The 272,447-nt window shown below is 43.8% G+C and overlaps 8 protein-coding genes and 1 long non-coding RNA gene across 16 annotated transcripts; 4 read left to right on the top strand and 5 right to left on the bottom strand.

Moving 5' to 3' along the window:
• The first annotated feature begins 22,341 nt into the window (after positions 1-22,341).
• LOC115774195 (uncharacterized) lies at positions 22,342-25,783 on the top strand. Its single transcript, XM_030721349.1, has 4 exons — positions 22,342-22,754; positions 23,200-24,272; positions 24,591-24,907; positions 25,048-25,783. The coding sequence occupies exons 1-3, from the start codon at positions 22,515-22,517 to the stop codon at positions 24,901-24,903; spliced, it is 1,626 nt and encodes a 541-aa protein (XP_030577209.1). The 5' UTR covers positions 22,342-22,514; the 3' UTR covers positions 24,904-24,907; positions 25,048-25,783.
• A 6,461-nt stretch (positions 25,784-32,244) lies between these two features.
• Positions 32,245-88,069, bottom strand: LOC115774192 (tumor necrosis factor alpha-induced protein 2-like). Its single transcript, XM_030721344.1, has 13 exons — positions 88,017-88,069; positions 87,519-87,623; positions 83,746-84,167; positions 83,389-83,600; positions 71,695-71,809; positions 71,343-71,465; positions 71,171-71,265; positions 65,916-66,008; positions 56,946-57,072; positions 56,616-56,744; positions 54,279-54,428; positions 50,477-50,601; positions 32,245-33,179 (listed from the first exon to the last, which is right to left on the bottom strand). The coding sequence occupies exons 1-13, from the start codon at positions 88,021-88,023 to the stop codon at positions 32,993-32,995; spliced, it is 1,890 nt and encodes a 629-aa protein (XP_030577204.1). The 5' UTR covers positions 88,024-88,069; the 3' UTR covers positions 32,245-32,992.
• LOC115774206 (uncharacterized) lies at positions 36,275-37,825 on the top strand. 3 transcript variants are annotated; one of them, XR_004019170.1, is made up of 4 exons: positions 36,275-36,365; positions 36,747-36,781; positions 36,864-36,893; positions 37,258-37,825. It is a non-coding gene; the product is annotated as an uncharacterized LOC115774206 (long non-coding RNA). The 3 variants fall into 3 exon arrangements; XR_004019172.1 differs by having other exon boundaries at positions 36,277-36,365; positions 36,747-36,785; XR_004019171.1 differs by having other exon boundaries at positions 36,277-36,365; positions 36,747-36,785; positions 37,054-37,825.
• Positions 88,070-117,562: 29,493 nt separating the features above from the next.
• On the top strand, positions 117,563-124,949 carry LOC115774205 (neuroglobin-like). The gene is made up of 5 exons (XM_030721364.1): positions 117,563-117,906; positions 119,539-119,646; positions 122,075-122,195; positions 122,504-122,584; positions 124,619-124,949. The coding sequence occupies exons 1-5, from the start codon at positions 117,719-117,721 to the stop codon at positions 124,691-124,693; spliced, it is 573 nt and encodes a 190-aa protein (XP_030577224.1). The 5' UTR covers positions 117,563-117,718; the 3' UTR covers positions 124,694-124,949.
• Positions 124,950-125,998: 1,049 nt separating this feature from the next.
• cep170bb (centrosomal protein 170Bb) lies at positions 125,999-165,711 on the bottom strand. 3 transcript variants are annotated; one of them, XM_030721329.1, is made up of 20 exons: positions 165,539-165,711; positions 163,993-164,129; positions 162,330-162,419; positions 162,000-162,078; positions 161,837-161,895; positions 161,393-161,510; positions 160,864-160,965; positions 160,167-160,679; positions 155,688-156,766; positions 155,038-155,214; positions 154,732-154,849; positions 150,803-152,527; positions 148,796-149,039; positions 148,546-148,702; positions 148,213-148,254; positions 139,181-139,318; positions 134,432-134,520; positions 133,857-133,950; positions 133,714-133,765; positions 125,999-129,842 (listed from the first exon to the last, which is right to left on the bottom strand). In XM_030721329.1, exons 2-20 carry the CDS (start codon positions 164,095-164,097, stop codon positions 129,655-129,657), a joined length of 5,169 nt encoding a protein of 1,722 aa, XP_030577189.1. In that variant the 5' UTR covers positions 164,098-164,129; positions 165,539-165,711; the 3' UTR covers positions 125,999-129,654. The 3 variants fall into 3 exon arrangements, with proteins under 3 accessions (XP_030577189.1, XP_030577190.1, XP_030577191.1); XM_030721330.1 differs by lacking the exon at positions 148,213-148,254; XM_030721331.1 differs by lacking the exons at positions 139,181-139,318; positions 148,213-148,254.
• Positions 165,712-173,112: 7,401 nt separating this feature from the next.
• Positions 173,113-190,087, bottom strand: LOC115774189 (inverted formin-2-like). 3 transcript variants are annotated; one of them, XM_030721337.1, is made up of 25 exons: positions 189,903-190,087; positions 187,906-188,040; positions 187,590-187,796; positions 187,257-187,518; positions 186,528-186,643; positions 184,764-184,923; positions 184,539-184,572; positions 184,311-184,452; positions 183,969-184,101; positions 180,763-181,263; positions 180,546-180,673; positions 180,395-180,456; positions 180,197-180,299; positions 179,939-180,024; positions 179,723-179,823; positions 179,505-179,575; positions 177,102-177,209; positions 176,951-177,021; positions 176,725-176,845; positions 176,414-176,578; positions 175,966-176,056; positions 175,290-175,412; positions 174,836-175,216; positions 173,816-173,878; positions 173,113-173,563 (listed from the first exon to the last, which is right to left on the bottom strand). In XM_030721337.1, exons 3-24 carry the CDS (start codon positions 187,716-187,718, stop codon positions 173,817-173,819), a joined length of 3,150 nt encoding a protein of 1,049 aa, XP_030577197.1. In that variant the 5' UTR covers positions 187,719-187,796; positions 187,906-188,040; positions 189,903-190,087; the 3' UTR covers positions 173,113-173,563; position 173,816. The 3 variants fall into 3 exon arrangements, with proteins under 3 accessions (XP_030577197.1, XP_030577198.1, XP_030577199.1); XM_030721338.1 differs by lacking the exon at positions 189,903-190,087 and adding an exon at positions 189,607-189,729; XM_030721339.1 differs by lacking the exons at positions 173,113-173,563; positions 173,816-173,878; positions 174,836-175,216 and having other exon boundaries at positions 175,349-175,488.
• A 5,414-nt stretch (positions 190,088-195,501) lies between these two features.
• On the top strand, positions 195,502-201,683 carry LOC115774197 (uncharacterized). Of its 2 annotated transcripts, XM_030721350.1 has the most exons (6): positions 195,502-195,594; positions 197,181-197,320; positions 197,737-198,731; positions 198,903-199,064; positions 199,169-199,258; positions 200,980-201,683. In XM_030721350.1, the coding sequence occupies exons 3-6, from the start codon at positions 197,754-197,756 to the stop codon at positions 201,307-201,309; spliced, it is 1,560 nt and encodes a 519-aa protein (XP_030577210.1). In that variant the 5' UTR covers positions 195,502-195,594; positions 197,181-197,320; positions 197,737-197,753; the 3' UTR covers positions 201,310-201,683. The 2 variants fall into 2 exon arrangements, with proteins under 2 accessions (XP_030577210.1, XP_030577211.1); XM_030721351.1 differs by lacking the exon at positions 195,502-195,594 and having other exon boundaries at positions 197,142-197,320.
• An 18,045-nt stretch (positions 201,684-219,728) lies between these two features.
• On the bottom strand, positions 219,729-246,358 carry LOC115774188 (NACHT, LRR and PYD domains-containing protein 12-like). The gene is made up of 9 exons (XM_030721336.1): positions 246,278-246,358; positions 232,981-233,079; positions 232,695-232,773; positions 232,275-232,500; positions 230,233-232,036; positions 229,980-230,153; positions 229,699-229,863; positions 229,179-229,225; positions 219,729-220,914 (listed from the first exon to the last, which is right to left on the bottom strand). Exons 1-9 carry the CDS (start codon positions 246,319-246,321, stop codon positions 220,310-220,312), a joined length of 3,243 nt encoding a protein of 1,080 aa, XP_030577196.1. The 5' UTR covers positions 246,322-246,358; the 3' UTR covers positions 219,729-220,309.
• A 3,091-nt stretch (positions 246,359-249,449) lies between these two features.
• Positions 249,450-250,579, bottom strand: LOC115774203 (C-reactive protein-like). Its single transcript, XM_030721361.1, has 2 exons — positions 250,516-250,579; positions 249,450-250,090 (listed from the first exon to the last, which is right to left on the bottom strand). Exons 1-2 carry the CDS (start codon positions 250,577-250,579, stop codon positions 249,450-249,452), a joined length of 705 nt encoding a protein of 234 aa, XP_030577221.1.
• Positions 250,580-272,447: the final 21,868 nt, after the last annotated feature.

Below are 272,447 nucleotides of genomic sequence, written 5' to 3'. Positions count from 1 at the left end.
TCCCTCGCTCTGATTCTCTGTAAGTTTAAACAGTACATGTTTAAAGGCTAAATTACAGCATGGAGCCCAGCTCTAACAAACTGGCAGATCTAACACTGCCTGTGAAGCTGGATTTAAGAAACACGTGTTTAAAGCTTTTAGAGCATGCGTAGCACCAACTTGTTCCAGTACAGAACGTGATTCACTCGGTTGGTTGGTTGGCGCTAACAGATTTACATTAGTTTATATCAGCTAACTAGTTACAGAACTGATAACTCAGGGGGTCACTTTGCATTGTTTGAGTCACACACGTTATGACCAGATATCTTGATATCGGGTTCTATTTACAAATAAAGATGGATGCATATGTGCATGTTGTGTTATCGAGCAGAGTGGTGGGAAAACATGGCACTTGTACTTGTATAACTACCGCTTTTGCGTTAATCTTGATCTGACAGCGTCCGTCATCACGTTGAAAGGACGAGCCAGCAAAGGTTGTCTTTAATTCATAACTCAGCAGTAACTGTTGGCCTAACAACAGTTACTTTTTAATTCAATTCAGTTTCAATTCAATTTTATTTATATAGCGCCAAATCACAACAAACAGTCGCCTCAAGGCGCTTTGTATTGTGGGTAAAGACCCTACAATAATACAGAGAAAACCCAACAGTCCAAACGACCCCCTATGAGCAGCACTTGGTGACAGTGGAAAGGAAAAACTCCCTTTTAACAGGAAGAAACCTCCAGCAAAACCAGGCTCAGGGAGGGGCAGTCATCTGCCGCGACCGGTTGGGCTGAGGGGAGAGAAAGACATGCTGTGGAAGAGAGCCAGAGATTAATATCAATTAATGATTAAATGCAGAGTGGAGTATAAACAAAGTAAATAAGGTGAATGAGAAGAAACAGAGCATCATGGGAACCCCCCAGCAGACTAGGCCTATAGCAGCATAACTAAGGGAGGGTTCAGGGTCACCTGATCCAGCCCTAACTATAAGCTTGATCATAAAGGAAAGTTTTAAGCCTAATCTTAAAAATAGAGAGGGTGTCTGTCTCCTGAATCCAAGCTGGGAGCTGGTTCCACAGAAGAGGCGCCTGAAAGCTGAAGGCTCTGCCTCCCATTCTACTCTTAAGTATCCTAGGAACCACAAGTAAGCCAGCAGTCTGAGAGAGAAGTGCTCTATTGGGGTGATATGGTACTATGAGGTCTTTGAGATAAGATGGGGCCTGATTATTCAAGACCTTGTATGTGAGGAGAAGAATTTTAAATTCTATTCTAGATTTAACAGGGAGCCAATGAAGAGAAGCCAATATGGGAGAAATATGCTCTCTCTTTCTAGTCCCTGTCAGTACTCTAGCTGCAGCATTTTGGATCAGCTGAAGGCTTTTCAGGGAGCTTTTAGGACAGCCTGATAATAATGAATTACAATAGTCCACCCTAGAAGTAATAAATGCATGAATTAGCTTTTCAGCATCACTCTGAGAAAGGATGTTTCTAATTTTAGAAATATTGCACAAATGCAAAAAGCGGTCCTACATATTTGTTTAATATGTGCATTGAAGGACATATCCTGGTCAAAAATGACTCCAAGATTTCTCACAGTGTTACTGGAGGCCAAAGTAATGCCATCCAGAGTAAGTATCTGGTTAGACACCATGTTTCTAAGATTTGTGGGGCCGAGAACAAGAATTTCAGTTTTATCTGAATTTAGAAGCAGGAAATTAGAGGTCATCCAGGCCTTAATATCTTTAAGACATTCCTGCAGTTTAACTAATTGATGTGTGTCATCTGGCTTCATTGATAGGTAAAGCTGAGTATCATCTGCATAACAATGAAAATTGATGCAGTGCTTTCTAATAATACTGCCTAAGGGAAGCATGTATAATTTTTTTTTTTGGGGTGGCTGTAGCTCAGTAGGTAGAGCAGGTCACCTACTGATCGGAAGGTCAGCGGTTCGAATCCTGGCTACTCCAGGCTACATGCCAATGTATCCTTGGGCAAGATACTTAACCCCAAGTTGCTCTCCGACCGTTCTGTTGGAGTATGTATGCGTGTGAATGTTAGTTAATTAAAAAAGCACTTAGCTTTGTAAAAATGGAAGTGCTTGTATGAATGGGAGTGCATGGGTGAATGCAAAACAGGTTGTATAAGCGCTTTGAGTGCTCATACTGAGTAGAAAAGCGCTATATAAGAACTAGTCCATTTACCATAATGTAAATAGAATTGGTCCTAGCACAGAACCCTGTGGAACTCCATAATTAACCTTAGTGTGTGAAGAAGACTCCCCATTTACATGAACAAACTGGAGTCTATTAGATAAATATGATTCAAACCACTGCAGTGCAGTACCTTTAATACCTATAGTATGCTCTAATCTCTGTAATAAAATGTTATGATCAACAGTATCAAAAGCTGCACTGAGGTCCAACAGGACAAGCACAGAGATGAGTCCACTGTCAGAGGCTGTAAGAAGATCATTGGTAACCTTCACTAATGCTGTTTCTGTACTGTGATGAATTCTGAAACCTGACTGAAACTCTTCAAATAAACCGTTCCTCTGCAGATGATCAGTGAGCTGTTTTACAACTACTCTTTCAAGAATCTTTGAGAGAAAAGGAAGGTTGGAGATTGGCCTATAATTAGCTAAGACAGCTGGGTCAGTGATGGCTTTTTAAGCAGAGGTTTAATTACAGCCACCTTGAAGGCCTGTGGTACATAGCCAACTAATAAAGACAGATTGATCATTTTTAAGATTGAAGCATCAATAATTGGAAAGACTTCTTTGAACAGTCTAGTAGGAATGGGATCTAACAAACATGTTGCTGGTTTGGAGGAAGTAACTATTGAAGTTAACTCTGAAAGATCAACTGGAGCAAAAGAGTCTAAACAAATACCAGCAGTGCTGAAAGCAGCCGAACATGAAGAATAATCTTTGAGATGGTTATGAATAATTTTTTCTCTAATGTCTAAAATTTTATTTGTAAAGAAATCCATGAAGTCACTACTAGTTAACGTGAAAGGAATACTCGGCTCTACAGAGCTCTGACTCTTTGTCAGCCTGGCTACAGTGCTGAAAAGAAACCTGGGGTTGTTCTTATTTTCTTCAATTAATGATGAATAGTAAGATGTCCTAGCTTTACGGAGGGCTTTTTTATAGAGCAACAAACTCTTTTTCCAGCCTAAATGAGCATCTTCTAATTTAGTGAGACGCCATTCCCTCTCCAGCTTTCGGGTTATCTGCTTTAAGCTGTGCATTTGTGAATTATACCACGGAGTCAGGCACTTCTGATTTGAAGCTTTCCTTTTCAGAGGAGCCACAGTATCCAAAGTTATACGCAGTGAGGATGTAAAACTATTGACGAGATAATCGACCTCACTGGGAGCAGAGTTTAGGTAGCTGCTCTGCACTGTGTTGGCACTGAAGAGCATAATAATGAAGGAATTAGATCCTTAAACTTAGTTACAGCACTTTCAGAAAGACTTCTACTGTAATAAAACTTATTCCCCACTGCTGTGTAATCCATTAAAGTAAATGTAAATGTTACTAAGAAATGATCAGACAGGAGGGGGCTTTCAGGGAATACAGGCTTGTTTTTTGGTGGTCTGGGAGCAGCACCGACTCTATGGGGATGGGGTTTTGGGGGGATGGCAGGAGGAGAGAAGCTGCAGAGAGGCATGTAAGACTGCAACTCTGCTTCCTGGTCTCAACCCTGGCTAGTCAGGTTTTAGGGTTAATAAATTTGGCCAGATTTCTAGAAATGAGAGCTGCTCCATCCAAAGTGGGATGGATGCCGTCTCTCCTAACAAGACCAGGTTTTCCCCAGAAACTTTGCCAATTATCTATGAAGCCCACGTCATTTTTTGGACACCACTCAGACAGCCAGCGATTCAAGGAGAACATGCGGCTAAACATGTCGCTCCTGGTCTGATTGGGGAGGGGCCCAGAGAAAACTACAGAGTCCGACATCGTTTTAGCAAAGTTACACACCGAGTCAATATTAATTTTAGTGACCTCCGATTGGCGTAACCGGGTGTCATTACTGCCGACGTGAATAATGATCTTACCAAATCTACGATTAGCCTTAGCCAGCAGTTTCAAATTTCCATGAATGTCGCCTGCTCTGGGCCCTGGAAGACATTTGACTATGGTCGCCGGTGTCTCTAGCTTCACGTTTCTCAAAACAGAGTCACCAATAACCAGAGTTTGTTCCTCGGCGGGTGTGTCGCTGAGTGGAGAAAAACGGTTAGAGACGTGAACAGGTTGGTGGTGTACCCGGGGCTTCTGCTTAGGACTACGCTTCCTCCTCACCGTCACCCAGCCGGCCTGTTTTCCCTGCTGCTCGGGATCTGCTGGGGGGGAGCTAACGGCGGCTAAGCTACCATGGTCCGCACCCGCTACAGGGGCCTGGCAAGATGCAGGATTTTCCAGGGTGCGGAGCCGAGTCTCCAGTTCAGAAAGCCTGGCCTCCAGAGCTACAAACAGACTACATTTATTACAAGTACCGTTACTGCTAAAGGAGGCCGAGGAGTAACTAAACATGTGACACCCAGAGCAGGAAAGTGCAGGAGAGACAGGAGAAGAAGCCATGCTGGTAGTGAGTCGGCTAAGAGCTAAGCTACTAGCTGAGCTAAGCTAGCAAATTTCTAAAAACAAATAAAGTGAATAATGTGAATACAGGTGATTCAGCAAAGAGTGTGCTATTTAAAGTAGGTGACGATTACACTAAAATATGTTATTATCCAGATAAATCGAGTTATACAGATTTAACAGCTAACAGACAGCAAAACACTGTGCTCCGAAACAGGAACAGGAAGTGATACAATACCGCAGTGAGAGCCAACACCAAGTGACAGCGCCACCAAACAATGAAGCCTTATCTTTCTTATAATGACTTTGAAAGAGTCACACAGACTCTTATCATGACAAGACTGGATTACTGTAATCTTTGTATGTAGGATTACCACAGTCATCTCTTTGTTGGCTTCAACTGGTCCAAAATGCTGCTGCTCGAATTTTAACAGGGACGAGAAAGCGCGAGCATGTTACATGTTTTAGCTTCACTTCATTGGCTTCCTGTCAATTTTAGGATCAATTTTAAGATTTTATTGATTGTTTTTAAGATTTTAAACTCTGTATTTGTGTGATCTTATTCATGTTCATACTCCTGTCAGAGCACTGAGGTCTGCCAATCAGATGATCCTAAAAATTCCTAGATAAATAGAGGTGACCGAGCCTTTTCAGTAATTGTGCCGAGCCGCTGGAATGCCTCGGACTGTTTCTACATTTAAGTCTTTGCTCAAGACCCATTTCTACTCTCTGGCTTTTAATTCGAGCTAATCTTGACATTTTGTATTATTATATTTTGTTTGGACTTTTGTTTGTTTGTTTGCTGTTTTTGTCTTTGATGTATGACTCTTTTATTTTTTGGTTGCCTGTGAAGCACTTTGGTCCACTCAGGTTGTTTAAATGTGCTATATAAATAAAGTTGACATTGACGTTGACAGTAAAAGTCTTGTAAAGACACGAATCATCTTCATCTACTGAGACACTAGAGGGCTTTTAATCTGAAATGAATACAGGAAATATAGAGTTTATAAAAACAACATATGGAAATAGAGGAATGTCAGAGAGGAACTTTAAGAGGAAGCGAGAACATCAACAGTACAAGAAAAAGGATAAAAAATATTCAAATACAGGAAGCGTTTCACACTACACAGAACACGACCATCTGCACTGAAAGGCTTTGATTTGTTAGATCTCATTGGAAATATTTCTATAACTATAAGACTGTTCTGAATATGGGATAAATCAAGTTAATAACATCTCGCCACACACACTGAAGGTTACGCCGGGCCGTCTGGTGTAGTTTGGTGCAGTGAGGCGATGTGATGGAGGAAGAGGACGGACCTCTGATTTGTTGATTCTCGATCTATTTCTACGGTGAAGGTTTCGATGCTCCGTGTTTTGTTTCCACTTCCTTTTTTTTGGTCCTGGGACTGTAGGTTTCCGTGTCGTGACCCTGAAGGAAAACCTTTCCCTCCTAACGTCAAAGAACCTTTTTATTTTGGAGGTGATCACATACACACTTCATTTTTATACTAGTTAAGTTCCAGGGGACTTGCAGGCATCATCCTTTCACCAGCAGGGGGCACCACCTGTTTCTTGGTTCTGTCCTGGCTCTCAGTGACAACAATGAGGAGGAATCTCAGCAAAGGTCTCTGTTAAAGCAGCAGCTTTAGGTCCTCCCAGAGGAGGCGCTGCAGAGAAAGGGCTGAATTACTCTCCACTGCCTGAACAGTCACGTTCATCAGTCTGCTGTAAAACATTCACACTTTGTTTGTGTGTCAGTGGATGATTCACAGAGTGGCTGTTTCACTGCATTTACAGTCAGGCCTGTAAACAGACCCTCTGTGGACAGAAGAATACTTGTTTCATTTTGTTCATGTAAATGGGGAGTCTTCTTCACACACTAAGGTTAATTATGGAGTTCCACAGGGTTCTGTGCTAGGACCAATTCTATTTACATTATACATGCTTCCCTTAGGCAGTATTATTAGAAAGCATTGCATCAATTTTCATTGTTATGCAGATGATACTCAGCTTTACCTATCAATGAAGCCAGATGACACACATCAATTAGTTAAACTGCAGAAAAGCCTTCAGCTGATCCAAAATGCTGCAGCAAGAGTACTGACAGGGACTAGAAAGAGAGAGCAGATTTCTCCCATATTGGCTTCTCTTCATTGGCTCCCTGTTAAATCTAGAATAGAATTTAAAATCCTTCTCCTCACATACAAGGTCTTGAATAATCAGGCACCATCTTATCTCAAAGACCTCATAGTACCATATCACCCCAACAGAGCACTTCGCTCTCAGACTGCTGGCTTACTTGTGGTTCCAGGATACTTAAGAGTAGAATGGGAGGCAGAGCCTTCAGCTTTCAGGCCCCTCTTCTGTGGAACCAGCTCCCAGCTTGGATTCAGGAGACAGACACCCTCCCTTGTGTTTTGTCCTGTCTCAGATGGCCCCCCCTCCCTGAGCCTGGTTCTGATGGAGGTTTCTTCTTGTTAAAGGGAGTTTTTCCTTCCCACTGTCACCAAGTGCTGCTCATAGGGGGTCGTTTTGACTGTTGGGTTTTCTCTGTATTATTGTAGGGTCTTTACCCACAATACAAAGCGCCTTGAGGCAACTGTTTGTTGTTATTTGGCGCTATATAAATAAAACTGAATTGAAATTGAATTGTTTCCTCATATCAGCCAGTGCACACAGTCCCTGTGTGTGCGTGCGTGTGTGCTCACGCGCTCGCATGTGTGTGTGTGCACGTGTGTAGGTGTGTAAAACATTCCTGTGTGGGGTTATCTCACTGTTGGTGGTTCACCTGTTAGTAAGTTCATGAACGCTGAAGCAGCTGAAACTGATTGAAAGTGTTCCTTAATTTTTCTGATCAGTGTATATTTACAGAGGTGGCAAAAGTACTGACATTCTCTACTTAAGTAGAAGTACAAGTACTTGTGTTAAAAATACTCTGGTAAAAGTTGAAGTACTGGTTCAACTTCTTTACTTAAGTAAAAGTAAAAAAAGTACAGGCTCTGAAATGTACTCAAAGTAAGAAAGTAAAAGTAGCTCTTTGGAGGACGTTTATACCTGCTATTTTTGTGTAAAGCTAACTGAACCTCATTATATATTATTGTAATAATATAAAATAATATTACATGAGAATAGAAACATTATTCCAATCTAAATTTTAAGTCTAATGAATGCACTCAGCTTGAATCTGTTCTGTAGGACACAAACTGTGAAAGTGAATTTAAACCCAGCTCTGTTCTCTGTGTCCTCCATAGTAGAGGGTGACTGTGTCTCCACCTAAACATCAACATGAGGATACTCAGGGGTTACAGTGGGATTCAGAAGGTGGAGGAACCCTAAGATCAGCTGTAGTGTCTCTGCATGGGGAGAAGAATCACAGCTTTCTATTGTAGCTGCAGTAAATGATGTTGGTGTGCAGGCTGTGATCAGCTGACCTGCTGCTGCTGCTGCTCTGAGGTTTACTGCTCTGTGTGGATGAACTGAACTCACAAAGATGTAACCCAGTATTTCACAGCTCTCTGAGCTGATCTCCATCCCCTACACTGACAGCATACAGGCTGTAGAAATGTTGGATTCAGTGAATGAATCTCAGCATCAGCAGCTTTGATTCAAACTCATCTCTGCTGCACTGATGTAACCTGTAACTCTGACCATGAACACAAAGTGCACCAACACAGAGCTTTACTGTAAATACAGTACAACAAGCTAACCTATTTATTAAACACTAAACTGCAGCATTTTCATACAATCTTTGAATAACACAAAGTCAGCATACTTCAGTTTATTTTCCAGTCCTTACCTTTAATTCTAACCTCTCTTCTTCCTCTCCTGTCCTCTTTCTCCATCTCTGAGTGAACTTCTCTCTCTTTGCTCTCCCTGAAATACAGCAGCTCTTCTTTTAGCTAGCAGACACACTGTGTGACAAACTGCACACACTTTGTGTGTTTGCTGATATTTGTTGAGCATTTAGAAGCGTTGCATTTATCTGCCACACGTTACTCCCTTCATGCTCGCTCCTCTTCAGTAGCGCTAGCTAAGCTGTTTATGTGCCGCAGCACAACTTACAGACTCGGTCCGGCCCGCTGTGACCCCTGATTATAGCGCTATAAAGGATCCATTAATTATACGGGTTTGCGTATTTAATCCCTTTGTACCCGATAAGCCCGGTGATGGAGGATACGCCAGTACGATTGTTCCTTATGTGTTATTATTCCTCCGTTTAGGCTCAGATCGTTTGATGTTTGACGGCGCACTGACCGGAAATGCAAACTTCTCTCTGAAGTGTTAAAAAGTAACGAGTCTGTTTGAAAATGTAAGAAGTAGAAAGTACAGATACTTGTGTAAAAATGTAGGGAGTAAAAGTAAAAAGTACTCAGAAAAATAAATACTTAAGTAAAGTACAGATACCTGAAAAATCTACTTAAGTAAATTCCCACCTCTGTATATTTATGACAAGAATGTAAAAACTGTAGTAGTAATAAATGATGTGATCATTTCCCAGTTCCTGTAACTGTACCGAGGACAAACAGAGAATAAAGGAGCAGCTTTGATATCCCAGCTGGAGTAAAATCTGTGTGGACACATTATCCATCCATCCATTCGCTCATCCTGCTCAGGGTCGCAGGGGGGCTGGAGCCTATCCCATCCCACGCCATCCCATAAGGCGAGAGGTAGGGTACACCCTGAACAGGTCACCAGCCTGTCACAGGGCCAACACAGAGAGACAGACAACCTTTCACACTCACACACCTACTGGCAATTTAGAGTAGCCAATTAACAAAACCCCAGTAACTGCATGTCTTTGGAAAGTGGGAGGAAACCCACACAGACACGGGGAGAACATGCAAACTCCACACAGTGAGAGGGAAAGGCCTGAGCCAAGGTAGAATCGAACCCAGAGCTTTCAGATGTTATTCTAACTGTGAGGCAGCAGTGCTAACCACTGCGCCACCGTGCTGCCCATATTTTATGACAAATACTGCCCTTAAAACGCAACTTAGTTACTTTACTGGTTACTTAATTTTGAAAGTAACTAAGTTAGATTACAGTTACTTTATTAGTTACATTCAACAGCTGCAGGTGTTGTGCCAAAAAGTAATCGTCTGCCAAAAAATGATTGCCTGTATTTAAGTGGCTGTAAATGACTTGATGACCTATAATCTGTGAAGCATATATCAAACATATCTCTCATGAATGATATCAGGTCATTTTGAGTGAGAAACAGCATTTCTGTCACAAGGTAGAAGCTGCACTCAGTTTTTGGCAAAGTGACTTTTATATATTCATTTTTTATCAAGGTAAAAACTGTCTGACATTAAAAATGTCTTTTTAAACAGAAATCTGGCTCAGAAAGCTGCAGAAATCACAACAAATATAACATCACAGTTCTATAAAGATATTTGAAGTGGCCAAAAAGCTCTGGATTGATTATAATGTAGGTACAATAACACAGACTCCTAAAGATGGTTGAAAAACAGGTTATTACTGCAGAACAATACTTTGTCTTTGCGCTGTCACTTGGTGTTGGCTCTCACTGCGGTATTGTATCACTTCCTGTTCCTGTTTCGGAGCACAGTGTTTTGCTGTCTGTTAGCTGTTATATCTGTATAACTCGATTTATCTGGATAATAACATATTTTAGTGTAATCGTCACCTACTTTAAATAGCATACTCTTTGCTGAATCACCTGTATTCACATTATTCACTTTATTTGTTTTTAGAAATTCGCTAGCTTAGCTCAGCTAGTAGCTTAGCCCTTAGCCGACTCACTACCAGCATGGCTTCTTCTCCTGTCTCTCCTGCACTTTCCTGCTCTGGGTGTCACATGTTTAGTTACTCCTCGGCCTCCTTTAGCAGTAACGGTACTTGTAATAAATGTAGTCTGTTTGTAGCTCTGGAGGCCAGGCTTTCTGAACTGGAGACTCGGCTCCGCACCCTGGAAAATCCTACATCTAGCCAGGCCCCTGTAGCGGGTGCGGACCATGGTAGCTTAGCCGCCGTTAGCTCCCCCCCAGCAGATCCCGAGCAGCAGGGAAAACAGGCCGGCTGGGTGACGGTGAGGAGGAAGCGTAGTCCTAAGCAGAAGCCCCGGGTACACCACCAACCTGTTCACGTCTCTAACCGTTTTTCTCCACTCGGCGACACACCCGCCGAGGAACAAACTCTGGTTATTGGTGACTCTGTTTTGGGAAACGTGAAGCTAGAGACACCGGCGACCATAGTCAAATGTCTTCCAGGGGCCAGAGCAGGCGACATTCATGGAAATTTGAAACTGCTGGCTAAGGCTAATCGTAGATTTGGTAAGATCATTATTCACGTCGGCAGTAATGACACCCGGTTACGCCAATCGGAGGTCACTAAAATTAATATTGACTCGGTGTGTAACTTTGCTAAAACGATGTCGGACTCTGTAGTTTTCTCTGGGCCCCTCCCCAATCAGACCAGGAGCGACATGTTTAGCCGCATGTTCTCCTTGAATCGCTGGCTGTCTGAGTGGTGTCCAAAAAATGACGTGGGCTTCATAGATAATTGGCAAAGTTTCTGGGGAAAACCTGGTCTTGTTAGGAGAGACGGCATCCATCCCACTTTGGATGGAGCAGCTCTCATTTCTAGAAATCTGGCCAAATTTATTAACCCTCCTAAAAACTGACTACCCAGGGTTGAGACCAGGAAGCAGAGTTGCAGTCTTACACGCCTCTCTGCAGCTTCTCTCCTCCTGCCATCCCCCCAAAACCCCATCCCCATAGAGTCGGTGCTGCTCCCAGACCACCAAAAACCAAAGCTAAAATCAGCAAAAAGCTATTTAAGCATAAAAATTCAAAAACAATAAATAATACAGCTTCATCAACTGCACCAAAGAATAAAACAATTAAATGTGGATTATTAAACATTAGGTCTCTCTCTTCCAAGTCCCTGTTAGTAAATGATTTAATAATTGATCAACATATTGATTTATTCTGCCTTACAGAAACCTGGTTACAGCAGGATGAATATGTTAGTTTAAATGAATCAACACCCCCGAGTCACAGTAACTGTCAGAATGCTCGAAGCACAGGTCGAGGAGGAGGATTAGCTGCAATCTTCAATTCCAGCTTATTAATTAATCAAAGACCCAGACAAAGTTTTCATTCTTTTGAAAGCCTGACTCTTAGTCTTGTCCATCCTAATTGGGAAAATCAAAAACCTGTTTTATTTGTTATTATCTATCGTCCACCTGGTCCCTACTCAGAGTTTCTGTCTGATTTCTCAGACTTTTTATCTGATTTAGTGCTCAGTTCAGATAAAATAATTATAGTGGGTGATTTTAACATCCATGTAGATGCTGAGAATGACAGCCTCAACACTGCATTTAATCTATTGTTAGATTCAATTGGCTTCTCTCAAAATGTAAAGGAGCCCACCCACCACTTTAATCATACTCTGGATCTTGTCCTGACATATGGCATAGAAACTGAAGACTTAACAGTATTCCCTGAAAGCCCCCTCCTGTCTGATCATTTCTTAGTAACATTTACATTTACTTTAATGGATTACACAGCAGTGGGGAATAAGTTTTATTACAGTAGAAGTCTTTCTGAAAGTGCTGTAACTAAGTTTAAGGATCTAATTCCTTCATTGTTATGCTCTTCAGTGCCATGTGCCAACACAGTGCAGAGCAGCTACCTAAACTCTGCTCCCAGTGAGGTTGATTATCTCGTCAATAATTTTACATCCTCACTGCGTATGACTTTGGATACTGTGGCTCCTCTGAAAAGGAAAGCTTCAAATCAGAAGTGCCTGACTCCGTGGTATAATTCACAAACGCACAGCTTAAAGCAGATAACCCGAAAGCTGGAGAGGGAATGGCGTCTCACTAAATTAGAAGATGCTCATTTAGCCTGGAAAAAGAGTTTGTTGCTCTATAAAAAAGCCCTCCATAAAGCTAGGACATCTTACTATTCATCATTAATTGAAGAAAATAAGAACAACCCCAGGTTTCTTTTCAGCACTGTAGCCAGGCTGACAAAGAGTCAGAGCTCTGTAGAGCCGAGTATTCCTTTCATGTTAACTAGTAGTGACTTCATGGATTTCTTTACAAATAAAATTTTAGACATTCGAGAAAAAATTATTCATAACCATCTCAAAGATTATTCTTCATGTTCGGCTGCTTTCAGCACTGCTGGTATTTGTTTAGACTCTTTTGCTCCAGTTGATCTTTCAGAGTTAACTTCAATAGTTACTTCCTCCAAACCAGCAACATGTTTGTTAGATCCCATTCCTACTAGACTGTTCAAAGAAGTCTTTCCAATTATTGATGCTTCAATCTTAAAAATGATCAATCAGTCTTTATTAGTTGGCTATGTACCACAGACCTTCAAGGTGGCTGTAATTAAACCTCTACTTAAAAAGCCATCACTGACCCAGCTGTCTTAGCTAATTATAGGCCAATCTCCAACCTTCCTTTTCTCTCAAAGATTCTTGAAAGAGTAGTTGTAAAACAGCTAACTGATCATCTGCAGAGGAACGGTTTATTTGAAGAGTTTCAGTCAGGTTTCAGAATTCATCACAGTACAGAAACAGCATTAGTGAAGGTTACAAATGATCTTCTTAGAGCCTCTGACAGTGGACTCATCTCTGTGCTTGTCCTGTTGGACCTCAGTGCAGCTTTTGATACTGTTGACCATAACATTTTATTACAGAGATTAGAGCTTGCTATAGGTATTAAAGGTACTGCACTGCAGTGGTTTGAATCATATTTATCTCATAGACTCCAATTTGTTCATGTAAATGGGGAGTCTTCTTCACACACTAAGGTTAATTATGGAGTTCCACAGGGTTCTGTGCTAGGACCAATTTTATTTACATTATACGTGCTTCCCTTAGGCAGTATTATTAGAAAGCACTGCATCAATTTTCATTGTTATGCAGATGATACTCAGCTTTACCTATCAATGAAGCCAGATGACACACATCAATTAGTTAAACTGCAGGAATGTCTTAAAGACATTAAGGCCTGGATGACCTCTAATTTCCTGCTTCTAAATTCAGATAAAACTGAAATTCTTGTTCTCGGCCCCACAAATCTTAGAAACATGGTGTCTAACCAGATACTTACTCTGGATGGCATTACTTTGGCCTCCAGTAACACTGTGAGAAATCTTGGAGTCATTTTTGACCAGGATATGTCCTTCAATGCACATATTAAACAAATATGTAGGACCGCTTTTTTGCATTTGCGCAATATTTCTAAAATTAGAAACATCCTTTCTCAGAGTGATGCTGAAAAGCTCATTCATGCATTTATTACTTCTAGGGTGGACTATTGTAATTCATTATTATCAGGCTGTCCTAAAAGCTTCCTGAAAAGCCTTCAGCTGATCCAAAATGCTGCAGCTAGAGTCCTGACAGGGACTAGAAAGAGAGAGCATATTTCTCCCATATTGGCTTCTCTTCATTGGCTCCCTGTTAAATCTAGAATAGAATTTAAAATTCTTCTCCTCACATACAAGGTCTTGAATAATCAGGCACCATCTTATCTCAAAGACCTCATAGTACCATATCGCCCCAACAGAGCACTTCGCTCTCAGACTGCTGGCTTACTTGTGGTTCCTCGGATACTTAAGAGTAGAATGGGAGGCAGAGCCTTCAGCTTTCAGGCCCCTCTTCTGTGGAACCAGCTCCCAGCTTGGATTCAGGAGACAGACACCCTCTCTATTTTTAAGATTAGGCTTAAAACTTTCCTTTATGATCAAGCTTATAGTTAGGGCTGGATCAGGTGACCCTGAACCATCCCTTAGTTATGCTGCTATAGGCCTAGTCTGCTGGGGGGTTCACATAATGCACTGTTTCTTCTCATTCACCTTATTTACTTTGTTTATACTCCACTCTGCATTTAATCATTAATTGATATTAATCTCTGGCTCTCTTCCACAGCATGTCTTTCTCTCCCCTCAGCCCAACCGGTCGCGGCAGATGACTGCCCCTCCCTGAGCCTGGTTCTGCTGGAGGTTTCTTCCTGTTAAAAGGGAGTTTTTCCTTTCCACTGTCGCCAAGTGCTTGCTCATAGGGGGTCGTTTTGACTGTTGGGTTTTTTCTGTATTATTGTAGGGTCTTTACCCACAATACAAAGCGCCTTGAGGCGACAGTTTGTTGTGATTTGGCGCTATATAAATAAAATTGAATTGAATTGAATTGAATTTTATATAAAAGCCCTTCATAAATCATGTTGACTGCACTCTATTTACCAATATAAGCAAAGACATTACACATAAAAACACACAGAAACATCAGGATCACTTTATGGCAGACGATCACTTTTTGGCACAACACCGGGGTGGCTGTAGCTCAGTAGGTAGAGCAGGTCACCTACTGATTGGAAGGTCAGTGGTTCAATTCCTGGCTACTGCTGGCTGCATGCCAATGTATCCTTGGGCAAGATACTTAACCCCAAGTTGCTCTCCGACCGTTCTGTCGGAGTATGAATGTGAGTGAATGTTACATAATTAAAAAAGCACTTAGCTTAGTTAATTAATCATGGAAGTGCTTGTATGAATGAGTGTGCATGGGTAAATGTAAAAACGTGTTGTATAAGCGCTTTGAGTGCTCATATCTGAGTAGAAAAGCACTATATAAGAACTAGTCCATTTACCATTTACCATATACATGACAACCAGGAAACGAGGGCGAGTCAGCCGTGTTTAAGGGCAGCATTTCCTCTACTACATACTGTCCACATACAGCCCAACCGGTCGCGGCAGATGACCCCCCCTTCCCTGAGCCTGGTTCTGATGGAGGTTTCTTCCTGTTAAAAGGAGTTTTTCCTTCCCACTGTCACCAAGTGCTGCTCATAGGGGGTCGTTTTGACTGTTGGGTTTTCTCTGTATTATTGTAGGGTCTTTACCCACAATACAAAGCGCCTTAAGGCGACTGTTTGTTGTGATTTGGCGCTATATAAATAAAATTGAATTGAATTGAACTGTCTGACCAGCTTCTCCAGCTCCCCCCCACTTACTGGTTTTGTACTGAAGTCCAGCTTTTGTTGTTTGGGTGCTGGGGGGCCTCCTGCCTCCTGCAGCTCTGTTTCACCACCTGGTGGGACTCCTCTGTAAGTGTGACTGTGCTGCGACTCCAGATGTTTCCTCATATTTGACGTAGTGTTTTTGAAGCTACATAGCACTTTGTCGCCAGCACAGAGCGCACAACTAACCTTGATGTTGTCTCTTTAGCTGACACAGACTCACAATAGTTCCTGTATTTCAGCTAGAAAACGTGCATCTCTCTCCTCCCTCCATTGTTTCTGTTTGTGTCGCTGTGCTGTTGTTGTCCTCATGCTGAAAACAGGACGTAATTGTCATATTGGCCAGACGTCACTCCCTGAGATGCAAGAAGAAAGCAAAAATATATCTTTGTAATGAGGAACATGACAAAAATAGTAACGCACAGTGACTTGGATAAGTTACTGTAATCTGATTATTGGACTGCAAATAGTAACGCGTTAGATTACTCGTTACCGAGAAAAAGTAGTTAGATTAGAGTCACTGACATCACTGTGCAAAACAAACAGAAATGTGTAGAAACCACAGCGGACAGTACAAAAATATCAGGAAAAAATCTACTGAAGAAAGAATTTTTAAAAACAAGAACAGAAACAAACTTCACTTTTATTGATATAAACAGTCAAGGTTCTAATTACTATAAGGACCCTCCAACACTGTGAGGCTGTAAATGGATTAGTGCAGAGGATGGTAACAAAAGTAACAACACATGAAACGATGCCAACTATGGCAGGCCGTTTTAACATAAAATCCAATTCACCACACTTACATTCCAGATATCTGAAATTGATTTATGACCAGACGTATTAGTAAATTAAGATATCTCTAATTATATTTTACTAGTTGAAATGATGTCAGATTTACCATTGAGTTGAATGGAGGCTTCAATTCAAGATATCTGCAATTAAATTATGACTAGTCATAAAGTGAATTCAAGATATCTTGTTTTTTATTCTGACTAGTCATAATTCTAATTTAAGATATCTTAAAATCTATTTTTAGATAGGCGATAAATAGTTTTGACTAGTGCAAATTAAATTCTAGATATCTTGAAAGAAAATAATGACTCGGCAAAACTAAATTAGAAATATCTAGAACTGTAATTTTGACTAGTCAAAAAGCCTTTTAAGATATCTCCAAATGAATTACAGATATCTTGAATTAGACGGCTTTTCTATTTAAGATATCTTAAATTAACATTCTGACTAGTCAGAATGACGTTTGAGATATCTTGAATTATGCAGCATTTTGGCAGAATGTTTATGAGGCAGATTTCTGAAGCAGTCTTTAAGTACACGATTCTCACATTCTCCACATATCACATACTGAAGAGCTCTTTCTGTATTGTTGCATTTTATTACAATTTTGTCCACAATGGCCAGCGCCATTGCAGCCACCTGAAATTCTACACAGGCAATTGTTTGGACAGCTCAGTACAGCACAAGGGGGCCTTCACGCAATCGATAAATTCAGATATCTATTTTTTTTTTTTTTTTTTTTTTTGATGATGTCCCACTCCTCCTTTTTTTAATTGCATTATACAGCTCACAACACATCATAGTACATATAGGGCCTTGGGGGGCAGGTGTGTCACACAGTGGTTAGTGGGTGGCACTGCTGAGGTGGCCCCACTTGTCTGTTCACTGCTGCCTGCACCTCAATTTTATTTACATTTTAGACATTGAGGGCCTTGGGGGGGCAGTGTGGATGGGCGCTGTTATTCAGTGCTCATATTACATCTGTCCCTCCAATTTTAAAAGCACTGTAGTTTTCACACAGCCATACACATTCTTCTCAGTACATACACTCACATCACCCCCCCCAACACGCTGAGTGGGAGGAGGGGGCGGGCGGGCCTTCTCACACCCCAGTTCCATGCACCCCGCCTGGGCTGGGGACTGGCTCATTGTTCGGGGCTGGGTTGGCTGCTTCCCTGAGTTGCCGCTGGCTTGGTGCTGGTACCCGCTCTCCCACATTAGGTGTCCATGTATGTTACATGTGCGTATGCATGAGTGTGTGACTGGTGCATGCGAATGTGCGTGCGTGTGTATGTGCGTGTGTGTACATGAGGGAACGACTGGTACGTGTGTGTGTGTATGTGCGTGTGAGTGTGAGTGTGTATGCATGAGTGTGTGACTGGTGCATGCGATTGTGCGTGCGTGTGTATGTGCGGGTGTATACATGAGGGAATGACTGGTACGTGTGTGTGTGTGTGTGTACGTGCGTGCTTGTGAGAGTGTGTGTGTGTGGACAGCTGGGCCTGGGTTGGTGGCTTGCCAAGCCTTGGCACCTGTGGGACACGGAGGGTGGGAGTTACCCCTCCCTACCGCTCCACGCTGCTCCCCACTGGTCGTCACTGCCGCCCCTGGGGTGTGGGTGCCCCGTGGGTCCCGGGGTGTGTGGCCGGATGTCTCGGCATGGTCTTTGGCCTGCTCCCTTGGCGGCCGTGGCCTGGGGGTGGCTTGGGCCTCTTTGGCGCGTGGGGGGGGCTCTGCCGGGTGTCGGGCTGCTCTCGGGCGCTTGGGGCCTCGGGGGCCGCATGCCTGGCTCGTGCTGGGGGTGCCGGCCTGCCGGGGGGGGTGGGCTGCCTGTCGTCTCTGGCTCTCTGGACTCTAGCCCCTGGATTGTGGGGGTTCCGTCTGTGGCCTCCCTCCTTCCTCTTCTGGGGAGTGTACGCGGTTGCCATTGGGATGTGTGGCCCCAAGTCTTCTGAGCTCCTGTGCTGTGGATGGCCTGGGTCCCCTGGGTCCTTCCCTATCTGCCTCTGGATCGCGGGGGGCATGGTTGCAGTTTCTCACCCTCATTATCGAATACATTGCATGACAAAGGCGCATACACACACATTACTACGAACAATAAACTTGTGTGTGTGTATGTGTGTATATGTAGGTGCATATGGGTGTGTGTATGGATGTGTGTGTGTGTGTGTGTGTGTGAGTATATCAACCCCTTTTATTTATTTATTTATTTTTTTTCTCTCTATCTCCTTTCTTCCCCCCCCCCCCCCCCCCCCCCCCCCCTTTGCTCCCCCCCACCTCTTGTTCTTGCCCCTTCCTTGTTGCCTGTCAGACTTGTCATGAATAACTAAATAAAAAGATAAATAAATAAAAATAAAATTGCAAACATTAACAAGAAGAGCCTATAGGAAACATATAGAGCTGTTCTTGTCAAAGCAAATATGTTTGGTACATCAGTGCATTCGGATCATCATTCCGATTGTGAAAGATGCCAGACATGACAGGCTAAAAAAAAAAAAAAAAAAAAAAATTCAGATATCTAAAACGTAATTTTGACTAGTCATAATTCTGTTTTAGATATCTTAAATTGTAATTAGGGATGTGTGAGCCGTTAAATGACGAATCCGGTGACGTAATTTGAGATATCTTGAAAGGAATTTTGACTCATCAAATGTAATTGAAGATATCTTGAATTATTATTCTTACTAGTCATAATGTAATTGCAGATATCTTAAGTTACCATTCTAGATAGTCAAAATCCAGTTTTAGATCTCTGAAATGTAATTACGGATAGTCAGACAAACGGATTTTATGTTAAAATGGCCTGCCATATGCCAACAACGTTCATGCTTCTCTGACTTCTTTGTCCATGTTGGTCCTGCTGTGGCAGCTGGAGCACACGGAGCTAACACTGTAAGGAGGAAATGACTGCTACAGGAAAATAATTGAAGGGAAAGAAGCCAGAGGACTGAGAGGGCATCGATATGGCCTTGGTTAAAAATATTATAGTGTGTGAAAGTGTTTGGAACCTATGCTCCTCACCAATAAGACAATAATGATAAATACAGCGACCCCTCACATATCATGGGGTTAGGTGCCATAGGTGAAAATCTGGGAAGTAGTGGTGTTATATTTATTTTATTATTTATATTAAGGCTTTATAAACCCTTCCCACACGCTTATAAACGCATCATATGCTCCTAACCCTCTAACACCGGCCGATGAAGTGGCTGATCAAAGGAACTTTGAATTACTGCAATTACACGTCTGTTAGTCCTGTCAGAAACATTCAAACAGCTTCTGAAAGCTCAGAGCTCGCGCTTCACATGCAATACATTGTATAAGCACTTTGAGTGCTCAGAGTAGAAAAGCACTATATGAGAACTAGTCCATCTACCATTTACCATACACAGTTATTATGGTAACTGTTGGCAGAAGTCCACGAACAGCGGCACTTTTGAAGTGTGTCACAGACGCCACATTCAGTATTATATTAAACCTCTCCCACTCTCTCACTACAGCCTTAATTATGGATGTAAACAGTGTTGCCAGATTTTGTGATAGAAACAAGCAACCAGCTCTATGAAAACAAGCCCAAAATAAGCCCAACTGGCAACCCACAACACTGTGTAAAACTGAGGCGCTTTTAAACAGCAGTATAGCTCATTCTTTGTTTTGTCTCATTGTGTTTTGGAGAAGAGAAGGGTACACAGTTTTGTTTTGTGCATTTGTGCTTCTCAGTATTAGCACGTTGAATTAAATCAGCATGGTGAGCACATCTTTCACACTTGCAGAATGCCTTTAATACATCTCCCATCAAGACCGCAGCTACTTTCTGAGCCCCCCCCCCCCCCCCCCCCCCCCCCCCAACACACACACACACGCGCGCGTGCAGATCTCACTCATTCATGGACTTATAAAATGCAAGACTTATTTTACAGGCTTTTATTTTCCATCAATCACAAAAAAACATGTGTGTGTGTGTGTGTGTGTGTGTGTATGGGGGGCCGACAGGAGGAGGGGGGTGAAGGAGCACAGGGGCGCCTAATCAGCACCGTACCTCTGTTATTGATCATATCATATGCACAGCTGTTAAATACAGAAAATGCAACTAGAGAAATAATTTCGCCGCATCATTTTGGCGCCCCCCCTCTTTTAAGGTGCCCCTATGCATTGCATATAGTGCATACCCACTATGTGAGCTCGGATCCATTCTGTAAGTGCGCTCTCTTTTTCCCACTCTTTATTATATTTTTTCCATATTTTCCCACTTACTGGAGCTCATTCTTGCGCTGCCTCCTCACTCTGGGCTAATATGAGTGTTTGTTTTTGTTAATATAATGATGCTAATGCTTCTAATACTGTAATAATGCTGTAATGATGCTAATGCTTCTGATACTGTAATGATGCTAATGCTTCTAATACTGTAATGATTCTAATGCTTCTAATACTGTAATGATACTAATGCTTCTAATACTGTAATGATGCTAATGCTTCTAATATTGTAATAATACTAATGCTTCTAATACTGTAATAATGCTGTAATGATGCTAATGCTTCTGATACTGTAATGATGCTAATGCTTCTAATACTGTAATGATTCTAATGCTTCTAATACTGTAATGATACTAATGCTTCTAATACTGTAATGATTCTAATGCTTCTAATACTGTAATGATACTAATGCTTCTAATACTGTAATAAGGCTAACGCTTCTAATACTGTAATGATGCTAATGCTTCTAATACTGTAATAAGGCTAACGCTTCTAATACTGTAATAAGGCTAACGCTTCTAATACTGTAATGATGCTAATGCTTCTAATACTGTAATGATGCTAACGCTTCTAATACTGTAATAAGGCTAACGCTTCTAATACTGTAATGATGCTAATGCTTCTAATACTGTAATAAGGCTAACGCTTCTAATACTGTAATGATGCTAATGCTTCTAATACTGTAATAAGGCTAACGCTTCTAATACTGTAATAAGGCTAACGCTTCTAATACTGTAATGATGCTAATGCTTCTAATACTGTAATGATGCTAACGCTTCTAATACTGTAATAAGGCTAACGCTTCTAATACTGTAATGATGCTAATGCTTCTAATACTGTAATGATGCTAATGCTTCTAATACTGTAATGATACTAACGCTTCTAATACTGTAATGATGCTAATGCTTCTAATACTGTAATGATACTAATGCTTCTAATACTGTAATGATTCTAACGCTTCTAATACTGTAATAAGGCTAACGCTTCTAATACTGTAATGATGCTAATGCTTCTAATACTGTAATAAGGCTAACGCTTCTAATACTGTAATAAGGCTAACGCTTCTAATACTGTAATAAGGCTAACGCTTTTAATACTGTAATAATACTAACGCTTCTAATATTCTAATGATACCAATGCTTCTAATACTGTAATGATAATAAAACTTCTAATACTGTAATAATACTGTAATGATACTAATTAGTGGTGGGTGGATCGATTCAAAATATCGATATTATCAACACAACGCTGGTATTGGTATTGAACAATATTAGCGTGATAGGATCGATGCTTTAGTTTATTTGTCTCCTGTAAGTTCAGTGTGTTGCTCCTGTTCATCAGGGAGCAGATATGTCTGCGCAAACACAGCTCCTCTCATGCAGGCACTCTTTGCTCCGCCCCCTCCTCTCCCGAGTCCTTGCACTGCTGTGATTAGTTGTCTGCAGTCACATGACTCAGCGGCACTGAGCAGTCATGTCAGCTGCAGTGAGTGACAAAGCCGAGCGTTGTGCAGCTGTACTATACAGAGGTGGGAAGTAACGAAGTACAAATACTTCGTTACTGTACTTAAGTAGATTTTTCGGGCATCTGTACTTTACTTAAGTATTTTTTTTTTGGACGACTTTTTACTTTTACTCCCTACATTTTTACACAAGTATCTGTACTTTCTACTTCTTACATTTTCAAAACAGGCTCGTTACTTTCAGTTTAACGCATCAGCGAAGAGTTATTGATTATTTTGCGTCACTGTGTGTGCCCAAACATCAAAACGATTTGATTCTAAACAGAGGGAACGATAATACACAAAAGTCAATATGATTGGTTGTTGATGTACACGTGACTGACGTTGACAATGTCGAGAGGAAAGCCACAAGGTGCACGAAGCATGAGCAAAAGGCTATGACATGTCGGTCACAGAGAATAGTACAGTTAGCGATGGCATAACAGAAAATGAAAATGACGATGATTCAACAGACAGAGAGCAAGAAGCATTAAATCATCCGTGGCCTTACCTACGGGAGATGTTTCAAATCGTCGGCAGCAAAAATGACTCGTGGAGAATGCGGTGTGAGTTATGTCTCCCGAAAAAACACGAACTACTGGCATTCAAGAACTCCCCGTCGAATTTGAAAAAACATATCGAGGTAAGGAGAGTCTTTTTTATTGTTATTAGAGAACCTATTGAAAATAAACTTGTCTGTAATGTAAGGAATGCTTTGGGAGAATGTTATTTGTTTGCTAGCATTAAAAAAGTAAGGCTAAGCTAGTGCTAACTCGGTATTGAAATTGATTGAAGACCGCAATTTAACTTGCCTGAACACGTGGGCCATTGCTGTGTAAAGTTTTGTGTGCCAGCGCGTCATTGTTTAAAATGTATTCATTTTATGACCAAAACAACTTTATATTATGAAACCTTAGTAGTTTGAATGCATTTTCAGTGCATTTAAATTGTCAATTTAAATCAGCAGACTAAGAAGACTATAAAAGAATGGTTTTCAAATGATAATAAATTCAAAATGTAATATGCTGAATTGTCTCCTATTCTCTGTTCTGTTTCTGTGGCCTGCATGGAAATCTTGTTACTGCTAGAGAAAGCATGTGAATCACCTGGAGAGGTACAAAAGCCTCACTTCAACTGCTGTGAGAAGGAGATCAAAGTTAGATGAAGGCCCTTCATCCAAGCAGCTTAAACTGTGGGAAACCAAGACCCTGTCACAGAGAAGTGTTGATGAAGCCATTCTTAACTTCATTATCCAAGGTCTGCACCCTCTGAGTATTGTTGAACAACAGGGTTTCAAGACTCTTGTACATCACTTACAACCAGATGTGGTTGTAATGTCTCGTGGTACAGTGAAAAATAGAGTTGAAAAAGCAACCTTGGAAATGAAGAATAATCTAAAGGCTGCCATGAGTGAGATTGAGTTCATCGCTACCACTACTGATTGCTGGACAGCACACAGACGCAGTTTCATTGGGGTCACAGCACACTGGATAGAGCCTGAAACACTGGAGCGATGCTGTGCTGCTCTAGCATGCAAACAACTAAAAGGATCACATACCTTCTCTGCACTTGCTGCTGCCCTGAATGGCATACATACAGAGTACAACATCAGAGAAAAGATTGTACGCACTACAACTGATAATGGCTCAAATTTTATAAAAGCATTTCGAATCTACGGTGAAGTGGATGAAAACAACAATCCAGGACAACTTCAGGGGATAAGTTCAACTGAAACAGGAGAACGAGAGAGTGGTGAAGAAGAGGAAGAGAGTGAAAACACTGTGGATGTTGAGTTTGTTGAAGCTGGAACAATGTTGGACGAAGATTATGGTCTGGAATACCAACTGCCCAAGCACCATCGCTGTGCCTGCCATCTTCTGAACCTGGTATCAACAGTCGATGTCTCAGAAGCAAATGCCAATACAGTCTATAAGCGGCTCTCTCGTTCTGCATTCTCGAAGTGTTGGAGTCTCTGGAATAAGAGTGCTAGATCTACCACAGCTGCAGAGATAATCAAAGAGAAATGCAAACTCCAGCTCTTGAGGCCAAATGAGACAAGGTGGAATTCTCTTTTCCTGGCTGTGGAGAGGATTATAAGGATTATGAAAGAACAAGGAGAAGGAGCCATTACAGCTGTGTTCAGTGCACTAAAAATTCCAATGTATGTACCTACAGCTTTATTTTTTAAATTGACAGCAATAAAAGGGTAATTTTTTTCATGCATCTATTATTGGTAAATAATACTGTCCTATGTGTCAAAAGTGCTAAATAATTTTTATCTAAATAATGCAATTTTCATAATTTATATTTACAAATGTAAAAAAACCCTCATTAGCAGGCAATGACGACACCTAGAGTAGGTTTCTTTTAGAAACAGTTTTAGTAGTAGCTAAATGCAGTGAGCATGTAAATGTGTTTGACAGTTTCCATTCTTATTTCTTTCTTTACCTTTTTTTTTTCTTTGTTTCTTTTCTAACAGGTTCACACCTGCTGAGCTTTCCTTTCTGGCAGAGTATGTGAAGACCATGAGCCCATTTGCAAAGGCAGTTGATGTCCTTCAGGGAGAGGCCAGTGTGCAAATGGGATGGCTAGTACCTACAGTAACACTACTCAAGACCAAGCTCCAGCACCTTCGCATTTCCTCCAAATTATGTGGTCCTTTGGTGGATGCTCTTCTTGCAGGACTTGAAAAGCGTTTTGGACAGATGCTTACTGACCCGGAGTTAATTGCTGCTGCCATTCTTGTCCCAAGGTTTAAGACATGCTGGACAGAAGATGAATGCATCCTTTAACTTGGTAGGTAAAACTAGAATGTTACTGTATCTATAACATTAATAAGTGACATTAATTTTTACAAACAACCCTTATACTGTGTGACAAACTAATTTAAAAACATAAAATATGGTTAACATCTTCTTTGGTTGTGTGTTACATAGGCCTTGACTATATTAAAAGTCATCTGAAGGAACAGCCTGTGGTGCAACAAGGAGAGACCTCCCCTTCCTCTGAAGAGGATGATTTCTTTTCTCTGATCAAGCAGTCCCATTCCCAAGAAAACGCCAAACAGCTGGAGTCCTACCTGAGCTGCCCAGCTGAGACAATGGATGTACTGAAGTCTTTCCCAGCACTGTGCAACATGTCATTAAGGCTCAATACACCACTGCCAGCCTCAGCTGCCTGTGAGAGGCTTTTCAGTACTGCTGGACTGATTTTTACATCAAAAAGGGGATCCCTTGATTCAAAGAACTTTGAAAATCAACTGTTGCTGAAGCTAAACAGAAGATTTTGGTAGTTATGTAGTGTGTGCCTTCAACTTTTGTTTTTGTTGATTTTGAAGGGGCTCACGTTTTGCTATATTGACTTTCTGTTCAAGAAAATGCCTTTAACAGATGGGATATTTACTAGTTCTGATGTGTGGAGCACAAGCACTGACATTAACATTTTGTCAGAAGTTCCTTAAGTAAGTCTGTTACTGCAGTACCAATTGCCAGTCTGACTGCAGCAATATTACTGTAGGTCAATGAAACACTTAAGTGGAAATTTATACTTTGCTCTCCATGTGTTCAGTAGTCTTTATCTTAAACCTATAAGGTTTGGTTCTTTTTGACAATGTTCTGTATAGTGTAGGCCTGGGATCAAGTATAAATGTTTATGATCCATATAATGCTTGTTTACATTCCAATAAAATATACAGTATATCAGTTTGAGTGTTTAATTCATGTGTCATTTATGACAATTTACAGATTTTTTTTCTGTTTAGGTGTGGAAGCAGTCACCTTTTATAATGTAAGCAACAGGAAGTAGAGGTATTTTTAATCTTTGTTTTTCACTGCTTATCTCCTACATAATAGATTTAGTACATTGATTAGAATAAAAAAACTTCAAATAACATCCCTTTCACCTTGTATTAATATTATTTGTAATGTATATTAGTGTGATTAATATACATTACAAAAAAATTAGCTGGTAGAAATTATCTTTGAAGAGCTACTTTTACTTTCTTACTTTGAGTAGATTTCAGAGCCTGTACTTCTTTACTTTTACTTGAGTAAAGAAGTTGAACCAGTACTTCAACTTTTACCAAAGTATTTTTTAACACAAGTACTTGTACTTCTACTTAAGTACAGAATGTCAGTACTTTTGCCACCTCTGGTACTATACAGCTGGAAATGAAAACAATGTTAACAGTGATGCGTTTTGGGAGGAAATTCTCTACTGTGGCAACACCATGGACTTCTTTAAAAACATAAACGAGCACGAAAAAGAAAAGGCTTGGTTCCCGAGGAGCAGGAGGAAGGGTATCCCTCAGACAGACCCAGACCCCGACCCGGAGACAGAGCCCACTGTCACAGTCCTTTCAGAGAGGCTAAGAATAACCAGGTAGCTCATATAGTGGTGAAAGTGATGTTTCAGTCATCACTCATGTCGGTTCTTCAGGATTAGTTAATGTTAAAAAGTAACTTATCATCTTAGTGGTTACTTCAGCAGACTGATTTCCTTTAGACAATATTCAGGCAGTCAAATATATATTCAGCCCATTAAACTATGTTAAGTTACTTTATTGAAACTAACCCTTTGTGCAGAATCATCAACTCTGTAACAGACTAAGTCTATGATTTAATTGTTTTAATATTTTATCTTTACTCTCGATCAAGTCTGCATTAAGAGAATAAAAACTCAAACTGTCAGGAGCAGGTTATCTTCAGAGTTTCACTTTCTAATCAGCTGGAAGTGCCATGATTTGCATGAAACGCCCCTTTTAGATTGGTTAGATGCTGCCAACACCACCCTTTCATGTTAACCTGTAGGACAATCCTGCTATTAACTTAAGTTGATAACCATTGTTTATCCTGATCGCCAGTGTTAAGCTAAGTTAATCCTGATAACAGAAAGATACCCTGAGTATGTTGAACTCCCTTCATAGTGCAGGTCCCTGGTTTCCAAAGAAAATCCAGTTTCAAAATACATGAAAAGCTGAAAGGTGTGTTTTATTGTCTTAACTAATTATTGTGGAAAGTAAATCAGAGTGATTTAGAGGTCATTAAAATGTGTTCAGATTTGGCAAAAAGTACTGTACTATTACAGTACAGTACTTTTGTACTTATGCTTCTAATACTATAATAATACTAATGCTTCTAATACCGTAATAATACTAATGCTTCTAATACTGTAATAATACTTATGCTTCTAATACTGTAATAATACTAATGCTTCTAATACCGTAATAATACTAATGCTTCTAATACCGTAATAATACTAATGCTTCTAATACTGTAATAATACTTATGCTTCTAATACTGTAATAATACTAATGCTTCTAATACCATAATAATACTAATGCTTCTAATGCTGTAATAGTGAATTAAAGTGAAATTAAAATGGTCATGTTCCTGTTCGTTCCTGAAAAAGTCTCCGCCCCTCCTGATTTCTTTGTGCAGGTGTCACACTTATGTCTCGGATCACCAAACAAATTTTAATATCAGAGTAAATACAAAATGTCGATTTGAAATAATGATTTCCTTTATTAAGGGAAAAAGGTCATCACAATACTGTAGATGAAACTTAAATTCATGACCTGCCCCAAATATTCAGACACAACCATGCACGTTTAATAATCCAGCTGTAGTATTGAATATTATAGTATTACAGTTGAGAAGTCACACTGTGGAATAACTGCACAGAGGAAATAAGTTCACATAACTATATAAAACCAACAACTACTATGTGACTACAAGGATGAACTGGCTCAGCAAACTAGTCCTTTATTTGTTGAATTCTTGCTCATCTGGATATTACTGTTGTCCTTTATTATTATTATTATATTATTATTATTACGTGTACATATCTATAGCTATGAGGATGCAGGCAGCCTGTTTTTCTTTGTTTTTACATGGGGGGGAGCTCTTTAAAGGCACATATCATGCTTTTAAATCCTTCCTTTTCATATATAAATCATTCCCTTGTGGTCTATATAAAGTAGAAGTAGAATGCTTTGGTCTGAATTCCTCATTATTGGAGCTCCACAGACCCCTCTTTTACAACGAAGCTGAAGTTGGTTTCTGATTGCAGCTTCTGATTCGGGAAATGTCTAAAGGGCCATTCCACTTAATTTTTTGCTACCTTCAGCATCTTTAATCTACTCTAGTTAAAAAACTACAACACCTAGACACTTCAAACCTGGACTAGATTATTCTGCACTAATAGCAGAATACTTAAAATCATGTGTTTGATTCGTGAAACCTTTATCTGATTTGTGAAACTTCAATAAAGTGCCATCTGGATCACAGAGGACCGACCCAGCTCCAAAACTACAACACCTAGACACTTGAAACCTGGACCGTATTATTTTATCGTACTGGCTAAATAATTAGAGCATAATGAAATGAAATAAAAAGTCAAAATAGGCAAGTGTGTGTTAGTATGATAAGTCATAGTGAAAACCATAAAAATCCCAAACTTCAAACTTGTTAACACTTATTTCACAGCTTCTCTTTGATTTTATGCAAAAAAAGTGCTGAAATCGCTCTTTATTGAAGTTTAACAAATCAGATAAAGGTTTCACGAATCAAACACATGGCTTTAAGTATTCTGCTATTAGTGCAGAATAATCTAGTCCAGGTTTAAAGTGTCTGGGTGTTGTAGTTTTTTAAACTAGAGTAGATTAAAGATGCTGAAGGTAGCGAAAAATTAAGTGGAATGGCCCTTTAGACATTTTCCAAATCAGAAGCTGTGATCGGAAACTTCAGCTCCGTTCTTTTACACCTGTTCTGAGGCGTCTTAGAGCGGCTCGTTTTGGTGCGGTCTCTTTAAATGTGAATGAGACATTTCATGCCCCGCCCCCTCCATATGGAATTATATTTAGGTCGCGAGCAAAAACACAATCCGTGCAAATAATTTTATTTCACGGGTGCAGGAATGCAAATTTCCATGTCCGTAGAACTTAGTAGCCACGCGGAAAAAAAAAAGAAGCCAGTGCGCAGGCATGACTGCTGTGCGTGTGCTGCAGCAGTTTCACGCGCCCGTGGGTGACTCTCTGCAAGCGGAACAAAATTCTACACGAGTGAAGAAACAGACTTTTGACCATCCGAGGCGGAACCCAAAGGATTCACAAGCCCTCACATGATTGGTCACTTTTAAATCAATCACACCCACAAGGCAAGGGCCTTAACCTTGATTGACAGCAGTTGTTAGGTAACATTGCACAACTGTTTCTTCGAAACCAATACCATTTGTGAATGTTATAGAGGCCTGTAGTCAAAATAAAATATACTTCATTAAATCTTTTTCTAGCCGAGGTGATATTGCTAGCAGTGGATGCTCATTACCTTATGGCGGTACTCCAACTTTGTCTTCCTGTAACAACTGCTGTCAATCAAAGTTAAGGCCCTCGCCTTGTGGGCGTGATTGATTTAAAAGTGACCAATCATGTGAGGTCTTGTGAATCCTTTGGGCTCCGCCCCAGATGGTCAAAAGTCTGTTTCTTCGATCGCGTGGAAATTTGTTCCGCGCACAGAGAGTCACCTGCGGGCGCGTGAAACTGCTGCAGTGCGCAGTTTCGCCTTTTTTTCGCGTAGCTAATAAGTTGTACAAGCGTGAAAATTAATTGAGCGAATATGAATGCATTCCTGCGCCTGTGAAATAAAATTATTTGCACGGATTGTGTTTTTGCTTGTGCGTGACTTTCGACCTAAATATAATTCCATACCTCCAGGTCACAGAGCGTTCCACTCCACCCCGTTCGGCCATTTTTGTAGTTTGATAGCAGTGATACGATTATCTACCATACCTGTCAAGTTTTGTATTTAAAAATACAAGAAATTTTCCGCCGCTGAAAATAAAAGTCGCTATATGACGTCATCATCTAATTTGCATAATTGGTCATTTGCATGTAGTCGCAATCGAGGCTGTAGGAGAGAGGAAAAACATCTTTGGAGAGACAAAAAGTGAAGAAAAAACACCATAAATATGTTTAGAACTACAAATGAACTTTATGAAATAACTTAATAACTTTAACCCACATTACATAGATCAATTTTGTCCCGTTTTGTTCAATATTAGAATATCAAATTTAAGGAAAACACTGTAGGATGTGACTGCTAGATACATTCAACCCTCCGTTATCTGGGCCACTGTTACCAACTTGTGTAAGAAAACTCGCTGTCCCCTGTCTCAAAGATTGATAAAGGCCGAGGTGAGATCCAGGGATGGGAGCGGAGGGAGCGGGTGGGAGGGCTCGGTGTTTAAGTGAGGTCCGGGAGTTGGCGGGTGGAGTCGAAGTGACGTCTGGGCGAAGCCAAAGCGTACAAAGGTACGAAGGTTTTATGTACACAAAACACGGTGACAGCGGAGGATTTCACTGTCACTAGTCGCTTTTTTGAAAAAAAACCCCGCTAAGTTGGCAACACTGAGCCCAACCGAGGTCAAGTTGTTTTTCCGGGTTTGTTCCTGCTGTTGGCACTAACCTCCCGAGAACTGCCACCCAGGCTACTGCAGGTGGCAGTTCTCGGGAGGCTAGTGACAGAATTCAGTTTGGAGCAGCAGGAATGCTTTTTAAAAATCATTATATTAAAATGCGGGAAATTTACGGGAAAATAATAATACGAGAGGATGGCAGGACAGAGGGGTAAAATACGGGAGTTTCCTGGCCAAAGCAGGAGACTTGACAGGTGTGATATCTACCAGCAGAGAAACAAGCACGTCAAAGAGGCTCTGATGCTGGGGGCGATGTAAGGAGTGGTGTGGGTTAATACACCAACAACCGGACATTTTGACTTGTCTACTTGCAACTTCGGCATAACTGAACTTGGACTACAAAATCACCGCAAGAAAAAAATGGCGGATTCACGAAATCGGTAAGTCGGAAGTCCATGATCTTGTTCAGCAGTTCCACAGCAAATACTATGACGGAAGAGGAAAGAAAAGGTAACGGAACAGAAAATACTGAACAGACTGAAAATTATGAAAACTATGACCCAAGAAGAATATACAGATATCTACGCAGCACCGGGACAGAATGCATTTAAATTTTCTGCACTGCTACACACTCAAAGTGTATTTAAGGACTAAAAAAGGGGATTTTGCATGATATGTCTCCTCTAAGGGTTACACTCCCCAATACATCAATAGATAGATTAAAAATATAAATCTATCTACCTTCCAAACGGCTCCTCCTGTTTCCTCGTGCTAACGATAACACTTGTCTGAAACATCTGTCATGCATGCAGATGGAAGATGAGCTCCTGTGCACCTCTGCAGCGCCCCCTGTAGTCTGTTTCAGTCTGACATGTTTGCAGTCCAACTCATTCAGCTTTAAAACGAGAAACCAGCCACACGTGGAAGGAGAAAAATAATAACAAGACATGAAGAGTCCAAGCTTTATTCACATGGAATCAGAGATCAGCTGATCAGCTGCTCTCACACACTGTGGAAAGGTGTAATACCTCACACACCTCTGTGATCAGTCTGTGTTTCAGCCTTCATCGTCCTTCATCCTGAGTCTGACTCACCAGTTTTAGGTTTGCTTTGCTAGTGATGGGTTAAACTTCCTGCAATGACACAAATGGGTTCAAACTGAAGAGCTGCTCTTTCTTCCTGTTCTGCTCTATCACAGTATGACTCCGCTCTGGATGACCTTCATGTTCACTGCTGGGTTCGCGGGCCACCCTTTGAGAACCCTGCATTCACGCTGGCTTCTTTACTGCCGGATGATTTTGCAGGAAGCTGCAGAGCCCAGTGAAGTGGACCTGTTCTACCTCTCCTCACTTCCTCACATGTCTCCTGCTCCAGTGCTTGAGCATGACCTCAGTCCCACTTTCACCATCGGCTCACCAGGAGTTTCCTTATATGGTCATCTGCAGGGTTATAATAGTTATTTTTGGTTTAATGCTAAGTTTTAGTTTTCCTTCGTTTCAGTATTAGTTTTAGTATTTTTACACTTTGTCAGGTGCAAAAGTGACTATTGTGTAATAAAAAAAAGATACCATTAAAAGAAATATATTCAACAACCAACTGTTCACAAGACAGCAGCACTACGTGTTAAATGTGGTCCATCCTGATAGTTTCAGCAGCTCCCTCCAGGGATTTGCTGACATTTGTGAGTCCTTATATTGATACTTTGATTATTAGTCCTGATTGTTATTCTCACTGATAAAGTAGCCGGAAACGCACAAGGACTGAACAGGTTAAACGCAGCGAGGACTCGACGAGGAGTCGCGTTTCTCCAGAGGTCCACGCCAGGTTACCTTGTAGGGTCAGAGCGGTTTCTGAGCTGGACGTTGATGTTGGTGTTTTCTTCCTGTTCCGCACATTTTTCATTACCCACAACAACACACTCGCTTCTGTCTGTGCTGTCGTGCTCAAAGGAACTCCATATGTGGGTCTCTGCTGCTGCTTTCTCTGCAGACCGCTGCCATTACTTTGAGGGCCAGCGTGGTGAGCATGCACACACACACACACACACACACACACACACACACCTGCACACAGCTGCCTGATGGCACTCCCAGCTTAAACTCTGAGAGTGTAAAAAATTATTTCATATCAAGCCACCAGGCTTTGAAATAAAATGATAAACAAGAAAATGAAGGCCAGTTTAGCTATAATTTCAGTCAGTTTTAGTTAGCTTTGTAAACTCACAATTCAGTTTTAGTTAGTTATCGTTTTTTCCTTTTAATTATAATTTTTATTTATTTCAGTTAACGACAATGTTTTTCAACTTCGGTTTTCATTATTTTGTTTGTTCTCGTTAACTATAATAACCCTGGTCATCTGCTCCAGACAGCGTGCCCCACCTTTCACAATAAAATACCTGTGTGTATTAGGATGATGAAGTGACATGAGACATGAGGAAACACTGCTCACAGAGCTGCTAACGTGATGAAGTTAGGCCTTGAGTCCCATCTGATTCATTTTGTTGTTGATCCATTTGACTTTGAGCTTCGAGAAGAATGGAGGGCTGTGAGTGGTGACATCACAGTGGCGGTTCTCCTCCACGCTGCGCCTGATGGAGCGAGCGTTTGCAGCTGAGAGGCCGATTTTCAGAGACAGCAGAGCCGACACATGAGCATTGCTGAGGAAAGACACACAGAAACATCACAGTGAGCTGTTAGAGGCTATATTAGGATTAGAGGAGTCACGATTAATGAACATAATGAACACGATATGGAAAAGTATAACGAACAAGATAACAAAAACAACAACGAACACGAGAACAAAAATGATAACGAACACGATAATGAACACGAGAACAAACACGATATGTACAATAACGAACGCGATAGCGAACACGATAACGAACACTAGAGTGAACACAAGAATGAAGACAGTAATGAACACAAGAGCTAACAGGATAACGAACACAATGTTGAACATGATAACAAACAGGATAACAAATATGATAACAAACATGATAACGAACTCAGTAAGGAACACTAACAGTCGAGATAGGGAACATTTCACTCCCACGGGGTCACAGTGAAATAGAGGAACATTCAGATCACTGAGCCGCTGACCTGCTCTGATCAAATCAGTCATGACTTCAGATGTTCACACTTCAGCACACACCCGCATAGCTGAACAAAGGCCACAATGCATCACAGAAGGAGGTATAAGGTACCACCTTCTGTCAAATGCATGTCAAGATCTTATCAGTAATAGATAAAGATCTATAGCATAGATAAGATAAGCAATTTTCATATAGATGACGTCATATTTTTAATTGAATGTAGATTATAAAAATTGATAATATTATGTAAGGGGTATATGGAAATGAATGTCAGGGTTGGTGCTTATGTGTCACTATAGGGGAGGTGGGTGAAAGTATACATAAATATATATATATATTTATATATATATATATATTTATATATTTATTTTAATTGGGTATTTTCTTTTTATTTTGTAAACATAAATAAATAAAAAGGCACAGGACTTGTCATTTCAATTGTGTGAGACATTACAGCATGTATAGTTTGTTTTTTTTTCTTTTCATTTTTCATTCAGCTATGACTGAAACATTTTGCTGTGGACCACATTGGAAATCTTTACTTAATTTTATTTGTATATGTTTAATTCCGTCTAAAAAAATTAATGAAATCAAGATTCGTTTTACCCGATTTTCGCAAAGAAGACAGCACCAGGACACCGTTAGTGAGCCTACTGAGACCTCTGTGTGCCACCACGAAAGTGATCATAAAATAAGTCAGACAGAAAGGTCGGCAAGCCTGAACTTTCGCCCCCTCCTCCCTTCCTCTCTGCCCCCGCCTCTCTCTCTCCTGCTCCTCCTCCTGCTCCTCCCCCTGCTCCTCCTCCTCCTCAGTCAGGGTTTTGTGTTTAATTCTTCTGAGGAAAAAGAAAAATTAAAAAATGAAATTGTAAATTAAAAAATATAATTAAAAATAAAAGCAAATAAAATAAATAAAAAGAAGAAAAGAAAATGAAAATATATAAGAAAAAAAAAAATAAAAGTAAATGACAAAAACTAAAAGTAAATGAAAAACAAAAAAAATGAAAGCAAATAAAATTGAAAATTAAAAAATAAAATTTGAAAATAAAAAAATAAAATTGAAAATTAAAAAATAAATTGAAAATTAAAAAATGAAATTGTAAATTAAAAATAAAATGTAAAAACTAAAATGTAAAAAATACAATTGAAAAAATAAAAGTAAATGAAAAAAATGAAAGCAAATGAAATTGTAAATTAAAAAAAATAAAATTGTAAATTTAAAAATAAAATTGTAAATTAAAAATAAAATTTAAAAGTAAACTAAAAATTAAATTTTAAAAAGTAAAATAAAAGTAAATTAGTGAAATCATCTGTTTTTTTTTTTAAAAAGTTTCTGTTTTCTAGTTCCACTGACCTGTAACAGAAAATAGACACTAAAAACCTCCCCTCCCTCCTCCCTCCTCCCCCCTATGTTGAGCCTCTTTGAGATCTTATCCACCTCTCTGTATTACAGTGTATTACGGTATTGAAAAAAGAAAACCAATAATTTAGACTTCAGTGGGGGCCACACCTATGCCCCCTATTCAGGGCCTCTCTTTTCACGGTAACACCTCTGTTTGCTTTAGGTAAGATACAGAAAAATAACGGTCACCGAACCTCTTTAGCTTGCTGGACACATCTGTTTTTGTAAGATAAGAACCCCACACCCCTTTTCCATAAAATTGAAAATTAAAAAATAAAATTGAAAATTAAAAAATTAAATAGAAAATTAAAAAATTAAATAGAAAATTAAAAAATAAAATTTTAAATTTAAAAATAAAATTACAAAGTAAATAAAACTAAACTAAAAATTAAATTTTTAAAAAGTAAAATAAAAGTAAATTAGTGAAATCATCTGTTTTTTAAAAAAGTTTTCTGTTTTTCTAGTTCCACTAAAAAACCTCCCCCTCCCTCCTCCCTCCTCCCTCCTATGTTGAGCTGCTTTGAGATGTTATCCACCTCTCTGTATTACAGTGTATTACGGTATTGAAAAAAGAAAACCAATAATTTAGACTTCAGTGGGGCCCCACCTATGCCCCCCTATTCAGGGCCTCTCTTTTGACAGTAACACCTCTGTTTGCTTTAGGTAAGATACAGAAAAATAACGGTCACCGAACCTCTTTAGCTTGTTGTACGCATCTGTTTTTGTAAGATAAGTACCCCACCCCCACCCCACCCCTCTTCCAATCAATCAGTTTCGTAAATGGTCCAGACTTTTACCGTGAGCACATCAGAGCCTGTCTCGTTTATGAAAAAAACAACTGAACCTACTAAATAGAATAGAATAGAATGCCTTTATTGTCATTATACAGGATGTACAATGAGATTGGAGGGCCACTCCTGTTCAGTGCCATACAACAGAAAATCAAACTCTCTAAAATAAAAATAAAAATATTATAACCTAGTATAATCAAGAAATATACAGAAAAGAAACAATGTATAAAATATACAAAAAATAGAATGTATAAAAAATATATACATACATTGGTGCATCTGTACATTGTAAGAAAAGTAAATAAGTGTATACATATAATAATAATGAAGATGATGAATATTGCACTTGGCGAATGAATATTGGATATTACACAATATAGGAATGTTAGATATTGTTCAGTATGAATAATCTAATATTGCACAGAGATGTGGGTGTTGCACAGTTACGGTGGGTGAGTGTGAGCGTTCAGGGTGGTGATTGCTCTGACGAAGAACCTGTTCTTGAGTCTGTTTGTTCTGGCAACCGTGTAAAACAAGTGATTGGCAACTTTAGTTAAGGTAAGTTACGTTTATTTCCCCTTTGTATGTATAGTTCCAGCCTCATAACTCAAAAAAAAAAAAAAAAAATATATATATATATATATATATATATATATATATATATATATAGGTTATTATAGATCACAGACCTGCCTTAGAAAGAAGAATGATAAAATCTGCCATTTGGGTGTAAAAGCTAACTGTCAAACACACAAACCTATAAAGAGCCTCAGTGTAAATATGTTGTTAGTTTGTTCCTCTAAATGTGACTCTTGGACGGTCGCTAGGATTTTTGTAAAGACATGGTTTATACAGGTATATCAAACTCTGTTTTTAGGTTGTAGGTCATTTAAAAAATACTTTCTAAATTTTTTTTTTTTTTTTTAACTTTTGTGTTAGATCACACGCTCATGGGCTCCATTTCAGATACAGATGTCAGTAAGCTTTTTTTTTTTTTTTTTTTTCACGGCATGTCTTGATGAATAAGAGGGTCATAGAACTTTTTTTTTTCTTCAGATGCTGGATTGATTGGGGAGGCGGATATTGGTATGTTTTGGGGTTTTTTGAGGGTTTTTTTTTTTTTTGGTATTTTTGTTTTTCAGACAAAAAAAACAAAATGCTTTAAAAATAAGAAACTTTTTAAACCATTTCAGACATATTTGAGTTAGACCTCTATCTTCACATTCAGAGACCTTTGTCCCCTCAGTAACAGGACTGGGCTCAGCTTCTAAGGGCAGCAAGCTAGTGGAAAGCCAAAGATAGAATCTCCGTGGTGCAACCTCAATAGGAAAACATCTCACAGTTGACAGAAGTGACAACCCTGCCCCAAATTTTGTCACATAAGTTATTAAAAATAGGTGAGTATGTTTACTATGTTTGTTTTATTAATTTAAAAAAATCTGTCTTTCAGGAGGTAAAGGTGTTATTGGAGCTCGCATACCAATACGCAGAAGGACGTGGAGAAATGAGAGGAGGTGCAGGGGCCTATACACTAGGGTTCTTTTGTAAAACATTTACACCTGTGTTAGAATTATTAACCTTAATAAAACATTTACAGTCATGTCAGAGTTATTGACCTTAATAAAATAAGTTTTTTGTTTTTTTTAAACTGGATTTTATTGAACAATAAAATGTCTAGTAATGATTATTTTAGAGATTTAAATGCAGCTTTAGCCTTGTTAGAGGGTGAAAATAGAGAGAACGCTAGTCAATCCAATCCTGAAATCATCTCTTTGACTCCTGTTATTGATGCTGTGAACTCTTTCAACTGGCTACAACTACTGGACCCCCAACTCTCCCCGTGTTGATAATACATGAGATAACCCTATTGAACCCCCTCAAAATCAGACACCCAGTCATGATACATTTGATGTTTTTGATGCTATCGATAATGTTCTAGCTCAATTACAGTCTAACCAACAACCTATACCGTCTGAATTAATAGCCTGTTAAAGCAGAGACCCCGTGAAAATCCCTGTCCTTACTGTAAGGACAGCAATTGCAGTGAGATCAGCAAATGCACTGGGCTTGACATGCATGGAGTTCTGCTCCTGATTTATACTGTGTGTAGTTAAGTTATAGTTTTATTAAAAAGGCCCATCAAGGCCAAACTGTTATAATCTCTTGTGGTTTTCTGTCCTACTCTCTTACCTCTGCTGATTTTACTAGTACAGTCTACTATATTGCAATGAAATGCAGTATATTCTTTCATTTGGGACAGATCACATATTTTTAAATGACTATGCATAGTATATTTACATATTTGGTATTGCTGGATTTAGAAAATAAGCACATTAATTCAACAAGCCTACTGTGTTATATGACAATACATGCGACATAATAAAACTTGGGACTGAAGACTCAATTTTGTCAATACTTTTCAGTTGGGGCACTTCATACATTAAGTGACTTAACACCCTGATTATGCAGGCCATATTTACATATGTATTGATGGATTCAGCACAACCTCATCTTTCCAACAAGCCATCATATATGTTTCTATGACAAACCCTGGCAAAGCAATTATAAAGTAAATAAAAAAACATTTTGCATAGATATATTTTTTCCATGTTTGCCTATTTTAGATATGTGTTCCAAGGTCTCTATCTACCATACTTTAAGATATTTCCATCCAGTTTTTTCTAGTGGGTAAAGCAAAGTCCTGACTACATACATGTCTATTCTGAAAGCTCTCAGGCCTTATGTTATTAATCTACATCGGTTTTGGGGGTTAACCCCATACGGACAGGCTGTACTTGAGTTCTTTTTTAGTTTTGGGTATATAACAATATCTATCAATTTAACCATCTTGGCAGTAAAATATTTTTGGCCAAGAATCCATTTCGTATAGGGAAGACATCAGAGATGAGGAAAAACATGGTTGGGTTTAGTTCTACCTCCAGTAGGTGTATGTCAAAATTTGGGGGGGGGCATTGTCACTAGCCTAGTGGATACGACGCCACATTGAGTGGGTGGGCCCCGTTTCGGTGATACGTCAGTGTATATGTCTATGGATTTACTGAGCTAGCGGAAATCCTGCTGACTGAAGGATGGAAGTTTGTTCATTCAGTCTGTTTACATGTTTTGTTCTCTTACACAGGAGGAAGCACTTTGGTGAAGTCTACTTCACTGCAGACTGTCTTTTTAAAGAATAAGTCAGCCTTTAGCTGTTTTTGCTCTGTATCTTTTCTGTTTACATTTTAATAGCACAGCTGTTAGTCTTTTCTTATGAAGGAAAAAAGCATTAATTTATTTGAGGAGCATTATTATTTAAATATGCCAGTGGTTTATTTTTCAGCAATCCCTCATGCACATCTACAGCTGAATGTTAATAAAAGTGTGACATTTGGGACATGTAGCTTTGACTCAGAAGTACCTTTTGGTTTATACCTTTGGGAAGAAAAAAATATCAAGATATATTTCTTATATCGCCATTCAGATAAAAAAATTTTGAGATATTATTTTGGTCCATATTCCCCAGCCCTAGTAGTTCTAAACATATTTAGGGTGTTTTTTCTTTACTTTTTGTCTCTTTTTCTTTACTTTTTGTCAGCTGGTTTACCAAAAGAAGCCATCTCATGCCATGATATGAGCTGTAAGAATCCTCAACATAGCGCTGAGTTATGCACTATGTATGAGAATGCTGTGACGCCCCTTCTTACCTCAAGTAAGCCTCTGTATAAAACTAGCTCACATGGTATCAAGCCAGGCTGGAATGACTATGTAGGAAAGCTTCATGGAGGGTCCAGAAGGGCTCTTAAAGCATGGGTTGATTTGGGTAAACATAGACATGCCCCTTTGTTTGAGTATTAAAAAACAGGCAAATGCAAGTTTTAAATATGCTTTAAGATTTATAAAGAGAAACAAAAACACTATGAGGTCTGACTCTTGCAAGAAAGTTAAAAAATAATGTCTAGGACTAGAAATTAAGAAAATAAATAATTGCAAAACATCACTTCCAACTACTATTGATGGTGTCAGAGATGTAAAAGAAATTACTCAGTTACGGCAGGAACACTACACTGAGCTGTTTAATTGTGTCAAAAGTAATGCTTATGTGGTGGGTGACATACATAGTAATGAGAATGTGATTGTCTCCCCTCAAGAAATACATAATGCAATCATGACACTGAAAGACAATAAGGCATGTGGTATGGATAACATTTGTACTGAGCATCTGAAAAATGCAAGTAGAAAACTCTGTCCACTACTTTCTATGTGTTTCACTGGCCTTTTAGTCTCCAAAGATGATATTCCTTTCCCCCGACAGCCTTGATTGCAACTACATGCAAATAATCAATTATGCAAATTAGGTGATGGCATCATATAGCAACTTCTAGGGGATGCTGCTTGGGCTGCTGCACCTACAGCAGCATCCCCGACATCACCGACATCCCCGACATCCCCCGACATCCCCCGACACCCTAAATATGTTTAGAACTACTAGGGCTGGGGAATATGGACCAAAATAATATCTCAAAATTTTTTTATCTGAATGGCGATATAAGAAATATATCTTGATATTTTTTCTTCCCAAAGGTATAAACCAAAAGGTACTTCTGAGTCAAAGCTACATGTCCCAAATGTCACACTTTTATTAACATTCAGCTGTAGATGTGCATGAGGGATTGCTGAAAAATAAACCACTGGCATATTTAAATAATAATGCTCCTCAAATAAATTAATGCTTTTTTCCTTCATAAGAAAAGACTAACAGCTGTGCTATTAAAATGTAAACAGAAAAGATACAGAGCAAAAACAGCTAAAGGCTGACTTATTCTTTAAAAAGACAGTCTGCAGTGAAGTAGACTTCACCAAAGTGCTTCCTCCTGTGTAAGATAACAAAACATGTAAACAGACTGAATGAACAAACTTCCATCCTTCAGTCAGCAGGATTTCCGCTAGCTCAGTAAATCCATAGACATATACACTGACGTATCACAGAAACGGGGCCCACCCACTCAATGTGGCGTCGTATCCACTAGGCTAGTGACAATGCCCCCCCAAATTTTGACATACACCTACTGGAGGTAGAACTAAACCCAACCATGTTTTTCCTCATCTCTGATGTCTTCCCTATACGAAATGGATTCTTGGCCAAAAATATTTTACTGCCAAGATGGTTAAATTGATAGATATTGTTATATACCCAAAACTAAAAAAGAACTCAAGTACAGCCTGTCCGTATGGGGTTAACCCCCAAAACCGATGTAGATTAATAACATAAGGCCTGAGAGCTTTCAGAATAGACATGTATGTAGTCAGGACTTTGCTTTACCCACTAGAAAAAACTGGATGGAAATATCTTAAAGTATGGTAGATAGAGACCTTGGAACACATACCTAAAATAGGCAAACATGGAAAAAATATATCTATGCAGAATGTTTTTATTTACTTTGTAATTGCTTTGCCAGGGTTTGTCATAGAAACATATATGATGGCTTGTTGGAAAGATGAGGTTGTGCTGAATCCATCAATACATATGTAAATATGGCCTGCATAATCAGGGTGTTAGGTCACTTAATGTATGAAGTGCCCCAACTGAAAAGTATTGACAAAATTGAGTCTTCAGTCCCAAGTTTTATTATGTCGCATGTATTGTCATATAACACAGTAGGCTTGTTGAATTAATGTGCTTATTTTCTAAATCCAGCAATACCAAATATGTAAATATACTATGCATAGTCATTTAAAAATATGTGATCTGTCCCAAATGAAAGAATATACTGCATTTCATTGCAATATAGTAGACTGTACTAGTAAAATCAGCAGAGGTAAGAGAGTAGGACAGAAAACCACAAGAGATTATAACAGTTTGGCCTTGATGGGCCTTTTTAATAAAACTATAACTTAACTACACACAGTATAAATCAGGAGCAGAACTCCATGCATGTCAAGCCCAGTGCATTTGCTGATCTCACTGCAATTGCCGTCCTTACAGTAAGGACAGGGATTTTCACGGGGTCTCTGCTTTAACAGGCTATTAATTCAGACGGTATAGGTTGTTGGTTAGACTGTAATTGAGCTAGAACATTATCGATAGCATCAAAAACATCAAATGTATCATGACTGGGTGTCTGATTTTGAGGGGGTTCAATAGGGTTATCTCATGTATTATCAACACGGGGAGAGTTGGGGGTCCAGTAGTTGTAGCCAGTTGAAAGAGTTCACAGCATCAATAACAGGAGTCAAAGAGATGATTTCAGGATTGGATTGACTAGCGTTCTCTCTATTTTCACCCTCTAACAAGGCTAAAGCTGCATTTAAATCTCTAAAATAATCATTACTAGACATTTTATTGTTCAATAAAATCCAGTTTAAAAAAAACAAAAAACTTATTTTATTAAGGTCAATAACTCTGACATAATTGTAAATGTTTTATTAAGGTTAATAATTCTAACACAGGTGTAAATGTTTTACAAAAGAACCCTAGTGTATAGGCCCCTGCACCTCCTCTCATTTCTCCACGTCCTTCTGCGTATTGGTATGCGAGCTCCAATAACACCTTTACCTCCTGAAAGACAGATTTTTTTAAATTAATAAAACAAACATAGTAAACATACTCACCTATTTTAATAACTTATGTGACAAAATTTGGGGCAGGGTTGTCACTTCTGTCAACTGTGAGATGTTTTCCTATTGAGGTTGCACCACGGAGATTCTATCTTTGGCTTTCCACTAGCTTGCTGCCCTTAGAAGCTGAGCCCAGTCCTGTTACTGAGGAGACAAAGGTCTCTGAATGTGAAGATAGAGGTCTAACTCAAATATGTCTGAAATGGTTTAAAAAGTTTCTTATTTTTAAAGCATTTTGTTTTTTTTGTCTGAAAAACAAAAATACCAAAAAAAAAAAAAACCCTCAAAAAACCCCAAAACATACCAATATCCGCCTCCCCAATCAATCCAGCATCTGAAGAAAAAAAAAAGTTCTATGACCCTCTTATTCATCAAGACATGCCGTGAAAAAAAAAAAAAAAAAAAAGCTTACTGACATCTGTATCTTTAATGGAGCCCATGAGCGTGTGATCTAACACAAAAGTTAAAAAAAAAAATAAAAAAATTTAGAAAGTATTTTTTAAATGACCTACAACCTAAAAACAGAGTTTGATATACCTGTATAAACCATGTCTTTACAAAAATCCTAGCGACCGTCCAAGAGTCACATTTAGAGGAACAAACTAACAACATATTTACACTGAGGCTCTTTATAGGTTTGTGTGTTTGACAGTTAGCTTTTACACCCAAATGGCAGATTTTATCATTCTTCTTTCTAAGGCAGGTCTGTGATCTATAATAACCTATATATATATATATATATATATATATATATATATATATATATATATATATATTTTTTTTTTTTTTTTTTTGAGTTATGAGGCTGGAACTATACATACAAAGGGGAAATAAACGTAACTTACCTTAACTAAAGTTGCCAATCACTTGTTTTACACGGTTGCCAGAACAAACAGACTCAAGAACAGGTTCTTCGTCAGAGCAATCACCACCCTGAACGCTCACACTCACCCACCGTAACTGTGCAACACCCACATCTCTGTGCAATATTAGATTATTCATACTGAACAATATCTAACATTCCTATATTGTGTAATATCCAGTATTCATTCACTAGTGCAATATTCATTCGCCAAGTGCAATATTCATCATCTTCATTATTATTATATGTATACACTTATTTACTTTTCTTACAATGTACAGATGCACCAATGTATGTATATATTTTTTATACATTCTATTTTTTGTATATTTTATACATTGTTTCTTTTCTGTATATTTCTTGATTATACTAGGTTATAATATTTTTATTTTTATTTTAGAGAGTTTGATTTTCTGTTGTATGGCACTGAACAGGAGTGGCCCTCCAATCTCATTGTACATCCTGTATAATGACAATAAAGGCATTCTATTCTATTCTATTTAGTAGGTTCAGTTGTTTTTTTCATAAACGAGACAGGCTCTGATGTGCTCACGGTAAAAGTCTGGACCATTTACGAAACTGATTGATTGGAAGAGGGGTGGGGTGGGGGTGGGGTACTTATCTTACAAAAACAGATGCGTACAACAAGCTAAAGAGGTTCGGTGACCGTTATTTTTCTGTATCTTACCTAAAGCAAACAGAGGTGTTACTGTCAAAAGAGAGGCCCTGAATAGGGGGGCATAGGTGGGGCCCCACTGAAGTCTAAATTATTGGTTTTCTTTTTTCAATACCGTAATACACTGTAATACAGAGAGGTGGATAACATCTCAAACCGGCTCAACATAGGAGGGAGGAGGGAGGAGGGAGGGGGAGGTTTTTTAGTGGAACTAGAAAAACAGAAAACTTTTTTAAAAAACAGATGATTTCACTAATTTACTTTTATTTTACTTTTTAAAAATTTAATTTTTAGTTTAGTTTTATTTACTTTGTAATTTTATTTTTAAATTTAAAATTTTATTTTTTAATTTTCTATTTAATTTTTTAATTTTCTATTTAATTTTTTAATTTTCAATTTTATTTTTTAATTTTCAATTTTATGGAAAAGGGGTGTGGGGTTCTTATCTTACAAAAACAGATGTGTCCAGCAAGCTAAAGAGGTTCGGTGACCGTTATTTTTCTGTATCTTACCTAAAGCAAACAGAGGTGTTACCGTGAAAAGAGAGGCCCTGAATAGGGGGCATAGGTGTGGCCCCCACTGAAGTCTAAATTATTGGTTTTCTTTTTTCAATACCGTAATACACTGTAATACAGAGAGGTGGATAAGATCTCAAAGAGGCTCAACATAGGGGGGAGGAGGGAGGAGGGAGGGGAGGTTTTTAGTGTCTATTTTCTGTTACAGGTCAGTGGAACTAGAAAACAGAAACTTTTTTAAAAAAAAACAGATGATTTCACTAATTTACTTTTATTTTACTTTTTAAAAATTTAATTTTTAGTTTACTTTTTAAATTTTATTTTTTAATTTACAATTTTATTTTTAAATTTACAATTTTATTTTTTTTAATTTACAATTTCATTTGCTTTCATTTTTTTCATTTACTTTTATTTTTTCAATTGTATTTTTTACATTTTAGTTTTTACATTTTATTTTTAATTTACAATTTCATTTTTTAATTTTCAATTTTATTTTTTAATTTTCAATTTTATTTTTTTATTTTCAAATTTTATTTTTTAATTTTCAATTTTATTTGCTTTCATTTTTTTTGTTTTTCATTTACTTTTTAGTTTTTGTCATTTACTTTTATTTTTTTTTTGCTTATATATTTTCATTTGCTTTTCTTCTTTTTATTTATTTTATTTGCTTTTATTTTCAATTATATTTTTTAATTTACAATTTCATTTTTTAATTTTTCTTTTTCCTCAGAAGAATTAAACACAAAACCCTAACTGAGGAGGAGGAGGAGCAGGAGGAGGAGCAGGGGGAGGAGCAGGAGGAGGAGCAGGACAGAGAGAGGCGGGGGCAGAGAGGAAGGGAGGAGGGGGCGAAAGTTCAGGCTTGCCGACCTTTCTGTCTGACTTATTTTATGATCACTTTCGTGGTGGCACACAGAGGTCTCAGTAGGCTCACTAACGGTGTCCTGGTGCTGTCTTCTTTGCGAAAATCGGGTAAAACGAATCTTGATTTCATTAATTTTTTTAGACGGAATTAAACATATACAAATAAAATTAAGTAAAGATTTCCAATGTGGTCCACAGCAAAATGTTTCAGTCATAGCTGAATGAAAAATGAAAAGAAAAAAACAAACTATACATGCTGTAATGTCTCACACAAATGAAATGACAAGTCCTGTGCCTTTTTATTTATTTATGTTTACAAAATAAAAAGAAAATACCCAATTAAAATAAATATATAAATATATATATATATAAATATATATATATATTTATGTATACTTTCACCCACCTCCCCTATAGTGACACATAAGCACCAACCCTGACATTCATTTCCATATACCCCTTACATAATATTATCAATTTTTATAATCTACATTCAATTAAAAATATGATGTCATCTATATGAAAATTGCTTATCTTATCTATGCTATAGATCTTTATCTATTACTGATAAGATCTTGACATGCATTTGACAGAAGGTGGTACCTTATACCTCCTCACAGACCCACTGCTTTAGGACCGCCATGTTGGTTTGTGTTTCAGGAAGTGACCATATTTAAACAAGAGGATGGAACAGAGTGATGCTGAAAAGCTCATTCATGCATTTATTACTTCTAGGCTGGATTATTGTAATTCATTATTATCAGGCTGTCCTAAAAGCTCCCTGAAAAGCCTTCAGCTGATCCAAAATGCTGCAGCTAGAGTACTGACAGGGACTAGAAAGAGAGAGCAGATTTCTCCCATATTGGCTTCTCTTCATTGGCTCCCTGTTAAATCTAGAATAGAATTTAAAATTCTTCTCCTCACCTACAAGGTCTTGAATAATCAGGCCCCATCTTATCTCAAAGACCTCATAGTCCCATATCACCCCAACAGAGCACTTCGCTCTCAGACTGCTGGCTTACTTGTGGTTCCTAGGATACTTAAGAATAGAATGGGAGGCAGAGCCTTCAGCTTTCAGGCCCCTCTTCTGTGGAACCAGCTTCCAGCTTGGATTCAGGAGACAGACACCCTCTCTATTTTTAAGATTAGGCTTAAAACTTTCCTTTATGATCAAGCTTATAGTTAGGGCTGGATCAGGTGACCCTGAAACATCCCTTAGTTATGCTGCTATAGGCCTAGTCTGCTGGGGGGTTCACATAATGCACTGTTTCTCATTCACCTTATTTACTATTGTAGGGTCTTAACCCACAATACAAAGCGCCTTGAGGCGACAGTTTGTTGTGATTTGGCGCTATATAAATAAAATTGAATTGAATTGAATTGAATTGAACACTAAGTTACCAGCTAGTGCTGGCTAGCTTGGTTAACACAGACTGTATGGGAGTTTCACACAGACCCCTGCTAATCAGTAGCATACAAATAAAATCCAAAATTTCACTCAGCAAACTGGAGCTCTGCCTTCTTGGATGGTCTGTTAGTCCAGTGAAGCACAGCATCCATATTACTGGTCACATAACTGCATTAAAAATGCTCCAAATGGCTCCAACAGCACAAACACGGTCCAGAGGTCCAGTTCAGGGACTCCAGTTAGCTGAGGTGAAGCCTAGCAGACAGCTAGCAGCTACAGCCGCCTGTGTCATCATCAACCTGCCAATCAGAGGCCACACCACTAATAATACAAACTTTAAGCCTCATGAATTATTCACAGTTATCACAGTGTACAGAATGTACTCTTTTTCAGGACCCCTCCCCAAAAGTGTACAAAGAAAATGTTGATCTTTTTTCATGACATTTAATTTCACCTGGTTCGTTGGTATTTTAATGTTATAAGAAGTATTAAAAACACATCCTGATGTTGAAAAATTCTGGAAAGATTGGTATCAAATATACTCTTTCCTGTCTAATAAAACATTTTATTGTTGCACTAATAATCAGATATACCTTTATATTAGAATTTATAGGGTGCAATAAACTGATTTGAATTTTAATGTAAATGTGTACTGCTCTGCATGTACGCAAAATGTACACGCTGCCACACTGTACACAGTGTCAGTGGAGCAATTTGTCATCTGAATAGCTGGTCTTGTGCCAAAAACTGATTTCTGCTGGTTATTGCTGGTATTTATATTATTGTAAATGAACTGTTGACCTATAATCTGTCAAGCATATCTCAAACATCATCTCTTATGAATGATATCAAGTCATTTTGAGTCAGAAAGAACATTCCTATCACGCTGCAATCAGTTTTTGGCAACACCTGCCAACTTAGCAACTTAGTCGCTAGATTTAACAAATTTTCAGACCCCCATAGCAATTTTTTTTTCCTCCAAAAAGCAACTAGTGACAAATTTAGCAACTTTTTCCAGTGATGTTTTAGAGAGAGGCCGGTGATGTACCGGGCCAGCATAGATGAAAACACGCCAAGAACATATAGAATTAATGTACATACCTTCTGAATAAAATCCATCATCGGTATCTGCGGTTTACTGCATACGGTTTCCATTTTTGGAACAATGCTTCCACTTCCTTGTTGAATTTATCTCCGGCGGCTTTGGCTGCTTTCCACACCAGCTGCGCCGCACTCATAGCTTGTTGCTGTCTAATATCATCAATAGAGTCATTTTGTGAATTGATGATGGACTATTTTAGAGCATTCAATGAGACCTTTGCACTGATCCGCCAGACCGGTGGTCATATTGCTGCAGACCACACAGTAGTGGTATACGCGTGAACAAGAGTGGGTGACTTGGGCATTGGCGGTCAGGCAGCAATGTTCAAATTATATAGTTCTGACGGACATTTTCTAACTATTTGAGAAGCGTGCATTGGGTATTAACCCCCTCCCCTGGTGTACGATTTGTATGCTTCGGAAGATGTTGATAATTGTCAAGGATCCCTTAATCCAGTTTAAACAGGTGAGTTATATCAAACCAGTCAGTTAAACCTCCATGATCACCTGTCAGAGAACCATACTAATCTGTAAACTGTTCAGTCAATTGTTACACCAGCCCTCAGAAACTTCCTGTTTACCTTTCTATCAAAACAAAGGAGCTCAGGTGTCTGACACCTGGAGCAGCAACAGAGCAAGCAGTCAGGTACTCAGTATTTTTCACACACCTGTGATACCTGAACCCCACACCCACCATCTCCCAGGGCAACCAGGTGATTATCCCACAGAGGACCAAAGCCAGAGAGTCAGTTTGTGCACACTTAACAGGCTACAGGGAGGCAGCACAGGTGAGCACAGGTTCGACTGTCTGTCAGGTGTCAGGTATCAGTGGGCTGAAGGTGAACATAATAAACCTTCATTAATAGGTAACCACAGTTCAAAAACATGATCTGAGAGCAGACACTGAGCCTCACTGCTGACCTGTGACCTGGTGGTCACTCACAGTACTGCAGGTGCTCCAAACAGCATCGTGACCTTTGACCCAATCATCAATGATGACTGACAGGTTTTTACTCTCTGTTTTTCTTTTTTAATTACAACATACTGACCTCCAAAAAATTCAGAATTTGTAATTTTTCGCAACAGTGTGTAAAGGCCTTTGAGCGCCACAGCTGCAGTTCCTCTGGTGACCAGCAGAGGCGCCACAGTGAGTCAGTCCCCATAGACTCCCATGTTAATCTTTTCAGCAGAAATAAACATGTTTACAGCTGATACAGAAACTGCTTTGGTCTCTGTGGATTATCTCCCCCTTCATAACAGCTGTACCGGGGGAGGATGTTTCTATAACTCAGCTGTTTGCATTATTAGGGGCGTGGCCTTTCTGACTGACAGGTGGATGGTGACACAGGCGGCTGTAGCTGCTAGCTGTCTGCTAGGCTTCACCTCAGCTAACTGGAGTCCCTGAACTGGACCTCTGGACCATGTTTGTGCTGTTGGAGCCTTTTTAATGCAATTATCTGACCAATAATATGGCTGCTGTTGTTCACTGGACTAATAGACCATCGAAGAAGGCGGAGCTCCGGTTTCTAGTGAAGTTTCACAATGTGGAGTCCAGCGCACAGTGGGTGATGTCACAGTTTATTTACAGTCTGGTGTATTATTTTCTGATGACAGTGGAGGAGATAAAGTCCTCATACAGATGACTGTTTCTGATTCTTACTCAAAACTCTGAAATACTTAATAGAGACAGATGCACTCTTCATGAAAACTCATTCAGGCTTTTATTTCCAGTCAGATGGGCCCGTCAGCTCATCTGGAACCCGGGTCTACAGCAGTACTCAGGAAGCGGTTTTTACCTTTTGTACTGATGCTGGAACCACCTACAAACTCATAGGTGTTTAAAACCAAGGCGTTTGAGGCATTTTTAATGCAATTATCTGAAGTCTTTGCCTTAGAAATGAGTCGAGGATTTTCTGAATTGAATTTATACAGAAATTACTGCTGTTCTGCTCTGAATAAAACATCTGCAGCAGGTGAGGGGAGTCAGTGTGATGAATCAGGTAAAACTCAGCAGTTACGACACATAAACTCACAAATACAGAAAAGGTCCTGGCCACACATACACTCGGTGTGCAGAGCTGTGGGCATGAAGGGGGCCCAGGAGGGACCCCCACCACAGCACTGGAAGCAACCCAGTCACACAAAACAGGGAAACAGGGTCAGAAACCACATGATGGATCCTCTATCAATGATTCAAATCATTATTTCATTAAATGTGGTGCTGACTTAGGTTTTTGTGATCTCCATCTAAATGAAATGTGTGTTTGAATAAAGCTTAGGCTGCCTGCTGAGCATCAGTGAAAGAACACGACTCTGCTGTGAATGCTAAACAGGTTACATCACCAGCAGCCGTCCAATGAGGCGGCAGCAGTGACTCAGTGTTTCTGACTCATTTTTGCTGCTCACATGAACTTCAGTGAATTCAATGAACACTCTCTGTCACCACCATCACTAATAAGCAGTAAAACAATACAATACAACATTAACATGTTAATCATTATATTCTGATGAAGTCTGAACATCCTGCTATTAAAGCTACAACATGAGTAATCAGTGTTATTCATCATTTCACCCTTTAGTAACAGTAAGAATCTGCTCGTTTATGATGGTAGTTACAGCGCTGGCACATACCTGAGGTCGCTGAAATTCCGGGCCAGAGTGACGAGCTCCAGCTGAATGCTGGCAGGATCCTGCAGGCGGAGGACCTCGGCAAGTTTGCAGAGCATCTCACAGAGCCACGAGGCCTTGCTGCATCCCTAAGACACACAGTACACTCTCAGTACTCTCAGTATTGCAAGAAAATACTACATGTACTCTAACTGTGAGAGCACATACTTGCTCTCTCATCCTTTTGGATTGCAGCTCGGTCGACACACTCAAGAATCCAGAGGTTTCCTTTTGTTTTGGTTTTGTTTCTCTTTGTTACAGTGCTGTGTTCTCCTACTGTATCTGTGAGTCAACTCTACCCATAACTGAATTATTCTCACCCACTGATGTTCACAGGACTGGTTTCCAGAAAATGATGTGGGCATCATACTGTAGATAACTGGGAAGCTTTCTGGGTAAAACCTGCTCTGATTATGAGTGATAGCATCCATCCCACTTTGGATGGAGCAGCTGTCATTTCTACAAATTAACCCTCCTAAAACCTGACTACCCAGGGTTGAGACCAGGAAGCAGAGCTGCAGTCTTACTCTCTGCAGCTTCTCTCCTCCTGCCATCCCCATAGAGACGGTGCCTGCTCCCAGACCACAAAAAACAAATTATTACATTATTAATTATTAGGTCTCTCTCTTCCAAGACAATGTTAGTAGATGATTTAATAATTGATCAACATATTGATTTATTCTGCCGTACAGAAACCTGGTTACAGGACAGAGGGCTCGAGACAAAACAAAAGAAAACCCAAGTCCACAAACAAAACAGTCCAGGAAATCGCCCAGGCCACGGCACCAGAACAAAACCAAAAGCATAAGGAGGCAGAACAAAAGACGGTGGCACAAGGCCAGGAAAAGCAGTTTAGGTGCTCTAGCAGGGAAACCACATAAGAGGCGACACAGTTCAGGGGGCCTGCCAGGCCAAGTAACCAGAACCATGGGCTGAGGGTCACTGTGGAGGCAAAACAGTTCAGGGGTGCAGTGCCAGCGGTGGCAAAGAAGACACTCAGGAAGCGGGCCACGGGGCAAGCAGCGAGAACTCCCTAGTGGCCAACACTGGAAAGGCTTATGTGACCCTGTAGGAAATGGACATGGTAGTATGTTGACTACATTTAGTACACTTGAAAGGCTCAGGACACTCGAAAGGCACAGGACCCGTCGGCTGATCAAAGTTCCTTTGATCAGCCGACTCCGCGCTGATACGCTACAGCTGTTCACAACCAGCTGTTCACAGCTAGTGAGGGTGTCAAGTAACTGGCAGTTCAGCGGTGATCGCCTGGCGTTATAGGGTTAACACTGTAGACCAGGGATCCTCAAATCCAGGCCTCGAGGTCCGGTGTCCTGCAGGTTTTAGATGTGTCCCTGATCCAACACACCTGAATCAAATGGCTGAATTACCTCCTCAGTATGCAGTCAAGTTCTCCAGAGTCCTGCTAATGACTCCTCTATTTGACTCAGGTGTGTTGAAGCAGAGACACATCTAAAAGTTGCAGGACACCGGCCCTCGAGGCCTGGATTTGAGGATCCCTGCTTTAGAGCATGCAGCCAACATTACAAATGACTGGAGCTGCTCCTGAGGGTCCCCTGCCACTCCCTGAGGCTGAAGACCCGACTGGGGCCTGATTGCCCCCCCCCGAGGAACAGGAACAGGTGCTGGGATGGGACGGTCCCTGGCCGCCCCCATCTGAGGAACAAGGATGGGTGCCATGACAGGCTCAAAAAGGGTCTCAGTAAAAAAGAAAAAAAAAAAAAAACAATTTCTTGGCTAGCTAACAGGTACACAGCACTGGGTCTATGACTGGTTGCGTCATACTGTTATGTATGTGTGGCTGGCAGGGGTGGACCCAAATGCAGGACGCATGAGGTAGAACTAAAGTTTTAAGGCAGCTTTAATGCTGAATCTTTTTACAGTTTCCAGAATACAGAATAGAGAATCCATGCTGAGACATAAACCGGACAGAGCCAGGTTAACCAGAGACAGGTAAGGACAACTAAACTCCAGATAATTAGAACATAGAAAATAACACAAATATACAAAGATGACAAACAAACCATAACAACCAAAGAAACAGGGTGAAGAAAAACTCAAGTCAAAAAACTCGGTCAGACCCCAGGATCACGACAAACACATCTGCCATGGTCTTGTCACACAGTTTGTCATGTAGAGTGGGTCACTATTTACTGTAGCTGTGCATGAAAAACACGGGCTGATGTATCATCATGGAAAATGATCAGTACTGGCTCCAAAAATCAGTCGATTTGAATGTTACAAACTCCTATCAGCAGCTGTCTGCAAGAGTACTGTACAATATTTCACCAAGATGAAGTCAAATAGAAAATCTTTACCAATAACAGTACTGTAGTCCCCCCACTGACTACCACAGATGCTGCAGTACTATCACAGTATTACTGTAGTACTTCTTTAAAAACATCCTAGTAGATAATTGAAACAGCTCTGAAGCCGAGCACACACCTGTGTGTACACCTGTGTGTGAGTGTGTGTGTATACACCTGCGTGTGTGTGTGTGTACACCTGCGTGTGTGTACACCTGTGTGTTTATACACCTGTGTGTGTGTGTGTGTGTGTGTGTGTGTGTGTGTGTACACCTGCGTGTGTGAGTGTGTGTACACCTGCGTGTGTGTACACCTGTGTGTGTGTGTGTGTACACCTGTGTGTGTGTGTGTGTGTGTGTGTGTACACCTGTGTGTGTGTGTGTGTGTGTGTGTGTAGCCCTGTGTGTGTGTGTGTGTGTGTGTGTGTGTGTGTACACCTGCGTGTGAGTGTGTGTACACCTGCGTGTGTGTGTGTGTGTACACCTGCGTGTGTGTACACCTGTGTGTGTGTGTGTGTGTGTATGTGTACACCTGCGTGTGAGTGTGTGTACACCTGCGTGTGTGTACACCTGTGTGTGTGTGTGTGTGTGTGTGTACACCTGTGTGTGAGTGTGTGTACACCTGCGTGTGTGTGTGTGTGTGTACACCTGCGTGTGTGAGTGTGTGTACACCTGCGTGTGTGTACACCTGTGTGTGTGTGTGTGTACACCTGTGTGTGTGTGTGTGTGTGTGTGTGTGTGTGTGTGTGTGTGTGTGTGTGTGTACACTTGCGTGTGTGTACACCTGTGTGTGTGTGTGTGTGTGTGTGTACACCTGTGTGTGTGTGTGTGTGTACACCTGCGTGTGAGTGTGTGTACACCTGCGTGTGTGAGTGTGTGTACACCTGCGTGTGTGTACACCTGTGTGTGTGTGTGTGTGTGTACACCTGCGTGTGTGAGTGTGTGTACACCTGCGTGTGTGTACACCTGTGTGTGTGTGTGTACACCTGTGTGTGTGTGTGTGTGTGTGTGTACACTTGCGTGTGTGTACACCTGTGTGTGTGTGTGTGTGTGTGTGTGTGTGTGTGTGTGTACACCTGTGTGTGTGTGTGTGTGTACACCTGCGTGTGTGTACACCTGTGTGTGTGTGTGTGTGTGTGTATGTGTACACCTGCGTGTGTGTACACCTGTGTGTGTGTGTGTGTGTACACCTGCGTGTGTGAGTGTGTGTACACCTGCGTGTGTGTACACCTGTGTGTGTGAGTGTGTGTACACCTGCGTGTGTGAGTGTGTGTACACCTGCGTGTGTGTACACCTGTGTGTGTGTGTGTGTGTGTGTATGTGTACACCTGCGTGTGTGTACACCTGTGTGTGTGTGTGTGTGTGTGTGTGTGTGTGTGTGTGTGTACACCTGTGTGTGAGTGTGTGTACACCTGCGTGTGTGTGTGTGTGTTGCTGTCTCACCTCCTCTAAGAAGAAGCTGTTGATCTTTTTGGCGTCTTCGATCAGCTGCTGAGCTCCAGCAATTTGCTGCTCTTTGCTCTTCATCCTGGTCTTCATCATCCTCTTCCCATACCTCAGAGCCACCTCCTGATAAAGTTCACAAAGGAGGGACTGCAGACACACAGCAAAGTAAATTAAAAAGTAAAATTTTATTTCTATAGCACTTTTCAACGTAAACATCACAAAGTGCTTCACAACAAAGCAGTAGAGCGTAGCAGAAAAAGAAAAAGTGCTAACCAGGTGAGTAAAAAGGTGAGTTTTTAGCTGTTTTTTTAAAGAGACCATCGAATCTACGGCTGTCAGGCTCAGAGGGAGAGAACTGCTGCTGCAGAAGCTCGTTTAGTTTTCAGCCTCGTGTGATGCACAGCCAGTGCACTCTGATCACATGACCTCAGGGATCTGATGGGCATGTATGGATGTAAAGGTTTCACTGATGTAAGCTGGTGCTTGTCTATGAAGAACTCTAAATGTCAAAACCAGAATCTTAAACTGGACTCACTGGATTTTAATGGGAGCAAGTGCAGCTGGATCATCAATGGTTTGATATGAGAGTAATTAGAAGACTCAGTCAGAAGCTTTACAGCACTATTTTATACAACCTGCAGATGTTCCAGGGAGCTTTTGCTTAGACAAGTGAATAATGAGTTACAGTAATTCAGATGTGATGAATTAAATGCATGTATAACAATCTCCAGCTCACAGCGTGACACAATGGGTCTTACCTCAGTAATATTTCTTAAATTGCAAAAACAAGAGTGAATCAGGGATTTGGTATGTATTTCTAGAGTGAAAGCAGAGTCAAAGGTTACCCCGAGGTTCCTAATTTAGCAAATGTGCCAAGGGGACCAAGAATTTCCATCATCCTGGGCACAAATCTGTCAGGGACACAAACAAGGACTTCAAAATGTTTTTCTTCGTTCGTTATCAGCCATCCAACTTCTAATAGAATCTAAGCACCTATCTGTACCTTAGTAACATCTTAAGGCTTAAAAGAAACACACAGCTGAACATCAAGTCCTCAGAGGTCCTTAGGATATGCTGTAGAGGGAGCAGATATAACAGAAACAACAAGGGCCCCAAAACAGAACCTTGTGGCACAGCACAGGTAAGAGAAGCAGAAGTGGACCTGTACCCAGAAACAGCCACTGAAAAGCATCGATATGATGTGAACCACTCCAGAGCAGACCCAGATACACCCACCCAGTGTCTCAGCCTATCGAGCAAAATGTGATCGTCAACAGTATCGAAAGCAGAAGTAAGGTCCAGCATCACCAAAACACAATCTCCTGCATCGCTTTGCATCAAAATGTCACTGGACACTCTCAGAAGAGCTGTTTCTGTGAACTCTACCAAAACCAGACTGAAATTTCTCGAGGATACTGTGTTTGTCCAGCTAGATGGCTAGAAGCTGTTTAGCTACAACCTTTTCTAAGATCTTAGCAATAAACAATAATTTTGAAACCAGGTTTGACTAAAAGATCCTTTAAATGAAGCAGATGAACATGTAAATGAGGTGTTCAACTTCCCACAGGAATGCTTCAAACAGTGAATGCTGTCGTTTATCCAAGGAGAGGATTTTGAAACAGGAGCTAATCTCATTTTAGCAGGACAAACTTCATCTACAGATTTTGTTGAGCACCATTAAAGGGGGATAAAATGAATGAAAAGCATGAGGCAATTTCAGGGAGGGGCAGTCATCTGCTGTGAGGGGGCTGAGGGGAGAGAGCCAGAGATGAATAATAACTAATGATTAAAAGCTGAGTGAAGTATAAACAAAGTAAAGAAGGTGAATGAAAAGAAGCAGTGCATCATGGGAACCCCCCAGCAGCATAGGCCTATAGCAGCATAACTAAGGGAGGGTTCAGGGTCACCTGATCCAGCCGTAACTATAAGCTTGATCAAAAAGGAAAGTTTTAAGCCTAATCTTAAAAATAGAGAGGGTGTCTGTCTCCTGAATCCAAGCTGGAAGCTGGTTCCACAGAAGAGGCGCCTGAAAGCTGAAGGCTCTGCCTCCCATTCTACTCTTAAGTATCCTAGGAACCACAGAGACCACAGAGGAGGACTAGCTGAGGATGCCAGATGAAGATCTGTCCACTGGCAGTAGAGGATGTAACATGCAGGCACCAGAGAATGAAGTGTTGACCCATCACTGAGGATCGGACAGACAAACCAAGGCCATCACTGATACAGAGTGAAAACAGCACTACGGCAGGACGAGACCAACTGCGGCAGCAGTGGCAAAGCCAAACACAGACAGGCAGGTGTGCAGGCAGATGTTCAGGTATGAAGACATCTCACCTCTCTGCAGGCTGGTTTCAGGTCAGTCAGGTTGACCAGCTCTTGGCTCAGAGAGTCCAGGAGCAAGTTGACAACAGGAAGTGAGCCGTCCAGCCATTGCGGTGTCCACAGCTGACTCCAACACACCTTCTATGATTTACAGAAAACACAGCTGTAAATATGAAACCGTCAAATATGTGAGAAGTAAAGACATTTATCAGATGGAGACTGATGCAGCGAGAACACTCCAGAAACGTCTGACTGGTAACGCTCTGAAAACTGTGTTTCTGAATATTAGTAATACATCAGTGTGAGCTACTCCAGTACCATCAACACACAAAGTTTTTGTACCTTCAGCTCAGCGTGAAGAGAACAGGTGAGACACCTGTGCCCACAATCCCTCAGGGCAGACAGAGTCTGCAGGCAGCGACACTTCTGCTCCTCAGACAGATTTCCTGTTTCAGCGGCGATGTAATCCCTGAAGGCAATCGGAGAGAACCAATCAGCAGCCGAGCTCCTAATCCCACAGCTCCCAGAAACAATAATACAATGCAACAAAAAAAAGGACCAGTAGAGATAAACAGCAGGATAAAGTCAGGCTGTATCATCAGGAATTAAAGTCAGAATAAAATCATTATTTCCTCTTAAATATACTGCAAGAGCTCTGAGAGTCTTCCACAGTTCATAGAGCATCAAATGTGAGGCAGTCTCTTATGGCCACATAGGAAATACAACTTCATTTTATACATATATACATATATATATATATATATATATATATATATATATATTAGGGGTGGGACTCGATTAAAAAAATTAATCGAATTAATTACAAGCTTTGTAATTAATTAATCGAAATTAATCGCATTTTAATCGCATTTCAATATTTGACATGATAAATATTAATTTAAGTTTAGTTGATGAATAAATCAATATTGTTCTGCCCTCGTTAAAGAGTCCCCTTTCTTCACTAGGCAGACAGACAACTCCTTCCACACACTGTAGTCTCTGTATGATGGATTTATTAAGCACCACCGTTTAGGTTAACAGCATGAGAATGGGGTAAAACTGAAATGAAAGAAGCAAATAATGACAATAATGAACACATTGAACCCCCTTTAACATACATGCTCCATATGTATTACCAGTTTCTTAAAGCCTATTTCACATACATGGCTACTAGCTTGGCTAGCTGAAAGCTATCAACATAACACATTACATACGAAACACCAGATGAAACAAAAACACAACTTAACCTGGTTAACTGTACAAAATATCCATGTCAAACAAACATAGGCATCTTATTACAACCATACTCACAGACTATGCTCCCTATAGTGATTCCCAGATGAGGATGATAGCAGATACTTTGGCTACCTGAATCCACAATGTGCTCTCTATCAAAGTGCAAGGGAAAAACAAATATGGCTGCCAACGGGTTACAGAGGATAAGCAGAAATGGCGATAATCCCCAAACAGAAAAAGCACCACCTAGTGGCCACAGAAAGAAACATCCCTCCAATCCCTCAGGACAGCACATTCCCCGCCTGGTATCTGAAAGGATGCCACCACTAATGATACACAGCGTGAAGAAAGTAAACTTTAATCGGTCTCTGGGGAGAAGAGTAGGACAGTCTCTGAGACAGGCCGTAGGAAGGTCTTGCATGAACCCTCTCTCATTGTCTTAACCTCAACCTTCCTAACTCTCCCATCTGCTCCTGGAAACGTTTTGATGATCATGCCCATAGGCCATTCGTTTCTTCTAACTTGACTTTCTTTCAGTATGACGACGTCGCCCTCGCGAAGATTACGTTCTTCCCTTTGCCATTTCTTGCGTCTCTGCAGGGTAGGAAGATACTCTGTCCTCCAGCGATGCCAAAAAATATTGGCGAGACTCTGTACCTGCCTCCACTGCTTGCGGTAGAGATCTTTTTCTTCAAATTCCCCTATGGGTGGAGGAAGTGCACTGACCTTCTGTGTCAGAAGTGTCGCTGGTGTTAGGATAAGTGGGGAGTCTGGGTCCGTGGATACAGGAACCAACGGGCGAGCATTCAATATTGCCGAAACTTCTGCCATGAATGTGGTCAAAACTTCATGGGTAAGCTTTGATGGACCGATCTTCATCAGCATGGAATCAAGGATGCGCCTTGTCAGACCTATCAGACGCTCCCAGCTGCCTCCCATATGGGATGAATGCGGGGGATTGAAGACCCATTTGCAACCACTGCTGCTCAGATATCCCTGCACTTCCTTATCGCTTGTCAGAGACTCTAGCCGCAACTCTCTACAGGCTCTCAAAAAATTTGTGCCACAGTCAGACCTTATTTGTTTGGCTGGTCCTCGGATAGAGAAGAATCGCCGCAGAGCATTTATGAAGCTCGAAGAGTCCATTGATTCAATGATTTCAATATGAATGGCCCTGGTGCATGTAAAGAACACCGCCCACCGTTTGCTGTTTGCTACTGCTCCTCTAGTCCGACGAGTCATGACCATCCATGGTCCAAAGACGTCCAACCCTACAAAGGAGAAAGGTGGGTCTGTACTGAGGCGGTCAACAGGTAGGTCAGCCATCTTCTGAGTCTCCATTGTTCTGCGTAGTCTTCGGCATTTAACGCAATGGTGGATGATGCTGCTAACTCGTCGTTTTCCACCAACAATCCACAGGCCAGCTGCTCTCAAAGCGCCCTCCGTGATATGGCGCCCCTGATGCTGTACCTGTTTGTGGTAATGGCAGATGAGTAGAGTTGTGATGTGGCTCCTCCCAGGGAGGATTAGGGGATTGATTCCGTCTCTGCCTAGGCTCGCTTGGAACAGGCGTCCTCCGATCCTTAGAAGACCAAGAGTGTCGATGTAAGGACATAATCTGTAGAGCTGGCTATGTTTCAGAATGTCCTTTCCCTTTCTAATACATTCCAATTCCTCAGCGAAGGCATCTTGTTGCAGACTACAGACCAAAATGTTCCTTGCTTGGTCCAAGTCCTCCTTAAGATTGTGGTTTTCATGGATATGCCAGCCCTTGCAGGCGCTGCCTTTCTTGAAGGTGTGGGCAACGTGTACAAGCCTTGCTACCGCACGGGTCAGTGATCGCCAGCTTGAGAACCTCTCAAACCATTTAGGGTCTAATCTATCACTGCTGAAACCGGTGGCATGACAAGCAACCTGTGGACGGATGTCAACATCAGCCTCTGGGTCAACCAAGTCAAAGGCAGCAGAGGCTGTTGTATGCCCGGCTGACTTCAAGAGGAACGCTGGTCCTGACAACCATATTGAGCTTGTCAGGGTACCTGCTGGGACTGACCTCGAGCCCAGGTCAGCAGGGTTATCATTAGTAGAGACGTATTTCCACTGTTCTGGGCTGGTTGATCTCCTTATGCATTGCACTCTGTTGTGTACATACACGTAAAACCGTCTAGATTCATTGTGAATGTATCCTAAGACCACTCTGCTATCAGAATAGAATGTCACGGTGTCAAATCTGGTGTCCATCTCATCCTCAATCGCTTCTGCTATTTCCACAGCCAAGACAGCTGCGCACAGTTCAAGCCGTGGAACCGTCGTCTCAGGGCGTGGAGCAAGCTTGGCCTTACCAAACACAAAGCCAACATCTGTGTTATTGTTCACGTCAGTTGTCCACACATAGGCAACAGCGGCTATGGCAATCGTGGATGCGTCACAGAAAACACATAGCTCTTTATGTAGTGCCTGGCTGAATGAGATAGAGGTATACTGGCGTGGAATTTTGACTTGTTCCAGCTCTTTCAGAGCATCTCTCCACAGCTTCCATTCTTTATACTTCTCTTCTGGGAGAGGGGCATCCCAGTCACTAACCCCTGTGGAAAGCTCCCTGAGTAGACTTCTCCCCTGAATGCTTACAGGGGCCGCGAATCCTAGTGGGTCAAAAAAGCTGTTAATAGAAGACAAGACCCCACGCCTCGTATAGGGCTTCTCTGCGACCGACACTTGGAAGGTGAACAAGTCTTCAGAGACATCCCAACTGACTCCTAGAGATCTCTGCACGGGTGGAAAGTCCACGTTGAGATCCAGGTCTTTCAGCCCTTTAGCCAGGTCTTCTGCGGGGAAGGCTCTCATAACAGCAACTCTGTTGGATGATATTTTATGCAGCCGCAAGTTGGAGAGAGCTAACATGTCTTGCGTGTTCTGAAGAAGAGTGATGGCTTCCTCTTCTGTTGGGAGCGAGATCAGACCATCATCAACATAAAAGTTCCTCTCAACGAACTGCCTTGCTTCCATTCCATACTCTCCCTCTCCCTCTTTAGCCGCTCTCCTGAGCCCAAATGTGGCCACAGATGGCGATGGGCTATTTCCAAAGATGTGGACCCGCATCCGGTACTCCACAACATCATCGTCAAGGTCACTGTTGCGGTACCAGAGGAAGCGCAGAAAGTTCCGATGGTCCTCACGCACCACAAAGCAGTGGAACATCTGTTGTATGTCAGTCGTCACAGCCACTGGCTCTTTCCTAAACCGCAGCAATACCCCGAGCAGGCTGTTGTTCATGTTAGGGCCAGTGAGGAGGACGTCATTGAGGGACACCCCATGGTGTTGGGCACTGGAGTCGAATACCACCCTTATTTGTCCCGGCTTCTGGGGATGATAAACTCCGAAGTGTGGTAAGTACCAGCACTCTTCATCTGGTTGTAGGGGTGGAGCTACTTCGGCATGCCCATTCTCAAGAAGTTTATTCATGTACTCGACAAAATGGTTCTTCCTCTCTGGGTGTTTCCTGAGCATACGGGTCAGTGCAGTGAGACGATTCTTTACTTGTTCACGGTTATTAGGGAGGTGTTGCCGTGGGCTACGAAAAGGGAGTGGAGCTACCCAGCTATTCGAGTCGTCCTGACAGAATTCCTTCTCCATGATCCTCAGGAAGGCAAGATCTTCCATAGAAGGAGCTGTTCTGTCATCGTCCTTCGTGTAGCAGAAAACCGACTCTCCCATGAGACCTGTTCTGTCAGTTGGCGCGGTTTGCCATAGATGGTCTAAAGTAGGAGAATTCTGTGACTGGTCACTGGAGCTGAAGCTCTCCTTGATATTGAATTTGTTGGGACATGGACTAAGGAGGCTGGGTCGTCCATTCTCCAGAATGTTGGTTCGGAAGGTGTTCACATGGGAGGATTTGTGAGCACCATCAAGGCAGACTTCTCCAACTATAACCCAGCCAAGAGCCGTTCGTTGTGCAAAGGGAGCTTGTGGGGGTCCATTGCGTTGCTCTAGGACTTTGTGAGCCTGGATGATGTCTCTTCCTAACAGGAGCAAAATCTCGGCCTTGGTGTCGAGTGGGGGTATCTTGGTAGCTACAGACCTGAGGTGAGGATGGTGTCTTGCAGCTGCTGGCGTGGGGATCTCCGCCCTATTATCAGGTAGCTGGTCACACTCGATAAGTGTAGGTAGGGCCATACTGGTTTTCTCGTCGGCGGATTCCACAACAAACCCCCTTGCTCTTCGGCCAGCAGTCTCATGTACCCCTGCACATGTTTTCAGTGTATAAGGGGAGGTGCCATTGGTGATGCCAAACATCTTGAAGAAGGCTGATCTGGCCAAAGACCTATTGCTTTGATCGTCCAAGATAACATATGTTCTCACCTTCCTCTCCGGCTGACCTTCAGGATACACATAAACAAGGCAGATTTTGGCACACGATTTCCCGGTAGTGCCATCCCCACAGACTTCTGTGCAAGTCGAGGTGGTGACTGAAGGAGAGGGAAACTCCTCTTCCTCCCCGCCATGCTCTTCAGAAGAGCTGATAGTTTGTTTTACTGACCAAGGTGCTGGACCAGCATGAAGGGCTGCGATGTGCCTATCGCTATTACATTCTGAGCACTGAATGATGGCCCTGCAGTCTTTTGCTTGGTGAGAGGTTGCAGAACAACAGCGAAAACATATGCCGTTTTCTCTAAGGAAGGCCTTTCTACTCACCAGGGGCTTCTCTCTGAAAGCTCTACATTTATGCAGTGGGTGTGGCTTTTTATGAATAGGACACTGCTTTTTAGGGCTGTCCAACCCTTGAGCTTCATCCTTTAATTGAGTATTGTTCACCTCTGTTCTGTGTACCGTTATTGGAGTCCTTGACATCTTCACCGTGAATCTCTCTCCCTTAGGTGGCGCAATGCTGGAGATTGTAGTAGTGAAGCTCGGGTCATTCCTCATCCTTGCCTCCTCCCGAATGAAGCTGGAGAAAACAAAGAAGGGTGGGAAGCTGACATTGTGCTGTCGTTTGTATCTCGTTCCATGCACCATCCATTTCTCCTGAAGAGTAAAGGGCAATTTCTCCAAAATAGGACTAATGCCGCGTGCAGTGTCCAAGTAGGAGAGCCCGGGTAAGTAACCTTCCTCCTGGGCACACTGCAGCTCAAGGAGCAGGTCGCCTAGCTCCTGCAAACGCTGTGGGTCTCTATAAGAGACTTTGGGGAAACGTTCCAGCTTCTTAAAGAGCGCAGTCTCCATTGCCTCCACTGATCCGTAGCTCTCCTCTAGTCTTCCCCAGACCATACTAAGGGCTTCAGCGGGGTGTCTGATGTGAACTGACCTCACTCTTTTCACATACTCGGCAGACTCTGGCCCAAGCCATTTAATTAGCAGGTCAAGTTCCTCACTGGGTCTCAAATCTAGATCTTCAATGGCACTGGAGAAATTAGACTTCCAGGCCCAGTAACTTTCAGGCTTATCATTGAATTTTGTGAGTCCAGCTGTCAGTAGGTCACGGCGAGCTAAGAATTTTGCTAAATCTGAGACCTCGGAGCGGGATTCCTGGAATGCATGGTATGGTCCTCTAAGTGACTGGTTGTTATCCCTTGTATTATCCCTGGGTGACGATGAGTTCTTAGAATTAAACTGTGGGATGTTCTGCCCCATTCCCTTTTTAGGTGTGAAATGAACCACTGAGTGGCGCTGGCTTGAAGTAGCTTCAGTGTGAATAGGGACATGTGGAAATAACTGCTGCATCCCCTCTAGATGGACAGGTTTATGCACTGGGGAAGAATCAGTCAGTGGCTTAGTGTTAGGGCCTGCTGGAGGAGTTTTTACCTCAGCTGGGGGAACCTTGACCTCAGTCTCAGGCTGTGAATTGTCAATGATGGCTCTTGTGTAGGCATACTGATCCTGAACACACTTCTCAGTTCTTTCTGCAGATGTGCGAGCTGAGTCTTGGTCAGTGTCGTGAGGTCTGGACGGCGTCTGGCTGTCTGCCACCTCCATGGCTGCTTCAAGGACAGTAGCTTCAGCTAAAGCTGCATCTGCCTCCTTCTCCTGCTGGATGGCCTCCAGCGTAGCTTCAAGGAATGTTTCTTCTACCTTTAGCTGAGCCTTCTTTACCTTAACATCAATTTCCTTTTGTGCATAAGAAGCTCTGGCGCGTGCTGCTTCAGCCTTGGCGCGTGCTTCTATTGCAGCCAAGCTAGTTGCTGATCTATTGGAGCGTGTCAACAACCTTGACGATTTTGATGCGCGTGAGCACACTGATCTAGTGTCATGAGTTTTCCCTTCTGCGTCGGACATCGTGGTTGAAATGTTGAGCTAGTCTGATAGCTATCCAACGAAGCTGAAATCACAGTCGAGTCAGTCTTTTTACTGTTCTGCCCTCGTTAAAGAGTCCCCTTTCTTCACTAGGCAGACAGACAACTCCTTCCACACACTGTAGTCTCTGTATGATGGATTTATTAAGCACCACCGTTTAGGTTAACAGCATGAGAATGGGGTAAAACTGAAATGAAAGAAGCAAATAATGACAATAATGAACACATTGAACCCCCTTTAACATACATGCTCCATATGTATTACCAGTTTCTTAAAGCCTATTTCACATACATGGCTACTAGCTTGGCTAGCTGAAAGCTATCAACATAACACATTACATACGAAACACCAGATGAAACAAAAACACAACTTAACCTGGTTAACTGTACAAAATATCCATGTCAAACAAACATAGGCATCTTATTACAACCATACTCACAGACTATGCTCCCTATAGTGATTCCCAGATGAGGATGATAGCAGATACTTTGGCTACCTGAATCCACAATGTGCTCTCTATCAAAGTGCAAGGGAAAAACAAATATGGCTGCCAACGGGTTACAGAGGATAAGCAGAAATGGCGATAATCCCCAAACAGAAAAAGCACCACCTAGTGGCCACAGAAAGAAACATCCCTCCAATCCCTCAGGACAGCACAAATATACATAAGCTTAAACTTCAAAATCTTGTTTATTTTCCCACCAGTCTGCTACACAGACCAATGAAGGGTGGAAGTGCTCCTGTGATAAGCAAACACCTGAAATTAAAGTTAAGCATCATAACTGGATAGATTTATTCAACATTAATGTCTCACTTGTTATAGTTGGAAATTAATCATTAACTCAGCTGTATTCCTTGATGTTGAAATGTGTTATGCTTGTTTTAACAGCTTATTTTGAATTAAAGACTTAAAATTAAACCACAAAAAGGAGAAAAAGTTCGTTCTCCGTTTAACAGCTGCTTTTACACAGCTGTGCTTCACACTCATGGTTGCTAGGTGACATGAGCTACGCAGAGGTGACGGCAGCTGATATGAAGGCTAGCTGCTCACTTCCGGCCTTTGCGGTCTTCGTGGGCTACGAAAGACGTGGGCCGGGTCCTTCGCAGGATGCGGCCCCTAATTTGGACATTGTGCGTCGATATAATCTGTATGCCTGGAACTCGTGCACTGAGAAACGTTCCACGGTGCAAAGTGCGATTAAAATGCGTTAAAATTTTTAACGCGTTAATTTCCCCGTAATTAATTAATCGAAATTAACGCGTTAAAGTCCCAGCCCTAATATATATATCTGTGTTTGGGAGAAAAGCAGTAGTGTGCCTTTGTGATCTGACTCTAACATTAAATCTGTGCTGTAGGAAGATGAAATATTTAAATCTCTAAAATCATTCCGGGGTAGCCAGGTGTGCAGGTCATGTGATCCAGTGTCTGTGATGCTTGGATACTTCAGGTGATGCAGTAAAATCCTGCAGTCTGAACAGGCGCTGAGATGAGAATAAAAATGTCTCCAAGATGGTAACATTTGTTCAGACCACCAAGAACTGACTTTACCCCCCAGTGGGACCCCTCTCAGTGAGACAGGAGGTGAGACAGGTCATGGACTCCTTTGGTCACACACAGATGTATGGGTGTGTGTCATCTGCATAATGGGACAGCAGGGGCCCTGCATGCTTTCCTGAGGAACTCCACATTCAGTGAATATGAAGACCCCCCCCCCCATCGTATTTCACACACCATGAGGTGTAACAGCAGCCTCAGGTGTCTGAACTGAACAAGTGATGTGGCCTCACCTGAGCTGCTGCTCACAGACCAGCTGAGCTTTGATCACAGAGCAGATGTTACTGTGGTTTCCCTTCACAAAGTCCTCCACACACTTCACATAGCTGAAACACACAAACACACACATCTGTCACACATCTAGGGTTTAATCAGAGACCATTTAAATGTCGGCATTGATGAGGACAAAGAAAAGATTCCTCATCCAAACATACAGACAGAGATTAAATATAAAGACCAATTCAGTTTATACAGCGCTAAATCACAACAACAGTTATAAGGTAAAGACCCAACATTAGTAGAAAGCTCCAACCCCCAAAATAACACAATTCCCTGGGAACAAGTACGTGGTGACAGTGGGAAGGAAAAACTTTAACAGGAAGAAACCTCCAGCAGAACCAGGCTCAGGGAGGTAATAATAATTAATGATTAAATGCAGAGTGGAGTATAAACAGAGTAAATAAGGTGAATGAAAAGAAGCAGTGCATCATGGGAACCCCCCAAAGCAGCCTAGGCCTATAGCAGCATAACTGAGGGAGGGTTCAGGGTCCCCTGATCCAGCCCTAACTATAAGCTTGATCATAAAGGAAAGTTGTGTCTGTGTAGATTCTCAGTTATCCAGGTCATAGTAGTCTCTGGAGCTTGAAAAAGGGCGACTGGACTTCTTTTTGTTTCTTGAAGACGTTTCACCTCTCATCCGAAAGGCTTCTTCAGTTCTCAACCAAATGGTGGAGAGACCCAGGTATTTAAACCCCTGTGGGCGTAGTCCCCTGGAGGTGGTTATGACCCTCTATTGATCATGTGCTTGAACACATGTGCCCAGGTGTGAAGGGGGCGTGGGTCATATTTAATCAGTGGTTTCAGTTGAAACCAATTTAGGACTCCGCTCCATTGTTTCCTGTGGCCTATTGAGGTCACTGGAACAAAGGTGTGAATGGGGGTTGAGACGTCTGGGAAGGGAGCTCAGGACAGCACTGTAAGCGGGGGAAAGTTGGTGACGTAATCCACCTCCTCTGTTCAATGATGGTTGTTCACAGTGGACATAGATGGCTTCTTTCACTCCTCTTTCAAACCATCTGTTTTCCCTGTCCAAAATGTGGACACTGGCATCCTCAAAAGAGTGCCCTTTTTCCTTCAGATGCAGATGTACTGCTGAATCTTGTCCTGTCGAGGTGGCTCTTCTATGTTGTGCCATTCGTTTGTGAAGAGGCTGTTTGGTTTCACCAATGTAGAGGTCCGAGCACTCTTCACTGCACTGAACAGCATACACTACATCGCTGATCTTGTGTTTGGCGGGTTTGTCCTTGGGATGAACCAGTTTTTGTCTTAGGGTGTGACTTGGTTTGAAGTATACTGAGATGTCATGCTTGGAGAAAATTCTTCTGAGTTTCTCTGACAAGCCTGACACATATGGGATGACAATGTTGTTCCTCTTGTCCTTCCCATTCTCTGTAGTTTTTGTTTGGCCTTCATTCCTGTGCATCTTAGCTGATTTGATGAAGGCCCAGTTGGGGTAACCGCATGTTTTGAGGGCTTTCTTAATGTGTGTGTGTTCCTTATGCTTCCCTTCTGCCTTAGAGGGAACACTTTCCGCACGGTGTTGTAGGGTCCTGATCACCCCAAGTTTGTGTTCCAGAGGGTGGTGGGAGTCAAAGAGGAGATACTGGTCTGTGTGTGTGGGCTTCCGGTAAACTTCAATGTTGAGGCTTCCATCTTCCTCGATAAGCACCGCACAGTCCAGGAATGGTAACTTGTTATCTCTGGTGTCCTCCCTGGTAAAACGTATGTATTTATCCACTGAGTTAATGTGACGAGTGAAGGCTTCTACTTCTTGGGTTTTGATTTTGACCCAGGTGTCATCTACATATCTGTACCAGTGGCTAGGTGCCTTCCCTTTGAAAGAACCAAGAGCTTTACTTTCCACTTCCTCCATGTAAAGGTTGGCTACAATGGGAGACACTGGGGAGCCCATGGCACATCCATGCTTCTGTCTGTAGAATCCATCATTGTATTTAAAATATGTTGTGGTAAGGCAGAGATCTAAAAGTGCACAAATCTGATCTGGGGTGAAGCTGCTTCTGTTCAGTAAGGAATCGTCTTCCTGTAGTCGTCTTCTGACGGTCTCCACTGCCTCAGTTGTAGGTATGCAAGTGAAAAGTGAAACCACATCAAAGGACACCATGGTTTCATCTGGATCCAGTACAAGATTCTGGACCTTGTTAGTAAATCTGTAGAGTTTTCAATGTGGTGGGGTGTGATGCCAACAAGCGGTGATAAGATGGTGGCGAGGTGTTTGGAAATGTTGTAGGTGACCGAGTTTATACTGCTGATAATGGGTCGAAGTGGGACTCCTTCTTTGTGGATCTTTGGGAGTCCATAAATGCATGGAGTGGCTTCTCCAGGGTACAGGCGGTAGTAAGTGGGGCGGTCAATGGCTTTTTCCTTTTCAAGTTGTTGCAGGCAGCAAACAACTTTTTTCTTGTAGTTGCTTGTGGGATCACGTCTCAAGACCTCATAAGTATTGTTGTCATTGAGGAGTGTAGTAATTTTGTTGTGGTAATCCGATGAATTCAGCACAACCGTGCACCTCCCCTTGTCGGCTGGCAGTATGGTGATGTTTTGATCCTTGCTTAGGGCTGTGATGGCCTTCTTCTCCTGAATGGTGAGGTTGGATGGAGGAAGTCTTGCACTGGAGAGAGTGGCTGAAACTTTCATCCTGATCTGTTCTGCTACAGGATGAGAAAGTTTGTTATTTCTTATAGCGGTTTCTGTTGCTGTGATGAGGTCTACTATAGGAAGCTGTTGTGGGGCTATGGCAAAGTTGAGTCCTTTGGCTAGCACATTTTCTTCTGGTTTGGTGAGGACCCTGTCTGATAGGTTCTTCACCCACTTTCCTTGGTTTCCATTGCTTATCGTGTCGTCCTGTTTGTTAACAGATGAATGGTATGCCTTGGTTTGCAGAGTTTGAAATTTACGTAGTTGTCTTTCCTTGCCTTTGATGTGTTGTGCGAGCTGGGCTTTGTCCACAAATGTAGAAACTTCTTCTGCGATGGTGTGAGGTAAGAGTGATGAGAGTTTCTGCTGAGTCTGGTGGATTTTGTTCTGGAGTGCATCTATGGTGAAATGGACCTGTCTTATCCTTTCACTTAAAAGGTGGTTCTGTGCTCTCCATAGAATTTGGTCAGCTCTATGTCCTTTTACTGTGGACCCAAGGTGCAAACTCTTGGGAACCAGTCTGGACTGTCTGCATCTCAAGTTGAAACGAAGGTGGTTCCTGTAGTCCGCTAGCTTTCTTGAGTCCCTTTCATACTCCCGCACCAATTGAAGGGTGTTCCTCCCAAAGTGCAAGGCAATATGTCTGTGTAGATTCTCAGTTATCCAGGTCATAGTAGTCTCTGGAGCTTGAAAAAGGGCGACTGGACTTCTTTTTGTTTCTTGAAGACGTTTCACCTCTCATCCGAAAGGCTTCTTCAGTTCTCAACCAAATGGTGGAGAGACCCAGGTATTTAAACCCCTGTGGGCGTAGTCCCCTGGAGGTGGTTATGACCCTCTATTGATCATGTGCTTGAACACATGTGCCCAGGTGTGAAGGGGCGTGGGTCATATTTAATCAGTGGTTTCAGTTGAAACCAATTTAGGACTCCGCTCCATTGTTTCCTGTGGCCTATTGAGGTCACTGGAACAAAGGTGTGAATGGGGGTTGAGACGTCTGGGAAGGGAGCTCAGGACAGCACTGTAAGCGGGGGAAAGTTGGTGACGTAATCCACCTCCTCTGTTCAATGATGGTTGTTCACAGTGGACATAGATGGCTTCTTTCACTCCTCTTTCAAACCATCTGTTTTCCCTGTCCAAAATGTGGACATTGGCATCCTCAAAAGAGTGCCCTTTTCCTTCAGATGCAGATGTACTGCTGAATCTTGTCCTGTCGAGGTGGCTCTTCTATGTTGTGCCATTCGTTTGTGAAGAGGCTGTTTGGTTTCACCAATGTAGAGGTCCGAGCACTCTTCACTGCACTGAACAGCATACACTACATCGCTGATCTTGTGTTTGGCGGGTTTGTCCTTGGGATGAACCAGTTTTTGTCTTAGGGTGTGACTTGGTTTGAAGTATACTGAGATGTCATGCTTGGAGAAAATTCTTCTGAGTTTCTCTGACAAGCCTGATACATATGGGATGACAATGTTGTTCCTCTTGTCCTTCCCATTCTCTGTAGTTTTTGTTTGGCCTTCATTCCTGTGCATCTTAGCTGATTTGATGAAGGCCCAGTTGGGGTAACCGCATGTTTTGAGGGCTTTCTTAATGTGTGTGTGTTCCTTATGCTTCCCTTCTGCCTTAGAGGGAACACTTTCCGCACGGTGTTGTAGGGTCCTGATCACCCCAAGTTTGTGTTCCAGAGGGTGGTGGCCACAGGAAATAGGCCACAGGAAACAATGGAGCGGAGTCCTAAATTGGTTTCAACTGAAACCACTGATTAAATATGACCCACGCCCCCTTCACACCTGGGCACATGTGTTCAAGCACATGATCAATAGAGGGTCATAACCACCTCCAGGGGACTACGCCCACAGGGGTTTAAATACCTGGGTCTCTCCACCATTTGGTTGAGAACTGAAGAAGCCTTTGGATGAGAGGTGAAACGTCTTCAAGAAACAAAAAGAAGTCCAGTCGCCCTTTTTCAAGCTCCAGAGATAAAGGAAAGTTTGAAGCCTAATCTTATGATATGGGACTATGAGGTCTTTGAGATAAGATGGTGCCTGATTATTCAAGACCTTGTATGTGAGGAGAAGGATTTTAAATTCTATTCTAGATTTAACAGGGAGCCAATGAAGAGAAGCCAATATGGGAGAAATCTGCTCTCTCTTTCTAGTCCCTGTCAGTACTCTAGCTGCAGCATTTTGGATCAGCTGAAGGCTTTTCAGGGAGCTTTTAGGACAGCCTGATAATAATGAATTACAATAGTCCAGCCTAGAAGTAATAAATGCATGAATGAGCTTTTCAGCATCACTCTGAGAAAGGATGTTTCTAATTTTAGAAATATTGCGCAAATGCAAAAAAGCGGTCCTACACATCTGTCTGATGTAATCAACAAATACAAAGTGAATGTAGAAGAGCTGAGAGCAGAGCCCTGAGGTACACCACAACATACTGAGATTCAAAGTGCTCTCCAATCTAATCTCCTCTAAACCCCATTTATTCTGTGACAGAGTTTCATACTTACTACACCTGCAGTCTCACTGGCCGTCTTGTCTTTGCTGGGGGTGTGGCCTACCTGCAGAGGAAGTGCTCCAGATGAACTGTGAACCTCTGAGTTTTTTTCTGGTCTCTGATGGCGCAGTTGATCTCAGACAGGGAACTGGTCATCATCTGGAAACAAAACATCACAAAATCCATAATGCAGACTGAGCCTCACCTGCACACACCAGATCTCACCTGTGTCTCACCTGAATGATGTCTACAGCCAGAGGACTGAAATAATAACTGTCGATGAGTTCAGGTGTCCTTCCTGTCAGCCAGTTTTCCTGTTCCTTCTTCAATGCAGTGTTCAGCCACAACTTCACCTTTTCCTGAAGGAATAATTTCACTTCACTGCATAATTTACACATTTTTACTACAAATTAGTATCAGACACACTTGTGTTATCATAAACTGAAGGTAAAGGGGTCAGAGTTATGTAACCACCACCAGCAGAAAGATGACCATCATCTGAAAGAGAAAGCTAAAGAGTGTTAGCCAGCCTGGGTAAAGGGCACAGAGCTGACCCAGACAACAGGACCAGTTTCTGCTGGTCTTTACCTCTTTGTGGGCCAGGTACTGCTCCTCCAGCTGCTTCAGGTCATCCTGCTGCAGCAGAGAACCCAAACAGGCTGCCTTTATCTGTCCGTCCAGCTCCTGATGTTTCAGTATTTCACTGGAGCGAATCACAACAAACATACAAGATTACACAACGAAACCTGCCATCAGGGGCAGGCTGTGGTTGAAATTCAGCCCAGGAGCTTCGTTTGGAGAGGCCTTTTATCCGATTGTACAACAGAGAAACAATAATTTTAAAATAAGAAAACTTTTTTTGCAGGAGCGGACTGCACCTGTGGCCACAAGAGCTGCAGCGCGACCGCTGCTGTGCTTAATTGGGTTAAAAAAAAATTCTAATTAAATGACCGGCTGTTCGGGAACCTCCCGATGGCCCCCACGCCCCTGCCTGCCATGCATCACGAAGAACTAAACTTCAGAGGCATCAGACAGGTTCCAGGTCTCAGACTCCCCTTTTTCACAGATGTAGTGATGGTGCTCAATCTAGAACCAGTTCCACACAAATTCACCAGAGAAGACTGGTGCTGGTACTAAGATGCTGGAACTAGCAAGACACCACAAAACAGAGAAACCAGAACCAGGAGTGGTGCTGGTGCCTATAAAAGCTGGCCTCAGCATGGCTGGCCTCACAGGCATAACTCCTGATGTCAGTGGCTGTGGGAAGAGCTGCAAAAACAACCACCATGTCTGAGATGTTCAACTGGAGATCTTCAGATCTTCATTGGGAGTGAGCAGGATGGACAGGATTAGAAATGAGTCCATCAGAGGGACAGCTCAGAGAGGCTGAGATGGGTTGGACATGTGCAGAAGAGGGTGGGTGGAGATACTGGAGCTGCAGGCAGGAGGAAAAGGAAGACCTCAGAGAAGACATGCTTCCCTTAGGCAGAGGTGGCAAAAGTACAGACATTCTACAGTACTGATACAGTAAAAACAGTAAAAATATTCTGGTAAAAGTTGAAGCACTGGTTCAACTTCTTTACTCAAGTAAAAGTAAAAGGTACAGGCTCTGAAATGTACTCCGAGTAAGAAAGCAAAAGTAGCTCTTTGGAGGACGTTTCTACCTGATATTGCTGTGTAAAGCTAACTGAACCTGCTATATTAATGTAATAAAATGGTATAAACATAGAATACAAACATTATTCTAACCTAAATTCTAATGAAAGTACTCAGCTTGAATCTGTGTCCTCCATAGTAGAGGGTGACTTGTGCCTCCACCTAAACAGCAACATGAGGATACTCAGGGGTTACAGTGGGATTCAGAAGGTGGAGGAACCCTAAGATCAGCTGTAGTGTCTCTGCATGGGGAGAAGAATCACAGCTTTCTATTGTAGCTGCAGTAAATGATGTTGGTGTGCAGGCTGTGATCAGCTGACCTGCTGCTGCTGCTCTGAGGTTTACTGCTCTGTGTGGATGAAGTGAAGTCACAAAGATGTAACCCAGCATTTCACAGCTCTCTGAGCTGACCTCCATCCCCTACACTGACAGCATACAGGCTGTAGAAATGTTGGATTCAGTGAATGAATCTCAGCATCAGCAGCTTTGATTCAAACTCATCTCTGCTGCACTGATGTAACCTGTAACTCTGACCATCAACAGAGCCTCTGTGCACCAACACAGAGCTTTACTGTAAATACAGTACAACAAACTGACCTGTTTATTATGCACTAAACTGCAGTATTTTCATGCAATCTTTGAATTACACAATGTCCTGTAAACAAACTGTACCTCAATTTGTTTACAGGACATTTCATAATATGAAAAAACATAACTTCACATCATACACAGATCAATATCTGATTTTTAAAAATGAAGACATTACATGCAGGCTTTAAATTTCCAGTTTATCAGGTGTCACTGAGCAGTCCTTACCTTTAAATCTAACCTCTCTGCTTCCTTGTTCTCCAGCTCTGAGTGAACTTCTCTCTCATCGTGGGAAATGCATGTGTGCGATAAGCTCCAGTGATGGAGGATACTCCAGTAGGATTGACTTTTATGTGTTATTGTTCCTCCATTTAGGCTCAGAACATTTGATGTTTGAAGGTGCACTGACTGGAAATGCAAACTTCACACAGACGTGTTAAACCTAAAGTAACGAGTCTGTTTGAAAATGTAAGAAGTAGAAAGTACAGATATTTGTGTAAAAATGTAGGGAGTAAAAGTAAAACGTTGTCAGAAAGATAAATACTCAAGTAAAGTACAGATACTTGAAAAATCTACCTCTACCCTTAGGCAGTATTATTAGAAAGCATTGCATCAATTTTCATTGTTATGCAGATGATACTCAGCTTTACCTATCAATGAAGCCAGATGACACACATCAATTAGTTAAACTGCAGGAATGTCTTAAAGACATGACCTCTAATTTCCTGCTTTTATCCACCCATCCTCTTCTGCTTATCCTGTTCAGGGTCATGGGGGGTGGGGGGCTTTAGCCTATCCCAGCTAACATAGGGCGAGAGGCAGGGTACACCCTGTACAGGTCGTCAGCCTGTCGCAGGGCCAACACAGAGAGACAGACAACCATTCACACCTATGGCAATTTAGAGTGACCAGTTAACCTAACCCCAGTAAGTGCATGTCTTTGGACTGTGGGAGGAAACCCACACAGAAAATGGTAAATGGACTAGTTCTTATACAGCACTTTTCTCCTCTGTCTGAGCACTCAAAGCGCTTATACAACACGTTTACCTTTACCACATTTACACAAACACTTCCATGATTAACTAAGCTAAGTGCTTTTTATTATCTAACATTCATACTCCAGCACTTGCGTTGGAGAGCAACTTTGTGTTAAGTATCTTGCCCAAGGATACACTGGCATGCAGTCTGGAGCAGCCAGGAATTGAACTGCCAACCTCCTGAGCTACAGCCACCCCTGTAGCTCCATGCAAACTCCACACAGAGAGGCCCGGACCAAGGTGGAATCAAACCCAGGCATTCTAGATGTTATTCTAGCTGTGTGGCAGTAGTGCTAACCACCACGCCACCGTGCTGCCCTTTCCTGCTTCTAAATTCAGATCAAACTGAAGTTCTTGTATTCGGCCCCACAAATCTTAGAAACATGGTGTCAAAGCAGATACTTACTCTGGATGGCATTACTTTGGCCTCCAGTAACACTGTGAGAAATCTTGGAGTCATTTTTGACCAGGATATGTCCTTCAATGCAACATATTAAACAAATATGTCTTTTGTCCTGTTTCTCCCCCCTCTCAGCAGATGACCCCCCCTCCCTGAGCCTGGTTCTGCTGGAGGTTTCTTCCTATTAAAAGGGAGTTTTTCCTTCCCACTGTCACCAAGTGCTTGCTCACAGGGGGTTGTGTGATTGTGGTTTTTTTTTCTCTATTATTGTAGGGTGTTTACCTACAATACAAAGCACTTTGAGGTGACTGCTGGGATAGGAGGAGGCAGATGATCCACTGTGGAGAGCCCTAAAGGGAGCAACCGAAAGAAGAGGACAATTTCACAATTTCTTCAGAGTAAATGACGTTTTGGGATTGCTCCAAAGATGATTGATGGATTTCCATGAAAATATTCTCACAGGTCACTGGTGATGAACTTTTTTTTTTTAAAACTTTATTTTTAAACAGTTTTATAGTCTTACAAAGGTGAACACAACATAAGAACATATAGAACATTGAACAAATGGGTCACCGAGGGAGAGAGACAGTGGTGTATCACAAAAAAAGAAGAAAAAGGGGCAAATAATGTTCCAAATAGCACCGGGTTACAGTAAAACTTTATCACAAAGTATAGCAGAGGGAAAATAGAGTGAGAGAGAGAGAGGTGAGAGAGAAAAAAAAAAAAAACGAAAAATAAATAATTACTTCACAGTATTTTTACATTTGCATATATTAACCATTTTGACCAGTATTTTTCGGCCTTGTTGCTTTGAAAGTCTCAGGGAGTAGGTGAGCATCTCCATATCACATATTTCTTTTACAGTGGCAGACCATTCTTTCAGTGTTGGTGGGCTCCCACTAAGCCATTTCCTTGTTATTGCTTTTTTCCCTGCTATCAGTAGTATTTTCAGAAGGTATTTATCTGGAGAGTTGAGTTCAGTTGATAAATTACATAAATATATAGTTTGAAAGTTAAAGTCAATTCCAAATCCAAGAATTATTCTTATCTCTTTGGCTATCTTTGACCAGTAGGAATGAATCAGTGGGCATCCCCAGAAAACATGAAAATGGTCTGCCATCACATTGTTACATTGTCTCCAACAATGCCCAGAATCCAGTTCTGCCAGCTGAGAGTATGTTATTTTGGGGGTTATAAAAAACCTAATGATATTTTTCCATGAATATTCCCTCCATAGCCCTGAGCTGGTGGTGGTGGAATTAATTTGGCATATGTTTAGCCAACTCATGTCTGTCAATGTTATTTTGGCCTCCTTCTCCCACTTATTTTTAATGTGTAGTGTTGATGTTTTATTGTATGCTTCTAGGCATGCATATATTCTGGATAGTCTCTTCTTATTGGATTTACCCTTATAAGCGTCAATAAAAATATTAGCTAAATCCTGATCGTTTCTTTCTAGTATTTTAACATTTTTATTAAAGTGATGCCTGAGCTGTAAGTATCTGAAAAAGTCACACTTGTCAAGGTCAAATTTTTCTTGTAAATGTTGGAAGCTTTCCAAGTCGGTTCCAGAAGAGATCACACAGTATGACGTAATACCTTTTCTGGTCAATTCCTTGAATCTGGAATCAAGCTGTGCGGGTCTAAAGTCCTTATCATATTCAATCCATCTAAATAGCCATGTTCTCCTCTCTGTGAGGGGGGTTGCGGAATTCTCTAAACCAGGTGTTGAGAGGGGCTTTTGTAAAAACACACAACTTTTCTGAATATGTATTCTTGAGGTGCTTATCTCCCAGCAGGGCTTGAAGGGGGATGTCTGTTTGATTTACTTCTAGTTCTTTCCATTTTGCATCATACCCCTCTTCACACCAATAAGCAGCATACTGCAGTTGCGCTGCTTTGTAGTAATTTTCCAGACATGGGAGTGACATTCCTCCTTTATCTTTTGGTAACTGTAAAGTTTTGTAGCGTACCCTCGGTTTCTTGTTCTGCCATATAACCTAGAGATGGATCGGTTCCACTTATTAAACTGCTTGGTAGGGATTTCCACTGATAAGGATTGAAAAAAGAAATAATAGTTGGGGTAATACAATCATCTTTATTATTTCTATGCGGTTATATAAGTCAAGTGTCAAAGGGGCCCACCTGTCCCAGATCATTTTAATTTTATTAGTCATGGTACCATAATTGTTTATATATTTTGTTTAGATTTTTGGTAATGTTAATGCCTAGGTATTTCAGGATCTTTGTTTTCATTTAAATTTGAGCATTTTACTTATATCTTCTTGGGGTGAGTAGTTAAAAGAGAGGGTCTGGGTTTTTTTCTATATTCAGCTTATAGCCCGAGTGGAGTCCAAATTGGTGGAGGCAGGACATGAGGTTGGGTAAACTAAAATCTGGGTCAGATAAGGTCACCAGAATATCATCGGCATATAGACATGTTTTGTATTCTCTTCCCTTAAATAGGATTCCCTTGATTTCTGGGTCTTCCCTAATTTTTTGAGCAAGTGGTTCTATAAAAAGTGCAAAGAGAATGGGGCTCAGTGGGCATCCCTGCCGGCAGCCTCGTTCCAGAGGGATTGTATTTGTAAGGCTGCCATTTATTTTAATCCGAGCCACAGGCAGATTGTATATTGACTTCAGACAACTTATGATTGTATTACTGAAGCCAAAACGTAGTAAGACCAGATATAAGTATTCCCAGCGTACAGAATCAAAGGCTTTTTCTGCATCGAAACTAATTGCCAGGGATTTCATATTATTCTTATTCACAATGTCAATAAGGTGTAGTGCCCGCCTCACATTGTCCTGTGTACGTCTATTTTTGATGAAGCCTGTCTGGTCTGTATCGATCAGATCAGGGATAATATTTTCCAGTCTGTTAACAATTATTGAAGTGAATATTTTATAATCGGTGTTCAAGACAGAGATGGCCGATATGAATTACACTCCGTTTTATCTTTTCCCGGTTTTGGTATTATAGAAATTATTGTTTGTTTCCAGGATGGTGGGGTCTCGCCCCCTTTAAGCACGTGGTTAAAGATTTAACAGCAAAGGTGTTATAGACTTCCTAAAGGTCTTATACCATTCAGCTGGTAGTCCATCTCCGCCTGGTGTCTTGTTTGCCTTCAGTTTTGAGATGGCTTTATCAATATCCGTTTGTGTTATTTCTGCAGTTATCCCTTTATTTTGATCTAGGCCGATTGAGGGCAGGTCCAAAGAATCTAGATATTGCTTTACCGATGAAACCTCGGTTAGTTCGGGTTGACTATATAAATTCTTATAATATATTTCAAAAGACTTATTAATTTCATCCGGTGTGAAGCACATCTAATTGGTAACCGGGTTTTTAATTTTATAAATGGATCTAATTGTTGCTTTTTGAGTCGCCAGGCCAATGTTTTTTTTGCTCTCGGTCCATTTTCGTAGGAGGTTTGTTTAATATATTTGAGTTTAAGTTCCACTTTGTCATCAAGTTTCTTATTTAATTCCTCTTTTATGGTGCTCTAGTAAGGTAGGGTCTTTGGTCTCAATATGCTTCTGCTCTAATGTGTCTAGTTGTTTAGTCAGGTAATTGAATTGCTCGGATTTTTCCTTTTTCTTCCTTGATGCCCACATTATGCTTTTTCCTCGCAGTACTGCTTTTGCAGCGTCCCATAGGGTACTCGGAGACACTTCTGTGTTATCATTAAATTCTACATATTCTGCGAGTTCTTTGTTAATGAATTCCTTAAATTTATTGTCATTTAACAGAGCTGTGTTAAGTCTCCATATTGTTGTCTTAGTTGAACTTCTAAATGTAGTTTCAGGTATACTCCAGAATGGTCGGATACATCCCTAGTGCCAATATTACAATCTAGGATTCTGTGTCTGTCTGCTCGGAATAAGAAGAATAGTCGATTCGTGAGTAGACGGCGTGGGGGTGAGAAAAAAAGGTGAACTCCTTGGTTGATGGGTGGCATTCCCTCCATACATCAATTAGGCCTATCTTTTGGATCATTTTTTTAATATACAATGATTCAGAGTTAATTTTTTTAATTGGGTTTGAGGAGTCCAGGGAGGGATGCAGTTGTACGTTCCAATCCCCTCCGCCATATCAAAACACCTGAGGTTTCTGCCACTATGAGATCAAATATTCTGTCAATTAGTGTTTTGTTGTGACCTGGTGGCCTGTATACGTTGAGTAGAGTTACTTCCTTTGAGTCTAATGTCCCCCTCACCAAACAAAACGCCCTTCCTGTCCGTGATCTGTTTAGATAACCTAAAGTCTATCCTATTTGCAATTAGTATTGCAACACCCCTCGTATGTCCATTTGTATGAAAAGAGTAAAATGTCTTTTTAAACCCCATTTTTTTAAATTTCTCATGGTCTTCTTTTGTTAGGTGGGTTTCTTGCCAGAAGATAATGTGTTGCTGTTCTCTCTTCATCTTAGCTATGAGCTTTCCTCTTTTGATTGGGTTTTGTAACCCATGCACATTAAGAGTTATTATTTTATATTGTTGGTGAAACATAAATCTTTAAATTAAATAGTTCCCTCTATCTTACACATCCAGGGTGACCTTAACATTTGAACATGGATAAAAAATAAAACCAATGAACTTGTAACTTGTGAATGTCCAAATAAGATAGTGAAAAAGCGACTTCCAAGACAAAATGACTCATATGAGAGTCTGGTGGAGAGAAAAGTCCCCGGAAAATGGGGGGTCCTCTCCAGTGCAAACTGGCATTGCTCGGTAATGAGTATAAGCTCAGTGCACAATCAGAGCCTTTAAACAAGCACCCAAAACAACGGTCTAATCTTGTAATCTGTGTGTAACGGTAACTGCCGTCTATCTTGTTAACATTAGCAAAGACAGGGTGAGAGATGGTTAAGGTGAAATCTGACAGTGTCTCTTTATGCAAATATTCCGTTTTTAGTCCATACGCTGGATTAAGGCACTATGATTGCAAATCTTACCACAAGGAAGTTACATGAATGAGTTTATCTTGGCGGAGGGGCTGTGTCCCCGGCATCATGACGAAATCCGCTGAGTTTTTTCCGTGCTCTTTCTCCGTGCGTATCTGGGTTCGGTCGTTTGGCCTCCACCCTCTCCCAGGACAGTCTGCCCAGTCTCTCCATCGTGGTGTCGTGGGGGGATTGTCATTACTGTTATAGTCAAGTGTGAGACCCCTCTTCTTTAGATCCTTTATGGCCTCATCTGCGCTGTTATATGTAACCGAACCACTGTCAAAAAACACACGGAGCTTTGCCGGCGGTGGGGTTTGAAAGCGGGGAGACCTTTTTCTTTCAGAAATTTTCTGATGGGGGCATAAGCTTTCCGCTTCTTTTGGGTCTCTGCCGGGTAGTCATGGTCAAAGTATACACGTTGCTGATTGAGGCGAATCTCTCCTTTCTTCCATGCAGAGCGAAGCACTAAATCCTTAGTTCTGTATGCCAAAAAATAAATCACGACGGAGCGGGGGTTGGCATTCTGCGGTGGTTTGGGGCCCAAAGCACGGTGGCAACGTTGTATAGCCAGATCGTTATCCTGAAGTGACAGCTCAGCCTTGATAAAACTTTCAATAAACTCCAATAAATTCTCACCCTCTGTGTCTTCAGGAATCCCGTATATACGGATGTTATTTCTTCGTGAGCGTGCTTCTAACTCAGTCAGCTTGGCTTGAATTTTATCTTGATTGCTTGTGGTTTGGGACAGCACCTCTTTCGCCACCGCAGTCCATTCCTCCATTTCTGCAACTCGTTTTAACGACTCCTCCGCTTTGTCTCTGGTCTCCTTCATGTCGGTCGCAATTGCGTTTAGCTTTTCGTTAACCTCCTCTTTGAAAATAGTTAGATCTCTCTTCATGTCGCCGGAGAGGTTGTCACGAAAGCAGCTTAGTTCTTCTTTCACGTCTGCGCGAATGGCTACAATCTCTTTGTGGATGGCTTCGATGCTAGCTTGGAGGCCTGCCATAGCCATGTGTTGGTCGTTTACGTCTTCGTCGGCTTTCCCTTTAGAGTCTCTCTCGCCTGTTTCTTGTATCTGGTTTGATTTACAGTTACCTTTTAGTGTCTTTCCCCTTCTCATCATAAATTTATGAATTCAAAAATGTCAATACAGCTTTGGCGTAGGGGAGCTAATCAGCCGTGTTGGGAGCGCTCGTTCAGTGCGTCTGTTCACCTCGGCGCCATCTTGGGAAGTCTCCGGTGATGAACTTCTTGTGTTGCTCTGGATTCCGGAATTTCTGGAAGGATTCCTTATCATCATAAATGTATTTCAAACTGCTGTGGATGCAGATATCCTTCTGGGTATCATGGACTGTTAGTGGATGATGGAAGCTGTGGAAAACAGATCCTGCACATATACAGCTTCATTTATAAGCAGTTAAGAGGTGAGCTTCCAGGTTTATTTTGCTGAGCTAAACTAAGCAGTGAATATAATTGCTAACTGCTCTTTATTTTTCTTCAGCCTGTATTTTGAGCTCATCTTATCTACAGATCTTTTTATTCCTGCTGTGTTTTTGCTTGAAAAGCAGTTTCTGCTCCTCTGACAAGAAAAAAAGCCATAAAAAGGTTTGGTCAGTCCATATTAACCATTACCTGCTGGCCTGAGAAGGAGGTAGGACCATACGACTGCCTCTGGGGAGCTGTTTTTCTATCTGTGAGAAATAACTGCTGCACTTTGGAATGAGAAATGCTTAAACATTCATTTGTGGCATTAAGGAAGCATTTGCTTGAGAGTCCATGTGGTTCCCATGTTTAGTCCCTGGAAACCTGCCACAGCCAGTTTGTGGTGGGTGATTTATCTTCTTATCCTGGAGTCCACGATGACTGCAGAAACGTCTGACTGCGGTCTCACTGTCTGCTCTGACTCCAGTCTTCCACTGAATGGGGGCAGAGTCTGTGCAGCTCATTTAAAGGTGTGACGTGGGTCTGCTGATGGTACTGCAGCGTGCTGTAATGATTACATTACAACATACACAAGAAGGTCACCTTTGCAGTTCTGGACAGACTGGGAAAACGTTCTTAGCCTGAAAACCATCACTGGGACTATTTTGACCCTGGTAACACCTGAGTTTTGCTTCACGAGAGAATACTTTATTAAGTGTTATTGGGGCTGGTATTACCATCACACTGAGCCAGCTGCATTAAGATCATAATTTAAATAGCTTTGGTCCGTCATATTGATAAGCAGGAACTGGGAATTTATTGATGAAAGGTCTGACAGGATATGCTCATGCAGAATAAGTGCTGCATAATGAACAACTAGCAGCCAAGAGAAAACAAATATGCATGAGAACAGAGTATCAAATCTAAGGCCTGTGGAGCAGACCTAGCACTCCACAGGGCCCAGTCTGGTCCACTGGGCCTGCCCTCCACACCTGAACATGTTTGTGTGATTTATGAAGGCAGCATTCCTCACTGATGACAGCTCACTGACTGAATGTGGACACTGGCTCAGGTTCATTACTGTGAAACCCAAAGAAGGCCTGAAAGTTTCAGCTGCCGCCCACAGGAGACCAAATTCAGACTGAGATGACACTTCACGCCATGTGGTTTTATCAGAGGGTGTAACAGCAGTCAGAGCTGCTGTCAAACCACCAGAGAGCAAAGAAACTCCACGAGTCAGAGAATAATTTAGCATTTCAGACTGAAGGAATGCATCAGCTCGTCCAGCTGGAACCACAAACCAACAGAGGGTCGAAGCCCAGAAGTGCTCCCTGCCTCCTGCCTGTGCTGGTGTCCAGAGGGATGAGCCCTGAGTGGACACAGATGAGCCAGTGTGTGTGTGTGTGTGTGTATGTGTGTGTGTGTGTGTGTGTGTGTGTGTGTGTGTGTGTGTGTGTGTGTGTGTGTGCAGCACTTTTCTGCTCTTGCTTTTACAGCACAAACATCCAGAAACAGAACTTTATTTGATGGCTTTAAGAGCTCTTTAACTGCATTCAGGACCAGTCTGGGGTTCAGCTTCTCGCCCAATGACACTCCAACATGTGGAATGGTGGAGCCAGGGATTGAACCACCATGGCTGTGGCTCAGGAGGTACAGCAGGTCACCTACTAATTGGAAGGTTGGTGGTTCAATTCCTGGCTGCTCCGGGCTGCGTGCCAAAGTATCCTTGGGCAAGCTAATGAACCCCAAGTTGCTCTCCGATGCAAGTGTTGGAGTGTGAATGTGTGTGAATGTTGGACAGTAAAAGCACTCAGCTTAGTTAAATATGGAAGTGAATGTAAACATGTTGTATGAGTGCTTCGAGTGCTCAGAGTAGAAAAGTCCATTTACCTTCAGTTAGCAAAAGACTCACTGTCCCTCCTGAACCACGACAACCTACGACTGAGTCTGTCGCACTGCTGGTGTGATGCGTGCATCATGTGACCCATGCTGAGGTCTCTGAGAAACTTAAACCATCTTTGCATCACACAAACTATAAAAACACTGCTATGATGTCATCGTTTGCTAACAGTATTGCTGTCATTATGGAGCTGCAATCAGGACTGTATTGGTTGTATCAGCACTCTGTTCTCTGCCCTTTATCGACCTCACGTGAATGAGGACATTCAGACTGGAGGCCGTTTTCACACCTGGCTTCGGTGGAGCTTCAGCAGCTCCGGCTCAGACTCACTGTGGGTAGTAATGGTTGACCCAGAGCAGCAGGTAGCCGCAGTCATCGTCGTTCAGCCCCGGAGGGGCAAGCCGAGCGAGGCGGGCCGAGAACTCTTGATGGTACAGAGCAGCGTAGAGGTTCATGATGTCCATGTGAGGAGGGTAACAGTCCTTCACCCTCCTCACCACCATGAGCAGGTCTTCCTTCACACACCTCCCCACTCGACACACCTGGACAGGTTCAACAGGAAATTTACAGAAGAAAAAACAGATGTATTACACTGAATGGTCATCGGGAAATAAAAGGTCTCATCCAGCTCAAACTGAACACCAGCAGAGCATGAGGAGGCTCTGCAGCTAATCCCAGGTGGCTCACCTGTCTCTTCATAGGTGAGGAGAGCTGGTCGGTTCCTCCCGAGTCAGCTTCTGCAGCCTCTGCCATTCTGCGCTCAACCATGTTCTGCAGCAGGACATTGTGGATGCTGAGACACTTCTGAGGGCGCCACCTTGGGACTCGCTCCTCGTGACAGTCTCTCCAGCGCTGGTCCTGCACCTCCTGCTGCTGGATGGAGGCCATGGCACTCCTCAGGACCTCCAGCTGCCCCGTAGAGGAGACGGGGGTGAAGGTGTCATTAATGGCCATCCACAGCTTCAGTTGCAGAGCCTCGAAATCTCTGTGCAGCTGGTCCTCCTCCTCTTCACAGAGACAGTCATGACTAAAGAGCTCCTCCTCTCTCTCTATCAGCCTCCTGCTGACCTCCTCCAGCTGCTCCTCCTGCACCTCGTCCAACTCATCCCCTGAAGAAAACAGGAAGCATCAGAACCAAAGGAGCTAAACCCATCATCATTTCAGGTTCTGTGTTCTGCTCCAGGTTCTGCTGCTTCTCATTGCTCATTTTAACCAAATACCAACACCTGCAGTTCCTCTGTTGTCCAGCAGAGGCACCACAGTGAGTCAGTCCCCATAGACTCCCATGTTAAACCTTCCAGCAGAACTAAACATGTTTACAGCTGATACAGAAGCTGCTTTGGTCTCTGTGGATTATCTCCCCCTTCATAACAGCTGTACGGGGGGAGGATGTTTCTGTAACTCAACCTGTTTGCATTATTACAGGTGTGGCCTCTCTGACTCTGATTATTAGAAAGCATTGCACACATTTTCATGCAGAGCCATCAGCTTCTGTGGAACCAGCTCCCAGCTTGGATTCAGGAGACAGACACCCTCTCTATTTTTAAGATTAGGCTTAAAACTTTCCTTTATGATCAAGCTTATAGTTAGGGCTGGATCAGGTGACCCTGAACCCTCGCTTAGTTATGCTGCTATAGGCCTAGGCTGCTGGGTGCACTCTGTTTATACCTCACTCTGCATTTAATCATTAATTCAGTTCAATTCAATTCAATTTTATTTATAGCACCAAATCACAACAATCAGTCACCTCAAGGTGCTTTATATTGTGGGTATATTGTGAAATTTCCTCACTGTGGGACAAATAAAGGGATTTCTATTCTAAAGACCCTACAATAATACAGAGAAAACTCAACAGTCCAAACGACCCCCTTTGAGCAGCACTTGGTGACAGTGGGAAGGAAAAACTCCCTTTAACAGGAAGAAACCTCCAGCAGAACCAGGCTCAGGGGGGGGTCATCTGCTGAGGGGGGAGGGAGACAGGAGAAAAGACACACTGTGGAAGAGACAAGTGCTGCTCATAGGGGGTCGTTTTGACTGTTGGGTTTTCTCTGTATTATTATAGGGTCTTTACCCACAATACAAAGCGCCTTGAGGCGACTGTTGTGATTTGGCGCTATATAAATAAACCTGAACTGAATTGAATTGAACCGAATTGACAGGTGGATGGGGACACAGGAGGCTGTAGCTGCTAGCTGTCTGCTAGGCTTCACCTCAGCTAACTGCAGTCCCTGAACTGGGCCTCTGGACCATGTTGGTGCTGTTGGAGCATTTTTAATGGAATTATCTGACCAATAATATGGCTGTTGTGCTTCGTTGGACTAACAGACCATCGAAGAAGGTGGAGCTCCCGTCTTAGGATTTATTTGGATGTCACTGAGTGCTGATTAGCAGGTGTACCTGTACCTGTGTGACAACACAGTCTGTGCTAACCAAGCTAGCTAGCATTAGCTGATAGTTTAGTGTTCAAATATGGTCACTTCTGGAAATTAAAAACAGCCAAAATCCTCAAACTGAGGCTTCATCAAAGCTACCAGTAAGTGATGTGAACGTTGCCATGTCCATCTTTTAGCTACAGTGTGTGGTTGTCCTGCTGGTTCTGGTGAAAGAACTGAGGTTTATCTGGTTCTAGTGGGTACAAGGGCGTAGGAAGGAGTTTACTACTGGGGGGGACACATCGGAAACCTGACAGATCCGTAAATACTCGGAGCAAAGCATAAAAAATGCTATTTGATCTTTTACTTTCTTCTTTTTCAAATGTTTCTTGGAAAAATAGTGTTGTGTACACTATATACATGTTATTGCATGTATAATTTACATATATATATATGTTTTATAATCATAAAATGTGGACAAACCACCAAACAAAATGGCTTGAGTCTTTTATGAAGCATAATGACCATGTCATTCCAGGCTGTAGGGCTTACTTTATCAGCTGGCCACACTGGTACCAGTCCAAAGGAGTATAGGGGTGGCTGTAGCTCAGTAGGTAGAGCAGGTCACCTACTGATCGGAAGGTCAGCGGTTCGAATCCTGGCTACTCCAGGCTACATGCCAATGTATCCTTGGGCAAGATACTTCACCCCAAGTTGCTCTCCAACCGTTCTGTCGTAGTATGAATGTGTGTGAATGTTAGTTAATTAAAAGCACTTAGCTTTGTAAAAATGGAAGTGCTTGTATGAATGGGTAAATGCAAACAGGTTGTATAAGCGCTTTGAGTGCTCATACTGAGTAGAAAAGCGCTATATAAGAACTAGTCCGTTTACCATTTAGGGCCACATTGAGAAAAAAATATAAATTGTGCATTTTGAGAATAAATTCAAAATTTTGAGAAAAAAGTCAAAATGTGCAGATTAAAGTCGCTTCAAGTCAAACAACTGCCACAACACGTCTGTTATACCCTCCAGAATGTCTTGTATTATGAGTTAGTGAAACTATACTTTAGAATCAGTTTTAGTAACAAGGAAATTATTTCTCTTATAGTACATAAACACGATGTAGTGATAAATATGAGGATGTTAAAGAGAGAGAGCAGAAAGCTGCATCTGCTCAGAAGGAAAACCACACAAACTGGTAATGGTTAGATGGAAGGATGGCTGCACCTTTGTACAGTACAGAGGGGACATGTAGACCCACAAGACACAATAACACAGCTGATCAAGTTGTTTCTACCCAAGGCATTTTGTAGAGAGTGTAGCAGCTGTGGCTGTTATTTGACTTGAAATGACGATTTCGGCAATTTTGACTTTATTCTCAAAATGCTCAAAATTATTTTTTTTTCTCAATGTGGCCCTGACACTCCTTCATATACTAGCAAGCTAAATATTTCAGTAGCACAAAAATAATTTAGTAACGCACAGAAGTGCAAAGTTTGATATGTTTTATGGGTCGAAAACATTTAATAATGGTCAAAAATGCATTTATGTAGGCTGACTGGCAACAGAACTGGTTCTTTAATTAAACAACGTTCTGACATGAAAGAATCCTCACAGATAATGTAATGAACAAATTATCCACTTTTTAAGTAAAGCTATTAAAATATGCCTATTCAGTTTGAAACTCTAATCTAATAAATCAAAATAAATATCAATAAAATAATAACCAAAAGAAATAATAAAAGTGATACCTCTCACATTGAATAGACAAGCTGTGTGCCTCTTTACAGCCCTGCATTTAGCCAAACAAAAGGTTAAAAACATCGGCCTAAGCAGAAGAGCCAAAATGATTTTTCTATGGAGCTAAATTGGGGCCATAAAGTTTGTTCGAAAAAAAAATTTTGAAACTGAAAAATTATTTTGAACCCGAAAAAAAAATTTAAACAGGAAAAAAACGTTTTGCAAAAGAAAAAAAAAAAAATAGTTTGAAAATTAAAAAAAGTTTTGCAACTCCGCCCCCCACGCGTGTGGGCCTACAGTATGAGTGGGTGATGTTCTGCAGGTCTTAGAGGGTTCTGCTCATCTCACCTTCATTGTTGTTGTGCGGTTTTCGCTTCTTCCAGATCTTTGCAGGGATCTTCAGTTTGGGCAGTCTGCTCCGGGCTCCTCCGGGGTTCTCCTCTGGTCCTCCTGCTGAATGTCAGTGAGATGATGAATGAGACACAGAGCAGCTCTGGAATCAGGGTTAGTGAACTACACCAAAAAAACGGAACATTTTAATTATAAAAACCTGACAAAAACCGAGTCCAGCTGGAAACATTAATATAAAATACTAAACTGTATAAACTGTGAAACGGAGAAAAACGTAAAGTGGGAGGTTTGGTGCGGACTCTGCGCTTTATCAGCAGAGCGCCACCTGCAGTCTCTGGTGAAAAGCACACACTTCACCTCCCTCACCTCCTCCCGTTTTACATCACCGATCAATAACTCTCCGCATCGATCAGAGCCGAGCGGAGAGACGCAAACTCCGTAGTAAAAAGCGCAGTTTGAGCGTCAAAACGGCGTCATCGCCCTGATCCTGCTTACCGATCATCTCCGCAGCGGCCGCTCGATTCTGTAATGGAGCAGCCAGGAGCAGAGGGCGGGGCGGAGGAGGAGAGAGCGCCGTTTTGTGATCTAATCCCCTGCTGGCTGTTCTCACTTTCTGATTATTAAAAACTCGTATGCAGTAACCACACATTTCACATCCCTGCGTGTTTCAGGGCAGCCAGCAGCCTCCGTCTCCGAGGAGAGGCGGGGAGGCTGCGTGCTCACAGGATGTGACATTAAGAGATAAGATAAGATAAGATAAGATAAGATAAAACTTTAATAATCCCACGACGGGGAAATTTGTGCATTACAGCAGCTCAATACAGAGAAAAATGAAAAGGATGAGTAAGAACAAATAACTAAACTAAAACTAAAATTCAATAGAATAAAATAAAATAAAAATCTCACCTTTGCTCTTCAGCTGACTCATGATGCGCTGAAAGGACCTCCGCACCTTCACAACAGGATCCAGACGAAACGGAGCCAGAACCAGAACCAGCAGAGAGCAGCTGATGTCTGAATCCTCGTCACAGCATCCTCCTCCTCACACAACACTTTCACTTTCTATTTCCAAAACGCTGCATCACCCAACACACACACACACACACACACACACACACACACACACACACACACACACACACACACACACACACAGACAGACAACACACACAGACAGACACACTCCATCACCTCCTCCTGCTTACGCTCCTTTTCCAGGAAAAGCTGCTCATCCTTTAAATGTTAAAAATATCATTTTCTTATTCATTAATAACTAAAAGTGTAAAAACCCTCTGGATTTATCTGTTATACACATGAAACACAGAGAAATCCTTCCACATGTGCACATGTGAGCTTTACATTCACTCGATGAAATTAAATGTGCTTTGTGTGAGGCACTGACCCAGGGTTTCATTTTATGGGTTCTCTAGTTTTATTTGAATATTTCCTGTTTGTTTTTTCCTTAGGAACATTTATTCCTAAGCTCCTGGCTTTGTTCATGTGTCCTTCATGGAGTGTCTGTGGCGCAGGGAGACTCGGGTTCTCGGCTGTAGTAGAGTTCAGCTCCTCCCTCGGTGTTTCTGCTTCCATCCTCGTGACAGTTCTTCATTAATGAGGTCATTCATGTCTGTTATTGTGTCTCACTTCCTGTTTTATTTTGACAGACATCTATCTGTGCCTTGCTTTGTTGTTTTCCTTCTTCTTGGTTTATCTTCTGATTTAGTTCATCTGAGTGGATGTATAATGCTGTTTCCCCTTCTACTGTGACGTCACACAGTGGCGGTCCTAGCCTGTTTGGCGCCCTGGGCAAGCATCCCCCCCAATCCCCCATTGTGATCGCCGCAGCAGCGCCTACTGCACTACTCCACTTGGGGGGTAATGAGCACCTGCTGTGTGGTGCATGTTTTAACAGAAGGTCTCCCCACCATCACAGGCACACTCAGAATTTCTTTTAAATTTTATTTGAAAAAACATCTCAGAGCTCTGCGGGGTTTGTGTGATGATCAGCAGGTCCAGCAGGGGGCAGCATGAGCCTGACTGTGAGTCTTCAGGGCAGCCAAGCTGAAGTGTGCAGGTAAATGAAGGGCTGATTGAGTCTGGTTACAGGTTAATGAAGTGAATCAGTTCACAGAGCAGGTCTAAGAGGACGGTTAAATCTGCTGCGTGTGTCCTGCTGCTGAAGCTGATATTTACACTGAGGTCATCCAACCAAACAGAAATCCTCTCGTAATTCATGTGCAACTCTCTGCAACATGACACATTGATTCATTTTTGTTTTTAGATTTCAATGAATCTCTTCATTTCAAGCCAAGTGCTGCTCATGGGGGGTCGTTTTGATTGTTGGGTTTTCTCTGTAATTATTGTAGGGTCTTTACCTTACATTATAAAGTGCCTTGAGGTGACTGTTTGTTGTGACTTGGCGCTATATAATAAAAATGAATTGAATGAATTTATCCAGGCTGGGGACTGGCACTAGGACTACACTGGCTGGACTGTTTAAATGCACATCTTAGGCTTTACAGAATGACATCTGAAAATCACAAGGCTTCTGGAACAATGTCCTTTGGACAGACAAGACCAAAGTGCAGTTGTTTGTCCATAATGAAGAGCAGCACAAACACCTCAGAGCAGCTGTCAGCATGGTGGAGGAGGGCTGAGGATTTGGGCTCCTTGTGGTCACTGAGTGGACCACGAACTCCTCTGTAGACAAAGTATTCTAGAGTCACATCTGAGGCTGTCTGTCCCACAGCTGAAGCTGGGACCAAACTGGGTCATCAGCAGGACAATGATCCAAACACAGCAGCAGATCTCCAACAGAACGGCTGAAAAAGAACAGAATGAAGGTGCTGCAATGACCCAGTCAGGGTCCAGACCTCAGCTGAATGCTGTGGACTGCACAGAGTCCTGTGAAAAACTTTCTTTTTTAGGACTGTATGTAATGCTAATCCCTGAGAGGAAAAGATTCTAGCTTTAGCTAGCTTTAAAATGTCTTTTGCTTCTTTCATCAAAGATATAGACAGCCCCTCGACAGACTTCCAGAAGCCGGCCAATTGGAAGAAAACAGGCTTTAAGAAGGTGACCTTCAAGAAACTCTTTGTTCTGATTTGCATTTTTTATTGAACTCATCTCCCAGCTTCAGGCTTGAACAGTGATTTCTCCTCGTGTCTGATTGTTTTGATGTTCAGGTTCTTAAATAAAGGCAATTGCACAACAAAGTAATAATAAATCATGTTGTATTATAAAGTTCATTTTCCTCTGAAGGATCATTAAATCAGATCTGTTTACCTTCCAGGCTTCATCCAGGTCTGAAGTCCAGCGCTCGTTCAGGACCGGCTGGATGGCTAGGATAAATTCTTGTCCCATGAGCTGGACAGAGAGAGAAGGGATTGTTTGATGACACACAGATGCAGCTGTGGGTGGGTGGAGTTACATCAAACAGATAAGAGGACAGAAGTTTGGTGTTTCCACAGAGCGTGACAATATAAACCAAATAAATGGGCTTTTCCCACCCGAGCTGCCCCGTTTTTTAAGAGCAACTTTCAATGTGACTCAGAAAAAAGAATCTCCAAACATCTGTGAGCAGGCTCAGCTAAGGAGGACCGGTGACTGTATTCTGAACTGATATCACAGCTCAGTGGAAATCAAACTCCATCACAGCTTCTGCTTCACACTGACTTCATAGTATTTTGGCAGGGCTTTGTATCGATAGTGCTTCCTGCCCAGATCCAGGATCAGCTGGTCCAGACGGTCATCCTGGTCGATCCTGGCGACCGTCTTCTCAATGATGGACATGATCCTGCAAAGACAGCAGAGGACAAAAGCAGTGAGCAGGCGGTGCTGCTAAAGCCAGAAAAGGAATCTGAGGTCCCCCTGTAGGTGTGACGACCCCCGAGCTATCCCAGGTTTAGAGGTTTCTCTACTTAAGAGTAGAATGGGAGGCAGAGCCTTCAGCTTTCAGGCCCCTCTTCTGTGGAACCAGCTCCCAGCTTGGATTCAGGAGACAGACACCCTCTCTATTTTTAAGATTAGGCTTAAAACTTTCCTTATGATCAAGCTTATAGTTAGGGCTGGATCAGGTGACCCTGAACCCTCCCTTAGTTATGCTGCTGTAGGCTTAGGCTGCTGGGGGTTCCCATGATGCATGAGGGTTTCTTTTCATTCACTGTATTTCTACACATCCTGAATATTCTGAGATCTCTTTACCTAAAGTTTTAAATTCTCCCACAAAATGGGCTCCAGATGAAACCCTAAATATATGAAATGAGGTGCAGTTTCTCCAGAGATCCCCTCTGACTGCTCCTCCCAACTCTGGAACCTCAGCTGAAGCCTCTAAACCTCAAACACATTTTCATTGGAGCTGTGTCCCCTCCCCACCAGCCAAAACTCACTGAAAAAGTGCTGAAGACATCTTTGGAAACAATAAGCTCCGACTGTCCGGAGGCTCGAACAAACGCCGTGGCTTCATCTGTCCTCGCGTTCGTCTGTGCCTTCAAACTCTTCACAGATCTGAACCCTCAGCCTCCCACCTCTCTCACATCATCTGTACAGCTGCTTCCCTGCAGTTACTGTCTACTAAAAGCTGCAGCAGTGAGTGCGCAGCAGTACAAGTGTTATGAATGTTTTTAGAACTCACCTGTTTAAACTGGATTAAGCCTTAAAGAGTGCATGATTATGGGCGTGGCCTCTTTGACTGACAGGTGGCTGTAGCTGCAGCTGTCTCCCTGAGGTGGGCCTCTGTATTTTGGCCCGTGTATTAATGAAATGAAGCATTAAACATCTGAGGTCCGTGCTTCTCTGTGATTGTTACAGGACATGCAGAGCCCTGAACATCCACAGGGAATAATCACAGTTCAGTCAGACTTTGATCAGACTCATCATTCACTGTTTTCAGGTCAGCTGTGACTGCTCCTGACCTTTGCTGCATTCATGGATTATTCAAAGTGCTGCATGGGCAAAATATGAGGAGAATAACAGCACTGACTTTACAGACACACTAGAATAGGTTTTTTTTTTAATCTCCACCCACCTTTCCTTCCTGGTTCAAGATAACTTTATTTATAACTCACACACATTCATGCAGCTCTTGTCTCTTGCACAGAGGTGTCATTTTTCAGGCTGTGTCACCTGTTTAAACCTCTTCTTAACAGCAGGCTCATCAGCTGATTCCTGGCACAGAGCAGGAAAATACAGATCTGAACTGCACTGAATCATTTTATTACTGCTGCTTCGTTCTACACTGACTGACACTTTAAACCACCTGAAAGCTTCCTGTCCCACAGCCTGATGAAGGAGACGTGGAGATCAGAGTGAGAGTGATTGAACAGGTGTGAACAGGTGTGTGTCTGTGTTTCCAGCAGAGACTCAGCAGCAGGTTAGAATCAAGCAGAACAGCATGTCAGCTCATGAAAACACACATCAGTGACAGTCTGAGCTTCGTTCAGGTTTCAGTAACGAGCTGCTCATATTAACATGTTCTCCCAGTCTGCATCAGTCTGAGGACATGCTGCAGATCATGGTGGAGCATCAGCTGCAGACTCACTGCTGTTCGACCGTTTCAGAGGAAAGAAAGGCTCGGTCTGCAGATCTGATCTGAGGTCAGTGAGTACAGTGTAGGTGTTTCAGGCTCAGAGATGAACGCTGACAGAACAATAAAGCTGATGTAAAACAGGAAAAAGAATAAAGCTGCATCTAAGAATCTGACTCTTCCTGAAGCTCATCAGGGAAACACACACACCCCCCCCACACACACACACACACACACACACACACACCCCAAAGGTCCCAGGGACCTTCTGGAGATCTTATTGGTCAGTAGGCAGTGATTTCACACCTGCTGATCTCTAATCTGGAACATAACCTGCTCCAGGGTAGGTTAGGCTCACGGTGTGAGTTACCATGGTGATTTACCCCAGTAAGAAGCAAGCCCTCCTCGTAGTACAGGAAACACAGAGCTACCCTGAAGTTACCTGGATAAGCTCAAACTACAGGGACCAGCTGATCCGCTTGCAGTACAGCTGTCCTTGCTTCTGATTGGTCACATGCTGCAAACTCCACCTCTCTCAGAGTTAGACTGATAAAGGTTCAGTAGCATGTGATGATGTCAGAGATAAGGGGAAGATATCCTGTGTGTGTGTGTGTGGTGTGTGTGTGGTGTGTGTGTGTGTGTGTGTGTGTGTGTGTGTGTGTGTGTGTGTGTGTGTGTGTGTGTGTGTAACCTGAGGCCGTGGGCTTTCAGCTCTTTGCTGGCCCTCAGAGCTTCCACATCATTGAGGTCTCTGAAGGCGAAGAAAGGCATCTTTGCACTCCGGGTGAGTCTCAAACAGCCTTGAAGAGGGAGAGGAGGAGGAGGACGGGGGGGGGGGCGGCAGGAGGAGGAGGAGGGAGAGGAGGAGGAGTGTTTTAGGTGCAGCTGTAGAAAGGTCATGCCCTCATTACCCACAACCCCTCTGTGCTGTGAGCGGAGCTGGAAGTCTGAGACCAACTTTCACATACAGAATGCAAATGGAGCTGCACGTCTGACTCACTGCAGCTCCGCAGACACCACAGAAACCAGTTCAAACTGGAAACCAGCACGCTGATCTGAATGACTGGTTTCCTGAGCTCCTACTGGTGCTTGCATACATAACAGTAACATTGGTCTGCAGGTAAGGCAACACCTGAGAGGAGGCGCTGTGGCTCTGCCTGGTCCCGCAGCAGGTTGAAAGTGACAAATGTTCCCATGAGAGTGGTGCACCGAGCAGAAGTTAAACAGGTCTTCACCGACCGTGAGCGCAGACCCAAACCACTTCCTCCTCGTGTGAATTTTAAGCACCAGCTCAAAGTTTCTCAGCCTGTGAAGGAGAGGCTGAGAAAGCAGATGTTTCCCCTCAGCTCAGCTCTGAGATAAGCTGAGCAGCAGCTGCTTGGTGCAGCTTGTTTCTTCACCCCACACACTGAGATGAGCCCGCATGTAGATTCCTGCTAAAAGACAACACTGAGCAGCAGTTGTGCAAAGCCTGGCTCATTCTGCTGAGGAGCTCATCGTGCTGCTCTCAGACCTTCTCTCTGTGCAGCCTGCTGACACACGTCCTGCTCTCAAGGGTAATTCACCTGCTAATTAAAATGAATTCTAAATAAATTAAATGTGAGTGAATACATTTGTTTCTGATAGTTTGCTCTGCTCGGTGTGTGTGTGTGTGTCCGTCTGCTGCTCGATAAAACTGTGTTTGAGAGCGTGACTCCCACAGTGAGTGTGACTCTGTTTAAGCTGAGAATGGATGGATGAGCAGGGAACGTCCTCCAAAGGAAAGCGGACCTTCCTTCATCCTCAGCCGATGCATGCCTTTCCACACCTATATTTTTTCCTGGTCCCACTTCTGGTTGGTTGGGATGTGGCCTCCCTGCTCTCGTGCAGTTCAGCCTCAGGTCTTCTGTTAGAAGAAGACACCTAATATGATGTAGAGGGTGTTTCAGGCTCCGTGGGAAGCGGCAGAGTGCCTGAACCTGCAGGCCCCCTCCCCGCAGAAGGTCTCTGGTTTAACTTTAACTAATAAACGAACACGGAACAAAAACCACGGCTGCACCAAACACTGTGCGCGTGGACGCTTGGGAACCAATAAGATGTCAACCAAAAACGTGTTCATGCAACAGTCTGATCATCTGATCGATATGTGCCGCTTTGGTCTGACTGAACGTCCGTCTGAGGCGCAGCCCACGTCACAGCCGTGAGACTGCGGAGATAACATCCGTGCTCTACCCGCGAGCTCTGAGCTCCAAACTACTTTCTGATCAATAACATGAGGCAGTGCCGCTCCTCCATATCAGAGCAGCTGTGTGAAGGTACAGAGGGTCACGGATCTGATTTTCTGATCATTTGGTGTTCCTACGGTCTAAACGTCACGTGTCTGTGTACACCTTTAGATTAGAGCAGAATGATCATTGCTTATTGATTTCTGATCGCTTCGTTCACTCACCTGACGAACATGATGACGCCCACCTTGCTGATGTCCTCCTGGATGTCCCTCCAGCTCTGCCTGATTGCCTCCCGGCTCTCCGCGCTCAGACTCACCTGAACCGCATCACCTTCCTCCTCCTCCTCCTCCTCCTCCTCCTCCTCCGGCCGCCGGGAGTCCGGAGTCTCCGCTGAAGAAAGAGCAGCCCATCCCGAAAAACACCGAAAAAATAGCGGAACCACCGCCTCACGGCTGGCACAGACTCCGCTCAAACTTCCGCACTCAAACCTCACTGGTCACCTGCGCGGCGCGCATATTTGGGCACATGAACATGCTTCATTTCCAGAGAAGCCAGCTGTTTGTTGTTTGTTTGTGTGGGCGGCAGGAGCGAGAAACACACCGGAAACTTTCAACATAGGAGAATCACACACACACACACACACACACACACACACACACACAACACCACACCACACACAACACACACACACAACACAACACACACACACAAGCAACAAAGTGCGCTGAGAAGCCTCTTGTTCACAGAGGGTTCAGAAACAGAGGCTCACTGCTGACCACAGACAGACATCTGCTCCTGCACCTGTCTGAGGAAACGCTCTTAAACACGGCTGCCCTCCCTGGAGCAGATCGCTTGCTCCAGATACGCGAGAAGGTCCACGACCATTCTCAACGATCCCTCCCACCCGGCCATCACCTGTTTGAACAGGTCAATGAAAGTCCCCACATCCACCTACCCTCGGACCATTAGAACATGAAAACACCCGTGATCGGACATTTACCCTGTCAGTGTGTCCATCACCACCTCTCAATGTTTATAAACTGTGTAATAATAATGTTTACAACTCTGTGCAGTACCTGACAAACTGCTGCTACTAATATCCAACAACACACATCTATCACTCATATACATCCATACTCCTATTCTTGATCAATATATTTATTTATTTGATATTTAGCTGTTGTAAGGAAAACTTAAGCAGATGTGAACAAACTGTTTTATTTATCTTATTCTGTTCTTTAGACTTTTGTACTTATATTGCTTGCACAATGGGAGAAGCACCTGTAATTTCATTATATGTGACATTAAAGCTGTTTCTATTCTATTCTATTCTATTCTATTCTATTCTATTTCTATTCTATTCTATTCTGAGGCACTTCCTGTGTATAAACAGGAAGTGAGCGAGGCAGCTTCCTCTGTCTGCAGTGTGAGGAGCGGCCGTCGTAGGAAACGTTCTGTCAGAGGAAACTTCTGACCTACAAAGATCTGAATCTGAGAAACTTCAGTTTGGTTAGCAGCTGATCAGGGCACCTGATGATGTCAGACAGCTCCCGCTGTGCTGCCGTCAGCTCTGTGAGCAGTGATCAGTCCTGTCTGCAGGAGGGTGCTGATGTGTGAACAGCCTATTCTCACTGAGGTCCTCCTCCATCTGCTGGGAAACAGGAAGGAAGAAGAGGCTCTCAGCGCCTGGCTGCCCTCAGTGATCCTGTCTTTAAGTCTCTCTCCTCCTTCTTCTCTTTCAGCCAATCAAAGTTAAAATCTCCCCAGAAGGAAAATGTCTTTTCTTCCACTAACAACACTTCTGTTTCTCTGCAGATTTTATCCACATACTTCACGTTGCTGCTTGCTGGTCTGTAACAGCAGCTCACTGAAGGTGTTTGGCATGTGGCAGGTAAATCTCGGCCATCTCGAGATCAGACTGATTCTGAAACCCAGAGAGCTGCACCACCTCACGAGTCATCATTGTCCATGTTTGGTTCAGAGCTTTCAGCACTGGAGTCTGAGGGAGTTTCAGTGAGGAAAACACATGTATTTGATCACATGAGTGATAAATGTCATGAACCATGTTCAGATGAGTCAAACATGAGACTTCAGAGTCTGCTGTGCATCTGCAGTGGTCAGAGTGGTTCCTCTGAGGTTCCTCTGAGGTCGTGGTTTGACCCAATGGAAAGTGTCCTGTCTGTGTCCTTCAGCACTCAGCAGGTCTTCACAGGTCCAGGTTCAGTCTGCAGCACAGACATATCACACTTATTACAGCAGTGCGCAGGTCCAAGATGGCCTTACACTCAGAGAGGTCATGTGACCAAGCGACACAGGTTACAGGCTGTTTTGGGTTTAGCTGCTAAAACTGAGAACCAACAAACGGTGACATTTAAAGATGAATTTGGCAGCATTGTTGTTCTTTTTCAGATCCTCTGTAGATGCTGCAGTGATGTCATCATGTGACCACGCTAAAGGTCACTCAGGGTCCTCCTACACTCCGAGCAGTGCAGCGGCCTCAGGTGAAATGCTGTCCTGCTGCCAGGCTCACCTGTCAGTGTCAGTCACCCAGAGCAGACAGGAGCCCTCTGGTGTTCATGTGAAGTAGTGCACAGAGTGATGCTGCTGTTTCAAACGGACTGCTCACCTTCTACCCAGAACTCCCCCGTTCCCGCCTCCCTTCGCTGGCTTCCTGTGTGTTCGTAAAACCAGGACCTAAGAACAGGGGGATGGGATTAGGTCCACCTCCCACTCTGCATGTTTTTAAGTTCAAACTCATTATTATTCGTTTTTGTGCCGGAGTGAGAGCTGCTGTATTATCTACTGTACTTAGAGATTTCTTGGATATATTTATTGATGTGTGTCAGTGCCGTGGACCATCAGAGGTTTAATGTTTGCTCACACAAAGCAGATTTAACTTCATCAAGTTTATGTATGAATGTAAAGCTCACATGTGCACATGAGAAAGATAGATAAATCCAGAGGGGTTTTTACACTTGTTTACACTTTACACTTATACTTGTTAATAAATAAGAAACTGATATTTTTAACCATTTAAAGAATGGATGGAGCAGCTTTTCCTGGAGAAGGGATGGCAGCAGGAGGAGGAGGAGGTGATGGAGTGTGTGTGTGTGTGTGTGTGTGTGTGTGTGTGTGTGTGTGTGTGGGTCTTCCCTGTGGGTCGTCAGCATTCGAGCTGAGCTCGGAGTTTACTCTCTGTCTCCTGAGTCCCGATCCACAACAATCACAATCACAATCACTCATATTTGCAGTCGGAAAGCTGATTCATCGTTGGTCAAAAACAATCGAACTTGGATGTGGGAAACGGAGGCCCTGCCTTGGAGTCAGACCAGGAGGGTTGCTTGCCTGTGAGAATGCAGTGGCCAGGCCTGGATTTGGACTCGGCACCAGGCTGTAGGAATGACATGAAGCCATCGCCCACCTATGGGGACAGGCATTGGGGTCAAGAGCACTGTGAGGTGGGCAGTGGACAAAGCTGGGGGCCTGGGCATTTTGACCTTCAGTATAGCACATGGGATGTCACCTCACTGGTGGGACAGAGTGAGGAACTTGGACATATGGAGGAGAGCTGCTGCTCCTTCGGGCTGAAAAGATGGAGGGTGGTTCAGGCATCTCGGTAGGATGCCTCCTGGGCTCCTCCCCCTGGAGGTTTTCCAGGCATGCAAACTGGGAGAGACCCCCGCATAACCCCAGAACTCCCTAGAGATGTTACATTTATCTCATTTGACCTGGGAGTGCTTCAGGATCCTCAAGGAGGAACTGGAGAAAAGGACACCTGGAATGCTCATCCTGCTGACCCCACTCTGGATGAGTGGATGGATTCAAACACAGCTCAATGCTTACATAAATGAGGTGGTAACAACAGTGCTTCCTGCTCATGATGATCCCGCCCTCCTGTAACACTGAGATGAGTAGATTCAGGATGGCCGTTGCTAACGTGCAGCAGTCCAAGCTGAAGGTTCCAGATGTGGAATCAAAGAAAGCCCTCGTGTGTCACAGTCGAATGGACCAAACCTGCTAACGTGGACTTTTACTGCTGTTTGAAGCTGGACCTCAGTTCAGCTGCTGGAATCAACACTTTATTTACATCTAACAGTGAGGAGTAATCCCAGTAATCTGAGTAATCCCAGTAATTCCAGGTCAGCACCTCTAGCAGAAATAAAAACAAATATTGTACAGTATTATTGTTGTTAGGATAGGCTGCATCTATTATTCCTGCTCTGTTCACTCTGCTGCTCTAACAATGTGAAATCCCAACTGTGGGACTAATAAAGGATATCTGACTGTGCTTTATGTGCTTTAACCAAACAGCCACGTGCCTCTCCATGTACAGTGGGAGCTGCACCTCGTCTCTGATTGGTCCCACATGCACCATGAATCTGAATACAGGTTTTCTCAGTCACCCATCTGTCCATGAGCTTTATCCAGTTCAGGGCAGTGGGAGGGCTGGAGCACAGGTGGGGGTTTTTCCTGGAGGAGCGGATGAAGTTCACGTTCCAGTATCCTGAAATCTCTTTACTGTCAGCGGCTGAGCAAACAGCACATGTCAGTGTGAGCGTGTGCACGATGGACGGGCTCCGAGCTGCAGGTGAGAAACCACTAACACGTGTGGAAGTCAACTGATTAATGGACACAATCAGGCTCACTGTGAGCCACACAAACAATATGAAAATGATGCAGCAGCAGCAGCATGATTTCACACTGAGGGTCTCTGATGTGCTGCTGCTGCTCATGTTGATCGACGCCTCACCTGTCTGCAGCCGGCTCTTCTTTTATGCTCTTGACTCCACCCCCTTTATCTCAGCCCCCCATTGCTGCACAGACCTTCTCACTTGATGGCTGAAAATAAAACCACCATGTCAATCAGGAGGTTTTCACCTCCTCCCGTGGCTCCACCCCCTCTACAGGTCCACCTGAAAAAATAAAAAAAACACCTGGTGAAGTCAATAAGGACAGTACACCTGGAAAATAACGCATTTAGCGGGATGACCTCACCAGCCACCTGGTTATGTTCCTCTGTGACATCACTGCTGGCATCATCGGGAGGCCAGCGGAGCTCTCCACTCTCCACGTCACCTCCATCAGTCGGCTCCACCACGATGGAAGGGAGGCGCCTGAAAGTTTGGATAATGCTCTGGAGAGTCGGGAAAAACCCTGCAGAGGAGGAGGAGACAGCCAATCAGAGGTCTTCAGGTGGCAGACAGTTTGGTAAAGCATACAGTCACTGGTTTCTGGGGTTAAAGGTTAGATATAATGCTGAAAGCGCCAAAATGCTATCATTAAATAATTAATGACGTGTTGCGGTGGTTTTTAAGGATAATATTTGCCAGGGTCCCTTAGAAATGTGGCCACCAGGGGCATCGGTCAAAATTTCTGCTCCTGTTTCCAGGGAGCCGTGTGTGGGTCTGTAACAAGGAATAGATGACATCATAGAACAGGTTGTCATCTGCTGTGTTACCATGCAGAGTAACACATGCAGACATGTACTTCTCACAGCTCATTTCTAAACATAATGCCCAGAAATCAACTGAACAAATAACCCCAAAGCTGCAAAGACCTCTAACACGCAGCTGTTCTGAGCCTGTATGGCCCCCATGGCCCCATAACACCTGTTCATGGTCATGGGGGGGCTGGAGCCTATCCCAGCTGTCGTAGGGCGAGAGGCAGGGTACACCTGTACAGGTTGCCAGCCTGTCACAGGGCCAACACAGAGAGACAGATGGCCATTCACACCTGTGGACAATTTAGAGTGACCAGTTAACCTAACCTCAGTAAGTGCATGTCTTTGGACTGTGGGAGGAAACCCACACAGACACAGGGAGAACATGCAAACTCCACACAGAGAGGCCCAGGCCAAGGTGGGATCGAACCTTGTGTTTTTATTGTGATTATTAATAATTAGTAATAATTTAGTGTGCAGTTCATTATCACCTTCTTCCAAATCAGTCCGTGTTTATGACCTTTCATAATAATTTCTTTTAGATATATTTGAAGAGCTCACAGGTGCTGAGGTGTGAGTCTGCTGCTGTCTCACTGTGAGTCTGAGTGTACCCGGTGCTGAGAAACACCCACTGGATCAGTGTTAGCCCCACCCCCGTGATGCTTTTATGTATTTAATTAATGACACATTTAATTATTACCCCACTCCTTTCCAGGAGTGGGGTAATAATCCGCAGGACCCTCAAGCTCCCAGGCCTCTGGTAGAGGAGCCGAGCTTGGAGGGCAAAGACCACCCACAGGAGCAGCTAGGATTTTTTTATACACTCACACACACACAAACACACACACACGGATTAAACCAAGTTTAATCTACAGTAAAGTCACACCTGCACAGACACAGAGTCCTCTCCGCAGGCCCCGCCCACCACAGTGTCGCAGGTGTTCATCATCTTGCTGGTCATGTCAGTCAGAGGCGGAAATGAGGCAGGAAGCTGAGCGGAGACAAAATGCAGACCGCTGATTGTGAGGTATCTGGTGCACATGTGTGTAATTTCCTGGGTCAGAAGGCCGAGGACCAGAAGTTTCCTGATTACTGTGTTCACTTCCAAAAGCTCAGGATAATGTACAGATAAGGGTTTCTGTGTGTTGGGGCTGGAGACAGCAGTCCTACAGGGGAAGTCATGAGGATTGGGAAACAGGATGATTTATGGTATATTAGCTGAAACTTTCTCTGGGAGAGAGATGATTGGCAGGAGCCTCTCCTAAATACAGCTCTAGAGTATTCGTATGGTTTTTCTGTTATAAACTTTATGTTATTCACAAAGACTTTGTCAGCAGAGAATTTCTTCAACACAGCATCCACTCAGAAACAATAACTGTCCAATCATAACATTTCAGTGTCTTTTCTGGATGAACTGGACTCACCTTTAACAACTAAACAGACACACACCTGTTAAAAATGGATAAAACAGATCAGAGTCCATCTGACTGTAAGGAAGCTGCTGACACCCTGCTACAGTCACACCATGAAATAAATTACTCTAATTAATAGGAAATCCTTTAGTCACAAACTGAACTGTAACAAAATGAACTGAGATCAGAGTCACTGCAGCTTTTCGTCTCTGTCAGTTTGGTTAAATATGCTGCCTCGTACAGCCTGAGGACTCTGCTGCTGTGCTCCTCTGTGAGCAGCTCTTTAAATCAGCTGCACGGCTCCTCGTCCACCTTCACACAGCTTTTAAGACGAGATTGGACTCATTCCATCTCTGATAGGTTTGGACTGGTTTCAAACTGGAATTGGATCATCTTGAGGACTTTGCTGTCTCTTCATGCTGAGTGAGAAAGCATAGATCGGGACTCTGTGGGTCCAAACCTGCATTTGAATACACGGAGCTCTGAGCATGACATGATGAAGTTAGAAGACACTGAAGGAGAAGAGAGTAAATGAGTCATCTGCAGCTCTCAGTGCAGTTTTTACAGCAGAGCATCACAAAGAGCAGCTGCAGGGTTCAAATGTTAAACATCAGTTCATAGAAACAGTCAGAGTTACTGTCACATCAGAAGAACAAAGGACCTTGCATCAGAAACACAGCCTGCACTGGGAGGCCAGATACACCTGAAAATGAAGTACCTGCATGTATGGACACTGCCTCAAAAAATTTAAAGCAACATTGTGAAAACTCAGCAGATCTAAATGGGAAAAAAAATCCTGCTGGGTATCTATACTGATGTGGACTGGGAATGATGCCACATCGTTTGGTGGAAACATACAGAGGCTGAATTCAAACATCTCTGAGAATCAGAGTGAAAAATGCTGCGGCCACAACATTCCTCTCAGAATGGGACTCAGGAGCCTGTTTGGCCCCCGTGTGCTCCATGCCTGACAGCGGGGGCTCCTAATGAGACGGCGGATGGGTGTCCTGGAGCATCTCCTCCCAGATCTGGACCAGAGCATCACGGGAGCTCCTGGACAGTCTGAGTCTGGCCGTCGTGGTCCTGGGTCTTTGAGCCGGTTGTTTTAGGTTGTTGTTGTTGTGATTTTTCCTGTAACGATGTTTTGGAGCTTCTGGTTTATTTGTACAGCAGGTTGTGTTTTAGTCCTTACGCTGCCTTCCCCGTGTTTCCCATGTCCACCTGTTGAAGCTGTTCCTGGTTTCTTTTGTCAGCCTCGTCTCGTGTGTGTGTTGTATTTTGTTTTGCTTCGCTGTCTTGTTTTCCCTGATTACTTTTCAGCCGTGTACCCCACAGTTTCTCATTGCCTCTGAGAATTTAAACCCTTACTGTGAGTTATCTGCTTCAGCACATCAAAGGTCAGTTTTTGTTGATTTCCACTCTGCCTCCAAGTCCACACTCGTCCACATCCACACCAAACACATGACACTGGCAGCATCAGATGGACCGAAACATAACGTCCCAGAGGTGCTCTGTTGGATTTAGGTCAGGAGAGCGTGGGGGTCAGTCAGTGGTATCAGCTCCTTCATCCTCCAGGAACTGCCTGCATACTCTCACCACATGAGGCACCAGGAGGAACCAGGACCCACTGCAGCAGCGTGGGCTCTGACAGCTCCAAGGGTTTCATCCTGATACCTGATGGCAGTCAGGGTGTCGTTGCCTGCAGAGGTCTGTGTGTCCCTCCATGGATACGCCTCCCAGACCATCACTGACCCACCAAACCGGTCGTGCTGAACGATGTTACAGGCAGCATCACGTTCTTCACAGCTTCTCCAGACCCTTTCAGGTCTGTCACATTAGCTCAGGGTGAACCTGCTCTCACAGGGCTCCAATGGTAAACCTGCCAGTTCTGGTATTCTATGGTAAAGGCCAATCAGGCTCCACAGTGAGCACAGCGCCCACTAGAGGGCGTCGGCCCTCAGGTCGCCCTCATGAAGTCTGTTTCTCATTGTTTGGTCAGAGACATTCACACCAGTGGCTGCTGGAGGTCATGTTGTAGCTCTGCAGGGCTCATCCTGTTCCTCCTACACAAAGGAGCAGATCCTGGTCCTGCTGATGGGTTAAGGACCTGCTCCTGTCCAGCTCTCCTAGACGAACTTCCTGTCTCCTGGAATCTCCTCCATACTCTGAGACTGTGCTGGGAGACACAGAAAACCTTCTGACAATGGCACGTATTGATGTGCCATCCTGGAGGAGTTGGACTACAGGATGTGGATGTGGAGACTCAAGAGACACAAGATTAACTTGACAAAACACAAAAGATAAACACAGAGACGAGGACTAAGCCAGTCACAGAAACACAAGGGAGGTGGGAATAAACAGAAACATGAGGAATAATGCACAAGCAACCGGACACCAAGAACACAACTAGACATGAAACTAAAACCTGAAAATGTAAATAATCCAGAATCCATCCATCCATCCATTCGCTTATGCTCATTCTGTTCAGGGTCACGGGGGGGCTGGAGCCTATCCCAGCTGTCATAGGGCGAGAGGTAGGGTACACCCTGAACAGGTCGCCAGCCTGTCGCAGGGCCAACAATCCAGAATATAGAAGCATAATCAGAGAGTAAACCTAAATGTAAAAAAAAAAACCTCAAAATCCTGGGTCCAAGACTCAGGGACCATGGACACAACCAGGGTCCAGGTATGGCCTCATGCTACCAGGGGTGACATTGACCCTAGTCAGAACTACAGAGAATTTCATGAACACCAAAGCAGCTGAAACTGATTAACGACCCCCTCTGATACTTACCTGACCACATCAATATCTCAGAGGTTTACTGACTGATGCTGAACAGCATTAAAGTATGTTTAAGGAAAGGTGTGCTGAAGGTAAGAGGTTTTAAACTCTTTTCCTCCAGCAGAGGGTGCTGTCAGCCCTCAGTCAGAAGTAGGATTAAAGCTAAGAAGAAGAGGTAAACAGGTCAGCTCAACCTTTGGAAATCCCTGTATTATTTAACATCCTTAATGAGCTCCTTTTTCCAGCAGAGCAGCAGAACCTGAACGCATCGCTGCCAACAACGCATGGAAACATGGAAACACAGACACATGGACACACAGACACATGGAAACAGACACATGGAAACAGACACATGGACACATGGAAACACAGACACATGGAAACAGCACACAGACACATGGACACATGGAAACAGACACATGGACACATAGAAACACAGACACATGGAAACACAGACACATGGAAACAGACACATGGACACATGGAAACAGACACATAGACACATGGAAACAGACACATAGAAACATGGACACATGGAAACAGACACATGGAAACACAGACACATGGACACATGGAAACACAGACACATGGAAACAGACACATGGACACATGGAAACACAGACACATGGATACAGACACATGGACACATGGAAACAGACACATGGACACATGGAAACACAGACACATGGAAACAGACACATAGACACATGGAAACAGAGACACATGGACACAGACACATGGACACATGGACACATGGAAACACAGACACATGGAAACAGACACACAGACACATGGAAACAGACACATGGACACAGACACACAGACACATGGAAACACAGACACATGGACACATGGAAACAGACACACAGACACATGGACACATGGAAACACAGACACATGGAAACAGACACACAGACACATGGAAACAGACACATGGACACAGACACACAGACACATGGAAACACAGACACATGGACACATGGAAACAGACACACAGACACATGGAAACAGACACATGGACACATGGAAACAGACACATGGACACATGGAAACAGACACATGGATACATGGAAACACAGACACATGGAAACAGACACACAGACACATGGAAACAGACACATAGACACATGGAAACACAGACACATGGACACATGGAAACAGACACATGGACACATGGAAACACAGACACATGGAAAAAGACACACAGACACATGGAAACAGACACATAGACACATGGAAACACAGACACATGGAAACACAGACACACAGACACATGGAAACAGACACATGGACACATGGAAACACAGACACATGGAAACACAGACACACAGACACATGGACACAGACACATGGACACATGGAAACACAGACACATGGAAACAGACACATGGACACATGGAAACAGACACATAGACACATGGACACATGGAAACAGACACATGGAAAGACAGACACATGGACACATGGAAACACAGACACATGGAAACAGACACATGGACACATGGAAACACAGACACATGGATACAGACACATGGACACATGGAAACAGACACATGGACACAGACACATGGACACATGGAAACAGACACATGGACACATGGAAACACAAACACATGGAAACAGACACATAGACACATGGAAACAGAGACACATGGACACAGACACATGGACACATGGACACATGGAAACAGACACATGGAAACAGACACACAGACACATGGAAACAGACACATGGAAACAGACACACAGACACATGGAAACACAGACACATGGACACATGGAAACAGACACACAGACACATGGAAACAGACACATGGACACATGGAAACAGACACATGGACACATGGAAACAGACACATGGATACATGGAAACACAGACACATGGAAACAGACACACAGACACATGGAAACAGACACATAGACACATGGAAACACAGACACATGGACACATGGAAACAGACACATGGACACATGGAAACACAGACACATGGAAAAGACACACAGACACATGGAAACAGGACACATAGACACATGGAAAACACAGACACATGGAAACACAGACACACAGACACATGGAAACAGACACATGGACACATGGAAACACAGACACATGGAAACAGACACATGGACACAGACACATGGACACATGGACACATGGAAACACAGACACATGGAAACAGACACATGGACACATGGAAACAGACACATAGACACATGGACACATGGAAACAGACACATGGAAACACAGACACATGGACACATGGAAACACAGACACATGGATACAGACACATGGACACATGGAAACAGACACATGGACACATGGAAACACAGACACATGGAAACAGACACATAGACACATGGAAACAGAGACACATGGACAGAGACACATGGACACATGGAAACATGGAAACACAGACACATGGAAACAGACACACAGACACATGGAAACAGACACATAGACACATGGAAACACAGACACATGGACACATGGAAACAGACACATGGACACATGGAAACACAGACACATGGAAAAAGACACACAGACACATGGAAACAGACACATAGACACATGGAAACACAGACACATGGAAACACAGACACACAGACACATGGAAACAGACACATGGACACATGGAAACACAGACACATGGAAACAGACACATGGACACAGACACATGGACACATGGACACATGGAAACACAGACACATGGAAACAGACACATGGACACATGGAAACAGACACATAGACACATGGACACATGGAAACAGACACATGGAAACACAGACACATGGACACATGGAAACACAGACACATGGAACAACAGACACATGGAAACAGACACATGGACACATGGAAACACAGACACATGGATACAGACACATGGACACATGGAAACAGACACATGGACACGTGGAAACACAGACACATGGAAACAGACACATAGACACATGGAAACAGAGACACATGGACACAGACACATGGACACATGGACACATGGAAACACAGACACATGGAACAGACACACAGACACATGGAAACGACAAATGGAAACAGACACACAGACACATGGAAACACAGACACATGGACACATGGAAACAGACACACAGACACATGGAAACAGACACATGGACACATGGAAACAGACACATGGATACATGGAAACACAGACACATGGAAACAGACACACAGACACATGGAAACAGACACATGGACACATGGAAACAGACACATGGATACATGGAAACACAGACACATGGAAACAGACACACAGACACATGGAAACAGACACATAGACACATGGAAACACAGACACATGGACACATGGAAACAGACACATGGACACATGGAAACACAGACACATGGAAACAGACACATGGACACATGGACACTTGGAAACACAGACACATGGACACATGGAAACAGACACATGGACACATGGAAACAGACACATGGAAACACAGACACATGGACACATGGAACACACCATGAGACACATGGACACATGGAAACACAGACACATGGATACAGACACATGGACACATGGAAACAGACACATTGACACATGGAAACACAGACACATGGAAACAGACACATAGACACATGGAAACACAGACACATGGACACATGGACACATGGAAACACAGACACATGGAAACAGACACACAGACACATGGAAACAGACACATGGAAACAGACACACAGACACATGGAAACACAGACACATGGACATATGGAAACAGACACACAGACACATGGAAACAGACACATGGAAACGTGGAAACATGGAAACACAGACACATAGACACACAGACACATGGAAACAGACACATGGACACAAGGAAACAGACACACAGACACATGGACACATGGAAACAGACACATGGACACATGGAAACACAGACACATGGAAACAGACACATAGACACATGGAAACACAGACACATGGACACATGGAAACAGACACATGGACACATGGAAACACAGACACATGGAAACAGACACATGGACACATGGACACTTGGAAACACAGACACATGGACACATGGAAACAGACACATGGACACATGGAAACAGACACATGGAAACACAGACACATGGACACATGGAAACACAGACACATGGAAACAGGACACATGGACACATGGAAACACAGACACATGGATACAGACACATGGACACATGGAAACAGACACATGGACACATGGAAACACAGACACATGGAAACAGACACATAGACACATGGAAACACAGACACATGGACACATGGACACATGGAAACACAGACACATGGAAACAGACACACAGACACATGGAAACAGACACATGGAAACAGACACACAGACACATGGAACACAGACACATGGACATATGGAAACAGACACACAGACACATGGAAACAGACACATGGACACATGGAAACAGACACATGGACACATGGAAACACAGACACATGGAAACAGACACACAGACACATGGAAACAGACACACAGACACATGGAAACACAGACGCACAGACACATGTAAACAGACACATGGACACATGGAAACAAACACACAGACACATGGAAACACAGACACATAGACACACAGACACATGGAAACACAGACACATAGACACATAGACACACAGACACATGGAAACAGACACATGGACACATGGAAACACAGACACATGGAAACATGGAAACACAGACACATAGACACAGACATATGGAAACAGACACATGGACACATGGAAACACAGACACATGGACACATAGACACATGGAAACAGACACACAGACACATGGAAACACAGACACATGGACACATGGAAACAGACACATGGACACATGGAAACAGACACACAGACACATGGACACATAGACACATGGAAACACAGACACATGGAAACGTGGAAACATGGAAACACAGACACATAGACACACAGACACATGGAAACAGACACATGGACACAAGGAAACAGACACACAGACACATGGACACATGGAAACAGACACATGGACACATGGAAACACAGACACATGGAAACAGACACATGGACACATGGAAACAGACACATGGAAACACAGACACATGGAAACACAAACACATGGAAACACAGACACATGGAAACAGACACATGGAAACACAGACACATGGAAACACAGACACATGGAAACAGACACATGGAAACACAGACACATGGACACATGGAAACACAGACACATGGAAACAGACACATGGACACAAGGAAACACAGACACATGGACACATAGACACATGGAAACAGACACACAGACACATGGAAACACAGACACATGGACACATGGAAACAGACACACAGACACATGGACACATGGAAACAGACACATGGACACATGGAAACACAGACACATGGAAACAGACACATGGACACATGGAAACAGACACATGGACACATGGAAACACAGACACATGGAAACACAAACACATGGAAACACAGACACATGGAAACAGACACATGGAAACACAGACACATGGAAACAGACACATGGAAACACAGACACATGGACACACAGACACATGGAAACAGACACATGGACACATGGAAACAGACACATGGACACATGGAAACACAGACACATGGACACACAGACACATGGAAACACAGACACATGGAAACGTGGACACACAGGCACATGGACACACAGACACATGGAAACAGACACATGGACACATGGAAACACAGACACATGGACACACAGACACGTGGAAACACAGACACATGGAAACGTGGACACACAGGCACATGGAAACAGACACATGGACACACAGACACATGGAAACACAGACACATGGACACACAGACACATGGAAACACAGACACGTGGAAACACAGACACATGGAAACAGACACATGGAAACAGACACATGGAAACATGGACACACAGGCACATGGAAACAGACACATGGACACATGGAAACACAGACACATGGAAACACAAACACATGGAAACACAGACACATGGAAACAGACACATGGAAACACAGACACATGGAAACACAAACACATGGAAACACAGACACATGGAAACAGACACATGGAAACACAGACACATGGAAACACAAACACATGGAAACACAAACACATGGAAACACAGACACATGGAAACAGACACATGGAAACAGACACATGGACACATGGAAACACAGACACATGGAAACACAAACACATGGAAACACAGACACATGGAAACAGACACATGGAAACACAGACACATGGAAACAGACACATGGAAACACAGACACATGGAAACAGACACATGGACACATGGAAACACAGAGACATGGACACACAGACACATGGAAACAGACACATGGACACATGGAAACAGACATATGGACACATGGAAACACAGACACATGGACACACAGACACATGAAAACACAGACACATGGAAACGTGGACACACAGGCACATGGAAACAGACACATGGACACACAGACACATGGAAACACAGACACATGGACACACAGACACATGGACACACAGACACATGGAAACACAGACAGGTGGAAACACAGACACATGGAAACAGACACATGGAAACATGGACACACAGGCACATGGAAACAGACACATGAACACATAGAAATAGAGACAGATGGAAACGTGGACACATGGATGTGGTTCTGCAGACTGAACCTGAGGCTGTCTGAGTTCAGAGTAATCTACCAAGCACAGTGAGACAAACACAGTGAGCCTCAGTTTGGATGATGGCCTCAGGTAAGTTCAGTCTGCAGGTGAAGCAGCTTTCTGCCCTCAAACAGAACAGACGACCCACCTGAAGAGGAGCAGGAGGATGATGATGTTTGCCCTCAGAGTTGTGATGAAGCTCAGTGTTGATCAGACGGACGACTCTGCTGCTCTCCATTCAAATTCAGGTTTCACTTCCTCTGTGTGTGTGTGTGTGTGTGTTTTGCTGTGGTCCTGATTTGACTCTGTGTGTGTTTTGCGTGTCAAGCTACAGAAACTGCTCAGCATTGCCTGGTCAATGACTCATTGATGAGCAGGTGGAGGGGCGGTCCCTGAGCTGTGGTTTGTGGTTCAGGTGGTGACACCCCCTTTCTCTCCTCCAGGTGTGATTATAATGTCACACCTCCCAACCTGAAGGAGGTGTGAGTTCAGGTCTGACTCACAGGAGTGTTTCCTCTGAGTGTTTCTGCCTTCATGTTTTCCGTCTGAGCAGGTAAACCAAAGCTTCCAGACACACACGAGCTGAGGATAACCCCGCCCATTCTCCACCTGAGCCCTGTCCTCCATCTTTTATTGATCAGAGCTGCGTCATTAACAGCTGCTGATTGATCCAGTTACACAGTGCCACCACCGCTTCAGCTTGCTCCTGACTGGCTTCAACCTCTGTGACGTCAGAGGGCTGAGATGTGCCCTGACCTGTGTCTGACAGGCAGAAACCTTCAGGTACAGCTGCACCTGTAGCTGCAGGTCAAAGGCTGTGTGTGCTCCTCTGTGGAACTCTTCCAGTGGAACGTTTGGAGAAGCATTGGCATCAGTGGGTGAAAACAGAAAATAAAGGGTACAGTGATCCCTCAGCTATCATGGGGGTCACGTAGCAGACCCCCGCCATAGGTGAAAATCCCCAAAGTAGCTGCATTATATTTATTTTATTATTTATATATCTTAAGGCTATTACTGTATATGGAGGACCAAAACTGACATAATTAGAAATAAAAGCAGAATATATATATATATATATATATATATATATATATATATATATATATATATATATATATATATATATATATATATATATATATATATATATATATTGTGTTTCCATGTGTCCCTGCTCTTTTTACTTTCCATCCAATCATTCTCTTCCACTTATCCGGGGCCGGGTCGTGGGGGCAGAAGCCTAAGCAGAGAAGCCCAGGCTTCCCTCTCCCCAGCCACCTCCTCCAGCTCATCCGGAGGGACCCCAAGGCGTTCCCAGGCCAGCCGAGACACATGGAAACTTTTTACTCTTTGTACTTTATTTATGTTTATTGACCAATAGTAGAGGAGCTGGAGCAAGAAGGCAGCCCTCCTCATTTGCATAATGAGGCAGAAATACATACGGTAAAGGAAAAGCGGAGACCAGGAAATGTCGCCTTGAGGCGACTGTTTGTTGTGATTTGATGCTATATAAATAAAATTGAATTGAATTGAATTGAATTAAAAAGAACAAAAGCTTGTATAAGGAAAAGGAAAAACAAAATATATACAATATATATATATTTCTGTTTTAATTTCTAATTATGTCAGTTTTGGTCCTCCATACTATAAACCTTTCCCACTCTCTTACTGCAACTTGAATATGAAGGTGATGATACATATGTAGCTGTGCAGGACTGATGGTGATGAAGGTGGTGCAGCATCCTCGTCCTCGGCCGTTACTTCTGTTTCTGCTAAAGGCGTAGGTGTGACTGATGTCTTTGTCCGAGTGATGAACATAGTTATGGAGTGTTACAGAAATACTTATATGGCACAAAATCCTGCGATACAGTGAAAACTCCACAAAGAATCAGTAATATTTTTTTAAAAATCTGCGATTCAGTGAAGCCACAATAAGCGACCTGTGATACAGCGAGGGGCGACGTAACACCGCTGGCATGGCAACATCAGCCACAACACAGACACATGGATACAGACACATGGACACATGGAAACAGACACATGGACACGTGGAAACACAGACACATGGAAACAGACACATAGACACATGGAAACAGAGACACATGGACACAGACACATGGACACATGGACACATGGAAACACAGACACATGGAAACAGACACACAGACACATGGAAACAGACAAATGGAAACAGACACACAGACACATGGAAACACAGACACATGGACACATGGAAACAGACACACAGACACATGGAAACAGACACATGGACACATGGAAACAGACACATGGATACATGGAAACACAGACACATGGAAACAGACACACAGACACATGGAAACAGACACATAGACACATGGAAACACAGACACATGGACACATGGAAACAGACACATGGACACATGGAAACACAGACACATGGAAACAGACACATGGACACATGGACACTTGGAAACACAGACACATGGACACATGGAAACAGACACATGGACACATGGAAACAGACACATGGAAACACAGACACATGGACACATGGAAACACAGACACATGGAAACACAGACACATGGAAACAGACACATGGACACATGGAAACACAGACACATGGATACAGACACATGGACACATGGAAACACAGACACATGGAAACAGACACATAGACACATGGAAACACAGACACATGGACACATGGACACATGGAAACACAGACACATGGAAACAGACACACAGACACATGGAAACAGACACATGGAAACAGACACACAGACACATGGAAACACAGACACATGGACATATGGAAACAGACACACAGACACATGGAAACAGACACATGGACACATGGAAACAGACACATGGACACATGGAAACACAGACACATGGAAACAGACACACAGACACATGGAAACAGACACATAGACACATGGAAACACAGACACATGGAAACACAGACACACAGACACATGGAAACAGACACATGGACACAGACACATGGACACATGGAAACACAGACACATGGAAACAGACACACAGACACATGGAAACAGACACACAGACACATGGAAACACAGACGCACAGACACATGTAAACAGACACATGGACACATGGAAACAAACACACAGACACATGGAAACATAGACACATGGACACATGGAAACAGACACATGGACACATGGAAACAGACACACAGACACATGGACACATAGACACATGGAAACACAGACACATGGAAACGTGGAAACATGGAAACACAGACACATAGACACACAGACACATGGAAGAGCGAGACTGAATTTTTCCTGATGACGTCGGTTCTCCTGAAAGAAAAAAAAAGATGACTGAATTAAAGGGTTGAATTTTCAAACAAAAGAGGTGAACCACAAGCAGAAAAATCATCTTAGAGCCCTGAGAGAAGGAAAGAGCCCTGAAATGGTTGATCCTGCTCACTAAACACCTGCTCAATAACAGGAGCAGATGGAGGAAACGCCACCTGTTTTACTGTGAGTGTTTCTGAAATGTAATAAATGCCTGGGACCAAATTAAACTGGAATGGGTGCATTTTCCTAAATGTCTGGAAAAGCTTAAATGAAAACTTCCTGCAGTGAAGGGACCAGAGGGAAGCTGCATCTTCATTTATCTTCATTAATCCTACAACGAGACCGTGTTCAAATACAGGCGGACTCTCTGAGAGCCAGACTCATTCTGTGGATGTGGGACAGACTCCAACTGCAGGCTGGAGTTTATCTCAACATCAGGTGGTGCTGACAGCTGACAGCCTGTCTCAGAGCGATGCTGGACTCATTCGTTATTATCAGGCGCTCCTAAAAGCTTCCTGAAAAGCCTTCAGCTGAGTTTTTCCTTCCCACTGTCACAGCTGCTGCTCACAGGGAGTCGTCTGATTGTTGGGTTTCTCTGTATTACTGTAGGTCCTTACAATAAAAAGCTCCTTGAGGCGACTGTTTGTTGTGACTCAGCGCTACATGAACAAAATTGACCTTCATGCATCCAACTTCTACTGTGACATCAGTGGCGGTTTCTGATATGGGCGCCATGGGCAGCCGCCCAGGGCGGCATTTCATCTAGGGCGGCATAACCGCCCCCCTCCCCCCAACGCATTGTGATCGCCGCAGCAGCGCCTACCGCACTACTCCACTTGGGGGGTAATGAGCACCTGCTGTGTGGTGCATGTTTTAACAGAAGGTCCCCCCACCATCACAGGCACACTCAGAATTTCTTTTAAATTTTATTTGAAAAAATAAAAACAGCCTGTAACCTGTGTCGCTTGGTCACATGACCTCTCTGAGTGTAAGGCCATCTTGGACCTGCGCACTGCTGTAATAAGTGTGATGTGTCTGTGCTGCAGACTGAACCTGGACCTGTGAAGACCTGCTGAGTGCTGAAGGACACAGACAGGACACTTTCCATTGGGTCAAACCACGACCTCAGAGGAACCTCAGAGGAACCACTCTGACCACTGCAGATGCCACAGCAGACTCTGAAGTCTCATGTTTGACTCATCTGAACATGGTTCATGACATTTATCACTCATGTGATCAAATACATGTGTTTTCCTCACTGAAACTCCCTCAGACTCCAGTGCTGAAAGCTCTGAACCAAACATGGACAATGATGACTCGTGGAGGTGGTGCAGCTCTCTGGGTTCAGAATCAGTCTGATCTCGAGATGGCCGAGATTTACCTGCCACATGCCAAACACCTTCAGTGAGCTGCTGTTACAGACCAGCAAGCAGCAACGTGAAGTATGTGGATAAAATCTGCAGAGAAACAGAAGTGTTGTTAGTGGAAGAAAAGACATTTTCCTTCTGGGAGATTTTAACTTTGATTGGCTGAAAGAGAAGAAGGAGGAGGAGAGACTTAAAGACAGGATCACTGAGGGCAGCCAGGCGCTGAGAGCCTCTTCTTCCTTCCTGTTTCCCAGCAGATGGAGGAGGACCTCAGTGAGAATAGGCTGTTCACACATCAGCACCCTCCTGCAGACAGGACTGATCACTGCTCACAGAGCTGACGGCAGCACAGCGGGAGCTGTCTGACATCATCAGGTGCCCTGATCAGCTGCTAACCAAACTGAAGTTTCTCAGATTCAGATCTTTGTAGGGTCAGAAGTTTCCTCTGACAGAACGTTTCCTACGACGGCCGCTCCTCACACTGCAGACAGAGGAAGCTGCCTCGCTCACTTCCTGTTTATACACAGGAAGTGCCTCAGAATAGAATAGAATAGAATAGAATAGAATAGAATAGAATAGAATAGAATAGAACAGCTTTAATGTCACATATAATGAAATTACAGGTGCTTCTCCCATTGTGCAGCAATATAAGTACAAAAGTCTAAAGAAACAGAATAAGATAAATAAAACAGTTTGTTCACATCTGCTTAAGTTTTCCTTACACAGCTAAATATCAAATAAATAAATATATTGATCAAGAATAGGAGTATGGATGTATATGAGTGATAGATGTGTGTTGTTGGATATTAGTAGCAGCAGTTTGTCAGGTACTGCACAGAGTTGTAAACATTATTATTACACAGTTATAAACATTGAGGTGGTGATGGACACACTGACAGGGTAAATGTCCAGATCAGCGGGTGTTTCATGTTCTAATGGTCCGAGGGTAGGTGGATGTGGGGACTTTCATTGACCTGTTCAAACAGGTGATGCGCGGGGTGGGAGGGATCGTTGAGAATGGTCGTGGACCTTCTCGCGTATCTGGAGCAAGCGATCTGCTCCAGGGAGGGCAGCCGTGTTTAAGAGCGTTTCCTCAGACAGGTGCAGGAGCAGATGTCTGTCTGTGGGTCAGCAGTGAGCCTCTGTTTCTGAACCCTCTGTGAACAAAGAGGCTTCTCAGCGCACTTTGTTGCTGTGTGTGTGTGTGTGTGTGTGTGTGTGTGTGTGTGTGTGTGTGTGTGTGTGTGTGTGTGTGTGTGTGTGTGTGTGTGTGTGTGTGTGATTTCCTATGTTGAAAGTTTCCGGTGTTGTTTCTCGCTCCGCCCACACAAACAAACAAACAAACAGCTGGCTTCTCTGGAAATGAAGCATGTTCATGTGCCCAAATATGCGCGCGCGCAGGTGACCAGTGAGGTTTGAGTGCGGAAGTTTGAGCGGAGTCTGTGCCAGCCGTGAGGCGGTGGTTCCGCTATTTTTTCGGTGTTTTTCGGGATGGGCTGCTCTTTCTCAGCGGAGACTCCGGACTCCCGGCGGCCGGAGGAGGAGGAGGAGGAGGAGGAGGAGGAGGAAGGTGATGCGGTTCAGGTGAGTCTGAGCGCGGAGAGCCGGGAGGCAATCAGGCAGAGCTGGAGGGACATCCAGGAGGACATCAGCAAGGTGGGCGTCATCATGTTCGTCAGGTGAGTGAACGAAGCGATCAGAAATCAATAAGCAATGATCAATTCTGCTCTAATCTAAAGGTGTACACAGACACGTGACGTTTAGACCGTAGGAACACCAAATGATCAGAAATCAGATCCGTGACCCTCTGTACCTTCACACAGCTGCTCTGATATGGAGGAGCGGCACTGCCTCATGTTATTGATCAGAAAGTAGTTTGGAGCTCAGAGCTCGCGGGTAGAGCACGGATGTTATCTCCGCAGTCTCACGGCTGTGACGTGGGCTGCGCCTCAGACGGACGTTCAGTCAGACCAAAGCGGCACATATCGATCAGATGATCAGACTGTTGCATGAACACGTTTTTGGTTGACATCTTATTGGTTCCCAAGCGTCCACGCGCACAGTGTTTTGTGCAGCCGTGGTTTTTGTTCCGTGTTCGTTTATTAGTTAAAGTTAAACCAGAGACCTTCTGCGGGGAGGGGGCCTGCAGGTTCAGGCACTCTGCCGCTTCCCACGGAGCCTGAAACACCCTCTACATCATATTTAGGTGTCTTCTTCTAACAGAAGACCTGAGGCTGAACTGCACGAGAGCAGGGAGGCCACATCCCAACCAACCAGAAGTGGGACCAGGAAAAAATATAGGTGTGGGAAAGGCATGCAGCGGCTGAGGATGAAGGAAGGTCCGCTTTCCTTTGGAGGACGTTCCCTGCTCATCCATCCATTCTCAGCTTAAACAGAGTCACACTCACTGTGGGAGTCACGCTCTCAAACACAGTTTATCGAGCAGCAGACGGACACACACACACACACCGAGCAGAGCAAACTATCAGAAACAAATGTATTCACTCACATTTAATTTATTTAGAATTCATTTTAATTAGCAGGTGAATTACCCTTGAGAGCAGGACGTGTGTCAGCAGGCTGCACAGAGAGAAGGTCTGAGAGCAGCACGATGAGCTCCTCAGCAGAATGAGCCAGGCTTTGCACAACTGCTGCTCAGTGTTGTCTTTTAGCAGGAATCTACATGCGGGCTCATCTCAGTGTGTGGGGTGAAGAAACAAGCTGCACCAAGCAGCTGCTGCTCAGCTTATCTCAGAGCTGAGCTGAGGGGAAACATCTGCTTTCTCAGCCTCTCCTTCACAGGCTGAGAAACTTTGAGCTGGTGCTTAAAATTCAACCGAGGAGGAAGTGGTTTGGTCTGCGCTCACGGTCGGTGAAGACCTGTTTAACTTCTGCTCGGTGCACCACTCTCATGGGAACATTTGTCACTTTCAAACCTGCTGCGGGACCAGGCAGAGCCACAGCGCCTCCTCTCAGGTGTTGCCTTTACCTGCAGACCAATGTTACTGTTATGTATGCAAAGCACCAGTAGGAGCTCAGGAAAACCAGTCATTCAGATCAGCGTGCTGGTTTCCAGTTTGAACTGGTTTCTGTGGTGTCTGCGGAGCTGCAGTGAAGTCAGACGTGCAGCTCCATTTGCATTCTGTATGTGAAAGTTGGTCTCAGACTTCCAGCTCCGCTCACAGCACAGAGGGGTTGTGGGTAATGAGGGCATGACCTTTCTACAGCTGCACCTAAAACACTCCTCCTCCTCTCCCTCCTCCTCCTCCTGCCCCCCCCCCCCCGTCCTCCTCCTCCTCTCCCTCTTCAAGGCTGTTTGAGACTCACCCGGAGTGCAAAGATGCCTTCTTCGCCTTCAGAGACCTCAATGATGTGGAAGCTCTGAGGGCCAGCAAAGAGCTGAAAGCCCACGGCCTCAGGTTACACACACACACACACACACACACACACACACACACACACACACACACACACACACACACACACACACACACACACACACACACACACACACACACACAGGATATCTTCCCCTTATCTCTGACATCATCACATGCTACTGAACCTTTATCAGTCTAACTCTGAGAGAGGTGGAGTTTGCAGCATGTGACCAATCAGAAGCAAGGACAGCTGTACTGCAAGCGGATCAGCTGGTCCCTGTAGTTTGAGCTTATCCAGGTAACTTCAGGGTAGCTCTGTGTTTCCTGTACTACGAGGAGGGCTTGCTTCTTACTGGGGTAAATCACCATGGTAACTCACACCGTGAGCCTAACCTACCCTGGAGCAGGTTATGTTCCAGATTAGAGATCAGCAGGTGTGAAATCACTGCCTACTGACCAATAAGATCTCCAGAAGGTCCCTGGGACCTTTGGGGTGTGTGTGTGTGTGTGTGTGTGTGGGGGGGGGGGGGGTCTGTGTGTTTCCCTGATGAGCTTCAGGAAGAGTCAGATTCTTAGATGCAGCTTTATTCTTTTTCCTGTTTTACATCAGCTTTATTGTTCTGTCAGCGTTCATCTCTGAGCCTGAAACACCTACACTGTACTCACTGACCTCAGATCAGATCTGCAGACCGAGCCTTTCTTTCCTCTGAAACGGTCGAACAGCAGTGAGTCTGCAGCTGATGCTCCACCATGATCTGCAGCATGTCCTCAGACTGATGCAGACTGGGAGAACATGTTAATATGAGCAGCTCGTTACTGAAACCTGAACGAAGCTCAGACTGTCACTGATGTGTGTTTTCATGAGCTGACATGCTGTTCTGCTTGATTCTAACCTGCTGCTGAGTCTCTGCTGGAAACACAGACACACACCTGTTCACACCTGTTCAATCACTCTCACTCTGATCTCCACGTCTCCTTCATCAGGCTGTGGGACAGGAAGCTTTCAGGTGTTTAAAGTGTCAGTCAGTGTAGAACGAAGCAGCAGTAATAAAATGATTCAGTGCAGTTCAGATCTGTATTTTCCTGCTCTGTGCCAGGAATCAGCTGATGAGCCTGCTGTTAAGAAGAGGTTAAACAGGTGACACAGCCTGAAAAATGACACCTCTGTGCAAGAGGACAAGAGCTGCATGAATGTGTGTGAGTTATAAATAAAGTTATCTTGAACCAGGAAGGAAAGGTGGGTGGAGATTAAAAAAAAAAACCTATTCTAGTGTGTCTGTAAAGTCAGTGCTGTTATTCTCCTCATATTTTGCCCATGCAGCACTTTGAATAATCCATGAATGCAGCAAAGGTCAGGAGCAGTCACAGCTGACCTGAAAACAGTGAAATGATGAGTCTGATCAAAGTCTGACTGAACTGTGATTATTCCCTGTGGATGTTCAGGGCTCTGCATGTCCTGTAACAATCACAGAGAAGCACGGACCTCAGATGTTTAATGCTTCATTTCATTAATACACGGGCCAAAATACAGAGGCCCACCTCAGGGAGACAGCTGCAGCTACAGCCACCTGTCAGTCAAAGAGGCCACGCCCATAATCATGCACTCTTTAAGGCTTAATCCAGTTTAAACAGGTGAGTTCTAAAAACATTCATAACACTTGTACTGCTGCGCACTCACTGCTGCAGCTTTTAGTAGACAGTAACTGCAGGGAAGCAGCTGTACAGATGATGTGAGAGAGGTGGGAGGCTGAGGGTTCAGATCTGTGAAGAGTTTGAAGGCACAGACGAACGCGAGGACAGATGAAGCCACGGCGTTTGTTCGAGCCTCCGGACAGTCGGAGCTTATTGTTTCCAAAGATGTCTTCAGCACTTTTTCAGTGAGTTTTGGCTGGTGGGGAGGGACACAGCTCCAATGAAATGTGTTTGAGGTTTAGAGGCTTCAGCTGAGGTTCCAGAGTTGGGAGGAGCAGTCAGAGGGGATCTCTGGAGAAACTGCACCTCATTTCATATATTTAGGGTTTCATCTGGAGCCCATTTTGTGGGAGAATTTAAAACTTTAGGTAAAGAGATCTCAGAATATTCAGGATGTGTAGAAATACAGTGAATGAAAAGAAACCCTCAGTGCATCATGGGAACCCCCAGCAGCCTAAGCCTACAGCAGCATAACTAAGGGAGGGTTCAGGGTCACCTGATCCAGCCCTAACTATAAGCTTGATCATAAAGGAAAGTTTTAAGCCTAATCTTAAAAATAGAGAGGGTGTCTGTCTCCTGAATCCAAGCTGGGAGCTGGTTCCACAGAAGAGGGGCCTGAAAGCTGAAGGCTCTGCCTCCCATTCTACTCTTAAGTAGAGAAACCTCTAAACCTGGGATAGCTCGGGGGTCGTCACACCTACAGGGGGACCTCAGATTCTTTCTGGCTTTAGCAGCACCGCCTGCTCACTGCTTTTGTCCTCTGCTGTCTTTGCAGGATCATGTCCATCATTGAGAAGACGGTCGCCAGGATCGACCAGGATGACCGTCTGGACCAGCTGATCCTGGATCTGGGCAGGAAGCACTATCGATACAAAGCCCTGCCAAAATACTATGAAGTCAGTGTGAAGCAGAAAGCTGTGATGGAGTTTGATTTCCACTGAGCTGTGATATCAGTTCAGAATACAGTCACCGGTCCTCCTTAGCTGAGCCTGCTCACAGATGTTTGGAGATTCTTTTTTCTGAGTCACATTGAAAGTGCTCTTAAAAACGGGGCAGCTCGGGTGGGAAAAGCCCATTTATTTGGTTTATATTGTCACGCTCTGTGGAAACACCAAACTTCTGTCCTCTTATCTGTTTGATGTAACTCCACCCACCCACAGCTGCATCTGTGTGTCATCAAACAATCCCTTCTCTCTCTGTCCAGCTCATGGGACAAGAATTTATCCTAGCCATCCAGCCGGTCCTGAACGAGCGCTGGACTTCAGACCTGGATGAAGCCTGGAAGGTAAACAGATCTGATTTAATGATCCTTCAGAGGAAAATGAACTTTATAATACAAACATGATTTATTATTACTTTGTTGTGCAATTGCCTTTATTTAAGAACCTGAACATCAAAACAATCAGACACGAGGAGAAATCACTGTTCAAGCCTGAAGCTGGAGATGAGTTCAATAAAAAATGCAAATCAGAACAAAGAGTTTCTTGAAGGTCACCTTCTTTAAAAGCCTGTTTTCTTCCAATTGGCCGGCTTCTGGAAGTCTGTCGAGGGGCTGTCTATATCTTTGATGAAAGAAGCAAAAGACATTTTAAAGCTAGCTAAAGCTAGAATCTTTTCCTCTCAGGGATTAGCATTACATACAGTCCTAAAAAAGAAAGTTTTTCACAGGACTCTGTGCAGTCCACAGCATTCAGCTGAGGTCTGGACCCTGACTGGGTCATTGCAGCACCTTCATTCTGTTCTTTTTCAGCCGTTCTGTTGGAGATCTGCTGCTGTGTTTGGATCATTGTCCTGCTGATGACCCAGTTTGGTCCCAGCTTCAGCTGTGGGACAGACAGCCTCAGATGTGACTCTAGAATACTTTGGTCTACAGAGGAGTTCGTGGTCCACTCAGTGACCACAAGGAGCCCAAATCCTCAGCCCTCCTCCACCATGCTGACAGCTGCTCTGAGGTGTTTGTGCTGCTCTTCATTATGGACAAACAACTGCACTTTGGTCTTGTCTGTCCAAAGGACATTGTTCCAGAAGCCTTGTGATTTTTCAGATGTCATTCTGTAAAGCCTAAGATGTGCATTTAAACAGTCCAGCCAGTGTAGTCCTAGTGCCAGTCCCCAGCCTGGATAAATTCAATTCAATTCATTTTTATTTATATAGCGCCAAGTCACAACAAACAGTCACCTCAAGGCACTTTATAATGTAAGGTAAAGACCCTACAATAATTACAGAGAAAACCCAACAATCAAAACGACCCCCCATGAGCAGCACTTGGCTTGAAATGAAAGAGATTCATTGAAATCTAAAAACAAAAAATGAATCAATGTGTTCATGTTGCAGAGAGTTGCACATGAATTACGAGAGGATTTCTGTTTGGTTGGATGACCTCAGTGTAAATATCAGCTTCAGCAGCAGGACACACGCAGCAGATTTAACCGTCCTCTTAGACCTGCTCTGTGAACTGATTCACTTCATTAACCTGTAACCAGACTCAATCAGCCCTTCATTTACCTGCACACTTCAGCTTGGCTGCCCTGAAGACTCACAGTCAGGCTCATGCTGCCCCCTGCTGGACCTGCTGATCATCACACAAACCCCGCAGAGCTCTGAGCTGCAGCTTGACTCGGACTGACACACCCAGGATACCTCGAGATCTGGGACTGGGGTTAAGGTTCATGGCTGGTTAACATCAGCATCCTTTTTATAGAATTTCACCTGTTTGGAGAACCTGAAAGGATGAGCCTGAACAGGAAGAACTGGAATGCCAAAATAAATGTATGAGAGTTGATTTGAGCAGCAACATCTGCTAGTTTCTGAATAATTTCCTGTTTAGCATGAAGCTAAAACAAAACATGATGTCAGAAAGGTGCAGGTTAGGGGATCCGTTCATGCAGACTGAATTTGTTTCAACAAAGCTGACAGGTACGCTGCTGAAGATATCAGCATCTTTCCTTCTGTTTGAGGAACTTGTGCTTTAGAAGCCCAGAGAGCAGATGGACCTCCATGTCTGCGACAAACCTGGATACCACAGGCAGGAGATAAGGAGGACCTGAGAGATGTTTGTCACAGTGCGAGGTGTCTGGATTCAGTACGAGTCACTGTTTAACACACACACATGTATCTAACAGAGATCTCCAGGGAAGCAGCCTGCAATCATTGAGGAAAAGATTCATGTACGGAAGGAACACGAGGAGGCCTGAAACTGAACCCCGTGGAGCACCGATGGTTTCATCCTGTGGACTTTTAACCCATGCAGGACAGTTTGATCTGAGCCTGGATCAGCTGTGTGTTCACTGTTTTTCATGTGTCCTTTTCATTCCTGCAGACTTTGTTCCTGTATATCACACACACCATGAAGAAAGGCTACCTGCAGGCCCAGAGAAAGAACAGCAGCACCTGAGAGCAGCTTTGACTGTGTCACATGATCCCAGCAGCAGCTGCAGAGAAAAGGCTTCCAAACGTGTCATGTAGTAAAAACGTTTTCAGCTTTGATGCTTTAACTGTATGAACTGCTTTGCGCTGCAGGCTTTTATTTTGAAATTAAAATAAACATCATGTGACTTTTTATTCTGAGATCATCGTTTATCCACCTGTTCCTATTTGATTTGAAGATGAGGAGTTACTCTGCTGTGATGAAGCTCGCTGTTCCTCCTCTGCAGCCGTGAACACTTGATCCTGCTGCCTGCGTTTGAGAGGTCAAAGGCTCAGACTCTAATATTGCTCTAGAAGATGCAGATGTTACATCGGCCTGCCTCTGGAGCTGCTGGAGCTGTCTCTCAGAGAATCTTTGAATCCATCGCTGCTGAGCAGCAGCATCAGCTCCAACAGCTTCATGATCAATTATCAGTATTTTTAAAGTCTGCTGACAGATCACAGGCAGGTCAAACGTGCTGCTACTTTATTTTTTATCAAGTACAAACCTGAAAAATGAAGCACCAAAAGTTGCAGTTCCTCTGGTGTCCATCAGGGGCGCCAGCAGTGAGTCAGTCCCCATAGACTCTCATGTTAAATCTTTCCAGCAGAAATAAACATGTTTACAGCCTGTTTGGTTATCTTTTGATTATTATTTTAAATGCACTAATTAGCACATAGCTGATATTTTGGAACTTCAACCTCTCGCCCAAATACGGTCAATACAGGAAGCAAAAGCCAGCTCAAGCTCTCTTTGAAGAAGTGGGTTATGATTTAGTCTGCGGTGCAGTAATGACTTCTTTATTAAACAGACCAAAATAATAAAACACAATATTAAAATTAATTTAGTGGTTAATAAACACATTGAGGTTAATGACCATACTGCCCCACACCTCTGGAAACAAAAATGATAATAAAATAAACAACATGGCGCTAAATGAAGTGCTGTGATCTGTGGTTTTAATTACTGGGCCTCTGTAATCATTAACTGACCAATCAGGAGCTTCAGTGAGACTTTACATAATTATTTCACTGTTCAGTTATTAGATTAAGAGGTTACATATGCTCGGTGAAGCTGTCATCCTGCTCACAAACACATTCAAACAGTGAAAACCTGCAGAGGTCCTGAAGAGTGTGGAGACCATCAACAGCAGGTAAACGACCCTAAAGACTAAACCAAAATCTGCTGGAGGACCAAACATCTGCTGGAGGACCACCGTGCTGGTTGGTTTAGTTCTTGTTAATCATTTGGTCTAAAGAAAAAAGTCCAGCTTCACCCACAGAGTGCATGAAATCAGTTTATTACAAATGACATGGTGGTACAAAGAAATCCTGTCGATGAAGAATGCGTGACAGTTCAGATATCTGAAAATCATTTCCACCAATAAATAAATCAGAAGGTTCCCCTTTAGAAAGGCGGCCGGCTGCAGGACCTTCAGATGCATAAAAAAGATTCTGACAACAGACACAGAGCACATGTTTCTACAGCCTGGCTGCTTCTGAGCTGCATGCACTGTAACAAAAGAAAAACACAAAGGCAGGTAACCCAAATGACCAATCACCTGTAGTAGCAGCAGTTACATCGTCACAGCAATGGCCAATCAGGTTCATGTTGTGGGCGGTAATGAATCGGTACATTCTGGATGGCTGCAGAGCGCGAAAACACCACGAGCGAACGAACCTGAAGAAGCTCAGCTCCAGCCGTCTTCACCAGGTATTTGTCAAATGAAAAAAGTGCACATTTGGTGACCTCGCCTCAAACACTCACCTGCCTCAAGCTACAGGAAACATGCACTTTACAAAGTAAAAGTCTGACACATCCTGTTTCACCAAACACATTCCAGCAGCAGTTCAGTGAAATCCTCTTTCTCTCTGTTCTTCAGCACTCAGATGGAGCTGTGGTGTCCAGGATGATGTTAGCCTAGCTTATCCAGGATCTGCAACGCCCACGCAGTGCCATCAGTTTCACCCTCACATCAAAAACATCTCGGCTTTCTTCTGCTGCCTCCCGCTCATCGGAAGCGCTGTGCAGTATTTCTGAAGGTAAACACAGTCCCGATTCTGTCTGATTTACACAGTGTGCGATTTTTAGTGAACAAAGAACACAAGAAATGAAAAAAGCAGAGCTGTAGGTTTGAACAGACGGCTGTGAAAAAAGATCAAATGCGTGGCGTTCCACAGGGGTCAGTCCTCGGCCCTCTGATTTACATCTCTGTTCTGACTGATAATATCAGAAAACATGAAAACATGCTTATTGAAGAAGATATAACTTATCTAACTGCGCACACACAAAATATTTATGAGCAAGGAGAAGCACCAAATGTGCGTTTGCATTTAACGGGCATCTGAAAAGAGATCCTGGCATCCTGTGTGTGTGTGTGTGTGTGTGTCCCATCCACTGATGGTGACTTCAAGTCAGGTGTGACCCCACCTGCACCCATGAATAAACCTGCAGCCGTGCAGGTTCTCCTCCTCCTGTGGAATTATGCTAACACTTTCCCCCTGCTTCCAGTGTTTGTGCTAAGCTAGGCTAATCACTCCTGGGACACTTCTGAAAGTGAATGAGAGGGTTTCACTGAGCACGCTCCAGGTCCTGCTTTTATCCACAAACACACCTCGGCTGCTTTAACACACAAAGAAAACACAAACGCTCAGCGATTTCAACACACACACATCCGCCACCTCCCTGTGAGCACACGGTGCTCTCACAGGGCAAAACTAAACACTTCTTCATATAAACTTTTCTAAAGCAGAAGAAGCTTTTTTGCAGGAAATTCTAAGATCAGAAACAATCTAGATGAAAGGCCATTGTTGGAGTGATATGACTCACACTGTAAACTCAGGCTTCATCTGCGCGTGCTGCTGCACAGCAGGCAGGGGTATCAGTGCGAAAGGTAACCCTGTGGATGGGAAGGACCTGTGAGGACTGAGAGGACCGTCTGCTCCACCTTCCGATGTAAGTCGGGTTTTAGGGCGGCGTCTCACTGCTCACAGGTGAACAGAGTCACCTGATGATCATTAGCTCTGCTCTGCCTCCAGGACCAGCTGTGTGAGATGACCAAAGGAAGCAGATGCAGATGCTGTGAAGCAAACGGGCTCCACTCTGTTCAAAGAGCATCAGTACTAATCTCCACCCTGAGGCCTGAGCCTACACCCCCACAGATTTCCATGACCTGGTCAGCGAGTCTGTACAGGGACAGGAAGTGACGTTATCTCAATGTTGTGTGATGCTGTGTGACTTGAACATCTTCAGGCTTTTGGTTTCAGAGAAGATGAGAGGTAATTATTACAGAAGCATCAAAAAGAAACAAATTCTTCTGATTGAACGTAACCCTTTTTGTTGGAGTGTGAGGGCTGGGCGCCCCCCCAAAAACACAGACTATCTACATAACGTTAACTTAAAGCTGGTCAATTGGGCAGCAGGACTCTGTGAGCCCTCATGGTCTCCACAGGAACAGGAGGGTCCATCAGGGTGGAGATAGCCAATGGAAGGTGGAGGAGCAGAAGTATTATCATGGACGTCTGCAGCCTATGAGAACAGCTGTGACTCAGCACGTCACTGTTACAGGTCCTCATTTCATAGCCAGGAAGAGACGATGAGTTCTGATGAAGCCTTCATCCTGCTCAGGCAGCACTTCTGAAGAACACCTCAGCTTTCCTTTATTTGACTACACTCTGTTCATCTGAACAGCGATAAAGAACCAATCCGGGGTTACGATCGTACGGCTCAGAGGCCGGAGGGGCCGACTCGGCTCTGTGGTTGGAGCAGATCGTCGTGCTTCATTCATCGGGGTAGAAATGTATCCAGGGACCAGCACCACATCTTCAGTTAGATCATTCAGCACATTCAACTACAGCCTACCTGAAGCAGCTTCACAGTTAACGCACAATCACAGCGAGATGGCAAAAGAAAAAGAGGCTGAGCGCGTCGGGACGGCAGCAGAGCACCCAAACATTCAGTAACACACAACATTACATCATTTTTACTTCAACAGCTGAGCTCAGGCGGCTGTTTCCTGTCTGTACGGCCGAGGCAGCGCAGGAGGCTACGGCTTTCTCTTCATCAATACAGACAGAAAAACAGAGCAACACAATCTATTGTGTTCAAATGCAACGCAACAACAGATTATCAAAGCACGAAGTTTATCGGTATATGTTTGTACATCATCCACATACTACAGTGGTGCAGCAGCTGCGTCTTTTTTGGAGCTTTGACTACGTTTTTGTTCAGCTTGTGCAAAGTGGAAGCAGTTCTACAGACTCACACTGTGACCACTCAAAATGCATCAATGAATGAGAGGTTAGTTCTGGATCGTTTCCGTGCATCCACACCACCAGCAGCTCTGCACACTGCTGCAGCTCCACGAACACAAACTGTAACCGGACACGGCTCATCCCGGTCACAGCTGAGAGGAGCTCCTCCACTTTACAGGTGTGCTCTCAGAGACTGAAGGCGAAGCTGCGTCTCCTGACTGCACTGCACTGCGTGCTGGCAGACTGCGTTCATCTAGACTGCGCTACTCAGTACCATCACACAGTACAATGCATAAAGGGACGGGTCTGCTCACAGCAGCAGTATTTACAGACCGACAGGTATCTGAGCCGGCTGTGGTTGTGGTCCACAGCAGCATTTCACTTACATTTTACATCTTAGAAAGTCCATAGCTATGAACTGTGGGACACTGAAATCACACCTGATCACATCTCTCTGACAGTTTTAGTTTGTAAACCAATAAATTCAGACTGAAAATTCCTCTGAAGTACAACATTTGTCAGAGACCTGCTGATAAACCCACACCAGCCCACCAACCACACATTAAATGCTGAAGTTGGTATTGAGCTGTGGATCTGGGTGTTACAGTCAGTAACCATCAGGGTCAGAGGCAGGGATTGGTGGATGCTGGCACTGTGGATGCACAGTTACTCTCCAGAGGCGCTACGGCGGCCTGCTCAGGCCATGTAGTGGGCCCCGTCGGGTCCACGAGGTGGTCGCTTGGTGCTTTCGTTGGCGTTGGAGGGGGCTCCACGGGGTTTGGCGGTGGGTTTCTTCTCCCTCATAGATGGTCGAGTCTGACTGAGAGACGTCCCGCTGGCTACTGCCTGAAGACTTCCACCAGGCTCCACAATTGTGTTTATAACTACAACAAGAACATTACATTAAAATTAAGTAAAACACCAGGGCCAATAAATCTACTTCAGAGTGAGTCCAAGATCATTTGCTGCTTTCACTTGGTGTTGGCCCTCACTGCGGTATCGTATCACTTCCTGTTTCGGAGCACAGTCGTGTTTTGCTGTATGTTAGCTGGTTAATCTGTACAGTTCGATTTATCTAGATAACATATTTCACTATAATCTTCATGTGTTTTATCTAGAGCACACTCTTTGCTGAATCACCTGTATTCACATTATTCACTTTATGTGTTTTTAGAAATTCGCTAGCTTAGCGCAGCTAGTAGCTTAGCTCTTAGCCGACTCACTACCAGCATGGCTTCTTCTCCTGTCTCTCCTGCACTTTCCTGCTCTGGGTGTCACATGTTTAGTTACTCCTCGGCCTCCTTTAGCAGTAACGGTACTTGTAATAAATGTAGTCTGTTTGTAGCTCTGGAGGCCAGGCTTTCTGAATTGGAGACTCGGCTCCGCACCCTGGAAAATCCTACATCTAGCCAGGCCCCTGTAATGGGTGCGGACCATGGTAGCTTAGCTGCCGTCTTCCAGGGGCCACAGAAGGCGACATTCATGGAAATTTGAAACTGCTGGCTAAGGCTAAACGTATATTTGGTAAGACTGTAACTCACGTCGGCAGTAATGACACCCAGTGATGCCAATTGGAGATCACTAAAATTAAAATTGAATTAGTGTGTAATTTTGCAAAAACAATGTTGGACATGGAACCATGCGGGCTGTATAGATAACTGGGAAAGTTTCTGGGGAAAACCTGGTCTTGTTAGGAGAGACGGCATCCATCCCACTTTGGATGGAGCAGCTCTCATTTCTAGAAATCTGGCCAAATTTATTAACCCTCCTAAAAACTGACTACCCAGGGTTGAGACCAGGAAGCAGAGTTGCAGTCTTACACGCCTCTCTGCAGCTTCTCTCCTCCTGCCATCCCCCCAAAACCCCATCCCCATAGAGTCGGTGCTGCTCCCAGACCACCAAAAACCAAAGCTAAAATCAGCAAAAAGCTATTTAAGCATAAAAATTCAAAAACAATAAATAATACAGCTTCATCAACTGCACCAAAGAATAAAACAATTAAATGTGGATTATTAAACATTAGGTCTCTCTCTTCCAAGTCCCTGTTAGTAAATGATTTAATAATTGATCAACATATTGATTTATTCTGCCTTACAGAAACCTGGTTACAGCAGGATGAATATGTTAGTTTAAATGAATCAACACCCCCGAGTCACAGTAACTGTCAGAATGCTCGAAGCACAGGTCGAGGAGGAGGAGTAGCAGCAATCTTCAATTCCAGCTTATTAATTAATCAAAGACCCAGACAAAGTTTTCATTCTTTTGAAAGCCTGACTCTTAGTCTTGTCCATCCTAATTGGGAAAATCAAAAACCTGTTTTATTTGTTATTATCTATCGTCCACCTGGTCCTTACTCAGAGTTTCTGTCTGATTTCTCAGACTTTTTATCTGATTAAGTGCTCAGTTCAGATAAAATCATTATAGTGGGTGATTTTAACATCCATGTAGATGCTGAGAATGACAGCCTCAACACTGCATTTAATCTATTGTTAGATTCAATTGGCTTCTCTCAAAATGTAAAGGAGCCCACCCACCACTTTAATCATACTCTGGATCTTGTCCTGACATATGTTAGACGTTAGATTCAACTCATTTTCATTGTGCGCACAAGGCACACAACGAAATGATCGCTCCAGATCACTCAGCCAGAGACCGGCGCTACCGTTAGGCAATGTGGTTTAAGCGTCTTGTCCAAGGACACAACTGAATCAAATGACTGAATTACCTCCTCAGTGTGCAGTCAAGTTCTCCAGAGTCCTGCTAATGACTTCTATATGTGATTCAGGTGTGCTGGATCAGGAAAACATCTAAAACCCGCAGGACACGGGCTCTCAAGGCCTGGAGTTGCCCACCCCTGCCTTAGGCAGTATTATTAGAAAGCATTGCATCAATTTTCATTGTTATGCAGATGATACTCAGCTTTACCTATCAATGAAGCCAGATGACACACATCAATTAGTTAAACTGCAGGAATGTCTTAAAGACATTAAGGCCTGGATGACCTCTAATTTCCTGCTTCTAAATTCAGATCAAACTGAAATTCTTGTACTCGGCCCCACAAATCTTAGAAACATGGTTCAAACCAGATACTTACTCTGGATGGCATTACTTTGGCCTCCAGTAACACTGTGAGAAATCTTGGAGTCATTTTTGACCGGGATATGTCCTTCAATGTACATATTAAACAAATATGTAGGACTGATTTTTTGCATTTGTGCAATATTTCTAAAATTAGAAACATCCTTTCTCAGAGTGATGCTGAAAAGCTAATTCATGCATTTATTACTTCTAGGGTGGACTATTGTAATTCATTATTATCAGGCTGTCCTAAAAGCTCCCTGAAAAGCCTTCAGCTGATCCAAAATGCTGCAGCTAGAGTACTGACAGGGACTAGAAAGAGAGAGCAGATTTCTCCCATATTGGCTTCTCTTCATTGGCTCCCTGTTAAATCTAGAATAGAATTTAAAATCCTTCTCCTCACCTACAAGGTCTTGAATAATCAGGCACCATCTTATCTCAAAGACCTCATAGTCCCATATCACCCCAACAGAGCACTTCGCTCTCAGACTGCTGGCTTACTTGTGGTTCCTAGGATACTTAAGAGTAGAATGGGAGGCAGAGCCTTCAGCTTTCAGGCGCCTCTTCTGTGGAACCAGCTCCCAGCTTGGATTCGGGAGACAGACACCCTCTCTATTTTTAAGATTAGGCTTAAAACTTTCCTTTATGATCAAGCTTATAGTTAGGGCTGGATCAGGTGACCCTGAACCCTCCCTTAGTTATGCTGCAATAGGCCTAGGCTGCTGGGGGGGGGGGGGGGGTTCCCATGATGCACAGTTTCTTTTCATTCACCTTATTTACTCTGTTTATACTCCACTCTGTATTTAATCATTAATTATTATTAATCTCTGTCTCTTTCCCCTCAGCAGATGACCCCCCCCCTCCCTGAGCCTGGTTCTGATGGAGGTTTCTTCCTGTTAAAGGGAGTTTTTCCTTCCCACTGTCACCAAGTGCTGCTCATAGGGGGTCGTTTTGACTGCTGGGTTTTCTCTGTATTATTGTAGGGTCTTTACCCACAATACAAAGCACCTTGAGGCGACTGTTTGTTGAGATTTGGCGCTATATAAATAAAATTGAACTGAATTGAATAGAATAGAATTTACAGGATGTACAATCAGAAAAGTGCTGCAAACAGAAAGAAACAAAGAGTTAAAATTTAAAAGGGCGATGGAGGCGGCAGGCAGGTTCCTCTGTCCTGACCTGGAGCTCTGAGAAAGATCTTCTGTAGTTTGTGACCAGTCAGGCTGTGGCAGAAGGTCTTCTTAATATTTACTGCATATTAGTCTCAAACTGGACAACCCAAACAAATGTGCATTTTTATGCAGATGATACTGTTATTTATTTTTCTGCATCAGCTCAGAAAGTCACCTTTAATGTTGTTTAGCTCAAAATATTTTCAGAAATAATAGTGTATGTAAAAAAAAAAAAAAAAGCCTTTTTTATTTCTGTGTATAGATATCTGTGGTAATCACTGTGTTATACCTCATCTTTATGCCACCTTTATTATGTCCCCGCAGTTCTTTGACTTTTTCTTGGTTGTCTCATTCTAAGTGTCTCCTTTTTGTTCGCCATGCTTCTGCTGTAAGGATCTGATTAAATGCAGTTTAATGTAAAAATAAAGAAGATGCACCTCTGAACTGTCTTTGTATTTCATGGACTTGACGTGGACAAAACACATGAATCCACATCTGAACTTACCTTCAAGCTGCCTCTGAACTCTCCTCAGCTCTTTCAAAATGGAGGTAATTTCCTGCAACAGGAAGCAGAAAATGGATGCTGGCAGATGTGCTGTGAAGTTGCTTTTGTCTTATTTTAAACAGCTAATAAATATGGAGAGAAACCTTGTTGGAGGTCTTCAGGAGGGGGACTTCATTCTCAGCACTGATCTTCGCCTCAATCTCCTCCCAGACCTCAGCCTTGTTCTGGAACAAAACCCTGATGGGAATACACTGCTGGGTCAGCACCAGTACACAAGAAACCACAGCGTACAGCTCCAAAAACCGCTCCTGACTGTACCAACCCAGACCCGAGAAGGACCTGAACCCCAAATGAATCTGACAGCAAGTGAATTGAAAGAAATAAAAATGGTTTCCTCACTGCACATCTCAGATTAAAATTAAACTGTCCATCAATGGGTCTGATGTGAGAAAATGTATAACAGCCAAAATCTTTGTCTCACAACCAGTTCTGGCAACCAGTTCTTCATCTGGGACGAGGCTACACCTAGACTTAGGATGGTTTGGGTTAATGTATGACATTGGCGCAGCCATTTATTTGTTCTTTTTCAAAATTTTTGATGATTCGAATTCCCTTCCTGTTCAAAATAAAAAAAAAGATATAAAAGAATCCTTCTGTACATCCCAAACATTTCTCAGGTTTGAGCTGTTACAGGTTCAGGGAGTCAATGCTTCCTTACTTCATTTTCTGGGCCAGCTGCTCTGTGTTCTCCCGGATGGCCTGAGACAGCTGAGATACTGGATTCAGCATCAGGTTGTCCAGAATCACCTGAAAGAGTTCAGTTGGACACGCAGAGGGCAGAAGATGAAGACAGAGCTGCAGCCTATCATGTGGCTTCCAGCAGGTTACATCCTGATTTCCCAGCACACCAAAACTAACTGCAGCAGTCGCAGTCATGGTAATGTTCATGATTCAGGCTACGTTCACACGGCAGATCTGTAGGTTTTCATCACCTTTACATCATGTTTTATTCTTTGATTTGTGGTGCATGAGGCTTTAAATAATGAATAAATGCCCTTTTGTGCCCCCTCAAGTCCAGCTTTACATTTTTGGCCTTGCAGGTATCGTGTAAGGTGGATGTTGGTTCAAAAGTAGCTGTAATCATCATTGCTGCCCCTAGGTGGTGCTATTTGAGGTGCTTGAAGCCTGACGCAGTGTTAATGCTCAGTACCCGCTAGGGCTAAAAAATTAAGCTGCAGTTCCTCTGCCTTCCTGCAGAGGTGCCACAGTGAGTCAGTCCCCATAGACTACCATATTAAAACTTTCCAGCACAAATAAATTTTTTCCACTATGAGACCCGGGACAGGGGAGCCTGCGTGTCCGAGTGGAACAGACCCGGTTGGATACGTCATCGACTCTTGGAGCTCGTGGAGACCGGTGTGCTTCTCAGCCCTTGGAGTGGAAGACGTGGAAGACGCATATATATTCGGCTTTTTGGTAGCGGTATCTTCTCTGTTTGGGCTCGGTGGATACCTGCTTTACTGGCAAATTAAGAAAATCTGGACGGCGGTTCGACATCTGCAGAGGCTGCCGACCCAGGTGGAAGGGCTGAGCAGAGCCGTACAAACTCAGACTCAAAGCCTGGTGGACCTGAGCCGCAAGATTAGCGAGCTCGCAGGCGAGAGGGGTTAGATCAGGAGATATAGTTCGGTTCTGCACAGTGAGGACGGCAATCAACGAATTTGGAATATTGGATTTTCGAATGGTTTCCCAGTAAGACTGAAGGCTGTTGGAAAAACAAGCAGCCTGTTCCAAAACAACATTTGTTATCAGGAATTCGGCTCCCCTGCCGGCCTTGGGTTGGCAACCATATCTCTCTCCAGGGCTCTGTGTGCGGCTGCTCTTCCCCCCACTCCGCGTTGTGATTTGTGAAGCTGGGTCTGGTGTATCACGGCCGCTGATGAAATTCCACCGCTATCAGCGAACTGTTTTGGCTGGATCCTGGCATCTGGCTCCACAATGTCCCCACCTCTCGTCTCCGTCTGCATCCCCTCCTGACCTGACCTCACCTACCGCCGCTGTCCTAGCTTTACATGTGCAAATGCTTTGCTAAGGTGGTTTTTTTGGACCCTGGTATAGTGCTCTTTTTGAGCACTGTACCAGATGACTTTTTTTTAACCTAACTTCCCCATGATGTGTTGTTTTCTCCTCCTGCCAAAGGTAGCGCTGCATATTTATCCTGGCCCCTCCCCTCCTCCCACTCAGTTTAACATCACATTATGCACACATAGGTTCTCGGGGGAGGGGGGCTCGTGCTGCAGTGAGTAGGGCCATCACCTCGGCTCTGCTCGCTGTGCTGCGTGATGTCCCACTCCTCCTTTTTTAATTGCATTATACAGCTCACAACACATCATAGTATATATAGGGCCTTGGGGGGCAGGTGTGTCACACAGTGGTTAGTGGGTGGCACTGCTGAGGTGGCCCCACTTGTCTGTTCACTGCTGCCTGCACCTCAATTTTATTTACATTTTAGACATTGAGGGCCTTGGGGGACAGTGTGGATGGGCGCTGTTATTCAGTGCTCATATTACATCTGTCCCTCCAATTTTAAAAGCACTGTAGTTTTCACACAGCCATACACATTCTTCTCAGTACATACACTCACATCACCCCCCCAACACGCTGAGTGGGAGGAGGGGGCGGGCGGGCCTTCTCACACCCCAGTTCCATGCACCCCGCCTGGGCTGGGGACTGGCTCATTGTTCGGGGCTGGGTTGGCTGCTTCCCTGGGTTGCCGCTGGCTTGGTGCTGGTACCCGCTCTCCCACATTAGGTGTCCATGTATGTCACATGTGCGTATGCATGAGTGTGTGACTGGTGCATGCGAATGTGCGTGCGTGTGTATGTGCGTGTGTGTACATGAGGGAACGACTGGTACGTGTGTGTGTGTGTGTGTGCGTGTGAGTGTGAGTGTGTATGCATGAGTGTGTGACTGGTGCATGCGAATGTGCGTGCGTGTGTATGTGCGTGTGTGTACATGAGGGAATGACTGGTACGTGTGTGTGTGTGTGTGTACGTGCGTGCTTGTGAGAGTGTGTGTGTGTGGACAGCTGGGCCTGGGTTGGTGGCTTGCCAAGCCTTGGCACCTGTGGGACACGGAGGGTGGGAGTTACCCCTCCCTACCGCTCCACGCTGCTCCCCACTGGTCGTCACTGCCGCCCCTGGGGTGTGGGTGCCCGTGGGTCCCGGGGTGTGTGGCCGGATGTCTCGGCATGGTTTTTGGCCTGCTCCCTTGGCGGCCGTGGCCTGGGGGTGGCTTGGGTCTCTTTGGCGCGTGGGGGGGCTCTGCCGGGTGTCGGGCTGCTCTCGGGCGCTTGGGGCCTCGGGGGCCGCATGCCTGGCTCGTGCTGGGGGTGCCGGCCTGCCGGGGGGGGTGGGCTGCCCGTCGCCTCTGGCTCTCCGGACTCTAGCCCCTGGATTGTGGGGGTTCCGTCTGTGGCCTCCCTCCTTCCTCTTCTGGGGAGTGTACGCGGTTGCCATCGGGATGTGTGGCCCCAAGTCTTCTGAGCTCCTGGGCTGTGGATGGCCTGGGTCCCCTGGGTCCTTCCCTATCTGCCTCTGGATCGCGGGGGGCATGGTTGCAGTTTCTCGCCCTCATTATCGAATACATTGCATGACAAAGGCGCATACACACACATTACTACAAACAATAAACTTGTGTGTGTGTGTGTGTGTATATGTAGGTGCATATGGGTGTGTGTATGGATGTGTGTGTGTGTGTGTGTGTGAGTATATCAACCCCTTTTATTTATTTATTGTATTTTTTTTTTTTTTTTTATCTATCTCCTTTCTTCCTTTTCTCTCCCCCCCCCCCCCCCCCCCTTTTCTCCCCCCCACCTCTTGTTCTTGCCCCTTCCTTGTTGCCTGTCAGACTTGGCATGAATAACTAAATAAAAAGATAAATAAATAAAAATAAAATTGCAAACATTAACAAGAAGAGCCTATAGGAAACATATAGAGCTGTTCTTGTCAAAGCAAATATGTTTGGCACATCAGTGCATTCGGATCATCATTCCGATTGTGAAAGATGCCAGACATGACAGGCTAAAAAAAAAAAAAAAAAAAAAAAAAAAAAAAAAAAAAAAAAGGTAGCGCTGCAAGTCGGCTGCATGACCCGAGGACACATATCCCCCCCATGTGTGTTGTGTTTTGTGTATTCTTGGATGGTGTTCTGTAACTGCAATTTCCAATGTGTGAACTTGTTCACCCACATGGCAATAAAACTTCATTCATTCATTCATTCATTCAAATAAACATGTTTACAGCTGATACAGAAACTGCTTTGGCCTCTGGAGATAATTTCCCCCTTCATGACATTCCCCATTTTTTTTTTTTCTCTTCAGCTCTCAGCAGAGACGGTCGCACTTTTCTTCTCTCCCAGCCCTTCCTTTCTCCCCTGCTTTGCTGCTTTAGAGCGTCTCTTCACACAGCTTCTGAACTGGAATTTATAATTATGGATCTGGTCAGCTGGTCTCTCAATGCCATTGTGTTGATCAAATTTTCACCATGAGGAGATTGGGGGAATGAGAACCCTATTCCCTCTTATTAATTGACATTCCAGCTGGCTACGTTATGGTTCCTGGGTGGAAGATGACGTGCCTGGCCGTATTGTCAATGGAGGACACACACATTCGGCTTATTGACACTGGGGTTTCTCCGAATTGGACCTGGAGATACCTGGCTTGTTGTTACAATTCAAGAATTCTAGGCAGCTGTCTGGCCTTGGTAAGGCTGCTTATGATGGGAATGCGGGAAGGGTACAGACTCAAACTCAGACTCTGTATATCTGGGAGATCTTGGAGATGTATGTATCTGTTTTTGCAGGGCGAAGGAACGAACCAGGAAGATTCGGATGAATTGCATTTTTTCGCCGCAGAGGTGCCAGAAAGACTGAAGGCTGTCAACAAATGAATCAGTACAGTCTGAACCAAAACAATTGTAGAATCAGGAATTTGGCTCCCTGATGTTCTTGGACTGCCGCTTATCAAATTGTCTCCGGGATGTTTGTAAACAGATGCTCTACCCCCCCCCCCCCCCTCCCCCCCTTGTCCTGTCTTCTTCTGACCTGTGTTGGACTGATCTCCCTGACCTAGCTGCTGATGAACTCTACATCTTATCAGAACTGTTAGCTGAGGAGGGAGTTTGAGTCAGCCCCACAGCCCCACATACTATAGTCACAATTCCTTCTGAATAAAAAAGGCCAAAATAATAAAATCAAAATATTGAAAAGTATTTTAGTGGTTAAAAGGACATACCTTATATCCTCAAAATTAAATCTGGGTATATGATGATGGTCATTGCCCTAAAAGCCGCTGACCCTGCTGCGTGGACCCATCAGTCAAGTAAGTATTTTTAACACCTTCATTTAATAAATGAATGCGGATATAAGCTGCAGTGTGAACGTAGCCTCAGAGGGATTAGACAGTGACCTCTTCGCGGTTCCACGGACGCCGTTGCTTAGAACCGGTCTCTGGCTCATTCATATTTGCGTCCAGGTCCGAGACAGCAGCAGAACCTGGAGGAACCTTCTGGTAGTTTAAACTGGCCTCAGGGATATGATGGACCAGCTGGAAAGAGAATAGAGGGAGTCTGATTCCAGTGATCTAACCACTGGATATGGGTCATCAAACCAGCGGACAACCGGTCGGTGATGGCGGTGCTCTGTGAATTCATGCACCAAGTCAACATGCAGCTGCAATGGTGGAGGCAACAGTGTGCGCAGTGAATTTCAGTACTGCTGGGATACAGTGCCTTTACAACCACAGGGAGATGTGAAAGTGCAGGAGAACCCTACTGGGCACCAGCCACAGCTCCATGAACTGTCTCAAAACCAGAAAAACCAGTTCATTAATGGAGGCCAATGGAATGATTAACATCAAAACTACGGAGTGAGCACCAAACAACACCGAGCAGGAATCTGTGGAAATCAACATGAGACAGCGAGCAGGGGCAGGTTCAGGTTAACTCGCTGCAATGGACCCTTAAAATCCTTTGTTCTTACATCTGAGCCATAAATCTGATTCTACCTCCACGTGGTGTGGGGGAGGCCAAAGCTGTACAGACTCTACTTGGGACAGAGATGGCAGCAGCTCGGATCTCTCACTCTAGATGCCGTTATTTAGTGTTCCTAATAGTATTTCTTTTCTCCCTCTGCACTGTAAGTTGTTCCCATCAATCAGGTTCGACCTACATAAGCTACATCAGACTGGACATTTTAAGGTAGCGGAATAACAACTACATTCCACCACCATCTGACATACCGGAGGAGCTGCTCCGCACATCGCTGCCTGTCTGAATTATGAGCCGAAGCAGCAAGCGGCGTAGCCGGAGATGAGACAGGAAGCAAAAGCGAGCCAAGCGGGCCGGCGTCCATGCTAGGCTAAGGAGCTCACCTGACAGACCAGCTTTGCCCAGCCTGTTCGTGGCAGACGCCCCGTCCATCATCAACAAATTAGACAAACTCAGACTATTGACATTGCTGTTTACATATCGCCGCAAGCTAACGTGACGCTAGTGCTAGCCTGAATGATGCTGTTCACAGGCTGCAGAGTGACCACTCAGATGGCATGTTTATAATAGCAGGGGACTTAAATCACGCCAATCTCAAAACTGTGATGCCACCAGTTTATTGATTTACCGACCAGAGGAAACAATACCTTGGACCAAGTCTATTGTGACATACCAAAGTGTTACAAAGGAGCCCCCTCCTCCCACCTTGGCCAGTCCGACCACATCAGCCTGCTTCTAACTCCTGCATACACACCACTCATTGCAAGAGTGAGCCCACAGTCCACACCGTCAGGGTCTAGCCAGAAGGAGCTAAGGACAGACTACAGGACTGCTTCAAGGACACTGATTGGGAGCTTTTTATACGGACTGCCACTGACAACAACCACACAGACCTCAACACCTACACCTCATCCGTACTGAATTACATCACCTTCTGCATGGACAGTGTGACCACACAGAGGACAGTACGGACACTCCCCAACCATAAGCCATGGATGAATAGTGCTGTCATCAATATGCTGAGGGCCCGAGATGCTGCATTAGGCTGAGGTGATGGTGAGGCCTACAGAACAGCAAGGTCCAAACTGAGGAAAGGCATCAGGGAAGTGAAGCACTGCTAAAAGAAGCACATAGAGGAGCACTTTAACAGCGCTGACTCCTGACGCATGTGGCAGGGCATCAAAAAAATCACTGGCTACATCAGCACCCGGACCAGCTCCACCCACTCCATCCTCCCAGATGACCTGAACTGCTTCTTGACAGGTTTGATTGTCAGCACAATCTACAAACCATGCAGGCACAGCAGGGACCCTCACCATTGGTGCTGAGCAGTAGTATAAGGATGTGGCATCGTTCACACCTAGGTGTGAAAAAAGCAACGCGCGTGCATGAGAGGGCGTGTGCGCGTGCGTGTGTGTCCGTGCGTGATCGCGATGATTTATGACAATGACGTACAAGGTGTCCGATCAATCAATCGACCTCACTGTCTCTCCCTCCTGCTTCTCCTTACAAGGGTTTTTCCCAGACGTTCATCAAAGAGGTTCAATCTCGCAACACAGTGGTTAAATAAAAATACAAAGGTAAATAATCCAATATCCGACCTCACCTGTCGAGCATAAAACACACAACACAGTGGTTAATAAAGTACAATGGTAAAATAAAGCCAATGTCCGAGTTCAGCAGTGGGGTGTTACGCTACATCATTTACATACAGAAAGCCGGCTGGCCCAGGGCGCACATCAAAGGTTAAAAATATCTGTTGAGTAACCAGTTTTACTGTAAAAACCAAAGAAATCCCGACTGTATTAAAAAATGTTAGACTATGCTCAAACTAGGCCCCCCTCATGAACAGTCCTATATCAACATTCTCCCCACATGGTTAAGACAGAAAACAGAATTTCATGCTTATCATAAGCTTTGCGCGATGAGCAGTACAATGTTTTTCCATGTTAAAGCGTGGAGCGATGAGAGTGTGATCAGCTGACACGGAGTTTTTGTTGTTCTTCAAATGAATGTGCAAAGGATCATGGGAGTTCTCATTTCGGTGTTTATGTGTTTAGTTACAGAGTTATCAGCTATGTTTTGCTGCTCTCTCATCAATATCATTAGTTTGAGATGTGAATTACACACGTTGTCAGGTATGGAGGTTAGCTAGTAATGGAACACTGTGACCGTGATGGCTGTAGCAGCTAATGGCCTACGGTCACCGCGGCTGACTCAGAGCACGCCTGTGCTTTGTGTCAATAAAGTTGCAGATCCTGTCTATGGCCAGCGAGCAGATGTCAGAAATGATAAAATTAACTCAAAATCTCTGGTGTGTCTTGTACCTGAACGTGCCACAACCTTTTTGTGTGCTGCGTTAGTGGATTGAGCGTTCAGTTTTATTGTGAAGAAAAAACCAAACATCTCCCGATTGTATTAAAAAATATCAGATTCTGCATTATACAATGAACCTTTATTATGAATGCTTCATGATAGCTGTTAGGTTCCTTAAGCAGACATGTAGTGTATCATAAACAGCAGACATCTTGGTTGATTTATTATATGTTTCACCAATACATCAGACATAGCGCAGAATGTGCACCTACTCAAACATCTGTTTTACTCCCATATTCATCTATTCATGAGTCTGTCCATTTTAAGCAGAAATTAAACGTGTGGTCCTAGTTTCTGTTTCAGCACCGATGCTGTTTCAGTGAGCTTGATAAAACCTGACAGTTTGGTGAAACCATTATAGCTGCAGAATCTCATCCTTTTTCTGACCGTTCCACACAGCTTACCCAAAGCACGATTCAAAGTCACAACAAAATATCACACAGGAGGAAATAATGTCTCAGTGTCGTGTATAATCCTATCTTTTTTTTTTTTCCATTTTTGGCCACAGCGGCTTTTGTTGGCAGTGGAGAGAGACAGGAAATGGGGGAAAGATACAATTCAATTCAATTCAATTTTATTTATATAGCACCAAATCACAACAAACTGTCGCCTCAAGGCGCTTTGTATTGTGGGTAAAGACCCTACAATAATATAGAGAAAACCCAACAGTCTAAACGACCCCCTATGAGCAGCACTTGGTGACAGTGGGAAGGAAAAACTCCCTTTAACAGGAAGAAACCTCCATCAGAACCAGGCTCAGGGAGGGGGGGTCATCTGCTGAGGGGGGGCTGAGGGGAGAGAAAGACATGCTGTGGAAGAGAGCCAGAGATTAATATCAATTAATGATTAAATGCAGAGTGGAGTATAAACAAAGTAAATAAGGTGAATAAGAAGAAACAGTGCATCATGGGAACCCCCCAGGGTTCACATGTTGGACACGCAGGACTAGTGAACATGTAGACACACAAAGTATTTTGTTTATCTCCACAGTTTGTATATCTCTCCTATTGTGGTTTAGTTTAAAGCAGCTGTACAAGAGAGAGAAAATCACCTTTATCAATCACCGTTTATCACCTGGTCAACAGATGATCGTTTGACACCGATAAAACTGTCCTCCAAAAAGTGCACATTCAATATCTTTGACCTCTCTTAACTTGTGGAGATAAGCCTCCGTTGTGCCCATAAGCCTGTGTGTGTCCGGAGTGAAGCCTTCCAAACGTAGAATTTGCATCAATATAGGGATAAAATGTCCATTCCAAAATCTTTTTGATAGGTGATCATAATACTTGAAAAAGTAGTGTCTCTCTAAGGGAGCCCCACAGGTGTGTCTTCTTTGTGAGGGGTGTGAGGCTTCACAACCTGCACAAATCTCTGTTCTGTGTTTTTGAATAAGCATGTTTAGAACTGACTTCACGGTAAGTTTCACAAAGTCCAGCACGACCTCGTGTAGCTGACACGTCTCCACAGGGAAGTTACGCAGCTCCACCAGATCGTAGATCTGTGACATTGTAAAATCCTCACACTGTGCAAACGCTACAGAAAGAAGCTCATAACCAACTCCTGAACTCCTGAACTCCTGAACTACTGCAGCTTTTATTGACACAAAGCACAGGCGTGCTCTGAGTCAGCCGCGGTGACCGTAGGCCATTAGCTGCTACAGCCATCACGGTCACAGTGTTCCATTACTAGCTAACCTCCATACCTGACAACGTGTGTGATTCACATCTCAAACTAATGATATCGATGAGAGATCAGCAAAACATAGCTGATAACTCTGTAACTAAACACATAAACACCGAAATGAGAACTCCCATGATCCTTTGCACATTCATTTGAAGAACAACAAAAACTCCGTGTCAGCTGATCACACTCTCATCGCTCCACGCTTTAACATGGAAAAACATTGTACTGCTCATCGCGCAAAGCTTATGATAAGCATGAAATTCTGTTTTCTGTCTTAACCATGTGGGGAGAATGTTGATATAGGACTGTTCATGAGGGGTGCCTAGTTTGAGCATAGTCTAACATTTTTTAATACAGTCGGGATTTCTTTGGTTTTTACAGTAAAACTGGTTACTCAACAGATATTTTTAACCTTTGATGTGCGCCCTGGGCCAGCCGGCTTTCTGTATGTAAATGATGTAGCGTAACACCCCACTGCTGAACTCGGACATTGGCTTTATTTTACCATTGTACTTTATTAACCACTGTGTTGTGTGTTTTATGCTCGACAGGTGAGGTCGGATATTGGATTATTTACCTTTGTATTTTTATTTAACCACTGTGTTGCGAGATTGAACCTCTTTGATGAACGTCTGGGAAAAACCCTTGTAAGGAGAAGCAGGAGGGAGAGACAGTGAGGTCGATTGATTGATCGGACACCTTGTACGTCATTGTCATAAATCATCGCGATCACGCACGGACACACACGCACACACCTAGGTGTGAACGATGCCACATCCTTATACTACTCTGAGCCCCCATGAGGTGAGACAGACTCTGCAGCACATCAACCCCAAAAAGGCCACTGGACCTGATGGAGTCTCAGTGACTTTTGGGAAGTCGCCCTGACACCGGCGGTGATGAAGTGCTTCGAGCGACTCATCCTGGGACAATTGTAGAACAGCACCCCCCCCCCCCCCCTTGGACCAGCACCAGTTTGGCTACAGGGCAAACAGTGTTACTGGCCCTCCACTCTGCCCTGACCCACCTAAACCAGTGAGACAGCTATGTGCGGATGCTATTCATTGATTATAGCACCGTCTTCAACACTATCTTCCCCTGCAAACTCATCACCAAGCTGGACCTCCTGGGCCTCAACACACACCTGAGCAGCTGGGTCCTGGACTTCCTCACCAGCAGACCACAGACTGTGCACACGGTGGAGCGGGTCTCCTCCAGCATCAGCCTGAGCACCGGCGCACCATGGGGCTGTGTGTTGAGCCCCTTCCTCTTCTCCCTCTACACACAAGACTCCAAACCTACCCACGAGACCAACACCATCAGAAAGGCTGCAGATGACACCATCGTGGTAGGCAGGATTACACCCAGCGATGAGGCTGCCTACAGATCAGAGGTTGACAACCTGGAGAGGTGGAGCCGAGAGAACAACTTGATCCTCAACACAGCAAAGATGAAGGAGGTGATCTGGACTTCAGGAGACTGAGACCCCTCGTCCATCGCTCAATCACGATCAGCAGCGAGAGAGTGGAGGTCGTGCAGAGCATCAAGTACCTCGGGGTCAACATCAGCCACAATATGTCCTGGACCGTCAACACCACAGCGACGATCAAGAAAGGTCTCCCGAGGCTTCACTTCCTGAGGTGCTTGAAGAGAACATGTCTCCCACAACAGCTGCTGTGAGCTTCTACAGACCAGCCATGGAGTCTGTCCTCACATGCTCTATCTCAGTGTGGTACTCTGGACTGTAGACAACAGGAAAGCTCTCCAGTGCATTATCAAGCCTGCTGAGAGGATCACTGGCACCCAGCTCCCCAGACTAGAGGACATATACAGGACTCACTGCACCAGGCGGATCACAGCCATAATCAGGGACAGCACACACCCCGGACACTGTCTCTGCACCCCCCCGCCTTCTGGGAGGCGCTACAGGACACTGTACACCTGGACCACAAGACTGAAGAACAGCTTTTACCACAGAGCTGTCAAACTACTGAACACTGACAATATCAAACCCAAAAGAATATAGCTCCACCTTCACATCCACTGTCCAACTTTAGCACACTGCATTGATTTTTGTAACTAAACCATTTGTCATTTTCACTGTAAATACCAGATCCTTATTTATCCTATTTATATTTCTATCTTGTATTTATTATGTTGGCACCTGGAGGATGGCTCCAACAAAATTACATTATATTGTACAATGACAATAAAGATATTATATCTTATCTTAAGCTGGGCTGGAACAGCAGAGTCTGTCACATAGGGCACAGAGTAGAGTCAGGACAGGGTTGGGTTGGGTTGAATCAAGTTGGGCAGGTTTGGGTAGGAGAATATCAGAAGCTTGGCTAGTGTACAGGTTTGGCTCAGGTACAGTGGGAACAGGGAAAGTATAATAAAGAATAGGTTCATGTTGGGTTTGGGTTTTATTTGGCTGTTAATCAGGGGCTGTCAGGTGGAGTTGGGTTCTTAGACAGCTGTATGGCATCTCCACTTGGATTTGTTTTGTACCTCATCCCAATGATCACTGAAGCCATTTATCACCTTCCTCCTAAAGTACTGGAACAGTGAGGCAGTCCCTTTATTTTTGCTGCAGACTGGAAACATTTGGGGTTGACTTTCAAAGCTGAGACAAAGATCAACATCTCAGCTTTTATTTCCAGGTGTTTCCATCTGGATCTGATCCTCAGTTCCTCAGCTTTGGTCTGAGCCCGCCCATTTTTGCTGTGAGCAAAAGTATTGGAACATGTGACTGGCAGGTGTGTCCTGTTCCACTGATTATCCAAACAATCAGTGGTGCTGAGGGCTGCGCTCAGGTTCAGATTTGGGATCTGCCGGTGCAGACTGTGCATTTATAGTTAGAGGAGGAACCAACATGAAACCAGAGAGCTGTCTGTGGGTGAGAGACCAGCAGCTGTGAAGCTGGGAGAAGATGGAGAACCAATCAGAGCCATGAACAAACATGAGCCAGTACCACCGTTTGGAACGTCCTGGAGAAGAAAGTGGAGAACGGGAAGTCCAGAGACGAGCTTCGGGAACTCTGGGACAACGTTTGATGGGCCGATGAGACGAAGATGAACCGTTACCATGGTGATGGAGAAAGAAAGGATCTGCTTATGATCCCAAACATACGTGGGGCGGGCTCATTAATCTTCATTGATGATGTCACTGTGACGTCAGCAGAACGATAAACTCAGAAGTCTACAGAAACATTGTGTCCGTCAGTTTAAGGAAAGATGGAAGCAAACTGATCCATGATGCAGCAGGATAATGAGCCAAACACACACAGGAGTCCATCAGGGGCTTCACTCTGAAACTCTGGGGAGCATTTCAGCTGCTGAACAGGACACTGAAGGAGGACCCCCCCAAACTAACACCAGCTCAAAGAGGCTGCAGTGAAAGCTGGAAAAGCACCACAGAAGAAGAATGCAAACATTTAGTGATGTCAGCGGCTCACAGGCTTGATGCAGTTATTGCAGCTAAAAGTCTTTAAAGGTTTTCCTGAACCAAAACTTCTGCTCACAGCAAAAATGGGCGGCTTCAGACCAAAGCTGAGGAACTGAGGATCAGATCCAGATGGAAACACCTGGAAATAAAAGCTGAGATGTTGATCTTTGTGTCCTCTTCATCTTTTAATGTCAAACCCAAATGTGTTCAGTCTGCAGCAAAAATAATGGGATTGGCCTCACTGTCCCAGTACTTTTGAGAGGACTGTGTTTTGCAAATGAAATCTGTGGAACACAGATTTCATTTGCAACACCCAACAGAAGACACAATAAAGCCTCAAATGTGGATTAACTGGACTTGAAGTGGTGGCTGTCAAAAGCAAGAGAACAGATTTAGACTAGAGGTCGTGGTTTCTGAATAGTCAACGTCATTAACTGTTGACGCAGCTACAGATTTTCCTTTGTTTCTACTGGCACCTGGAAGGCTGCAATGTGTAAAGTGTGTTTTGATTGCCAGAAGGTGGCAGTAGTGCACCTACAAGCTGTTTACCAGCCACCATTAAACAACAGAAAGAGAAGCAGAAGGCTCCACTGCCTGATGAGCTGTGAGAAGAGATGTTCCTGTAACAGGAAGTACAGCCCATGAACAGGCGGTCAGTGTGACTGTACTGAACCAACACATTTAAATGATGCGAGCAGGCCGGACATGTGTCAGGCTGGGTTCTTACACTGGCACACCTGGCTATCACCTCACAGCGCTGAAGCTTCAGACTCATTCCAGCTCGGATTTGTTTTGCACCAGCTCAGAAGTTTTTTCATCAACAATCTTTAAAAAATAAAAACTCAAATGTGCTTCAACACAATCCAACACCAATGACAGGGGAGTGTTAGGATCAGTGATGGGAGGAGAACCAATCACAGAGCAGGAGGAGAGATGAGTTAGACACCTGAGATGGTCGAACCCCACGCACGTATGGAAAGGATGACGTCTGTGCAGCAGAGCAGAGAAATGAACCATGAGAATCAAAAGCATGACGAGGCTCCTGCAGATCAACCTGCAGAGATGTTTCCTCACAGTCACAAAAGCAAACTAGAGCAGATATACTGTGTATAACACCCCCGCTGCTAACTCACAAACCTGTTCATACTGGTTCACACTGCTCCCTGCTGGTCATTCAGCACATACTCGTTATAATGGAGCTGATAGATCTTGTGTTCCCAGTGTGAGAAGCTGTGGCGTATCTGTAATGAGAGTGATACAGGGGATGTTTGTAGCCTACCTCCTCCCTGGCAGAGATGGTGGAGGCTGGCGTGTTGGGCAGCGAGCTGGGAGACGTGGCGGTGCCCATGCCAGAGCTCGGCGAGTCCCCGTCCCCAGCAACGTCGTGGATTTCCTTCGCCAGGATGGCCAGATCTTTAGCCAGATCCTGACTGAGCCTGCAGGAGAAACACAAACAGAAGGTCACCGTGGAGCTCTGAGTGACGTCACCACACAGTGGCATACGTATGAACGAGTGACGTTGCATTTACTTGGCGATCTCGGCACTGTGCGTGGACCAGTTCTGGTATGGGTCAACATCATTCTGGTCCTCATCCTCCTCCGTTTCCAGGGAGACAGACTTGGTTCTGGTGGTGGGCGTCCGGTGGCTGCGTGGTGTCTGGTCGGAGGTAGAAGGATGGGAGGAGCGTTTGGCTTTAGAGATACTGCCACTCGTCTCATATTCTTCCTCAGAGGAAGAGGAGAAGTCCGAGCCCTTCTGTCTGCGACGGGACCCTGAGAATATTTTAAAGTAGATTCATGTTTTCATCTGGAAAACCCCTAAATATGGGCCCAGTCATATGAGATGGATGGGGTGGATGTAGCTCAGGAGGTAGAGCAGGTCACCTACTACTGCTGGTTCAATCCCTGACTAGATGCCAAAGTACCCTTGGACAAGATACTGAACCCTGAGCTGCTCTCTGATGTGCTCATTGGGGTGTGAATGTTAGACAGAAACCACTCAGGCCTAGAAGAAAGCACTCGAATGAAAGTGTGTGAGGAGAGCAAAGTGTACAAAGGGCTTTGAGTGCTCACGTAGAAAATGCAATATAAGAACCATTTACCATGATTCAACCATGAGTAAAAACCATCAGAATCTGTTTAAATCAATGTTCAGATAAAAGCCAAACATGACCAGCCATGACCTCAGACTCTCTGAGGTGATGACCCTAACCCTAACCCTGACCCTGCAGGATCAGAATCTCCCAGATCTTCAGGGGCCAAAAAAAAAAGGGTTAGGTGATGATGACCATGACCTCAGAGGGTTAATCAGATCATGTTTGGATTTTGTATCAGCCTTAAAATGGATCATTGTGAATATGACACAACACCAGATAAAAGTGTCTCCACAGGACATCAGTCAGCAGTGCTCTGAGCTACAGCCAGTATCTGGGTTTATACACCGACTCAGTGCGCCTAATTCCTGCACATAACCTAGGGTGCTGATGCTGAAATGCTGTTTCCACAGTAACACAAAAAGACTCAGCACCAGCTCAGCAGGATCACAAATCTGATGAGATTCACAATGATAGCAAAGGTCAGACCGTCCCAACAGTCCCCTTAATTTACATGAAGCTCTACTGCACTACTTAAAGGTTAGAAAATCTGTGCTGATGAGGCGGGGGCAATTTAAATGCTTGTTTTGCTTTTTGTTTTTTGTACCATAATTCAAACAGATCTGGCGTTAAAGCTCAAGAGTGGGTCTGTGCTGCAGATTTATTTGTGTGATGAGATTATCTTCTCACATTTTTCCAGGGGTGGATTAAGTCATCATTTCTGCTGTTTCAGACTGTTTGTGTGCTGAAAAAAAATGAGAATTATATTTCTCAAAGGACAGAGAATCTGAGTAGCTCTGAGGTCTCAGAGTTTTATTATTTGATGCTTGTAGAAAATACATAGAAATAAAGTGGTGTATTCCAATGCAATATCACTGGTATAAAGACAAACACTGAAAGCAACAGATATGATGAATAGAGCTATTGGAGAATTATTGTGATTACGATACAAAGTTAACCAGTGATCTTAGAGAAGTGCAGAGCAACTGAAACACCTATGATTAATGTGACCTGGAAACCAATTCAATTCAATTTTTTTCATGTAGCACCAAATCACAACAAAAAGTCAGCACTTGGTGACAGTGGGAAGGAAAAACTCTGTTTTAACAGGAAGAAACCTCCAGCAGAACCAGGCTCAGGGAGGGGGGGGGGTCATCTGCTGAGGGGGGAGAGACAGAGATTAATAATAACTAATGATTAAATGCAGAGTGGAGTATAAACAAATACCAGCAGTGCTGAAAGCAGCCAAACATGAAGAATAATCTTTGAGATGGTTTTCAATAATTTTTTCTCTAATGTCTAAATTTTTAATTGTAAAGAAATCCATGAAGTCACTACTAGTTAAAGTGAAAGGAGTACTCGGCTCTACAGAGCTCTGACTCTGACAAATCTAGCCTCGCAGAGTTAGGGTCAGGAGTTAGAGTTAGTGAGAAAACAACTCACCAGTGCTGGGGTACTTGGCTCCGCTTGAACGGGTACGGGTCAGAGGTTGCTTCCCTGGAGCGCCGCCTCCTTTGCTAGCTGGCTGCCGGGCATCACCCACTGATGTCTTCCTGGTGCTGACAACAGCCTCGGAGTTCCGATTGGAGACGCCCGGCCGTCCTGTAGAGGACGCCTCGTTGTCACTGGGAGTGGTGAAGGAGCCTGTCCTCTTCCTTGGCATCGCTAAGATGTCCAGCCTCGATAGCTTCTTCCCCTCAGTGGAAACTTTGGGTGCTGCAGTGATATGGTCAGAATTCTGGGAGCCTCGGTCAGTCTCAGCACCTTCATTATCTGAGGCTTCACCCAGACGCGCTCGACGTAGCATCGATGCCCGGGTTGGCCGTGGCGCTGACAGGCTGTTGGAACGTGTCAGAACCTGCTGGGTTGCTGTCTTGGACGTCTTCCCATTATCTTCTTTCTGAAGAGGGGCAATGAGTTTTTTGCTGCGGTTGGATGGACGAGTAGATTCGTGATCAGATGCTGGGGTTTCAGTCCACTGTGAACTAGAACCCTGCTGGCCCTCAGAGAGATCCAGAGAGCCACGGTTCCCGGCACTGCGGCGCATCTGGAAGCGCTTTGCTGCCTCTGTCTTAGTCGCTGCGTTTGTGGTCGTCTGGTTTCGCCGTTTCTCAGAAAGCCGTTCACGGGCACTGAGCTGCTGTCCCTTTTCTTGGATGGATGTGCTAGAAGAGGACTTCTCCTTCTGAAGGCTACTAATGGCAGGACGCTTTTTAGATGTGGAGCTGACTGGAGTGTTTTTGCTACTCACTTGACTCACTGTGCTAGCTGTGTCCACATCTGACTCACCGGAAAGGGAATCGTCCATGTGGCTGGAAGAACCCCCCTTCTTTGAGCTGCGACCAGAACCAGAGGAGGGGAACTTGGCATCCAGAGAGGACAGAGCTCCTTCCTGAAGGAAGGACTGTGTGTCCTGGATGGTCTCCCTCCTCTGCTCCATGTCTCTGATGGATGGGTGGCTGGAGATATGGGGAAGCTTCTTCATCTGGATGGTGTCACTGGGCCGGTCTTTGGTGAAGCTCTCCTGACGGACAAAAGACGACATGCAGCTGTCTTTGGTTGGGATTGAATCTTTGTCCTGTGTTTGGAGGTTTGGAGCAGAGCTGTTGGGTTTGACTCCTGTCCTCTTGGGTTCATGCCCACTCAGGTGTCGGATCAGGACGGTAGTAGGGGGAGTTTTTGCTGGGGCGTCCCTTGTCCTATCAGACTGCACTGGGCTCCGGGCCTGCTCAGGGTTACTGGGATGGTCTTCCGCACCAATATAGAAGCAGGTGGATTTGGTGGGTGGAGACACTTTTTCCTGACCTCTAAGCTGAGGAACAGCGGTCCCTGGAGATATAACTCCAGTCCTGACCTGATTTGTCCTCATTTTCTCTAGAACAGGTCCATCATCTGAGCGACTGGCATCACTCAGGCTGTCTGGGTCCACGTCATCCTGAACAGACAGGCGCTGGGTGGAGTCCACCGAGTGAGGAGGACCAGAGGGTCTGTCCAGAGGTTCCTGGCTTTGGTAAGATTCATGGCGAATCATGATGCTTGGGGTGACACCGTCCAGCTTTTCTGGAGGCACTTGGGGGAGCAGCCTTCTTGTCCTGGAGCTGTGACTGGACTCCGACTCAGAGTTGTCATAGCTGTAGCTTCCCATTGACGGGCTCATGAGGCGGAAATCTGCAAACACATTTTTAGTGATGTCAATTTTCTATAGTAGCAACGTTAATTTTCTGTAACTCAGTTTGTTTTGTAGTTTCAAAAATATATTTCAGCTCTAAAATGATGTGTGGGGTTGAAAATTAGATCATGGGTGCACATTCTGATATGGATATACGCAAATTAGTGATTAATTCAACAATCCAAGAAGATATTGGATAAACAGGACCGCATTTGGAGGTTCAAACTAGGGATGCGCCGATCCGATATTTAGTATTGGTATCGGTCCGATCCTGGCCTAAATTACTGGATCGGATATCGGAAAGAAATAAAAAATGCAATCCGATATGACCCGCATTAGCTGAATTACAGTTCTCTGTCATCGTCTTCTTCTTCTTCTTGTGGGTTTGCGGCTGACCAAACCAGCTTAGAGCTGCATTACCGCCACCTACTGAAATGGAGTGGATCAGGAGCTATAAAACAACCCCCTCAGACCCTGAGCGATCATCGCTGACATGTTTTTCCGCCTCCACCGCTCTCTGCGTGTTTGTGTGTTGTGCTCGCTGTGCTGAGAATTTCAGCTGTTTTTTTTTTCTCTACTTCAGCTTCCGGACATACTGCTAGCGAGCACAGCTATTAGCACTAGTGACCGTCGGAAGGACCCCTTCCCTTCCCCTTAATCCCTGATTAGTGACTAAATATAGACCTGCAGTAGAAACGTATTTAGGAGAATGCGTGTGAATTTAAAGCATTACAAGATTACGCTCACGCAGCCCCCAGTTTTTCAACATAAACACTTAAAACACAACAGCAGCAGTCAGCTGATTTACGTGCAGTCTGTCTGCACAAGCGCAAAGAGGCGGAGCCGGTGAGCTCAGATGGAGTGGACGTTTTTCTAATATCCAGATGAAGCTTTTCCACCCGTAAGCACCATTAAACCTTTACTGGGAAACAGCTGGAGGTCCTTCATCAACCAACTGATCAACAAGTGAAGAAAAGAGAACTTTGTAGCTGCTCCATCCACCCTGTTTGTTTCACACAGAGAAAAACTGCAGTACGGAAGTTAAAATATGTAGATGAACTGTTGATACGAAAAAAGTATTTCTTATCCAGTTACTTGGGTAATCGATGGAATAATCGATAGAATACTCGATTGTTAAAATAATCAGTAGCTGCAGTCCTACTGACATTTGCAACATACCATAAGCCAATGCATCACCTTCTCACATAGGAGCAACAGGATTCAGGTGATAGAGCGATTGTTGTAAGTAAGCAAGTAAAGTTTATTTATATAGTGCTTTTCACAGACAAAAGTCACAAAGTGCTGTACAATAATTAAAACACAATATCAAAAAACCCAGATAAAACCCCATGTTAAAAACATATTAACATTACCATATTAAAATAAAAAATAAAAATAAAGTCAACAGAAAGTCTGGTTAAACAGAAAGGTTTTCAACTGTTTTTTAAAAGACTCCACAGAGTCAGCTAAATGGAGATGAAGTGGTAAACAGGTTCCAGAGCTTTGGCGCCACTGCCTGAAAAGCTCTTCCCCCCGTAGTCCTTAGTCTTGTACGTGGGACAACTGAAAGATTTCAATTTTATTGTGTGTGAGACTGTTGACTCACGTAAAATTGATCCAGGCATTTAAAAACAATTTTTAAAAATAATACAAAAAATATTGGATTTGTATCGGTATCGGCAGATATCCAAATGTAAAATATCGGTATCGGACGTAAAAAAGTGGTATCGTGCCATCCCTAGTTCAAACACTAAGCTGAGACAACAGTAGCACTTATGATGACCGTGGCCTGAAGGCAAAGTGCTGTCACTATAGATCTTGTGTGAATGCCAGGCTGAAAAGTGTAGAAGTTCGACACACTGCCCTTCAAACACCCTTTAACACCGAATGTGTCCCATGTGACACGACATACTTCAAAAGTGCCGCCGTTCGCGGACTTCCGGCAACAAATACCGTAATACCCCTATATGACTGTGACGCGCAATTTCTGGGCTTTCAGGAACCGTTTGCATTTTTTCAATAGGACAAACGGTTGCGGAGTTACGGTAATACGCCAGCTGATCAACGTTCCTTTGATCAGCCGACTCCGAGCTGATACGCCACATCTCAATCAGCTGTTCGCCGCTATTAAGGGCAAGAAACGGGCACTTCAGCAGCGATCGCCCGGCGTTAAAGGGCTACGGTATTTTTTAAAAAACCTCACCTTCTGTACATTCCCCTTGAGGTGGAGTGGAACCAGGTTCAGCATAGCTGTCCGCTAGACTGGCCCAACGCGAAACCCACTTAGGGCCTTCTAGAACTGCTGCATGAGCAGCTGGAACCTACAGAACAAAACACAATGACCAGCATTACCATGAAGATGTGGAAACAAAGAGGCCAACAAACTTTAACAGACACTTCCATAAGACAGGAGAAACCGTGAATAACCACACAGGTCTGTGGGCACTGCGGTCAGAATTTTAAAGGTGTTTTTCCAGTTTCTACTTATACTTTTCACCTTTTTTTTTACCTGTATAGGGCCTGTTGGAGGGCTGCTGATAGAAGATGGGATAAAGCCATGCAACAGGTCCACAGCGCTACCATCACTAGGCAGGTTAGCTTGCTCATCCTTTCCATCATTTATTACAGGTCTATACACACCTGTGTTCACACCACTGTACTCTGGAGAGTCGAGGACACCAAACACCTGTCAGAGCACAGGGCATGCATGAGGACAGGCAGGACAGACACAAACAGGAAAAAACAAAAAGGATACAAGGGTCCATGCATCCCTAAGGTTGTTTAAGAGATGTTGTTCAGATAAGCAACATCGGAATACTTCCAGATCCATTAGGATCATTTTTAAGATGACAAATACTGGAAGATTCAGTGAAGAAGAGGCAAGAAAGGCACTCTGCACTCAGAGCCAAGCTGGAGCGGCAGAAGATCTCACTGAGATGTCAGCACTGACAGAAGGGTTTCAAATGTTTGGATATGACAGCACACAAGACCTTTGATTTTATCGATCTCCACAACCCTGCTGAGAAAATATACAAAAAGTGTGCTTTGCTGCACTTCTCCTGTGCTCACCACCGTTCTAGACATTCTTCCACCAACAGCAGGAAGAAATACTACCTCACCCCTTAATGAAACAGACAGAAACACTATGTGTGACTTCACCTGATCGATCATGTTGCGAGCCTCCTCCACCTCTTTGTCCTGTGACTCTGTCTCTATGGTGTAGGTCCCGGCGTCACTCAAGCTGTCGTCCTCCTCATTCCTGGCCATCCTCTGGGAACCTTTGTGCTCTCCCCCACGGACAGCCACAGGCAACATAGGGGACATAGGAGGTCCAGACGGATGGACCGGAGAGGCAGCTTGGCCTGGAACCTTGGTTGGGATTGAGGTCTTTGAGATTGCTGGAGGCTGTAAGGGGGAGGCAGGGTAGGAGACAGAAGATGGTGCTGGAGGTTCTTGTGGGGAGGGAATCCTTGTATGATGAGGTGACATCATCACTGGCGGTGCAGACATTGGTGGATCAGATCCCTTATCTCTGGTTGGGGAAGAGTCGTTTTGACCTGAATCCTTCAGGAATTCAGCAGCAAATTCCTGGGCAAGCTTTGACTTCTTCCCAACGCTGCCAAAAGGTCTGATGATGATGCCTGATGAGGAGCGAGAAGAAGAGCTCGATGAAGCTGCCTCCCCCTCTGTCTTTTCTCTCTTCAGTGAGCTCGACCTCTGAGGACCGCCGTGGCCCTGACCCTTCAGAGGTACCGTCACCTGTTGGGTGGGAGGGATGTGGCCGTGCACGGATGCCGGCCTCTCACCGCCTTTCCGCCGCTCCAGCTTGGCTCTGAGTGCGGAGTATGAGTCAGCATGAGCAGGGTTGTGTGTGAAGGACTGAGAGCGCTTCTTGCGCGGGTTGTCATCGAAGAACTCAATGATGAAGGCCTGCTGGGTGAGGTGCTCTGGTGGACCCTGTTTGGGCGCTTCAGTAGGGGACGGAGCCTCAGGAGGGCTCTGGGACAGGGGCCGCTCAGGGGCCACAGGTGAGGCTGAGGCTGGTCTGGGTGGAGAATACTGCAGCGGTTGGTGGAGCTGACCGTGGACAGGCTGGCATGATGGGACCGTCTGCTGCGACACCTGGGGCTGTTCTGATTGGACAGAGTGCTGACTGCGGACCGAATGGTGGGATTTACTCCTTCCTTTGAGAACTGGGTCCTCTGAGTCACTCTGGGTTCCATCCTCATGGTGGTGACCTGAAAACAGGAATAAAGACTTCAAACCGGGACCATGCCTGAAACGAAGATCTCCAGCAAGAAGCTCCTTCACTGAATACATGTGATTAGGGCTGCAACGATTCATCGATTAACTCAATTAATTCGATTCTAAAAACTTATCGACACAAATTTACTGTGTCGATGCTTCGTTTAAACTCTGCAGCGCTCAGCTGTCTCGGAGTAAGCGGCGCTCCTCACTAGCATTAGCAGCATTATAGTGGTCCGTCATCTTTTTGTGGGTTTATTGGGGGCTGGCAAACCAACATAGAACTGCATTACCGCGCCCTACTGGACTGGAGTGTGAATTGCGTGCGCGCATGCACACACACACACACACACACACACACACACACACACACACACACACACACACAGATTCTAAAAAGCTCTCCGTCACTGCGATGGATTTCCTTTAACACAGAGTGGATCATCACTAGAGTTGCCACCTGTCTCGTAAAATACAGAACCCCGTATGTTACGGGACTCCGTGGAATACGGCTCCATAACATGTGGGGTTCCGTACTTTACGGGACGGGTGGAAACTATCGCTGACATGCATTTCCACGCCTCCACTGCTCTCTGTGTGTCTGTGTGTGTGTGTGTGTGTGTTGGTGTGTGTGTGTGTGTGTGTGTGTGTTGTGCTTGCTGAGAATTTCAGCTGTTATTTTTGTCTTTACTTCAGCTGTAGCTACCAGAACTGGTTTGCTAGCGAGCGCGGGCCATTAGCACTAGCGATGGTTCGGTACCGGAAGGCCCGCCCCCCAGGACCGAGGGGCTCCTTCAAAATATTTTTTATACTTTAATCCCTTATTAGTGACTAAATATAGACCTGCAGTAGAAACGTATTTTCGAGAATGCTTGTGAATACAAAGCATTACAACATTACTCACACATGCGCCATGGCTCCCGCAGCCACTAGTTTTTCAAAACACTCATAGCAGGCAGCGGTTTGAACTGCACAAGCGCAAAGAGACGAAGCTGTTATAGAGACGGTGAGCTCAAGTAGTGAAAAAGGAAACGTTTTTCCAGCGTCCAAAACAGCAGCTTTTTCTTTTAGTAACCACCATTAAAATCTTTACTGGGAAACAGCTGGAGGTCCTTCATCAAGCACCTGATCAGCAAGTGTTAAGGTGAAGAAAAGAGAACTTTGTAGCTGCTTCATCCACCGCTGTTTGTTCACACGGCAAAAACTGCAGTACGGAAGTTAAAATATGCAGATGAACTGTTGATAAAAAAAAAGTATTTCTTATCCGATTACTCGATTAATCGATGGAATAATCGATAGAATACTCGATTACTAAAATAATCAATTTATGCAGACCTACATGTGATACATCCTAAACTGCTGCTACAGCTGAGCTGCTGCTGGGTATGATCTGAAAAATAAAAGAGTTAGAAAGGTTCATTTTGATCAGTCTTATACAAATAAACTTCATTATTATAAAATATGGTGGAAGGGAGTGGAAAAGTATTTGCCCCCTTTCTGATTTCTTAGTTTTTTGTGGATTTGTGACACATTTTTACATTTCAAATAAATTTTAATACTAGACAAAGATAACCCAAGTAAATACAAAGTGTGGGTTTAAATGATGATTTCATTTGGTAAGGGTAAAAAGCTTCCCAAACCTACCTGGCCCTGTGTGAATAAGTCATTGTCCTCCTTGTTAAATCATGAATTAACTGTGATTAACCACATTTTGGAAGATCTGATTACTGTCAGAACTGCTGGATCAAGAAATCACTGAAACAACTGTCTGACAAAGTGAAGCAGGCTGAAAGATCTCAAACAGCAGCACATCATCCATGATTGAAAGAACCAGCTGAGGAACACAGTCAGTGACACCTATCAGTCTGAAAGGGTCACAGAGCCATTTCTGAGGCTTTGGGACTCCAGAGAACCACTGTGAGAGCCGTTATCCATGCATGGAGAAAACCTGGAACAGTGGGAACCTTCCCAGGAGCGGCCGGCTAACAAAATTCCTCGAAGAGCATTGAGGACTCATCCAGGAGGTCACAGAAGAACCCAGAACAACATCTAAAGAACTGCAGGCAACAACTGCTGACCAACAAGAACACAAAGGCTCGTCTCACATTTGCCTACAAACATCTGGATGATCCCCGAGACTTCTGGGAAAATATTCTGTGGACTGATGAGACAGAAGCTGAACTTTCTGGAAGGTTTGAGTCCTGTTACATCTGCAGAAACTAACACAGGGTTACATAAAGAACACCAACAGTCAGACATGGTGGTGGGAGTGTGATGGTCTGGGGTTGCTTTGCTGTCATTGGTGGAACCATGAATTCTGCTACAAGATCCTGGAGGAGAACGTCCGCCCATCAGTTGGTGCCCTGAAGTTATGCAGCAGACACACAGCAGCAGGTCCACCTCTGAATGGCTCAAACTAAATGAAGGTTTTGGAGCGGCCGAGTCAAAGTGTGGACTTAAATCAGACTGAGATGCTTTGTCCTTAAACAGGCCGTTCATGCTGGAAAACCCTCCAATGAGGCTGAATTCAAACAATCCTGCAAAGAAGAGTGGGCCAGAGTTCCTCCACAGTGATGAGAAACACTCACTGACAAGTATCACCAACACCTGACTGCTGCTGAGGGTGGAACAGCCAGGTATCAGGTTTGGGGCCAATGACTTCCTCACACAGGGCAGGTTTGGAGAGCTTTGTTCCCTTAATAGATGAAATCAGCATTTAAAAACCGCACGTTGTATTTACTCGGATTATCTGTAATATTAAAATTTGTTTGAGGAACTGAAACATGTAAGTTTGACAGATATGCAACAAAGTAAGCAATCAGGAAGGGGCAGATACTTTTACACAGACGGGTGTAGGTTGAACAGAATGCATCTATGGTGTGAATGTGAACGTCCTGGGTCACTTCTCCACTTATGGTTAAAGGTTTGGTGGAACAGACGCTGGTGCCAACGCTGCAAGCTAAAAACTAACTCGACTGTCTCTACATCCTGTTTAGTCCCAGTAATCAGGAAGCATGAACCTACACTGACCTGGAAAAATGTTTCCATGTAATTTGGAGGAAAAGTATTCTCAGACACTAAAATGCAAACATTTGGAGAGCTGTCCTGTTTTTCTTCTGGTCTGAAACGTTCGTGTGATTAATTGGGCCGTCCTGAATGCTAGAGTTAGGCTTTGAAGCTCGGTGGTCACCAGTGAACGACCGAAGCTTCGCAAGGTCAAACGCTAAAGACAAGGTTAGTGGGGTTCAATGAAATCAGAAAAATCAGGTGCCACGTGGTCAGGAAGTGGCTGAAAATAAAGTGTTGGAGAGGATTTGTCATCACTGGGCATCACCACCAGCAGGAAGCATGAACCCTGATGTGTGTGGTCTGTAACTCGGGAACGACTCTGACCTTTCAGGGTCTTGATGTTCATTGCGAGGTCACTCTTGGTGCTGTAAACATCCTCGCATGGCGGACGTCTCTTCATCATGCTTACATCACTGTGGACCAGCCAGTCAGCCACCTTGCTTTCTGCTGACATCACCTCTACAGGTGCGGTCGTGATGGTCGTCTTGGGGGACGCAGCCTGCGACTTCCTCTGGCGGGTGGAGAACTTGGTGATGTGGTCTTTGATCTTAATCTTGCCCGGCATGCAGTCATCAAACTCGATGGTGAAGGAGGCGTGGCTTTGAACGACGGGTGGGGTCGGGGTGGGAGGGGAAGGCGTCGCCGGGGATGTGTCAGTATCCTTGGTGGGAATCTCATGGAGCTCTGCCCCTGAGGATTTGGGCTGCTGGAAGTCCTTGGTGGGGATCTCAAAGTAGCTCGGCTCGCGGTGGTACGAAGGGAAGGCGGTCTTTGGCTGAGAGTCCGACAGACATCCGGAAAAATCCGGATCCACAGACGGAGCGTCTTTCTGAACGTCTGACAGAAATGAAGAGAGGATATCATACCAGCACCACCAACAGCCAAAACACCATCAATAGTGGACCATCAGTTCAATTTAGCTTTATTTATACAGCACCAGTTTACAGACACAGGCGTCTCACTGGGCTGTACTGTGGGAGGCAAAGAGCCTCCAATCAGCTGCTTCTAGAAAGGTGTGTACCTGAATGTGGCTCATCACTGGTCTGGACTTTACTGCCATAATCCTCCTCTCCCCACCAGGACGGCTGGCCGTACAGAGGAGTGGGCCGGCACGCTGGCGCCTCTGTCAGAGAAACGTGGGATTGGTGAATGTGAGGACCTATGAGGACCCCAGAGGAGCCTGAACAAACAGCACTGCTCAGCTGTCACTGCTTCATTTCAAATCTTCCCTCTCTGCCTTTTACTTTTCTACTATTCCAACAGTCTCCTGCACCTTGGTTTAATCCACGGATATCAGCCCTCCATTCTCCACCTGCTGGAGGTTTCTGAAGGGGAACTAAAGCACGTTAGAGCGAGCAGCACCACCGCAGCTCGCTCTAACGTCTCACCCCAAACCCCGGGGCAGGCTTTCGCTACTCTCCTCTACTGTCTACTCTCTATTATTTGCACTATATTTTTGTTATTTCTTGCATTATTTATGGTATTGTTAACAGTACATTTTACATCTTTTATTATATTTTGTAGTATACTGTTTCCAGTATTATTTTTACCCTGTGTGAGGCTTTTGGTACTTGATGTTTTCTCGCCTCTCAGCCGCTCCTCCGTGTCGCTCTTCTTCCCCTCCGAAGCCTTCAGACTCATCTGCAGCTGACTGCTGTACTTCTCATGCTGGAACAGGAGGAACGAGGGTTCTGTACTACATGTTCTCTACTACGTGTACTCACAGTGCTGTGTGTGCTGTGTCAGGTTTTTCTCATAAATATCATGTGTTTGTATCCAGTGTAAGCTGCAACAGTTCAGGGACAAATTTGTGATACTCTTCTGGAAATACTGCAAACCTGCAGGGTGCAGTACTGCAACCATACTGCAGTTAAAGAAGGAAAGTAAATAACAGCCTCTGTGCAGTATTCTGTCCACACACACACACACACACACACACACACACACACACACACACACACACACACACACCCACACACACACACAGAGCTGACCTTCAGGGCCTCCTCTGGGACTTTGTGCTGACTTTTCTCCAGAACGTAGACATGAGAATGTGAAGAGGCAGCTCAGAAAAATATTCAGATATTACACACACACGCGCGTGCACACACACACACACGCACGTGCACACACACACGCACACACTCTGAAGGATATCGTATCCGAAGCGGATGATGTCAGACAGTTTGAGGGTGATGTAGGTCTGATCAGGAATCCGTAGGTCGTTTACAAACGTCTGCAGGAAACAAACAAACAAACAACTTTATGAAACCTCCTGCTGTAGACGAAGTCCTGTCTGCATTCATTCTGATTTGTCCTTTATTCTACATCATTCACATCACTTTAAGGTAAAGTGGAATTCATTTTTTTAAGTTAATGAAGAAAGATATTTGCACTGTGACCTCTGACCTTAGATATCCTCTCCCCCTACACCTGTCTTTGTTGCTGACTGGTGGATACCTGTGATCCCTGTGATGATGTACTCACCCCATTGAGGCTGCCCAGATCCTTCACCAGGTGCTCATCAGTGGTCAGGTTGTAGTTGATCACGGCGTGCTGTTTGTCCACGCTGCGAGACTGAGACACAGACACACAACTCAGCCTTTTTCTTTACCTTTCATTAGTTTCCTGTTCAAAGCAGCTCATATTCACAGCTGCAACATCTGGAAGAGCCAGAACAGCAACCATTACTGCTGCACTGGCCACACTGGCTGCCTGTCCTGCAGGAACCTGCCCCCACACAGGAACCAACCCCACACATACCCTTTTCCACCGCCAGGGTTCCGGTGCCAGAAAAGCTTAAGAACGGGCGTTTCCACCACGTTTCTGTGAACTGCTCCTTTACGTATGGGTGTGGGCGGGTCCTCGTCTGGACACGAAGCGCACAAACGTGGGAGAACACGCTCTCCTTTCTGTGCTGCAAATACGTTTTAGGGTCCAAACCAAACTACTGCAGCATCTGTGTGCAGCACAGAGGGAAACACAGACAGCGATTAGAGCAAGACGACAAGTACGCACTTTGTGTCCTTTTATCTGTGATATGAACTGATACAAAGCAGCAAGTTCAGCCTAAAGGCCCTTTCACACCGGATGCGTTGCGTAAAAACGACACGAAATTCCGAATCTTTCGGATGCGAACCTGTCGTGTAACCTATATACACACCGGACGCGTTGCGTTTTTGCGACTAAATCCTCCTCATATAACGCACGGTGGAAAAAAAAATGCAGTCGACATCAAGCGATGATGTAATGATGCCCTGATGTTTCTAAACAAGAGAAGGAAGAAACAGATTCTGGGTTCATCCAACTCATAAGAAAGCAGCAGCAGGGAGAGTTTCATGGTTTGATCCCGGAGCTGAAGCTGCATCACGGATGCTTTCACTCATATTTCAGGATGTCAGTGGGACAGTTTGAGCTCTTGTTGGCAGAGTTGGGATCACATGTGAGGAGGCAGAGGATAATATCAGAGAGCCGACTGACCCGGAGCAGCGTGTAGCTGTGTGTCTGAGGTAAAATATTATGATTTTATTGTTCCCACATCACTGTATATTCAGTACATCGGTGCGCGTTTTGAGCTATGACCTCGCATGCTGCTAAATGCAGCGCTCTGATTGGTCAGTCCTGTTTGTTCGCTTGCGAAAGTCAGAAAAATCGAACTTGATCCGAAAAAATAAATGCCGCAAATTCGTCCTGTGAAATGACGCGGTCGGTGTGAACGGCTGCATTAAGAACAGGAGAGTCCGAAATATATTTTTAACGCACGTAAAGGGCCTTTAGAGCCCAACCTAATTCACAGCTGTGAAAATCGCTTCTCTTTTCTCCTGTAATACACATGTAATATGGTAGAAAACTGGATGTTGAGATGGCAGAGTCACGCTCTTCTGCCGCTTTCGGCACGCGTTCCTGGTTCCAGACCAGCTAGTTTGCGGGGCCGGAGTTGAACCCGTTTTGTGGCCGAGCACCGAGAGCGTTCATGGTGGAAAAACCGCTGAACGGTTCAAATACTGGCACCGGCACTGGAACACCGTCGGTGGAAAAGCGGCTACACAGGAACCCGCCCCACACACACAGGAACCAGCACAGGAACCCACCTCACACACACAGGAACCAGCACAGGAACCCACCTCACACACACAGGAACCAGCCTCACCTGTAGCATGAGCTCGCAGTCCTCTCGACCTACAAAGATCATCTCTCGGGGAAGGCGGTGTCGAGTCCCTGAGCTGCTCACCAGGAACCATGATGTCACACTCATCTTCACAGCCCACTGGGAAACCCCAGAGCATCCTGGGAAATGAAGTCAGTGAGAGGCAGAAGATGCTGTCTGCTGCTCGGTGCAGTGCAGGCAGAGTCTAGAATGATTTTTTAATGTAAACAGATCCGTGAAGGACAAAATGAATGAATTTGAAACTCTCACTGTTTCATATGCATTTTGTTGTCGTGAACTGTACATGTGCAATGAATTGAATCTAATCTGATCTAATCTAATATGCACAGATGAACCCATACAGCTGTGAGTTCACACAGATTTCAGCTGACGCACACAGACACACATCAGGTCCAAAGGTATTTGGACAGTAGCCTCTGTGCACCCCCTCAGAGGATTTTGGAGCTGAGCATCAGTCTGAGAAGTTCAGACCTTCAGCTTTGATACTTTCCTGAAAGAACTGAATTAACTGTTACTGACATTTTTGAGCTCACGTACACAGATGGACAGCGTGGAGATTCTGCAGGAGCGCTCACAGACGCAGTTGGAGGATCGAGCCTCTGCAGCACAGACGCTCCTGGTTAAAGTGAGACGCAGCAGCTTTAATCCGCTCAGAGGCAGACACACAGACGCTCAGCGTGAGCAAACATGAGAGATCAGACCCTTCAATCCGCTGATGAGTTCCTCCACCAGTCACTGATCTCCGGTCAGAGCCGCGGCTGTGCGGACAGGCTGCGCTGTGTGGTGATGGGCAGCAAGGAAACTGGACCTTTACTGTGTGTTTTTCAGGAGGTCAGGTGTGACTGCACAGCTCACTCCGAAGCTGGACGGGTGTGGGTTACTCCCTCAGCATGCTGTCATAGACACAGCAGGTAAAAAAGCTGGAGAGGGGCTGATCCCTGGACCCCTCCACGGGTCTGTGCTGGTTTCTGAAACAGCACCCCGAGGAAACTTCAGTGAAGACCAGGCTGTAGGACAACCCCGCCGCGCCGCCCGCAGAGGGTTAAATACCAGCTGAGCCCCTGGAAACAGGAGCCTGAGGCGGTCACACACAGACACACAACAACACAAACGGTCTCGGTCCAAACGTCTGTGCGGAGGGTAACCTGCCACATCACGTGACCTGCGAGCGGCAGCAGCCTCGTGAACCTGGCTAGATGCGACCTTGGAGCTGGTCACGTGCTCACCTCTGTGACATCATAACCACCGTTACGATCAACAGTATCATACACACACACACACACACACACACACACACACACACACACACACACACACACACACACACACACACACACATCAGGATGCTGGAGGAGAGGAGCGGCTCGTCAGCAGCATCCCTGCGGGCCTCAGCGATGCATCCGCGGCTCCAGATCGGACACGAGCAGTCCGTCCGGGCTGCAGCCGCGGAGAGGCGCCAGTACCGACAGACAGACAGACAGTGCGCTCCCCTCCTCCACGCCCTGCCCTCCTCCTCTTCCCGTCTTACCTCCAGATGCTGCCTCCGCTCTTACGCTGCTCTTCGCTGCCTGTAACCCGGGCTGACGCGCTGCTGAGCGGGCAGAGCATGAGCGGCGTCCCGCGGACCCGGACTCGGACGGTCGGGAAGCGGATCGGTTCGCGGCTGCTGCTGTTGCTGCTCCTATGGCATCTCTCCACCCGTCTGCCTCCTCCTGACGCACCAGCAATCACCCGCTGCGTCAAGACGCAAAGCGTTAGCGGCCACCACACCGGAAGAGCCGCGCGGGGCCTTCTCAATAAAAGCATCGGGGCTGAACCTCTGCTGAAACGTGTGGATGGGCTTCACCAGACACGTGTAATGAGAAACATCCACAACTTTTCATTCCGCGGAAACACCGAGAGACTCTGTTCAGAGGTCACAGTGTCACATCAGGGCTACCGCTCTGAAAATAAGGGGGAGGGGAGGTACTGAACTTTAAGTAGGCTCAGTACTCTTATTGTGAAGGCGGAACGGTTTCCGGTGGTGATGTGACGAGTTTCAGCTTCATCATGACGCAGAGCTCCTCATCGATACCAGGATCGGCACCGATCCTTCTCATCAATAATCTCAGCCTGAGTTTCCTGGCCGAGGTCACGTGACTCGGAGCGTCGTCGCCTCAGGACGGGAAGCTCCGGTTTTGGATGACGTCATCCCGGTGTTCACACCGGGAGGCTGAGGGGTATGATGACGTCATCCACACGGCTGCTTTTTATTCTAAACATTTATTTTTCATTTTAGCTCGAGTTTTGAATGTTTGATCTTTGATCCACGCTGATGTGGAACAAAATCAGAGTGAAAAATGCTGCGGCCACAACATTCCTCTCAGAATGGGACTCAGGAGCCTGTTTGGCCCCCGTGTGCTCCATGCCTGACAGCGGGGGTTCCTAATGAGACGGCGGATGGTGTCCTGGAGCATCTCCTCCCAGATCTGGACCAGAGCATCACGGAGCTCCTGGACAGTCTGAGTCTGGCTGTCGTGGTCCTGGGTCTTTGAGCCGGTGTTTTAGTTGTTGTTGTTGTTGTTGTTGTTGTGATTTTCCTGTAACGATGTTTTGGAGCTTCTGGTTTATTTGTACAGCAGGTTGTGTTTTAGTCCTTACGCTGCCTTCCCCGTGTTTCCCATGTCCTCCTGTTGAAGCTGTTCCTGGTTTCTTTTGTCAGCCTCGTCTCGTGTGTGTGTTGTATTTTGTTTTGCTTCGCTGTCTTGTTTTCCCTGATTACTTTCAGCCGTGTACCCCACAGTTTCTCATTGCCTCTGAGAATTTAAACCCTTACTGTGAGTTATCTGCTTCAGCACATCAAAGGTCAGTTTTTGTTGATTCCACTCTGCCTCCAAGTCCACACTCGTCCACATCCACACCAACACATGACACTGGCAGCATCAGATGGACCGAAACATAACGTCCCAGAGGTGCTCTGTTGGATTTAGGTCAGGAGAGTGTGGGGGTCAGTCAGTGGTATCAGTGGTATCAGCTCCTTCATCCTCCAGGAACTGCCTGCATACTCTCACCACATGAGGCACCAGGAGGAACCAGGACCCACTGCAGCAGCGTGGGCTCTGACAGCTCCAAGGGTTTCTTTTTTTGCAGACTTTCATCATTTTATTTTATTTTTTTTATTACATAGTCAAACACAGCAATTTACCATATATTTTTAAATAACTTACAGACATTAACCAAGAGAAGAACCCCCCCCCCCCCAAAAAAAATTAAAAAAATTAAAAATACAAAAATTTTTTTTTTTTTTTAAATAAACAAATAAACGAGTATTTCAGGGAAATTCCAACAGTGATGTAGATGGTGTCCCAGATTATAAAATCTCCGGTCTTCTTACTCACATATAGCACTATCTGTAGTCTATTAGAGAAACTATTCACTCCATATTAAAAAACTATGCCTTGCCACTCGTCTAATGGGCCATTCTGACTCCACCATCTCGTTGTGACGGCCTTTCTGGCTGCTAAACTCAAAATGCCAAAGAGGTGCTTACTCTCTTCATCTTTTATATACAAGGGTCCAAATAAAAGTTCATTCCAATTCAATGAGATTTGGTTTCCAAAGATTGCCTCCACCTCACACACTTCCAGAACTTATTAATAACAGTGTAAGACCAAAACAAGTGAAAATGATTTACTGCTTATGTTCCACAGTTTCTCCAACAACCAGAGTCACCTGAATGATATTTACTTTGTTTGGGTGTAATAACAAATCTACACATAGACTTCCATCCAAAACATCTCCATAAGTTTGAACTTGTTGTTTTCCACTGAAATGAACATTTAAACAAATATCAATACATATTAAAGAGTTTGCCTGTTTCTCCCATTTTTGTTTAATATAATTCGTGTTTATAGTTTTAATCTCTTGAAGGTCACTATAATTTATATATGTGTTAACAAGTATCCTCAAATTAGGCATTTCCAACATGTTCTTAGCTTTTGATATAGAGCTTTGTATATAATGCCTAATTTGTAAGGCTCTAAAAACAAAAAAAGATTGATTATTTTTAAGCTGGTACAATAAGAAGTTAAGCCTTTTTTAGTCCATGTTTTAAATCCACCGTCCAGGCTATGAATAAAATCCAAGTCTTAAATGACCCATCGTAAAATCCAGTCATGTATTTTTATTAAATTAAGCCATATTTTGGATGGAGGATTAATCCACTGATTGCCTTGTTTTAATTGCTTTCTGATGAGTCTTTCATCTCCTATTATAGCCTGGAGTGGACATTCTTCAGATAGTACCCTTTCTATTTCTGTCCATCTAGCTTGATACTCTATGTCACACCAACACACCAGGGTCCTAAGATTAGCTGAAAAATAATAATCCTTCATGCAAGGCAGGGCAAAGCCACCTTTATCCTTTGCTAACTGTAATGTTTGGTACCTCATTCTGGGCCTTTTCTGCTGCCAAATAAACCTGGAGAGAAGTTTATCCCATTCATGACATTGTTTATCCTGTATTTCAATCGGTAATATTTGAAACAAAAAAGGATCCTTGGCAAAATATTGATTTTAAAAATTTCTAGCCATGCCTCAAAATTTAAATTTGGAATAAAATTCAATCTCTTAATATCTTCATAAATTTTTTGAAGTAAAGGCTTAAAATTTACCTCGTACATTTTTGAAATATCTTTCAGAATGCACACTGCCTGGCCAAAAAAAAGTCACCACCTGTATTTAACTAAGCAAACAGGTACAAGCCTCCTATTGGACAATTAGTGCAGCTGACAACAAGTTATTTAACCCCAACTGGTGCAATGAGTTGCTTCTCATTCCTTAAACAATCATATCAAAAAGAAAAGAGTTCAGTGTGTTTGAGAAGGGTCAAATCAGAGAAAACCTCTGAGGAGATTACAGAAACTACTAAAACCGGGTTAAGAACTGTCCAACACATTATTACAAACTGGAAGGACAGTGGGGGCCCATCGTCTTTGAGGAAGAAATGTGGCCGGAAAAAAATCCAGAATGATCGTGATCGACGATCACTTAAATGTTTGGTGAAATCAAATTGAAGAAAAACAGCAGCAGCACTCAGAGCTGTGTTTAATAGTGAAAGTAAGAGCATTTCCACACACACAATGCAAAGGGAACTCAAGGGACTGAACAGCTGTGTAACCTTAAGAAAACCACTAACCAGTGAGGCTAACTGGAAAAAAAGGCTTCGGTTTGCATAATGAGGGAGAATAAAGATTGGACACCCATCATGCTGAGTGCCTCCTGTACAAGCCTGTGGGGGCAGTGCTGTGATCTGGGGTTGCTGCAGTTGGTCAGGTCTAGGTTCAGCAACATTATGTGCTCAAAGAATGAGATCAGCTGACTACCTGAATGTACTGAATGACCAGGTTATTCCATCCATGGATTTTTTTCTTCCCTGATGGCACGGGCATATTCCAAGATGACAATGCCAGGATTCATCGGGCTCGGACTGTGAAAGAGTGGTTCTGGGAGCATGAGACATCATTTCCACACATGGATTGGCCTCCACAGAGTCCAGACCTCAACCCCATTGAGAATCTTTGGGATGTGTTGGAGAAGGCTTTGCACAGTGGTCAGAATCATCACTGCAAGATCTTGGTGAAAAATTAATGCAACACTGGATGGAAATAAATCTTGTGACAGTGCAGAAGCTTATTGAAACAATGCCACAGCGAATGCATGCTGTAATCAAAGCTAAAGGTGGTCCAATGAAATATTAGCGTGAGACCTTTTTTTTTGGCCAGGCAGTGTATATTTTATCATTAAGTGTATTTCAGATTGTAAATCTTGACTGGGAGAGAAGTTAAAGCTTAGTATTTGGGTCTTAAGAATATTGAGCTTATAACCTGAAAGTAAACCAAAAGATTCCAAATATGTTAAAAGATTGGGAAGAGAATAATTCGGGTTTGTTATATAAAGCAAAACATCATCTGCAAAGAGAGAAATCTTATGTTCTTGCTCTAGCCATTTCACTCTGCTGATATCATTATTGTGCTTCACCCCCTGGCTCAAGGTCACTTTAAAAATGGTAAAAAGTAGAGTGCTCAACGGGCATCCCTGACGAGTCCCTCTCTGTAACTGTATTGTATCTGAAAGAACCCCGCTAATTTTAATTCTTGTCCTAGGATGCTTATATATTGCTTTTATAAATAATGGATGAAATCCGAATTTACTCAGAAATTTATAAAGGTAATCCCAAGTAACCCGATCAAAAGCCTTTTCTACAGGTAAACTTATAAGTACCAATTGATTCTGAATTTGCCTATGCTTAATAAATCCCGTGTGATCCAAGCTAATAACCTGAGTTAAAATGTTCTCAGTTCTTTTAGCAATGATATATGTAAATATTTTATAATCTTGATTCACACACTGATGGGACAGAAACCCATCTGTCCCTGGAGCTTTATTTGCTTGATTTATACTGATTTTGAGTTCTGTAATTTATGCTATCAGACCTGAATTTTAATTTTCCCTCACTGTTGGTAGCTCAGTAGTATCTATAAAGACAGACATATTGTTGCCGTCTATTTCCAGTTGAGTTAAAAAGTTCCTTCTAAAATGTTAAAAAAGCTTATTGGATATCTTCTAATTTACAAAATATATTATTTGATTGGGGTCTTTTCTTCTATAGATAGTATTTTATTGTTGTTGCTTTAATTTACAGGCCAGTACTTTAGCTGACTTTCCTCCTACTCTATAATGCCTTTGTCTTGTAAATGTAATTTTTTTCTTTACTTCATTTGAAATAATGTCATTTATTTCATTCATTTTTTAAACCCATCTCTACTTTCAAGTCTTTCAAGTCCAAGGGTTTCATCCTGATACCTGATGGCAGTCAGGGTGTCGTTGCCTAGACTGCAAAGGTCTGTGTGTCCCTCCATGGATACGCCTCCCAGACCATCACTGACCCACCACCAAACCGGTCATGCTGAACGATGTTACAGGCAGCATGATGGCTTCTCCAGACCCTCTCATGTATTGATGTGCCATCCTGGAGGAGTTGGAGTAGCTGTGCAGCCTCTGTAGGGTCCAGGTATGGCCTCATGCTACCAGCAGTGACTCTGACCCTAGCCAAATGCAGAACCAGTGAAAAGCAGTCAGAAAAGATGAGGAGGGAAAATGTGAGTGTCCTCCACCTGTGAAACCATTCCTGTTTGGGGGGTGTCTCATTGTTGCTGCTCTAGTGCCCCTGTTGGTACCATATTTTCCGGAGTATAAGTCGCACTTTTTTTCATAGTTTGGCCGGGGGTGCAACCTATACTCCGGAGTGACGTATATGTGAAATTATTAACACATGAACCAAAATACTCCAGCCACTTGACATCTCCGTGAACCGGAGCTTTAAGGCAGTCCTGCGTAACCTGTGGGCGCAGTGGATGATGGATGGAGAGCACAGTTTAACGGCAACTGGGAGAATGCGCCACCCAACTTTCCTGGAAGTCATTGGATGGATCAACAAAACATGGGCTTCAGTGACAACCGAAACCATCCTGTCGGGATTCAGAAAGGCCGGAATAATTGGAACTGCAACTGACGACGAGTCTGACGAAAGGGACACAGAAGAGGAAGCGGCGCTTCGTCTACCTACGGAGTGTACAGAGTTTTTTAGAAGTGACACCGAGGATGAAGAATTCAATGGCTTGATGGTTTGGTAAACTTGTTAGCATGTTCTTTATGGTGTGGTTATCTGAATAACTCAGTTTGTTGTGCTTCATGTAGCTGAATGTGTTATGTTAACATAAAGTAGGCGTAACCGTGTTCGCCCTGTTCTTTAATCCATTATTATTTTAAATTGCCTTTCAAGATGGCATTTCTGCTCTGGGTCTCAGATTCTATCAACCCCCCCCCCCCAAAAAAATGCGACTTATAGTCCGAAAAATAAGGTAATTTCAAGAACACCAGCTGAAACTGATTACCTGATACTTACCTGACCACATCAATATCAGAGGTTTGATTGACCTGACCTCTGATTAAAAAGTGCTCCTCCTCCTGCAGTGTATAATAAATGCTGAGTCTTGTAAGGAGAGGGCAGGTGACTCAGGTGAGTTCGCGATATTTCACATAAGAAGCAGAATTTATTTAAAGGTGTGTACAGGTGTTGGTCATAAAATTAGAATATGATGATAAAGTTCATTTATTTCAGTAATTCATTCAAAAAGTGAAACTTGTATATTATATTCATTCATTACACAGACTGATATATTTCAATGTTTTTTCTTTTCATTTTGATGATTATAACTGACAACTAATGAAAAGCCCAAATTCAGTATGTCAGAAAATGAGAATATTGTGAAAAGGTTGAATATTGAAGACACCTGGTGCCACACTCTAATCAGCTAATTAACTCCAAACACCTGCAAAGGCCTTTACATGGTCTCTCAGTCTAGTTCTGTAGGCTACACAATCACGGGGAAGACTGCTGACTTGACAGTTGTCCAAAAGACGACCTTTGACACCTCGCACAAGGAGGGCGAGACACAAAGGTCATTGCTGGCTGTTCACAGAGCTCTGTGTCCAAGCACATTAATAGAGAGGCGAAGGGAAGGAAAAGATGTAAAAACAACAGGGATAACTGCACCCTGGAGAGGATTGTGGAACCAAAGCCACTCAAAAATGTGGGGGAGATTCACAGAGAGTGGACTGCAGCTGGAGTCAGAGCTTCAAGAACCACCAGCACAGACGTATGCAGACATGGTTTCAGCTGTCACAGTCCTCGTGTCGAGCCGCTCTTGAAGAAGTGTTGGTGAAGCTGAGACACCAGAGCTGGATCTTCACCTCTAAACTGGGCCAAGCTCCACATCTGCTACGCCCACTGACCTCTTGTTGGAGCAGAGCTGTCCCTCTGTGTGCCAGGTGTGTCACACCTAAACAGCACCTGCAGGTGTGGCCTCAGCACCAGCTTCTTCAGTTCTGCCTGAGGTTTGGTTCCTGATCTTTGAGAAATGTTTAGATGTGGGAGGCGGTGGTGGTTGGGATGATCTCTGAGTCCTTTGGAGCAGCTGTTGGAGCAAGCTGAGAGAAACCTGAACCTGCCCGCCGCTTCTGTGAGCTTTAAAAACTCAAAGGAGACTCAGAGAGCTGGAACAACTTTTATTCTCACAGGTGAAGTCAGTAAAATTCAGCAGAACATTTTCTGCAACAATAAGAACATAAAATCTCAAAACTCGGGGGGACTCATCTGTACCTGAACGTTTGTGTCTGTGTGTGGTAGTGGTATTGGTAGTGGTGGTGGTGGGGTGGGGTGGGGTGGGGGGTGGTGGTGGTGGCGGGAGTGCGCTTTTAATCTGAAAAGCTGTCAGGAGGAAGGTGAATGTGCTCTGAGGTCAGACAGGTGATACACATCAGACCAGAGGAGTCGCCCCCTGCTGGACGCTACAGAGAATCCAATTGTGAGCTCAGGTACAGTGATTTCATGTATGTGGCCAATCAGAAGTCTTGACATGTTTTCAGGTGAGTTTTCTTTTTGATCTTTTAATCAGTTTGTTTTCCTGCAGGTGCAGTCCTGTTACCCTGGAAACAAGTCCCCCTCCATTCACCTGGAACCACAGAAGAAGAAACATGATCAGATTCCTAAAGCTGGGAGGAGGTCAGCTCATACTTTACACCTCAAAGTTTACAAAAATCTCAGCAGTAAAAAAAAGAGAAGCACGTTTGTGCTGTGGAAGCTTTGAATTCTGGTTATTAAATAACTGAATTCCTCAGATGGAGCAGCAGCAGAGATCCACAGCTCCGCCCAGAGAGAAACCCTCTGCAGGGAAAACTGATCAGGTTCTCCTGAATGAACTCACCTCACTGAAGTACACAGGTCTTCTTTTTCTTCGAGCGTTTTCTTCCTGTGTGACCGCCGCCTCCTGCAAAGCAAAGAGACGCTGTGATTGGTTTACAGGTAGAAAACGGATTACATCATCAACACTTCAGCATGATACAGATCAGCGCCCGCTGTTTCTGTGATGGTACGCTCTTGAACCTGAGCGCAGGCCGCCGCGTTACAGGAAACGGTGAAGTTGAGGAAGAGGAACAGATGCCGTGACCTCACAGAGGTCACAGAGCTACACCAAACTGACCCAGCAGAGACGGTGACTGTGAAGTCAGATAAACGGGTTAGTGGCTTTTTTTAAACCTGATAGATCACCATGGTAACTGATGCTGAAGGCCTCACCTGGTCAGCAGCAGGTGATGTTCAGAGCGTCAGTTTAAAATGAGCTGGCGTTTGTTTCCAGCGTGTTCTCAGAGTGATGCAGACTCTGCTGGGAGCACGTTTCTATGAGCAGCTCGTTACTGAAGCTGAATGAAGCTGTGAGGTCACAGCAGCTCAGACTGAACCTGCACGGATCCATATGCTGATGCAAACGTCTAAATGCTGTTCTGCTTGGTTCTGACCTGCTGCTGAGTCTCTGCTGGAAACACAGACCGAGAACAGCCGCTCAGTCACAGCAATCCCACTCTGATCCTCCACAGACTGCAGCCATTTCCACGTCTCCCTCATCAGGCTGTGGGAGGGAAGCGTTAAAGTTTCAGCTGTGTGGCCTCAGAAACAAACAGCAGCGCTGAGAGCGCCTGAAGCAGAGAGCCCGCTCTAAAGAATAACCACCATCATGTTACCACCGTCTCCGATGGGGTTTAGGATTTGTTGAGCCGGCTAACACGGACTAAGCCCAGCTGTGTTCAGCCTCAGTAGCCTCTGAACATCTGCAGCGTAAAAACACTGAAGAACAAACAGCACGAGCCTGAAGCAAACAGGAAGTAAACGTGGGCGACGCCTCGACTCAAACGCAAACCTCTGACCTGCGCATTGTGTTTCACTCTACCTGCTGATCTGATCTTTGAGGAGGTCTTTGAGGGTTGCTGTGGACCAGAATCATCTTCGCTGCCCGGGTTAGGGTCTTCGCTGCCCGGGTTAACATCCTGGTTTTCTGCTGGATCAGCTGCTCGGAGCTGGACTTCCTGCTCCAGTGTAGGATCAGAGTCCAATTTAGACTGCACGCCCTGAAGTTCAGTCATGGAGTGTGTAGTGGGGTTCTGGATCTCTGAGAGACCTCCATCGGGTCCTGCTGGCTCTGGTTCTGGTCTGGTTTCAGCAGGTGGATCTGTGGGGAACTGGACCACCTCTGGAGGCTCCTGTGATTGGCTGGACGTGGACAAATGGGGCTGGGCTGTGGCCAGTGACCTTTGAGTGACCCCAGGCTGACCTAAAGACAAGAACAGGGTCAAACAGAGGCAGTGAAGAGCAGGAAGAATAAAGAAGTCCAGCTGAGTCCTCACCGTGGACCCTGCTGGCCCTCTCAGACCGCGGCCTGGTCTTCCTCAGGTTGCAGCCCTTCCTGATGTCAGCCAGCAGGTTGTCGATGATGCAGCCTTCGTCCTGATTGGGCACGTCCATCCTGACTGCAGCACAGAGACGGTTTCTATGGTTGCAGTTATTCAGTTGCTGATAAACCGACAATAAATTTCTGGTAAACTGCTGCAGAGACAAATGTAACCAGTTAACAGAGACAAAGATGAGGGAGAAATTTTGGCTGAGACATTCATTCATACTTTCCAAAATCATTAAGATGATTTCTTAGAATCTTTTGAAACATTTAGTTGCTCGCTGACGTCAGGAGCTTGTTGCAGAAATGCGTTGCTCGTGTTCAAACTAAGAAGCAGCTGTCTCACTGTTTTGCTGCTCAGACATTTAATTGGTGATAAATTGATTGTTGTTATTTTATGACTAAATGCAGAGATGTTGAACTACTTAGTTGCTGATAAATTGTTGCAGAGAAATCTTTTACTGAAAAATGTTGACAGCAACCAAATGTGTCTTTATTAGCTGAAACGTGGACGAACGCTTGTCGTGGTCAAAGAAAACAGATCGCCTCCTTCTGAAACCACAGCGACGCCTCCTCAGAGTCACACTCTGCAGACTGGATTTAAGGTGGAATGACGGTGTTTGACTCACTGGTCTTGCCAGTGGGGGCGTCTCCTCTGAGTTTCTTCTCCTCCTCCAGCTTCTTCCTCCTCTTCTCCTGCTCCCTGTGAGCTTCATTCTCCTGAGGGCAGAAAATGGTCAGACTATTAGAAACGCTGCAACAGAACAAAAAACAAGTAGAGAAGAGTCAAAGCGGACGTGAAGAAGCAGCCGAAGCCCGTCACAGCACGTTCTCTGTGAGGAGCGATCCGATCTGTCCCCGATGGTTCGTTCACGCTGCTGCTCACAGCACAGACAGTCTGTGAGGGCGGAGCAGAACGCCATCACGGGTCGGTCGGGGTCAGAGTGGAACCGACCGGCCGGCTGAGAAGCTGTTTGAATGGCATGTGTTGGTGTGCGCCAGGATCAGTGCTGCAGACTGAGTCGTGCTGCCCTGTGATTGGCTGCGGAGCACGATGCTCTGTGATTGGCCGCTGACCTTGAGGGCTCGGAGGAACAGGTCTCTGAAGGTCTTGATGGTGCTGAAGAGCTCTTCGAGGGAGAAGCTGCTGCTGTCCTCACACAGGTACGCGGACAAGTCCTTTCTCTGCTGCTCCACCGATGACATCAGCACCTCCAGCTGCTCGACAGCCCGCAGGCTCTCCTAATAAAACACCACAAAGAAGAACAGGTAAGCTCACCTGTAACATCACCTGTAACAGCAGGTCTTTCCAACAAAAAGTGTGTTAGTGAGTTTACAGACTGGATTTCTCATTCATGGACCTCATTCTGCAGAGGGCGCTGTCTTACCTGTATGGTGGACAGGTATTGCTCCTTCACGTCATCAGATGAGGAGGAAACGCTCCTCTCAGAGTTTTTCAGCCGTTTGATCAGAGCATTTGTTTCAGACTGAATCGAGTCCACGCTGAGCCTGCAGGTGGAGTCAGACAGCGACAGCACAAACACACAGGTGAAACATCAGAAACACCTGAGCTGCCTCCATCGAACAGAATGGAGGCGACTGAGCGGCACTTACCCAGCAGCCTTTGCGCAGATCTCCAGGTCAGCGGGCACGTTGAGCAGGTCGGGGTGGTTCTCCTCAGCCTCCTGAGGGTCACAAAAACAGCAGCACCTGAGTTATGATGCGCTGTAAGGTCTCCCAGTGCTCCCAGCGTTACCAGTGTTACCTGCAGGATGTGGTGCAGCAGCGTGACTCTCGACTTGTTGGCTTTCGTTTCTGTCAGTTTGAGCAGAGTGCTGATCTTAAAACCCTCGGCGTTCCCCGTGTGAGTCCCCTGATAGTTAAAACCACACATCACATGATGACTGATCACAAGAATAAACAAGACCGCCATCCTTTATGATTTGTTTCAGCTCAATAAGACACATTTATGATCCGGCCGTCAGCTAAATTAACCGTCTGAAAGTAGATTTGCTGTTGTGCCACCAGGTGGAGCTGTGCAATGAGATGAGTCACAGGTGAGCAGCACCTGCCTGGATCTACAGCAGCGTACACACTGCATATAAAAACAGACACAACCACCACATTGTCAGTGTTACCATTTTGTTCACTGCCATGTTGTTTTTTATTTCAGGAAGTGACCATGTTTGGACAAGAGGGTTGCGTGCTAAGCTATAGGCTAATGCTAACTGGCTTGGTTAGCACACACACACACACACACACACACACACACACACACACACACACACACAAAAACCTACACATTAGTAACATCAAAATCCTGAATTTCACTCAACAAACTGGAGCTCCGCCTTCTTGGATGGTCTGTTAGTCCAGTGAAGCCACAGCAGCCATAATATTGGTCAGATAACTGCATTAAAAATGCTCCAAAAGGCTCCAACAGCACCAACACAGTCCAGAGGTCCAGTTCAGGGACTCTATTAGCTGAGGTGAAGCCTAGCAGACAGCTAGCAGCTACAGCCGCCTGTACCACCATCCACCTGTCAGTCAAAGAGGCCACGCCCCAATAATGCAAACTTTATTTAAACAGGTGAGTTATAGAAACATCCTCCCCCGTACAGCTGCTATGAAGGGGTGAATTATCCACAGAGAGCAAAGCAGTTTCTGTATCAGCTGTAAACATGTTTATTTCTGTTTGAAGGTTTAACATGGGAGTCTATGGGGACTGACTCACTGCTGCCTCTGCTGGACTGCAGGTCTGCTGCTTCAGTGTTGGCTTCATTTTTCAGTCCAGGTCCCTGATCCAGGATCAGGTTTAACAAACTGAGTTTTTAAAAAAAAAAGTGAATTTCCCGTTCCAGAACAGCTGATCAGAGTCAGTCCAATCAGCTCTGAGTATGATCACTCTGAGTTAAGGGATCATCAATACCAGCATTCACCATGGCAACGCGTAAACAGAGAGCAGACCCTCTATCTGAATTCCCAGTGGACCCGTGTCAGTGCTGAGCGTGAGGGAGGGAGGAAAGAGTCACTTTAATCAGCTCGGTCCTGCTGTCGTCATCACAGACTGAATAAAGTTTGATATCAAATATATTATTTCTGTTATGTCTGCTGTCATTGACCCAACCTGAACTTTGATCATGAAGCTGACTGTTAATCTGATGATTCAGCTGCAGCCTGAAAGCTCAGAGCCAGTTTACTGATGGAGCTGTGACATTAGTGACAGCAGCAGAGCTGACCTCTGGTCAGTGATGACATTAAATACTGTTTCTGCTGCAGCTGATAATCATTTCAGTCAGATTTATTCTATTGATGGAATAGCAAGCTCACTTTATTTTTAATGGGGAACTTCATTATTTCTGCCAGTTTAAATGTTTCTGATCTGAGATCAGCTTCAATTACCGATGGCGGCCCTCTGACAGCCACAGCAGAGACTCTGAGTCTGAGTCACTGTCAAAGGTCAGAGGTCAGTCACAGTTTCATGTTCTCAGAAATGTCTCAGCTTTATAGGTTTTAAATATTTCAGTTTGTGAGGATGAGACATTTTAATTAAAGAATGCAGATCATGAATCCGTTATGAACGGATCCAGACTGGATGAGCTGGGAAATGACTGGAGCCTGAACTGGATCTGGATCTTATCTGGTCTGAATCCCTGATCCTGATCCATTTGGATCCTCCTGCTGTGCAGGTGGACTCGGACACGGTTTGCTGATGATCACAGATTTAGGAGATTTTTAAAGTCTTCAAATCATTTCAGCCTCATCTTCACTCAAACATTCCCATCATCTCCAGGATCAGACATTTTTCTATCAGTGAGCTTTTCCAGCACGACCAATGATCGATCATTGATCACTGATCAGTGTGTTCTGTGTCATCAGCTTCATCCAGATCAGTGTGATGTAACAGTGATGCTACAGTAACTACAGTAAATGTTTCAGAGGAACTGACTGACAGTCTGACAGCTGCAGCTGCCTCATTATAAATCTGTGACATCATCGCTGTCTCCGTCCTTACAGCCTGTTGACGAGTGAACGACTGTAAAAGCTTCATGTTACAAAATAACAAACTAACGTCTAACTGGGATTTCAGTGCTTGTGATCACGCAGCTGACTCACAGTAAACAGGAAAGTAATCAGATTACAAGATGGGCAGAAAAGTGATTCTCACGTAGTTGAGGAAGTTTCCAACACTCAGGATGAGTTTACAGAAGCGGGGCAGCCGGGTGCTCTCCTTCACACCTGGACACAACACAACAAACCAGGAAGGTAAGTCCATCCATCTGCAGCTGCCTTCATCCTGTGTGATTTTCTGTGTTTTGAATGTGTAATACTTGTTTATTGTATAATTATTGTGTTTTCGAATGTGTAGTTTGTGCGTATACAGACTCTGGCAGGCTCGGACCAACAGCTCAGCTTTGGGCTTCACAGTCTCCAACACACAGCTGCTCTCCTCACACAGCAGCATGCACTCGATCCTCAGAGGGTAACTGCAACAGACACACACACACACACCATGAATGAGCGAGCAGACCTCTGCTGAGCAGTACGTGAGCATGTCTGATCTGTGTTTGATGTGAGCAGCAGATGGCGCTGTCCTCCCACCTGGGAACATCAATCAGCTGCAGGTAAAACTGATCCACTGATGCCAGCTTGTCCCGGTCTGCCTGGTGAGACTTCAGGTTCTCTACCTGAGGATGAAGAGCACAGGTGAAGGACAGGTGGTGCTGATGAAGGACATTAGATGAGAGAGGACGGGGACAAGCAGGACAAGATGAGGTCCCCCAGGATGGACAGGTGTAAGGTGTAAGAAGATGAAGACAGAGGGACAGGTTTTGAAGAACAGGTGACCTCAGCTCTGACCTCATGTTTCTCTGGAAGCAGTTTGATCAGCTGTTTCAGGGCCTCCACATCAAACACAGACCTGTCTCCCCTTCGGATCAGATCCACAAAGTCCTCATGGGAACTGCAGGTGAGAGAGAAAAGGTGAGACAGTGAAGGTGATGTCACAGCAGAGGTGTGTTTCTATTGGCTGCAGCGTTCAGAAAAAGAATCTGTCACCATTTGAAGTGCTTGAGGAAGATGTTGAGGTTGAGGCTCTTCTTGGCGTCGATGAAGGAAACCTGTGGACAGAGTTGAACATGTATACGTGGAAAAGCTAAGTGGACCGAGCGGACACGCTGTAAGGTGAGGACAGTGAAAAGTGCAGCACCTCTTTGGGCTCCGTCTTGGATTTGGTCCTGGTCTGGGTCTCAGTCGGAGGGAGACTGAAGAGCTGCTCAATGTTGCAGTAATCCGGCTCCATGGAGTCAGAAGACGACGTCCACAAAGACTGGTGGTCTGCGGATGCACAGAGAGAGGTCAGCTCGATCCACATCAGAACCCGGCCGGGGCCAACACGGGCCCGAGCAAACACGGCACGAACTCACCCGACACCAGTCTGGAGGGAAGTTTCTGCCAGTTCAGTTTCTTCATCCGCAGTGTAGGGCAGGGGGTGTGGCTTGTGTTAGGGGCGGAGCTGTTATATGACCTGCCCAGACTTTGAACTGTCTGGGCTGTGATGGCACCTGGAGGAGGGGGAGGGGGTGGAGGTCCTGCACCAGGTAAGGGAAAGGGAGGGGGAGGAGGAGGGGGTGGTGGTGGGGGAGGAGCTCCTGCACCAGGTAAGGGAGGAGGAGGGGGTGGGGGAGGGGCAACTGCCCAAGGTAAGGGAGGGGGAGGGGGAGCACAGGAAGAGGGAGGAGCCTGAGGAGGCACTATGGAAGCAGTGGATCTCACAGCATCTTTGGTGAGTGCCTCTGATTGGCTAGGAGGACTGTCTGGTAGTCTAGCCTGGACCGCCCTGTCGACAGTACGGATCCTGTGATTGGCTACGTAGGACTTTTGGGGGAGGAGCTTCTCCAGCAGCCCATCGGCAGAATCTAATTCAGCTGCAATCCAGAAAAACAGACCAGTTAAAGTCACCTTCACAATACTGATCCACATTACTTTTCATCTATTTATCCAGCAGCATGCTCGCACATGTCACTAATATTTTGACATGTATACAAGTATGCCGTACAGGCCTAGAGACCAATCAGTGACCCCCTTACTTAACACTGAATACTAACATTGTGAATCCATCATCTGAGATCTGGGAGTGAGCTATGAATACTTAGAAGCAGCATTAAACTGCAGTGAAACCTGAAAGTCTGAAGCTCCTCAACAGCCTGAGTCAAAGAAACTCCAACTAACACTCAAGAAGCACTTTAGCTTTAAAGGGCACATATCGTGCTTTTAAATCCTTCTTTTTCATATATAAATCATTCATTGTGGTCTGTATGAAGTAGAACTGCAATGCTTTGGTCTGAATTCCTCGTTATTGCAGCTCCACAGACCCCTCGTTTACACCTGTTCTGAGGCGTCTTAGAGCAGCTCGTTTTGGTGCGGTCTCTTTAAATGTGAATGACACATTTCAGACATTTTTTGCAGTTCCACAGCAAATACTGTGACGGAAGAGGAAAGAAAAGGTAACAGGAAACAGAGGAAACTGAACAGCCTGAAAATTATGACCCAAAAAGAATATAAAGATATCTACGCAGCACCGGGACAAAATACATTTAAATTTCCTGCACTGCTACACACTCAAAGTACACAACAAATTATATTTAAGGACTAAAAAAGTGGATTTTCATGATATGTCTCCTTTAAACAGATTGTTCCCAGTGTGATTTATATAAACAGAAAATAAAGCAAGGCCTAAAACTGAACCTTGAGGTCCTCCTTTAGAGTCTTATGTATGAAACCACACTGTGTTCTCTGTGAGGTACTTTGGATTTGGCCTCCCGTAACACTGTGAGAAATCTTGGAGTCATTTTTGACCAGGATATGTCCTTCAATGCACATATTAAACAAATATGTAGGACCGCTTTTTTGCATTTGTGCAATATTTCTAAAATTAGAAACATCCTTTCTCAGAGTGATGCTGAAAAGCTCATTCATGCATTTATTACTTCTAGGCTGGATTATTGTAATTCATTATTATCAGGCTGTCCTCAAAGCTCCCTGAAAAGCCTTCAGCTGATCCAAAATGCTGCAGCTAGAGTACTGACAGGGACTAGAAAGAGAGAGCAGATTTCTCCCATATTGGCTTCTCTTCATTGGCTCCCTGTTAAATCTAGAATAGAATTTAAAATTCTTCTCCTCACATACAAGGTCTTGAATAATCAGGCCCCATCTTATCTCAAAGACCTCATAGTACCATATCACCCCAACAGAGCACTTCGCTCTCAGACTGCTGGCTTACTTGTGGTTCCTCGGATACTTAAGAGTAGAATGGGAGGCAGAGCCTTCAGCTTTCAGGCCCCTCTTCTGTGGAACCAGCTCCCAGCTTGGATTCAGGAGACAGACACCCTCTCTATTTTTAAGATTAGGCTTAAAACTTTCCTTTATGATAAAGCTTATAGTTAGGGCTGGATCAGGTGACCCTGAACCCTCCCTTAGTTATGCTGCTATAGGCCTAGTCTGCTGGGGGGTTCACATAATGCACTGTTTCTTTTCATTTACCTCTTTTTACTCTTTTTATACCCCACTCTGCATTCAATCATTAGTTATTATTGATCTACTTTTAATAAAATAGGCTGATCAAAGAAAGAGAGGACGATCTGGGGTAGATCTACCAAAACAGTCAGAGCTGGATCAACATGAGTCACAAGCAATGTTTCCGCTGAGCTGCGCGCCTGCGCAGTCGCGCAGTGCTCGCACATTCTCAGCGCACAAGAAAATTAGTCTTTAGTCTTTATACTTTTATGCCTTTAGTGTATGTTATTGTGTTTTAGGTTTACTCGTTTAAATGAAACGGTTGCAGCTGTAACAGTAGTAATTTCCCTTTGGGATCAATAAAGTATTCTGACTGACTGACTGACTGACAAATCTATGCAGCGCAAAAAAATTTAATCCAACATAAACCGTAAACTAGTTAGACCAATGAAAATTATTTCCGTCCCATTTTGTAGTTTAAGTCAGTGAGTGTCAGGTGTTCAGCCAATGATACGATACGGTTCACTTATGCAGCCAATCATTGCATACCATTGTGTGTACGTGCCTTGCCCATATGCACTGTGTAGGTTAGCTAGGTAAGAGTAGTGTGGTGGAGTTAAGAGACACGAATGCTAACCCGTTATCATGGCTAAGCGAACGGGCAGCGGGACATCCACTCACCAAGCCAAAATAAAAAAGAAATGCGCTTCTTTTAAGATGGAATGGCTGTCGGAGTTTGTGCAAATAGAAGAACAAGCAGAGAAACTGGGTGAGAGTTTTTCTTTTTCCAGTGAGAAAGGTTTGCTCTGCAAAACATGCAGCGAAGCCAAAGTAGCAAGCGAGTTTTCAAAGGGAAAAGTGTGGACTGAATGGAAGTTGGACTACCTTAAGCGTCACTGTAATCTGATTCTTTTAATAAGCCATGTAACTTGCTATGATTCCTGGTTTATAACAGGTGTAATACTGGTGTGTGGCCGCAGCGTGCACATCTGATGTTACTCACAGTGGTCCTCAGTGTGCTCAGGGAGCTTTTGTGTATGCCCATACACATGAAAAATTAGAGGGAACATTGGTCACAAGTGAAAGTGGAATGTCTTAAAGTCGCCTCCATACTTACGGTCTTGGGCCAGCAGGGTGGCTCTATCCATCAGCAGTGCCAGAGCACGCCAGACCTCAGCTCTGTCTGGACCCACCAACAACAAGGCCTGAAGGATGGACAGCAGCTGGACAGAGGATGGACTGCTGGACACCTAGATACAGAGAGGGAGGGGGGACAGGCAGGTAGACAGGTAAAGGTCATTTCTGCCATCAAAAAAGAGATCCCAGCAGCGAACGACCAGCTGTGTCATTCGCATACATTGAAAGACAGCAGTGAATGCTCTGAGGGCCGTCGCCGAACGTGCTGACAGTGTATCGCTCATTAAAATGCGACCTGTGGCCACAGCTGTAGTGCAGTTACCTTGGTGAATAGCGACGTGAAGACCTGCTGGTGGCTGCTCATGTCAATCCCTCCGTACAGCCTCTCCATGTCCTCCATGTCCTCCGTCAGCGAGTCCTCAAACACGTCACACTGGATGTTCAGGTCCTCATCTTGCGTCTCCCTGCAGACACAGACAGGAAACTAATGGAAACCTAATTGCTTATTGATTATTAAAGTGATGGATTACAGTACAAACCAAACCAGTACCTGAGCCTGGGGAGCAGGTCCAGCAGCTGCAACCCTGAAACATGTTTGACAGTGAAAATCAAAGATCTCAGCAAACACCACACACTCACAGCTTTCCAACAATCACCCAGAGGACCTCTGCTGGTTTTTAGGTCGACCCCTCGTTTGTTTGGCCTAAAAACAGTGAAGCTTTGTAAAGCACTGACCTGTGTGTGTGTGTTTGGTCACTGTGTGGATTTGTCGTACCTATGAACTCTTGCCGCAGTCGGTCTCTCTTCCTCAGTTCCTCCTCCCCCAGCACGAGGACGTTAACCATGCTCATCAGCGTCACCATGTAGGGGACGTTATCGGTGCCGTGAAGCTCGTTCATGATCACGCTGAAGCGATACTGCTGCGTCTTCAGACTCTGAACTCAAACACAGGAAAAGTCCCTCAGCACAGGCGGTTTTTAATCAGGTCCAAAGAACGGACTCGGGTTTGTTTCCACGTTTATTAAACAGCACATCCACTGCACCACTTTAGTACACTGCACTCAATTGTAAATTAACCGTTTATTGCCATTATACCTCAGCTTACTCTAAATACTGCATCACACTACCTCTGCTCACTGTAAATACCCGATCAGGTCCTCATTTATTTTTATTTCATTTATATTTCTTATTTCTATCCTGTATTTATTATTTTGGCACCTGGAGGATGGCACCATCAAAATTTGATTGTATTGTGCGATGACAATAAAGATATCTGAGGTTCATGTTGAGAATAAGAAGTTTGATGTGATGAATGTGTGTGTGTGTGTGTGTTGCTCTGCTCACTGACAGTGTTGTATGGAGAGAAGAACCAGCAGAGGGAAAATTCCAGAGCATATGACTATGTAAAAGAATGGTATCCCATCATGCCCCTGGGCATGTTCAGAGCAGGTCAGAACGAGCCTGGCGAGGGCGATAACATCTGTATCCTCTGGTGTGAGGTGTGCGTTCTGCCTCAGACTCAGAGATAACATCGACATGCTTCAGGGACGAGCGTGAGCAGCTCGCTCTCATCATTCTGCTGCTCCAGTATTTCTGTTTCATCACAGGGATGAAAATGAAACGATCCTGAGCTCGAGCCCTTCAGTGTTTCACTAGTTCAAAGAAAGTGATCTGTACCAACCACGGGGTAGCTGTAGCTCAGTAGGTAGAGCAGGTCATCTACTGATCGGAAGGTCAGTGGTTCGATTCCTGGCTACTCCGGGCTACATGCCAATGTATCCTTGGGCAAGATACTTAACCCCAAGTTGCTCTCCGACCGTCCCGTCGGAGTGTGAATGTGTGTGAATGTTAGCTAATTAAAAGCACTTAGCTTAGTAAACATGGAAGTGCTTGTATGAATGGGAGTGCATGGGTGAATGTAAAACGTGTTGTATAAGCGCTTTGAGTGCTCTGACTGAGTAGAAAAGCGCTATATAAGAACTAGTCCATTTACCAGCACTTAACACTTAAGTGCTCATCCTCCACACCTGTCAGCTGGCCTCACCTGCTGGGTTTTCTGTCATAATTACACCTGAGAGCAGGTGATCCAATCAGCTGACAGAGCTTCACACCAACAAACTGACTCGGTCACTATAGACACTACGTACAGTTAGTGACATCATCAGAGTAGGTCAGAGCAGAACGAATCAAAGACCTGCTGCACATTTTGTTTGGAAAAATGTACAAAGCATTACCAGCTTCACCTGTTTACCTGTGACAGCCCGAAAACACGACGGTGTGTGTGTGTGTGTGTGTGTGTGTGAAAGAAAGGAAGAATTATTTTATGCAGAGTGCTGTTATGGTTATACTCTGTAATGATGAGAAAGCTCATTATTCCCACTGAGTTCACAAAAACATGAAGGTAAATGTGGTAAAGCGATAAAGCACCTCAGAGGAGACAGAAGCAAAGAGCAGAAAGAAGGCTAGGACAGAAGGGAGGTAAGGATGGAAGTGAGCAGAGAAGGGAGGATGTTGAAAGCGGACGAGGACACGTGTATACCTTGTAGTTGTCGAGCGCATCCAGGGCCAGGTGGTGACCCTGAGGGTCAAAGACAGAGAGAGCAGCCAGCAGCTCAAACAGCTGCCTCTTCACCATGACGTTGGATGTGTCCAGAGCTGAGGACGCACGGAGAGGGCGGGGTTACAAGCTGCAGGTCACTTTTCATAGACACTACAAATGTTGCTCAGTACTCAGAGGCCAGGTGCTCACAGGCACATACACCTGGCTCTTACAGATACCTGCTGACCTCAGCCTGGAACAGTTACTGGAGTTTCTCAGGTTCTGCTCTTTTAAGGTGGATCTGTTTATTGTAGCCTGACGGGGGAAAGCAGCGTTCAGGCTCTCAGTGAGAGCTCCACAGCTTGTAACATGTGACATATCGGAGGGGAAACTAATGCGTCACTGACATGATACTTTTCCATTGTTTACAAATTTGGAAAACATAAAAAAGCAAAGAACTGAAAATCTGTCTCCAACACGGTGAATGATCACACCGAGTTTCAGAAGAACTGGCCAATAAATGAGGAGAAGTGACTGATGTTAATCAGTGTGCAGTATTCTGAAAACGTGGAAAATTCATTTAAAAACAAAGTCCAAAAACTAAAATCGGCAGGGCCTCGCCCCCAGAGGACCTGTGCCACGTGTCAGAAGATTTCAAAGAGAAATGACCGAGGAGCAGCCAACCAGGAGAACCAGGAGATCTGACTCACTGTCTGCTCCTCCACCCACCCTGAGCCAGCGTCCTGACGTAGCCCTCATTGTCCAGGATGAAGTGCAGTCCTGCAGACGAGTTCATGACGGCTCGGACGCACTCCACGCAGGTCAGCTGCAGCAGAGCGTCAGAGATGCGGGCACAGCCGCGACCCGACAGACGCTCCAGGGCCTCCAGCAGCAGGTCCAGACCCCGCAGCTCCAGGAACTGCACCATCCAGGACTGATCGCTGGCCTTCAACCGCCGTTGCAAACCCGAGTAGTTCACCACTGTGGGAACCTGGAGGGACAGATCATTAATCAGAGCGATGAGATGCTCACAGGACCCCTGAGGTTCTGGTTCTTGCGTACCTGCAGCAGGCGGATGCAGAGTTCGGGGTCGGCATTCTCCAGATTCGCCTCCACCCTGGCGTCAGCGTCTGCTGGGGGGCCTCCAGTCACTTGGTCCTTCACCGTCCCCCATTTGTTTTTGGCTGCCATGAAGACAGTAACCTGCGCGGTGGTGAGACCAAAGGCTTTTACTGAAGTCTGAGGAGGGTTAAAACATCCAGTCACCGCCTGCAGATACAGATAATCAATCATGAGCAAAGTCCTGACATCAAGTGACCTCATCATTCCTGTTTCAGCTGACAGTGTGTTTCAGCTCTTTTAGTACGTCCCTGCTGACCTTTAAGGCTCGTCGTGGCCTCTCTGCAGGTCACGTATGAGCCTGTATGAAGCGCCCTCGAGTGGAGGTCTGACTGAGCGTCTGGGTCCTGCAGCAGTCTTTACTGGACTCCTCGGCACAGCCTCCACAGAGCCACTGGAATCACAAATTCTCACTTTTTCACATGATGTAAATTATTATTGGATGATGATCTTAATGTATTCTATCCCTGACCAACACCTCTGATGTGTTTTATTCTATAGTGAGAATAAAGAGGAACCCTCCCACAGGACAAACTGCACCAGACTGCATCTGAAATTCACTGAATTTAGCACCAACGTCCCAATGCGTGCTTTTATTTACATGGCACAAAATCATAACAACAGTCGCCCTATGAGCAGGTGCTTGGCAGCAGTGGGAAGGAAAAACTCCCATTTAACAGGAAGAAACAGGCAGGGGCAGGGAGGGGCAGCCATCTGCTGTGAGGGGGCTGGAGGTGAGGGAGGGAGACAAAGACACACTGTGGAGTGCATGAATAAAGACGAGCAGAGAGAAACGAGCTCATTTGATCCAGTAACTCAGTAACAGTAATAAAAACTAACAGACGTGTTGGGTTTAATCCCAGAGAGGCTGAAATGATAATGGCTGTCAATCACAGACATTACAAACACACAAATGAAAGTGTGAGACTTCCCATCAGCCCTCCTCCTCCTCCTCCTCCTCCTCCTCTCAGACTCTGAGTCTGCTGTGACTGGCTGCTATGTGAAATATGTGGTATGTCTGGTCTGGTGGTATGACTCTTAGTGACACCTAAACGCTCCTCACAGCTCGCTGATGGAGCTCCACAGGCTGAGCAGGCTGAGTCAGATCTGCCCCTGGCATGTCCTCCCTGCACCCCTCTCTAAAAGAGCCCCCGATTAAAACATTCACCAAGGACTCACTGCAACATGCTGCTAATAAACTGAGCACTGACTGCATAAACCAGCAGAAATAAGTGGAGGAAATTCACCTGTCAAGGTGTGTTTAGGTGTGTGTGAGTGAAAACAGGCTGAGTAGGTGGAGAAATTCCTTCCCAGCAGATGAGATTCAGATGAAGATTTCTTCATCCCTCAGTGCGGATGTTTACCGTCTCATAACTTTGCTGATTATATTATTGTGGATGAACAAACACCTGCAGAGGCGCCACCAAACAGAAACACACAAACTGATGGTTCAGCGTTTAAAACGGGCTTTTCCTGCTGCAGCTGCTGCACACCTTTACCTGCATACCCACCGTCTGGCCCTCAGAGCTGTTCACAGGGAAACAGCAGAATGCTCCTTTAACTCTGACACCAGGTGATTTAACCATTCAAAAACAGATTCCTAACCTTTAAAATGCTTTAAACATGCTAAAATCTGCGCCACCGATCTGACACGTTCACAGATAGACCCACAGACAATAAAGACCCGTGGGCTGATACATCAATAAACTGATTAGAGCACAGCAGGCTCACGTGTTCAGGTTTAAAGGTGAAAAGGTTAAAACCATCAGAGTCTCCAGATTGTGTCTGGAAGCGTTAAAAGCCACGGACACACCCACGGGGCGAGCTGTGCCATCCGCTCCGGACTCCGCTCGAAACTCACTGAATTTAGTGTCTGAGGTTAACTTTAAGCATGTGACAGCAGGAGCACAGCTGTATGAGCGCTCACAGCTGTATGAGCGCTCACAGCTGTATGACCCACCCGGCCCTGCGGTGACTTCGGCTCGGGGAGGATTCCCTGAAGCAGCTCGTTCTTGGTGAAGCCACAGCGGTTTGGTGTCAGCCGTTAGCGGAGGCGTCCCGGGGCGGACTCTGCCGTTACAAACAGCAAATAAAGCGCCGGTTTCTTCTGTAAACAGGCGGGTGTAACTAAGTGAACACGGGCCGAGCGACAGCGAGCCGGAGGGACCTTCAGCTGCTCCTCTGCTCAGGCTGAAACAGGCGTTCTAAAAATCACCGCGTTTTACAAGAGTTCGGGTTCACATCACACAAACTTACCTGAAATCTGTCCGCAGGTAAATAAAAGTTTGAGGCTCGTGAACAGCTTCGGGTTTCAGCACCTTTAAAGAGAGAGACGGGAAGCGGCTCGCTCGTGTCGGCAGGACGCCTCCAGGAGCTCGGACAAACTCTGTGTGTCCGCTCGCTGTCTACGGAGAATCGGCCGCAGCCCTCTGTGGGCGGGGTCAGAGGTCAGGGTGCCAGCCGCCGCCCGCGGGCGTGTGCGCGTGCTTAATAATAATAATAATAATTTTATTTGTGACACTGTACAGAGGTAAAAACAAAACAAATCACAAATAATACATAAAATAATAATAATTCACAAACAAGAAACTAAATGACCAAAGGAACTAAAGTGAGTATGCAGTCTAGAACAGGTGAGTTTGAAGATATGAAGAAAGTCAATATTGTGAATGTCCGGTGGAAGAGAGTTCCACAGCTATATATATATATATATATATATATATATATATATATATATATGTATATATACACATATATATATATATATATATATATATATATATATATATATTAGGATGCCTCCTGGCCTGGAAATTGGAATATTGGAATATTTTGTGCCGGCTTTTCTGTTTTGGATTTTGAGTTCCCCGTTTAGTTCCTGGTGGTATACACTAATCTCAGAGAGCCACTCTCTAGATTTTCAAAGACATCCAAAGCCTATTTGTGATTCGGCCCCAGTAAGTCGTCACTTATGTAACCCACAATGGTAAATGGACTAGTTCTTATATAGCGCTTTTCTACTCAGTCAGAGCACTCAAAGCGCTTACACAACACGTTTTACATTCACCCATGCACTCCCATTCATACAAGCACTTCCATGTTTACTAAGCTAAGTGCTTTTAATTAGCTAACATTCACACACATTCATACTCTGACAGGACGGTCAGAGACCAACTTGGGGTTAAGTATCTTGCCCAAGGATACATTGGCATGTAGCCAGGAATCGAACCACTGACCTTCCGATCAGTAGGTGACCTGCTCTACCTACTGAGCTACAGCCACCCCAATGCTGTTAACCTGCGTCTGCCTGGCAATCAGTGCAAACCAGCCTTAGTTTGTGTGCCCACAGCGATCAGCCCAAGTCAACAGTGTTGATCCCAGATCAGCTGTGTTTACAGAACTTTTCTCTGAATGGCGGACCCTCTTACCAAACACAGAACAATTTCAAATTTTAATTAAATTATTTGTCCTTAAAATAATAGTACGGTCAGAAAATCAAGTTGTTCTCACCTGCTCTCCACTCTGAGTTCTTTATCAATTGAGATTTCAGCGGTGATTCCTGCTCTCGGTTGTCAGGCGCACGTCTCCTCAATAATGGGCTCGGAGGTAAGCACTTTTCAGACTGGTTGAGTCTACCTGCGCAGGTTTTTCCTGGATCAACACGAAAGCAGAGAAGAAGTCACTCGAGAAATCCCATCCTCGTCGCCAAGATTGTGGTGGAAAAAATAAGTTGAGCTCTGAAACCAAACTGATTTTTGGATGATTTATTGAAAGTAAGAATATAACCTTTGCAAAGGGATCAATACAGCAGGAACAGCCTTCACACCAGCACTGACCAAAGCACAGAATAACACCCATTCCTTTATACTATTGTGTTGATACAATCTTGTTCCACTAGCCGTGGGGAGTTCAGGTTCCCCCCACCATGTAGCACCTGCATGATAACAAAGTGTGCCATGGCCTTGGACACAGCCTACAGTCAAGTTGTTTTTCTCATCTTCACACACTCGGTCTTTGTGCTAGAAAATTACAATTACAGAGAAAAAGTACACAGAGGTTATTCGAGTTCAGAAACACATTTTCCATTACATTTCCACAACAGGGAAATTTGTCCATTACAGCAGCTCAGTGCAGAGAAGAAGGATGAATAAAAAGATGAAACTAAATAGAACAGAAAACACTATATACATAAAATATATATCAATACACATATCAATTTATACATATACACACATATATATCTAAACACTATGTACAGATATCTGAACACTATGTACATTTGTAGCTGGTTAAGTACACAGCATACACAGTATGCATTATATGGGTGAGACTGTATTAAATAAAATGTATATGTACTGTGTGCATAAAGTGATGGCAGAGGAGGTAAAGTGTCAGGTGACTGATGACATCATGATGTGTTGTACAGCAGTGGTCCCCAACCTTTTTTGAGTCGCGGACCGGTTTAGTGTTAGAAAATATTTCCACGGACCGGCTTTTAAGGTGTGGCGAATAAATACGTCAAAATAAATGATACGACCATAACCAAGTGTGATATTTTCTACGTATAATAATAAAAAACGGGAATCCACTTTGTATTTGTATGCAACTCTATCAGCAGCGTTCTCGTAACATCCCGCCTCAACATGAATAACAGGCTCTCTGCCCACAGCGCTCCCTGGTCAGCTGTTAGAGCCATGGTAAAACATGCCTTCAAAATAAGATACACCGCAAAAACAAATACAGTAGAAATCACCTCAGTCGGATTCAAATGGCCCAGTTTGGGGTCTATTATCGAATTTCGCTGCAATGGCTTCTGCTTCATCTATGAATTTGCTTCTGCAAATTTTATAATCTGAAATTTTACTCGTAAGTGCAAGTTTGTAGCTTACACTTGCCACGATTGTCCCCGGTGAAATGAACTGATATAAACACTAAAACAATTTCCAGGCGTTGTTAGTGTGTGTGTAGTTGTGCATGAACGAGCCGATGCATGGAAGTGGGCGGACAGGAGCTGAGGAGGGTTTTAGCGCTAAACTCATCCAGTTTATGCGATCACATTTAACTGGAAATTTATTACAATGGGACCAGATTTTTCATCCGAGGTAGGTGAATATCCGACGGATTTATGTGATGATTTTATTGGAATTAATGTTAGGAAAAATCAGGACCTGCAGATGCCATCCAACTAGAGCGAAAACCCGATTTGTGCGACTTCGACTTAGGTGATTTTTACTGTATAAAGCGCATGAAAAATACAACTCACCATAACACTGAATCAGTGTAAGCCCCCTGAGCTTGTTTCTCTGATACTCATTTTTGCTGGCTTCTGGTTTGACTGGGTTCGGCCGATTTCACATGGAGCGTGGCTGCAGAGCCGCGGTGTCAAGCGCTGGAGAGTCAGTTTGATGGCTGGGTCTACCTCACTGCTATCCCCGGTGTTGATAAATAAAAATGGTAAATGGACTAGTTCTTACATAGCGCTTTTCTACTCTTGTTGAGCACTCAAAAATTTAAAGAAGCGGTATGTAGGTCAACCAACCGATTTCGTTAGACAGGCCTGAAGCTTCTGGGTTTAATTTTAGCGGTGACGTATCATGTGAGCAGAAACGTCTTGACACGTCAAGAGGAAGTCATGGAGGGAAGTAACGGAGCGAATCCCCCATTTTTCAAAATAAAATATAGTTTAGGCGCAGATAATAAGTAAAACGGAAATAATTTAAGTTATTTATTCTTTATGTGCGGCCCGGTACCAAATGTCCCACGGCCCGGTACCGGTCCACGGCCCGGGGGTTGGGGACCTCTGTTGTACAGTCTAACTGCTGTTGGGATGAATGAGCTGTGAAAGCCCTCCTTCCTGCAGTGAGGATGTTTCAGTCTCTGACTGAAGGAGCTGCTCAGCTCACCCACAGACTCATGCAGAGGGTGATGGGGGGGGGGGGATGTGCTGGGATGACTCCAGAGGACATCCCAGCACAGAGCTAGACCTCCTCACCAGTTTGTCGATCCCGCTCCTGTCCCTCATCACTCCTATGTTTGATTTAAATCCACAGCCTGAAGGTTAAGCCTAACTTTGTTTTGGATCAGTTTTTCACTAAATTAGGATGATCTCCAGTTTTATGTTTCCTGAAAGGATCTATAGCTTTCAGCACCATAGGTTATATCATCTAACTGCTGCCAACAGAAAGAGTCTAAAGTCAGAACAGAAAGATGCAATGGAAGCATCACAAGTGAAATTACTGCTTTTCTGCTCCACACTAAAACTGAGGCTGATCTGCTTCTCAGTCTTGATGCATTTGCTTTACTAATAACCCTTTTGTTTGGAGGTCAAAATGACACATTGGCCATAAAGCATACTTCTATACTTTTTTCATTAGCACAGATTTCTACGCTATAACAAAACATTTTGTTATAGCGTCACATATCAGTCATTTCACAATAGAGCAGGCTGTTGACACAGAGACTTTATAGCTCCTGTAATGCCCACAAACAGTGGGTCAGGCCTGAGGATTCTGCTGCTGCCATGGCTTTTAAGAAGTTTGTGTCATGTACTGGTTATGTTTGTTGAGACCCATACCTAACACATTGTTCTGAATGTTCATATTTTTGACAGTTCAAACTGAAATATTTCCACGTTTTTTTTTGCTGTGGATTGCATCCAATAAAAACCTGTCCCTGTTCTCACAGTGTGAGCCGTTTAAAGAGCTGAAAAGAACAGAGTGAGGGGGCTGAGTCTGTAGAAACTGAGCTGTCCTCACTACTTTATGTGGCCCAGATAGATGAAGAACATCTCCGTCTATGTAAAATGACAAACTAATTACAGATTTGACTTTGAAACGACAGTCTGAGTGTTTGAGTCTACACCTGTTTTTAAGAGAAGATGCGGCCTAAGACTCACGCACCATCGCACAGTTATAACGTCACACCCCGCGACCGTGTTTGTCCTGAAAACAAAGCATATAGTTAGAGCCGTTATGTAGCCCATCAAAGTTGGTTAAACTACATTGTGTGTGTATTTTTATTTACGTACCCTATGTATAAGAATTTGTGTGGGACAGATGGCATGTGGTCTTATAAAAGTTCACAGTAACACACCCACAAGGATGTTCACAGATAACCACTGTGTCGGTCATAAAATACGTTGTGTTACAGCAAAGGCGTGTTACCGCCACAGTAACCCTTTCACTAGCAATGAGATTAGCCAACAGTCATGTGTGTCATAAAACAGCTTGTGTTAAGACATGTGGAGGACACTACAAAAGATGTAATGCATTCACTAGCAATGTCCATGGCTAACAGCTGTGTGCCACACTGTAAAATATAGCAGCCTCATTTAGTTAAATCTACTTACTACATTTCTTTAACACAATGAGCTCTGACAATTTTTTGATTTTGAACTCTACATTATGAGTTTTAGAAAGTAAAACTTACAGCTATCCATTGTGCTGACTATTTGAGAAATTTGTCAGATTTGTATGTGTTGACTGAACTTGAATCTGTAAGTCAGAAGTTGAAAAAAAAAAGGAGAGGATAAAAGGCGGGAAAGTAAAACTTAAAGTTAAAGTTGTACTGACTATTTGGGAATTTGTCAGATTTGATTGAACTTAGATTTGTAAGTCATCAATTTGAAAAAAGGAGAGGGGGAAAAAGGCGGGAGTGTGGGATTGCAGCTACAGAAAAAAAAATTGCAGTGACTTTTGAGTAACTGTCTTCTTCAAACAAGGCAACATGGAATAATGGGAATAATAATTCATACACTGCAGATAAGTCATATATAGAATTCCGTCCAAAATATACACATTTCACGGTAAATTATAAAGGACTACTTCCACCAGCGGAAGAAGACTATTTTGCTGCAACGGCCTGTTACAGAAGGGCGGAGCAATACAACGCTTGTCTGTACCTGCAAAGAGGAGCGGTGTCTTGATTCTTCAAACTGCATCAGTGCCAGGTAAGTTTAATAAACCTAAATTAACTACTTTTCTATTAACTGTTGGTACAGTAACGTAAAAACAGTAACTATGTAGATTGTGTTTTTAGTAGCCATGAAAAATACGCAGCTTTGGTTATTAGTTGCCCCCCACCCCCCACATGTTGGACAGATTTAATCGTATTCGGTCACACATTTTTTGAAAAAACATAACATGTTAGATAACTGGTATAATGTTTTAAACTGACCTCAATATACGTTGTGTTCATGTGCCGCTATATTTCTTCACTCGGTTCCTTCACCGAAGCATGAGCTAGCTAATCAGCTAACAGTCAAGGCCATACAACTGTGAATGTTCAATATCAAACAACTTTATCAGAAATGGGGCACAGCGCTCATGCTTTGCTAACCTTTTGTATTGACCACTAAACTAGGAAAATTTGCTAATGTTGTTTGATAACTGATTTTATGCTGGTTAGAGTTTGTGTTAGTACAGCTCATGCAGTAGAGTAAAAAAACTCCACTCTGAGCACATTTTTCTTCCCTTGAAATGTCTTCTTTTTCACATCCTGTGTGCATGCGCGTGTGTGAGGCACGTTTGCTGGGTACTTGCAGCAGATAGCAGAGCAGATGCTGACTTTGTCATGTTAAAATAATATGTTTAATATATGACAGGAGTAAAATGTAACCAAATTCCTCAAGAGATGGTACAAGAGATTTTTCAAAAACACATTAAACAGAGGTTTCCGCTCTCGATGCCCCTTCAGTGTGTTTTGCATAGACAGGAGCTTTCAAAGTAGTTAATTAAGTTAAAACGAAAGTCATTTTAAATAGAATTATATTTTTATATCTAAAATGGTTTAGTGGACATTTGACATTTCTCTAACACTGGATGGCATGTCATCAGCTAGTTTCAGCACGATGCTCCACCATGCTTAATGTTGGTTCATATCCTGACAGCAATTTGTTGAGCTTCAGTCCTAAGTGCTCTTTATTTGAACATTGGATGAAAACATAGTCAAGAGCAATATTTAAGAACAAAATCAAAAGTCAATATTTGAAATTAAAGTTTGTAATTCTTGCAGGGTTTTTGCAATGTAATGCATACGTTTTAGCTAACCTTAACACAATAAGGGTTTTTAGAAATTACATGTTGAATGTCTGTAGTTATATTTTTTGTTGCTAATAAACTGTCAGCCACTTAATTGTTAAATAAATTGTTAGTCCGGTTTGTAATTCATTAGTCTAGTTGATGTAGTTCTAGTGTTGTTAAGTACAAAGCGTTAGGAGGTCTGCTGCGAACAAAAAGTATGTGGGACAATCATGCTACTGATTTTAGAATAGAAGCAAATGGCTTTTTTTTGTAGCATGTTAAAATGAAAAATGGTCAGAATGTAGAAACTCAAGAGCAGTAATATTTGGCATATTTTTTGCAAAAATCACAAAGTGCAAACATTGTCACATTTTTAAGGATTAAACAATTTAAGAATTTAGGAACTATATATTTAAAAAATTGGTTTCATTTTTTTTTTTTTTATCATTCAAATCATTTTTGTTTACAGAAGTGAACAATGATGTCCAGTTCGTGATTTTGGAACTATTCACAGTGACCGTCCTGGAGCATCTAAGGTGTTACCAGCTCACCAGAAGAGACCCTGCAGCAGCTGTGGTTGTTGACCCTGACAATCTCAATGACTACACCCCCCTTGCTGCATACCCTGTTGAAGCATGTTCATGTTACATTAAGGTAATCTTTGATTGGGCAGGTTGGCTAAAATGTAAGGACACACTCAATCTTTGGAGCTTGGAAATTTGGGGGGTGGGTTAGATCAAACTTGGGTGAGGCAACAATGAGCAGGAGTGGTCAAGGGCTCAAGAGGAACAGAGAAATGAGGTGGTGTGTGTGTGTGTGGGGGGGGGGGGTCCAATTCAGGGGATGATGATCTGCTGTGATGTGTTGGTAGTTGTGGAATTTTGCGTGTGTGTGTGTGTGTGTGTGTGTGTGTGTGTGTGTGTGTGTGTGTGTGTGTGTGTGTGTGTGTGTGTGTGATAGAAGTCATTTTATCTAGCCTGTACTGTTTTGACTGTTTATTTAGAACTTATGTTAGATTGAGTTTTTACTATTATATGAAGTCTTTTCTTGCTTTTTCCTCTCTGTTTCAGTTACTGCTGCCTCATTAATGATGCTTCTCCGAGTCATAGTCTCACCTCAGGAAATAAGACGTGTCACCCTACAAGATATTCCCCCATCCGTCGATGAGCTATGTACAGTGCTGCGCAACACTCTGGTACTCCGAGGGAACTTTATTTTACAGTTTGAAGATCCAGACTTTGGGAATGAGCTCTGCAATTTGACTGATATCAAGGATCTACCAACCGAACGAGCCACACTGAAAGTTCTGTTTGTGTTATCTGAACCACTTTCTGACTCAACATTAGATACTGCAAGCCTTGGTTCCCAGAGTACTGCAAGCCCTAGTCCCTCCAGCAGTAGTACTGCAAGCCCTGGTCCCCCAAGTAGTGCAGATCCAACAGAATGGCCTGAACCATTTGTTATTCCACATTTCTCTCATGATGTTGAGTATCAGCTGAGGGTAGCAAATGATGCCTATGCCAGTGATGGAGCTGTGATTGTTGTCTCAAAGAGTGTGAAGAGTGAAATACTGGACAGACTGGCTGATTGCATCACCAAAATCACTCCCTATCCTACTAGAGACAACATAGAAAGTGTGGCTAAAGCTCTTGTGGTCAAGCAACCTTGCCTGAGGGAGCCAGGGTCTGGTCAAGGATGGTATTGCTGGAAGTTCAGCTTGGTATTCAAGATGGGCAATTATCGTCAGAGGATGATGGCAGCTGGATGCCCAGAAGTTCTGGTAAATAAAAGAAAAAGAGGAAAAGGAAATGGCAAACCACTCAAGAAGTCAAAAAAGGGAGAGATCCACTATTTGCCACAGCCACCTGAGGGACAAACTGCAGTCAAAGCAGAGAAGGATCGTGAAACCATGGCTCTAGAAGTGCAGAAGAAGGATCCAAATTTACAGGTCCTGGATGAATTGATGACCGCAACATTTGCACAGCGGAGACAAGAAATAATCGGTGATGAACCTCTCATTTCTCTTGTCAAGGACAGATGGCCTGCATTGTTTAGTGAGCGACAGGTAATGCTTTGCCAACTGAATACGGCATAAAAATCTTACATTTTGTGTGCATTTAGTGATTAAACATGTACTCTTTGTTGCAATAACTTTCCCCCCACACAGTTCTAAGCTGCTTATATTTTCCCTCACTCATGCCCTTTTCTGTGCTATTTTGTTACCCATCTGCTTTAGCTAATTGCAGAGTTCCGGAGAATTGTCACCAAAGACCTGCTGGAATCTTTTTTGGGTGGACTTGATGCCTTCATGCCCAGTCTTCTACAACTTTACAAAGCAGCTGCTGCATCGGGCAGGAGGTTGGTCCTGAGCAGCGTTCTGGATTGCCTTCAAAAGGAGGTATGTACTGTATACAGAACATTTTCTATCAATGTGTACTAAGATTATTATTATTATTATTATTATTTGGTATTACACTAATGTACCATTTCCTTTTTTGACAGGACACAAACCAAAACCAAAGAACAGCTGCCCTTCTTGGTCTCCCATGCTACTTTTCAGAAGATTCCTCCAGCGTAATCAGGATGTGTAATGTAAGCCCCTATATTTACATATTCTGTACTACTCTTCCATGGTTAAAACTCAGGGACATACAAATTGACTTAAATAACTTATATCTATTATGTAACATGCAATCAATAGAAAAAATGTAACCCACTAGTCAATCATGCTATGATACTCTTTTCTAATGTCCTAATGAAATCTTAATTTATTTAATAGCTAATGTCATTAAAAGTTAGCATCAGCAAACATTTACACCAAGAAGAGTCTAAAGATCCTTCCTGAGGAATCTTGTCTGACTTTGAATTCTGGATCATTATGGTGGTCTCCCAAGCAGTTTGGCCATCACCCCAACACAGTATTAGTTTCATGTCCCTGAGTTTTTTCAGTCAAGTTTAATACACATTACACTTGCAGGAATCATTTTATTTATTATTGGTTGATACACAGCGTTTTAGTTCCATTAGTTACAACACTCACTGACTGACATAGGGCTGCAACGATTCATCGATTAACTCGATTAAATCGATTCTAAAAATTTATCGACACAAATTTACTGTGTCGATGCTTCGTTTAAACTCTGCAGCGCTCAGCTGTCTCGGTGTAAGCGGCGCTCCTCACTAGCATTAGCAGCATTAGTGCTGACGTTTTTTTGTGGGTTTATTGGGGGCTGGCAAACCAACATAGAACTGCATTACCGCCACCTACTGGACTGGAGTGTGAATCACTCACGTATACACAAGCACACATTCTAAAAAGCTCTCCGTCGCTGCGATGGATTTCCTTTAACACAGAGTGGATCATCTAGAGTTGCCACCTGTCTCGTAAAATACAGAACCCCGTATGTTACGGGACTCCGTGGAATACGGCTCCGTAACATGCCGTGTTCCGTACTTTACGGGACGGGTGGCAACTGTCGCTGACATGCATTTCCACGCCTCCACTGCTCTCTGTGTGTCTGTGTGTGTTGTGCTCGCTGAGAATTTCAGCTGCTATTTTTGTCTTTACTTCAGCTGTAGCTACCAGAACTGGTTTGCTAGCGAGTGCGGGCCATTAGCACTAGCGATGGTTCGGTACCGGAAGGCCCGCCCCCCAGGACCGAGGGGCTCCTTCAAAATATTTTTTATACTTTAATCCCTTATTAGTGACTAAATATAGACCTGCAGTAGAAACGTATTTTCGAGAATGCTTGTGAATACAAAGCATTACACCATTACTCACACATGCGCCATGGCTCCCGCAGCCACTAGTTTTTCAAAACACTCATAGCAGGCAGCGGTTTGAACTGCACAAGCGCAAAGAGGCGAAGCTGTTATAGAGACGGTGAGCTCAAGTAGTGAAAAAGGAAACGTTTTTCCAGCATCCAAAACAGCAGCTTTTTCTTTTAGTAACCACCATTAAATCTGTGAAACAGCTGGAGGTCCTTCATCAAGCACCTGATCAGCAAGTGTTAAGGTGAAGAAAAGAGAACTTTGTAGCTGCTCCATTCACCGCTGTTTGTTCACATGGCGACAAACTGCAGTACGGAAGTTAAAATATGCAGATAAACTGTTAATAAAAAAAAGTATTTCTTATCCGATTACTCGATTAATCGCTGGAATAATCGATAGAATACTCGATTACTAAAATAATCGTTTTATGCAGCCCTAGACTGACACACTCACTCACTTCAAAGACAGATATAGTCTTTATTTATTATGTCAGTGATGTTTTAAATTTGGAGAAGTAAAGATGCGTCTGTCTTTGTTTTTAGGCTCATGGCGAAACTCTCGATGTGATAATGAGCGGGATGGAAGTTGGACTGCTGATTGGACACGAAGGCCCTCTGCAGGATGCATTCCCTTTAGAGGTCTTCAATGTGGCTGTGGTAGTAGAGGAAAAGATCATCCTACATGACATCAGAGATGTGCCCACTGGCTTTACCATGTTACTGGGCACCATCTACTGCCTTAACCTTGAGTACCCACAAAATATGAGGTACTCCTTTGAGTTCCTCCAGAAGGTCATCATGAACATTAAACCAGACCAATGCTCTGCAAGAGTCCATGGACTAAGAAATAAACTGCTTCGATATCGCTTGTAAAAATTTAACTTGTGTTTAAATATCACAAATGTTTTTTGATTGTTTACAATGTTGGGCATTTTTGTTCTTTGTTCATAAGGTTTTATGAACCTGCCTACAACTCTACCTCACCATCTCCGTGTCTACAACCTTCTTCTTCTCTCCCTTGCTCGCTCTCTGTTCCCACAACCCCATCTTCGCTTTTTATAACCCTACTTTCTCCATCCCCCTCCCATGTGGTTTGCTGTTTGGTTGTGAAAGCATGGTGTTAAAGTTTATGAAGATTTTTTTATTAATAAATGTTGTAATTTTGGATAAATGCAAGCATTTGGTGTGTTCTGTCATATATCATGAGAGTTGAAACAAATTTGAAATTTAAATTCTTTTAACTTGAAAGGGAGAGTTGTATTTCATATAGTAAGTTATTTAAACTCAAAACAGTGAGTTACAATCATGCAGAAATGTGTGTTTGTTCAACTAGCTAAAGAAAGTATATTATATTGATGATGTTTAATATTTTATTGTTTTAACTTACAGTATTAAGTTGAAACAACAAGTGATAAATAGTTTTCTTGCACCAATAATGTGTAATGATTTTTTGATTTAACTCAAAGTATCAAGTTGAGACAGCAAGTGATAAAAAGTTAAATCAACTTTGACAACTTTAAGAACTACATTAAGACAACAACAACAGTGTAGTACAATCAACTTTTTTAACTTTCATTTCTGAGTTGAAACAATGAAAAACTGCTAGTTGAGTTAACATGCGATTTTAAGGCAGCAGGTGGACTTTCATTTGCAAGTTTAACTGACTTGAAATGTCTTACAGTGCATAAACCACACTGTTGCATCCATTTCCCTGCTTCATCAAAAATCTTGTTGTCCATACACAGAATAGTTGATACCAAACAATATAAGACACAATCATATTGTGTTATTGTATCTGTCTCATTAACCTTTGTTTACAAATCAGCACACAGAAAGTGTGTTGCATGCTACAGCAACACTTTTTCACACACACACATGCAGGTTGTTTATATTTAATCAGGCTAAATCACAGTTAGTTTGATTTCACTATAGTGATCTTAAGTATTTTACACTGTAGCATCACACAGTTTGTTGTTGTTGTTGCTCAAAGTCTGCAACAAAATGTCTTTGAAATAAAAGCTGTAATGAAGCAGCTGCTGCGGAGACTACCCCTCTGTACCACACACCAGGAATACTCTCTCTCTCTCTCTCTCTCTATATATATATATATATATATGTTTCAGACTGTATCAGAAGATTTGAAATCTGTGACTCTCTAAATGCTAGTCCCCGGGATTAGCAGACATTATTCATGAGCGTAATCTGGGCCAAGGCTAGAGAAACTGGCTCTGTCAGTGATTGGTCTGTTTTCAGACAACTAAGAAACATCTTTAATCAAGAGAGCCAAATCAGAATATTATTTGTCAGTCATAAAGTCATAAATTCTCTTTCAGTCTTCCTACGTTCTAATGGATTCTGTTCCTGTCTGTGACAGGATGGAAATGCTGAATTGTTTCAACAAGCATTTTATTTCTTCTGGCTTCTTATGTGACTCAGTTAGAGCTAACTCTGTGACCCCCCTGTTCTTATCACCCAGTTTACACTGGTGAGCAATTTAACCTGGTGCCTTTTACTGTTAATGAAGTCCATAAGGCCCTTGTAGCTTTGGATTTAACCAAATCTGGCCCTGGATAGAGGTCTGATAATGATGATGATGGTGTTGGTCTGTCACTGTGCTCGGGGATGATGTTGATCCAGGTCCGGGTCTCCCTGCTTTTGGCACACTGAGACATTTGATTAGTATCATTTTTCATCCGTGCCTGTCATCACTCTCTCCCTGATTCCTGCTCTGTCCTGCCATAAGAAAAACTTATTTCCTTTTAATTAATTTGCTTTCTCCTCATCTCCATTTTCTTTCTTTTCAGTTTTTGCTTTTAATTTTCTGCATTCATCTACTCATATTGAAATACTCATCTTTAGAAACTCATGTTCATTTATCCACACAATTTATTTTCTCACCAGGTTTGTTTTTCATAAATGGGTCATTTTGACTATTTTAGCTTATACTTAATTTTTGCCGGCTTTCCTGTTTTGGAATTTGAGTTCCTCATTTAGTTCCTGGCAGTATTCACTTAAATCTCAGAGAGCCAATCTCTAGATTCTCAAAGATCAATCAATCAATCAATCAATCAACTTTATTTATAAAGCACTTTAAAATCAAATGCAGTTGGCCAAAGTGCCGTACAAATCTAAGCACAAACAAACAAAACACAGACATAAGATAAGGAAAGGATTAATAAATAAATAAATAAAACCACAGCTAAGAAAATAAACAAAGAAAACCAACATCTCAAACTGAGTTAAAAGCCAATAAGAAAAAATGTGTTTTAAGAGAGGACTTAAAAGCAGAGAGTGAGTCAGCCTGCCTGATGTGCAAAGGAAGATTGTTCCACAGTTTTGGGGCAGCAACTGAAAAAGCGCGGTCACCTCTGGACTTCCTCTTTGTCTTTGGAACAGCCAGCAGTGCCAGATCAGCTGACCTGAGTGAACGTAAAGGAACGTACAGGTGGAGCAGATCTGACAGATATGACGGGGCGAGGCCATGAAGACATTTAAAAACCAATAAAAGGATTTTAAAATCAATCCTAAAATGAACTGGGAGCCAATGAAGTGAGGCCAAGATCGGAGAAATGTGCTCACGTTTTTTGACCCCAACTAAAAGTCGTGCAGCAGCATTTTGGACCATCTGGAGGCGGGCAAGCAGTGTCTGACTGAGCCCAACATAAAGTGCATTGCAGTAGTCTAAGTGAGTCGTAATAAAAGCATGGATTAAAATCTCAAAATGATGCTGAGAAAGAAATGGTTTAACTTTGGCCAGCTGTCTTAGCTGATAAAAGCTGGACTTGACTACTGACTTAATTTGGGCATCAAGTTTGAGTTCACTGTCCAGCTTCACACCTAAGTTTGTTGCTGTCTTAGTAAGATGTTGAGTTAAGGGACCCAGGTCAATAGTCATTTTTGAAGTATCACTGGGCCCAAGCAGCAACACTTCTGTCTTTTTATCATTTAGGTGCAAAAAGTTAGTGGACAGCCATGCCTTGATCTCTCCAATGCACTCGAGGAGATGGTTAGCAGAATATGCATTTTGCTGCTTGAGAGGCACATAAATTTGGCAGTCATCAGCATAAAGGTGGAATGCGATGTCATACTTTCTGAGAATTGATCCCATCGGAAGTAGGTAGAGAGAGAAGAGGAGAGGACCAAGAATAGAGCCTTGGGGCACCCCACATGTAAGGGGTGCTGCGCAAGATTCAGCAGCCCCAAAACGAACACAAAAACTTCTCTCTGACAGATAGGATCGAAACCAATCTAAAGCCACACCCTTAATGCCCACCCAGTTTTCCAGTCGAGACAGGAGGATCTGGTGGTCCACTGTATCGAAGTCTGCTGTTAGGTCCAACAGGACCAAAGCAACACAATGACCAGCATCTGTGGCTAAGAGAATGTCATTAAAAACCCACAACAGTGCCGACTCAGTACTGTGGCGGGATTTAAAACCAGACTGGAAGTCTTCTAGGGTGTCATACTTATCTAAAAACGAACTGAGCTGGCAGTAGACAATCTTCTCTAGAATTTTTGAAATAAAAGGGAGTTTAGAAATCAGCCTGAAATTGGAAAGTTGAGAGGAGTCTAGGCCAGGTTTTTTAATGAGTGGGGTCACAACTGCCTTCTTAAGACAAGCAGGGACTATACCCTTTGCTAAGCTCCCATTAATAATACTAAGCACGTAAAATGCCAAAGTGGGAAAAACCTCCTTGAAAAGGCGAGGTGTCAAGGGGTCATTTGGAGACCCAGCAGGCTTCATATAACCAATGATTTCCCGCAGGGACGACGGAGTGACAGGCTCGAACTGGTCAAAAACAGCCGGGCAAGTGACAGGGATAGAGAGGTCATAGGAGGAAGAACTAATGAGTGCCCTAATGCTAGCAACCTTATCGATAAACACCTTCATGAAGTTCTTACACAGTTCAAAGGAGTTCTCCAGGTAATCAGATTGAGGTGCACTCAGAACAGAATTTACAACTTTAAAAAGAACACGAGGATTGTGACAATTAGAGGTGATGATATCAGAAAAATACTTAGATTTAACAGCCTTCACAGTTTTCTGATAAAACCGCCAACTATCCCGAAGTAACTGGAAGGACACCTGTAACTTGTCCTTCTTCCACTTACGCTCAGCTCTCCTGCACTCGCGCCTGGCAGAGCGTGTTCGGTCATTCATCCAAGGCTCAGATCGAGGTTTGGAAGGTCTCATTTTCAGCGGAGCTACAGTATCTAATACAGTCAGGCAAGTCGAGTTAAATCGAGAAGTGAGTACCTCGACATCTGAATTAAGGCCGAGGCACTCAGGGGAGCTGATTACAGTGTTAAAGACTGAGGAGAACTGAGCAGCAGTAGAGGAATTAAAGGCGCAACAGCGCCGTGTAGGAATAACAGATTTCACCATATGACAGGAGAGAGGCATGTCAAAGACAACGGGCATATGGTCAGAGAAAACAGCATCACAAACCTCTAAGTTAAAAACACTAAAACCATAAGTTAAAACAAGATCAAGAGTGTGCCCACGTTCCTGCGTTGGACTTGACACAGATTGCACAAAATTAAAAGAATCAATAAGATGTAGAAAATCATTGGCCAACGGCTTCAAAGGACAGCATACATGAATATTAAAATCACCAACTATTAAAATCTGATCATAGTTTGGCATTATTCCTGCCAGGAAATCAGCAAAGTCACTAATAAAATCCTTGTTATACTTAGGTGGTCTGTAAACAACAGCGCACAGCACTGGAGGAGCCGAGCAGACTTCAAATAAATTAACTTCAAAGCTGGAATAAAATGTTGACAGCTGGACTTGTTTACACTTATATCGTTCTTAATAAACAGCCACGTCCTGACATTCTCGGAGAGTTAAAGTAAGAGCAGTCAGGTGGCAACAGTTCGCAGAAAACACTCGACTCACCAACAGTCAACCAAGTCTCAGTGATACACAGAAAATCCAGACCGCGGGACGTAAAGAAATCCTTGACAATAAAGGTTTTGTTAGCTAGCGATCTAGCATTCACCAGGGCCATCCTGACAGGAGCCGGAGCGATAGCCGTTTGTTGGGCTCGAGGAAGAGGCCGCAGATTATGTAGGTTCACCCCACGCCCACTGAGGTAAGGAAAGGAGAGACCTGATGGTTGTACCACGACCGAGCCGACCACAGGAATAAGAGAGGAGGCAATTGGATCCAGGAAGCGCCGTGAAATGAAACGATGAAATGCCGTTCCAGCATCCCCAGAGAAGGCGGCAGAAGGACGTGCCAGAGCAGCTCTCAGTTTTGTTAGCTTGCCGCCGCGTCTCCTACGACGTCTGCGCCTTCGGCGTGCAGCCGGAAAACGATGGAGACATGACGGTATACCCAAGCGAGGTGGGAGGTTGAAATTCCCCTGTCCGTCATGACTGAGCTGCTCCCAACACCCGCATGATTGGCGAATATTTAGGAGTGTTAGAAGCATCCAAAACAGCAGGAAAACAACCAGAGTTCGCAGAGACAGACGGCCGGTCGCAGACACTGGCGCCATCTTAAATATCACTAGACAAAGATATAAGATAATATATCAATAGACAAAGATAACCAATGTCTATTTGTGAATTCAGCCTCAGTAAGTCGTCACTTATGTAATCAGTAATCAGTAACCTGTAATCAGCCCAAATGGTGTTGATCCCAGATCAGCTGTGTTTCCAGAACCTTTCTCTGAATGATCCTCTGACCAAACACAGAACACTTCCAAATTCTAATTAAATTATTTGTCCTTAAAATTATAGAACAATCAGAAAGTTGGTCTCACTAGGCCCCCACTCTTTGTCAGCGGTGACTCTGTCTGCTCTCAGCTGTCAGGTACTCGTCGTCTTAATAATTTACTCGGAGGTAAGTACTCTTTCAGACTGTCCACCTGCAGCTTTTCTGGATCAACACGACAGCAGAAAAGAGCTCCTTTGTACTCGCGTGGATACAGTCTTGTTCTGTTAGCTGTGGGGAGCTACCATCATGTAGCATCAGCATAATAATAACCTGTGTCATGACCTCTGACATGGTTTATATTTTACACACACTCAATCTTTGTACAAGAAAAATACAATTACATACCCAAGAGGTACACAGAGGTTATAAGAGTTGAAACACAAATCTATCACCATAACAGCTTCAACTCTTCTGGGAAGTCTTTCCACAGGTTTAGGAGTGTTTATGGGAATTTCTGACCATTCTTCCAGAAGCACATCTGTGAGGTCAGACACTGATGTTGGAGAGAAGGCCTGGCTCACAGTCTCCACTCTAATCCATCCCAAAGGTGTTCTGTCAGGCTGAGGTCAGGACTCTGTGCAGGCCAGTCAAGTTCTTCCACACCAAACTGGCTCATCCATGTCTTTATGGAGCTGCTTTGTGCTCTGGTGTGCAGCCATGTTGGAGCAGGAAGGGGCCATCCCCAAACTCCAGAGAACACGTCTCCACTGCTCTAGAGTCTGTTAACGTGTTCGTTTATGTGTGAAGGAGGACACCTGAAACACTTTAATTAAAAAAGTAAGACATTTAATATATTAAAGAATCAGAAGTTGTCACAGATGTACATGTGGGACTCAGAGTTGAGGAAGTGACGGGCCTGTGTGCCCTGTCTCTCCCTCCCTGTTGCTCTCTAACCATGACATCTTCATCCTGCCACTATCGACACATAAACAGAGTCTGGGTGCTGTCGGCCTTCGTCTTTGGGTCTTATCTAGGCTGGTTTTTCATGACTCAGATTCCTCTCATCAGCAGTGGAGTCATAAAGCACATCTTCTTCCTGATGTTTTAATTTAATCAATCAGAGCAATCTTGTCCAGATTAATAAGAGAACATGGTGACGCTGGTGATGTTTTAATTGTACGTACTGTGGCCGAACCTCCAAGAAAAGATGAACTGAGACTGAAAAATTAATCAGGCACTTTCTATTGTTTAATGTATCTATTTATTTATTAAATTGTCTGTTTGCCTCAGTCACTCTTTATTAATTAATTTACTGGAGTTTTAAACATTTGTCCTTTTATTCATTGAGTAAAAAATCAACTCTTAGAATGGTGGCTCAAATTCAGAGCAATCACACGGTGTCTCCAAACATGAACTCTGCTAACATTAGTCTACTTCTTAAACCAGGCAAAGACCCCACACTCCCATCCAGCTACAGGCCAATCTCTGTCATTATTTTATTTTTATTTTTTTTTCCATTTTTGGCCACAGCGGCTTTTTGTGACAGTGGAGAGAGACAGGAAATGGGGGAAAGATACAGGGGAAGACACGCGGGCAAATCGGCGCCGGGCCGGGACGCGAACCCGTCATTAATGTAGATCTTATGCCCGTCGCCTCTGGCTCTCTGGACTCTAGCCCCTGGATTGTGGGGGTTCCGTCTGTAGCCTCCCTCCTTCCTCTTCTGGGGAGTGTACGCGGTTGCCATCGGGATGTGTGGCCCCAAGTCTTCTGAGCTCCTGTGCTGTGGATGGCCTGGGTCCCCTGGGTCCTTCCCTATCTACCTCTGGATCGCGGGGGGCATGGTTGCAGTTTCTCGCCCTCATTATCGAATACATTGCATGACAAAGGCGCATACACACACATTACTACAAACAATAAACTTGTGTGTGTGTGTTTGTGTGTGTGTGTATATGTAGGTGCATATGGGTGTGTGTATGGATGTGTGTGTGTGTGTGTGTGTGTGTGTGTGTGAGTATATCAACCCCTTTTATTTTTTTTATTTTTTTTTTTTATTTTTTTTTTTTTCTATCTCCTTTCTTCCTTTTCTCCCCCCCCCCCCCCCCTTTCTCCCCCCCCACCTCTTGTTCTTGCCCCTTCCTTGTTGCCTGTCAGACTTGGCATGAATAACTAAATAAAAAGATAAATAAATAAAAATAAAATTGCAAACATTAACAAGAAGAGCCTATAGGAAACATATAGAGCTGTTCTTGTCAAAGCAAATATGTTTGGTACATCAGTGCATTCGGATCATCATTCCGATTGTGAAAGATGCCAGACATGACAGGCTAAAAAAAAAAAAAAAAAAAAAAAAATTAATGTAGATCTTAAAATAATTTGCAAAGTCCTTGCCAGAAGGTTAGAAAAAATCACTCCATCTATTATACATCCAGACCAAACAGGTTTTATCAAGGGTCAGCACTCTGCCAATAATACACGCAGACTGATAAATATAATAGATTACTGTTCTATTAATAAATTAGAAACCACAGTTGTCTCTTTAGATGCAGAGAAGGCATTTGATAGGGTAAATTGGAAATTTCTGTTAGCAGTTCTACACAAATTTGGATTTGGTTCATCCTTCATAAACTGGATCAGAACACTATACAGCTCTCCAAATGCACGTGTTAGAACAAATGATCTTATTTCCCAAAGCTTCAGTCTGCAGAGAGGCACCAGACAGGGCTGCCACTTTCTCCTTGACTCTTTGTCATTTTCATTGAACCACTAGCAGCAACAATCCGACAAAATGTAGATATTAAAGGAATTCAAACAGAAAACACAGACCATAAGATAAGCCTTTATGCTGATGATGTATTACTTTTGCTTGTGAACTCACAAATGACTCTTCTGAAGACAATCACACTTATAGATAAGTTCTCATCTGTATCAGACTACTCTATTAATTGGAGGAAATCAACAGTTTTACCTCTGAATTGTAACTTTCAGAATATCACTACTACCCCACTACAGTCAGGCAACATTAGATATTTAGGTATAAATTTTTCCTCCAAGCTGTCAGACCTGGTACGGTTGAATCATATTCCTCTATTAAAAACAATAGAGGATGACCTCACACGTTGGAACTCTCTACCTATATCTATCATGGGGAGAGTTGCCACATTAAAAATGATGATTTTGCCTAAAATCAATTATCTGTTTTCACTGATCCCTAATAAACCTTCTGTTGCCTGGTTTAAATCTCTAGACTCAAACATTTCAAAATTTTTGTGGAAAAATAAAACCTCAAGAATAAGTTTAAAAACTTTACAAAAGCTAAAATGCAGTGGTGGTCTAGAACTCCCAAACTTTTATCACTATTTCTTAGCCAATAGATTACAGTATATTTCAAGATGGATCAAATCAAGCCCTTTAGACAGCCCATGGCTGGATCTAGAACAAACACTCTGTGGAAAAGTGAAAATCTCTGACTTACCTTTCATTAGCGTCAGTATTAAACATCATAGCGGTTTTAAAAGTCTTAACATAAACACCTCTCTGACAGCCTGGTGGGAATTCTTAAAGATAACAAAGTCTTCACTTATCCCATGTGAACTGACACCCATTTGGAACAATCCAGATATATGTCAGAAAAAAACAGTACTGAACTTCTCAACATGGCAAGAGAAAGGAATAAAGAATTTAGAACATGTCATTCAAGATGGGACCTTTATTTCATTTGAAGAACTTATTTCAAAATATGAAATCAGCAATAGCAAATTTCTTGAATACCAGCAGTTGAGGTCCATCATACAGGCAAGGTTTAATTTAAATAATTTAAAATTAGAAACCCCTTTATTGGTAACAGAATTTCTAAATCTTTATACCCCTAAATTATTATCAAAAATATATAAGTTATTATTAAAAATTAATGATTCAATCTCCCTCCCAACTACAAAATGGGAGCGATATCTTTCCATTAACCCAGAGGAAAACTTCTGGACACAGATATGTTTAAACACTTTCAAAATGACTAAAAGTCCAAATTTACAACTTATACAATACAAAACTCTCCATAGAATACATTATACAGGACACAGGATGTTCCAAATGGGCCTCAGAGACACAAATATATGTGCCCACTGTTCAGGCAGCCATACTGAAAACTATATGCATGCAGTTTGGTCTTGTACACCTGTTCAGAGGTTCTGGCAGAGGATATGTGAGGAATTATCCACATGTTTTAATTGCGATATGCCAGCATCACCAAAACTGTGCATTCTAGGTGATTTAAGTGAATTAAACATGGAAACAAATATATCACACATAGGTCTTACTACCTTATGCATCGCTAAGAAAACTATCCTCATGAATTGGAAATCAAAAAATGATTTATGCATTACTCACTATAAGAATCTACTTTTAGACCACATTAGTTTGGAAAGAATGTCTGCCACCTCTAAAAATCAACTGGCAAAATTTGAATCACTCTGGTCCTCACTGATCAGCTCCATTGCATGATGGGGGTGACCAGCTGTGGTCTAGTTTCACGGCACACCCGGTAGGTGGCAGGGGGTGGGCCGGGGGGACTCGGGTGTCTGATGGCTCTGGCCTGGAGACGGTGGCTACCATTTTGTGGTTTCTGTGTCTGGGCCCTGGTTGTCGGTGGTAGGGACTTGGATGGATGCTCTTATGGTCGTGGGGTGTGGGGCTGGGGGTCCTGTGGTGGTGGGTGCTGGCCCCGTCTGGGTGGCCAGCTTCCTCTGTGGGGGCCGGGGTGCGGGGGCCGGGGCCCTGGTGCCCGGGGTTGCCCGTTTCCCGGCTGGGCCCCTCCCTGTGCTGGAGGGGTCTGTGCCCCCTTGGGCGCGGCGCCATGTGGGGTGGGTTGGCCGCATCGGGGTGTCTGGCTGGCATTCTGTGATTCTGGGTGCCCTCCCCCATGGGCGGGTGGGGCGCTCAGGTGTGTGTGTGTGTGTGTGTGTGTGCGTGCGATATTTGTTGTCTTTTGTATGCATATGGGGGTGTGTGTTGTGTCCTGTTCGCAGTGGGGGCAGTGGGTGCCGGCCTGGAGTACGGTGGCGTCCTGGGGGTGCGGTCACTTCAGGCCCTGGACCTGCCTTCCCTGGGCTGTGGGGGGGTGTAGGGAACTGGGGTGCCTAGTGAGCCAGTAGCTAGCTGGCTCTCTTCCTCCGGGGGGTAGTCCTCTGTCTCCCGGTCATATTTATCCTGGCCCCTCCCCTCCTCCCACTCAGTTAAACATCACATTATGCACACGTAGGTTCTTGGGGGAGGGGGGCTCGTGCTGCAGTGAGTGGGGCCACCTCCTTGGTTCTGCTTGCTGTGCTGCGTGATGTCGCACTCCTCCCTTTTTAATTGCATTGTACAGTTCACAACACATCATAGTACATATAGGGCCTTGGGGGGCAGGTGCGTCACACAGTGGTTAGTGGGTGGCACTGCCAAGGTGGCCCCACTTGTCTGTTCACTGCTGCCTGCACCTCAATTTTATTTACATCTTAGACATTGAGGGCCTTGGGGGGGGCAGTGTGGATGGGCGCTGTTATTCAGTGCTCATATTACATCTGTCCCTCCAATTTTAAAAGCACTGTAGTTTTCACACAGCCATACACATTCTTCTCAGCACATACACTCACATCACCCCCTACACGCTGAGTGGAAGGAGGGGGCGGGTGGGTCTTCTCACACCCCAGTTTCATGCACCCCGCCTGGGATGGGGACTGGCTCGTTGTTCGGGGCTGGGTTGGCTGCTTCCCTGGGTTGCCGCTGGCTCAGTGCTGGTACCCACTCTCCCACACTAGGTGTCCATGTATGTTACATGTGTGTGTGCATGAGTGTGTGACTGGTGCATGTGAATGTGCGTGCGTGTATATGTGTGTGTGCATGAGTGAACGACTGATGCGTGTGTATGTGTGTATGTGCGTGTGAGTGTGTGTGTGTGCATGAGTGTGTCACTGGTGCATGTGAATGTGCGTGCGTGTGTATGTGCGTGTGTGTGCATGAGTGAACGACTGGTGTGTGTGTGTGTGTGTGTGTGTGTGTGCGCGTGCGTGCATGGGAGAGTGTGTGTGTGTGTGGACAGCTGGGCCTGGGTTGGTGGCTTGCCGAGCCTTGGCACCTGTGGGAGTTACCCCTCCCTACCGCTCCATGCTGCTCCCCACTGGTCATCACTCCTGCAGCCCCGGTGATGTTCAGGCTCCTGTTACAATGAAACTGAGAAATCTTTCTTAGTTAAATCTTTAATTTTCTGTGGTCTATATCCCTCCTTTTGAGACACAAACTTTGTTTATGTCTCAATAATTTAACTTATTTATCTAAAGGGCATACTGATTTTTGTATCATTAGCTTTTTGGATTTTTCCTTTAATGTTTATTTTAATATCAAATTGTTCAGACATTCAAAATTGAAAATGATCTCCGCTCATCTCTTTATGCTCAAATCTGCCAAATAAATAAATGTAAATGCACAAAAGTGTGAATCAGGTACCTTTATTTTATCATATATTTTCATAAATAGGTTTTTTTAGTTCTCTGTGTTTTGCTTTGTAGCAGAGCGGCAGCTCAAGGTTTGCCACTTTGTTTTAGAGTTTTCCCAGATTCCTGACCTTTTGTTTTCAAAGAATTTAACCAATTTATCTAATAACTGAGTGAGGGACGTCTCCCCCTTCTTTTGTTTATGTTTACTACAACCTTAATATTTCTCCTCTGAACATCCTTAATTTTGTTTTACTGGTTTCTTTGAGGATTTCATCCTCTATTTACTGCAGAATCAGCCCCCCCACACACACACACAGTGTAAATCATCATGTGGTAGCAACTTTTAATAACAATTTCATGCCAATCTCTTAGTCTCCATTTTATTCATACAACACTTCTGTAACAATTTTTTCCTGCCAACGCATAACACAAGAGTTAATTCATACAATCAGTGACTTTGAATCCTTATTTTATCTCTGTGAAACTACCTTAGTCTGCGCTACAAGAATGTCAATATTTTAACCGTCTTAGGCAGCTATGAGCCTCTGACCGTAGGCCAACGCAAGCGTCTAATCCAGAAATCAGCCTCTGGTAAGCCGACAGATAAATAGACAACACTCAGTACTTTTTGCTGTAAAACATTTCAGCCATCCTGGAAGCTATAAGCTGCTGCCAAAGCCGACGTCTGTGCAGAAAATGAGCCCTCTGGGGGAGGCCAACCATTATATTGACAATACTGACAGCAGCAATCATGGCGGTGTGCTTTACACCACTGCATCAACACTTTGCATTGAGCTTGGTGATGTAAGGCTTGGATGCAGCTGCCATGGAAACCCATCCATGAAGCTCTCACTGTTCTTGAGCTGATCTGAAGGCCACATGAAGGTTGGAGGTCTGTAGTGATTGATTCTGCAGAAAGTTGGTGACCTCTGTGCACTTTGACCCTCAGGATCCTCTGACCCCACTCTGTGATTTTACGTGGCCTACCACTTCATGGCTGAGCTGCTGTCATTCCCACTTTACCACTTCCACTTTGTTATAATCCCACTAACAGCTGACTGTGGAATATTTAGCAGTGGCTGGACTTGTTGCACAGGTATCATCCTATCACGGTACCACGCTGGAGTTCACTGAGCTCCTGACAGCGCCCCATTCTTTCACTGATGTTGGTAGAAGCAGTCTGCATGCCTAGGTGCTGGTTTATACACCTGTGGAAGGTTCATTTGTTTCACCTGTTGTTCCCTGTTGTTTCCACTCTCCCTGATTTCCTTGTGTGTATTTAAGCCCTCAGTTTTTCTCTGTTCTTGGTTGCGTTGTCGTCATTGTTACCCCCAGTGTTTCCCCTCTTTGCTGTGTGTTTTCTAGTTTAGAGTTTTGTTTTTCTCTTTTCTCCCAGGCTTCTGGTTTGTTTTTGCCTAGGTTGAGAGCAGTGTTGCCAAGTCCGCTTATTATAAGCGACTTTGGGCTTGTTTTTTTCTAAAGTCGCTTGCAAATCTCGCGAGTCGCAGGTTGCGGTTTTTTGGGCTTATTTTTGAACGTGGAGTTGCTTATTTGGGCTTGACTTTCTTTTCGAGTGAAACTCATTGATTATCTCTCAGCGCTCTATAATAAAGCAAAAGAGAGTGGTAGGTAGTTTGTCCCTTCCAAGCCCCCGTTTCCTGTTTATCACTCCTGACCTGGTGTACACCCAAACAAACACTCAAAACAGCCCAGAGTGAGGAGGCAGCGCAAGATTGAGCTCCAGTAAGCGGGAAAATATTGAAAAAAAATATAATAAAGAGTGGCAGATGGGAGACAGTGGCGCTAAAAGTGGGTATGCACTATATGCAATGCATAGGGGCGCCATACAAGAGGGGGGTGCCAAAACGATGCGACGAAATTATTTCTGTAGTCGGTATTTTCTGTATTTAACAGCTGTGCATATAAAATGATCAGTAACAGAGGAACGGCACTGATTAGGCACCCCTGTGCTCCTTCACCTCCCCTCCTCCTGTCGCCCACCCCCCCCAAAAAAAGAAATTGTGTCCACATACACCTCTGAAAGTAGCTGCGGTCCTAATGGGAGACGTACCAAAGACATTCCCCAGATTTTGCAAGTGTGAAATATGTGCTCACCATGCTGATTTAGTTCAACATGCTGATACAGAGAAGCACACACACACAAAAACTGTGCATCCTTCTCTTCTATGAGGCTAAGAACCATGGGTTTGACTGCTCCAAAACACAATGAGACAAAACAAAGAAGTGAGCTATGCTACTATAGAGCTATACTGTTTAAAAGCAGACTCAGGTTTACACAGTGTTGTGGGTTGCCAGTTGGGCTTCTTTTGGGCTTGTTTTCATAGAGCTGGTTGCTTGTTTCTGTCACAAGATCTGGCAACACTGGTTGAGAGTTGAGTTTGAGTTGAGTTTTTTGTGTTTTTGTATTATTCGAGTACCTGACAATAAATCAGTTTTAGTTTAAGTCCGCATTGCGTCCTGCATTTGGGTCCTTTCCTTTAAAACACAGCCCCCCACCATGACAGTAAACACTGTAAACACTGGTTATGGGCCAAAGTAGAACTACACGGCCACAGCCAAGGTCCAAAGGGGACCATGAGTGGGTGTGGCCAATCAAAAACACCAGGCTGACATTTGCCATCAGGTTTAGAACACTGATTTTGGAACGTCCACAATAACTTTGATGGCTGGCTACTTAGTTCATTAAGGACATCATGTTAACACGGAGCTGTCTGAAAACTTGACCTCTGCTTTAGAACATCAGTCTTCTAATATGGAATGGAAGAAAAACTAATCAAGCATAATTTATTACTAAATGACTTTGAATGTAAATGACAGTTCAGATTCTACTGAACAAATTGAATATGTCGATCAAACATTCATAAAAAATTGATGGTTGACATGAAATTCTCAGTGGATTGCTCTTCTGGTTCAACCACTTTAATTTGTGCATATGCTGCAAGTTAATTGAGATGAACATTCCCAAAACTCCACAGTTAAAGCTAATTTATGTATATATGTTTTTTGAGTAAATATATTGCTTTGAATCAAGCCATCAACATTACAATGGCTCCTTATTGCCCCACACCCCAGCTACATGTGTCACAGCTGCTGTGTTTCCACTCAGACTAGACGATAGTGGTGTGCGATACTGCAAGATTTGGTATCGATCCGATACCAAATAAATACAGGGCCAGTATTGCCTATACTGATACCAATACTTTTTAATAATTATGAAGTTTTCTTAATGTTTAAGTGTTTTGTGATTATTTTTTCCTATTGGATCATTAATTAGTTAAAACCGAGGACAGAACTGGGCAAAATACTTCATTGTTCTGAAACAATAGAACAGTAGTAAAATAATTTTCCCACATACATTGTGATCTCTTGATTTTCTTTGATTTTCTTTTCTTGAATAAAGTGTACAAAATGATCACTCAAGACCAAATTAAAATTTTTTTCAGGGAGAGACTTCAGAAAGTAAAATTGAAAAAATGTAATAAAAAATATCCCTTCATTCACTAATTTTCTGGATTTTTTCTTAAATAAACAAGCTGTTAAAAAATTATCACTCCACAACGTTATAAAACATTTAAAGCAAATTCCTTTTTTTCCCAAGTAAAATATGTTACGTGTCACGTGACAGTATGACGTCAAAACACTGTGGGGAGGTGTGGAGCAGATTGTGCCTGCTCTGTACTGTGACAGGAGTGGCACTTAAACAGTCAGCTCGCATCTTTGATGAACCCACAGCACTGCATTCAGGAGAGACACTGAAGCTAAAGTATTGATCTCATTACATTGATACTGATTAATATCAATACTAACTTTGGTATCAATATTATTGATATTTGGATCGATATGCCCACCACTACTAGACGAGCAGCTTGTGATGTAAGATGTGTTCCTCCACTGCCTGCTGCTAAATTAAGCTAGCAGTGTGTTAATCAGGAATAAACATTGAAAATATGAAGTTAATGCATTAGGCATGATGAAAGATACTGTTAATAGGCTTGTGTCTATTTTCAGCCTGTGAAATATTAGCTTTTATATCATCAATATTGACAGTGTTTCTTTCATCCACTCTTTACAGAGTTGTAGCCCGGCTGGGTCCACTAAGCTAACGCCCCTTGTTTCCCATTTTAAAGGGATCAAAATAAAAGCTGTGGTGACCAGAGCCACTGTCCACATCTCATTGGCGACCAATTCAGAACTGCTACACATAGTTTCATCTCAGATCACTGCCACATTCCCAAGACAATAAAGGATAATTTAGTTAAAATTGAAAAGGGTTAATATAATAACATATCAAAAAACCCAGTGGGTCAGGAAGCCAGAGCAGGCCCAGCTAGGGCCGTAAGAAGGATGATTTAAAAATATAAAAGCTTTCCAAACCTGCCTGTTAAGCTCCAGCAAGCCACTCCTGGAACTGCAGGGAACCTTCCAAGGAGCGGCCGGCCTACCAAAATTACTCCAAGGGTGCATCGACGACTCATCCAGGAGGTCAAGAGGAACCCAGAAGAACATCTGAAGAACTGCAGAGTTCATGATTCAACAATCAGAAAGAGACTGGGAAAAAATGGCCTCCATGGGAGAGATCCAAGGAGAAAACCACCGACAACAAGAACACATCTACCAACAAACATCTGGACGATCCCTGAGACTTATAGGAAAATATTCTGTGGAGTGACGAGACAGAAGCTGAACTTTGTGGAAGCTTTGAATCCTGTTACATCTGCAGAAACTGAGAGCATTTCATAAAAGAACACAAAGGTTTGCGTCATCGTTTGAAACCTGCAAGTAGTAATAGACCTGCGGCATTGGTGATTTATGACCGACAGGTGGGTGACAGGTGGGGGTCAAAGGTCATGCGCGTACATGAGTGTCCTCGTGCGTGTGATCGTGCGTGATTGAATGATTTATGATCGGCAGCTGTATGTGTATCAGTGGAGGAGAGTCAGGACAAGGGCAAACCCATCCACACTGTTTGTGAAGATGATTAAATAAACTCTTTCTTTAACAGGTGATATGAGCATCAAAGACTGTAATTCTCCACAGGCAATTGTACCATCTGTTTTTAACTATAAGACAATGCACACTTTAGCTGACTGGCATAAACTCTTTCTTTAACAGGGTGTAATTCTCCACACATGCAATTGTACAATCTGTTTTTTTTTTTTACTTAAAGTCGATGCAGCGCAAAAATAAATTAAAAAAAATACGGGTATCACTACGTTTCCCATCAGGCAATGTGGCGCCTTTTTACAACGTCACAACCAGCGACAGCGACCGTCTTGTTTACAGCTGGGGGGGTTGCTGCTTTCACGTTTTTCCGAGCTCGTTAGTTTCTTAAAAAAAAAAAGTTATGTGGTTATTTTTTAATTTGATTTAACAATCAGGATATAATGATAACATACACAGGGCAGGACGCAGTACTTTTCCAGAGCGAACAGGTGGTGGTTAAAAAATGTTAAAGGAAGAGTTTATTTAATCATCTTCACAAACAGTGTGGATGGGTTTGTCCTTTTGATGAAGTCATCTTGTAATCAGTGAGAGTGGGAGAGAGAGTGTGGGAAAACACCAATCCAGCAGGGTTTCAACAGGTGATGGTCTGTTTTTATGCCAGTCAGCTAAAGTGTGCATTGTCTTATAGTTAAAAACAGATGGTTTAATTGCCTGTGGAGAATTACAGTCTTTGATGCTCAATCACCTGTTAAAGAAAGAGTTTAAGCATAACCACAAACAGTGTGGATGGGTTTGCCCTTGTCCTGACTCTCCTCCTCCACTGATACACATACAGCTGCCGATCATAAATCATTCGATCACACGCACGCGCACAAGGACGCTCATGTACGCGCATGACCTTTGACCCCCACCTGTCACCCACCTGTCGGTCATAAATCACCAATGCCGCAGGTCTATTACTACTCCTGCAGATTTTCTTTGTCTAATATTAAAATATGTTTGATGATCTGTAGTAAAGTGAAAGTTTTGTATTGTTTGCTGTAAGTGAGCTACAGGCTGGATCTGATCTGTAGCGTGCATGTGATGCTGGTAGGAGCTTCCTCAGTAACATGATTCTTGTTCATAGATGGTACATTCACAGTGTCTTAGAGCTGACTGATAACCAGCGAGAGACAAGTTTGCATCCCAGTTTATTTATGTGTTACAGTAAGATAATCATAACCATGAGATTTAAACAGCAGAGCATGAAATAACACAAAATATAAGATCTGCTAACAGTTTGTAAAACACTTTAATCGTTCATTTGTACACTCTGTAAATGTTTTTTCGGTTTCTATTATCGAGCTGCTGCCACTGATCATAACTAACAACTGGTCAATGTATAAATCATAAGCTTCTAATAAAATAGGTACATCTGAGAGCTAACATATGCTGACGTATCAACAGAAACGGTTTAAAAGGTGTAAAAATGTAAACTTTTGCACGGGGTGGACATGGTTGAGTCTAGTTATCAACAATCCTCTAAACGTTGAAGCACTGCCGAGTTTGAAATAATCACATTATAGAAAACAGTCCAGCAGCAGTGGCATTTGGCCCGTCTGAGTCCTCTTATACGTTAGCATCAGGCTGTATTTCTGCACGTCCTGATGAGGTTTTCCTTTTCCAGATGGACATCGTCATGCAGAATTCACTCATATTTGGAGGGACTAATTCTTCCTTCTATCAGCGTATTGTTCACTGTCCCCGGCTGTCCCACCTTCATGCTTAACCGTCAAAGGCTGTCATACCACTGAGATGTAGTTTGTGATTCTTCTGAACACTCTTGTTCTGGAGACTTTTTGGTAGATGAGCAACACAGAGACACTGAAGAGTCACTTGACCAGAGTCCAAACCCAGGATAAAGAGGTTCAGTGAATGTGGTGTTGAAGGTGTGGAGGTGGATCAGAGTGTCAGAGGAGACTCTATAGAAGGACAGAGTGCCAGCAGGACAGTCCACATACACCCCTACTCTCTTAGAAAGAGATGAGGAGCAGATGGGCATTTCTCTGTTATTGTGCCAGACTGAATAACCAAAAGCATCAGAGCACATCAGACTCCAGGAATGATCATTTCCCCCAAACTTACAGTCAGCACTGTTTCCTCTCCTTCTGATTCCTTTGTAACTCACTGATATAAAACTCCCTCCTTTCCACTCGACTTCCCAGTAAGAGCGACCAGTCAGACCATTCTTGGACAGAAGCTGTTTCCAGCAGTCAAATCTGTCTGCATGATCAGGATATGGCTGCTTGTCCTCCACAACTGTCACCTTCATGTTGTTATCTGACAGTTTGAGTTTTTTATTTATTGAGGTTGTGTCCACTTTCAGGTCACATAAATCTGATGGAGAGAAAGAGAAACAGCACAGCTACAGTTTAACATCTGATGGCTACATTGTTCCTTCAGAATAGAGTTCTGCAGTATCCTGTGTAAACCTTCTCAGGGGAGGCTGCCCCCCTCCTTAAAAGTGAGAATCTCCACCCCAGCCTGCCAGTCCAGTGGCACCATCCCAGATCGCCATGTGACACTGCAGATGCATGTAAATCAGCAAAGGCCTACAGCATCCAGGGCATTAAGGAACTAAGAGTGAGTGTCATCAAATCAATTCAATTCAATTTTTATAGCACTAAATCACAACAACCACCTCAAGGTGCCTCATCCATCCCAGGAGCTCTGCCACCAAGGAGTGTTTTAACCACCTCAGTGACCTCACCCCCAGTGATGGTCGAGTCCCACTGACACGCCTTCTGTAGAGGAAGGGTGTACCAAGCCTGTCCAGCAATATCCCCTGCCACCTTATCCAGCACACCACCAGGTGGTGATCAGCTAACAGCTCTTGTCTTCACCCAAGTATCCAGAACATACGTCTGCAGATCTGATGATACAATTACAAAATCATTCATTGACCTGTGACCTGTAAAGTAGTTTGAGATGTTTGCTCACGCTGTACACTTAACACAACTGATGACCACCTCCATGCATTCTGGCTCTGTGCACCAATACAAAACTTCTGGACAGAAATAACCACCAAACTTTCGCAAACCTCAATCATTTTGGTAACCACTGTGTTTTGGAGGTGAATGGGCTCTCATGTAGCGTAAATGAAATCTCTGGTCATAAGCAGTGTTTTGAACTGTTAGTTAATTAGTTAATCTCTCTTTGCTTTTAATTGAGAGACTTTGTAAAAAGCAGACCAACATTAAACGTAGCGGTGAACGTTTTAACCTGTTAACTAGCTGAACCAAAATCACCTGAAAAAACTACGCCCTCTAGTTATTGTTGGCTCTGGAAAACCCATGTATGTAGTGCATTTTATATGGAAAGCTAGACCCTCCCTTTTTGATTGACACCTCATTCGGACAATCACATTAAGAAATGGGTTTTCCAGAGCCAATAATAACCAGGGGGCATCACTTTTCTGTTGAGTTTGGTGCAGCAAGTTACATGATTGGCTGAATGAGGTGTCAAAGTAGGAGCGTCTAGCCTGTCATGTACAATGCACTACATCCGTCCCGTTTATGGGACGTGGCTGTCTGTTGCCGAAAACCTCGATCTCTGAGGGGAGAGAACCTAGAGACTTGAGGCTCCAGCACAGCACGAGCAGTTCAGAAACAATTTGAAATGAGAAAAAAAGCAATTCATTAACTGATTCATTCGTGTTTTAGACTGCTTATTGCTAACGGATCTATTCTGACCCAAAGTGCAGCTGTGACCGGTTCTGAATGACGACTTTACAGCAGACAGCCGCACGAACTCTTGCCGGTACTGCGTACCAGCGCAGAATCTTTTAGTGGTACGCAGTACCGAACCGTACCGGCTTACTTTCACCCCTGCCTGTGACCTAGGGTGTCCTGGTGCCATGCGCACTTATGGATGCCCTTATGTTTAAACATGGTTGTTATCTAAAAATGTTATCTAAAAAGGAAAGTGGAAGAGAGCCAGAGATTATTAATAACTAATTATTAAATGCAGAGTGGGGTATAAACAGAGTAAAAAAAAGGTGAATGAAAAGAAAAAACACTCAGTGCACCATGAGAACCCCCAAGCAGACTAGGCCTATTGCAGAATAACTAAGGGAGGGTTCAGGATCACCTGATCCAGCCCTAACTATAAGCTTGATCAAAAAGGAAAGTTTTAAGCCTAATCTTAAAAATAGAGAGGGTGTCTGTCTCCTGAGGAGCTGGAAGCTGGTTCCACAGAAGAGGGGCCTGAAAGCTGAAGGCTCTGCCTCCCATTCTACTCTTAAGTATCTTAGGAACCACAAGTAAGCCAGCAGTCTGAGAGCAAGAACGTGTATGGACAGCCTGATAATAATGAATTACAATAGTCCAGTCTAGAAGTAATAAATGCATGAATTAGCTTTTCAGCATCACTCGGAGACAGGATATTTCTCATTTTAGAAATATTGCACAAATGCAAAAAGTAGTCCTACATATTTGTCTGATATAATCAACAGATTAAAAATTGAATGTAGAAGAACTGAGAGCAGAGCCTTGAGGTACACCACAACATCACAACACACTGACATTCAAAGTGCTCTCCAAACTAATGTCATCTAAACCACATATATTCTGTGACAAAGACTCATACTTACTACACCTTACTACCCCCAGCAAAGACATGGTCATCATGTCTTTGCTGGGGGTGTTGCCTACCTCACTGGAGGCCAAAGTAATGGCATCCAGAGTAAGTACCTGGTTTGACACCATGTGTCTAAGATTTGTGGGGCCAAGTACAATAACTTCAGTTTGATCTGAATTTAGAAGCAGGAAATTAAAGGTCATCCAGGCCTTAATGTCTTTAAGACATTCCTGCAGTTTAATTAATTGATGTGTGTCATCTGGCTTCATTGATAGGTAAAGCTGAGTATCATCTGCATAACAATGAAAATTGATGAAATGCTTTCTAATAATACTGCCTAAGGGAAGCATGTATAATGTTAATAAAATTGGTCCTAGCACAGAACCCTGTGGAACTCCATAATTAACCTTAGTGTGTGAAGAAGACTCCCCATTTACATGAACAATTTGGAGTCTATTAGATAAATATGATTCAAACCACTGCAGTGCAGTACCTTTAATACCTATAGCAAGCTCTAATCTCTGTAATAAAATGTTATGGTCAACAGTATCAAAGCTGCACTGAGGTCCAACAGGACAAGCACAGAGATGAGTCCACTGTCAGAGGCTGTAAGAAGATCATTTGTAACCTTCACTAATGCTGTTTCTGTACTGTGATGAATTCTGAAACCTGACTGAAACTCTTCAAATAAACCGTTCCTCTGCAGATGATCAGTTAGCTGTTTTACAACTACTCTTTCAAGAATCTTTGAGAGAAAAGGAAGGTTGGAGATTGGCCTATAATTAGCTAGGACAGCTGGGTCAGTGATGGCTTTTTAAGTAGAGGTTTAATTACAGCCACCTTGAAGGTCTGTGGTACATGTACATAGCCAACCAATAAAGACTGATTGATCATTTTTAAGATTGAAGCATCAATAATTGGAAAGACTTCTTTGAACAGTCTAGTAGGAATGGGATCTAACAAACATGTTGCTGGTTTGGAGGAAGTAACTATTGAAGTTAACTCTGAAAGATCAACTGGAGCCAAAGAGTCTAAACAAATACCAGCAGTGCTGAAAGCAGCCGAACATGAAGATAAATCTTTGAGATGGTTATGAATAATTTTTTCTCTAATGTCTAAAATTTTATTTGTAAAGAAATCCACGAAGTCACTACTAGTTAACGTGAAAGGAATACTCGGCTCTACAGAGCTCTGACTCTTTGTCAGCCTGGCTACAGTGCTGAAAACAAACCTGGGGTTGTTCTTATTTTCTTCAATTAATGATGAATAGTAAGATGTCCTAGCTTTACGGAGGGCTTTTTTATAGAGCAACAAACTCTTTTTCCAGGCTAAATGAGCATCTTCTAATTTAGTGAGACGCCATTGCCTCTCCAGCTTTCGGGTTATCTGCTTTAAGCTGTGCGTTTGTGAATTATACCACGGAGTCAGGCACTTCTGATTTGAAGCTTTCCTTTTCAGAGGAGCCACAGTATCCAAAGTTATACGCAGTGAGGATGTAAAATTATTGACGAGATAATCGACCTCACTGGGAGCAGAGTTTAGGTAGCTGCTCTGCACTGTGTTGGCACTGAAAAGCATAATAATGAAGGAATTAGATCCTTAAACTTAGTTACAGCACTTTCACAAAGACTTCTACTGTAATAAAACTTATTCCCCACTGCTGTGTAATCCATTAAAGTAAATGTAAATGTTACTAAGAAATGATCAGACAGGAGGGGGCTTTCAGGGAATACTGTTAAGTCTTCAGTTTCTATGCCATATGTTAGGACAAGATCCAGAGTATGATTAAAGTGGTGGGTGGGCTCCTTTACATTTTGAGAGAAGCCAATTGAATCTAACAATAGATTAAATGCAGTGTTGAGGCTGTCATTCTCAGCATCTACATGGATGTTAAAATCACCCACTATAATTATTTTATCTGAACTGAGCACTAAATCAGATAAAAAGTCTGAGAAATCAGACAGAAACTCTGAGTAAGGACCAGGTGGACGATAGATAATAACAAATAAAACAGGTTTTTGATTTTCCCAATTAGGATGGACAAGACTAAGAGTCAGGCTTTCAAAAGAATGAAAACTTTGTCTGGGTCTTTGATTAATTAATAAGCTGGAATTGAAGATTGCAGCTAATCCTCCTCCTCGACCTGTGCTTCGAGCATTCTGACAGTTACTGTGACTCGGGGGTGTTGATTCATTTAAACTAACATATTCATCCTGCTGTAACCAGGTTTCTGTAAGGCAGAATAAATCAATATGTTGACCAATTATTAAATCATTTACTAATAGGGACTTGGAAGAGAGAGACCTAATGTTTAATAATCCACATTTAATTGTTTTATTCTTTGGTGCAGTTGATGAAGCTGTATTATTTATTGTTTTTGAATTTTTATGCTTAAATAGCTTTTTGCTGATTTTAGCTTTGGTTTTTGGTGGTCTGGGAGCAGGCACCGACTCTATGGGGATGGGGTTTTGGGGGGATGGCAGGAGGAGAGAAGCTGCAGAGAGGCGTGTAAGACTGCAACTCTGCTTCCTGGTCTCAACCCTGGGTAGTCAGGTTTTAGGAGGGTTAATAAATTTGGCCAGATTTCTAGAAATGAGAGCTGCTCCATCCAAAGTGGGATGGATGCCGTCTCTCCTAACAAGACCAGGTTTTCCCCAGAAACTTTGCCAATTATCTATGAAGCCCACGTCGTTTTTTGGACACCACTCAGACAGCCAGCGATTCAAGGAGAACATGCGGCTAAACATGTCGCTCCTGGTCTGATTGGGGAGGGGCCCAGAGAAAACTACAGAGTCCGACATTGTTTTTGCAAAGTTACACACCGAGTCAATATTAATTTTAGTGACCTCCGATTGGCGTAACCGGGTGTCATTACTGCCGACGTGAATAACGATCTTACCAAATCTACGATTAGCCTTAGCCAGCAGTTTCAAATTTCCATGAATGTCGCCTGCTCTGGCCCCTGGAAGACATTTGACTATGGTCGCCGGTGTCTCTAGCTTCACGTTTCTCAAAACAGAGTCACCAATAACCAGAGTTTGTTCCTCGGCGGGTGTGTCACCGAGTGGAGAAAAACGGTTAGAGACGTGAACAGGTTGGTGGTGTACCCGGGGCTTCTGCTTAGGACTACGCTTCCTCCTCACCGTCACCCAGCCGGCCTGTTTTCCTTGCTGCTCGGGATCTGCTGGGGGGGGGCTAATAGCGGCTAAGCTACCATGGTCCACACCTGCTACAGGGGCCTGGCTAGATGCAGGATTTTCCAGGGTGCGGAGCCGAGTCTCCAATTCAGAAAGCCTGGCCTCCAGAGCTAAAAACAGACTACATTTATTACAAGTACCGTTACTGCTAAAGGAGGCCGAGGAGTAACTAAACATGTGACACCCAGAGCAGGAAAGTGCAGGAGAGACAGGAGAAGAAGCCATGCTGGTAGTGAGTCGGCTAAGGGCTAAGCTACTAGCTGAGCTAAGCTAGCGAATTTTAGTTTCCACCCGTCCCTTAAAGTACGGAACCCCGCATGTTACGGAGCCGTATTCCATGGAGTCCCGTAACATACGGGGTTCTGTATTTGACGAGACAGGTGGCAACTCTAGCGATGATCCACTCTGTGGTAAAAGAAATCCATCGCAGGGACGGAGAGCTTTTTAGAATCTGTGTGTGTGTGTGTGTGTGTGTGTGTGTGTGAGATTCACACTCCAGTCCAGTAGGTGGCGGTAATGCAGTTCTATGTTGGTTTGCCACCCACCAATAAACCCACAAAAAGATGACGGAGCACTAATGCTGCTAATGCTAGTGAGGAGCGCCGTTTACACTGAGACAGCTGAGCGCTGCAGAGTTTAAACAAAGCATCGACACAGTAAATTTGTGTCGATAATTTTTTAGAATTGAATTAATCGAGTTAATCGATCAATCGTTGCAGCCCTAGTTATGAATAATTTTTTCTAATGTCTAAAATTTCTACCCGTGGAAACCACTTTAATCTCAGTGCTTTTATTTAGCTTGTATTTTGTATAATATCTTGAGCTAGCTATTTGATTCATGGAGCTCATGTTGAAGCCAGGGAGCAGAACTGAACACAGGAGTTAACAGTTCTTTACTCTGTTGCCTGTTTTACTTATCAGATGTTTCTAGAAGATTCAAATGATTTGTTCTCCTTTGATAGGAGAAAGTTTGGGAAAAAGCATCTTTTTTTTATACGTGCTGTTTTGATTTGCTGTATTATGTGTTTCTAATCTGATACGGAAAAAACATCCTGATGGCTTCAAAATAAAACAAGTAGAACAAAAAACTGATAATTTCTGACATGAGAAATGCTTTTTACCCCCAATATCACTCCTTTGCTTATGAAGTTTTTGTCATTATCAGGCTAGTAATTCAGATAAGATTGAATACATGTTCAATGTGAAATTCTACTTTAAAATAACTCTCATTTTCTGTCAGGGATAGTAAAATAGTGAATAGAATCGGTATTTGTGCTCAATCTGTAATAAATTCAAAAATTTCACTTTCAGAAATAATTGTAGATATCTAAAAAATATATATATACAAATGCAAATGGGGTGGCTGTAGCTCAGGTCACCTACTGATCAGAAGGTCAGCGGTTCACTTCCCGGCTCCTCCGGGCTGCATGTCAAAGAATCCATTGGCAAGATACTGAACCCCAAGTTGCTCTCTGACACAAGCATTGGAATATGAATGTGTTTGAATGTTCAACAATAAAAGCACTTAGCTTAGTTACTCATGGAAGTGCTTCGGTAAATGTGAACGTGTTGTATGAGTGCTCACACAGAGTAGAAAAGCACTATATAAGAACTAGTCCATTTACCAAATAGTTATGCTTTACATCTACCTGCAAAAATCAAGTTAATTCTACTTAAGAAAAATCATTAAATACATTTAACAAAATGAAGTAATTTATACAAAGGTTTTTTTTGTTTGATCTACATAATGAAATGAAGTTGCTTTTACTTGCAAATTTCATTTACTACATTGAAAAAGTTGAGTGATTTATGCAAAGTTTAGTTTTGCTTAATCTACTTAACAAAATTAAGTTCACTTTACTTGGATTTTATATTTCATGTAAAGAAATAATTAAGTACTTTACTTTAAACACAGAACAGTCTTGCTTGATCAACATAAATAAATTATGCAAATAGTTGCCTTAATTTTATTATGTAGATAGGGCAGGATATTTTTATCAGTGTAGGAGTGCAGGAAAGTTAAATTTATTCTGTCCCGGTTCTGCATGGATATCAGTATATTCTATCTGGGTCATAATTTTCAGGCTGTTCAGTTTCCTCTGTTCCCTGTTATGTTTTCTTTCCTCTTACGTCACAGTATTTGCTGTGGAACTGCTGAACAAGTTCATGGACTTCTGGCTTACCGATTTTGTGAATCCACCATTTTTTCTCGCAGTGATTTTGTAGTCCAAGTTCAGTTATTGCAAGCAGACAAGTTAAAATGTTCGGTTGTTGGGTGCATTAACCCACACAATTCCTTACGTCGCCCCCCAGCATCACAGCCTCTTAGACGTGCTTGTTTCTCTGCCGGTAGATAATCATATCGCTGCTATCAAACTACAAAAATGACCGAATGGGGTGGAGTGGAACCCTCTGTGACCTCGAGGGGGGCGGGGCGTGAAATGTCTCACTGACATTTAAAGAGACCGCACCAAAACGAGCTGCTCTAAGACGCGCCTCACAACAAGCGTAAAAGAGGGGTCTGTGGAGCTGCAATAATGAGGAATTCAGACCAAAGCATTGCAGTTCTACTTTATACAGACCATAAGTGAATGATTTACATATGAAAAGGAAGGATTTAAAAGCACGATATGCCACCTTTAAGCTGTGCATGTGTGAATTATACCACAGAGTCAGGCACTTCTGATTTGAGACTTTCCTTTTCAGATGAGCCACAGTATCCAGAGTTTACTTTCTGGGATGTTCTTAACGGGATTAATGAGTTATAACACAGCTATCAACTTTGGATTTAAAGACAAACATTGTCATAATTATACACACACTTACACTTCCTCAGACCAGGTTTTAACCACTGCTTTCCACCATGATCCAGCCTGCAGGAAGAAACAGTGGGAATGATTTTCTATCCAACATGAGTCCTAACTGCTGCTCATCATGAAACACAGTTCTTCAGTTTTTCCAGTTCTTCTCAGTTTGATCCAGTTTCATTAGGTACTTGTCTTATTTGTTACTTCTGTCTAATATTTTCAAGTACATTGTTATTCAAATTTGTGTTTGTGTTAGCAGAGGTTTGGTTTTAGCTCAGATGCAGGTGGAGAGGCAGGGTAGCATGGTTCATGGAGCAGAGCCAGGTGAACCTAACTGGCACAGTTGCTGCATATCTGGTAGTCGATTGCTCCTGTTTTTTTTGTGGTAGCATGCTTGGATCTAGAGCCACAGATATGCACCAAATAGCAGAGAGAGAGCAATGCCAGTTTGTACAGGGTGCTTTGTCAATCTGGGCAGTCTCTGATAGCAAGCAATTAGACAAAATTACACTACATGAGTGGCCATAGTCTGCCCATACCTGAGTCTGCAGTGTGAATCCTTGAGTCCCGGACAAAGCTGCCTCCCTTTTAATTTTCCTGGATTATTGTAGCGCAGGTCAAGCTCTTTCAAATGGGATGGGTTTGAGCTCAGAGCTGATGTCAGAAAAGCACAACCTTCCTCTGTGATTAGACAACCTGACAGGCTGGAGTAAAAAAAATATCACAAAATCAAGAAGCTAGAAGAAAGACACAGATATAGATACAAGAACCAAACAGAATCTACAACTGTAGGTAACTGTCCAAGAACTACCACCCCGACCTGAGAGTTTTCAGTTTACAGTTTGGACTCATCAGACCGACAGACAGAAGCTTCACGCCTGAATCCTGCAGGTTGTTGTTGCTCAGGTCCAGCTCTCTCAGAACCGAGGTTTCTGAGCAGAGGACTGAGGACAGCACACTGCAGGTTCTCTCTGAGAGGTTACAGCAACTCAGCCTGAGGAAGAATTAATAATGAAAAGTTTTGTTCTCTAAAAGATTTAAACCTTTATCAGTTTGTTCATAAATTCACCTACCAAGCTTTGTTGGAGGCTTTGACCACTGGCAGCAGCCTCAGCAGAGCCTCCTCTGAAGCAGAGTATTTCTTCAGGTCAAACACATCCAGATCTTCTTCTGATGACAGTAAGATGAAGACCAGAGCTGACCACTGAGCAGGAGACAGTTTATCTGTGGAGAGACTTCCAGATCTCAGGGACTGTTGGATCTCCTCCACTAGAGAACCATCATTCAGTTCATTCAGACAGTGGAACAGATTGATGCTCTTCTCTGCAGAAGAATTCTTTCTGATCTTCTTTTTGATGTACTGAGCTGTCTCCTGATTGGCCCGTGAGCTACTTCCTGTCTGCGTCAGCAGGCCTCGTAGGAGAGTCTGATTGGTCTGCAGTGAAAGACCCAGGAGGAAGCGGAGGAACAAGTCCAGGTGTCCATTTGGACTCTGTAAGGCCTTGTCCACAGCAATCTGGTGGAGATGTTTTAGTTTAGATATCTCTTTAAATACTCTAGGCTTCTTGGAGATTGCTTGTTGTTCTTCCAGCAGATTGACTTTAGAGTTGATGAAGGTCAGATGGACATGAAGAGCAGCCAGAAACTCCTGAACACTCAGATGGATGAAGCAGAACACCTTGTCCTGGTACAGCCCTCTCTCCTCTTTAAAGACCTGTGTGAACACTCCTGAGTACACTGAGGCTGCTCTGATATCGATGCCACACTCTGTCAGGTCTGATTCATAGAAGATCAGGTTTCCTTTCTGCAGCTGATCAAAAGCCAGTTTTCCCAGAGACTCAATCATCTTCCTGCTCTCTGGACTCCAGTGTGGATCTGTCTGACCTCCTCCATTATACTTGACCTTCTTCACTTTGGTCTGAACCACCAGGAAGTGGATGTACATCTCAGTCAGGGTCTTGGGCAGCTCTCCTCTCTTTCTGGTTTGCAGCTCATCCTCCAGAACTGTAGCAGTGATCCAGCAGAAGACTGGGATGTGGCACATGATGTGGAGGCTTCGTGATGTCTTAATGTCAGAGATGATCCTGCTGGCCTGCTTCTTATCTTTGAATCTCTTCCTGAAGTACTCCTCCTTCTGTGGGTCAGTGAACCCTCTGACCTCTGTCACCATGCCAACACACTGAGGAGGGATCTGATTGGCTGCTGCAGGTCGTGTAGTTATCCAGAGGCGAGCAGAGGGAAGCAGGTTCCCCCTGATGAGGTTTGTCAGCAGCACATCCACTGAGGTGGGCTCTGTAACATCAGCCAGGATCTCAGTGTTGTGGAAGTCCAGAGGAAGTCGACACTCATCCAGACCATCAAAGATGAACACAACCTGGAAGTCTTCAAAGCTGCAGATTCCTGCTTCTTTGGTTTCAGTAAAGAAGTGATGAACAAGTTCCACCAAGCTGAACTTTTCCTCTTTCAGCACATTCAGCTCTCTGAAAGTGAATGCAAACATGAACTGGATGTCCTGGTTAGCTTTGCCTTCAGCCCAGTCCAGAGTGAACTTCTGTGTTAGGACTGTTTTCCCAATGCCAGCCACTCCCTTTGTCAGCACTGTTCTGATTGGTTCATCTCTTCCAGGTGAGCCTTTAAAGATGTCTTCTTGTCTGATTGTTGTTTCTGGTCTGTCTGGTTTCCTGGATGCTGTTTCAATCTGTCTGACCTCATGTTCCTCATTGACCTCTGTAGCCCCTCCCTCTGTGATGTAGAGCTCTGTGTAGATCTGATTCAGCAGGGTTGGGTTTCCTGCTTTAGTGATGCCTTCAAACACACACTGGAACTTATTCTTCAGGTTAGATTTGAGTTCCCGTTGGCATCCTGGAGCACTGATTCCTGAAAGACCACAAAATCATGTTTACAGTAAATTAATGCAATCAGAGAAGTGAGAAATCAGATGACCTACCATTTTTAAATCTATCGAGCACCATCGGTTAAATAAAGGCTTCTCGGGAGGTGTAGTTAAATGATACCAATGCTTGTACCATATTAACAGCTGATTTTTGAAATAGAAACTTACGTGTTTCCTCCATTTCCTCTTTCCATCATGTTAAAGATAATAAAATCTTCTTACTGCTCTGCAGACGCTCAGCCAGCTCCTCCTGCTTCATTCTCCTCAGGAAGTCCAGTGTGATCTTCACAAATGCCTCTCTGCTGCTCCTCTGCTCTACATCCTCATCCCCCAACACCTCCTCATCATCTCTCAGACTCTCTAAGTATTCTGGGTAATCTGGACTCAGAACTTTCTGGATCTTCTTCAGCTCAGTCTTTATAAAACTGACCATGTTTTCCTGTAGTAACTGGAACAAACGTACATCCAGTGAGCTCATCACTAAGTGTGCTGTGCGTGTGTCAATCACAGAATCGGTCCTTCCATTAACCCAAAAATCCCAAATTTCCCCTCTGTGGGACAATAAAGGCTGTTTCTTCTTCTTCTAACCCCAACCCTAACCCACTGATGTGCTAATAAAGTGTTGTATTTGAATGTTCTCACCATAAATATGGAGTCCAGATGTGCTTCATGCCACGGGACAGTTGGAGCACCGAGAGCCTCCGAGCTCTGCTGCTCACCGCTGCAGCAAAGTTCAGCAAAGTTTGTTAAAGGTGCGCTCTCTAATGGAAATGCTGTTCTCACTGTTGTGTGTGAATGTTGTGTTTGGGATGTGTTGTGTGCTAACCTCGATAGCTGCCTCCCTTTCTTTGGAGGTAAGGTGTTTACATGCTTTCTTGTCTTATTTTATAGTTATAAAATTTAAGAGAACAGTTTATTGCACACTCACAAACTGACGCACTTTCCTCCAGGCAATGGTTGGCCATTTAAAGAAGCCTCCCCAGGCTCTGAGTTGGGTACAGGAAGGACCAGGCTTTGCTGATGAAGCCTGACAGGAACAAAACCAGAATCAGACTCTACTCTATATCCAGCACATTCCCACATGCTCTGCCCAAGAGTCATTCCTCAGGTTAAACTTTCCTCTGGTTTGGAGTCAGCCTCAGTCAGATTAGCCAGCTTCAGTTCCAAAGAAGAAGGTGCTGAACTTTCACACAGGTGAACTCAGGTGAAAAGTATTTACAGCAGTGTGTGTACTAATGTAGGAGTGATGCTTTATAAATGATGAAGTATTTACTAATACCTTACTAATGCATAATATTATGCAGTTAATATAAAGTGCTACCAGTTAAACATACAGTAACAGTGAAACCAAGTCCCTGTTTTCAGGTACACTATTCTGCTTACCAACCTCACTGCGGCAGGGTTATTATAATTAACAAAAGCAAATGAAATAATGACAATTTTAAAAAAAATTGGCGTTACCTGAAATAAATAAAAACTATAAATAAAAGGAAAAAAACGATAACTAACAATAATTGGCAAAGTTTCTGGGGAAAACCTGGTCTTGTTAGGAGCAGGGTTATAATAGTTTTGGATTTTACATTATAGTTTAGTTTTAGTAGTTCCGGCGCCGCGCGAGCAGGCAGCCAGTTTCAGCAGCTCCGCACTAATTCCATGTTTTTTCTCATTTTGTTTAGTATTAGATGTGTTTTTGTGTTTCTGTATCTTCTGCTCTTTTTCCTCATGATGGAGCAGACTTTTTTCTGGAAAACTTTGTTTTTATTTACTCTTTTTATGGTGTTTATGTTTGGAGACTGCGAGAGTGGCCACGCTCCTATTGTTTACTCTCGGGACCAGCTGATCTCCATCGGGAGCTCCGCTGTGCCTACTCCTGCAGAAAGACTCGATATTCCCCGCGAACTGAGAAGGAAGAGACGCGGGAGACGTGCGGGCATAGGTCGTCGTTGCCAGGGGAGAAGGTACAGGCCCGTCATCCCGTCCATCATCATGGGAAACGTGAGATCTCTTCCCAACAAAGTGGACGAGCTGGCGGCGCTAACGCGACATCAAAGGAGCTACCGGGAGAGCAGCCTCATGTGCCTGACGGAGACGTGGCTAACCGAGCTAACCCCGGACTCACACATAAACATGGACGGCTTTCATTTGATCCGTGCCGACAGAACCAAGGAGAGTGGTAAGAAGAGGGGCGGGGGTCTGGCTGTGTTTGTGAACGATAGATGGTGCAACTCCAGACATCTAACCATCAAAGAGACGCTCTGCAGTAAGGACATTGAACTGCTCGCTGTTGGTATGAGACCGCACTATCTTCCTCGGGAGTTTTCACATGTTATTGTGATAACTGTGTATGTGCCGCCCTCTGCTAACGCTGCTGCAGCCTGCGATGTCCTCCATGCTACTACCAGCAGACTCCAAACACAGCACCCACAGGCCCTCTTTCTGATCTCAGGGGACTTTAACCACGTCTCCCTGTCCTCCACTCTCCCCACCTTCACCCAGTATGTCACCTGCCACACCAGGAATACCAACACACTGGATCTACTGTATGCCAACATCAAGGAGGCATACAGCTCATCACCTCTGCCTCCCCTGGGGGGCTCAGATCACAACCTGGTTCATCTCCAGCCTGTGTACAAACCCTTGGTACACAGAGAACCAGTTGTGACACACACAGTGAAGAAATGGTCTGAGGAGACTGAAGAAGCTCTGAGAGACTGCTTTAGCTCCACTGTGTGGGAAGAGCTTTGTGCCCCTCATGGGGAGGACATCGACAGCATCACGGACTGCATCACTGATTACATCAATTTCTGCGTGGAAAACACTGTGCCCACCAGGAGGGTACGGTGTTTTTCAAACAACAAACCCTGGATCAACTCTGAAATAAAGGCTCTCCTGAAGGAGAAGAAGAGAGCCTTTAGATCAGGAAATAAGGAGGAGCTGAGAGCCGTGCAGAAGGATCTGAGAAGGAAAATCAGGGATGGAAAAAACATCTACAGGAAGAAGATGGAGGACCAGCTACAGCAGAGCAACATCAGTGGGGTTTGGAGGAGTTTGAACTCAATTTCAGGCCACAAACCAAGCCCTAGGGTTGTGGGAAACTTAGAGTGGGTTAACAACCTGAACCAGTTCTTTAACAGGTTTGACCAGCCACCCACCCCTCCCCCAGCCCAGTCCCCCCTGCTGTCAGCCCCACCATCTTTAATGACTGCCAACCTTTCTTCTTCTTGGGACCTCACACCTCTCAGCTCTCAGCCATCACCCACCCCCTTCACTTCTGAGGACTCCATCTCACAACCCCCATCCCCCACCTCCATCTTGTCCCTCTCAACTCATCATGTGAGGAAGGGGCTACGTAAGATCAAGGTGCGAAAGGCTGCTGGTCCAGACGGCATCAGCTCCAGGCTCCTGAGGTGCTGCGCAGATCAGCTGTGTGGCATCATGGGATACATGTTCAACCTGAGCCTGAAGCTGGGGAAAGTACCACAACTGTGGAAGACCTCCTGTGTGGTACCGGTACCAAAGACCAAACATCCAAAGGATCTTAGCAGCTACAGGCCGGTAGCCCTGACATCGCATCTAATGAAGACCCTCGAGAGGCTGGTCCTCAACCATCTACGCCTCATGGTGTCGTCTTCGTTGGACCCGCTGCAGTTCGCCTACCGGCCTGGCATCGGGGTGGATGACGCCATCATCTACCTCCTGCACCGAGCTCTGACCCACCTGGAGAAGCCTGGAAGCACTGTGAGGATCATGTTCTTTGATTTCTCCAGTGCTTTTAACACCATCCAGCCAGGACTTCTGAGAGACAAGCTGGAACTGTCAGGAGTGGACCACCACATCTCCGAGTGGATACTGGACTACCTCACTGACCGCCCACAGTACGTGAGGACACAGGGCTGTGTCTCTGACAGGCTGGTCTGCAGTACGGGGGCCCCACAGGGAACTGTGCTGGCACCGTTCCTCTTCACCCTCTACACTGCAGACTTCTCCATCAACTCCCCACGCTGCCATCTGCAGAAGTTCTCTGACGACTCTGCCATAGTTGGCCTCATCACAGGTGAGGATGACTCAGAGTACAGACAGTGGACTCAGGACTTTGTGGACTGGTGCCAGCGGAACCACCTCCTGATCAACGCCACTAAAACCAAGGAGCTGGTGGTGGATTTCCGCAGGCGCAGACCCACCACACGGACACTGGTGAACATCCAGGGAGTGGACATTGAGATAGTGGACTCTTATAAGTACCTGGGTGTTCACCTAAACAATAAACTGGACTGGACTCACAACACTGATGCGCTCTACAGGAAGGGTCAGAGCAGACTCTACCTGCTGAGAAGGCTGAGGTCTTTTGGAGTGCAGGGGACACTCCTGAAGACCTTCTATGACTCTGTGGTGGCATCAGCCATCTTCTATGCAGCAGTATGTTGGAGCAGCAGCTTGTCTACAGCTGAGAGGAAGAGGATAGACAAGCTCATCAGGAAAGCCAGCTCTGTCCTAGGATGTCCTCTCGACTCAGTGCAAGTGGTGGGAGACAGAAGGACTCTGACCAAAATAACATCACTGATGGACAAGGTCTCCCATCCCATGCATGAAACTGTTGCTGAGCTGGAGAGCTCCTTCAGTGACAGACTGCTGCATCCTAAATGCACAAAGGAGCGTTACCGCAGATCCTTCCTCCCAGCAGCTGTAAGACTTTATAACCATCACTGCTCCCAACAAAAACCACAATAGCCTACACAATGTAGGATAATATATAATATACTGTAAATAGTCCGGCCTGTTAAGGTTCAACACACAGGCACATCATGTACATTGTATATAGTGTTATTATTATTATTAGTAGTATTAAGGTTAATATTGTTTGTTGATTTTATATATATTCTTTTCTTAATAGTGTGAATTATTATATCTTTATTTATATTTATAATAACTGCGGCTGCTGTTACACCCAAATTTCCCCTCTGTGGGACAATAAAGGCTGTTTTTTCTTCTTCTTCTTCTTCTAGTTAGTTTTTACTTTTTTTTCTCTAATTCAGTTAGTTTTAATTAGTTTTCAGAGTGGTTTTGCTCGTTTTTATTAGTTTTTATTTTTGGTTCCATGCTTAGTTTTAGTTAGTTTCAGTATTAGTTTTAGTATTTTCATACCTAATCAGATGCAAGATTCAAGGCGCAAAAGTGACTATTGTGTAATGAAAACTTGACAAAAGATACAGTTTAAAGAAATATAGTCAACAACCAACTGTTCACAACACATGCTAAATTTGTGTAATATTAAGGACACACATGAACATCAACAGGGAGAAACAAAGAAAAACATGAACTCCCAAACTCAATAAATTCTACAATAAACTCCACAATAAAGTTCAGCATCAGTGCAGCAGATTAACAACAGCTACATGTGGTGTTAAACAAAAACAAACTCTTTGAAGGAGTCAAAGCTCAAATCCAGCTGCATCCTGATGTTCTCACCACCTGAAGCTGCTTCTGTTTTGGAGCTAGCTTGGTTAGATGCTGCTAATTAAACCTGCAGGGTCTTTGCGGCCTCTGTACACAACCTACAGAAGTGTCCGACCTCATGTCCGCATTTATGCTTGTGTAGCTGGATTGTGTGTGTTAATTGCCTTGTGGTTGTGTGCAGGTGTTTGTACTCAAAGAACCTCCATACGGGACTCGGCAGACCGCAGCCATTACTTTGCGGACCAGCGCGGTGAGCGCACGCACATGCGCACTCACACAGTTGTCCTATGGCGCTCCCAGCTTAAACTCGGAGAGCGGAAACAAGGATTTCATATCAATCCACAAGGCTTAAAAAAACCCCCCAAAAAAACAAGTAAATGAAAGTAAGTTTATCGATAATTTCAGTTAGTTTTAGTTAGTTTTGTAAACTCACAATTCAGTTTTAATTAGTTATTGTTTTTTCCATTTAATTATAGTTTTTATTTATTTCAGTTAACGACAATGTTTTTTCAATTTCAGTTTTCGTTATTTCGTTCGTTTTCGTTAACTATAATAACCCTGGTTAGGAGAGACGGCATCCATCCCACTTTGGATGGAACAGCTCTCATTTCTAGAAATCTGGCCAAATTTATTAAACCCCCAAAACATGACTACACCAGGAAGCAGAGTTGCAGTCTTACACGCCTCTCTGCAGCTTCTCTCCTCCTGCCATCCCCCCAAAACCCATCCCCATAGAGTCGGTGCCTGCTCCCAGACCACCAAAAAACAAAGCTAAAATCAGCAAAAAGCTATTTAAGCATAAAAATTCAAAAATAATAAATAATACAGCTTCATCAACTGCACCAAATGATCCATCCATCCATTCTCTTCCGCTTATCCGGGGCCTGGTCGCAGGGGCAGGAGCCTAAGCAGAGAAGCCCAGGCTTCCCCCTCCCCAGCCACCTCCTCCAGCTCATCCGGAGGTACCCCAAGGCGTTCCCAGGCCAGCCGAGAGATATAATCTCCTCAGCGTGTCCTGGGTCTAACATGGGGCCTCCTCCCGGTGGAACATACCTGGAACACCTCACCCAAGAGGCGGCCAGGAGGCATCCTAATCAGATGCCCGAGCCACCGGTGCAGTGTCCGCATCACTGCAGAAGCAGCCCCGATCCGTCTGTTGATCTCCCGCTCCCTTCTCCCGTCACTCATGAACAAGACCCTGAGATACCTGAACTCCTCCACTTGGGGCAAGAACTCGTTCCTGTGCCTGAGAGGGCACTCCACCCTTTTCCGGCGGAGGACGATGGCCTCAGACTTAGAGGTGCTGATTCTCATGCCAGCTGCTTCACACTCGGCTGCGAACCGTTCCACTGTGAGCTGGAGGCCACCACCTGATGAAGCCAAAAGGACCGCATCATCTGCAAAGAGCAGAGATGAGACTCTGAGGCCACCAAGGAAGAAGCCTTCTGCCACCTGGCTACGCCTAGAAATTCTGTCCATAAAAATTATGAACAGAATTGGTGACAAAGGGCAGTGCTGATGAAGTCCAACACCCACAGGAAACGAATCTGACTTATTACCGGCTATACGGACCAAGCTCTCATTGTGGTTGTGCAGAGACTGAATGGCCCACAACAGGCCAGACACCCCATACTCCCACAGGACCTCCCAAAGGACACCCCGAGGGACACGGTCGAATGCCTTCTCCAAGTCCACAAAGCACACGTAGGCTGGTTGGGCAAACTCCCACGCACACTCAAATATCCTTGAGAGGATAAAGAGCTGTTCCAGCGTTCCACGACCAGGATGAAAACTGCATTGTTCCTCCTGGATCCGAGGTTCAACTAACGGACGGACCCTCCTTTCCAGCACCCTGGCATAGACCTTACCGGGGAGGCTGAGGAGTGTGATCCCCCAAAAGTTGGAGCACACCCTCCGGTCTCCCTTCTTAAAGATGGGGACCACCACCCCGGTCTGCCAATCCAATGGCACTGCCCCAGATCTCCACGCGATGTTGCAGAGGCGTGTCAACCAAGACAGCCCTACAACATCCAGAGCCTTCAGGAACACAGGGCGAATCTTGTCCACCCCAGGGGCCCTGCCACCAAGGAGTTGTTTAACTGCCTCAGTGACCTCACCCCCAGTGATGTTCAAGTCATCTCCCTCATCCCCAGACTCTGCTTCCACTACAGAAGGCGTGTCAGTGGGATTCAGGAGGTCCTCGAAGTATTCCTTCCACCGTCCGACTATAGCCTCAGTTGAAGTCAGCAGCACCCCCCCCGCACTATAAACCGTGTGAGTGGAGCACTGCTTTCCCCTCCTGAGTCGCCTGACGATTTGCCAGAATCGCTTCAATGCCGTCCGAAAGTCTTTTTCCATAGCCTCACCGAACTCCTCCCACACCCGAGTTTTTATTTTGGCCACTGCCCGAGCTGCATTTCACTTGGCCTGCCGATACCGGTTAGCTTCCTCTGGAGTACCACAGGCTAACCAAGCCAACCAAGGACTCTTTCTTCAGCTTGATGGCTCCCTTCTCCTCCGGTGACCACCATCTGGTTCGAGGGCTAACACCACGACAGGCACCAACCACCTTGCAGCCACAACTCTGAGCAGCAGCTTCAATGATGGAGGTGCGGAACATGGTCCATTTGGACTCAATATCGTCAGCCTCCCTCGGAATGCTGTTGAAGTTCTGCTGGAGGTGGGAGTTGAAGATCTCGCACACTGGGGCTTCTGCCAGGCGTTCTCAGCGCAGCCTCAAAATACGTTTGGGTGCGCCAGGTCTGTCCAGCATCTTCCCCTGCCACTTGATCCAACTCATGACCAGGTGGTGTTCAGTTGACAGCTCAGCTCCTCTCTTCACCTGAGTGTCCAAAACATACGGCCACAGATCTGATGATACGATTACAAAATTGATCATCGACCTGCGACCTAGGGTGTCCTGGTGCCATGTGCACTTATGGACATCCTTATGTTCGAACACGGTGTTTGTTATGGACAAACTGTGGTTTGCACAGAAGTCCAATAAAAAAACACTATTCAGGTTCAGCTCGGGCAGGCCGTTCCTCCCAATCACGCCCCTCCAGGTCTCACTGTCATTGCCCACATGAGCGTTAAAGTCTCCCAGCAAGACTTTGGAGTCACCAGATGGAGCACTCTCCAGCACCCCGCCCAGCGACTCCAAAAAGGGTGGGTACTCTGAACTGTCATTCAGCGCAGTCAGGACCTGTTCCCCAGCCTGAAGGCGCAGGGAAACTACCCTCTCATCCACCGGTAAAAACTCCGACGTACAGGCAGCAACCCGGGGGATACAAGAATACCCACCCCAGCTCGCCGCCTCTCACTGAGGGCAACTCCAGACTGGAACAGAGTCCAGCCCTTCTCCAGGAGACTGGTTCCAGAGCCCAGGCCATGCATTGAGGTGAGCCCAACTATATCTAGCTTGTATCTCTCAACCTCACGCACTAGTTCAGGCTCCTTCCCCACCAGAGAGGTGACATTCCATGTCCCAATAGCCAGTCTAGATAGCTGGGGATCGGTCCGCCAGGGCCTCCGCCCTCGGCCACCGCCCGACACATACTGCATCCGACCCCTACGACGGGGGTGGTGGGCCTACAGGAAGGCGGGCCCATGTAACCTCTTTAGGCTGCGTCCGGCCGAGCACCATGGGCTAATGACCAGCCACCAGACTCTCTCCCTCGAGCTCCCTCCCCAGGCCTGGCTCCAGGGTGGGGCCCCGGTAACCCTATCCCGGTTAAACTAAACTGTTCCCTAGTTGTTACAGCCATAGGGGTCTTCTGAACCACTCTTTGTCTGGACCCTCACCCAAGACCAGTTCGCCATGGGAGACCCTACCAGGGGGATAAGCCGCCGGGCAACATAGCTCCTGGGATCACTGGGACACACAAACCCCTCCACCACGATAAGGTGGCGATTCACGGAGGAGTGCACCAAATGATAAAACAATTAAATGTGGATTATTAAACATTAGGTTTCTCTCTTCCAAGTCCCTATTAGTAAATGATTTAATAATTGATCAACGTATTGATTTATTCTGCCTTACAGAAACCTGGTTACAGCAGGATGAATATGTTAATTTAAATGAATCAACACCCCCGAGTCATAGTAACTGTCAGAATGCTTGAAGCACAGGTTGAGGAGGAGGATTAGCTGCAATCTTCAATTCCAGCTTAATTAATTAATCAAAGACCCAGACAAAGTTTTCATTCTTTTGAAAGCCTGACTCTTAGTCTTGTCCACCGTAATTGGGAAAATCAAAAACCTATTTTATTTCATTTCAATTCAATTCAATTCAATTTTATGCATATAGCGCCAAATCACAAAAAATAGTTGCCTCAAGGCGCTTTGTATGGTGGGTAAAGACCCTACATTAATAAATTTAATAAATTTCAAATACAATGATGGATTCTACAAACAGAAATATAGATGTGCCATGGGCTCCAGAGTGTCACTATAGCCAACCTTTACCTGGAGGAAGTGGAAAGTAAATCTCTTGGTTCTTTCAAAGGGGTGGCACCTAGCCACTGGTACAGATATGTAGATGACACCTGGGTCAAGATCAAAACCCAGGAAGTAGAAGCCTTCACTCGCCACATTAGCTCAGTGGACAAATACATACATTTTACCAGGGAGGACACCAGCGATAACAAGTTACCATTCCTGGACTGTGCGGTGCTTCTTAAGGAAGATGGATGCCTCAACATTGAAGTTTATCGTTAGTCCACACACACACAGACCAGTACCTCCTCTTTGACTCCCACCACCCTCTGGAATACAAACTTAGGGTGATCAGGACCGTACAACAGCGGGCATAAAGTGTTCCCTCTGAGGCAGAAGGGAAACAAAAGGAACACACACATATTAAGAAAGCCCTCAAAACATGTGGTTACCCCAACTGGGCTTTCATCAAATCAGCTAAGATGCACAGGAATGAAGGCCAAACACAAACTACAGAGAATGGGAAGGACAAGAGGAACAACATTGTCATCCCATATGTGTCAGGCTTGTCAGAGAAACTCATTAGAATTTTCTCCAAGCATGAAATTCCAGTATACTTCAAACCAAGTCACACCCTAAGACAAAAACTGGTTCATCCCAAGGACAACCCCCCCCCAACCCCAAGATCAGCAATGTAGTGTCTGCTGTCCAGTACAGTGAAGAGTGCTTGGACCTCTACACCGGAGAAACCAAACAGCCTCTTCACAAACGAATGGCACAACATAGAAGAGCCACCTCGACAGGACAAGACTCAGCTGTACATCTGCATCTGAAGGTCAAAGGTCACTCTTTGAGGATGCCAATGGGAAAGCAAATGGTTTGAAAGAGGCAGTGTTGTAGTCAAGACCACCTAACCTGAGACTGAGACAAGACCAAGACCAGAGTGTATCGAGACTGAGACAACACCAAGACTTTTAGGGTCCAAGACCGAGTCAAGACCAAGACCAGTGCCTGATGCTATATGACACAATAAAATGTGAAACATGATCAAAATCACTTCTCAAATTGATCTGAAAGATCCGCATTCCCATAAAATCACCCTGATATTAAACACTCAGAGCTGAAATAAATGTAACCATCTTTATTTAATACTCCTGGGTGACTGCCATCATTTATCACAGAATGTAAAACAATTATTCATAGTTCATCAAATAGTCTTAACTGTTCTCTGCCTTTCATAAACAATACATAAAGTTATGTTTTTTTTTTAAACCAACAACAATCTTTGTAAAAATGTGCGCTATTTCAAAATCCACATAGCTAAATGTGTAAAAATGGCAAAACAATCATGACATGACATGGTGTAAGTGCTTTGAGTGCTCATATCTGAGTAGAAAAGCGCTATATAAGAACTAATCCATTTACCATTTACCATTTACAGTAAGAACTAAAGTTAAAACCACCTCTGAAGCCTAGGCAGTAATCACAGTCTTTGTGGACATGTAGTTACATTTCTTGAGGTGCATGTCAGGTTAGGTTCAGAGACGATTTTCAGTTATGTACAAAGGATCAATGCAGAACTCTAAATCAGGCCTTATTAGATCGATAGAATGATAATTTTTGCATATAATCCAGAAAAGTTACATTTATATATCAAGTATTTAATGTGTCGACAAGTACGCACTTTGCATCAACAAATTTGTGTCGAGGATTTTAAATAATCAGATTGCGTTACTCCAAGGATCGTTGCAGCCCTAAAACTTGCATTAAATTTTTAGTTTGTGTATCAAAATACATAAAGGTTTGTATTTACCTTTCATGCTGGGATTTTTTTGTTGAATAGGAAGCCTGAAAATTTCTTTGAGCTTCATTTTCCCTCTTACTTCTTGCGTTCATATCGGTTGTCATTTTAATTTCTGTAGCCCACGAAATCAAGCGCACACATGACCATAGTGAGACCAAACGTGCACATAGTGAATGAAACTGTCCGTGCTCTGTGGTAGATGCAAACTGCAGTGAAATGATACAGGCGTAAGCAGCGATAATAGCAGCGACCTAGCCGGGGCGGAGTTTGCGAGGTGCTCCTTTGAGAGGCAGAGGAGCGCAAACTTTGTGGGATTTGAATCAGTATGTTTTGCATCCAATAAATGCAAGGATGTTAACAAATAAACTGGACAGTATTCTGGCAATTTAGTGATATTTCCACAGCTGTGGTCTTAAAATAATATCCCGAGTCCATGACAAGACCGAGACCATAAAAAAAGCGGTCTCGAGTACTACAACACTAGAAAGAGGAGTAAAAGAAGCATCTATGGCCACTGTGAACAACCATCATTGAACAGAGGAGGTGGATTACGTCACCAACTTTCCCCCGTTTACAGTGCTGTTCTGAGCTCCCTCCCCAGGTGCCTCAACCCCCATTCACACCTTTGTTCCAGTGACCTCAGTAGGCCACATGAAACAATGGAGAGAAGTCCTATTGGTTTCATCTGAAACTACTGATTGTAATGACTCACGCCTCCTTTCACACCTTGGCACATGTGATTATGCACATGAACAATAGTGGGTCACAACCACCTCCAGGGGACCACGCCCACTGGGGTTTAAATACCTGGGTCTCTCCACCTTTGGTTTGAGAACTGAAGAAGCCTTTGGGATGAGAAACAACAAGAAGTCCAGTCACCTTTTTTCAAGCTCCAGAGATGACTATGACCTGGATGACTGAGAATCTACACAGGCATTACTGCAACTCCTCCAACATTGTCATCATCAAGGCCTCAGACACTTTTAACCATTGAAGGAAGGAATGTAAATATGCTGCACAGGAGACATACCATAAATATAACAATTTAAATAGAAATATAGCATCAAGTAGCATATCGCAGCAATAATCTTCACAACAAGGTGAAGGTGTTGAAATAAAATTGCACAGCAGACAGAAATAAGACTGCATAGCAGAGAAATAACAAAATCACATGCCGATGATTTACTGGAAAAGAATGTGTGTTTTGGTCTGATGTTTTGTGTGTACAGGACCCAGATGAGGCCGTTAACAGGCGACAGTGAAGGGCACAGAAGGAGGAACTGATAAGCTGCTACATGTGCGAGGCAACATCTTGCATATTTTAATAAATGTGTAACTGTGTCTTAGTTTGTGTATAAAAGTTGAACTGAGATAGAGAGCAGGGTCAGACTTGTGTGAAGCTGCACCGACTGACTGCATCAGGCAATTCTGAACCAGATTAATCTGTAAACTGTTTGAATAATTAAATAATTGGATAATTGGACTCCTTATTCTGTTGTTTGTGTCATTCCTGTTCGATAAACGAACATGCAGAAACCTAAAGGCTTAAGCAGCAGCACACACTCTTGTTATTTAAATTCCTTCACCATTCACCTTCACAAATCAACACAATCAGCTTCTCCCATATTGGCTTCTCTTCATTGGCTCCCTGTTAAATCTAGAATAGAATTTAAAATTCTTCTCCTCACATACAAGGTCTTGAATAATCAGGTCCCATCTTATCTCAAAGACCTCATAGTCCCATATCACCCCAACAGAGCACTTCGCTCTCAGACTGCTGGCTTACTTGTGGTTCCTCGGATACTTAAGAGTAGAATGGGAGGCAGAGCCTTCAGCTTTCAGGCGCCTCTTCTGTGGAACCAGCTTCCAGCTTGGATTCAGGAGACAGACACCCTCTCTATTTTTAAGATTAGGCTTAAAACTTTCCTTTATGATCAAGCTTATAGTTAGGTCTCAATCAGGAGACCCTGAACCCTCCCTTAGTTATGCTGCTATAGGCCTAGGCTGCTGTGGGGTTCCCATAATGCACTGTTTCTCATTCACCTTATTTACTTTGTTTATACTCCACTCTGCATTTAATCATTAATTGATATTAATCTCTGGCTCTCTTCCACAGCATGTCTTTCTCTCCCCTCAGCCCAACCGGTCGCGGCAGATGACCCCCCCTCCCTGAGCCTGGTTCTGATGGAGGTTTCTTCCTGTTAAAGGGAGTTTTTCCTTCCCACTGTCACCAAGTGCTGCTCATAGGGGGTCGTTTTGACTGTTGGGTTTTCTCTGTATTATTGTAGGGTCTTTACCCACAATACAAAGCGCCTTGAGGCGACAGTTTGTTGTGATTTGGCGCTATATAAATAAAATTGAATTGAATTGAATTGGTCCCTGGTAATAACCGGCTTACCTGTCTGTAGGAATGACTGCCTGACAGGAAGGTCCCAGCTCCATGTCCTGCCTGGCCTTTGTCTCAATCACCCATCTAAACTCTTACACACACTGCTCTGTGTGCCTGTCGCTGCAAACACGACAAACTTACTCTGTTTCAGAGGAAGGTTGTTCTTTCAAAGGAAGAAGCTCCATGAAGTGTGCACTGCTGTGCTCAGACTCAGACTCAGACTCAGGCTCAGACTCAGGCTCAGGTTCAGACTCAGGCTCAGGTTCAGGTTCAGCAGAGTCGGTTCCATTCTGCTTCTGTGTACTTCAAGACACACACACACACACACACACAGCTCTGAGTGTGAGTCATCATGTGGTCTGACTCTGACCTGCAGAAGAGTAATGGACAGTTAGAGATGGTGGTCTCACCTTTGACCTCTGGTCTGGCTCTCATCTTCCCCAAACAGAGTGGTCTTAGAGGGAGGGGCTCCCTCCTCTCTGTCTGCACACTGATCCATAGCAGAGCCCACACCTTCACACACACACACACACACACACACACACACACACACACACACACACACACACACACACACACACACACACACACACACACACACAGCAACACACTCAGTCAGAACAACAGCATTCACAGCACAGGTTAGTTCACACTGCTGCCATCAACATGTCATAGATATTTGGGACTGACAGAAACCTTCAGAGTGAGTGTGAGGTTGGTCGGGCCGGCCTGTCACCTGTAATTAAAGAGCAGAATAGGTTTGCTGTATTACTGAAATAAGTCATCATTTAATTCTGGATTGTGTACATCTTTGATGGATTTACAATAATTTCCATGTTAGGTATGATTGCCCAAGATGTGTTTGACTCATAAATATTTGAGTGCTGCTGTTCCTGCAGAGCCTCCCTGACCCCAGCAGACAGAAAGTGCTTTATTACAGCTTCACAGCTGAAACACACCTGAGCCCTGACAGGTTGGTGTTTGCTCAGATGTAGATGCTGTGCTTCCAAACGCTGCACTATCACATCCTGATGAAAAGCTCTGAATGTTGGCTTTGAGAGAGCCCCAAAGGCAGATCCCAGTTTGCGTTCCTTGAAAGTTTCCTGACCAAACTGCCAAAGCAGTTCAGGAATTCGCAGCATTTCTCACTGCTGACTGAGCTCAGATTACAGTCAAACAACTTCACCCATTAACCACCACCACACCTACATGTCATCCACTCACAGAGAAAGCTGTCACTAGACTTATACTTGCAAGCAAACAGCCAATCAGCACCAAGAACCGTTCCTACAGGCAGTGTGATTCAGACATTTCAAAGTTTCTCTGGTGGGATTCTCACCTGCTGAGCTCACTTCAGATCAGCTTCCAGAAACGTTCCAGCTTCATGTGTGGAGGAGACATTTGGAGAGCAGCAGCTGGTCGTGCTCCTTGTCGGTCCTGCTGAGTCTGAGTATTTGCTCTGAGGTCAGCGTCACATGCTCATATCTGCAGAGAAACGTCACAATGATGTGAAAACCAGTCAAACCTGTGAGGGGAAAACCAGTCAGAGTCCGAGAAACCGCGCGTCAGCTGACGTAATTCAGCCGTGTTTCCTGTAGATGGCGGTAACTGATCATCTGATGAGATCCAGTCACAGTTTGGCTCACACACAGTACAGCCTGTCACACCCTTCATCATTTCACTTTCTCTGCATTATTGGACCTTTTTTCAGCTTCCAGGCTGCAGTGAGCAGCCAGGCTGCTTTTCTTGTCTAAAATCAATATAGATTACATAGTGCCTGAAAATGTTGCGCCTGCCTGACAGGGCCTGTAAACAATGCTGGATAAAGCTGTCAGAACCTGCAGATAAATCCACCTTTCAGACTCTGCCCGCTGTGAGACACATCACACCTGAAACTGAATTATAATAGTGACAGCATCTGGAGTTTGGGTTCTCACTTCTGGATCGATCCTGTAAATGTAACTAAAATAATGTACTGTGATGAACACAGAACATAATGAATAAGAAAAGTATAAACATAGAACCAAAACAGTTGTCAAAACAGAACAGTTACAAAGTAAAGTTATAATCTTTGCAGATATTTATTGTTTTTATAGCGTTTTTGTTATTTGAGTCTGAGACTGAATCAAGATACAAGATACAAGAGGAGTCTTTCATTTTGACATCTGTGATACCAAACAGAACATTTTCAAACTAGAGAAGGAAATCTGCTTGGATATTATTGGATATCAGAACAACAATGTTCTTCCAAAAGTTCTTCGACCATGTACAGTTAAAAAACAGATGAGTAGAAGTCTCTGGTTAAAGCTTACAAAAAGAGCGGGAAATATCAATATCAGCTTTGTATTTCAGTAGAAAGTACTTAGTTGGGTAAAATTTATGAATTAATTTAAAAGAGACTTCTTTGACTTTATTAGTGAGGAAACATTTGTGTGAGAGAGAAAAAACTTTTACCCATTCTGCACAAAGGAGTTTCAGTAGGATACACAAGCTGGGCATGAACCCAGACTTTCTCGAAATAAAGAACGGATCTTGGAATTGACGGCTGAGTTGAGAAACAGAGCGTACCAACAGCTGGCTGTGCAGGCTCAAGAGGACTGGATAGAAGAGAGGTCAACATCCATCCATGAGCAAACCGGATGGGATAGCATCAAAGACAATGCTACATTCTCTTGGAGTGACAGGAACCTCGTACTGAGTAAGAAATTCTTCAGAGCTATAAAGAAGGTCTTTGTTATTAAATAGCTGATTAACTTCAATAATGCTATAGTTAGACCACGTCTGAAAAAACGTCTGTTTTTGTATATGTTCTTCCAGATGTAACATCTTTGTGTAGAAAAATTATGCTTATAAATAAGGGACCAGTTAGTGGGTATTTCTGAATAGTATAATCACAGAGGAGAACAAACTGTAGAACCTGTTGGTGCTGTTGGAGCCTTTTGGAGCATGTTTAATGCAATTATCTGACCAATAATATGGCTGCTGTGACTTCATTGGACTAACAGACTGTTCAAGAAGGCGGAGATCCAGTTTTAGGATTTGATTGGATGTTCCTGATGGGCAGGTATCTGTGTGTGATGCTTCTGGTGACTGATAACCACACTAGCTAGGATTAGCTGATAGCTTAGCGCACTCACTTCTGGCTCCAACAAACCAACATGGCGGCAGCCTAATGCCATTGCTGAGGCTTTGAAATGTGTGAAATGTGTAAACCTTCTGAAGATGATAAATGAAGAGATGGAGCAGAAGGAGATGTCTGAACTTTAATTGGTCTGAAAAGTGCACAGCAGATGTTAACACAGAATCATCCACGTTACTGACAGACTGGTTCCTCAAAGTCTGCGTCCTGGATGAAGATGTTCCCCGACACCTCAAAGCTCAGGTTGTTCCAGCTGAGTAGGTTCCCCGGAGAGAAGGAGTCCTGATTCATGTAGGATCTGAGGTCACATGCAGACACCACATGGTCCCACATGTGCAGGGCAGTGATGTCTCCTTCAAATGAGTCGTTCTTGTCGAAACCACTTCCATGCGCACCCTGCTCCTGACCGATGATGATGCTCAGATCACCGTGGACTGGATAATTCCGTCCCACCAGCTTCTGTGAAGTACGAAGTCCATTCAACCACAGCTGAGTCAGCCCGGTCTGAGAGTCCCAGGTCCAGCAGACCGAGTTCCAGTCCATCCTGTTGGTGGGTAGCTTTATGAAGGTGTAGGTGTCATCGCCTGCGTGGACCTTGTAGGATCCCTCGGCGTCTTTGTTCAGCATCAGAACGTTTGAGTGGTCGCGGGTGGCCAAAGAAAAGAGTCCCTGCATCCGGTTCCGCTGGGAGAAGAAGCGAAGGCAGACGGTCATGACGGAGACGGAGACGGAGCGGGTATTAGCACGAAGAACAACGTGGGGCTGGTTTACACCTCTGGGGTCGCTGGGAAACGTGAACTGTTTTCCTGACAGGTCTGCAGGAAAAAAAAAAACCTGAAGAATAGAAGATCATGGCCTGAACTCACAAAGATCCTGAGGACCAACAGCTGCTCCACGATGAAAACTCTGAGAAATGTTGGCCTGCCAAGGATCCGAGTTATTCAGCCCTTTAAAGAGCACCTGAGGAGCTGCCAGGAGTTTCTCAGGGAGAGGAGAACATGGCACAAAGACCAGAACATGTGCACTTTACATGATACCATCATTCATCTTTTACCACTGAAATAAGACACAGAACACAAACCTCCAACAAAACAGCTTCAATAAATGAAAATGGTTCAGTGGAATAAACAGAATGAAACAGCTCCACGACGTGACAATGACACCAAGCACCGAATGACAGAGAAAGGAGAGTGAAACAAGCAGCTGATGAATGAATGTAAACTGTGGAGCAGCCTCTCACCTCGAACTTCACAGCCTCCGATGGTCCAGAGGAGGACGAAGAGCAGCATCGATCTCGACTCCATGAGGATGAGGATGAGGATGAAGCACTCCTACCAAGTCACTCAGGACAGGTGGTGGTTTCACAGCTTCAGTGTTAGCAGTGCTCAGAAGAGCGTTCCCTGGAGGCCTGGAGGTTTAGAGAGGACGCAGTTATTGAGGTGTTATTTCTACCTTTTTTAGTTAAAGCATGCAGATCTGTTTCTGTATTTACAGACTAACAGCTGATGAGTCTGTGCATCATCATAACTAATAACTAGAAGCACTCAGAGAGCGCAAACCAAGGCCATAGGGTCACTGACGCTGTAATATGTGTATCTAAATACTGTGAAATAATCTTTCATTTTTCCCAGACAACAATAACCCCCTATCCCGCAATAGTGAAGAATCCTTAAAAAAATTCCTGGATCCAGATTGTGATCCGGATCACTGCCAAAATTTAATCACTTTTTCCTGTTGTCATTTCCAACCACTCCACAAAATGTAATCGAAATCCGTTCATAACTTTTGGAGTAATCCTGCTGACATACAAACAAACAAACAGACAGACAGACAAACAAACCAACGTGACCGAAAACATAACCTCCTTGAGCAGGGCCTTTACCTCTATCCTTGTCTCCTTACAGCAGAAGCAGTCTGACAGAAGACGTGATTACTCTCATTTTTATGTCCGCGTGCTTCAGCCAATCACAGTGATGCTCAGTGTCTCACTTTTTCTGCAATTCTGGAGAAAGGAGTGCCAGACTTCCAGTTTCTGTGGTTTCAAAATGTTTAACTGAAGTTTCCTGAAATTTTTGGGGACTCAGTTTTTGTGTTGTTTTTTCATAGCTGTGCAGCTCGACGTGATCGAGGTAGGTGTTTCAGTGTCAGCCTCATGCAGACCCGGGGGCTCGGTCTAATACCTGGAACAACACGAGGACCACAAACACATCAAGCACCACTGAAACATGTGCTCAACCAAAGTTTCTGATTTCTTTGTTCAGATGATTTAAAGGATTAAAGATGTTCTGATCGGCAGATGGCCCACACTTTACTGATGTAATATGTGTGTGTGTGTCTGTGTGTCGTACTGTTTGTGCTGATGTAACTGTGGCATCATTCCTCCACTGTGTGCAGGTACGATTCTGCATCCCGGTTTGTGATGTGGGTTAAAGTTGTGTGCACAGTTTGCCTTTTGTGGTACTGTTTTAGATGCAGGTCTGAGCTGTTTCTGGTGCTTTGTGGGTCCAGTGTGAGTGTGCGCCCCTGTCCGTGTCTGACCAAAGCCAGCACTGAGGGAAGAGGACGTTTCAATGATCCACCTGTGTGTGGCCCAAGGTCATTGTCAGTGCTGATGGCCACAATAAGTGCAGTGCAGTGCAGTGCAGTGCAATGCAATTCAGTTCAATTTTATTTATATTGCCAAATCATAACAGTCGTCTCCAGGTTATACTGTAAGATAAAGACCCTACATAACAAAGTACCATCTAATATTGTGTATCAGCAGAGGCTGTAGCTGAGTCATATGACATTGATGCTTCTGTAAGTGGCTGAGAAGGGTCCAGGAACTGTAATGTGGAAACAAAAATATGATGTAAGAATGAGGTCAGAGGTCAGATGTGAACTGAATCCCCATAAACCAGCATAATTTCCTGAATGCTGCAAATACAAACAAAGGCAACAGTATCTGAAGCAGTTTTAAAGATAAAAGATATCATATGAAATGTTGACCTTGAAGGAGAGGTCAGAGGTCCAAAGTAGTGTGATATTTAGGATCCCTCGGATCATCCCCTGTGCTGTCAGTACAAACAATGGTAAACTGACTAGCTCTGTAGCTGAGGACTCAAAACATTCATACAACATGCTTGCATTCACTGCTTCTGTCTAACATTCAGCCTCTGATGGCTGCATCAGAGAGCAACTTGGGGTTCAGTATCTTGCCCAAGGATACTTCGGCATACAGACTGGAGCAGCCAGGAACTGGACCACCAACCTTCTGATTAGTAGATGACCGGATCTACCTCCTGAGCCACAGGCATGAAGAAACACAGTGTTAAATCATTTTGACCTTTATCTGTGACCCTTGAAGGAGAGGTCAGAGGTCAAATGTGACCTGATATTATAAACCAAATAAATGATGAAGGAAATGCTGGAGACCTGGGTCGTGGATGTGAGCCAAATTTGAATGGATGACCTCTGACCTTGGCACCCCTACAAAGTTGAATCTGAATTGACTGGAGCTGTTTGCAGACAGAACGGGTCATCCTTCAAAGGTTTTTATGAAACTACATCCTCAGCTGGTTTCACACTCAGACCAAAGGAGCCAGCTGCTGCTCAGAAATGTGCCTGATGTTTCTGCTGAATGCACAGTGATGATGTCTTCCTGCTCTTTGTCACTCTCTCCCCTCAGCCCCCCCTCAGCAGATGACCCCCCCTCCCTGAGCCTGGTTCTGCTGGAGGTTTCTTCCTGTTAAAGGGAATTTTTCCTTCCCACTGTCACCAAGTGCTGCTCATAGGGGGTCGTTTAGACTGTTGGGTTTTCTCTATATTATTGTAGGGTCTTTACCCACAATACAAAGCGCCTTGAGGTGACTGTTGTGATTTGGCGCTATATTAAATTGTATAAAAATTATAAATTAAATTATATAAAATTGAATTGAATTGAATTGAATCTCAGGAGACTGTAGAAAATCAGGTGTAATAATCATGTCAACTAAACTGAGAACAAAGAAAACACATCATCCACACACAGGAGCAGCAGACTCACATAAAGCTTTTATTGTATTAAAGCATTTTCACAGCAGGAAGTGACACAGCTGACTGACTCACCGGGTTCCTGCTCAGCAGGAAGCGCAGAGTCTTAACAGTTACTGAAAGCATGTTTGCTGCCTTTCACACATTATTAAACAGCAAGCAAAGCAGAATCACTCGCATATTTTAAAGAGTTTGATGAAGACACAGAAGACAGTCTGCTCTGAGCGTCTGCATCAAGCATCAGCAGGCAATATTCTGCAGGTCTGATTGAGTCCAATGACTTCAAACAGGAAGACAAAAGTCACTCTGAGTCCTTGATGCTCCACATCTCTGACAGCAGCTGCAGTTACTCTCAGTTATGGTTTATATTTAATCTGTGATTTTATCAGCTCATCTACATCATTCTATGTGAAACTGTTGAAAACATGAAGAACGTGTTCCTGCGTTCCTCTGTGTTCCTGTGAGACCTTTGTAAGGCTCTGCTGCAGGTCTTTGATCTGATCGGTCTGTGTGAAGAGCTCCGGTTTTCCAAAGATTTGCTGAGACTGAGGACGTCAACTTTTAGGTCATAAGTCAATAACTGTGGTTTGATTATGATGACATGCTCCACATCAAACTGGAACAAGTCAAAAATCAAAGCTGTAACCTGATTGGCTGACGAAGCAGATAAATATAAACATGCATCCTTTAAAACTCAAATATGAAAGGATTAGAGCGAGCAGGCTTTCACAGAAATAGTCTCATCAGTAAAAAGTTCAGCATGATTAAAGCAGTGATCAAAGAGAGATTCAAATAAAGCGTTTCACAGAATAAGCACAGAATTATCCAGAAAAATATCAGACACTTTAAACACTGCCTGCTTTTCTACCTGCTTTTCTACCTGTCACACCTCAGGAGCGTCCAGCTTGCAGGAAACAGGACGTGAACTTCAGGTGTTGCTTGTGTCATTTTCAGGAACCTCCCAATGTCCTGCACTCCTTTCACACTGAATTCCTCCAGATGTTCCCAGATGTTAGCTCCTCACTCTGATCAAGTGGTCCTAAACATTTCACAAATGTATGTCCTACTGTTGAACTGTCTAGAACCACTGGACCAGAGAGGATCAGCAGCAGGCGGTGGCGGTGGTGGAGTGGCGCTCTAAACTGGTGTCCTCCACTTTTTATACTGAAGCGCCTCATCAGATAGGAATGGAGGCACAACTGGTCTGACTGGCAGGAGAGGGGTTACCTGCCTGACCAGATGATGACACACCGTGCTGCGTTCACGTGAAAACACCTTGATGCTCCTGCTCCACCTGTTTGTTCACCTCCATCCTGCTGCTCTGAGTTTCCTTTACAGCTCAGCAGGATCCGTCTGAAGTCTTGGAGTGCTCGGAGGTTTGGTTTTAACTCTACAAATGAGGTCAGGGGTGACTCTGGGCTGGGTCTGCCTCTCAGAGGTCAGAGGTCACCACAGGGTATCAGGAGGGAAACACTGAGGTTTGGTTTGGTCTCTAATCAGAAACGTGATGAAGGAACTCAAACCAAATCAGGATAAAAGGTTAAAGGTGTGCATTCACTTTAATTATTCCTCAGTGAAGGGTCAAAGGTCACTACGGTGTGAATGCTGTCCTGACGTGTGACACTGTAGAGGAAATGACTCAGAATAAGAAACAGAGGTTCTGGCAGAGGATATGTGAAGACTGTTTGTTGTGATTTGGCGCTATATAATGAAGGAAATGAGTTTTTATGAAGTTTTAAATATACTCATGGTACGTTTGCCCTTACATCACACATTATTTGCCTGAGAAATTTGTCTTAGACTGGAAAATAAACATAACCCATTAATGAAGCTCATAATGTTTGCTGTGAGTCAAGAACAGTGTGTTCGTTCTGGGTATGTCTCTGTCCCTAACAGATTATCAATAACAGATGCAAGTACTCTGTCTCAGCAACGGTCAGCCACTGATGGAGACTACACAAACGATAAAGGGAGACTCCGAGGTCATCTGAGGAAGCAGCTGCTGAACTTCTCTGTTTTCCACATTTTGTTTTGTATAATGATGTAACCCAGATAGATAAGCTGTGACTCTGAGCTGAAGAAGAGAGTGTCAGTACTTCTTGTTATATCCAGTACCACACTGGACATGGTATGGGGTTCTGACCCAGATTAATCTGTAAACTGTGTGACAAATGGCTAATTAAATTTAATAATTGAACTCCTTATTCTGTTGTTTTCTGTCATTCCTGTTCAATAAACAAACACGCAGAAACCAAGTAAAAAATGACCACGTTCTTAATTTTCTTCAATAAATAAAATTGAATTGAACTGAATTGAATTAGACACATGGTTTACTTGCGGTATCCCAGCCCCACCCAACTGTGCATTTTAGGTGATGTAAGTGAATTAGACATGGAAGCAAATACATCATATTTAGTTCTTACTGCCTTATACATCACTAAGAAAACTATCCACATGAACATGGCCCAAGATGAGCGACCAAAAGGAATGGTACCAACTAGACCAAGACCTCGACAAAATGCTAGACGCTACACTAGCAGGAACAGCTGAGCAGAAAGCCAGTACTCTTACAACAATAACGTACAATCTGGTAAGTGAGCGTTTTGGAACAAGTGAAAAGATAGTCAATATTAAGTCTGTATGTCAGCCAAGCATAAGAGAAAGAGAGACATTGTTTGAGGGGAGAAATCAAAAGACTCACCAAGCGATTTAAAGGAGCCCCAGCTGACGAAAGGGACGGCATCAAACAACTGATGAGTCAAATCTGAGAACATCTCTGCAGACTTTGGAAAGCAGAAAGATCTCGGAGGAAGAGGAAGGAAAGGGAGAACAAAAGATCACAATTCATTAAAGACCCCTTCCGATTCACCAGAACACTGCTGGATGGAGCAAAATCTGGAAGGCTGATTAGCCCCAGAGAAGATGTGGAGGCATTTCTGAGGGAGAACCACAATGACATCTTCAGGAACCAAGCCCTGGCCCAGGCATCTGGCAGCACATATGAACCAGCTGCTAGAGGCTAAGACACACCCAGAATGGCTGACTGAAGGCCGGACGGTCCTGATCCCCAAAGACCCCCAGAAGGAACCAGTCCCATCCAACTACTGGCCCATAACCTGCCTCAGTACAACATAGATAAGATAAATAGGCATGTGGCTCAATACGTGAGTGAGGCCCAGAAAGGGATAGGCAGAGAGACCAGGGGAGCAAAACACCAGCTACTAGTAGATAGAGCAGTCACTCGAGACTGTAAGACCCGACTGACCAACATGTGCACCGCCTGGATTGACTACAAGAAAGCCTATGACTCAATGCCGCACACATGGATCCTGGAATGCCTAGAACTGTATAAGATCAACAGGACCCTAAGAGCCTTCATCAAGAACTCAAAGTGTATGTGGAGAACAACACTAGAGGCCAACTTCAAGCCCACTGCGCAAATCAACATCAAGTGTGGGACTTACCAAGGAGATGCTCTGTCCCCACTGCTGTTCTGCATAGGCCTGAATCCCCTCAGCCAGATCATTGATAAGACTGGCTACGGATACCGACTACAGAATGGAGCAAACATCAGCCACCTCCTGTACATGGATGACATCAAGCTGTATGCTAAGAGTGAACGAGATATCGATTTGCTGATCCACACCACCAGGATCTACAGCAATGATATCGGCATGTCATTCGGACTGGAGAAGTGTAGTTGGATGGTAACTAAGAGAGGAAAAGTAGTCAGAACTGAGGGGATTAAACTACCAGAAGGCAACATTGCAGACATTGAGGACAGCTACAAGTACCTTGGAATCCCACAGACAAATGGGAACCATATAGAGGCCGCTAGGAAAGCTGCAACCTTCAAGTACCTGCAGAGAGTAAGACAAGTCCTGAAGAGTCAGCTGAATGGGAAGAACAAGATCTGGGCAGTCAACACCTACACCCTGCCAGCTGTCAGATACCCTGCTGGGATAATAAGCTGGCCAAAGGAGGAGATGGAATCCACTGATGTTAAGACAAGAAAGCTCCTTACCACGCATGGAGGGTTTCACCCCAAATCCAGCACCCTGAGCCTGTACGCTAAGCGGAAGGAAGGTGGCCGAGGACTAGTGAGTTCCAGAACCACTATCCTAGACGAAACAATGAAGATCAATGAATACATCAGGAAGATGGCCACAAAGGATCATGTGCTTAGTGAGTACCTCAGGCAGCAGAAACCTGAGAAAGAAGAGGACGAAGAACGGGAACCATCATGGAAGGACAGGCCTCTGCATGGCATGTAACACCGGCAGATCGAAGAAGTGGCTGACATAGAAAAATCCTACCAATGGCTGGACAAGGCTGGACTGACAGACAGCACAGAGGCACTAATCATGGCAGCACAAAAACAAGCTCTAAGTACAAGATCAATAGAGGCTGGGGTCTACCACACCAGGCAGGACCCCAGGTGTAGGCTGTGCAGAGATGCTCCTGAGACAATCCAGCACATAACAGCAGGGTGCAAGATGCTAACAGGCAGGGCATACATGGAACGCCAAAACCAAGTGGCTGACTTAGTATACAGGAACATCAACAACGATTATGAACTGGAAGTCCCGAGGTCAAAATAGGACACACCCCCAAGGGTGGTTGAGAACAACAGAGCTAAGATCCTGTGGGACTTCCAGATACAGACAGACAAGCTTGTGGTGGCTAACCAACCGGACATCGTAGTGGTGGACAAACAAAGGAAGAAGGTCATAGTGATAGACGTTGCAATACCAAGTGACAGGAACATCAAGAAGAAGGAACATGAGAAGCTGGAAAAATACCAAGGGCTCAGAGAGGAGCTGGAAAGGATGTGGAAGATGAAGGTAACAGTGGTCCCCGTGATAATCGGAACACTCGGAGCAGTGACCCCCAAACTGGGAGAGTGGATCCAGCAGATTCCTGGAACAACATCCGAGATCTCTGTCCAGAAGAGAGCAATACTGGGAACAGTTATGATACTGCACAGGACCCTCAAGCTCCCAGGCCTTTGGTAGAGACCCCGAGCTTGGAGGGCAAAATAGACCACCCGAGGTGGGATTTATATATATATATATATATATATATATATATATATATATATATATATATATATATATATATATATATATATATATGCAGGGGTTGGACAATCAAACTGAAACACCTGTCATTTTAGTGTGGGAGGTTTCATGGCGAAATTGGACCAGCCTGGTGGCCAATCTTCATTAATTGCACCAGTAAGAGCAGAGTGTGAAGGTTCAATTAGCAGGGTAAGAGCACAGTTTTGCTTAAAATACTGCAATGCACACAACATTATGGGTGACATACCAGAGTTCAAAAGAGGACAAATTGTTGGTGCACGTCTTGCTGGCGCATCTGTGACCAAGACAGCAAGTCTCTGTGATGTATCAAGAGCCACGGTATCCAGGGCAATGTCAGCATACCACCAAGAAGGACGAACCACATCCAACAGGATTAACTGTGGACGTAAGAGGAAGCTGTCTGATATCATGGCATTCCCTTGGCCCAGTACTTGTGCTAGATGGGCGCGTCACTGCCAAGGACTACCGAACCATTCTGGAGGACCATGTGCATCCAATGGTTCAAACATTGTATCCTGAAGGCGGTGCCGTGTATCAGGATGACAATGCACCAATACACACAGTAAGACTGGTGAAAGATTGGTTTGATGAACATGAAAGTGAAGCTGAACATCTCCCATGGCCTGCACAGTCACCAGATCTAAATATTATTGAGCCACTTTGGGGTGTTTTGGAGGAGCGAGTCAGGAAACGTTTTCCTCCACCAGCATCACGTCGTGACCTTAAAATCCCTCTGACCACTGTGCAGGACTTGTATATGTCATTCCCAAGACGAATTGATGCTGTATTGGCCGCAAAACGAGGCCCTACACCATACTAATAAATTATTGTGGTCTAAAACCAGGTGTTTCAGTTTCATTGTCCAACCCCTGCATATATATATATATATATATATATATATATATATATATATATATATATATATATATATATATATATATATATATATATATATGTAGAGACATGACAGGCATGCAGGTTTTAAAAAAAAAGAAATAACCCAGGGAGACATTCATTAGTCCATCCATCCACTCATCCACCCACTCAGCACCCCCTCCAGCTCTTCGGGTGTCTTGGCATCTGAAACATGGAAGATTTGTGATTTTGAAGGTTTTTATTTATGGATTTATTTCACTCTGTGTTTTTCTTCTACTCTTTTTATTTTGTATTTAATTAGTTTTTGAATTTTTCATCTTTTCAGATGTTTGTTTAGTTTTGTTTTATCAGCTGACCTCAGGTGGATGAATAATTGAATAAATCGATGCCAAAGCCTGATGAGGTGAAGCCTTCCTATTTCAGTCTTTTTGCAGGTGAACAGGAAGTGAGGTGGCTTGTTGATGCACTGCATTCCTTCCGATCGTCTCACCTGCTGTTTATCAGCTGCATCACACAGGTGAGTCACACCTGCCATACCTGAATATGAGCCAGTAAAACTGTTTCATCTCATCTATGAACTGTGATTCTGTTTTTCTCAGCCAATCACACAGTAGATCATCACACCTGCTCCTGACATGCCGGAGGGATTTTCAGTCAGAGAGACAGCAGGAGGAGGAGGAGGGAACAGGTTGGACCGAGAGCTTAATGGGAACGCCAGGAATGAAGCTCAGAGGAGGAAAAGAAGCAGCCGGACTTCATTCTGCTGCTGGGTGTGAGCTCACAGAGATGACAGGAAATGAAAAGTATAAAGAAATCTTCAGGAGGCCATAAACCCACCCAGCAGCTCGCAGTTCAATCCAATTCTATTCTATTGTATTTATATAGCACCAAATCACAAATCTGCTGTGACCGGTTGGAGCTGAGGGGAGAGAGACAGGACAAAAGACATGCTGTTGAAGAGAGACAGAGATCAATAATAACTAATGATTAAATGCAGAGTGGGCTATAAACAAAGTAAATAAGGTGAATGAGAAGAAACATTGCATTATGGGAACCCCCCCAGCAGCCTAGGCCTATAGCAGCATAACTAAGGGATGATTCAGGGTCACCTGATCCAGCCCTAACTATAAGCTTGATCATAAAGGAAAGTTTTAAGCCTAATCTTAAAAATAGAGAGGGTGTCTGTCTCTCTCTGAAGGGTCAGTTGACTTCAGATCAGGTTTTTCTTCTAATCTTTGATTTATTTCATTAACATTTGGGGCCTTTGTTAGAAGAAACGTTCGTATTAACTGTGATGAACTCAGCTCTCTGTGGCCAAACTGGAGGTCTTGTTCTACATTACAGAAACCAGGATATGAAATGTTTGAGAGGTTCATTTCAAACACTGTTTTCATTTATTCTTTAATTCATGTATCACTGCATGAAAAGTGGGTTTTCCACAGTTTCTTGTATGTAATATTGCTGCGCGCCTTGAGCTTTAGGGCTCTCAGCAGGAGGCTTTGGTCAGAACAGTAAACTGTAGGGAAACTGCCGTGGACTCTTTGTGTCAGTGCTCCCTGAGCCCCCCCCCTCTCCTCAGGTCTAGGGCAGGTCCTCATATGTAAAGGTGTCATGGCTTGGGTGTGTGTGGCAAGCAGGTTAGGACCCCAGGATGCAGACTCGGACAAATGTGAGAATGAGATGATGGATTTATTATGAAAAATGGGAGAAACCAAAACTTAGTTAAACTGGAGCTGGACAGGAGCCAGAACTAATACAAAACCAGGGCGCAGGGACACACACACAGCACGGGAACACTGACGCAACAACATCAACGACACGACAACAGGCAACGAAAACGCACGACTTAAATACACAGAAGGGCTGATGAGGGAAGAGGAAACAGGTGGGAACACAGGTGACACTGATAACTAAGACGAGACCAGGGGGAAGCAAAACTGAATACAACAGACAGGGGCTGGACGACTATCAAAATAAACAGGAAGTATGACGAGGGAACAGAAATGCAAACCTGACAGAATACTGGGAGACACAAGGAACTAGAAATGACTGAGGGCAAATACAAAAGATAACAAAACACAACCCAAGAAAACAGAAACAATACCAAGAAAACATAAAACACTGGGCCACCGGCCCAGGACATGACAAAAGGAGGTTTCTGTGAGTCATACAAATGCAAATCAAGTACTCACCAGAGGTCTACCCCTCCCAACAGTTGTAAGCAGCATATTTTTATTTTGAGATATATATAATCAAATTTACATTATCATCTTTTAAGCCTTTTTCCATTACAATGTGACTACACATAAATTATACAGCGAAACATTCAAACAAGACTAAAGAAGAAATCATTCTATTTATAAATTAGAATTATCTAGTTAGAAATATACTTTTGGACATTTTCAGCTTTTGTCCCTTTGTCCAATAAGGCTGTGAGCTTCTGTCTGTGAGCTTCTGTCTGTGAGCCTTTGTCATGGAGTTTTTTGTGAACCCTGAACTTTAGTGACTGAGGGAGATAAACAAAGGCTATATCTTGATTTTGGTGACACTACAAGCATTATTTTCATTGAAAAGCAAACTCAGTTTTCAGTCTAATTCACTGTAACTAAAAGTCTGTCACACCATCATCCTCTTCTGTGCAGTGGCTTCCCAGCCAGCATTGAACATTCAGACAACATCCCATGAACGCTGCCATAAACGTTCAGTGAATGTTCACATGCATTAATGACATTAAAGACTACCAAGGCAGATGGAATAAGAAAACATATAAACATATAAAACATATAAACTTTTATTTTGCTATACATGGATGTACATAAGAGATATCAGCAGTGGATGTGTGTCTTCCAGCTCATAGGGGGTCATTTTGACTGTTGGGTTTTCTCTGTATTATTGTAGGGTCTTTACCCACAATACAAAGCGCCTTAAGGCGACTGTTTGTTGTGATTTGGCGCTATATAAATAAAATTGAATTGAATTGAAATTAAATGAATTGAATTCCGTGTGGCAGCTTCCTCGCCTGTGATTGGACAATACAGATCACGTGCGGGATCACGCTGAAGGTCTGCATGACCAAAGGAAATCAGTGCGGTCGTTCTATTCCGTTCAAACTGAATGGCGTTCTTTGTCTACGCTGCTTTCCTGGTACAACAATGGAGGTCGTCTATATTTTCAACACCCCAGAAGCTCCTCGTGAAAGCGGGCCTCTCTACCGGCCAGCTTCAACCAGCCCCGCTGCAGACGAGAAGACACTGCTGGCTGCAATGAGTGGGTTATCTCCTGTTTTTTCGTAACTTAAAGACAAGATGGCGTCTATTGTGTAGAGACTCGATGCTCTGGACTCTAACAAAGAAAAGACGGCAGCACGATCCGAAAACTGCGGTAAGACTTGGTCATTTCTAAAACATAAATACTAAGAGTGGAGGAATGGTCACAGTAAGCTGACAGACGTATTGTGATTTGGTTTCTTATTTTTATTTCATCTTATAGGAAGCAGTTCCTGCACAACTCTGAATCCAGTAAAAGCCGGTATGATCCTCTGCAGAGGTAAGAATCAGAAACAAAGCAGCAGTATTCAATGTGTGGAGGAGAGAAGAACTTCAAATGTTTCTACTCTTATTTATTTTCACCTTTATTTTCCACAGACTGTGTTCGCCTCACAACGCGAGTGTGAGTGTTCCTAATGCGTGGACCGTGATATAATTGTGTGTAAGTATCTATTGGTGTTGTTTGTTTGTGTGTTTCTTGCCTGGATATGTTTATGTATACACTGTGTTTATGCTCTTTATTTACAATGTACAAAAATGTTTTCCAGCTTCTTGTTAAACCTACAGACGGTCCGCCGCAGCTTCTGCTACAGTCAGCCTCACGTTCAGGAAAAGCAGCCATTAAAAATCCTGCCCGGTGACGTGCAAGAAGGAAGCCGGTAAGACGTGTTGGATTGTATTGTTGGTCTGCTGTATTTGTGTAGTTAGCTTGTAAATGCAGTTTTATTTTTGGGAAATATTACTTATTGTTTTTTTAACTTTATATAAAATCTGGCTTCTTTTGAACAACCCAAAATGTCTATAAAAAGTTGATGCAGTGAAGGTGAAAATAATTAACACTGAATGTTTATAGTTTCAGCAGCTGTAACATTTTGGGACCTAAAGATAAAAAGTGTATAATCAGTTTAAAGGTGCCTCAAGGGTTTATGACCAAAATCATTGAAGTACTTTTATCAATGTTAAATTTTTTCAAAGTACTTGTTCATTTGTCTTTTATTCACAGGATGCAGGAGTTGGTACTTTGTCACATAACCATTGTTTCTGATGACAAAGATGGGCTGATTAATTTTTTTTTTTGCATTCAGGGTCTTATCTGCTATGTGTGCATTCAAAGTCAAGAGACTCAAACTTTCAGTGTAGTTTCCTGATTTTTCACAATATTTCATATAGTTTCATAATGACTTAATGTGTGCTCTGTGTCAACAGCTGCTGGAGGCGAGGGCGAGTGACCTGGCAGTGAAGGAGGTTGCCTTCTCGGACGGTGTCACCACTGACCTCATGTTGGATGAGGAGGATGGCGTCTCAGAGGGCGTATCGGGCTGGATTACGCTGCTATTCATATATAAAGTGGTCTTTAACGCCTGCCGGCTCCCCCCGTACCTTTACCCCCCGCTGCTTCTGGTGGTACGTAATCGACCATATTCGTCTCAGGCGAACGAAAATGCGCATCCCCGTATGCTGACGAAAGCTTCCGTTTACTAGCGGCGCCCGCGTCAGTATACGGGGACGAATATGCTTCTTTTTGTGCAGTGTACTTTTATGTGTTCTTTATTATTTTTATTCTGAAAAGGCACATGAATGTGAAGCAGTCTTCCTCTGGAATTTGTTGGATAAAATGCAAATACTGAGGTGCAGTGAAAGCAGTAAATGTGCATCAGTTTCCCTTTAAGCAGTCAGGAACTTCAGTAACCAGTAATCACTGCATTCACTTCCTGTTTAGATGGATCTCTGCTCATTGGGGTCAAAGGTCGGTCAGAGAGTGGAGGAAAGAGCAGACTGTGAGCTCTTCACCTCATAGTGTTGTACAGCACTTCGTGATGATATGTCTGCATTTTATTAATAAACTCACAGCCAAGAATGATGACATGCCATGTCCAAAAGGTCAAAGGTCAACTTCACATACTATTCTTCTATTCTTCACTGGAAGGTAGTGTTGTAGTCAAGACCACCTAACCCGAGACCGAGACAAGACCAAGACCAGAGGGTATCGAGACCGAGACAAGACCAAGACTTTTAGGGTCCGAGACCAGTCGAGACCAAGACCGAGGGTTGGCGAGACCGAGACAAGACCAAGACCAGTGCCTGACACTACATGACACAATAAAATGTGAAACATGATCAAAATCACTTCTCAAATTGATCTGAAAGATCCGCATTCCCATAAAATCACCCTGATATTAAACACTCACAGCTCAAATAAATATAACCATCTTTATTTAATACTCCTGGGTGACTTCCATCATTTATCACAGAATGTAAAACAATTATTCATAGTTCATCACAATAGTCTTAACTTTTCTCTGCCTTTCATAAACAATGCATAAAGTTGTGTTGTTTTTAAACCAACAATCTTTGTAAAAATGGGTGCTTTTTCAAAACCACATAGGTAAATGTGTAAAACTGAAAAAATGGCAAACACTCATCAACAGTAAGAACTAAAGCCTTTAATCTTATACAGATTAAAGCTGCAGGATGTAACTTTTATAAAAAATCTGGTTTTTACATATTTGTTAAAACTGTCACCATGTCAGACAGTATGAGACCGATAATCTGCGAAAAAAATGGAGCTCCTCCACCTCCTCCCTGAACCGCTCCCAGTCAAAAACAACCAGTCAGAGCCAGGAGGAGGGTCTTAGCACTGTCAATCACTCCTGGTGTATGCTGCTCAGTGTAGTTGTGTGCGACACTTCAAGATTTGGTATCGATCCTATGTAAAGTAAACACAGGGCCATTATCACTGATACTGATACCAATACTTTTTAATAATTATGAAGAATTTCCATGAAGTTTAACTGGTTTGAGCTTTTTTTCCTTTGGATCATTAATTAGTTAAAACCCAGGATAGAATTGGGCAAAGTTTATATGTAAGTAGAAAATACTTTATCAAAATAAAAGTTATTGTTCTGAAACAATAGAACAAAACAATTTTCCCCATACATTGATGTCTGGAATTTTTTTTCATAAATTAAGTGTACAAAATCACTCAAGAACAAATGCAAACTTTTTTCCAGGTAGATTTTTCATAAAGTATAATAAAAAAATTTAATAAAAAATGTTCCTTCTTTTTTTTTTTTTTTTTTTTTTTTTTTTTTTTAATTTTAAATTTTTTTTTTTTTTTTTTTAATTTAAAAAAAAAAAAAAAAAATTCACTAATTTTCTACAAATTTAAATTTAAATTTGATTTAAATGTTTCATAGCAAAATCCTTTTTTTTCCCAAATAAAATATGTTATGCATCACATGACAGTATAACAAAACACTGTGGGGAGGGGAGGAGCAAAGTGCTCTGTGCTGTGACAGGAGCGACACTTAGACAGTCAGCTCGCATCTTTGATGAAACCTCAGCACTGCATACAGGAGAGAAACTGAAGCCAAAGTATCGATCTCATTACACTGAAATTGATCAATACCAATACCAACATTGGCATCCATATTATCGATATTAGGATCAATCTGCCCACCACTAGCTCAATGTACTAATGGCGGAGAAACAACTTACTTACTTCTCTGCTGTTACCATTGGTTGTGGCCATGGTAACTTCCGGGTTCTAGCAAGAAATATTTCTCACCCCAGCACTAATGCTAATGCTAATTAGTAAGCTAATACTAACCACTAAATGCCGCTCCCACTTGTTAATTGAGTGATGGGGCCTAAGACATAACCAGAAAGCAGTAATCAGTTTTTTTGGACGTGTAGTTACATTTCTTGAGGTGCATGCCAGGTTTGCTTCAGAGAGGATTTTCAGTTATACACAAAGGATCAATGCAGAACTCTAAATCAGGCCTTATTAGATCGATAGAATGATCATTTTTGCATATAATCCAGAAAAGTTACATTTATACATCAAGCATTTAATGTGTCCCAGAGTGCCGTTTCCTTCCACTGTGTTTGCAGAAATCACATAAAAAAATACACAACAAAAACATAATCCAGATTCCTCAGCTGCTAATAGCATTTCCTACATTTGAATATCAGCCACCATATTGTGAGCATAAACTATCACGTTTTTAATGCAACAATAGGAAGTGACATCATCTTGCTGGGAACTGTAGTATTTTATTCTTGAAGGCCTCTCATAGCTCTACTGGTGCTGAAAACTAATGTTTGACTATGGCTTTCTGAATACAAGTAGGGCTGCAACTTTCAATTATTTTAGTAATCAAGTATTCAATTGATTACTCCGTCAATTAATCAAGTAATTGGATAAGAAATAATTTTTCATTTTAACAACTCATCAGCTTATTTTAACTTCCGTACTGCAGATGTTTCTCTGTGTGAAACAAACAGGGTGGATGGAGCAGCTACAAAGTTCTCTGTTCTTCATGTTGCTGATCAGGTGGTTGATAAAAACATTTTGAAGGAGCCCCTCTGTACTGAAGGGGGTGGAGGGGGCACCGAACGATTGCTAGTGCTAATGGCAGCCCCCCTTTCCCCAGTACACTGTGGTTATAGATCTGTTCTGGTGGCTACAGCTGACGTAAAGAAAAAAATAACAGCTGACATCCTCTGCACAACACGTGCGCACATTCAAACATGCGCACTCACAGCACAGAGAAGTGGGGGCGTGAAAAAACATCTCAGCGATCCACTCGTGTTAAAGGCTCGTTTTTGTTTTTTTTGGAAATGCTCCGCTTACACGGAGACACCTGAGCTGCAGAGCTGAAACCAAACATCAAAGCAACAAATTTGTGTCGAGGACTTTTAATAATCGAATTGCGTTATTCCAAGAATCGTTGCAGCCCTAAAACTTGCATTAAATTTTTAGTTTGTGTATCAAAATACATGAAGGTTGGTATTTACCTTTCATGCTGGGATTTTTTTGTTGAATCGGAAGCCTGAAATTTTCCTTTGATCTTCATTTTCCTTCTTACTTCTCTTCGTGTTCATGCGGTTATTTCGATTTATGTAGCACACGCGTGACCATAGTGAGATCAAACGTACACACTGTGAATGAAACTGTCCGTGCTCTGTGGTAGATTGCAAACTGCGGTGAAATGATACAGGCGTAAGCAGCGATAATAGCAGCGACCTAGCCGGGGCGGAGTCTGTGAGGTGCGCTCTTTTGAGAGGCAGAGGAGCGCAATATTTGTTGGATTTGAATCAGTACGTTTTGCATCCAATAAAAGCAAAGATGTTAACAAATAAATTGGACAGTATTCTGGCAATTTAGTGATATTTCCACAGCTGTGGTCTTGACTGGTCTTGAAATAAAATCCCGAGTCCGCAAGGTCCGAGTCCATGACAAGACCGAGACCAAATGTGGTCGAGTCCATGACAAGACCGAGACCATCAAAAAGCGGTCTCGAGACCGGTCTCGAGACCAAGACCGATCTCGAGTACTACAACACTACTGGAAGGTGCACTGTACCAAGTCTCTGTAGGTTCTCAGTCATCCAGGTCATAGTAGTCTCTGGAGACTAAAATAACTACTAAAATAATGTATAAGTATTAAAATAAATATAGCGTCCCTACTTCGCGGATTTTCACTTATCGCGGGTGGTCCTGGAACGTAACACCCGCGATAAGTGAGGTATTACTGTAGTGCAGATCTGGTAGTGAAATTTCAGTATAAACTCCTCTATCCTCTAACCCAAACCTGCCAATATCCTTGCTATCGAATTGGAAAGAACATTGCATCTGTCAGTTTCAACAATTATTTCTCCTCAAATCCTTCCCAGACCTAAAATCAGAATTTTGAATTCCCAAACAGGATTTTTATAAATACTTTGCAATGTTATAAATGCCCTAAAAAGAGCGGGACATCTATCGTTGAGGCTATCAGAGATGGAGGAAATACAGTAATCCCTCACTTATCGCAGGTGTTACGTTCCAGGACCACCCGCGATAAGTGAAAATTCGCGAAGTATTAGAAGTAGTAATAGTGTAGTAGTTATACACTATTTTAAGTTTTTATGAACCCTCCCCACACACTTATACACCAAATATATACATTACTGTACAACACGTACTACGCATGTAAAGAATGAGTACCGCAAAAACCCGTGAAACAGCAAAAATACTGCGATAAATATTTTACACTAATATTGATTGAAAACCTGCGAAACAGCAAGTCTGCGAAAAGCGAACTGCGAAGTAGCGAGGGATTACTGTACTGACAAACTCTGCATCATTAAAAGGAAAAATATCTTAAATTTATAAATCTCTTGCTGAACATTGCAGGTCATCTTTGTGCCCATTGAAAACTGTCTGGCAGAGGGATTTGGATTGTGTCTTTAGCGATGACCAATAGTACACTATGTGCCAGAATGTATTTTTCTCTCTGTCCTGTAACAAAAATGACTGAACAAAACTACAAATTTATATACAGGGTGTATCTCACACCACTAAGGTTGAGTAAGACATACCCGAACTCTTTCCCTAAATGTCACAGGTGCAAAACCTACACAGGATCAATCATTCATATTTTCTGGGAGTGTAGAAAACTAAAGCACTTCTGGAAAGAGATGCATGACTTGACAGTTAAGGTCTTGAGAAGTCCGACAGACATGTCACCAGTAAGATATCTTTTTGGTACAGAGCTGGACAGGACACTGGACCCTATATCAGCAAAAAGGATTAACATAATATCATACATTGGAACCAGCAAAACCCCCCAACATTCACTCTATTTAGACAAATTTTGAATGATACACTTTGATTGGAGCGACGCACATACATTCTGAAAAACAAGGGGGAAGTTTTCTCAACCATTTGGGAACCCTTTTTGGACCCCTGACCATTTGCTAAGTTTAACTAAACTGGATCTGGTTTTGCTATAATAATAATACATTTGTCTGCTTTGACCAAGTTCTTGAATGTGGTGTCAGGGTGAATTATTTTACTTTCTAATTTTTAAGTAACTAATTTTTATGCATATAAGCATGTATATGTGTGCATGTATATGTATACCCTTTTCTTTTTTTTTTTTTTTGCTGTTTTGTTTTGTTTTAATTTGTGTATTTTTTTTATTCATTATTCATTATCTATCATGGTTGTCATCAGTGGCGGTCCTAGCCTGTTTGGCGCCCTGGGCGAGCATCCCCGCCAGCGCCCCCAATCCCCCCAACCCCCCATAGCGATCGCTGCAGCAGCGCCTACCGCACTACTCCACTTAGGGGGGGTAATGAGCACCTGCTGTGTGGTGCATGTAGCTTTCTGCCATGGTCTGACAGACAGGTTTTAACAGAAGGTCTCCCCACCATCACAGGCACACTCAGAATTTCTTTTAAATTTTATTTGAAAAAACATGGAAGAAACTGAAATATTACACAGCTTCTGCTTACCTTCATCTTTGCTTGTTTCTCCTCTTCTTCTTTTCTCTTTTTCCTAAACTGCACACCTGATGGCTTTGACCTTTTCCTTTCCATCTGCCGTAATTTGCACTGAAGCTGAATAGGTTATCACCACCGCCCATCCCCAGGGTTGTCAGATCTGACTGACAGTTGCCGGCCCAACGCAACAAAACCTCCATCCAAAACTCATGTTAATAGCACCAGGTGTGATATATATTTAACTAGAAGCACACAGAGAGCGCAAACCTCCGCCAAGGCCATAGGGTCACTGACGCTGTAATACGTGTATCTAAATACTGTGAAATAATCTTTCATCTTTCCCAGAAAACAATAACTCCTATCCTGCAATAGTGTGTTACCTCGACCAGATCGCGGCTCCTAACCATAGCAGGGAGACCTCTGGTTTCTACTTCGCTTGGCTCGTGGCTGGTAACTAACTTGCTCATCCATGTGGGTCACCTTCAGCAAGGCGGAGAAATGCAGCAAGTCGAAGGATTTTAGCAACAGAACTTTTATTCCTTTTTCCACCGCCACCGAACACACTTTTTCCCTCGCGCTCATCTCCCGCGCTAGCCCGCATACACACACATGGGGCAGAGAAAAGTGGGCGGTGTCTCTCAGCCTAATAAGGCTACATTCTTAAAGGGGAAGGCTCTGCCTGTATCCCGCAATACTGAAGAATCCTTAAAAAAATTCCTGGATCCAGATCGTGATTCGGATCACCGCCAAAATTTTATCACTTCTTCCTCTTGTCATTTCCAACCACTCCACAAAATATCAGCGAAATCTGTTCATAACTTTTGGAGTAATCCTGCTGACAAACAGACAGACAAACAAACCAACGTGACCGATAACATAACCTTCTTGGCGGAGGTAAATACACAGAGCTTTGGGTGAGTTGCTAAAATTTTGGCTGCTTTTCACCATATTTGGTAGGTTTTTAGGAAGTTTTTATTGTAAAATTATATAGCTATATAATATTACAATTATATAGATATATCTATATAATTTTCCAGCCCAATGTGTTCACAAGCTGCCCAATCTGGCAACACTGCACCATCCACCAACATTTGTCCAAATTGTCTAGATTCGTATTTGTGTTATTTTTTTCATCAGGATTCGGGTTCACACAAATACTGTGAATTTATGACCATATTTACAGTATTATAAATCAGTTGTGTGCATCTAATTTTTTTAGATGCACAGATTCATTCTGTGGAACATGGGGGAAAAAAACATGGGAGGACAAAAAAAAAAAAAGTCAGTTTTGCAGATCTCGCAAAACTTTTGCGAGATCTCACAAAACTTTTCAATATTAGTACATACACTTCACGTTAATCTTGATATGGCAGTGTCAGTGAGGATGAAAGGTTTGGCGAGAGACTGCCAGCAAAAGTCGCCTTTATTTATAATTCAGCGGTTACTGTTGGCTGTAACCAGGCCAAAACTGTACAGGCATGAATGAATGGACCCGGCTGACTGTCTCACTCTCACGCCATCACTGCTTCACTCGACTCGCACCCCAGGCTGAGAGGAGAAGGCTGTGTGTGTGAGATGATCGAGTGAAGCAGTGACAGCGAGACAGAGAGAGAATCCCCCGCCTGCCCCTTTCCTTCTGTTACAACCTGTCAGACCATGGCAGAAAGCTACATGCAATACACAGCAGGCAGAGGGCGCCCATTACGCCACAAGTGGAGTAGTGCTGTAGGCGCTGCTGCGGCGATCGCAATGCGTTGGGGGGAGGGGGGCGGTCATGCCGCCCTAGATGAAATGCCGCCCTGGGCGCCCATGTCGCCCATATCAGAAACCGCCACCGGTTGTCATAACTTGCCTATATTGCTGTATTTTTGTGTTGGTAATGGTAAATGGTAAATGGACTAGTTCTTATATAGCACTTTTCTACTCAGTCAGAGCACTCAAAGCGCTTATACCACATGTTTTACCTTCACCCATGCACTCCCATTCATACAAGCACTTCCATGTTTACTAAGCTAAGTGCTATTAATTAGCTAACATTCACACACATTCATACTCCGACAGGACGGTCGGAGAGCAACTTGGGGTTAAGTATCTTGCCCAAGGATACATTGGCATGTAACCTGGAGTAGCCAGGAATCGAACCGCTGACCTTCCGATCAACAGGTGACCTGCTCTACCTACTGAGCTACAGCCACCCTAAAGGTGGTATGTTTGATAAATCAAAAATAAATAATTGAAAAACAAAAAACAAAAAATTAGAGTGTTCAAAGCAGGCCCGGTTGCCTGAATACTGCAGCTAGGAATAATGGAATAGGACTCCGATTCTATTTTATGGGTTTTCTCTCTCTGAACTTGGGCCATGATTAAGAGTGGGCATTCGTATTGTGCTGCTAGAGGGGCAACCCTCCTAAACCAAAACACTATACGACTCTAAGTGGCTTGGCTCATGCGTCGATGAAGAACCCAGCTGCATTCTTCATTGACGGGGTTACGCCTGTCTGAGCCTTGCTTTTCAATCAGTCGGAGACTCTACGTAATCTCCATGGCTGGGGCAGTCCCAGGCAGGCCTTTTCCAGGAACAGCCTTCGTCCCCCATTTAAGTGCAGATGCCCCCCCCTCTTTGGAGTTGGAGGGAGCCTGGTCGCA

The sequence above is a fragment of the Archocentrus centrarchus genome, chromosome 24 (genome assembly GCF_007364275.1).
Source record: "Archocentrus centrarchus isolate MPI-CPG fArcCen1 chromosome 24, fArcCen1, whole genome shotgun sequence".
NCBI classification, from domain to species: Eukaryota; Metazoa; Chordata; class Actinopteri; order Cichliformes; family Cichlidae; genus Archocentrus; species Archocentrus centrarchus.
Note: the sequence above shows the minus strand (reverse complement) of the source record. Positions and strands in the feature narration are given on the sequence as shown.

Bases quoted from the DNA above. Each gene is read 5' to 3' on its own strand.
- LOC115774195 (XM_030721349.1), top strand. From the start codon at position 22,515: ATGTCGGTCACAGAGAATAGTACAGTTAGCGATGGCATAACAGAAAAT. The intron at 22,755-23,199 runs GTAAGGAGAGTC...TGTTACTGCTAG, and splicing joins ATTTGAAAAAACATATCGAG to AGAAAGCATGTGAATCACCT. The intron at 24,273-24,590 runs GTATGTACCTAC...CTTTTCTAACAG, and splicing joins AGTGCACTAAAAATTCCAAT to GTTCACACCTGCTGAGCTTT.
- LOC115774192 (XM_030721344.1), bottom strand. The intron at 71,466-71,694 runs GTAAAGACCAGC...TTATTCCTTCAG, and splicing joins AGTACCTGGCCCACAAAGAG to GAAAAGGTGAAGTTGTGGCT. The intron at 54,429-56,615 runs GTGAGATGTCTT...GTGTGTCTGCAG, and splicing joins TGAAACCAGCCTGCAGAGAG to TCCCTCCTTTGTGAACTTTA.
- LOC115774205 (XM_030721364.1), top strand. From the start codon at position 117,719: ATGGGCTGCTCTTTCTCAGCGGAGACTCCGGACTCCCGGCGGCCGGAG. The intron at 117,907-119,538 runs GTGAGTGAACGA...TCCCTCTTCAAG, and splicing joins GGCGTCATCATGTTCGTCAG to GCTGTTTGAGACTCACCCGG. The intron at 122,585-124,618 runs GTAAACAGATCT...TCATTCCTGCAG, and splicing joins ACCTGGATGAAGCCTGGAAG to ACTTTGTTCCTGTATATCAC.
- cep170bb (XM_030721329.1), bottom strand. From the start codon at position 164,097: ATGAGTGTGACATCATGGTTCCTGGTGAGCAGCTCAGGGACTCGACAC. The intron at 160,680-160,863 runs GTACACACCTTT...CATTTCTGTCAG, and splicing joins CAGTGATGAGCCACATTCAG to ACGTTCAGAAAGACGCTCCG. The intron at 148,703-148,795 runs GTAAATGCAACG...TTTCTCCTGCAG, and splicing joins CACAGTGCCGAGATCGCCAA to GCTCAGTCAGGATCTGGCTA.
- LOC115774189 (XM_030721337.1), bottom strand. From the start codon at position 187,718: ATGGCAGCCAAAAACAAATGGGGGACGGTGAAGGACCAAGTGACTGGA. The intron at 184,102-184,310 runs GTAACTGCACTA...CTCTGTATCTAG, and splicing joins TCACGTCGCTATTCACCAAG to GTGTCCAGCAGTCCATCCTC. The intron at 176,846-176,950 runs GTAAGTGCCGCT...CTCCACCTGCAG, and splicing joins ATCTGCGCAAAGGCTGCTGG to GCTCAGCGTGGACTCGATTC.
- LOC115774197 (XM_030721350.1), top strand. From the start codon at position 197,754: ATGATGCTTCTCCGAGTCATAGTCTCACCTCAGGAAATAAGACGTGTC. The intron at 198,732-198,902 runs GTAATGCTTTGC...CATCTGCTTTAG, and splicing joins CATTGTTTAGTGAGCGACAG to CTAATTGCAGAGTTCCGGAG. The intron at 199,259-200,979 runs GTAAGCCCCTAT...CTTTGTTTTTAG, and splicing joins GCGTAATCAGGATGTGTAAT to GCTCATGGCGAAACTCTCGA.
- LOC115774188 (XM_030721336.1), bottom strand. From the start codon at position 246,321: ATGGAGCTTCTTCCTTTGAAAGAACAACCTTCCTCTGAAACAGA. The intron at 230,154-230,232 runs GTAGGTGAATTT...ATTCTTCCTCAG, and splicing joins AAAGCCTCCAACAAAGCTTG to GCTGAGTTGCTGTAACCTCT. The intron at 229,226-229,698 runs GTATGGGCAGAC...TTCTTCCTGCAG, and splicing joins GATTCACACTGCAGACTCAG to GCTGGATCATGGTGGAAAGC.
- LOC115774203 (XM_030721361.1), bottom strand. From the start codon at position 250,579: ATGGAGTCGAGATCGATGCTGCTCTTCGTCCTCCTCTGGACCATCGGA. The intron at 250,091-250,515 runs GTGAGAGGCTGC...TTTTTCCTGCAG, and splicing joins CGGAGGCTGTGAAGTTCGAG to ACCTGTCAGGAAAACAGTTC.